Here is a 286,764-nt window from a genome sequence, read left to right on the forward strand (position 1 = left end):
TGTCCTTTGTTCATCCATTAATGTGTGGTTTGGCTCGTCCATAAAGCAGGACAGGTCCAAACTGCAATGAACAATTAGGTCCTCAGAGAAGATCATCAGGGCTGACCATCCAGGACTTGTACAGGTCTAGGGTAAGGAAAGGTTTGGCTAAAATCTCTGCACACCCCACACATCCTGGACACAAACTGTTTAGACTTTTACCTTGAAATTGGCGCTACTGAGCACTGTCTGCAAAAAACAGCCACCACAGAGACAATTTCTTTCTCCACGTCGTCTCTTTGATGAACACTTAACGTTCAGTGCCCAGATCAATACCATATATATATTTGCTCGAATTCAACTAAGTACTTCTCTTCTGTACATATGCTGTACATATTTACAAAAATTTTTTTTTTATTTCCCTTATATTTATTTGCCTTATATTTCTTCATTTTCCTATATATTTTCCCTTATATTTCCTTTATAATTAGATTTAAAAAGTCTTCTTTGAGAGCAAATGGAACAGAAGTCAAATTCTTTGCCTGACCATCGGATAGACCAGTAGATACCAACAGGTGTAACGGATGATAGTATCCAAGATGTTAAATGCCATAGAGAGCCATAACAGATGACAAAGAAATGAATTAGAAAAATCTGGATTATTTCAGCTAATATCTTCATCATTGCATAAAACACCTAGGGCCTGATCTTCAAAGATTCCAAATAGCGTGTACTATAAATAAATTGCATGTGCAATAAGTGGGTGTGTTGCGTGCGATCTTCAAAGATTGCGCATGCAATGGATATTATGTGCAAAACAGGTGCAGACCGCCCAATTCAAATGAAGAAATTGCTTGTGCTACTGGCTGGAACAAGGGGAAAAGCAAACAGATCCTCTGCTGTGTTGCTGGAAATACGCAGGGATTGATCCAGCTGCTGATTTTTTTTACTTCTATTCCGTTCGGCCCTTGCTTTTCTGGACTGTTACACATAGTTAACTTTTGTTGTCATGACGAGATTATTTCTCCTATCTTGCTCGACGTAACTCGTAACAAATTGCCAATCAATATTTACAATATAACTGACAAACATGTCTGTTAAGTTATTACAGGTTTGCCTCCCTTGATCTTTTAATTGTTTTTGGAGACGCGTTGAATTGTTTAAATAGAATTTTGGTGACACAAAATCATTTTTTTTACTGTATAAACAAAATCCTTCCCTGGCATGTGTTCACGTTTAAAGAACGTAATCAAACTGATCCAGCTCAGATTGCTCTGCAATGACACAATGTTACTGTCAATAATGCAAGTGTTTAGTTTAGTGACAAGGTTAAAGCGTACACTTTCATTTTCAGCACATGGAAATGCCGCCTTTGAATGATTTTTCACCTGCTAAGAAGTAATTTTAGCATCTAGTTAGCAAATGAAGGATTTAATCTGCCCTATATGTCTATATTTCTTTCCTATTAATTATATTATCAACATCAAAGCACAGATGGTGTTTTGCGTGATGTGTGATTACAGTTAACAGGCTGTGCATGCTTGATCATTAATGTTCGTATTTGCCATGATCTTTGTGCGGGTTCAGCAGATGATCTCACTGACAGCGATGTTAGGCTGGAATGATCAAGACACAAGAAAAAAGTGTTTCAAGGAGTTTCTATATCATGGCTTTTGTTTGGATACTCCTTCATATAATCCTCTATTCTCATCTATTTTTATTATTATTTCCAACCCAAATCTGTTGGCACATGTACAGAAGATTGTTTCTCCACATCGTCTGTCATTTTATCCATGCCTCCTTCTGGCCTAAGACAGCAGACATTTTTGTGTCCCAGTGAGCACCTAAATTTCAAACATGCTAAATTCACACACTAAAATTGCTGCCGCAATTCCTTTTAGGTTTGAAAAATCGCATTGCGGGTGTTAAAGGATTACATTTGCATATCCTCCTCCCATAAATTTGCACGTTTGGGTCATTATCTTGTGTTCTGCATATTCATTAAGGCAGACATGCCAAAAGGTTTGCGCCCGCAATTCTGCTGATTTTGCACAGGCAATTCAATTACTACGTCGTTTGTAGTTGAGCTTTGCGGATGCAAACAGGTTTGCGTGCGTTTTAGTACATGTACCTTTTGAAGAACAGGCCCCTACAGCACCATAGTTAGATCCCTTAATTTTTCCTACAGTGTAAATGTCTGCTGGATAAATGGCAAGTCAGCACTCTCCACCAATGTTGTGTTGATCATAGCATGTTTGTATAATCAATGATAATCCCGTTTTTGTTTTTGGTCTTGTATAATAAAAATGATTTTCTGATAAACTGAATTTAGGGTTTTTGTCTTGTTTTGGTTAACTGCACTGGGAGAAGCAATGAAGATAATGAGGTAAGAGTTTAAACTTTTTATTATAGTTGTAAGAATGGCAGTAATCATAGTTACCTCTGTAAGATAGAGAATGGAATAAGTGTAGCTCATGTTTAATTTGATGGTAAGTGTGAGTATAATCTAATCTTACATGTTGGTTGCAAAGTTTTAAAAAATTCCTAATTTGATTCAGGTCTGGACTTTGACTTTGCAATTGCTACACATAAATATGTTTGACTTTAACAATTTAAACACATTTAGTGTCACTGACCTTATCTCCAGGCTCAAGTCTTTTGCAGCATCCAACCGGTGTTTTTCCACAACAATCCTATATTTTGCTTCAGCAATTTTCCCATCAACTCTGAGCAAACATTGCATTTAGGCCAAAAATTTACATTTTTGTTTTATCTGACGAGAGAATCTATGCTTTATGCATTTCTCAGATGGCATACAGGAAATAGATTTTTTTTTTTCAACAATGGATGCAAAACAAAATTGCTTCACATCAGACGTGGACAGACATCAGCCCAAGGTGGTATGTTTCTCTGGTGTAGTTTAGTCATTGGTGGGATGATGGGTTAGTTGTTTCCCATTACACTGCAAACTGAACGTTATGACACAAAGAAAAATACAGCAGTGCTTCACCTACAAAAAGCAATGATGCATCCCTGAGGATCCCTAATCTGACACTCACTTCATAGTTAACATGGTTATTCTCTGGTTAATGCTTTCATGAACTGGTGAAATTAGAGTAATTTACTATTGGCCAAACATCAATATAACGTAAACATAACTAAAGATAAATGTATACTTCGGTAACGTATGGTGATGTTTGCACTAATAACTAGATTTAGCTGTGTTCAAAGAACAGTGGGTTTTTTAATGCTTTTTAATTTTCCAAAAGCTGTTACATTGTCAGCTGGTAAAATATAAAACATTTCTTGTTTTGACACACATCTACAGTGACAATATTATTAGATGCTTTTAGGTTTGAAAATCAGTATTAAAAGTGTAAACCACAAACTGCTAATGAAACCAATGACTGCCATATTTAACTGCTTAAAACACAAAACAACTTTAACTGCCCAAAGTTCTTTATTCATACACCTATAGGTATACACATAATTACTTGATAAAAAATAGAAAATGAGGCAATTACATTAAATGCCTATAGTCTATAATGTTCTTCACAGCTATTTTCAAATCTTAGCTAAATAAATTTAATAAGTTATAAAACACAACATTTTGTTGTGGCAATGTTGCATTTGGCAATTTACTTGGTTGTTTCAGAGTTTGAAACTGCCTTTAAAAGTAAACTTATGTATAAAACAATTGGAATAGTTTGAAAAGTCAGAAAGCTATAACTTTATATTTGAGCAGACTTGACATTGAAGTTCAATGACAAACAAATATGCATGTATTTTTGTAATCATGCCAAATTGAACTTCTTTCAAACATTAAATAAGACATTATATCAGTACAGTTATGGTAAACTCTGAATCTCTCATTGAGGTTACATTTGGATCTACAACATATGGTTGTGTACATACAGTGCCTTGCGAAAGTACTCGGCTCCCTTGAACTTTTCAACCTCTTGCCACATTTCAGGCTTCAAACATAAAGATGTAAAATTCAAATTTTTTGTGAAGAATCAACAAGTGGGACACCATCGTGAAGAGGAATGAAATTTATTGGATGTGTTAAACTTTTTTAACAAATAAAAAACTGAAAAGTGGGGCGGGCAATATTATTCGGCCCCTTTACTTTCAGTGCAGCAAACTCACTCCAGAAGTTCAGTGAGGATCTCTGAATGATCCAATGTTGTCCCAAATGACTGATGATGATAAAAAGAATCCACCTGTGTGTAATCAAGTCTCCGTATAAATGCACCTGCTCTGTGATAGTCTCAAGGTTCTGTTCAAAGCGCAGAGAGCATCATGAAGACCAAGGAACACACCAGGCAGGTCCGAGATACTGTTGTAGAGAAGTTTAAAGCCGGATACAAAAAGATTTCCCAAGCTTTAAACATCCCAAGAAGCACTGTACAAGCAATCATATTGAAATGGAAGGAGTATCAGACCGCTGCAAATCTACCAAGACCCGGCCGTCCCTCTAAACAACAATCAGTCATACACTGCACAAATCTGACCTTTATGGAAGAGTGGCAAGAAGAAAGCCATTTCTCAACAATATCCATAAAAAGTCTCGTTTAAAGTTTACCACAAGCCACCTGGGAGACACCAAACATGTGGAAGAAGGTGCTCTGGTCAGATGAAACCAAAATCGAACTGTTTGGCCACAATGCAAAACGATATGTTTGGCATAAAAGCAACACAGCTCAGCACCCTAAACACACCATCCCCACTGTCAAACATGGTGGTGGCAGCATCATGGTTTGGGCCTGCTTTTTGTCAGCAGGGACAGGGAAGATGGTCAAAATTGATGGGAAGATGGATGGGGCCAAATACAGGACCATTCTGGAAGAAAACCTGTTGGAGTCTGCAAGAGACCTGAGACTGGGACGGAGATTTATCTCTCTTCCAACAAGACAATGATCCAAAACATAAAGCCAAATCTACAATAAAATGGTTCACAAATAAACGTATCCAGGTGTTGGAATGGCCAAGTCAAAGTCCAGACCTGAATCCAATCAAGAATCTGTGGAAAGAGCTGAAGACTGCTGTTCACGAACGCTCTCCATCCAACCTCACTGAGCTCGAGCTGTTTTGCAAGGAAGAATGGGCAAGAATTTCAGTCTCTCGATGTGCAAAACTGATAGAGACAAACCCCAAGCGACTTGCAGCTGTAACTGCAGTAAAGGGTGGCGCAACAAAGTATTAATGCAAGGGGGCCGAATAATATTGCACGCCCCACTTTAAGTTTTTTATTTGTTATAAAAGTTTGACACATCCAATAAATTTCATTCCACTTCACGATTGTGTCCCACTTGTTGTTGATTCTTCACAAAAAATCAGAATTTTATATCTTTATGCTTGAAGCCTGAAATGTGGCAAGAAGTTGACCAGTTCAAGGGGCTGAGTACTTTCGCAAGGCACTGTAAATAATGTATCATTGCATATTCAAATTAATCCATTAACTTGTGAATACACAATTTCAGTTTTCAGCTGTCTTTTTGTCTCTCGTCTTGAAGATTTGGCTTCAGAGAAATGTAAAGCAGAGTAGTTCTGATCCCGTCCATCTTCGGTCTGGCAAAAAAGACAAATTAGTGTTAATATTACATTCACCTGTATTTTTAACAAATGTCAAACAGAAAATAAGGAATTTGGTATAATTCACTTACAATGTTATCCAGTTGACTCGCATTGTGTTTTTCTGTGGGAAAAAGCGAGCAGAAAAGTATCTTTAAAAGGTGCTCATCAGTTTATAGTATTTGTTTTATTTCACAGCACAACATTTAGGTGTTTTTAGTATTTATGCATGTTTGTTTCAAAACTAGTAATTCAGCAAACAAAACTTACTTTTAAAGTTTCTACACAGTGATCTTTCAGTTCGGTGACAGATAAAAACTATATTTATAGTCATAGAAATGGTCAAGCATATTATTATGATCATCAGCACATTAACTTTAGAATTTGGTGATCTATCTGAAACACAAGGGAAAAACAAAGATGTCATTGTCTTCAAAGAAGTTCAAGTATTTGCATAGCTTTAACTCTCATCCTTCAAGAATAAAAATTATACCTGCATTTGTTTTAGTTCCTTTTCCAAATAATATCTCTCCACATGTTGCCACAGCGCAGTACAATGTATCAGTACCAGAAGGGCTGAGGTTTTTAGATAAGCTGTAAGTACATTTCTTCTGAGTGTTTAATGATGATGTATTTTCACAATAATGTGGTTCTTTTTCATTAGTGTGGATGATTTCTGGATAAGATTGTCCTGATCCGGCTCTAAACCAGAACACACTGAGATCTCCTGAACACAACTTGCCCTCAGACTCAGAGAGGACTGAACACTGCAGAGTCTCTGAGTTTGCTGGATGCGCTCGAATCGATCGGTTCTGAAGAATGATGTAGCTCGAGTTTTCTATGAAGAAATGAACGAACATTGATTAAACTGTAAAACAAGAGGTCCACCATTTTAATTTACACCCAAGATTTTTTTAATTGATGCTCGATGTCCAAGAATATTCCATCAGGGCAAATTGTCGTTGATAATTATGTTAATTTTGCTGAACAATACTGTAGCTCAATGTCTTGTCAGAGTTTTCTATGAAGAGCTTAAATAACATACATAACACTGTAAACAAGAGGTCTTCCATCTCAAATAAAGCTGAAAAATATTTAATTGAATGTTTTTTTACTGATATTTGTCACTTTTGCTAAACAACTGTGTGGCTTCATATGATCTTAATGTTTTTTTGCAAGAAGATGTCCAGATGTGTGTGTCACAACCTTTAAAGTTCACATATTTATTGTTTCATTTTTGATGTAATTTAGTAAAATTAATTCATACAAAATCATTTACTTTTGTAGGTATCTGTACAGTTTCAAAAGCAACAATCTGTCCAGTAAAATATATTTGTTAATGTTAAGTTTAAAGCTTTGAGTACAATAAATCAAATTCTGTTTATAACATACATATATCAGGTTATCCCTTAGATAAGGCCATTTTTGTTTGATTTAAAAACATGTAGAAAAATGTGTAAAGCTTTATGAAAATTTGACTCTTTATGTGGAAAGGTTAAAGTTTGTTAAAATATTTTCTTCTAATACACAAATGAGATTTAAATAGCATAATCGAAACACCCTGTAATGAACTGGCGACCCACTGCTCGGCCATCAACTGCGGGAGATAGGCACCAGCACCCCCACTACTTCGTAAGGATCAGTAGGTATAGATAAAGGATGTCTAAATTGATACCTATAATATCAAACGTTTTCTACTTCATACTTTTTAAGGGAATGAGATGCCATGAAAGAAAATAATCTTAAATCCTAACAACAAGCTGCACATTAGCAACCAATGCCAATACTTTCTTCCCTTATGATCTAAAACGTTTACCATTTTGTTCACAAATGAGCATTTAACTCTGCAACAGTTGGGACTTAACATTAGCAGGAATGTGCATACTATAGAATAAGAGTCATTAATCATTTCTGACTGAAGCTCACAAATTGTACTATTAAGAGGGGTGGATCAATGCTGAAGATACTGCTTTGCACTGACTTCTATCTCTGGCGTGTACACCCATTGCAGCTGTGCATTTTAATAGACAATAAGACATCACCAAACAATGGAAATATTAAACTATGTCAGTACCTTTTACTGACAAATAGGTTCCGGTCCAAGTAGATTCAGTCCAGTCCATATGAGCACAGTGATACATTCCCTCATCTTGTAGAACTGTCCTCAGAATGGTTAGATTGCTGAATTTATCATCATTTGTTGATTTTATTCTTGAGGCAGAGACTTCTGGTTCATACTTTGCATTAATGCTTTTCTGCTGCATCACAATTAATTTCAGAGTATCTCCTGAACTCTGTTTGTACCAGTGAAGCCATGTGGTGCTCTGATATTTCTCCGAAAAAGCACAAGTCAAAGTCACAGGTTCACCAAGTTGAACCGTGACCACTGGGACCAAAGTATCTGCATCATTTAATAAAAACAATATTTGAACAACATAAAAATATTTTACTGACATAAACAATTACTCATCATTTAGTTGCGTAACCTTTAAAATATGTTACTTACGGCCTTGATGAAGAAGAAACAGTGTAACCCATAACAGAAACATTTTGACACTGCCTTCATTGAGACACTTGATTTTTAAGTAAGAGGGGGTGGTGTCGAGTCAAATGCATTTCATTGGCTATGACAGTATATGCAATCAAAGTGCACTTCCTGCCACAGTAAAGGTTGTTCTTTGACAAACCCACTACCATTACACTTACTGTTTATACAAGTTTCCAAAAGTGTCCACTTGGACAGTTCAAATAAAGGACCGTCAATTACCCCAAACATCGTTGGTAGGAACATCTGTAAAAATTAAGAACAATCATCTCTCGGCTCCTGTGTCAGGTCTCTGGTGGATTATTTTAAGACACTGTTTATCCTATGTAGTTTTTCTTTTTTCATCCGTGACATTTCATTATCCTGTCCACCTATTTATTTTAAGGCTCACATTAAAACATTTCAGACAATACGGCTGGAAATAAAATAATTAAAAGGACTTCCACATTTCAAATTAAAACTTCAAAAAACTCTCTGAAGTCTGGAAAAATATTGCTCAAGAACATTTAAAAAGATTACAAAAAAAGTTGTTGAAAGCCTTTTCACAATATGATTAAATTATCATGTCACAAAAAATTATATTCTTTTGTAGGATTTATTAATGTGTAAATTATTTCATGATGAGGTACCACAAAGATGCTAAGGTGTTCTGAAACCAGGACTCAGGGACACATTATCAGTTATACTAAGCTGGTTTTCTATGTCCTGCAGCCTTTAGTAAGGTTAAGCCATAAAGTGCCTACTGAACGTCTACCAAAACTTAGGAATGCAGCAGAATTATACATTATACCTACTGTATCTGTCACAGAGATCAACAAGCTCCCAGTGAGCAACAGACCTTATTTAGACATCAAAGCTATAAGTAGACATCATTTAGGCATGATGATTAGGGTAGGGTTAGGGTACCCGCTTTTTGTATCCTTGGTTTAGACCTAAGTATTTCGTCAAAGTTCTGACTAAGCAAAAGTCCCTGGTCTTTGGTCTAAGCTTAGACTTCAAATCAGAAATTCGTCAGTTCAACAAAAAAGTCTGTAAGCAATGCAAAATTGTCAGAAAACATCAACCAAAAAACCAAGAGAGCTTTATTCAGAAGATACTACGCAATTTTAATTTGTGGATGAAAGATTAAAAGAATTAAGATAATATGACATAGTTTATACAAAGTTACACTATACTGATGGATGGAAACATTTATTTTAATCTAAAGGGTTAAATAATTTAGGTCTACAGGATGTGTTCTGACAGCAAGATGCTTTCTTTTATCATCAGAGACCAAGTTCAGTTTGTTCCATTAGTAAAATGTACTACAAAAGTTTCATTGGGATTTCATTGTTCTTTCTGACCAGATGCAATCCTTTGGGTTTCCTTAGATAGAATGCTTTTTAATCAATTTGAATAAAAAACTGAATTTGACTGCACTGTTTGATAACTAGGGTCAATTGGAAAGTATGTACTTGACTAGGAATCGGCATGACTGGATTGAAATTACTTTGTAAAATGCCTTTAGTCAACAGTCAGCGCTATATATAAACTGAATTGAATTGAATTTAACTGAATTGAATTGAATTGGAACACAAAAAAGATGCAATGCTTAAAATGTTAGTATTGCAGATTAGAAATTTATTTTAGAACTTTAATGTGTTTGTTTTTGTTTTTGTTTTTTAAACACATATTAATGTAACAAACAAACCTGAACAATATATGTTGAAAGGTCCTATTGTCTTTGGTGTTTTGTGCAACTGAGTTCCCCTTGCTTACTTTTTATGTGTCAGTAGTCAGTTAGGGTTTCACAGTATAATGCAAGAATGTTATCGCAGCGACAGTATGTGTAATATTACCACAGCAAAGGACCATTTGAAATTCATTATCTGTTGGGCAATACACTTCCACACAGTTTTTGGAGGAACTCTGCTGGTAGGTTGTTCCAAACATCTTGGAGAACTAACCACAGATCTTCTGTGGATGGAGGCTTTCTCACATGCTTCTGTCTTCATGTCATCCCATACACAGTCCATGATGAGATCAGGGCTCAGTGGGGGCCATACCTTCACTTCCAGTAAGTCTTGTTCTTCTTTACGCTGAAGATAGGTCTTAATGACTTTGGCTGTATGTTTGGGTTCGCTCACTAAGCATGATAAACAATCATCATTTATATTTCTGAAAGCATTCTTTGTTTACAGCATTTTTTCACTCCTGCCGAAAACCTTTGCACAGTACTGTATTTTGAGTGTTTGCTGGATAAATGTCAACTCAGCAGTAGGCCATAGCATTCCTGTATAAAAATATTTTTATTGGTCTTGTTCAATATTCACATTTTCTGAGGAACTGAATTTGGGATGTGTCATGTTTTGGTCAAAACTGTCACCTCCTGAGGTGTTTGGGGTTTGATTTTCCTTTGTGTGTGTATTTTTGATCATTTTCTTGCTGTTTGTGTTCTTTCGAATTTTGCCTTATTCATTTCCTTGTGCTCTTTATTTATTAGATGGGTGTTCCCATAATAGTTCATGCTGTTGTGATTCTGTTTCTTATTTTATACCTTTGTACTGTTCTTTATAAATTTTGTATTATTTCTGTTACATCTCTGTTTATCTTTTCATCCTGATTGATAACTCTTTGTGTGTCTGCATCTGGTTTGTCTATCATTTCTCCACCCTGCTACAGTATATAAGATCACTGGTTCCCATTGTGCTCTACTGGGTACTTCTATTACTATGTCCATTGTTCCTCTCACCATACTCTGATCGCCTTGTGCCTGTTTGTACGTTTTTGTATTTTAACACTATTAAACCATTCCAACTCACCATGCTGCTTCCACTGTCCTGTCTGCATTTTGGTCCAGCACCAACTTCACATAACCTGACAAAAACACTGCATGTGTCAGTGTTTTTTGTCACACATTGCATTTTACATGGCATGAAGGGCAAATAGCTATATTTTGGTATAATCTGACCAGAATGCCTCTGTTTCCTGTGTTTTCCACATGGCTTTTGGCAAACTAGATGTTATGGCTTTTCTTCAACAATGTTTGCATACCAAAAACATCCGACACATTGACTTACCAATATATTTAGCAGAAACACAAACTATTTTGCAGAGGCTAAGGGCAGCTACAAATACACAACCCTACATCCTGGATCCTCAGACTGTACTGTTAGTGGAAAAAAGTAGTCAAAGACTAGTGAGTATTAGGGGCATGGTTTTGACCATTCAGGGTTAAACTGCAAAGATCGTGGTGTAAATCTGAAACTTGGCACATGATAATGAAGTAAATGAATTCGTAGAAGAGGCAGAGACATGTTGGAACAAGAACAAGGCTTTATTTGAACCAGCAGTTGTCTGAAATCGAGAAGTCCCACCAATGGCTACAAAAGTTTGAATTAAAGGACAGTAGGGAAGCCCAGCTTAGAACAACATAGAATCAACAGCTCAAAAAAGAGAACTAAAAACTGAGATTTTACTGTGCAATTTGCGTACTGTTCAAAGATGAGACACGGAGCAGCTTATGTACTGGAAGACAAAACACACGGAACATCATATTCAAGTTGCTGGAGTACTTCATATCTGTTCAGAGTATGAGGTAATAGAAAAATGGAGTAAAAGTAATAGAGTGAAAGTATCAGGTACTCAAAAGGGGGATGGTGAATAAAAGGGCTAAAAGGCTGAGGGATTTCCAGATGCAGATTGTGTAACATGTGATGCTAACCACCATTGTGATAGTCCCCAATCTGGGAGAACAGCTCATTTCAGGAATAACTTCTGAAATCTCTTTCCAGGAAGTGCAGTCCTTGGAACAGCTAAGACACTGAAAACCCTCCATGAATGTATTTTAGATTAAGTACAGCTTATGTCAACAACATCTGCAAGATTCAAACCACAGACCTTTGTGCTAAGGAGACAGTGCCAAACACTTACACTTTCATGTAGGCAGCCATCAAAAGAGTGTTTTTAAATGGTACTTAATCCCAATAGTTTCATTGATGCATTTTATTATTTGTTTGCCTAACATTACCCATCTAATATTAAAGAACTGTCTATCACTGCTAATTTAACAGTGTTATTGACCAACAAATTTCTTAATCCTCAGATAGAAACCTCTCCAACTGCAAAAACACACACCGAATCCCTTAAAAATGCATTACTGACATGGTACAGCCTATTACCAATAATGTCTGGTTATGATTAACAAAATTATTACTTCTTGCTAAATTATTTATATTTTTTTATTACTGTCCTCAAATTCAGAAGTTTATATACACTAGAATGACTACAGTGGCTTGTAAAAGTATTCATACCCCTTGAACGTTTTTACATATTGTTGCATCGCAACTACAAACATAAATATATTTTATTGGAGTTTTATGTGAGTGGTATACAACTGTAAAGTGAAAAGAAAATTATACATGATTTATTTTCTTGTTTTACAAATAAAAAACTGAAAAGGGCACTGTGAAAAAGTATTTAGTCCCACTGAGTCGATACTTCGTGGAACCACCTCTTGCAGCAATTACAGCTGCAAGTCTTTTAGGGAATGTCTCAAGCAGCTTTGCACATCTAGTGACTGAAATTTTTGCCCATTCTTCTTTGCAAAACAGCTCAGCAGTTTTCAGATCTTAACACAGCTTCTCAATTGGGTTTAGGTCTGGACTTTGACTGTGACATTCTAACACATGAATATATTTTGTTTGAAACCATTCCATTGTAGCCCTGACTTTATGTTTAGGATTGTTGTCCTGCTGGAAGGTGAACCTCCACCACAGTCTCAAGTCTTTTGCAGACTCCAACAGGTTTTTTTCCAAGATTGCCCTGTATTTGGCTCCATCCATCTTCCCATCAACTCTGACCACCTTCCCTGACCCTGCTGATGAGATGCACCCCACAGCATGATGCTGCCACCACCATATTTGACAGTGGGGATGGTGTGTTCAGAGTGATGTGCAGTGTTAGTTCTCCGCCACACATAGTGCTTTCCATTTTGGCCAAAAAGTTCAATTTTGGTCTTGTCTGAACAAAGTACCTTCATCCACATTTGCTGTGTCCCCAATATGGCTTCTGGCCAACTGCAAATGGCACTTCTAATGGTTTTCTTTTAACAATGGCTTTCTCTTTGCCACTCTTCCATGAAGACCACATTTGTGCATTGCATGACTAATAGTTGTCGTGTGGACAGATTTCCCCTCCTGAGCTGTGGATCTCTGCAGTTCATCCAGAGCCACCATGCGCCTCTTGGCTGCATCTCTGATCAATGCTCTTCTTGTTTGACCTGTAAGTTTAGGTGGACGGCCTTGTCTTAGTAGGTTTACAGTTGTGCCATACTCTTTCCATTTCCAGATGATGGATTGAACAGTGCTCCGTGAGATGTTCAAAACTTGGGAAATCGTTTTATAGCCTAAACCTGCTTTAAACTTCTCCACAACTTTATCCCTGACCTGTCTGGTGTGTTCCTTGGATTTCATGATGCTGTTTGCTCCCTAATATTCTCTTAACCAACCTCTGAGGTGTCACGGAGCAGCTGTATTTGTACTGAGATTAGATTACAAACAGCTGGACACTATTTAGTCATTAGCAATCATCAGACAACGTCTGAAGGCAATTGCTTGCACTCAGAATTGGGGGATGAATACTTTTACACACCGCACTTCACAATTGTGTACCAGTTTGTGTTGGTCTTTCACATAAAAATCCAATAAAACATATTTATGTTTGTGATGTGACAATATGTGGAAAGGTTCAAGGTGTATGAATACTTTTATAAGCCACTGTATGTCTTAAAACAGTTTGGGAAAACCCAGATCATAAATGTTATAGTTTTGTGAGATTCTTCTCAGCTTCTGAGTAAACCCAAGTTTGGTTTTTCCTTGGCTTTAATCTGCAGATGCCTGGAAGTAACACCTTCATCTTTTTAAACAATTATGTAAGTAGGAACAGCATGTCCAGCCATCATACCATTCAGGGAGGAGATGGGTTCTGTGTTCAAGAGATAAACATGTTTTTAGTGCGAAATGTGTAAATCAAGCTTAGAACAAAAGCAAAATACTTGGTAAAGAGTGTCATAATGCACAGTGAAATCAGTCCTGTACCAACAAGGACTGAAAGGCCACCCAGAGAGGAAGAAACCTTTACCCCATAATCAATATGAACAGTTAGATTACAGTTTGCAAACGACTGAGGGCTAAATACCTCAATTCTTTAAGAAATAAAAGTATTTGGTGATAATGACCATTGGGAAAAAAGGGCCAAACTTGAAAACTTGAAAACACCATACTAACTGTGAGACACAGGGGTGGAAACATAAGGATGCTTTTGCAAGAGGGACTGGTGCACTTTACAAAATTGATGCCATCATGAGAAAAGAACATTGTGTCAAAACTGAATAACCCTACATTTGCTTCCATCTTAAGGATAATAAAGTCAATTCTTTGAAATTGCCATTTCAAAGCTCTGATGTCTTTCGCATAGAAGATTTGTGGGCAGAGATGAAAGTGTGCGTATAAGCTAGGCAACGTATAACCCTGACTCAGTTACACCTGGGCCAAAATTCCAGGAACCTGTTGTAAAAATCTTGTGAAAGGAAATCCAAAACATTTCACTCTAGTCATAGAGTTCATTATACCAAACACTGAGAAAGTGTACAGTACAGGCCAAAAGTTTGGACACACCTTCTCATTCAAAGAGTTGTCTTTATTTTCATGACTATGAATATTGTAGCTTCACAATGAAAGCATCAAAACTATGAATTAACACATGTGGAATTATATAATGAACAAAAACATTTGAAACAACTGAAAATATGTCTTATATTCTAGGTTCTTCAAAGTAGCCACCTTTTGCTTTGATTACTGCTCCACACACTCTTGGCATTCTGTTGATGAGCTTCAAGAGGTAGTCACCTGAAATTGTTTTCACTTCACAGGTGTGCCGTGAAAGGTTTAATAAGTGGGATTTCAAGCCTTATAAATGGGGTTGGGACCATCAGTTGTGTTGTGCAGGAGGTGGATACAGTACACAGCTGATAGCCCTACTGAATAGACTGTTAGAATTTGTATTATGGCAAGAAAAATGCAGCTAAGTAAAGAAAAACGAGTGGCCATCATTACTTTAAGAAATGAAGGCCAGTCAGTCCGAACAATTGGGAAAACTTTGAAAGTGTCCCCAAGTGCTGTTGCAAAAACCATCAAGCACTACAAAGAAACTGGCTCACATGAGGACCGCCCCAGGAAAGGAAGACCAAGAGTCACCTCTGCTGCGGACGATAAGTTCATCCGAGTCACCAGCCTCAGAAATCGCAGGTTAACAGCAGCTCAGATTAGAGAACAAGTCAATGCCACACAGAGTTCCAGCAGCAGACACATCTCTAGAACAACTGTTACGAGGAGACTGTGTAAATCAGGCCTTCATGGTAAAATAGCTGCTAGGAAACCACTGCTGAGGACAGACAACAAGCAGAAGAGACTTGTTTGGGCTAAAGAACACAAGGAATGGACATTAGACCAGTGGAAATCTGTGCTTTGGTGTGATGAGTCCAAGTTTGAGATCTTTGGTTCCAACCACCGTGTCTTTGTGCGGCGCAGAAGAGGTGAACGGATGGACTCTACATGCCTGGTTCCCACCGTGAAGCATGGAGGAGGAGGTGTGATGGTGTGGGGGTGCTTTGCTGATGACACTGTTGGGGATTTATTCAAAACTGAAGGCATACTGAACCAGCATGGCTACCACAGCATCTTGCAGCAGCATGCTATTCCATCCGGTTTGCGTTTAGTTGGACCATCATTTATTTTTCTACAGGACAATGAACCCAAACACACCTCCAGGCTGTGTAAGGGCTATTTGACCAAGAAGGAGAGTGATGGGGTGCTGCGCCAGATGACCTGGCCTCCACAGTCACCTGACCTGAACCCAATCGAGATGGTTTGGGGTAAAGTTAAAACCATTTTAGGTGAATACCTCTTGAAGCTCATCAACAGAATGCCAAGAGTGTGTGGAGCAGTAATCAAAGCAAAAGGTGGCTACTTTGAAGAACCTAGAACATAGGACATATTTTCAGTTGTTTCACACTTTTTTGTTCAGTATATAATTCCACATGTGTTAATTCATAGTTTTGATGCCTTCAGTGTGAAGCTACAATATTCATAGTCATGAAAATAAAGAAAACTCTTTGAATGAGAAGGTGTGTCCAAACATTTGGTCTGTACCGTATGTAAACTTCTGCAGTTGAACAAAGTAAAAAAAAATAAGGGAAAATATAATAATAATTTGGTTAATTCTACCTGAGCTAGATCAGGACATCTTTACCCTGATATTCAGACAGTTGGAAAAAAAACTGTTAGTACAATGTGATCAAATATTTAGTTTCAGCTGTAAAAAAGGTCATACTTCCTGATTTCTGTATGTCTGGTTTCCATTTCTATAGTTTTTTGATTATTTCTTTATTTTTATAAGTATTTGCCATAGTCAATACATTGCTTGTTGTTCATTGTTGTCATTGGGGTATTTCCATATTAGTTTATTCCTTTGTGTTTATTATCTTAGTTATTTCCTGTGTTCTGGTCTTTGTATTTTAGTTTATTCTCTTAGATATGTGTTAGCATTTTTCCCTCTTGGTTTGTAGTTTACTTTGTGTCTAATTCACCTTCCTCTTTCTTAATTAGTCACCCCTCAGTCTATCTATTTGCTCTCCTTCACAGCTGATCCACATTCCCCTGATTAAGCTCACCTGGATCCATTGTCCATTTTCTACTCTTGCCTCTGGTTTTCTTTGTTTATTGCTGGTTCCTCTGTTATGCTGCCTGTGCTCCATATCTTGCTCTCCCTGTGATCCCCTGTAAGTTCTCTCTGTCATTTAATTATTACAACTCATCATTCTCTGCTTCTGTGTTTGGGAGCTTTACAAACCACATCACACATTTGACAGAATAGTTTTAAATAAATAAAAAATGCTAAACGTTTTCATTAAACATCAACGCTTATTGTACAATTTTCAGCCTTTGGGAAAAATGTGCGTGTTAGCTTGCAACAGAGCTTTTTGTTGGTTTAAATGGTAAATTAGGCAAAAATTAGGGCAAACTTGACATCAATCTGGTAAAATAAGTACATTTAACAGAACGTTGTGTTTTGTATGTATGTTTTAATAACTTTCTTAAAATATAATTTATGTACATAAACATATATCACATTCAGTGAATTAGACTGTTATTAAAAAGTACATTTATTTTGTTAACTTATTTCCTGTTGATTTTTTTAAAACACTGACCAATATTTTCAAGCATTTATTTCTGGTAATTATATTGATTTTCTGCTTACAGCTAATGAAAACATGACATTTAACATTAGAATATTACATCAGAACAATAAGAAAACATTTTTATTACAGAAATGTCGGCTTAATAAATATTACGTTTAATACCTGCTTAAAGGCTGTCATTTTCAACGGGTACTTTAAATCTGACAAACGAGCCACATCTGAACACATTTTCTAATTTATTGAATATCACTGCATTGAAATTGATTCTCTGGCATTTGAATAGATGCTTTCGTCAGTCTTCAACTCTCTCTTGTTCGTCGTCCCTGTAGAGAAATGTAAGGCAGCATAGGTCAGATGCTCTCCATCTTCTGTCTGAGTGGAAGCATAAAAGTTGAACCAAGATTTTAATTTCAGTCATTTTGTTATATCCTGTTTTGTGTTTTTTATATTTTCAATTAACAAACTAAGTAGACAATTAGAGGTGATTACTCACAATACCATCTGGTTGGCTCGTGTACTGTACTTGTGAAGAGCAGCTTTCTAAACACATGATTCAAAAGCAGTTTGGATTCTGAAACCATCCTGATTTTTCCTTTTTTCTTTTCTCTTTAGTTGATCAATATTTACCTGTAAAGTTTATGCGTGATGTTCTTTGAGTTCCACAACAGATTAAAACAATATTCACTATCACAGAAATGGCCAAGCAGATCACTGTGGTCACCACCAACAACTTTGCAGACCTTGATGAATTAGCTAAAAAAAAATGTAGACATCATGACACTTCATTGTTTCTGATGACAAGCTGACATCATGTTTGAGAGCACTATACAAACAAAAATCATACCGATTTCCACTTTGGTTCCGTTTCCGAGTAATATCTGTCCACATGTGGCCACAGCACAGTAATAAGTCCCAACATCAGAGGAGGCCACATTCTTATAGAAGTTGTAACTACATTTCTTCTGAGCGTTTGATGTCTTCTCACAATTTTCAGGTATTTTTCCATCAGTGTAGATGAGTTCTGGAAAAGACTTGTCTGATGTGGTTCTAAACCAGAACACACTGGGATCTCCTGAACAATTCTTTCCCTCCGGCTCAGAGAAGAGTGAACACTGCAGAGTCTCTGAGTCTGCTGGATGGAATGGATCTAAAACAGCTGCCTGTTGAACAACACGGTAGCTTGATGTTGTCTCGGTGTTTCCTAAATAAATGTATACATTATTATTATTGTTAAACCAGAAAACGTAAAAAGCACAGTGTGTTATTGGTAATATTCAAAAACATTTGACAAATTTAGATTTTTTATTTATTTACGCTTTAGTGAAAGCTTATTGCAATCATTGCATGTAAGATAAAAACATGGCGAAGACTTACAAAATTAGTTTTAAATCCAAATTAGGTTTAAGCCTAAATTAAAAATCCAGCAATTTAACAAAACAAAGAAATCTTGCCAAAAATATACATTTTTATTGCATTGTCTAAATTTCTAAAACTGAACATACCAATATTGTTATCTTAAAAACTACTAGTCATTTTAATATATGTTGGGTTTTTTTGTTTTTGTTTGAATCATCTCAAAGACTAGTAGAAAGAAAAATAAAAACATGCAAATTAGAGGCACACAAATTGTATGTCTACATATTTAAAGAGATTAAGCTAGACCTTTATTAAGAATATCAAAAAATATATCTATATATATATCAATTGTCTGCCTCTAGACATGGCTTACTAAATGTGTAAATTAAATCAGGTTCAGTATATATATATATATATATATATAATGTATGTGCATATGTATATATGTTTGTGTATATAAATTTTTATGCTTTTCAGTCTTAAGAGATAAACGAGTTGTAACTGGGTTACATAATTACCTTTTAATAATAAATAAATCCCGCTCCATGTAGATTCAAGCCAGTTAATGTTAGCACAATGATACATTCCCTCATCTTCTGTAGTCGTCTTCAAGATTGACAGATTGCACATTTTGTTGTCATGTGTTGTGTGGAAACTTGGGAATGAAAATCCTGGTCCATAAATGGGGTTTGTATTCTGACGCAGCATTGAAATTAATTTTAAAGTATCTCCTGTTGTCTGCCTGTACCAGTGAAGCGAACCGATGCTCTGAATCGTCTCAGTAAATAAACATGTCAAAGTTACAGGTTGTCCCAGTTGAACTGTGACGACAGGAACAAAGGTATCTGCAATAATAATGAAAAGTTTAACATAAGAAAAAGCCATGGAACAAAATTATATAATAAAAGCTAGGCAGCCAAAATGAGATTTTACAGAAAATATGACATTTCACTTCATGTAGCACTTACATCCTTCATGAAAGAAAAACAGTGTGGCCCATAAAAAAGGCATATTCACACTGTCTTCATTGAAGCATTTGACATTTAAGTCAAAGTGAGATGTTTCGTAATCCACATTTTCAAAGGCATCTGATTGGCTTTCTTAGAAATAGAATCAAAGAGCAATTCCTGGCATAGTGAGGCTGATGTTCAATGCATGTAATTCGCAAAGAACAAATGTACTAGGCTTTAATTAATATATCTGATGCTATATTTATGTTTTTTCTGACATCTGATGTCTTTTTGACATTGTTATTAATCACCACTTTAATTCACACGCAAACAGGATCAAAGCTCCAATGCATAATGCTTGAGGTGTGAAACAACTCAGCTCCGAAATAAACTACCAGCCTACACATGATGCCTACACATGATCTAAAAATTATCCTTCCACCTCAATGACAGCTAATAAACGACTCTAAAAGAAGTTGTGGGTAATGTTTATTTTCAGAATTTGTTTTATAAAAATATTATAGGCTAAGGACTCTACAGTAAGCAGATAAAATATTGAATCCTATAAAATTTATCCATGGGTTTTTTTTTTTTTTTTGAGTATCCTGTTTTATTTAAAGAACCCAAATATATCATCACTGTGGGGGTGAAATTTGACTTTAGAAGAAGAGCTGCTGATGTTATCAAACCATCAAGAAAATACAATTTTTTTTTGTTTTCTGTGACAAAAAAACTTTCTGACAAAGTGTGCTGTAACTTCAGACTGCAGGAAATCTACATTCAGTACCAGCACCAATGCAACAATAAATAAAAAGCTGCAAGTAAAGTTTTTTATGCAAGATACAAAAGGTTAAATTGTGTTTTATAAATAGAGAAAACAATACTTACTTCCTTGACAAAGAAGAACAAGTAGAGTGACCCAAAATAAAAGCATCTTGACACAAGTCTTAACACTGTGATACTTAAAAGACAGAAGGAAGTGGGTTAATTTTACACAGATGCTGACGAATCAGTGTACTTCCTGCCTAACTCTTACAGAAAGTAATGTTGACTCAAATTTAAAACAATCAAAAAACCGATGATTCTGTGACCATAGTGCCAAAATAACAATGGCAACCATTTCTTAAAATCAGCATAAACCTCAAAAAAGTAGGAGGGATTAAAAAAAAAAAATTTTTGTCCGATCTTTTATTTTTACAGCACTAATAAACACACAAAAACACGCCTTGAACATACAGGTCCTTCTCATAATATTAGCATATTGTGATACAGTTCATTATTTTCCATAATGTCATGATGAAAATTTAACATTCATATATTTTAGATTCATTGCACACTAACTGAAATATTTCAGGTCTTTTATTGTATTAATACGGATGATTTTGGCATACAGCTCATGAAAACCCAAAATTCCTATCTCACAAAATTAGCCTATTTCATCCGACCAATAAAAGAAAAGTGTTTTTAATACAAAAAACGTCAACCTTCAAATAATCATGTACAGTTATGCACTCAATACTTGGTCGGGAATCCTTTTGCAGAAATGACTGCTTCGATGCGGCGTGGCATGGAGGCAATGTTTCTACTCCAGACTCAGTCCAATGCTTCTGCAGGTCCCCCAAGGTCTGGAATTGGCCCTTCTCCACAATCTTCCTCAGGGTCCGGTCACCTCTTCTCGTTGTGCAGCGTTTTCTGCCACACTTTTTCCTTCCCACAGACTTCCCACTGAGGTGCCTTGATACAGCACTCTGGGAACAGCCTATTCGTTCAGAAATTTCTTTCTGTGTCTTACCCTCTTGCTTGAGGGTGTCAATAGTGGCCTTCTGGACAGCAGTCAGGTCGGCAGTCTTACCCATGATTGGGGTTTTGAGTGATGAACCAGGCTGGGAGCTTTAAAGGCCTCAGGAATCTTTTGCAGGTGTTTAGAGTTAACTCGTTGATTCAGATGATTAGGTTCATAGCTCGTTTAGAGACCCTTTTAATGATATGCTAATTTTGTGAGATAGGAATTTTGGGTTTTCATGAGCTGTATGCCAAAATCATCCGTATTAAGACAATAAAAGACCTGAAATATTTCAGTTAGTGTGCAATGAATCTAAAATATATGAATGTTAAATTTTCATCATGACATTATGGAAAATAATGAACTTTATCACAATATGCTAATATTTTGAGAAGGACCTGTAGTTATGCATGCAAAGATCTAAATACTTAGCACCTAATTTGACTTAAACGGTGGAAAAAGTTTCCAGGTGACATTAGATTGAACCAATAATCTTCTATCCTACAGATTGTGTTCTCAAGATTTTCCAAAATGCAAGTATGAAGATATTATGATAAAATATTTGAAACATTTTTAATTTTGAAGAACTCATCTTCTTCTGTTAAGGTTAAAACTCTGAATCTTTTGTAAGTCATCGGTCATCGTCATTGATCTCGGGAACATTCTTCCTGTGAAAATGTTAACAAATTACTTTAAAAAAAATAGTAGAACCCTAACCCTAACCCAGAGATTTTAGCTGCCCTTTTCCTGACCTTTTCCTGACCCTAGACCCATGTAAGTCCTAGATGGAGGGAAGGTCAGCCCTGATGATCTTTTCCACAGACCTAATTGTTCATTGTAATTTTGACCTGTCCTGTTTTGTGGTTGAGCGCATCTCATGGGCCTTTTTCCTAACAGTATCTATGTGTGAGTACCATCTTAGGTCCCGAGAAAGACTGGATCGTAGGAACGGGAAGTGGTTCACAATACAGTGTTGTTGAGAATGGTGAGGGTAGGTAGGGAGTATGGGGGTTGTTCTACGGATGTCTGGTTAAGCTCCAGGTGGTTCTGACTGCACCAGTGTACCATCCCATCCACCTTCTGTCTGTATGCAAACTCATCATGTTCTGGATCAAACCCATAACAGTGGTGTCATCTGCAAACTTCAGGAGTTTTGCAGATGGGTCTGCTGAGGTGCAGTCATTTGTATAGAGGGAGAAGAGGAGTAGGGAGAGAACACACCACTGGGGAGCGCTGAAGCTAATGACTCTTATGTGCGACAAGATGCTCCCCAGCCTCACCTGCTGCTGGTCAGTCTGGAAGCTGGTGATCAACTGACAGGTGGAGGTCGGTACTGTGAGCTAGGTGAGCCTCTAGTGGAGGATGTCTGGGTTGATGGTGTTGAAGGCCAAGCTGAAGTCTACAAACAGCATGATGCTTAGTTTGAACTTCATCCTCAGAAATAGAATTACTATCTTATACATTTTTTCATTTATAAACAGGCTTGACACAAAAAAGTTACCGATACAGCTGTGGTAAATTTCATCATGCTACACTATCTCAATATGGTATGCCTTAAATGCTGTGACAGGACATGTGAAAAAAAATCCTTATGCAACACCAGTTAAGAGCTAAAGAATAGTTTAGGTCATGTTGGACCCACTAATGAGGACTTGAATCATCCAACATTCTTACCTTTAATTGTGCACTTCAAATAGTAAACCCTACTGTGAACAACCAGGAAAAACAGTAACGTGTGAAACTTCACCAACAAACATTTCTATTCTCAAAAGGTCAATTTTACTTTCTATTTAAAGTGAAAATGATTGTATTGATTACATTTAAAGACTCAGAAGATTTGTTTTCATGCCAAATAAAGTAAAAACTTTCATTATCTTGATCCAAGATGGCGCCGCAGATGGTCACCTCGGCGTGTTGGTGCGCATTGTTTTGTTTTTTGTTTTTTACTTTAAAACGGTCTTCTGTGATGGTACCCGGAGCTCTCTCACCAAAGAAGAACTCATGAACATCAGGGCTACTACACCAGAGGAGTTATTTCCCACTTTTCTGCCTACTGCTCTGGAATTTTTGGACATTCTTGTCAAAGGTGCGCTCACCTTTGTTCACGCGGTGAAACGCCGGAAGAGAAGGAAACGGGCTGGGGTGCTGGTACGTCTTCGCCAGCGTGGACTACGAACACCGTTACCTGGAATATTTATCTCTAACGTGCGCTCACTTCCCAACAAAATTGAGGAACTACAACTGCTGTTGGGGAAAAACAGGGACTTTTATTCATCGGCAGTTTTGTGCTTCACGCAGATGTGGCTGTGTGGATTAATACCGGACTCTGCACTGCAGCTGGCAGGATTTCAGCTCTACAGAGCAGACAGAGACACGGAACTCTCCGGCAAAGCGAAAGGTGGAGGAATCTGTTTTTACCTCAACAGTGGTTGGTGCAACGACGTGACAGTGATTCAGCAGCACTGTTCTCCAGACCTGGAAGCCTTCATCATAAACTGTAAGCCTTTCTATTCCCCCCGTGAGTTTGCTTCGTTCATCCTGGTCGGTGTTTACATCCCGCCGCAAGCTAACGTGCAGGTCGCACAGCGCATGCTCGCCGACCAGATACTGAGTGTGGAGCGGACCAACCCGGACTCCTTAGTTATCGTCGCTGGCGACTTTAACAAAGGTAATCTCACCCACGAACTCCCCAAATATAGACAGTTTATAAAATGTCCGACCAGAGAGGACAACATTCTGGATCACTGTTATACCACCATCAGAGACGCTTATCACGCCGTCCCACGTGCTGCACTGGGCCAATCCGACCACATCATGTTTCACCTGATTCCTGCATACAGGCAGAAACTAAAGCTGTGCAAACCTGTTGTGAGGACGACAAGGAAGTGGAGCAGTGAGGCTGTGCAGAATCTCCAGGCGTGTTTAGGCTGTACAGACTGGGATGTGTTCAGGACTACTACCAACAGTCTGGACGAGTACACAGAGGCTGTGACTTCCTACATCAGCTTCTGTGAGGACAGCTGTGTACCATCATGCACCAGGGTGAGTTACAACAACGACAAACCCTGGTTCACAGCTAAACTCAGAAGGTTAAGACTGGATAAGGAAGAGGCCTTCAGGAGTGGGGACAAAGACATATACAGAGAGGCAAAGTACAAGTTTGGCAAGGCAGTGAAAGAGGCCAAACGACTACTCTGAGAAGCTCCAAAACCAGTTCTCAGCCAACGACTCTGCGTCTGTCTGGAAAGGGCTCATGCAAATCACCAACTACAAGCCGAAAGCCCCCCACTCCATCAACGACCGACGCCTCGCCAACGACCTGAACAAGTTCTACTGCCGCTTTGAAAGACAAAGGGACAGTCCTGCAACCATCCCCCACGACACCCCCCAACAGCTGCAGCCACAATCCACCACCCCCACCTCCCCAACCTCAAGAGGGGCCTTGGCACCTCCAACCCCCACCCTGAAGTTCCCCCCCACCAGCCCCCTACCCACGCCAGGGACGGCTCTTTCCATCCAGGAGAGGGACGTCAACAAACTCTTCAGGAGACAGAACCCCCGGAAAGCTGCTGGTCCTGAAGCACTGCGCTGATCAGCTGTCTCCAGTCTTCACAGACATTTTTAACACCTCACTGGAGACATGTCATGTGCCAGCCTGCTTCAAGTCCTCCACCATCATCCCTGTTCCCAAGAAGCCAAGGACCACAGGGCTTAATGACTTCAGACCCGTCGCCCTGACCTCTGTGGTGATGAAGTCCTTTGAGCGCCTTGTGCTCTCACACCTAAAAGACATTACCGACCCCCTCCTGGACCCCCTGCAGTTTGCCTACAGAGCCAACAGGTCTGTAGACTATGCAGTCAACCTAGCCCTTCACTTCATCCTCCGGCACCTGGACTCCACAGGAACCTACGCCAAGATCCTGTTTGTGGATTGCAGCTCTGCCTTCTGCACCATCATCCCAGCTCTGCTACAGGAGAAGCTCTCCCAGCTGAGTGTGTCCGACTCCACCTGTAGGTGGATCACTGACTCCCTGACCATCAGCACCGGTTCCCCCCAAGGCTGTGTTCTCTCTCCTCTGCTCTTCTCCCTGTACACCAACAGCTGCACCTCCAGTCACCAGTCTGTCAAGCTTCTGAAGTTTGCGGACGACACCACCCTGATCGGACTCATCTCTGATGGTGACGAGTCCGCGTACAGATGGGAGGTGGACCATCTGTTGGACTGGTGCAGCCAGAACAACCTTGAGCTCAACGCTCTAAAGACAGTGGAGATGGTTGTGGACTTCAGGCAGAACCCAGCCCCACCTGCCCCCATCACCCTCTGTGACTCCACAATTGACACTGTGGAATCTTTCCGCTTCCTGGGAACCATCATCTCCCAGGATCTCAAGTGGGAGCCAAACATCAGCTCCCTCATCAAGAAAGCCCAGCAGAGGATGTTCTTCCTGCGGCAGCTGAAGAAATTCAACCTGCCAAAGACTATGATGGTGCACTTCTACACAGCCATCATTGAGTCCATCCTCACCTCCTCCATCACCATCTGGTACGCCGCTGCTACAGCCAAGGATAAGGGCAGGCTGCAGCGTGTCATTCGGTCTGCTGAGAAGGTGATTGGCTGCAGTCTACTGTCGCTCCAGGAACTGTACACCTCCAGGACCCTGAAGCGGGCAGGGAAGATTCTGGCTGATCCCTCCCACCCCGGTCACAGACTCTTTGAGACTCTCCCCTCTGGCAGGAGGCTGCGGTCCATCCGGACCAAAACCTCACGCCACAAGAACAGTTTTTTCCCATCTGCCACCAGCCTGGTTAACAAAGCCCAGAAACCACCTTGACATTCTCCCTTTCCCCCACACCCCCACTTTTTTGCTGAAAGGACACTTGTAACTTGTAACTCTATGTGTTACATTAACGCTCAGCTTGGACTCCTGCTTTACTTGCACTGCCATACTTGCACAATGATCACCTGCACTGTTGTATTGCTCTTGCATCTTATACTGCTCTATATTTACTCTCACTCACTTAAAACTGTGCACATATATTTATATTATATTGTAGATATGTTTATACTGTTTAATTTGTACTGTATTGCACCGACTACGCCAAAACAAATTCCTTGTATGTCCAAAAATGTACTTGGCAATAAAGCTTTTCTGATTCTGATTCTGATTCTGAACAGTTATGTTACAGTGCCTTGCGAAAGTACTCAGCCCCCTTGAACTGGTCAACCTCTTGCCACATTTCAGGCTTCAAACATAAAGATATAAAATTCAAAATTTTTGTGAAGAATCAACAACAAGTGGGACACAATCGTTAAGTGGAATGAAATTTATTGGATGTGTCAAACGTTTTTAACAAATAAAAAACTGAAAAGTGGGGCGTGCAATATTATTCGGCCCCCTTGCGTTAATACTTTGTAGCGCCACCCTTTGCTGCAATTACAGCTGCAAGTCGCTTGGGGTTTGTCTCTATCAGTTTTGCACATCGAGAGACTGAAATTCTTGCCCATTCTTCCTTGCAAAACAGCTCGAGCTCAGCGAGGTTGGATGGAGAGCGTTCGTGAACAGCAGTCTTCAGCTCTTTCCACAGATTCTCGATTGGATTCAGGTTTGGACTTTGACTTGGCCATTCCAACACCTGGATACGTTTATTTGTGAAACATTCCATTGCAGATTTGGCTTTATGTTTTGGATCATTGTCTTGTTGGAAGATAAATCTCAGTCCCAGTTCAATTCAATTCAATTCAATTCAGTTTTATTTATATAGCACCAATTCACAACACATGTTGTCTCAAGGCACTTCACAACAGTCAGGTACATACATTCCAATTAATCCTAACCATTGAACAGTGCAGTCGGAGTTAGCTTTTTATTCAAATTGGATAAAAAGTGTTTCTATCTAAGGAAACCCAGCAGATTGCATCCAGTCAGTGACTTGCAGCATTCCCTCCTCGAGGATGAGCATGTAGAGACAGTGGAAAGTCCCTGGCGTTGACTTTGCAGTAATCCCACATACTGAGCATGCATGTAGCGACAGTGGAGAGGAAAAACTCCCTTTTAACAGGAAGAAACCTCCAGCAGAACCAGGCTCAGTGTGAGCGGCCATCTGCCACGACCGACTGGGGGTTTGAGAGACCAGAGCAGAGACACAAAAAGAACAAAGAAGCACTGATCCAGGAGTACTTTCTATAGGAAGGAAAAGTAAATGTTTATGGATGTAGCTCCTTTAGACGTTTCACCTAGAAAGAAAGAAAAGATAAACTCTGAGCCAGTTTTCAAGGTTAGAGTCTGAAAGAGAGCACATAGAGTTTGTTACAGTTAAGCTCAGTCAATCGCCATGTCTAGGCGAGAGAAAGGGTTAAACACTAAAAGACAGGTTTATGTGGATCATTGGTACAGGGTGAGCATTAAGTTGTTCCAACAGAAGCTCGGACGATGCCCCCCTCCAGAAAGGTGTCACAAGTAGACACAGAGTCAGGCCAGGTGTAGCTTCTAGGAAGAGAATAGAGAGAACAAAGTTAAAAGCTGAAATAACAGCAAATAATGCAAAATTGGAGAGTAGTGTGAGAATGTAGCGAAGAGGGTGAAAGTGGTCGTTATGTCCTCCAACAGCCTAAGCCTATAGCAGTTTGTTTGACAGTGGGGATGGTATGTTCAGGGTGATGAGCTGTGTTGCTTTTACACCAAACATATCGTTTTGCATTGTGGCCAAACAGTTCGATTTTGGTTTCATCTGACCAGAGCACCTTCTTCCACATGTTTGGTGTGTCTCCCAGGTGGCTTGTGGCAAACTTTAAACGGGACGTTTTATGGATATCTTTGAGAAATGGTTTTCTTCTTGCCACTCTTCCATAAAGGCCAGATTTGTGCAGTGTACGACTGATTGTTTTCCTATGGACAGACTCTCCCACCTCAGCTGTAGATCTCTGCGGTTCATCCAGAGTGGGCCTCTTGGCTGCATCTCTAATCAGTCTTCTCCTTGTTCGAGATGAAAGTTTAGAGGGACGGCCGGGTCTTGGTAGATTTGCAGTGGTCTGATGCTCCTTCCATTTCAATATGACTGTGCAAGCAATCCTTGGGATGTTTAAAGCTTGGGAAATCTTTTTGTATCCAAATCCGGCTTTAAACTTCTCCATAAAAGTATCTCAGACCTGCCTGGTGTGTTCCTTGGTCTTCATGATGCTCTCTGCGCTTTGAACAGAACCCTGAGACTATCACAGAGCAGGTGCATTTATACGGAGATTTGATTACACACAGGTGGATTCTATTTATCATCATCAGTCATTTGGGACAACATTGGATCATTCAGAGATCCTCACTAAACTTCTGGAGTGAGTTTGCTGCACTGAAAGTAAAGGAGCCAAATAATATTGCACGCCCCACTTTTCAGTTTTTTATTTGTTAAAAAAGTTTAACACATCCAATAAATTTTATTCCACTTCACGATTGTGTCCCACTTGTTGTTGATTCTTCACAAAAAATTAGAATTTTATATCTTTATGTTTAAAGCCTGAAATGTGGCAAAAGGTTGACCAGTTCAAGGGGGCCGAGTACTTTCGCAAGGCACTGTACATGTTAGGTTTTGTGGCTGAAGCCGTAAGAGCTGAATTTAAATGATGTAGCAAATGGAAAATTATAAAATAACTTTTAATAAGTTTTATATTTTAGATTCCTTAAAGTAGCCGCCCTTTGCTGTAATGACTGAAATATTAACCTTTGGCCATCTCTCAATGAACCTCTGTTCGGAAAACCAGTTCAGGTGACCTCCTCATGAAGCTCATGGAGAGAATGCTAAGGGTGAAAAGCAGTGGTCAACGTTAAGGATGGCTTTTTTACAGGAATCTAAAATTAAAATGTTTAGAGTTATTTCATACTTTTTGTTTACCATATAAGTCCATGTGTGTTCATTCACAGTTTTGTTGTCTACAATGTAAATAGTCTTGAAAATTAAGAGACCCATTAAGTGAGAGAGTGTATCTAAAACTTTTGACTGGTAGTGTATGTTCAGCTGAGGTCTCTAAATGTGTATTTGAGTGATCATAAAGGCTAGGAAATTTAGGAAATAAAAGTTTTAGATTTCAAACAATTATGGTCACATGTTTTTATTATTATAATTTGTTTCCCCACAGCATTTTATTTGTGTGAATACATTTCTCACTACAGTGCACTACAGTCGACATCCATTTGTTTGACTCTTGAATACACAATTTCTGCCGTCAATTCCCTGTTCTTCTTTCCTCTTGGTGTTTTCCCTCCAGAGAAATGTAACGTGGAATAGTTCAGATCTTGTCCTTCAACAGGCTTTGCAGAAAAATACATGTCATGTAAATTTATATTAAAATCTAAGCTTTAAAAATATTCATTTTAACCATATGATTCCTTGAGTTAGTATCACTACTTACAATTTCTTCTCTTAGTTGGCTCAAGTTGTGTTCTGCTTCTGAGGGTCTTTCTGCACACATGGAAGACACACCAACATGTATTGAACCAATTATTTTATTTCCAATCATTTATAATTCCTCAGATGGCTTCCATTTAAATGTATAATATTAATTAACGGTGTTAATTTCTTGTATTTTTAAAATAAATAAGTAGAATAAATGCATTTAATTTACTAAACAACTCTCACCTTTAAATATTCTACGTGCAAATGCTTGAGTTTGGTAGCAGATGAAAATTATATTTACAATCACAGAAATGGCCAAGCAGATTTTTGTGATCAGTAGAGTTTTAATTTCATAGCTTGGTGTTTGATCTGCAAAAAAAATAAAAATACAAAAAGATGTGCATATGCTTTTTGAAAATACTTATTAATATCTGCTTACATATTTAGCGTATAATGTATACTACCTCCTTCCTTTCTGATTCCATTTCCTAATAAGATTTCTCCACATGTGGCCACAGCGCAGTAATAAGTCCCAGGATCAGAGGAGCTGATGTTCTTGGAGAAGTTATAACTACATTTCTTCTGGAAATTAGGACTTTCCTCACAATTATCACCTCTTTTTCCATCAGTGTAGATTACATTTGGAAAGAATCCGTTGGATCCAGCTTTGAACCAGAACACCCTGAGATCTCCTGAACATGAATTATTCTCAGACTTAGAGAGGACTGAACACTGCAGAGTCTCTGAGTCTCCTTGATGGGATAGATCTGAAATTGCTGACTTGACAACAATGTAGCTCGATGTCGTCTTTGAGCTTCCTAAAATAATAATAAGAATAATAGTAATAGTAATGTTATATTTGAAAACTATTACCTCTGAAATGTCATATATAATAGCACTTTAACAAGGCCATCATTATGCACATTTTAATGCACCACTGCTTAAAGAAATGTTTCTGAATGATTTACACATCTTCATACAAACATCTGGTCTGAACTGATCTGAACTAGCCTGCAAAGATCGTACAACATTGAAAGCAATTAATTAAACATTCTGAAACTTGATGGAGGCAACAAATTCAGCTTCCAAATAGTATGGAAACTAAGAAATGTATTCCAGTAGATGTGTTGAATATTTTTATAAAATGGTTTTAGGCTTCTATTGAAATTCTTGGGCAATATCAACAATGAATGAGACATTGTAAGTGAATGGTTTGAGATCTGAAACTGAAGCAAATAAAATATTTGTTCATTTTTGTCCCAAATACTAATTTACTATTTACATATATGCTGATTTGCATGAAATGTTTGTCTTTCTTGTGCATTTATCTCATGAGTAGTGAAAGCACATAAACAGGAATGAGCCAGTAAAAAAATAAATAAATAGTGCTGTCAGAAACACAAACTAGCAAAGTTTACAGTGATAAAAACATTTATTTTTGCAGCTTTGCACTGTGTTGTTCCTTTTTATTTTTGTTTCTTTAGCAATGAGATTTCAATACACTGCAATACTGAGATCTCACAATTACCTTTTATCATCAAATAGGTTCCGGTCCAAATAGATTTCGTCCAGTCTGTAAGAGCACAGTGATACATTCCCTCGTCTTGTTGAACTGTCCTCAGAATTGTTAGGTTGCCTATTTTTCCATCATTTGTTACTCTAAATCTTGAAGCAACAAATTCTGGTCCATAACTGGGATCTAGGTTTTTTCGCTGCATTGCAATTAATTTCACAGTATCTCCAGCACTTTGCTTGTACCAGTGAAGCCATGTGGTGCTCTGAAATTTCTCTATAACAGCACATGTAAAAGATACAGGTTCCCCAAGCTGAACAGTGACCACTGGAACAAAGCCATCTGGGTTAAAAAAAAATGTGATAGGGAAAAGAAATCACACGCATAATGCAAATACTAAATCAAAAAGAATTTCCCGTTTTAAATTAAAAGTACTTACATCCTTGATGAAGAAGGAAGACTGTGATCCATAACAGAGTCATGTTGACACTGTCTTCATAAAGACACTTGATGCTTTAGTAACAGGAGTAGGTGTGGCAAACTAGACCCTCAAGTGCATCTGATTGGTTTTCTCAGTGTACTTCCTACCATAATGAGCTTATGTTCTTTAAAAAATCTGTTCCTTCTCATTATTTTGCAATTATTTATAAACATGAGGCACATATTCAAGTTTCTGTGTGACCTGACCTCTTTGGTCAAGAAGGTTCATACCTATTGGGTGATTGAAACAATACTTGGCAGAAATGTCTTTGGTACTCAGAAAATGAATAATGACATTTTAGTTGAACCTGTAACTTTTCCGATAGCGCCACCAACAGGTCCTTGATTGATTTTGAAACCTCCAGAAGACAGATTTGAACTTTATTACAGATGTTCAGGTTCCCACACAATGAGCAGCTGCAAATGCTTGAAAAATGCCCGGATTCTCAAATTCTCAAAACACAGACTGCTTGTCATATCTTTGGTGACTCTCTCTCTCAATGTATGAGTGAAATTAAAATGTACAGATTCCCAGAGCTCATTTCATCAAGGTACCTCGTCACAACGCTCACCAGGCATAGATCTAGCTGGATTAAACTCTGGACAACAGAGTTAGAAGACTAAATATGAATGGGCTGTTAACAGATGATCCACTGTATTATTAACTATTCATTTATTTGCATATTTCACATAACATATTTGCCCTTTGAGTAGATTGGAAGAACATAGCCCACTTGTCTTTTGTGGGGTTCAATGTGTCAACATTTTCTTGTAGAAATAAAGGGATACATGTCCTAATTAATTCAATGGTTAAGAAAGACCTCTGCAGGAAGCAGAGGCGGTTATTCTCCTTTCTTGTACACAACCTTAGGATCCAATCCTAGTTATCCAATCCCTAGTTAATTAGTAAAGAGACAGGAGAGTGGTAGATGGCAGGATTTTGAATTGTTTTGTACACAGCGTGACTGGTGCAAAAACAGTCCTTTAAGGAGGAAGAAAATGCTTCACTTCCTCACACCAGACACAGTTCCTAAACTTAACAAAAGGTAATTTACTCAGGTCATCTCTTATCCAGGTCATCAAACATTCTCACAAAACCCCTCCAAACTTCTCACTCAGTATGAGGCCTGGATTGTTTTTTAAAGAATTTTAGAACGCAAAACATTTTATTCTCACATCGAAATCCCAGCTCCTCTATTTGTGTAAAATAAGGCAATATGTAAAGGTCAGCGGCTGTAGTGTATGAAATGCTTCTGTCCTCAAGAGATTAGGAAACACCAATGTCTTTATATCATGGGATGTTAAGGCAATTGATCATTAATCACTTACTGTATCTCAAATGACCAAGCAACCCTTGGCTCCAAGAAGTCCTGACTATTTGGATCTGCTGTTTTCCTGGGATCCAGTCTCCTCATCAGAAGCTGCTGTGGTAGTCGAGTTATTGCATGCAGGAAACATCAAGGAAGGCAGCTATAAAACAGGCGGAGTTTATTGGCCCTCTTTATGTCCCTCTCCATTAGGGATGGGTACCGAATTTGGTACTTTTATAGATACCGACTGAATTCTGTCAGTACTACAGAGTAGCTATTCACAACAAATCAAACGATACCATGTTTCGATACCTAAATGCATTATTGTAACACTGAAGGAGTGGAAGAGTGGGCAATTTTCCGTGCCGGACATAAACACAGTATTGCACACACAAGAGTGTAATGACGTCAGTAGCCACTGATACAGTCAACAAAGATTTTCGTCAGCCTCAGATCTACAGCTACAACTTCTGCATTCGGCACCGTTAGCACCCCTGCATCGGTTAGTGACTCATCATCTGCAGCCAGCAACATGTGAGAAGAAATGTTTGAAATAACTGAGATTTTACAATGCAAACCGCAAGATGTTGTTTTGATATATTCATTAAAATCTATATATTGAAAAATAAATGTTAAATTGAAAATGTTTGAGATTTTATTATTAAAGGTATTAACATTTATTATCACATAAACACACACAAAAGTACCAAAAATTGGTACAGTTGAGTACCGATACCCATTCGTAGGTACCGGGCATCGCCACTGGATCAGTTCAAATGTGAAAGGTACCCATCCCTACTCTCCATGACAGGAATGTTCCCTTTTGTGTCGCACCTAATATTATTTTTTTATTTTTTATTTATTTATTTCAGACAATGATTTCAGACAATGACAAACAACAGTAAATAAATAAATCAATTTCAGAAATGCTTATAACAAACAAACAAATATCCAAATACCATACAAAGAAGTATTTGGTAAACATTAAATTAAATTAAATTTCCAGTTCCAAATAAATTAAATTAACTTAAACACAAATAGAAACCAGTAAAATAAACATTTTCCAACAAGCAAACTTGTCAGTATATTTAACCTGAGATCTGACATTGATTATTAATTAATATAAATAATCTGAAAAGGGGTATGAAGAAGTAAAACTTATTTTTCATACCCCTTCTCCCTCTAATTGCACTTAAATTAACTTTGAGTAACCTTCCTAATTAACATCTATGTTTTTGATCCAGAATTCACAAACCAAAAACTAATAAATAAATATATATACACAATTATTTATATATATACATATATATACATATACACATATATATATCTACATATATATACATACATACACATACACATACACATACACATACATACATACATACACACATACATGCATATATATACATGCATACATACACACACACATATACACATACACACATACATATACATATACACATATACATATGTACACATACAGACAAACATGTACCTCCACATATGTACATGTAACTGCACACATGCATACCTACACACACAGAAACACACCACACATTAGGCCTAAATCCACATTCACATTCTTGTATATCGGCACTTAGAGACCCCCCCCCCAAATCATCAGAGCCACAATCCAACACCACAGCTCCCCCCACACCCCACAGCACAAAGAGGCGGACAAGATCCCCAGGACCCCCCTGAACTACCAAGCCGTCCACAAGAGTCCCCTGAACCCCGACCTGCCCCCCACCACCACGAGGCACAGAGCGAGGAGCAGCGAGAGAAGCCAGGCTGCAACAACTGCAGCATCAGGCTGCAGCCACAGAGGACCAGAATCAGAGAAGAGGGCCCAGCACCCCCATGCACCTCATGCAGACACACAGCAGAAACACAGACACGCACACACACACACACACACACACATACAATGCTCAGATGAGATACCATTCACCTCACCTCTTCATCCCAGTACATGTTGGAAAAACATCAGTTTTAGTCTTTTTTTAAACAGACTCATGCTTGGACATTGCTTCAGCTCTTTTTGGAGTTTATTCCAGACCTTCACACCACTGACTGAAATGCACATTCTCTTCATGGTGGTTCGAACCCTCAAGGTTCTGAAATATTTTGGTTTGAATGTATTTTATATGAGGTCTCCAGCAAATCTTATTGTCTATCATTACTCCCAAAAACTTAATTTCCTTAACTCTCTCTACTGCTATATTATCTATTAGGATCTGAACATCTGTTCTTCTTCCGCAGTTTCCAAACAACATAAACTTGGTTTTATCCAAATTTAATGATAATTTGTTAATATCAAACCATATCTTAAGTTGACATAACTCTAAGTTGATTTCAGCCATAAGCTGATCCAAATTATCACCTGTACAAAAGATATTAGTATCATCTGCAAACAAAACAAATTTAAGTATTTTAGAAACTTTATAGATGTCATTAATGTAAATAATAAACAATTTTGGCCCCAGTACTGATCCCTGGGGGACACCACAAACAATGTCCAAGCATGGTGACCGGCAGTCACCCATTTGCACAAATTGTTGCCTGTTGCTTAGATAACTTTCCATCCAGTACAGGACTACTCCCCGGATGCCATAGCGCTCCAATTTCTTAATTAATATTTCATGATTTATTGTGTCAAAAGCTTTTTTGAGATCAATAAATACACCAACTGCCGATTTCTTATTATCTATGGCGCCAGTGACTTCCTCTATCAATTCCATGACTGCCATTGCTGTAGATCTTTGTGATCTGAATCCATACTGACTTTCAGAAAGCAGATTATTTTTATTAATGAATGTATCTAGTCTACTCACAAATAATTTCTCCAAAATTTTGGAAAACTGTGGAAGTAGAGAAACAGGCCTATAATTTGTGAAATGGTGTCTGTCCCCATTTTTATAGAGTGGAATAACTTTGGCAATTTTCATCTTTTCTGGAAATTTACCCGATTGAAGTGACAGATTACGGATATAAGTCAGAGGTTGGATAATTTCCTCAATTACCTTCTTAATTATTGTCATATCAATACCATCACAATCAGTTGACCTTTTGCTTTTACATTTATTGACAATATCTATAATTTATTTTCCTCCCACCGCAGTGAGAAACATAGAAAAAGGATTTCTACTGATTAATGTTTCATTCAGAGCTCCAGTTGTTGTAGGATCAGGGATTTTTTCTGCCAGTTTGGGTCCCACAGTCACAAAAAATTTATTGAAATTATGAACAACGTCATTACTCTCTTCCAATTTGCCATCATTATCAATAAAAAACTGCGGAAAATTAATTTTTTCCGAGTTTTTCTTGATAATATTATTTAATACATTCCAAATCCCTTTGATGTTTATCTTATTTCTATCTAATATTTTACTGTAGTAATCCTGTTTAGCTATTCGTAGAATAGCAGTTAACTTATTCTTATATTTCTTATATTTATTCTCCACCTATAAGGATCTATACTTTATGAAATCTCTATAAAGTTTGTTCTTTTTTTTGCAGGCATTTTGTAAACCCTTTGTCATCCATGGAGCTTCTGAGTATTTGTTTTTGTGAGAGTACATTATTAATGGACAGTTTTTATTCTGCCCCAACAAAAAATCATAGATGTAATTCGGCTGCACTTTAATCTCTTGTTTCTTTTAGATTCCACCTCTCCATATTTCATCCCTTATTTTTAATGCTGCACACACGTGAGCATCTCCTTTCCTGAATGCCTTTTTCTTCTGGTTAAGGAGCTTCTTGATGTTACTTGTAACTTATGCTTATTATGAAAGCAGTACTAAGTAGTATAACTGCCCTGTAACACTAATCACTAATTCCTTGTGAAAGGGTAAGAATGTTGGAAAATATTAAAGTGGTGAAATGGATAAGTATACTGTCTAACAAAGTCCAGAGGAGTTTACACGAATGAAGTAAGCTGAACTACACTGAAATCATTAAATAATCTATTAGGTTACACCTAAAAACGGTAATGGTCAATTATTTTTTTAATGTCTTGGTAGGTTTATTCATTGGTTGGTGGCTAAAATAAGTTCAGGAACCTTCAGGAACTGGTGAGAAGGGCATCAGGTTTAATGTTTTTAGAATCAGGGTGATAAGATATGTTAAAGTGGAAGTGAGGAAAAAAAATTAGACCAACGGGACTAACAGTGGTTGAGGCTGTTTGCAGACTGCAGTTAAGTTTTCTGTGGTCAGTCCAAATCTCTATGGGCTGTTCTGCCCCCTCCAACCACTGTTTCCATTCTTCCAAGGCCAACTTTATAGTAAGGCGTTCTCAGTCGCCCACATCATAATTTCGTTCAGTAGATGTAAATCGAGTGGAGAAAAAGGCACAAGGGGAACTTTCCTATCAGCATTGTGAAAGAACAGCGTCAACCCTGGAATCTGAAGCACCAACTTCTAGAATAAATTGTTTTTGTGGGTCAGACTGAACTAAGAATGGAGACTCAGAAAACCGTGAGCTCCAAAAAGGCCTGTTCGGCTTCAGATGTCCAAGTAAATATTATTTTGGAGGAACTCAAAGCAGTTAGAAGGGAGGCAGTCTTACTGTAATTACATATAAACCTTCTGTAAAAATTGATGAAATCCAGGAACTTTTGTAACTGTTGTCTGTTCTCAGGAGTAGGGATGGGTACTATTTACATTTGAACCGGTACCAATGCCCGGTACCTGGGAATCAGTATCGGTACTTAACGGTACCAGTTTTCAGTACTTTTGTGTGTGTTTATGTGGTAATAAATGTCAGTCAGTCATTTTCTACCGCTTATTCCATAGTGGGTTGCGGGGGAGCTGGTGCCTATCTCCAGCAGTCTATGGGCAAGAGGCAGGGTACACCCTGGACAAGTCACCAGTCCATCGCAGGGCAACACACAAACAACCATGCACACACTCATTCACACACCTAAGGGCAATTTAGAGTGACCAATTAACCTAACAGGCATGTCTTTGGACTGTGGGAGGAAGCCGGAGTACCCAGTGAGAACCCACGCATGCACAGGGAGAACATGCAAACTCCATGCAGAAAGACCCCTGGTCAGGAATTGAACCCAGGACCTTCTTGCTGCAAGGCAACAGTGCTACCAACTGCGCCACCGTGCAGCCCGGTAATAAATGTTAATTCGTTTAATAACAAAATATCAAAATTTCTCAATATATAAACTTTAATGAATATATCAAAGCAACATCCAGCTGTTTGTATTGTAACATCTCAGTTGTTTAAAACGTTTCTTCTCCCATGTTGCTGGCCGCAGACAACGAGTCGCTAACAGATGCAGGCTGAATGCCGAAATTGTATCTATATATCTGAAGCTGACAAAAATTGGGCACTCTTCAGCTTGAGAGAAATCTTGTGCTTAACCAGGTGCTTCCTCAGATTAGGCATATTCCTGCCGCTGGCCTTGCACTTCACAACACAAATATTGCAGCGAGTGTAACCTGCACCACATTTTGAAAGGTGGAGCCATACTTTTGAGCACTTTCTATCCGCCATGCTTTGTTGACTGTACCAGCGGCTACTGACGTCATTACCTTCTTGTGTGTGCAATGCTGTGTTTATGTCTGGCATGGAAAATTGCCCACTCTTGCTCTCCCTCAGTGTTACAACCGAAATGGTACCGTTTGAATTTACGTGAAGAGGTACTCGGTAGTACGGACGGAATTCGGCTGGTACCTCTAAGCTAGCTTGGAAGTGCCTTTATTTTCTCTGGATCCGTTCAAACCTGTCCAGCCTCAAAAATACACCCTAGAAAGGTAAGCGATGGAAGGTAAAAATCACAGTTCTCATCTTTCACATAGAGCCGGTTTTCAAGAAAGCATAGGAGAACCAGGCCGACATGTTTTTGGTGGTTCTTGAGGTCCTAGGAAAAAAATTAGGATATCCTTAAGGTAATCACAGAGAATGTCATTTACTAAAACCTGGAAGACACTTGGAGAATTTAGTAAGACAGAATGGCAGCACTAATTCTGAAAGCGGTCTTCCATTCGTCTCCCTGACAAATACGGATAAGACGGTAAGGATTATGCAGATCAAATTCAGAAAAGATGGTGGCCCCATGGACAGGTTCAAAAACAGATTAAATGAGGGGATACTTCTTTTTCAAACTTCAGAGTTTCTTGAAAAGGCTTTCTATAAGGTTTTAAGACTATTTATGTGGATTTTTGACCATTCTTCCTGTGAGGTCAGTCAAGTTCTCTTGAACAAAACATGTTAATCCATGTCCTAATTGACCGTCCTTTTTGCACTGGTGTCTTGCTCATGTTGGAGGAGGAAGACCATGCCCAGTATGTTCCTAGAAAGTATGAAACTGTCTTGGTATTTTGAAATATGGAGAGTTCTTAGGGGAGCTCAGGCCAACTTCTAAAAGACATCCCCACAACTACACCCTAACAAATAAACAGATTAAAAAATGTTCCCATAATTGTACAGCTGTTGATTTTACCATTTACCTTTAGTGTTTGGTTAACTGTGATATGGTGGGTGATGAATATGATGAGGAAATGATAGGTATTGCATTTGCAGCACTTGAAAAATATCAGATGTTCTGTAGACTGCACATAATTCTTTTGTTGTACACCTATGAATATGGACAACAAGGCAAAGTGTATTTCTCTTACAAACACCACACCGCAATGAAATCACTGATTGCATTTACCCTTATAGGTACTGCATGTTTTGTCTCTGGTCTGGCAAGTGTTAGTGATGTGGAGATATTTAAGAAATGTGGCATTTTACAACACAGTGAACCAGGAGATATTTTGCTTGAGGACAAGGGAGTTTAAAGTACAGGATTTGCTTTTGTCAAGACAGGCTACAATACAAATTCCTGCATTTCTTGGTAAGCGAGCTAGCCTCTCTGCAGAAGAGCAGATGGATACAAGGAGGGTAGCCAAGGCCAGAATTCATGTTGAACACACTTCCAAGTGCATTCAGCATTAATTCTGGCCTTGCAAGAATACCAAGTCCAAGGTAGGAAATGTTTTGTAGGTATGTTTGTCTGCTTTTAAAGTTTCTACACAGTTCATCTGAAGGCAGGTGAGCAATGCATTGCTCTGAGGGGGAAATTTGTCTCTTATTATTTTGACTATGATGTGGTAAATTGAGATCCAAAGTGCTTTCAGACAAAAGGTGGGGGTCGGGTGATAATTTTTCTCATATGTTATTATGCCCTTATATCTTTACAGTCCATGGCTGAGAAGCTACTATGTACATAAAACAACAGTAACTCATTAAACATTGATCACAATCTGAAAACCTTTATTTATTTCAATGAATTATTCATTTATTTATTAATGATATTAATGACCTTTTTCTATTTTTCCTTTTTTTAAGAACAATTACATGTTTTTTTTGGTATCTTGCTCATCATTAAGTGCACCCTTAAGAAGACAGGCAGTCCATAACAGGGCCAAGACAGGAGGTTAAAAGAAACTATAAGGCTTTACTAAACCATACTAAAACAACAGGGGTTATACCACTATGAATGCAATACAAAATGTCTAATAAACACAAAATTTAACATGATTAAAGAAAAAAATAAGTCAAAAACCTGGCAACGTTTGGTAGAACAGCAACAGAAAAAGCAAGAAAACCAACATTTAAGGGCAAAGGACGTGATTAAAAATGCAGACCATGGCTGAGAAGAACAGTGCCAGATAGCCAAAGATATAAATTATTAAGACATACAAAAAAAATATGCCTTAGTGCAGCGGTGTAGATACAGATACTTGTTTTTTATTTTGTTGGTTTTTCTTTGCCTTAAATAATTTTAACAGTGTAAAATGATAACAGTGTAAAATGAAACAAAACTGTCCAAGAAACAGCCACAATAAGATCTGGTAATGTTTTCCAAAATGCTTCAGTTCTTTTTTTATAGCGCAGGAAACACTGGACCATGGACAATCTTTTAAAGGCACGCAGAACAAGAAACTGCAATAAAAATTTTATTTTCTGTTACCATGAAACTTGTGCACTGATCATTTATTTAAAAACCCAACACATGCTAACTAAAAGGTTAAAGCACTACCAAATGAACAGAACATGGTGTCTCTTCCTATACTTTCTATTAGTAATCAAATTTCTTGACTTTTTTACCATGTTGTTCTTCAACAAACATCAAATATATATGCCAAAAAACATATGATAACGTATATCTATTTAAAAACCTAGAAAAAACCTTCTACGCTAAGCTACCTCACAATGCTATTAACAGCAATGCGCCAAAAACAGTATTTGATCTGCCCTCAAAATGTACATTTCAATTATCATCAGCTATAGAGAAGTCAAATATTTGTACATATGTTGATTTTAGATGCCCTCTATTGATGAGCACTGCCTTTTATGGACAGTTTAATGTTTGAATATGTGCCGTCGTCCGATGTCTCCCTCTTATTCTTCCATCTTGTAGGTTTTCGTGAAGAGAAATTTAGCGCCACATAGTTCATCCCATCCTCTTCACCATCCTGCTAAATATGTTAGACATTAGTGTTTAGTTTGGAAAAATAAATAAATATTGTTTTAAATTAATAAAATCAGATATTGCATATTCTAACTTTCTATTTACCACTTTACTGAAACAGAAATGGTTTTGGTTTAATGTGACATTTTTGATACTGTAGCTATGCAAAATTTTCATCAGCAAGTGTTTCACCACAATATCACAGCTTTTTTTCTCTACAGAAATTGACATTTGTATAAAACGTATCTGCAATAACCACCATGTATTGTACAAAATACAAAATGCTGTAATTTCATTGCTGTTTTTTTAATTTTCTGGATTTTTATTCAAGCAAGCATCTGTTCCATACCCTCCTTCATTTATACATAGTTTGCAATTATTCCTGTCAATAGTGTTGTATTTTCTCCTTGTTTTTCTTTCCATAGAAAGTACTTCTGGCTCTGTGCTAGTTGTGTTTCTTTTATAAACACATCCATTTAATTTGGACTTTATTTGTATTAATTAAAACTGTATTTAGAATTAATTTGATTCCTTGTAACTGGACACAATTTGGACCAGTTTGTCTTCAAATGTGCCTTGAAATGACATTTGTTGTAAATTGGTGTTTGCAATATAATTTTATTTAATCTAGAATGCATATGTATCATTGCAACATAATGTTGAAACCATTTCCGCAAAACGTTAACTTTAAACTGAATTTGGCTATTGCTTAGTTGATTAAATAAAACTTCCAGGAATAAACCAAAGCAATAGTCATCCAGCTGTGGACTATTTCTAACCCTTTTATATTTATGTCATCTCTCCATAAAACAGCCACAGGAGCTACACAAAGGATAATCCAGTGTAGGGTTTTCTAAGTCTGACAAAGAAAGCAACATCTCTGAAGCCCCCATCAGACAGATGAGAAAATAAACTATGGCTGTGCTGAAAAGTGCCACGAGTCATTATTTTATCATTTAACTGAGTTATTAAGGACAAAAGAGTCTGTGATCGATTAAAATGATGACTCTTTGAAATAGAAATTAAATGAAATAGTTAAAGTTGAATATTTTGTTAACCGCTGTGTACTGGGCTTGTAATGATACGGAAATTTAATATCATGATTATTGTGTGCAAATTAAAACATGCAAAAAGTTGAATTGGGTAATGAACTAGGAGTAAAGCCAACAACAAAATGTATTATTATAACAATTATCATGTTATTAGACATAATAGTAGTAGTAGTGGTGGCAGTAGTAGTAGTAGTAGTAGTAGTAGTAGTAAAAGAAGTAATTGTAGTAGTAGTACAACAAACTAATCTGAAGGCTGATGTTACAGAGAAATTTAAAAGCAAAATATTTTTGAGCTACAAAATAATCGCAAAATCGCAAACAATGGAGGAAGTTTCCTTTTAGTTTATCTGCTATGTTGACAAACAAAACAGTCTTTAAAATGCTTTTGGCAAAATACTTCAAATTGTTTCTGCAGTCATGCTGAGCCTAACACTTGGCTGCAACACTGGTAGTCAATAAAGCAAATTAAACAGAAGAACAAAACCATTCGGAATATTAAAACCTCCAGCCAAATGTTCACTAACTTTCAATTGTTAACTTGGCAGCTAGTGGCAGCTGTGAGCAGGAGTCTACATATAGTGAGGAGAACAAGTATTTGAAACATTACTCTTCAACTGTGAGTGACGGAATATAAAAGACAAAATCCAGAAAATCACAGTGTGCGATGTTTAGGTAATTAATTAGCACTGCAAAACAAAGCTTAATATTTGGTTGAGAAACCTTTGTTTGCAATTACAGATATAAGACGTTTCCTGTAGATCTCGACGAGGTTTGCACACACTGCAGCAGAGATTTTGGACCACTCCTCCATACAGATCTTGTCCAGACACTTCAGGTTTCAGGGCTGTCGATGTTCAATACAGACTTTCAGCTCCCTCCAAAGATTTCCGACTGGGTTCAGGTCTGGAGACTGGCTAGGCCACTCCAGGACTTGAGATGCTTCTTACAGAGCCACTCCTTAGTTGCCCTACCTGTGTGCTTCGGGTCGTTGTCATGCTGGAAGACCCAGCCACGACACATGTTCAATACACTTACTGAGGGAAGGAGGTTGTTGGCTAAGATCTTACGATACATGGCCCCCATCCATCCTCCCCTCAATACGGTTTTATCTCATCAGAACACATGACCTTCTCCCATGCCACCTCTGGATCATCCAGATGGTACTTGGCAAACTTTAGACGGGCCTGGACATGCGCTGACTTGAGCAGGGGGACCTTGCGTGCGCAGCAGGATTTTAATTCGTGGCAGCGTAGTGTGTTGCTATTGGTCTTCTTTCTCTCTGCGGGTCATTGATTAGGTCCTGCCGTGTAGTTCTGGGCTGATCCCTCACCTTTCTCATGATTATTGATGCCCCACGAGGTGAGATCTTGCATGGAGCCACAGACCGAGGGAGATTGACCATGGTCTTGAATTGCTTCCATTTTCTTATAATTGGTCCAACAGTTGTTGCCTTCTCACCAAGCTGCTTGGCTATTTTCCTGTTGCCCATCCCAGCCTTGTGCAGGTCTATTATTTTATCCCTGATGTCCTTACACAGCTCTCTGGTCTTGTCCATTGTGGAGACGTTGGAGTTTGTTTGATTGAGTGTGTGGACAGGTGTCTTTTACACAGATAACAAGTTCAAACAGGTGCAGTTAATACAGGTAATGAGTGGAGAACAGGAGGGCTTCTTAAAGAAGAACTAACAGACCTGTGAGAGCCGGGATTCTTACTGGTGGTGTCATATAAGGAGTTTGGAGGTAGGACCAACGTGCAAGAAGGATTTACAGGAAGCAGGTAAAGTCAAGTTTTAATACTCTTAACTCAAAGCCAGGCAAGCTGGGAAAACAAATGGCTATCTATGGCTATCTAATGGTGTCTATGGAGCCAGAATCAGATCCAGACACGGTAAATAACAAGACATCATGGTGCATCACGGTAGGAACCAGCAAAGAACAATAGTTACTGAATGGCTTAAATACAAACTGAAATACAGGGTGAACCAATGAACAGAGAGACTAGATAATCAAGGAAAACAGGCAACAGGTGTGAGACAGACTGCAGGGAGACAGAGGGAGTGAAAACAATTAACATGTTGAACACAGAATGGAGGGTAAACTAAGAACCAGAGAAATAAACAAAAACACAACACAGGACAAGACACAGGTTAGGCAATGACAGGTTGTTAGGTGATCAAATACTTCATGCAATAAAATGCAAATTAACTACTTAAAAATCACACAATGTGATTTTCTGCATTTTTGATTTAGATTTTGTCACTCACAGTTGAAGAGTACCTATGATAAAAATTAAAGACTTCTACATCCTTTGTAAGTGGAAAAACTTGCAAAATCTGCAGTGTATCAAATACTTGTCATCCCCACTGTACGTTATTTCCTTCTGTTTCCAGTGAAGACAAAAACTTATTGAACAAGCCTTCCCTGCACAGTTGTAAAGTCCAAATTATTGCTACATTTAACACTTGGTGCTCTTCAGGGGTTGAAATATCCCTATTTAACAGTGTCTGTGTCCGCTTTGAATATTTTACCACATTGCATGATTGATCCTTGTCCAGTTCAGTGAGAGCCATGGCTGTTGCATTTCCTGTAAAGGAAAATAAATTAATTGCAATATGAAGCTGAGGAATTTCCGGCAAATACAAAATACAGAAAAAGTTTTTAAAAATACAGCCAATAACCTAAATCTGGCCCTGGTTCAAGACATGGACTATTAAATAATTAAAGCAGTGTAAATATTGTACACATAACAAACTTACCTTTGTGATTATCATCAAGCGTCTTTGGTTTTCTTCTTGTGAAAATCAATGTGATGTTCGCAAGTACAGAACAAGCCAAAAGTCCACAGAGCACAATAGCATACATGCTAAATTCTTGTCCTAAAATAAAAAGGAACATTACATGTAATGTTGGCCAGTGCTCACACTAAAATAACTCCTTTCATAACCTTCTAAACAATCTTGTTCCACTGAAAACCAGATGTGTTACATTCACTCATACTGCACTTTGGTTCACCGCCACTCAGACAGTTGAAAGCAAAAGGATGTCAACTTCAAAGACTTTATAGGAAAACTGGTCTCACTGTGCACAAAGACATGTATTCAAATCATATTCTTCACTACAAAGACTGCATTTCTACAGCTAAATCCATATAATATTCTGGTTAAATCAGTTCAAATAAGGGTAATTCTGAGGCCCCCTTTCTACCTATGTGGATTCCCTTCTTCCCCACCTGTATTCCTCTGATTCCTGCAACACTTTGGTATCATTTTCTGCTGTAAAAGAGAACATATCCACCAACAGTTTAGACCCACCTCTGCTTCAATCAAACCTGCTCCAAATTTCATTTGTCCCCAACCATTCAGTCGCTCTGTTCCCCAGCTCTGGAACTCACTCCCACCTGATCTCCGTAACACAGATGCACCAAACTCAAAACTCATCTGTAAAACTGGCTTACTCCCTCATCACAGATGCATTGTCTAATTTAAATTGTATTTTTGCACTTTATTTATTGTTTTTTAATATCGTGTCTGTTTTATTTTTTTATTTTATCATGTTAGGTGACCTTAAGTGTCAAGAAAGGCACCTATAAATAAAATGTATTATTATTAACATACAGTACCTATTACATTTTAGCAGGTTTCTTGAATCTAGTAAAGGGACTGTGGGCTTTTATGTAAGCTTTTTATGTAATAAATGTTTATTTTCACTCTGCAGTCAAAAGTTGCAAAATAATTTTAATGCTGAATTATTTCCAGTCCCATTTGGCATGGATTGTGTTAGGAACACAATACATAATCATCTGTCTCTCATAATCAAACACTGACAAAAAAGCAATCAATAGGTAATTCACCATAAATAAAATTTTTCTACTTCTTAACTCTTTAGGCAGATAAAAATTAATTGCAAAAGCAAGAAAAGGGATGTAATTAAAGACAGAGCTAAATACATACTTATCTCTACTTTGGTTCCTTCTCCAAACAGGATCTCTCCACATGTGACCACAGCACAGTAATAAGTCCCAGTATCCAAGGAGTTGTTTATAGTTTTGGACAGTCGGTATTCACATCCCCTTCCTGGTTTTTTGCCACAGCGTTTTTCATCAGCATAGACAAATCCTAGATTAGATTCCGATTTTGCTCTGAACCAGAACACCTTGTGTTCTTCTGCACACTGGTCCATGCTTTGTTTTTCCTTTTTCTTCGAGAGAAGTGAACACTGCAGAGTCACTTCGGCGCCAAGCGAAACAGATTTTATATCTGAAGTTTGTGTCACATAAGCAGACTTTTTATTTTGGATATCTGAGTTTCAAAACCAAATAGAAAATGATACAAACATTAATTAACAACTTGTTGTGATTAATTCAATTCAATTCAAAAGTACTTTATTAATCCCAAAGGGAAATTAAATGTTGTTGTAGCTCATTTTGTAGGTTTCTTCAAAGAGCCGTTGTAGATGCTGATGATTGGGCATGAATCCCAAAAAAGCAAAAAGACCAAAATGAAGATATCTTACCATTCACAGCCAAATTTGTTCCATAAACAAATTTCAGCTTGTATGCTGATCCTGCCTGACATAGGTATGTTGCTTCATCCTCTTTGCTGACATTTCTGATGATGAGAGAATGGATGTCGCCGACGTTTTCAACTTGGAAGCCTGACTTTTCAAAGTGTTCGTCAAAGATTAATTTGCCAAAACTGCCCCCAGCAACTGTTTGGACCAAATATCCATAATTCATCTTATACCAGTAAAACAACCCATTTTCATGCCCAGATGCATTACATGTCAGGGTGACAGTTTGACCGAGTCCAACTTCAGTCAGAGGGATGTTGTCAGCAACATTTAGGGTTTGAATCACAACTAAATAAAAAAAGAAAGAGCAGCAATAATAAAACCACAGAACAACAATAAAAGGTACTCAAAAATAGTCTAAAAACAAAACAAAAACACATTCTAATAATCATCTTCTTTAAACTCACTTATTGTTCGTAGAAGAAGGAAAGTAGCCAGTCTTCGGACCATTTTTGTCTCATCAATTTTCTATTGCACAACTGACGGCTTTCTACTCAGTTGGAAGATTTAGGTTATTGAGGTTGATGAGGTGGACATCACTGATTGGCTAAAACATAATGAATGCACATCCCACAAATCTGCACAACAATGATCCATTTTCATTGAATCTGAAATGTTATTTCAATGCCTTTCATGCATCATTGTAAGAAAGTACTGCGAATTTTGTATTAGTTTCAAAATTTGTGGTTTTGTGAAACAATCAGTCTGTCTTTATAAATTTGAACAGTTTTAAAGAAAAATATACCACAAAGCTTGGTTAACATTCCATTCATATGTCATGTATGTGTTTAACATTTCAGTAATCTCTCCTTTAATTTGGCATTATTAGGGAGAAAAAATATTTTCCCATTTGAAAACAGAATATAAAACCTTGTTTTAATGGAGTGATGCTATAATAATTGTTAGGAATTACAAGTCTATTAATTGCTTATAATATCCTAAGCCATGTGCCCCCTTTATTCACAGTTATGTTAAGTAAGTTTTCTTTTTTCAGACAAAAACTTTTACTGTATATTTTAAAGTTGAGTCATCACTCTATAGTTAAGAGTCCCAGAAAATAATAAAATAAAAGCATATTTAACTAAAACCTTCCTCGCTTTATGCTGTTTGACACAGTACTCAATTACAGCTTGCTAAATCCTGTACCTAACGCTGTCTAAATAAAGCAATTTGTTATTTTTAGACATTTCATTCAAGCTTTACTGATAAAACTAGCACAAAAAAAAAGAAAGAAAAAAAAATAGATTATTTTCTTTGTTTTTAACTAATGGATACTAAAACCTTTACTAACAACCTGAATTGTTCTCAACCAGAATAAAAATGTGTTAGTTGTGATTACGTTGCTACAATGAAACCTGTTTGGTTTTTAACAGACACGTCCCGTTCATTATAAGCGAGGTCGTCTACTCTGAAGACATCATCAGCAGGAGTACTTCTCAACTCAACTATTCTCATGTACTGAAACTTTAATCTAAGGGCATTATTACAGATACAATTAATGAAAATGCTGTGAAATATACATTCATAAGCTGAACAATGTCTAAGAGGTGAGGGGAAAAATAGTGCAACAAAACAGGTCACCAGAATAGTTCACAGGTTGCTGAGACAGACTCTTTGCAACCTGACTGTGCTCAGACGTGATAAAAATCAGGTCTACATTTGTGCTTCAGATTTTTTAAGCCATCACAATATAACGCAACTCACATGCTCCACTTTATGTAGGTCTTGCAAAAAAAAAAAAAAAAATCTTCTTTCCAGTATTTGACTAAAACAAACAACGTTCTACAAGTTTGGATAACGTTTTACAAAAGAAATAGAGATTAACATTCAAATCAAAATAATCTATGTTGATAACATGGGCATTTCTACAGATTCAATACATAACATTCTGCAGTGCTGCAATGTAATTTGAAAAGTACAGAGACAAATTGTAAATTGTTTTCAAACTTACATGTACAGTCAGGTGCTGTTTGTCATATATTTTAAAAATGCAGGTGCCTTTATTTAAACTGTAACCTAACATACAGAGGGGCTTTCTTTAATACATGGTTTGCTGATCTGGTTATTGCCAAATAAAGGGATTGCTAGCTTTTTTTATTAAATCCTTTACTTAATTTTATTATCAAGGGGAATTAAATATGACAAAGCCCTGCAAAGTACTGTCTTGAAAAATATATTCATAAAATTAAATGACCTGAGGAAATCTGTCACAAACTTAATACTGTAAAGTTGATTTTATCTCACAGTCGAACATCAGGCCACTTATTTATCTCAAATGTGGCCTTAATCATTATGGTGAACATATATCAATTCAAGATACGTGGAGTTAAAGAGGGTTCATTTACAACACATTTTTAACTGAACAACTCTGTCTAATACAGTAAATTACATGTAAATTAAATTCTCCTTTCCCTTTCTAATAATGGGTTACAGTATTTCTTTAGGTATTTTCACAATAATAAGATAATTTAAAATCAGAAAATCATGATCAGATTTGATGCTTTAACGCTCAAGACTAGGCATATGTTTTTGTTTCAATTTGTTGGGGGTTTGATTTACCAGCGCGTTTCTCAGTGAAACACTGTAAAATCTGCTATATTTTAACACAGATCTAATGCATGCACATAATAATAGCAATATTGTACTCACTGAGCCGCAGTTTAGTTTGTAAAAGTCTTCATAAATTGTGTCTTTATCTTGTGTGTTTTTGTTCTTACCTGGTCTAAGCGGGGAATGTGGTGGGTGTGCTAACTGGTACACATCTAGATAATTTAAACGATGTCTAGACTCTGCTTACTCAGCACTCCATTGGCATGTGCAATCGCACCAGAGGCATACTTGCTTTTACTTTGTTGCTGATATCAAAAATCTTGCTTTGACTCTATGCAAAACTTTGAAGGCTGAACAAAACCTCGATCGAATTAATTTGTAACATACTTTGTCTAAGGAGACAGTAGCTTTCAAATGTAGCCACCTTGCTTCAGCTAATACGTTTTCGCATTAAAAACTGTTCAAATTTGTGGTGATATTTTAACCTTTTCTGGGGATCCACGGTGACACAGTTTGTTGCTCTGTTGCCTTGTAGCAAGAAGGTATTCTGTTTCAATATCAGCCTGACGAAGCCTACCAAATGGTTCAAAGCAAAGCAAACATATACGTTTAACATTTCAATATTAGTTTAACATTGTAATATATCAGTAATAGCAGCATAATGAACCACCTGGATAGATTGAAGAATCTAGCACATTTCTTCACTAAAGGACAATTAGCAATACAAACTAAGGCCCCTTTTCAAATTCTAATCTAAACCTAAAGTGTTGAAAATACTGTTTTTGTACTTTCAAAAGTAGAAGAAAGGTTTCATAAATCGGGTGTCTTAAGAAAGTGTGTAGAGTCTACAAGTATACAGTTTAGGTTTGATCAGGTTTTCTTAAAGGGATATTTAAGATTTTTTGATGTGAGGTTCTATGAAGAATATATCAGAAATACTTCCTTACCTGCAGTAGAAAGATGTCAAATTACAGACAGTTTGTAAAAAAGAGAATAAATAAAAAAAACAGACAGATCCCTATTGGGACCTACAGCCATGGATTTCAACATTAAACTCTGGTACGGACTTTTCTGGAACTTTCAAAATAAAGTGCATTAACCTTCTTCTGGCACAGCCAGGAAACGGGATAAATGCGGACTTCCTGTGACGCCACTACCTGAATAAAAACACAGCTGTTGCTACATCCGCCCTCTTCCACACGGCCTTCCAGAGGGACCAGATAGGGGAGAAAAGCGCGCATGTCTCTTTGCTGGCAAACAGACTCTTCAACTGGATCCAAGGATGTCATACGATCATCGATCATATGCAAAGTTAAGTACAAATGAAATACTGTCTGTGTATCCGGTATTTTCATTCATGAACGGGGGTAATTAGGGTACAAGCATCGCTTGACTTTCTCTCCAGGCCCTGTAGGAGCAAACGGTGTTCAAGAGAAGCCCCTGCAAAGACGCAGTCTCCCAGTCTGGAAGAAGACAGCAGAGACCGCAGTGGACAGGACGGGCCGCCCAGCTACAGCTCCGGAGCTAACCCTTTTGTTCAGAGAGCGAACGCACCTTCAACCCCTGAGGTTAGCTGAAAGATAACCGCTTGTTGACTGTGGACATTTCTTCAAGCTTCGCCCCTTGGACAATGTTTCCTAACCATGGTTCATGAGGTTAGGTGTTTTGGGCAGAGACAGATTTAGAATGAAATGATCTAAACGATTTTCATTTTAGGAAGTTTTGTTTGTGTTGAACTCAGCTATCTTGGTGCTAGCAGGCTATCTGCAGCACACGTGTTCAGGTTGTGTTCTTTGTGTGTTTTTAAAGTTAAGACAAACTTTATTAAAGGGTTAGTTTAAAAAAAAGATTGATCATAACGCGCCGTCCGCGCTTATGCATTTTGACCCTTTTATTAACGGTAATTTTAAAGGTGTGTGTTTGAATCTGGTGCTAAGCTAGCAGCTTCTTTGTTAGCTTAACTGCTAACAGCTAAGGACATGTGCTTGCTGCTAAATATTTACCCAGAAAGGTTTAGTTTCAATCCAGTAAATAATGTGTCCCTAACATCATTTTACTAAATTTGATAACTAAGTAAACACCATTAAGCCCCATTTCTCCAGAAAGATTTGGCTCTTTCAAAAATATTCCCTTAATAATATTTCTTCAAATATTATTTCAATAAATAAAGGCAGCTAATTAGACACCGTTGAGAATTAGTCATCCAGTATGTTGGTTTTATTCAGCAGATCATTATTTAAAACATTATTTTATTAAAATAATATTTTATCTGATCTTGCATTGTGATTGGTTGTCTAAATGTTGCTGATTATTGCTTAAGTTGGTTCCAAGACTAACTTAACTTCACTTCCAGATTTTTCAAGATAATCCTTGGTTCTCAAACATAAATATTGCATGGTAATGTTGCATCACTCTTTTGGTCATGGTTTTCAATAATCTTTAATCAACTTGTTTATATTGTACATAGCCTATTAGTCTTCCCTATTCTTTAATTCTGCTTGGTAGTTTAGTTGGATTATTTTAGCATAGTAAAGAGTTTGTTGATTGAAATATGTTTGACTTTGTGTTGATTTGTTTTTGTTAATAAATTCTTGTATTTTAAGAAATTGTGTGAATTCATTCTATGTGTGTGCAGAGTTTTGCTGTTCAATAATGTCAGAGCTCATCTCACACCTTTCTATTTTGTCCTAATACTATCGCCTTACTGGGCTGGTATTCACAGGATAACCCTTAACAGAGCAAAATATTATTTGATAAAATATAAAAATATTAATATTAAATATTAAATAATATTCTCAGATTCATAATCACAACATCCCAGATAGTCAAAAGGAGTCTTTTCTCACGTGCCATGTTTAGGGTTTGGTTTTTTGATAATTTCCTTGTTATGTTCTTTAGGTCTTCCCTTGTTCATTTCATTTTTCTGTGTTCATCACTGTTCCTAATGCGTTTCCATGTTCGTTCATTCCTTTGTGTTTAAGTTCTTAGTTTATTTTTGTGTTCTGTTCTTTGTACATTTAAATTTTATTTCTCATTTATCACTGTATTGTATTTCCAGCATGGTTTGTAGTTTTTTGCATCTCTGTTCAGCTCAATTTATGTTTAATATTGCCTTTTTTTATTAGCACTTAATCAACACGTTGATTGTAATGTTTTTCCTCATATACAACGCTTTGAGTGCCTTGTTGCTGAAAAGCGCTTTATAAATAAACTTGACTTGACTTGACTCAACCAGGGAAGGCGTGATGGCAGGATTGAGGAGATCCTCGAAGTACTCCTTCAACCGCCCAATAATGTCCCCAGTTGAGGTCAGCAGCTCCCAACCCCCACTGTAAACAGTGTTTGTGAAGCACTGCTTCGCCCCTCTGAGGCGCCGGACAGTTTGCCAGAATTGCTTTGAGGTTAACCAGTAGTCCTTCATGGCCTCACCGAACTCCTCCCAGGGCATGCTTGGCCTCACGGTACCCGTCAGCCGCCTCAGAGTCCCACAAGCCAACCACAGCCAATAGGACTCCTTCTTCAGCTTGACAGTGTCCCTTACTGCCGGTGTCCACCACCGGGTTCGGGGATTGCCGCCGCGACAGGCACCGCAGACCTTACGGCCACAGCTACGGGCGGCAGCATCGACAATAGACGCAGAGAACATGGTCCACTCGGACTCTATCTCTCCAACCTCCCCTGGAATCTGGTCAAAGATCTCCCGGAGGTGGGAGATGAATACATTCCTAGCCGAGGGCTCCACCAGATATTCCCAGCAGACCCTCAATATACGCTTGGGCCTGCCAAGTCTGTCCAGCTTTCTCCTCTTCCAGTGGATCCAACTCACAACCAGGTGGTGATCAGTGGACAGCTCAGCCCCTATTGTCAGGTTTAAACAACCTAAAATACTTATAACATCACAAAAAGAAGAGAGAGAGACAAATAATTAATTATATACTCGAGTCGAGGAGAACGGTCAAGATGTGTTCAGTTACAAATCTCGCACCGCTCTGAACAGCATCTGCCTGTGCCTCTCTTTTTATTATCTTTGGGGGTCTCTATTTACAAAAACATTGTTCTCTAAAGGATGGGAAACAACAGCTGCATCGTAAACAGGTCATAAACTCCTTTATCTTTTAACAACACACTTCCACAATCTCTCCATCTTCCAGGATCAGTGCATCTTCTGTTCAGCACAATCAGCCTTCATCTTTATGACCTCCTCAACTGGACCGCTTCCTTCCCAGCTCCATTTATGACCTTTGCCTGCAGACAACTCACACATTCTTTACTCACACAAACATCATGAATGGTTATAAAATCAAATAGTCAAATGAAAGAAAAGGAAAAGAATATAAGATAAAAATATAAACTATATACAATTTTTCCAACACCTACCTTCACCCGTGTCCAAAACATGTACCCAAAGGTCCGAAGACACAACAACAAAGCCGATCATCGACCTCCTGTCTACGGTGTCCTGGTGCCAAGTGCACTGATGAATACTCTTATGCTTGAACACGGTGTTCATTATGGAGAATCCGTGACTAGCACAGAAGTCCAATAATGAATCACCACTTGGATTCAGATCAGGGAGGCTATTCCTCCCAATCACGCCTCTCTAGGTGTCACTGTCGTTTCCCACGTGGGCACTGAAGTCCCTCAGCAGAATAATGGAGTCCCTGGGAGGGGCACTATGCAGCACCCCCGACAGAGACACCAAGAAGGCTGGGTACTCCGCACTACCGCTCGACCTGTAGGCCACAATGACAGTCAGAGACCTGTCCCCGACCCGAAGGCGCAGGAATGCGACCCTTTCATCCACTGGAGTAAACTCCACCACGAGACGGCTGAGCTGGGGGGCAACAAGCAAACCCACCCCCAGCTCGCCACCTCTCCCAGCAGGCCACTCTAGAGTAGAAGAGAGTCCAGCCTCTCTCAAGGTGATGGGATCCAGAGCCCACGCTGTGCATAGAGGTGAGCTCGACTATTTCTAGTCGATATCTCTCGACCTCCCGCACAATTTCAGGCTCCCGCCACCCCAGGAGGTGACATTCCACGCTGACATTCGAAGGGGAAGTATCATAGTTCTTTGCTTTAAAAACGCTTAAAATTTTCACAGAACCCCACTGTCACAATTGATGAAAACCCAATAGGAGACATTCTAATATTTAGTGTTATTATGAATAGTGTGAGAAGTGCAGAGACACCTTTCAAAGTAAGTTGGGTTTTACCAGTGACATTTGAAAGGAACCTTAAAAAGCTACTGAAAAGAAGTGGAACTTATCCACATGAAATTTAGTGGCTTGAAAAGAAAAAAACTGCATGTTGCCACCACATGGAGGTGCATAAGCTATATTTCTTGTTTGCTTTCTAAAAAATTTATGTTCCATCTTCAAAGTTGCAGGTATGCTGTGGTGATCAAATGGTGTGCTGAAAGCAAATCAGGTCAACAAATCCGTGATTTGATGGAAGGTTGCTGTAAGTATGTAAGCTAGCTGGCCTTACCGCATCAGAGCACGGATGTCAGCCTCTTTTCTCTAAATCTGAGGTCTGTTGCATGAGTTAGGATGGCTTTAACAGCACTGGTTAGGCATGAGGACACAGTTGTAATTTTCCAAATAGGTGAGTTTTATTTACCCAAAGTAACAAAACTCAAACAATTAATACAGGGCCTTTAAAAGAGGTCAAATGAAGAAACTAAACTTAAGCCATAACATAATACAACCTCAAACTATTCAAACAAAATGAACTGACCTGACACATAACAAACAAAGGGGGCTTAAATACTGGCTGATCAGACAAGACTAATACACATGGTAGGAGGCAAGGGGAACGTCTACTTACTAATTTAACAAAAAGGGACTAAACACACAGTTAGTTTAAGAATCAACCTAAATAACTAAACATAAAAGTAACCAAATAAGCAGATCACAAAGCAAAGAACTTATGCAAGAATAAGTCACTCCATGGTCGTCTTCCATGGTGCAGCATGGTATCACCCAATCAACACTTCCTGCATCAGTGTCCAACCACAGTCCATCTTTTTTTGTTCTCCATAGTTTCAGCTCTCAGTGCCAAGAATCCTCCTCACAGCACCAGCAAAACAAGAACACACAACAAATAATAATCAGAATCAGAATCAGCTTTATTGCCAAGTTCGTACATACAAACAAGGAATTTGACTCCGGTACACTTTGCTCTTTGGTAAAAGGTGTTTGGCAGAATTAAATATGCAAAAGTTAACTCAATGTGTAAGCTAATTAGAACTAACATATTTCAATGTTGCCAAACAAATGAAAATACACAAACCCATATCTCTGTGCTACAGAGAGTGTAATGTATACATGAAACAAGGAAATTCAAAGTGAAAAGGTGTTGGTGTGCAGGGTTACCAACTGTATGGCTATAGGTGTGGCCATCACACATATATAGATTGTGGCTTGTCAGTAATTTGCAACAGAAGTATAAAATCAAAATAAACTACTTAACTCATTAATGAAATGTATACCAAATGGCATTTGGTTCATAAATGGGGGACAAATTATTTATGTAGTCATTCAGCCATAAATGACAAAGTCAGCACTATGGATACATTATGTTTACCACAAGCAGTAAAGAAAAGAAAATACAACTCATAGCCTGAGAATCTGAATCTTTTGCACCAACTAAATACAACTTACAGTCATAATATTATGACCTATGACATCCTTCCAAAGATATCTTTGAGTCATGTATTCAAATAGGATTGGTGAAACAGCAATTGCTTTCACCACAAAGTGGTATTCTTTTGTTTATATGGATCCTAGCTAAACACTAGCAACCTTCTCTGATAAGTAACACAACCCATCATAAGGGACCTTCCCTGAGAACTACAACCCACTCTTAGCAGGATAGCAGTCAAGCCGATAAAAACTATTTAGGATTAGTCTAAACTGCCACAGTAAATGGCCTGAGGTTCTTACACGGCCTTCAAACCCTGGTTGTCACTTTGAGGGAAAGTCCACCTGAAAACCCATACAGCCCAAATGATCTGTGAACATCTTACTAACAGATGCCCTGGGAGACCCACAGATGTTCTTTATTAGCCTTATTTGGCTGAATGAGGAAGACTATACTATTCTAATGTTGGGTGGGGCCTGTTGTTATGTGGTATAAAACCATGGTGCTTATGAATAAGCATGTGATTAACTTCCATTAATTTATTTTCAACAAATGTTTATTTCACAGGAATAATAATATCATGATAACATCCATTATATATGGCAGGGGCATTTTATCCCCATGGACCAGCTGGCTGAACCCCTAAAGTTGTTAAGCTAATGCAGCTGTAGACAGCAAAAGATCACTACGGTTCTATTACCCACTGGGGACTTTCTTGAACTGGAGGTTGGTTGATGGGACCATCATGCTAACCTTTCCATTTCAATAGACTCAAATAGCAACATAAAAAAAAGCATTTTACCACACTTTCTCTTCTGCCACGTACTCTTTCTAAACGTTGATGAAGAGGATGCAAAGCAGGTCAACTACTACTAGATTATGCAGGGAGTTGCACAATGATTCGTCTGCATGGTTGTGTCAAAGGTGAATACTGAAAGAGACAGTGCATACAACAATCGTGCACCATATGTCTTTGAAAGTATTTCTCAAATGGATGTTTGAAAAAAGTAAGGTTTTTTTTGTTTTGTTTTTTACTCTGTTGCTCTGACCCAAAAACAATACACATTTCAGATGGAAATTCCTTAACTTAAAGTTTTGCTAACTCAAACTCAAATGTGGAAAAAAATGTTTCTTTGCAAGAATCAAAGATTTGCACTACCTTTGAGACAAAAAGCAAAGCCACATGAGGTGGCTGAGCTGGAAGATGTAGGCTGTGGCTGGCCATTTCTGTGCGTCTGGCAGACCGCACAGCATGTTTACTCAGAATGTTCACAGTTCTGTGCGTCAACAGGATATGTATCTGAAGTGCACAAGATGTTTTGCCGAGCTAAATTTAGCTGAAACTATTCATCTGATGGTCTACCTTCCTACAAAATAACTTTTTATCTCTGGAAATCAATGACCTAAAATATCAATTCAACCACAAGAACTTCCATTAATTAATTTTCTACAGTTTATTTTTTGTTTTGTTTTTTTGTTTTATTTTAATTTTCTGGGTTAGTTTAAGAAACATTTTGGTGAGTTTTGTAATTGCTCAATTGAGGTCACATTTGAGGTCTGTGTGATCAGATTGGGTGCGATTGATAGATAAAGTGGGTACAAGATTTGGGAAATATCTTTATGCACAGTAATGGATACAAAACAATTAAATTTTAAAGATAATTAAATATAGAACTGGAAGATTACTTATACGGATATCAGAATAATGTTGACCTTCTCTTGTGAACTTTGGCAAGAAACCAAAAAGCGTCCTGTTTATGCAGCTTTAATGCATCAAGCACGGCTTTAATTTAAATTGCCTTTCTGAGAAGTTTGTATATTTTCTTTGTGCATGCTTGTCTTAAAACCGGCATGATTTTTTTCTTAGCTGACTGTGCATGCATGGCTATGTGAGATGTTTTCAGGAGCTCTTGCCCACCTGTTTAATTGCTTGCATAGGGTCTGGTGCACCCATGAACATGTCTAGGTGAGGTACAGAAAATGGTCTCAGCTCCTTGGTAGTCATATTCCACATCTGCTTTTGGTGTAAATGTCTGCAGACATCTTGAGGGTATTTTTAAGATTGAAACTCCTGACCGAAACTGATCAATAAACTGATTAGCAGTTCCATTCCTTGCACCGTTTAAAATGTGTGGGTCGGAATAGTGACTAAGCAGCATTTTTTATCTCCAAATACCAACTGAACAACAAACCCGCAGCCTCATTCACCGCAGTGGAAACATCTAGTGTTCAACTGTTGTAGCACAATGCATTATATGTGCTTATTTTAGTACACTCTGGTGCTAAAAAAACACCAATGTGTTAGCCCACTGTCCAGAAACATATACAGAAAAGCCTGATGTGAATTCACACCTCATTATGACCACACAACCACACTGGTGCTGCATTTTCCATCATCGTTGCTTGTTTGTCACTATGCTGTTGTCTGGTCTATTTGAAAACCACCTGAAGCATGATGAACTTATTCATTAAGTTAATTTAACTACGTAAAATTAATTCAACTCAAACTTAGATGTGGCATTTGAGTTGATTTGTTTGTTTTCTGGAATAAATGTAATTAAATAATGGGCATTAGGATGCAGAAGATGTATTTGTATTGATTATATTTATTTACATGTTTTTCTGTCAACATGTTAAGAAGCAAATAACACAACCGTCTGAGATCTTAAGGTATTTTAAGTCAGTGGTTTTAAAACTTTTTTTTTTATCTTTGAGTTTCAATAAAATAAAGCAGTCATGTTAATGGTAATTTTGGAGATTCTTTCTAGAAAATGCATTTCTGAATTAGAATTGAGTATTTGCTGTCACATTATATGTTGGAGGCTGCCTTGTAGCCCCAAAGTGCTGACTTTGTGTTCAAAAATCCTTTAGTGCCCCCTGTTGATAGATTTTTCTTCAGCCAGCTGAAATTGTTACATCCTCTTGAGTGGGTTACTGGTGCATTAAATTTTGGCAGACACTTGCAAGCGCAAGCTGCTCAATTGTTTTTCAAAAATCCTTTAGTGCCCCTTGTTGGTAGTTTTCTTCTCAGACAGCTGACATTTTCTCATCCATTTCAGGAAATTGTATTTGATATCTGCTGTATTGGTGTGAACATAGAAGTTTCTTTTTTTTTTTTTTTATTTTGTGGTGAAAGTTAAATTGATCCATTTGTAATAGGTTGCTCCGATTCAGTGGCGTGCACAGACATTTTGGGGGGCAGGTGCTCAAGTGGAAAAAAGGCCACCTTGTGCGGCACATGGAGCTGTCGGTTGCCTTCGTAGTGTGAGATTTATTACAGGCACAACATGAACATGACTTATATGTATTACTAAGCACCCACAAAACAAACTGTCCGGTGGGAAATGACCACCCAGGGAAAAAAACTCAAAACAAGAATGCATTTTACAAAATTCTTAAGATTTAATAAGGCAACAAAAGATTGATTACTGATTCACAACTAGCCTTTAACCTGAACTTCCTGAGTCAAATTTGAAACTTATGTTATCCTTCATTTTGTTTTGTTTTTTACACACTGAGCACAACGTGTTTGTCTTGACGATATCATTCTGTACTTTTATCACAAAATGTCTACTGCACCAAATAACCTTATGTTGTAGCAAAGCAGGTTACACTGCCAAATTTACCAGGTAGGTCACACTAAATGAGTTATCTTCAGTAACCAGTGACCATTCTACAGCGTAAATCAACTATACTCAGAAAATGAGTTATAAAATCTTTATAGTCAAAATGAAACCAACATCAGAGAATATGATCATAAGAAGAATCATCTATACTTCTGCATGTAGCCAGTGTGATTTATGACAGAAATAATTCTTAGAGAATAAAAATTAATGACATTACAAGTCCTGAGAACTGATAAGATGTCTGCTATTTAGAAATTAAAATACTCTGATCACATCATTTTTATACACACAGAAGTAGAAAATACAACTTAGCCTAGATGCCCCACATTTACTGAACTTTATTAAAGGTATTTTAGTTGTGTATGAATTGTAATGTTAACCAGCTCATTTGGCTATATTTGTAATAAAAAATAAAAAAATGAGACAAACAGAAGTCATCATGGACCATTATAGCAAATATAATACTGACATCTATAAGATAGATTTGAATTTATTTATTTCTTCTAATTTAATCTAAGAGTTAAATCGTTGACATCCTCCTGGCGCCTGGTGGCGGCCATAGAAGACATAGCGAGTAAAGGTGCCATTGATTGGCCTGTTCTGTTTAGATAAAATGGTGGCAGGTGAAGTTTTAACTTTTTCATCTGAAGTTTAGGAAGCAAGTATATTTGTTTTGTTTGTTTCCTGGATGGTTAGCCGGCCTGTCGGCAGGGCAGGGCTCTATCTGACGGCGGAGGGAAGGAGAGAAGAAGTAAGCTGGACCAGCGCAGGTCCAACTCTCCGCTCTGCACGCAGCCCGTCTCCGCTAAGAGACACACGAGGCGGGGCACGTATGTTTGTGGGCTGGTTTTAAATGTAATAAAATTTTAAACGTGGGTCACTGGTATTATAGGCCTTTAAATTCAGAAATTTTACCTTGGTCCCCACACTATACACTGTAAAAAAAAAAAAAAAAAAGATTTCCGGAGGGCAATTGTTTGTCCATGGATTAAAGGGTAGGTGCTCTAACACCACCTTGTGTCTATCTGTGCACGTCCCTGCTCTGATTGCACATTATACTTTAATCAGTCTGTAATTTATCATTTTTGAACAAAGGTTTGAACCTTTTCATCTTCATATTTTTGTTTAAAAGTCAGTCATTATGCATTTTTTCTCATCAAAATACACATTTTTTTCCATGAATTGGCAGATTTGTAGACTGTATGTGCAGCTAACTGTGGGAGACACAGCTAAAACTATGCTCCTATTTTAGTTTTCATTCAGACAATGAGAATTTACCTCTGTACAAAAAGTTTTACAAAGTAAATAGGAACACATGATAGTGAAGTAATATCAGAGAAATGCAAATACGTAGACATACACCCTCCATAACCTGTCTTGAGATCTTGCAGACACCACTGACCTAATATGCTCATCAGAAGTTGAATATATAGAGGGTAGTCAAAGTAAAACACTCTGTCCAATGAAAAGGTTCACCTAGCACTGTCATTTCACAACAGGTGAATAAGTAGTAACAATATTAGTGTTAATTAGCTCATGTCACTATAAAAAAAGAATACACCAAGATGTACAGGTCGTTCTCAAAATATTAGTATATTGTGATAAAGTTCATTATTTTCCATAATGTCATGATGAAAATTTAACATTCATATATTTTAGATTCATTGCACACTAACTGAAATATTTCAGGTCTTTTATTGTCTTAATACGGATGATTTTGGCATACAGCTCATGAAAACCCAAAATTCCTATCTCACAAAATTAGCATATCATTAAAAGGGTCTCTAAACGAGCTATGAACCTAATCATCTGAATCAACGAGTTAACTCTAAACACCTGCAAAAGATTCTTGAGGCCTTTAAAACTCCCAGCCTGGTTCATCACTCAAAACCCCAATCATGGGTAAGACTGCCGACCTGACTGCTGTTCAGAAGGCCACTATTCAGAATCAGAATCAGAATCAGAAAAGCTTTATTGCCAAGTACGTTTTTGGACATACAAGGAATTTGTTTTGGCGTAGTCAGTGCAATACAATACAAATTAAACAGTATAAACATATCTACAATATAATATAAATATATGTGCACAGTTTTAAGTGAGTGAGAGTAAATATAGAGCAGTATAAGATGCAAGAGCAATACAACAGTGCAGATGATCAGTGTGCAAGTAAAGCAGGAGTCCAAGCTGAGCGTTAATGTAACGCACAGAGTTACAAGTTACAAGTGTCCTGTCAGCAAAAAAAAAAAGGGGGGGGGGGGTGTCAGTGTGGTTTCCGGGCTTTGTTAACAAGGCTGGTGGCAGATGGGAAAAAACTGTTCTTGTGGCGTGAGGTTTTGGTCCGGATGGACCGCAGCCTCCTGCCAGAGGGGAGCGTTTCAAAGAGTCTGTGACCGGGGTGGGAGGGATCAGCCAGAATCTTCCCTGCCCGCTTCAGGGTCCTGGAGGTGTACAGTTCCTGGATCGACAGTAGACTGCAGCCAATCACCTTCTCAGCAGACCGAATGACACGCTGCAGCCTGCCCTTATCCTTGGCTGTAGCAGCGGCGTACCAGATGGTAATGGAGGAGGTGAGGATGGACTCAATGATGGCTGTGTAGAAGTGCACCATCATAGTCTTTGGCAGGTTGAATTTTTTCAGCTGCCGCAGGAAGAACATCCTCTGCTGGGCTTTCTTGATGAGGGAGCTGATGTTTGGCTCCCACTTGAGATCCTGGGAGATGATGGTTCCCAGGAAGCGGAAAGATTCCACAGTGTCAATTGTGGAGTCACAGAGGGTGATGGGGGCAGGTGGTGCTGGGTTCTGCCTGAAGTCCACAACCATCTCCACTGTCTTTAGAGCGTTGAGCTCAAGGTTGTTCTGGCTGCACCAGTCCAACAGATGGTCCACCTCCCATCTGTACGCGGACTCGTCAGGAATAGAGGGATTTGTCATTTTATTAGGACCGTTTCTGAGTTGTATAAAAAAAATAATATAATCAGTTACAAAATTTCTGAAAGCTTTTTGATGATTCAGTTGCATTATATTCATTTTTGTTTCACTTAATTAAATCATCAAAAAGCTTACAGAAATGTTCTATAAAGGAGATTGATGGACTGAAATGTAATTTCATTGTTTTGTTACATGCATGAGAAATTAATGTCTACAACTGTCAGCTGACACTAAAAAACTACCCTCTAGATATATTTGACATTTACTATAAAGAAGAATAAGAAAGAAATACAGGCAGTTACAGTGATAATGGATTTTTCATTTTACTATTTTAAGGTTCTTATTCAGTCCTTAATGCATGCCAACTCATAGATTAAGTATCTTTCTAGTAATACGCTATAGAAAAATAACAACAAACACAGCATTTAACACAAGATTTATTTTCCTGTATTTAATAACATTACAACCACCAACTGTCCACAGATGGCGTTTCTGTGGACTTTCTTCCGTTCGAGTGCCATCTGGTGGAGGAGAAAAGTATTACAGCTACAACTAGGATTTCAAAATTGCATGTCGGTTTTCACTTTCAGACAGTTATGTGTATTTTTTGTGTATATTTTTTCTCTGCTTTTGACTTTAAAGACATTAAAATTAATATTGAGATGATTACAGAAGCAAACACTGACACTGAGTGCTACAGAATATATGAAATCCATCAGAAAATAAAAACATTAGCTCTCTTTTCAGCACAGTTGATCTGTTATGAATTAGCCTAGTGGGGTCTGCAGTTCTACTTGTTCGATGACAGGAGTCTAAATTGATTGGATAAAAAGACTGTGGGCACGGACCTGCTTAATATCAGAACGTCGTTTTAGGCGGCAAAAAAAAAATTTCACAAAGCAGCGAAAACAACGGCATTTTTTCAGGACATTGAACAACCATCGGGCGTAAAAAGTGGCGTTCAGTGACCTGAAAAACACAGGGTTTTTTTTGCTGTTCAGTGGGTGCTCTTAAAAGGCCGCATTAAATGGCGCTTTAATGGGATTTTCACTGTATTTTACGCAGTTCTTTTGCGTGACATTTTAACCAGATGCGTGGTAAAAGTTCCGTTTTGTGGCACTGTTGGCCTACTATAGGGTGCCCTAAAGTCATGGTCTGCCAAAAACTGATCGGGTAAGACCGGGCACGACCCCATGCAGGAGCAAGCAGCGAGAGGAGGAGGATGAGGAGCTTGCCGCAAGAGTGCTCCCAGCCTGTCGAATGTTTGGTTTAGAGAGTTCTTTCTCTGTGGTTTAGTTCTTGAAGTCAAACAATATTAACAATTATAAAACAGTTATAGTTATATGGCCATGGTAACAGTAAAGGGTTATCATTTATTTATTTATTTATTTTGAAAAAAAAACAAACAAAGAACAGGTAGTACTCTGCACAATGAAAACAGATCTCACTGAAGCATTTAATTCCCAACTGGCCAAATATAAGATTTTAGCTAAAAGCAACGTAATTATTGAATAATCACTGAACGCTATGTATGCAGATATTTAGCCATGATCAACTGTCAAACGCAATCCAACCAACATCTGCTCTCCGAGTGTGTCTCGAGCTTAAGTTGCTTCACAATAAATATTGATACATATTAACTAAGGTTATCAGCTATGAAGCCAGTGACAATCTTGTCACTGTAAAGATAGGTCTCCAGCCACCACACCTTGTTTTTCTATTTGCTCTGTAAGGCAATTCACACCTGACCTAACCCTTTTCTAAGGGTTTACGATTCATGTGTACTCTCTGACAGCGCAGTTTGAGAATGAGTGAAATCAGACTACAGGATCATGGCTAAACATTGGTGTATGGTGTCCCTGTGGATTGTCTACAGTCTTCTGGTCTTAAATGTTGCAGCATTCAACCTGGACACCCAGAATGTTCTGCTAAAACAAGGAGATCCAGGCTCTTTGTTTGGATTTTCTGTTGCTTTCCACCAACAGCTGAGCCCTGCCAGAAGAAATCTGTGAGTCACACTGCTTGATTGATGTTGGGTTAAATCAAATATGTATGTTACTGCTTTGTTCTTCCTATCAGATTGCTTGTGGGAGCTCCACGTGCAAAACACCAGAATCAAGTGAATGTTACAGGAGTTGTTTACAGTTGTGATCTGAATTCAACATCTGACCGCTGTCAACCCATCGAGTTTAACAATAAAGGTTAGTTTATCTACGCTGCCTTAATAGGTCATGTCTGCTGAAATTTGTTTAGAATTTGATTTACATAAAACTAATTTAAACTTTTGACCATGTTTGATTTTGTGTTTTTTTTACAAAGAAAATTATCTTTTTGAAAATGCCAACATTGGTTTTCATTGAGCTCAATGTGACTAAAATTCACAAATTCCAAAATGTTGTAAAAGGCCAGAACAGAGTCCATTGTTAAGAGGAATAATGTGTGTTAATTAATTAGTGAGTTTTTTTATTTGTCGTGATAGTACTTTCTCCCCATAAATCTGAAACCAGATATTTGCATATATTGTTTAAAAAGACACACAACCTTTTTCACATTGTCTGACATTAAATTAGATTCAGATACCAGGTATAAAATTCCTATTTTAGACCTGTTAGGATAAGCACAATTATTCAGTGGAGTGATTATTTAGGAGGAGGCACAACCTCCAGGGGCTGAACAAGTGGATCAAACTATTAATCAAAATACTGTATATCTAAAATAAAAATTTGCCAAGTTTTAAAATTTTGTTTTTCTTGGGAATTTGAGGTATTTTTTCTGCATTTGGTCTTATTAATTTACTGACACCAACATTGCTGGATTAAATGTTTTTCTCAAACATTTAAAGAAAAGAGAATAAGATAAAAGTATATAAAAAAGTAGAAAAAAATCACAAATGTAGAAAACGTAGCCATTCAACATGTATAATATAAACAAAAACAATTTTACAAAAGTTTGAGAAGGGGCAGAAGGAAGCAAAAGCTTAACATTTTACTCAATGTGTCATTTTTCCAGAATTTCTCACTAGTAAAGGCATAAACAACCAGTGGATGGGAGTTAAAGTCACAAGTCAAGGTCCTGGTAAAAACGTATTGGTAAGAAAATCATTAAACAAACATAGTCTGTAGTTTTGGTTGTGTGTGTCCTTCTTGACTTCTGCTTTTCATGATTTGAGATTTTATCGGTGAGTGTTGGGTTATGTTAAGATCAGCTTTGTTTTCTTTCATTGGTTTTCTTCTGTGTACGTTTTTCTTTACGCTCTGGTGTCACTCTTGTTCCTACTTTGCTAACCATCAGGGCACACCATGCACACACCAAGTTTTCCTTTTGTCTAAAAAAACATGTCAAGTTTTACCTTTTTATTAGACCAGTATAACATAAGGTTTATTATCTATATCATCCATGCACCTTGGGTGAACTCCATCCATTTGGATCATAAATAAATGTAAAAAAAGATACAGGTAACATTTAAACTTGTACCATTTCCATCCAGGCTTGTGCTCACCGATATCAGGAGGGGAGTTCAAGCCGCTACGTCCCTCATGTACTTACTGGTCAGTGCTACTTATTAGGAGATAACCTGCAAGTTGGGGAGGAAGAAAGGAGGTGGAGGAGGGTAGTTTGTGACTTTGAACACCTGAGTAGACGGCAAAAGGACCATGAGTGGTTCGCATACTGCCAACAGGGTCATGGAGCATCTTTTGCAAAGGATAACACTTCATTGCTAATTGGAGCACCAGGAGCTTACCAGTGGAAAGGTGGGGGAAAAAAACCCTGCGTGCTAAAAGTAAACGTGTTGCATGTATACCACATAAAAATAAATAAGCTTGAATAGGATTTTATTGAATTTTACCAATTTATTTTAATACATTTCTGTATTTTCCCATATATAGTTTTAAAGAATCCTTCTGCTGATAATGAAGCTTGTTCCTATTGATGCACTCATCTTTAAAGTCATTAATACTTTATCATAATATGATATTGAAATGCAGAGTTGACGTTTTAAAGTATAGCTTTATTTTGTTTTACTTTTTATTTATTTATGGTCTTTTAATTCAAATTATTTAGCAGTCTCGAAGAAAAATAAGGATGCATTATAAGGGTTGTAATACTCTTAAAGTTCTACTCAAAATGTTCTCACCTATAATGTTTATTTTGTTTTATTTTAATATTCTCATATGGTGCTTGTCAAAGGAATTGTACGAATGGAGCGTTTGGATGACCTGGACTTCGACAGTGAAGAGCCTCGTGAAACTGGAGATATCGAACAGTTTAACCACAAACTCATTCCTCTCCAGAGAAACAGCTACCTGGGTCAGTTTCTTGCATGGTCAGTTTCTTCTGACTTTTCTGATGATTTCACAAACACTAAAATCTGCTTTTAAGTGTAACTTTTTAGTTAAACAGCCTCTTTTCATGCTCTGCAGGGTTTTCTGTAGACTCTGGGATGGCCCTCCTCAAACAGGGTGAGCTGACAATCGTATCAGGAGCTCCCCGAGGGGGTTACAGCGGCCAGGTGGCATTCCTGAAGACGGACCCTGTGGCCAGGAGAAATCTCTCTGTGGAGCTGGTTCTGTCAGGACCGGGTCTGGCCTCATCCTTTGGTTACGATGTGGCAGTGCTGGATCTTAATAATGATGGGTAGATTTCAGTCTTTTAAAACTCAACCTAAGAGATCTTTTTTAGGGTTTATTACGTTTTTTTGTACCACCTGGTTCTACAGTTTTTATCTTATTAATCCACAGATCACATTCTATAACTATGATGCTATAATTAGGGTCATATTTGAGAAGTATGAGAAGTATTCACCAGAGAAGATTGGTTTATTTCTTGTTGAGCTGGCACCATAAACAAATATTTGCATCAATAATCAGACATGCACGAAATGTGTTAGGCCTTTTGTAAATATCCCCATGAAATAAAACTAAATAATTATGTTAAAATAAATTTTTATCTTGTTTTGTTTAATTCATTTCAAGATTTATTTAATTTACTTAAAGATTTATTTATTTCATAATGCAGTTTTATTTTGTGACACTTTTATTTTGTAAAGCTACTTTACGTATTTCAATGACTTACTTTTTAGCCCCGTTTTTCATTTTAAGCTCTTTTTATTTCATGTTCTTATATTCAAATGAAGGGGTGGAGTTTTATCTGTGGGGCGGCGCTGGGACAGCAGGGCGGAGCTCAATGGCTGTGGCCTGCAGAAGACAGCATGCCGGAGGGAGTCCCCCTGGCTGGCTCCCCTGGTGCCAGACCAGTCGTAGAAGCCTGCCACGGCGGTTGCCGCTGTTTTTGTGGAAACCAATGCTGATTATCAGCAAACGGGATGTCATTATTGTTATAGCCTGTTACTTTTAAATGATGATGTTTTTATTTTTTATTATTTAATATACAGTGTTAGACCCATGACATAATGTGGCTGTATTTACTTGAGATGGGAAATAAATATCACTATGTGTGTGTATGACATGCTAAAAGGATGACGAAGACTTATTGCACTAACAGCTTCCACAAAAACAGCGGCAACCGCCGTGGCAGGCTTTTACAGTCGGTCTGGCACCTTCTGGTATCCTCGCAGAATCCCCTGGGTCCCTCCGGCATGCTGTCTTCTGCAGGCCACAGCCATTGAGCTCCGCCCTGCTGTCCCAGCGCCGCCCCACAGATAAAACTCCGCCCCCTCATTTGAATATAAGAACATGAAATAAAAAGAGCTTAAAATGAAAAACCGGGTTAAAAAGTAAAAGTCACTGAAATACGTAAAGTAGCTTTACAAAATAAAAGTGTCACAAAATAAAACTGCATTATGAAATAAATAAATAAATCTTTAAGTAAATTTAAAAAATCTTAAAATGGAATAAATAAAATAAGATGAACATTTCTTTTAACAATTATTTAGTTTTATTTCATGGGGATCTTTATCTATTTCATGGAATATTTATTAATAATTTATCAATAGCAGTATTTATTTATTTATTTATTAATTTAACTTTGAATGAAACAGCGCTCCATATTTTGTACATATTCATTTTATTGATATTTTTATAGAGACTTTGTGGCCAAAACAATGCCACCTTGCTACAGTTCTGCAATAGTGCACTTAGGAGATAAATATATTTATTTTGATCTTTTACATCCTCCTTCCTGTGAATGGTGTCAAGGTAAATATCTATCTTAATACACCTTTGTTTATCCATTTATTTTTATAGTATTCTTGTAGCTATTTCTTAAATTATGAAGATCCACTTAATTCTGGCCTGTTTTCTTGTTTTTCCTGTTTTGAAGAGTGGCTAAGAGGGTAATACCTCAGTTTAATGTCACATCGATACCCCATGGAAACAAGATTACTAAACTAAAAACTAAAAAGTTTATTGACACTCTAATTAATAAAAATCAGTAAAGTATGTTTAGGCTTCAACTTTGTTTATGTCTTAGGAATCGTTGGAAGTGACAAAAATGCTCTAGACTTAAAAGGTTTAGATTACGTTTTAAAAATGAACGGATTCATGAATTTTACTTGGATTTCCTAATTTGAAGTCTTACTATAAACATCCATTATACAGCTTCCCATCTAATGCCTAATTTGCTCCGATAGTCTAAGTTTGCATTCTCTTTCTAACAATATTTTTAGAACTACAGGAGCCTCAATTTCTTTTTCCACATTGTAATAACAATGGTTTTTGATTGGGGATTTAGAAAGCAAAGTGTTAATATGAAATTGAAAAATGAGACATGCAGTGGTCTTCTTTCTGTTGCATTGATTAGAAATTGTTGTGTATTATTGGTCTGAGCAGGTGGGAGGATCTTGCTGTAGGAGCTCCAGAGTTCTTTGTGAAAGACAGCATGATCGGAGGAGCGGTTTTCATCTTTATTAACACCAAAGGAAAACACTGGGAGAAAATTGTTCCCATCGAACTTCATGGGAACAAGGAGTCCATGTTTGGCCTTGCGGTGGAAAATATAGGAGACATCAACCGGGATGGTTATGGAGGTTGTGATGTTTTATGCTTTGATCCTAAATTTCAGCATACTGAGACATGGTAAAGTTGCTTTGAAGCAGGTTTTATCTGTAGCTCAACAGCAATAGATATCATACACCTGACAGACTCATCTCTCCTGACTGGAGAATAGCTTTTAAAGTTAAAATGAAGTGAAGATTTTATCTTTGCCAACAGATATTGCAGTGGGGGCACCGTATGATGACTCTGGGCGAGTTTATCTTTACTGTGGGTCACCCGAGGGTATCAACAGAAAACCAGCACAGGTGAATTCGCTTAAATTGTTATCAAAATATAAACTCAAAATATCTCAACATTAATCTTACTTTCCTTCATCAGATACTTTCACCAGGATTGAAGACGGTGAATCTATTTGGATATTCTCTGAGTGGTAACCTGGACATGGATAACAATCAGTACCCTGATGTGGCTGTAGGATCACTTTCAGACCACGTTTTTATTTTCAGGTATAATTGTGAATATTTTATGAATACTTAAAATTTTACTTTTGATTTTCTTAACTTAAAACAAACACAATTTTCAGGTAAGGTAAGGTAAGTTTATTTATATAGCGCTTTTCAGCAACAAGACACTCAAAGCGCTGTAGATACAATTACAATACAATCACAAAGCAAATAAACACAGATACAGACTCAGAAAAACAAATCAAATGATAAAATCAAACAACAGAGGTAATTTAAAAAAGTTAAATAAAATAAAGAGAATAGAATGATGGAAAAGAAATTGAAAGGAAAATTGGACTGAAAACGCAACTAATCTTGCCTAAATGGCACAGTCAAAGGCCACTCTAAACAAATAAGTTTTTAATCCTGATTTAAAGCAACTTAGAGTTTCGGCGCTTTTACAGTTTTCTGGCAGTTTATTCCAGATTAGTGGAGCATAAGAACTAAAAGCTGCTTCTCCATGTTTGGTTCTAGTTCTGGGTATGCAGAGTAGATTTGAGCGAGAAGACCTGAGAGGTCTGGGTGGTTGATACACTGACAACAAGTCTGTAATGTATTTTGGTGCTAAGCCATTCAGTGATTTATAGACTAACAGAAGTATTTTAAAGTTTATTCTCTGAGCTACAGGGAGCCAGTGGAGCGACTTTAGAACCGGGGTGATGTGTTCCACTTTCTTAGTTCTAGTGAGGACGCGGGCAGCAGCGTTCTGGATCAACTGCAGCTGTCTGATCGACTTTTTAGACAGACCTGTGAAGACACATTTACAGTAATCAATTCTACTAAAGATGAACGCATGAATTAGTTTTTCAAGGTCCTGCTGAGACATTAGTCCTTTAATCCTGGAGATGTTCTTTAGGTGATAGAAGGCCGACCTTGTTACTACCTGTATGTGCCTCTGAAGGTTCAGGTCTGAGTCCATCACAACATCCAGGTTTCGAGCCTGACTGGTGGTTTCTAGCTGTATTAACTGAAGCTGTGTGCTAACTTTTAAACGCTCTTCCTTTGGTCCAAAGATTATTACTTCAGTTTTGTTTTGATTCATCTGAAGAAAATTTAGGCCCATCCATGCATTGATTTCTTCTAATCATTTACCCGGCGCTTGAATGGGTTCATGGTCACCTGGTGACAGCATAACGTATAGCTGTGTGTCGTCTGCATAGTTATGATAACTTACGTTATTGTTTATTAAAATCTGAGTTAGGGGGAGCATGTAGATATTGAATAGGATGGGACCTAAGATGGAACCTTGGGGAACGCCACATGTGATTTTTGTGGTCTCTGATGTAAAGTTACCTACTGACATAAAGAAGTACCTGTCCTTCAAGTAGGATTTAAACCAGTTGAGTGCTGTACCAGAAAGGCCAACCCAGTTTTCCAGGCGCTCTAATAAAATGGAGTGATCAACAGTGTTGAATGCTGCACTAAGGTCCAATAATACCAGTACTGTGGTTCTTCCACAGTCTGCATTTATACGGATGTCATTGAACACCTTGACCAGAGCAGTCTCTGTACTGTGGTGAGCAGGAAGCCTGACTGGAAGACATCAAAGCGGTTGGTTGTTGTTAGGAAGTTGTTTAACTGTTTAAACACAGCTTTTTCAATAATCTTACTGATGAAGGGGAGGTTTGATGTAGGCCTGTAGTTCTGTAGTAGCAGCTTCTCCAAGTTGCTCTTTTTCAATAGAAGTTTGATAATTGCTGTTTTTAGGGCCTGGGGGAAAACACTTGACAAAAGGGACGTGTTTATTATTTGTGTTAAATCAGATGTTATTACAGGCAAAGCTTTCTTAAGGAAAGCTGTGGGTAAAACATCTAGACAGCAGGAAGAAGATCTTAGTTGCTGTATGATTTCTTCTAAGATTTTGCAGTTTATTTGGTGAATTTGGGAAATTTTGTCAAAATCAGTTCTAGTTGGAGACAACATTGGTACTGGAGTTGATGTAGATGTGCTGACTGCCCCTCTGATCTTTTGGGTTTTTTCAGTAAAGAATTTAGCAAATTCATTGCAGGCCCTGGTAGAGTGGAGTTCAGATGTTACAGTTACAGGAGGGTTTGTTAACCTGTCGACCGTGTTAAATAATGCACGAGCATTATTAATGTTTTTGCTGATGATCTCAGAAAAGAAGGATTCCCTTGCATTTTTCAGTTGTAGGTTATATTTGTATAGTCTCTCTTTATAGATAATATAGTAAACCTGGAGTCCAGTCTTTCGCCACCTGCGTTCAGCTTTTCGACACTAAGCTTTTTTTCACTTCTGACTGGTGGAGCACTTTTCCACGGAGACATTTTCTTCCCAGAAACGACTTTCACTTTAATTGGAGCAATTGAGTCAATGATGTCTGAGATTTTAGAATGAAAGTTATCTACCAGCTTATCTACAGTGTTACAGGGCAAAGTGGAGGTAGAAGAGTAAATCTGGTTAAAGGTTTCAGGAGCACCGTCCTTAAAGATACGTTTTCTTATCATGTCTCTTTGGCAAACTGAGTCATTGCAGATGATGCTTTCAAAAATAACAGAAAAGTGGTCAGATAGGGCAACATCAGTTACAGACACCTTGGAAATGTTTAGACCCTTAGTGATGATCAAGTCCAAAATATGTCCCTGTTTGTGCGTTTGCTGTTTAACATGTTGAGTCAAACCAAAATTTCTAAGAGTGTCACATAGATCTATTGAACTTCTGTCTTCAGGATTGTCCATGTGAATGTTGAAGTCTCCCACAATAATTAAACAGTCATAATCAACACATATCACAGATAAAAACTCATTAAAATCACTGAAAAAAGTTTGTTTTGGACTTAGGAGGCCTGTAAATATTGAAGAACAGGGTTCGGACCGGGCTCTTTACCTGGAGAGCCAAATATTCAAAAGAGTCAAATTTGCCGAGAAATACTTTTTTACACTCTAATAAATCTTTATACAAAGTGGCCACCCCTCCACCTTTTCTTTGCTGTCTGCTCTCACAAAGAAAATTGTAGTTCGGAGGTGTCACTTCTATCAGAACGGGAGCTTCATTAAATCAATGTAACCACGTTTCTGTTAAAAACATAACATCAAGATCATGTTTAGTAATGAAGTCATTGATTAAAAATGATTTTCCTGACAGAGATCTAATGTTCAGTAAACCCAGTTTATATGACTTAGTTTTTGATATTAACTCTGTGTCTGGTTGTACCTGACAGTTTATGGCTTTTTTTTGATTGGTTATTTCTGTCTCTTATCCCTTTGGCTTTGTACTTTCTGTCACGTATAACCACAGAGATTTTACAACTATCTCCTATTAGGGGCCCAAGTTTTTCCAGGAAATGCTCATTTCTGATAGAGTTACCACTGGGGCCCAGATTGTATCACAGAGAAGTGATTTGAAGGTCCTGATTAGGAGGAGATAGATTAGGAAGTGGTGGAGGTCTGTAACATTTGGAAGATGTTGGTTTAGTAGCAGGGCCTCGGCCACGGGGGGTTCTGAATGGAGAAGATGTCAGAGCCATTTGGGTCCCGATTTTAAGAGCTCCTTTCATGTTATCAGAATCCAGTAAAGCAAAGAGCGGGCTCAGTGGGGAGATGGGAGAGTTCTGTGCGGTCTGGGTCGGGGTCTGGGGTGAGGGGGGTTTACCGGGGGTGTCGGTCTGGGTCTGGGTTTGGGGGGATGGGGGTATAATGGGGGGGGTCCACTTCTGTGGATTTTGACGGGGAGACCTTTTGTGATGACCTCTCTTTCTCAGCCAACTGGCTGATTGTTTCTGCTGGAGCTGTTTGAGGCAGCATTATCATTGTTGTTGATATTCCATGTTCTCTGCTGAACGTTGAAGCTGCTGGTGGATTATTTACTGAATAGAAGAGATTAGATGTGAGATATCTGGCTCCTGGCTTGTTCAAACAGAAACCATCTTGCTTGAAGAGTTGTCTTTTTTCCCAAAAAATATTGAAGTTGTTGATGAAGTTCACAGGTGTAGCAGCACATGTTTTTTTCAACCACTTATTAATCATTAGAAGTCTGGAAAAAATTTCATCTCCACAGAAAATCGGTGCAAAGGGTCCGCTGAGAAACACCTTGATATTGAGACCTCCAACAATATTCAGAAGACGAGTGAAATCCTCCTTCAATCCTTCTGATTTTTTTCTTAGCCACGTCATCCATGGCTCCACAGTGTATAATAAGGTTTTCTAGAGACGGGCTCTTTTCTGTGATTGCAAGAATATTCTTTGAGATATCGGACACCACGTTACTGGTACCAATCATAACTTCAGGGTTTTTCTTGTGGCAAAAGTTTTTAATCCCATCCACAGCTGTGTTGCCCACTATTAGGGTTCTTGGTCTGGTGGGGTACTTTTTCTCTGGCAATTTAGGAGGAGACTGTTTAGAAGGAAGGTTGTTCTCAAACCTTTTATTGTTCTCAGAAGATGGATCATTTTCCTGGTTTTCATTCTGTAGTGGAGCAAATCTGTTCTGGAGGAGAAGTCCATTATTTCTCACTCCTATCAGTTGTTGTGACAGCAGCTCGCTGTCGAAGTCTCCTTTTCCCAGGGGAAACGGGGGCATTTCTCTGTAATTTTGGCCATTCTAATTTATTTAATTGCTGAGATCTTCCAGTGAGTTGTCCACCTTGATTTTTTGGGCATGCCCCTAAAACATGCCTGAGGGGTCTGCCGGTAGGTTTATTCTCAGTGTTCTGATTGCCGGCTGAGTTGTTGAGCTGGCTGTCACTGTTTGGGATCACAAGCAGAGTTGAATCATCTTTGTACCCCATATTCACCTCCACATTCACTCCACATTTTCATCTCCAAAACAGCCAATTTCTGTAAAAGTTTGTCGAAGTCCTCTGTGGTGAAGGGAGGTATTTTGTGGTGATTAGCTGGCGTCAACTTGTCCTTCTTTCAGGTTCGTTTATAAAAACATCAAAATCCTTTAGAAAAAAATAAAAATAATAATAATCCTTGGGAGTCGCTGGTAAGAAGTAGTTTTAGCCCAATATTTCCGTAATTTTGGCTAAGAGATTAAAAGTTAGGAGTAAAAGAATGCAAGCAAGCAGGGAGCTTAGGAGAAAAGCGTCTGAGCAGGCAGAGACGTGGAAGCAAGTACCGAAGAATGGTAGTGGGTTATATATTAAACTAAACTAAACTACATGTTAAACTAAACTTAAGAGAAGGATTTAAAAGTTGTTTCTAGTTAAATACTAGCATATTCTTATTAACATTTCCAATATTGGTTTTTAATGATATACCTGTTTTTTTATATAAAGTAACATTTTTATTACCCAGGCCTTGGCCTTTTATATATCATTAAAGCTAGTTGCTTTATGTTCATTCGATATCGTCAGGATTATTAGGTTTTGAGTTTTGGTTCTTTGTTGGTTTCCCTGCACTTCCCTGTCTGTGTCCTTCAAGTTACTGTTTATATTGGATCAAGGCCATGATTTATTCTTGTGTTTATACTACTTTCTGGATTCCTGTGTTACTTTGAGTTTATATTTTCCTTATAGATCTGGTTCCCCCTTGTTAATTTTCTTTAGTTATTCTCATCGTTTACTTGCTCCAATTCATTTAGATGTTTTTCTGTTTCCTCCCTGCACTCTCTGCTCATTTGTGTTTATTAGTCACTCTTCCTCAGTATTCTTTGGGCTCCCTTCCACCAGCTGCTCCTGATTCTCTCCCTGATTAGCCTCCTCAGTTCATTGGTCCATACTCCACTCCACTCAGTATTTAAACTCTGGTTTTCATTGCTTGCCACTGGTTTCTCCTGATGTCTACTCTGTAGCCTATCCTGCATACCTCCCTGGTCAAGGTTTCTGTGTTTCTGCCTGTAACCCAGTTTATGTTAAGTGTGACAAAAAAACAAAAAAATCTGTAAGGGAGCAAATACTTTTTATGCTAGTTTTCAATTAAAATTATCTTTCCTCTTTCACAGAGCAAAGCCAGTGGTCAGTCTGAGCTCCTCTCTTCAGATAACACCAAATCAAATAGATATAAAGAAGAAAAGGTGCAGTGAACGGACGTGGTAAGCAAATGCCAACGAAAAAAACAAAATCCAGATTATAACTCCAGCTGCTTGCCGACTGGCTTTTAATCGAATATATCTTTACACAAACATCAAGTTATTTTGCAGGTCAGGCTTGCTTTACTTACATGTCACATCCAGCATCTTTTAACCCAAACCTGAGTGAGTGTCCCTACTGTTTGTTTGTTTGTTTTGTTTGCATGACTAAATTTAAGGTTGTTTTTTTTTATTTCTAAAGAGCGGTTTACTTTATGTACATAAAAAACATTATTTTTTAATTGCTGTGCTTCTATTTTTGACTTAATTAGCAGAGCAATACTAAGTCATCTAATAGTGTTTGTGTTTTACTTATCAGTGCTCAACTACACTTTCGAGGCTGACTTTGGTCAGAAAAGGTCCAGACCCAGAGTGATCCTCCAAGGCTCCTCCCAAGGAAAACTGGAACTCTCTGCACAACGAAAACAAATCTGTACTCGTATGAAGCTCCAACTTCTGGTTCTGTTTCAGTGAATCATAGTTTACAATAAAGTAGCTTTGCCTAAAACACTGAAGAGAGACAGTTTGAACTAAAATGAAGTTTTCCGTTTCAGAGAGAAATCGTCGACAAACTGCGAAGCATCCCTGTCTCTGTGACGGTGTCTTTGTGGAACTCCACGGAGACAACCTCAGTGAGTTCAGATCAGTCCAACATGTATCCTGTCCTGAACATTTATCAACAGAGCACTACTGTGACTGAGGTACAGCAGCAGTAAAGAGTGTATTCAAACTTGCATTAAAAAACTTGCATGCAGTAAAGAAACCACTTACTTTTATCTTTACTATTATCTTTTTTTCCAGATCACTCTAATGAATCAGGGTTGTGGCAGCGACAACATCTGCCAAAGCAATGTACAATTACACTACAAGTTCTGTTCAAAAATGACACAAAATGACCGAAACATTTTTAAATCACTTGTCAGGTAAGCAGAAATATCTTCATTAATAAATGAAATGTACATAAATACTCACTTTTTTGAAGCAAAGAGTAAACTTAACTAGGGCTTTACTACATTTTTAGAGATGAAGGTGTTGCTGTCATCACTCCTTCTGATGAAGAAATTGCTTTGGAGATTACTGTGACTAACAGAAATGGGGATGATGCCCATCAGTGTCACTCAGTCATCATTCTCCCAGATACAGTGCGCTACTCATCAGTTTTGTTTAGTGTAGCAGAGGTGAGTATAAACTTAGTCCATTGGAATAAAAAGCAGTTTGTGTCGGTTTTGTTTGAATTAACATCATCCATATATTTCTAATCCAGACTTCTTATCACACACAGTACTGGGCTTTCTAATAGTATTCATACCCCTCAAACCTTTTCACATTGTCACCTTACAACCACAAACATTACAATGTAAAAGCCTTATAAATCACATTAGACCAACAAAAACAAAAATCAGAAACATTGGCAGGAATTTGTCTTCATGCATCCCAAGTACCAGCTGCAAGCATATTGGGATGTGTCTTTACCAGCTTACACATCTATTCTGCAAATCTTATTTGAAAAGTAGCTCAAGCTCAGTCAAATTGAATGGAAAGTGTGAACACCAATTGTCTTGTCACATATTCTCAGTGGGATTTAGTTCTCCACTTTAACTGGACCATTCTAACATTTAAATATGCTTTGACCAAAACCATATCCTTGTAACTCAAGTTGTATGTTTAAAGTAGTTGTCCAACTAGAGGTTGAACCTCTGACTAAGACTCAAGTCTCCTGCATCCTCTAACAGCTTTTCTTCCAGGATTACCCTTTATTTAGCTCCATCCATCATCCCATCAACTCTGACCATCTTCCATGTGTCTGCTAAAGAACAGCATCACCCCTTTCTCCCACGTTTGCTGTGTCCCCTACATGGCTTGAGGCAAACTTCAAACTGGACTTCTTATGGCTTTTTTTCAACAAAAGCTTTTTTTTGTCACTCTTCTGTAAAGATCATATTTGTGGATTGGACAATAGCTGCCCAATACCCAGATTCTCCTACCTGAGCAGTGGATCTCTGCAGGTCCCCCAGAGATACCCTGGGCCTCTTGGCTGCTTCTCTGAATAATGCGATCCCTTCCAGCCCTGTTGCGGACGGCTATAAGTTCACATCCGTGACATACTCTTTCTATTTTCAGATGGTCGATTGAACAGTGCTGTGTGTGAGATGCTCATAGCCTGGAATGTTCTTTTACAGCCTAACTCTGTCTTACACTTCTCCACAATTGTTGCCTGTCCTGTCAGCTGTGTTTCTTGGTCTTCGTGATCCTGCTTGTTTACAAATGTTTTCTAACAAACTTCTAAGGCCTTTGCAGGACAGTTGGATTTATACTGATGACCTCTAAAGACAAATGATTCCGCTGGATTTTCATCCATCCATTGTTTATACTCACAATTTAGAGTCACCAACTAACCTAACAGTCATGTTCTTGGACTGTGGGAGGAAGCCGGAGTATGCATAACGAGAACCCACGCATGCATGGGGAGAACATACAAAATCCATGCAAAAAGACCCCAAGCTGGGATTCAAATCCTAGACCTTTTTGCTGCAAGGCAACAGTAACAATTGCACCAATCCACTGGACTTTATTTGGAGTTATCATGATAAAGGGGGCTTCATATGTAAAGACACATTACACTTTTGACATTTTTATCTGTAAAACAAAAAATATATATATTAAAAAGAAGGTTAGTGGTCAAAACGTGACAAAATGGGATAACTTTTGAATTATTTTGCAAGCCAGAGTATTTCTAAAACAGGAATACTAAAGAATAGTTCAGCTGTTTGGCATATTTATGTATTTTAAGTGTTTTTAATCTTCAGGAAGACATCGGCTGCACAGCTAATGGCAATGGAACGCTGATAGACTGTGATCTAGGAAATCCTCTCCGAAGAGACACTGAGGTGAGAGGCGTTGCCCGGTTCCCCTCATGACATTGTCATCAAATACAAAAAATGTTTTTTCTGCCTCCTGCTTTCCATCCAGGTTACATTTTACATCATGCTAACAACTTCTGGCATCTCACTGAATACAACGGTTGTCAATGTTACCCTGCAGCTTGAAACGTATGTAGGCTGATCAGGGTGGAAATTGACACTTATTACTGATCTCTGAACTGAAAATGATCATGAATTTATTTCTGTGCCGCAGAACAAGCGTACAGCCGATACAGCTGATTGAGGCTTCGGCCAAAGTGGTTTTTGAGCTGGAGCTGCAAGTAAATGGGTGAGTCTAGTCAGCAACTGCATCTTTAAATATGTTGGAATAACAAATAGAAAGAAAGCGATACTGAACATCAAGCTGTTTTTCTCTACATCAGGCTACTCAGGCCCTCACAAGTTTCCCTCGGTGATATTATGAAGGGGGAAAGTGCCATAAATTCAGCAAATGATATCGGCCCATCAGTTCAATATGAATTCAGGGTGTGCTAACATCTGTTTCTAAGATTCTGTAAAATGTGTTTTATTGCCAGGATGTGCCTGGCTACACATAGACTGACTATATGCTTTTTTTGTTGCAGATTACAAACTTGGGCAGGCCACTGAAGTCTTTTGCAAATGCATCACTCAACATCAACTGGCCAAAAGAGAACTCAGTAGGAAAATGGCTTCTGTACTTGGTTCACATACACAGTGAAGGAGTTCACACTGTCCCCTGTACACCTGTAGATGAGGTCAACCCACTCAAACTAGTGAAGGTAATGAACAACCCAATTTGTCATACTTTAATTTTAATCTATGCTTATGCTGAATGTCAAATCGGATTATGTTTGATAATAAGGGTTGGGATGCTCCACCCAGAAAAAGACGTGAAGCTAAACTTGAATCTTCCTCAACTGAAGGCCTTTCAATTATTCCATCAAGAAGAAAATACAAAACTTTGGTGAGAAAGTCTTACTGTTCTCAAGTTGCAAAGTATAATAATAAAACAGATTGTAGCTGTTTTTGTAACGGCATCCTGCTTATGTAGAGTCTCTGAATGTTTCTTTGTTTCAGACTTGCTCTGATGGAATGGGGTGCGTGCAGATTCGCTGCCCCCTGCTGGGTCTTGACAGTACTGCAAGGGTAGTTCTGCACTCTCGCCTTTGGAACACAACGCTGGCTGAGGTGTTTTTATTTAATTACTATAACCAGATCAGATAAAAGCGAAATCGCATGTAGTATTATACAGAACCTAATTTTCATGCGCAAATTTTGTGCAAAGACCAAATTGACTTCTTTTCAAATTCGCTGTTGAGCGTTGTCAATTTATTTTGATGCCTCACATAAATACTGCATGAAAATGACACTGAACACATTTTGTGGAGTGCGTTATGCAAAGTTGAGTTGTTGTTTTTTTTTTTTTACTAATCTTCCAGCAATATGTCTGAGCACTTGCCAGTGGTGTTTTTGTTTTGTTTTTTTGTGCATTTTGCCCAACAATCTGGCACCTCCTTATATGTCTGGGCTCCTACATACTGGTAGAGCTCTGCGATCAGAAGATCAAATGCTCTTGGTGGTTCCTAGGACTCAATTTGTGATTAGGGGAGACAGAGCCTTTTCAGCCCCAGCTGAAACAGTTTCTCTCTTTCTCTGATGTCTACCAGAACTCTTAATGAATTTAAATCTCATCTTTTTACACTGGCATTTAACTCCAGAGAACATGGTTAGTAGGCCAGTCCTTGCACAGTCTTTATCCTTTTATTGTTTATTTTATTATCATTTACTGCTTTTCTCATAATTATTTTATCTTGTTTTTCTTTTTTTTATTCTGCTGTACAGTACTTTGGTTACCTTATGTTTTGAAAAGTGCTCTATAAATTTTGATTAAATGACTTGCACAAGGAAATGTGCATGAGAGTGGTGCTCTCCACAGTCCTGACCTTCACTCTGCTTCAATATGATATTTTTTGGTGATAAAATGCAGTTAGAACCACAGTTGCTAACAAAATGTCATTAGTTTGTGCATTTTTTTATCAGGTCTGTGTTTATGCCAACATTTACTTGTGAATTAGATTTTACTCCATAGGTCACCTGTAAAATGTGGCAAAAGTATGTGGCAGTTTGACATTAAGGTTGTCTGAGCTATTCAAACAAATTTTTATGTTTCATATTTATTCTTGTTTTACATGATCAGTATAGTTCCAAAATCTTGTTTAGTTATGTTTTCTCTCTCTTTCTTTAGGATTACAGCTCCTTGAATTACCTCGACATTGTTGTGGAAGCTTCTCTGAGCCTAAGCAGCTCTTTTGAGAATATTGGACTTAAATCAATAAGACCGGTGACTCAGGCAAGCATGTCCTATCAGACGACACTTGATAATGAAAAATTAGTACCAAGCCTATACATTGTTTACATTTTAATTTTATCTTCAGGTAAAGCTGACGGTGTTCCTTGAAAGAAAGGTTAAATTCTTGACCAAAGTTGCGTGGTGGATCATCTTCCTGACAGTCCTGTCTCTGTTGCTGTGTTTGGGTTTTATTGTCTACTTATTATGGAAGGTAACAGTTAATAAAAATAAATCTTTTAAATCTAGCTTGTGTCTGCCAGTTTTAGAAAAATCTGTTTAAACATGTCATTTGTGTATTAGTATTTAATTTTTTATTTCACCAGTTCAATAACTGTTCAGTTATAATGTTTAGATTGGAAACTCAGTTCAACCTATAAAGGCTTTCATAAAATAGATATTTTTGCTGGGCTGCACGGTGGCACAGTTGGTAGCACTGTTGCCTTGCAGCAAGAAGGTCCCGGGTTCGATTCCCAGCCCGGGGTCTTTCTGCATGGAGTTTGTATGTTCTCCCTGTGCATGCGTGGGTTCTCACCGGGTACTCCGGCTTCCTCCCACAGTCCAAAGACATGCCTGTTAGGTTAATTGGTCACTCTAAATTGACCTTAGGTGTATGAATGAGTGTGTGCATGGTTGTTTGTGTGTTGCCCTGCGATGGACTGGCGATCTGTCCAGGGTGTACCCTGCCTCTCGCCCATAGACTGCTGGAGATAGGCACCAGCTCCCCCGCGACCCACTATGGAATAAGCGGTAGAAACTGACTGAGATATTTTTGCTGTATTTTGCTCTCAATGTAACTAATATGCAAAAGTGTCAATCATAACTATTTACTGACCTTTGGCCAGAGCACTACATTTTGCAAAAATGTAGTTAAAAAAATAAATATTTAAAGAATCCTAGGTTTTGATTATGGGTTTGTCAGTGTAGATATTAACAGGTTTTGAATGTAGATGTAATGTTTTAAATCAGGGGTGTTCAAAGCGCAGAATGTGGTCCATTCGCAGCCGTTTGACAAACTAAAATTGTCTAAGGTACGACACAAAGTTGTCTATTAAGCACATTTTTTTTCCTTTTACTTCGTAAATAGAACATCCACAAAAGCAGACTTGGGTACTTCTTTATCCCGGCGACTTGTGCGTTATGTCTTCACCCTACTTGTCAGCTTTAGTTTATTGTTGAATAGGCAAAAATACAATAATTACAAAATTATTTTGGCGTATTCAATTTAAAACATTTCTGTGGCACACAAGTACTCTGAACTTCACGATTGACAAAATGTTTGGACACCACTGTTAAAAATGTAACATTCTGATTTCTCTTTTTTTCTTTTCAGCGGGATTGCATCCGCGGCCTCGCCCATAAAAACAAACAGTCACATGATCAAAAAGCAGAGATGGCTCCTCTCAAAGGCTAAAAGCAGTGATGTCTCAAAGGTTTGACAAGATGATCTCAAACCGATAATGTTATTATCCTCTGCTGCATCTTTTAGAGTATAATAAAAGTAAGACATTAAACCTCAGTATAAATGTGCAATTGCTCTGATGTACTATCTAGAATATATAAATTATATTCAGAAATCCAGATTATTTTAGCTGTGCTTTCAAGTATTTTTGTGAAATAAAAGGCAAACGTTTTCCTTCAGATTTTTAATGAAGATATCACTGGTTTGATAACAAAAAACAGTTACAACATTAAAAAAGTTGTGCCGAACTTTCACCTCGACAGGAATGTTTGTAGAAGTTATCAAAGACTGAAGGACGTTTTTGAAGTTTAACATATAGACCGGATGCTGCCACTCAATTATCTGGCTGCTGATCATCAAAAGCACATCATTAAAATACTTTAATTTGTCATGTGATTTAATACTGTGTGTGTGGCGAAACAATGTACATGAGTACCACTGCTTCTGCTGAAAGGTTCTTGTTCCAAACGTCCAACTTGCTGGCATTAAGGAGACAAAAGGTTTGGCTCAGAATGAACATTTTTAAAACGGAACAAATAAAAAGGTCTTGCTTTTGTTGACGACAGTGGATGTGTTGTATGATGGAGCATTTATTTTTCTGTTAAAATCAGATTTACCAGTTCAGCAGCAGTGTCCATTGGCAGCATGTATACATTCTTTTAAATTCCCAGTGCTTCTGTTTTCTTCAAAGGTCCAACCAACAGACTCTCAGCGTCTTTGTTTAGGTTGACATATTGGGAAATATTCTTGAAGCATGAGTCTTTAGTTGAGCTAACAGCTAATTAGTGGTCTAACTCAAAATAAAATCTAAAAATGAATAACCACCTGGGATTTGTTTGCAGCAAATTAAAATCCCATTTTTCATTTAGTAAAACATTTGATGCACCATATTTTCAACTTAAGACCTGATTCCTGTTAAGAAATAGTTCAACACAATTACCATGCACATCCATTACACATAATGATTTAAAAGGCTTTTATGTAATTTCTGTAACCTTTCAATAGCCAAGAAATACAACACAATCAGAAAATGACGTTTCAATAACCTCCCATATCTGAAGTTTTTTGTCCACAGTGTCAAACCCAGAATTTCTGGATATAATTTGAGTTTCTTTTCCTTGAAAGTCAGAAAAACTCACAAAATGGGATCTCCGTCTCTGTTTAGGTCTGAATAAACCAGAGAAGACTTCAAATAATAGCAACTGTTTTAAAATATTATGGTAGCTATATTCTAAGATCATGGTGATGAATGCACTTCAATGTTTCTCTTTTTTACAGAGAATGTTACACAACTGTTTTTTACAAAAAAATAAATAAAAACACAACCACTGCCTTCAAACCCGTGTATATCAACAGAATATTTTACAAAAAAAAATTGTTTAATACTTTACATTCAAACTCTGCTCCTTGTTTGGTTTTTTTAGAGTCACATGTTTGTTTTTATTCCTAGGATCTAGTTGAACATGGAAATTAAAGCACTCTGTCAGATGAGACAAATAAGTAATTTTTAGGCTCAAAGTCAGCCTAGTAAAAGGAAGAAAAGCACCAAACAGATGTCCTTGGTTTGATTCAACCTAGTGGCACCACTAATCTCTACTTCACAGACGAGACGATCCACTGTCTCAAACACTCAAAAAAGGTGCTAATTCACTTGACGTTAAAATAAAAATAGTAAAAAAAAAAATCTCTTCAACTTTCAGCATAAAGTACACCATTCAGCATCAAACTCTAATAGGTCAAAATCTCACAAATGGCACTTAAAACATAGCCTCAAAGTTGGGGAATACTTGCTTTTGTTGATTGGGGAGAACAAATTTTATTTTGATTTCTTTAGTGCAGTAAAAAAGGGTTTTGATTATTGGTAATTTAGCCTGTTTTGTTTTTCATTTTTCCTTGCTGGTATACCCAACAGGAATGGCTTTTTAAAATTCTGTGCTTAAGACGGCAGCATGACAGAGAACTCCCTATGAAACCTCCAGATTGTAATAACCAGCTATCTCCACAAGGGGGCAACCGTGATCGCAAACTGCAAGGACAACAAGGGAACAAGGGAGAAGGTGTGCAGAATGGCAGAGGATCGGACCCGCCCGTGGTCATTGTTTCTGCTCCACTTGGAGCCGTTTCTTTCCCGGCCTCGGGGAGGCTTCACTGGGTTGGAGATGGGGTTACGTGGGGGTTTGCGGTACGGAGGAGACTGCGGGCCGTAACCTGGCCAATCATCACTATACCTTTCACCATGATCTCCACCCCCTGAGCCACTGCCCTCCTCACCTGAAACAAGGAGAACAATTATCAGGAGGCAATAAGGAAGTATTTGTCAGTTAATATGAATATTGGCAAGTACCAGGATGTCAGAAGGATTATTTTATGTATAGTCCCTAGCTGAAGCATTTTGTCAAGAAACTTTAATTTATTTTCTTGAGATTTTACGTTATTGATTAACAAACAAATTGCGCATAACTGTGAAGTAGAAAAAAAAAAAAAGATTACATGGTTCTACAACGTTTTTACAAATAAAAATTTGAAAAGTGTGGCATGCCCTTTTACTCTGATCGTTCATCTTTCTGATAGAAAAGAATATGTCGTCACTGCAAACCTACAAAGACACGTCCATCCACCTACTCTGACAGGCTGGATGAGGAGTTCATTTATAATAGTAGCAGACGATATTAGCAGGACAAGTATTAGTTATACACCCCACAAATTTGGCTTTTAAAGGACGAGTGGGAAGAAGAAAGCCATTGTTGGAAGAAAGCCATAGATTGTATTTGCAGTTTGCCCCGAGTCGTGTCAGGGACACAGCAAATGTGTGTAGAAAGAGCTCTGGTCAGATGAGTGGAAAAAATTCAACTTTCTGGGCAACAAGCAAAATGCTCTATATGGCAGAAAACTAACGCTGCCCATTATCCTGAACACATTACCATTCTAAAACATGGTGATGGCAGTATCATGCAATGGGAATGCTTTTTTTTTCCCAACAGAGATAGGGAAACTGACCCAACTGGGAAGATTAATAGGGCTAAATACAGACAACCTGGTAGAAGCTGCAAACACTTTAGACTGGGGCAGAGGTTTACCTTCCAGCATTATAACACTTTAATGGAGTGGTTCATATCTTCGGTTAAAGTCCAGACCTTAACCTAATTTTGATTCTGTAGCAAGACCTGAAAGTTCCTCATCTGAATGTTCTGCATCCATTCTGACTGAGCTTCGGTTATTTTAAAAATAAGAATGGGCAAAATATTCATATTTGAGATGTGCGAACCAAGATACACCAAAAGATTTCCAACTGTAATTGCAGCAAAGGAAGGTTCTATGAGCAATGCATTCAGGATACACATTACTTTTCCCCTTGTCATTTGTAACTTTACAATTACACAATACTTTGTGTTGATCTATTACACAAAATCCCAGTAGAATACGATGATGTTTTTAGTTGTAATGTGACACAAAGTTGAATACTTTTGTAAGGCAGTTTAAAGGTAAACTCACTGTCTATGAAGTTCATGTCCTGTCCACGTTCAGCATGCTTCAGTTTTTCGGTCACCGCCTTCAGACTGATAATCAGCTGTTTGGTCCTCACATCTGGACGGGCAATGTCCACCTCCACCTCTGGGTTGTTTATTTGGCTGGCGAGCCCGTTGCCTGTAACCTCTGGCAGGTACCTGAACACAAAGAGTCATTTGCATACAACTCATACAGAAACAATAATTGGCATCATAGTAATGATGCTGATCTTGAGTGGAAACAAATTATTTCCTGTCTTGAATCACAGCAGTGAGAGAAAAGTCATTTTATATCTCAGAATGCAGGCGGTTAGTTTCTGTTTCATGAGAAATTTGTAGGATTTTGTCAAAGCTCAAACTCTTTATTCACCTCATGATTTGCCTTGATATTCAGGATCCTTAAAGGATTGAGCCTGTTGAGTTTGACTACTCTGACAGCCAATCACCATCAGCTAATATGTGTTTTATAGGATTTATGGGAGTTTTTGCACAAATTCCAAACTCAGGTGTTTCCACCAAAGCAGTTCTGTTTCTAGACTAGGGTTTGAGAAAAAAGTGCTACTTATCTGGTTTAATTTGTTTTGTCTGCCATGTTATTAAGTTTCTTGTCATTAAGTAAATGTTTGGTCCTCCTTATGTTTGGAAAACCTTTTGGCTATTTACCCTCACCATTCTGTGCTTGGTTAGGAATGTCATTCAAAAATGTATTATTTTAAATGTATTGTTATTATTTGTAATCAGCCCATTCGAAAACCTGTATTCTTTACATCCTGATGTTTCCTGTGCACTAGGTTGGGCAGAATTCAACAGGATTTCAGTAATTTAGACAAGACCTAAACATTTCACCACCTCATTACACATTGACCAGCAACATAATCCTGTTTATTCGCTGAAGAGCCTCAAACTAAACAACAAAGCTGTTTTATGGCCTTGCAGCTGTCCGTGTTGTTGACTAAACAACACAGAGAGATTACAAAGGAGCTTATGAAATAATTCATTGCAACATCTGATCTTAGTTTGCATTGGATAGCTGCAAAACGAATACTAGCATACGACATACCTGAAAACATTTTTTTTTTTTTGTTGCTATTTTTAATTATGGCTCGTGGACAGCTGGTTTTGTTTATGAGACTGATTCATTTACGTGGGAAATACACTTTAATAAAGTTTAAACCAGTATATAATGTTATAGAAGGATTTCTATACTATGTAAATATAAGTAAATATTTCTTTTTTCTAGCTGTATTTTTTTTATTCTAGAATGTTTACAGAATTTCTTTAGATTGAGGCATGATGCCTTTTGACCTATTTTAGCCTACTTCATGTTGTCAAACAGGTTCCATCTAAGAGATTTCATGATTCTACAGGTCAGGCAGTAAACATGCCTGGGTGTATCTAGTAAAATTTAACCCAAAAAAATGTGGTTAATCACAGTTAATTCATGAATTAATAAGGGGTGCAATTATATTTTCACACAGGGCCAGCTTGGTTTGCATAGGTTTTTATTCCCTTAATAACAGAAAACATAATGTGAAATTATAATTATTGCAGAGTAAAACTTAATACCAGCAAATCTGGGTGTTGTCCCAGTTCTGATTAGAGCAGCTGGTTCTGGTGTATTTTTACTTTCGCTATTGCTTAATGCAGCTGCATTATGACATATGCATTCAAGGAAACTTTATTCTCTGCATCTCATAAATGTATACTGGACTCAACAGTGCCTTATAATGTCAAACCTGGAACCTTGGTTGGATCTGTGTGCATAAAGCCAAGCTGCCTGCAGAGAGCACGTGGGTGCCTGGTGGAGGCTATATAAAATAAATTCTCTTTCATCTGTTGCACCTTTCCACCCCTGCACCGTTATTCCCTCGCTCTCTCCTCCTCTGCCTATTCCTGAAAGCTTCCCCTAACCAGCCCACTGTCATCACCTCCAGCCACTTTCCTCTGATCTTGCTCACCTCCCCCGGCTCTGCCCGTTCCAGCAGCGGTCCTCATTAGTGACGTCGGCAGCCATCCTCTCATCGTTGCAGATGGTGTGTGGGAGGGACACCCAGAAGCCTCGCATGGGCCTCAGTCGCTCCTTCAGCTCAGTAACCTGTGTGGAGGTGGAAGGAAACTGGGAATGATTCAGACCTGGTTTTCAAGTATCCGTCTTTGTTCAGCTGGCTGGAAGAACCAAGTAAGGTACTGGTGGTGGGCAATGTCAAAAGCAGACATGACCCTGTTTCTGATTACACCACACATCCTTTCTTGGAGATATATTTAATATACCAACACCTCAATGCTTGTCCTCCTCTTGTACATCTAAGGGTTTGAGCCCTTCTGTCTTGGAAGACCAATAAGTTTTCAAAGAGTCAAACATTGTTCTTCTTTTGTCCTCTTTTTGATTTCTTGAATTTATTTGGATATATTCTTAATTTCAAATATGTTTTATAAATAACCATTGATTACTGCATATAGTTTTACTAATTGACCTTACACTAGTATTTATTGGCTGAACTTTCTCACCATATGTGGCTTTACAGCTACAAACTTTAATGTATTTTATTGGGATAACCAAACACAAAATTGTGCATAATTGTGAAGTGCCTGCTGTGTTCGTTTGTCTTCTGTTTGCTCACTAATGTTATCAAACAGACCTCAAAGGCCTTCACAGAACAACTGGATTTGTACTGAGATTATTGTATCAAACTATAAGGTGCGAAAAAATATGAACACAATCTTTACATGTAGAAAATATTAACTAGTGTACTAATGTATTTTTTCCTTCTGCTTCTCACGTATGTGCTACTTTATGTTGGTGTATGTCAAAAAATCCCAATAAAATACACTGAAGTTGGTGGTTGTAATGTGACAAAATGTGAAAGAGTTCAAGGTTTATAAATTGAAGGCACTATATGTCCGTTTCAATTATTTCATAAAACAGCAAGAACAACAACAACAACAGGCATTTGCTCCAATTAATAGGATTTTAGCATTTTCAGCATATTGATTGGGTTGTCTGGCCACAAAGTTCAGTATTAAAGGATTCTAATAATGAAAACGATGAATGTCCGATGTATTCTCAGGTGTCTGCAGCTGGGCTAAAGCAACAGTTAGTCTCTGCATTCATTTTTTCCACTCACCAGTCGGTCTAGGTTGGTGCCTGCGGCTGTGGTGGGTTTCTCCTCAGGGGTGTAGGTGCGGAAGGGCTTCCTGTTGCCCCCTGACTCACTGGGGGAACGTTTGCTCCGTGCTGGAGCTGGGCGGGGATTTCCACAACCTTGGAACACCTAGAAGGAAAAATTCAGCAGACAGGCTCGTGTAATCATAATTTTCAGATTTCCTACTGCTGCAAGGCCGTATAACAAAATCTCCATATGTATGCAGTTACCACGATGCTTTCTGGATCATAGCTTGATTGCAAAATCTAACCCTAACCTTTTAACAAAAGCTTCTTCAACTACATTTTATTATTTAAATTTATTTGCAATGCATTGCAGTTTTGATGGCTTTTGAACTCTTAACAAACCAAAGCTCTTTACTATTTGACATTTTAAATAAGAAAAACTGTGCAGCTCTTACATCCAATAAATGGTTCCCAAAGCCTCAATTTAATTAAGACGCAACATTAATCCTTGAATTACACCCACATAGAGCAAATAAGAGAACCTGGAAGATGCTCTATTTAAACACAGTTAAAACCAAAACTGAAAGAGAGTAGTGAAGTTTTGCAGTCAAATCACATCATCAAAACAAAAACACACAAAACACTGGATCACTAAATGCTAACATAATATTACCAATGTGACAACAGCTGTGTTTGTAAAGGCTACCTAAATGATTGAATGATAAACTACGCAAAGAAGATTAGAATTAAATATTTAAATAGAATTAAAGCTCTACCTGGAATACAGACAACATTGGATGATTACCTGAAATGGTTCTGGTAAATATTTTTTATCAATGGCTCTATTTTCAATTTTGAAGAAAATGAGAATCATTGTATCAGAGTTTATTAGGTCAGGGGTCACAGTTTCTCTGGTGGATGCATTAAACCCTGTTGTATTGCTCCAGTTTTTTTTTTCTTCTTTTATAATGACGCTTGTGCTGCAGACTGAAGCAGAAAAAACTGGATACTTCCCTTGGAACTTTATTATTGTACTTACACAACTCTTTAGATAAAAACAAAATTATTACATCTTACTAATAAAAAGCTAACTGTACAATTCAGTTTTTCATATCTATGCTGCTTCTCCTACTTAGGTTCTGAACCGCTTTTATACCGGATTGTGGTTCTAGTTTAATTAATCTAGTCATGCAATCATCTGTTGAGTCTCCTTTCCTTACCTTGCTGGAGATGCTGACACTGTTCTCCTGCATGTGCATAATGGCCTCAGACACTTTTACGGAAATTGAGTCAGCTGCGAGCTCAAAGTTAAACGGCCCCTCCAGCTTCTCAGAAACCAGATAGAGAGCATCTGATAGAAAAAAACGAGTGAGGGAGGATGAAAAAGTTTGCAATGAAACACATCAGCAAAGTTTTCTAACTATGATAAGGCATTTTAAAAATAGGTTTTCTGTAGTTTTCCTATTGTAAGGTCAAACAAATGTAGAGATGATGTGTCTGGATGGAATCTAAACACAGATGTAATTACCCAAAGGGTTTAGTTTACATCTTTTAGGAGGGTTTTTATTAAACTGTTATCATATAAAGAGGAGGATTAAAAAAGACAAAGCTGGTGGGTGAAAGCAATGATATGGAACACCTAGAATGAGTTTGAGTGCTTTTTAATACGAGCAAGGGATGAAAGCTAGTGTATAGGTTTGATGAAAGGGAAAGGGAAATGCAACAGGACAGATCAGGTGTGACAGAGCAGAGAGGCATGAATGATTAATGGAGGAATGTATTAGGGTGAAAAGAAATTGGAGATAAATGAGTGACAAGGGCACAATATAAAACTTCTAGCTTTTGGTCTGTCCACTACAATTATGTTAATGAATCGAAAAGCTGCTGAAAGTAATTTGGTTGCTGAAATTTTCCATTGTGAGCACATTAAGCGTTGAATGCTTTAGCTGAAATCTATAATCTCCCTCACGTAGAAACCTAAAGTACTGGGCACAGCTTGCATGGTGACATGAATTCATCATGCCAAAGCAAATCGGCAGGCTTTAAACGTGGTTTAGCGGTTGGCAACGTTGGAATATAAACATTACTGCTGCACAAAAATACCAAAACACTGATGATACTAGCCTTGAATCAGCTATCAATCTTAACAGACCCAAATGTTAAAATGAAAAGAAAAACCTTCTTAAGAACACACACATAAGAAATGATATAAAAATGAGATGTAGCCTCTACAAGCCACTTCTCTATGAATGACAACAGCAGTTGACGCAGTATGTTCTTATACAATCACTCTGGGGTACTGGTCCTGTTGTCCCTTTACCATTTCATATCTTTATTTTGACCTATTTAAGTATAGTTCTCATTTTAAAAAACTACAGAAAAAGACTGACACACATGAGCTCTCGCATTTTTTACTTTGACACACAAAATTGGGCTCAGGTGCATCTAATCTCCAATGATCTTCTTGGACAGACTACAACTTCAACTTGATTTGAGTCCAACTGTAGTAGGGTTAACTGATTGTACATGGCTAGAGCAAACTAGCCCAATTAAGGTCTCACAGTTGACCGTGCACATCACAGTGGAAACCAAGCAAAAGGTCAAAGAAACTGTCTGTAGACCCTTCAACAGCGGATTGTGTGAAGGCCCAAATTTGAGGAAGGATGCAAAAAAACGTGCCATCATTGAACATCCCAAAAAGCACTGTGGTCTCTATTGGGAAATCAACGAATCACCAGGATCTTCCTTACGTCTACCTAAACCAACTGAGTATTATGAGAAAAAGGGCCTCGATGAGAAAATGCAATAGTCCCTAAGGGGAAGCTCCGGTGGTCCCTTGTGAAAGAGCCATCTAGAAGGTCAGCTATTGGACTGAAGCCACTCCCTACTAAAAGGCACATGGTAGCCCAGGATAAACAAAGTTCTTTGCTCTGATTAAACTAAAATAGACCTTTCTGGTCTGAATTCCAAGTCTTGTGTCTTAAGAAAAACAAGAGATGTAAATCATATAGCTAAATTTATCACTACTGTGTAAGGATGAAAACTGATGAAACTTCCACTGCCTTGTTTGAATGCCTTGGTTTAAGACCTGATATAAGTATTCACATCCCTTGGTTTCTCCTCTGTTGCAGACTCTATCTTTGGCTAGAGTTAGGGCAGATGGTTCTGTTTAGTCTTAGAGAGATGGCTTCTCAGCCAGAATCATGCTGTGGGGATGTTTTTCTGAAGCAGAAACTCTAGTTCTAGTGACTAGTTCGCATGAAGGGTTTGATGACAGCAGACACATATTAAGATTATTCAAGAAAACTTGCTCCAACAGCAGTCTGTGAATGTCTGTGAGTGGGCATGACAGAGCCTGGACTTAAAACCAATTGAAGATCTCTGGAAAGACCTAAAAATGACCGTCTACCGAAGCTGACAGCAATTTACAAAAATGTTTAAATCCATGGTTTCTGTCTGTCGTTATGGGCCATCTTGTGCAGATTTCTTTTAAAAAGTAGACTTAAATCAGATTTAGAATAAGTGTTACGTAACAAAATGCGGAGAAAGTGAAGAAATGCAAGCAGTCCTGGTGGTACTGTATTCCTTAAAAGTTACCTGGTACAAATGGAAATCAGAATCACAATAAATGAAAATATAGTTTGATCCAAAGTTTTCAGAAAATAATATACAACTAAAGTAAATAATCTTTGAACATTTTTTGACTATTTATCTGCGTAATCCATAAAAATACTATACTACAAAGAATATTAAATGGTTTGAGTTCATGGGTAAGAAATGGATTGAGTATGATTATGACATGGATATATTAGAAAAATACCAGGACATCAAGCGAAATTCAGAATTTTTCCCCACACCAACCTATGAAATTGTTCCACTCTGTGTCCAGTTCAGCCTGATTGGCCAAGCAGCCCTTCATCACGTTAAGGCACAGCGAGTGGCAGGGCCGCAGAAAGGGCAAGCCTCGACAAAGGGGGCAGTACCACTGACGCATGAGGCCACGCACACACTCTGAATCGGCTGTCAACTGGAAAACAGAGCAGCGCAAAAGAACACAAAAACACACTGTATCAACAGATACAATTAAAAACAATGATATTTTGCAAAGGCAGTCTTGTGTTAGAAAACAAACTTTAACTGAAGTCAACCTTCTGTCATTCAGCAATCAGTTGGTTTTTTATAGGTTAATTTATTCTTTAATATGATTATATTATTAGATTTAGATATTAAGTTTTTAATTTTCTATACATTATAAAATGTATATGACCAATCATGTTTGTCTAGTTCATAGTGGGTGCAACAAAGAACTAAAGATTTACTAAAAGTGTTTTACTAAAAGTTTAATGCCCCTATAACTGCAGTGCTTCTTTGCACTTTTTTTTGTAAATAAACAGCATTTAAATAGGCTTTTTCAGAAAGTGGCTATTATTATTAATCTAATCCATTTTTGCTTGATGCTGAGAGTAAGAAGATATGTTTTCGTTACAGCCTGCCACTGTACTTGCCAAGGACAGAGAAAACTAATCTGGGATTAAAGATGAAGTCACTCACCTTTGTGGCCGTGTTCACAATATCCCGACCAAAAGCCAGGCCCTGAGATAGAGCTCTGGCAGCAATGAACGCTCTGGACACCTGAAAACAAAATCAAATATTATAACCAAATCAATTAGCACCCAACATTTATTCTATTACAAGATGTTTCTGATCTTTTGGGGTTCACCAGTACTTCATACACACACACACCTGCACTCGAAGTTTGCGAGGCATATCTCCAAAAGGCTGCAGCTGTTCAGCGTGTTTGCTGACACACTCCAGGTAGTCGTCACTGAACTGATACTGGGGGTTGACCAGTGAGAAGACTCGCTCCACAACTCCAGACCAGAAGTCTGAGAAGACCTCTGTCAGACTAACACTGCCCCCTGAGGACAAAAAGGGTAACAGAAAATTAAGGAAAAAACATTATTGTATTAAAAGTCACCAACTAGGGAACATTCAAATGAATGTTTGGATTTTTTTAATTCTTACATTTGCATGTAACATCTTCTGTATATCAATTAAAAGGTTATCATTCAATTGTAGTTACCTATTTTCTGCTGGGCTGCACAAAATACAACATTGAAAATAAGAAATATCAAATGAGACTAATTTAGATTAAATCTAGGAGGCGCACTAATCCACTGTCAGGAACTTGTGATTGAAATCACTCCAATTTAGGGTTAAATTAGCTCTGCAGCAGTTTAAAAAGACTGGAATAGTGTAGTTTTAATGCTGATGCAAAATGAAATCAAACATAATTTAGACAGAGCTTAATAAATGATAGATAAATGTTAAATCACTATAAACATTTGCTGCTTTTTCATTATTTGTATACAGACTATAATATGGCATGGCATAGTGTCTGCTTGGGATACTTGTCGCACAGAATGAGTCTGCGACTGTACAATCTGTAGTTGGGGATACAGCCTCAAATTAACCAAACATGCTGCTTGGCAGACAAAGACAGGTTGACTAAGCAGGCGACGGCCCGCAGATGGACTCGCCAGAGAACGGCTGTCGTGCCAAAACAGAGCGAAGCGGCACAGAATTAGAAACAGTCTGGCATCTGTGGGAATCCAATTTTCCTCCCTTTCTTTTCCTCCCAATTCCACTTGGCACGCCAGCACTCCTCAAAAGAGACAAGGCTGGTTCTTTACTGCAGCCCACAGAGACTGAGGATTTAATAAAACAGCGGTTCGGTCGTAAATTATTTCAGATACGTTAACATCTCTCTGTGTTAACGCTCTGAATGCTCTGAATATATGAGACTGGGGTCAGGTGGATAGAGAAGCAAATAAACCAACCGGAGTAATATCTCCGAAGCTCTACGAACAACTCATGAAAGAGGTGTGTGTTCTGCGTGAAGAGCTGGCCGTAGGTCTTGGTAAACATCTGGTTCATAGACTTCTCGGAAAGGTCTATAAGCTCTCTGAAGAACTCTGCAAAAACACAGAAGGATTAAATATAATGAAACCCTCATTCACATTTTATTAAAATACATTTTAGTTATATTTCTGTGTAGGCCATCCATCACCCCCTCTCAATGTCGCAAGATTTATCAGCTTAGAGAGACATCAGATCCTGCACTGCAGTAAACAGTGCATATTCTATTAGAAATCTGCCTTCAAGACTCATATCAAGTCTCCCACTCCTTAAGCATCTTTATATGACTCATCAGACATTATATAAAAGTATGAAGGTTAAAAAAAGAGGTGATAACAGTCCACGGCAGGTAGGAGGAGAAGTGTAAATTCAGCTGGTGAGCAGGCTGAAACAGAAACCTGCTGCATTAAAATCTGAATTCAACACAATGAGGGCTAAATCCTCATCAATGCAGAACCTCATTAAAACTGTTTCCAGATGCATAAAGTGGGCAATTAACTAATTTTACTCATGAAGGTCAGTTTACGGGCTGTGGTTGGATGTACGGAAACTGGCTGGATAACACATGTCATGGTGAAGTCATTGTGGTTGATTCAAAATAGTTTAAGGTTACAACAGGAAACCCGCATTGAAAATTGTTTTGATTAGAGGTAAGAAAGGGTCTGAGCCAAAACGGTACTGTGTAGTTTGAATGAATTATGCCAGATCTATGTAAAACCTGAACAAATGTAGCAACTAAACCGGAATTTGTTTCAATTCATTTTGAAGTTCAGATAGTTTTACATGTGAGTGGATGGACATTTGCACTAGGAAGTCCCAACTGGGGTTTCAAGTGGCCCTTTATTTCCTTTAAAGCAGTCAAAATGGAGAAAAACTACAAATGTCATCTTAAGGCACTTTACAAGACAACTTAGTTGTCTTGTAAACAAATAAATAGTCAAATACATCTAATTTCTACAAATACATTACAATTATTTAGACAAACTCAGAATCAATACAATATTCTGTCAAATGCTAAAAGGTTATCCATCTAAAGATTTGATTGGCAAGACTCCCTCATCCTGAGCAAGCATGTGGCGACAGTGGGGAGGACTCCCCCTTTAAGCAGGTAGAAATCTCCAATAGAACCAGGCTCAGTATGAATGGCCATGTGTCACAGGTTATCAGTTCTCCCTAGCCCTACCCGTAAAATATTACACTGAATGGTCGAACTTTCTTTTAAGAAGCTGACACATAGTCCGTTCTAGCTGACCTGCTGCAAATGTCAGCATACACAATTTTTATGCTATAGTAGGAGCACAAATATTAGAGATGCACTTATCAGATACTGACACCTGGTTCACCTTTATGTCTCACCTCCTATTTCTTCTAATAACTAAAAGAAATAAGATTAAAATGTGCTGGGTGTGGTGGGCTCTCTTCGATTTAATGCATTTGATAAATTTAATAAATACGATGATATGAAATATGATCTCTGATCAGAGCCGATCGAGGGAAAATTGGCTTTGTGCGATCTCTGACCAGACCTGACGTGTGCATCTCTAAAAAATTTTAAAGTCTTTAGATTTTCTGATAATATATTGCCAATATGTTAAGGAAAAATGTACTATATCATATAATAGTTTTGAAATTCCAGACCTTAAGTATCGGCACTTTAAATAAGTATAAGTATACAAATGATTAGTGTGACTACAAACATCGGAAAGTATTTAAAAATATTTTTATAAGGTGATACTGTCACAGTCTGATGTATTCTAACGTGGTTTTTGTTTTATGATAATGTATCTTAAACAGAGAAATATTATGGCCTTTTTTGGAGCATTTTTTTGCTTTTGAAAATTATATTAAAGAAAAAACATTGGTATTGGTAATGTAATGGTATGTTAAACATTTTATATGGAAATAATATGTTAATTTACTATTTTATGCTTATTGTTAAACAATAATTAACAGTTCTACAGAACTGAATATATTAGACCACTTCAAAGTAGACATTATTGTGGCATTACAAATATATATTAAATGAGAAAATATTTACATTTCTGAGTGTAGCTCCTAACCCTTTGTTTCCAAAGAAGCCCCTAAAAAATCTTTGTTTTAAAATATACTTCACAGAAACAGTTGGGATGCCCTTAGAAACCAAGCTTTTTTCTTATTATATTATATTATATTATATTATCACCATCAAACCGGCGGTGTCTCTGGGTGAAGGTGGTCAGGAGGAACTGGCTGTTGTCTTCGATGGCTTTCAAGAAGTCCTTCTCGCTCTGTAGGGACAGAGTCTCCTCCATCTGACTGGAGCAGCAGGTGTAATCCTGAGGACAGAGTCGCAGGTGCTCACCTACACCAAAAACACCAGAATGGACGACGAGGTTATAGGACTGATGCACTTTTGACAGTGTGGAGGGGGAAACAAAATTGGTCAAATTGGTCAAATAGAAAATTATATGTTCCTGCTTTCCACCTATGATTACAACTAGATTATAATGACCTTGCTGGTTTCAATGGGCCACTTTTTGGGAAAAACTCAATTCTACTTGCAATTCATGAGTTCTTTTATTAGGGAAATCTAATTAAAGATAACACCGTAGAAGGAAATTGCAATTTATCTGCATGAATTATTCAAATTAAATGTTCCTTTCTTTGTCAGCTGAGGCCCAGGTCATCTTTCTTTAAGTAATAACGTGAAAACAAGAGCCAACCAAGAGGAGGTGGGGAAAACACATCATGCTCAAGGACTGGAGCAGGTTTAAATCTTTGTTTCTGCAGTATAAATACACCTGGCATGAATATTCGGTTGTTAATACATTGGAAAGTGTCTTTCCCAACTCCTCCCTGCCTGACGTTCCTCTCTGTCTCTTTTGTTCTCTGTGTGTCTCACCATCAGCCCATTCTCATCCCAGTATTTCCATTTCTAAACTGCCTCCCTTCATCCCTCTCCCTCTCTCTCTCTCTCTCTCCTGGCCATCTGCTCCCCTGGCCCACGGGACGGCCAGCAAAGACTCAGGCGGTGATAGCCAAACACACAAAAATCAATCAATTCGGCAGTTGCCTCACACAGAGTTGATTTGCCATGAAATAAACGCCCTGGAAGCAAACATTTTTACCCACAATTATTTATAAAAGCCCATCAAAGTCTGTGTGGGAGTATAGCCAAGCAGTGATTTACAAGCATAAATGTATACCTTCAAAAAACAGACCCATGCATCTATGCATAAAGCATTTTTTTCAGCACTTTTTTATTTTAAAAATACTTCCTAATATCCCTTTGCCAAAAGTTGAAATCATCTCCAGATGTAAATGCTTGTAATCCACATCAAACCTGCATCATCATTTCATGCTGATTATCACCAGTGAACGCAGCCTATATGGGCAGCCTGCATGCTCGGATTTAGCAGTGGGCCAGTGCAAAGACTAATTGGGGGTGAGGTTCTTTGTTGCACTGGTGTTGGCAATTTGCTCATCCCCTTAATCATCCTATTTAAACCGCGCAGAGGGGAGGAGGGGGCGGGTGTAATTTGTTTTAAACAGCATTGCTTTATATCTCTCAGGAAAACTAATCGTGGTGTTCTGATGCTTTTTTTTTCCCCCTGTGAGTTTTGAGCTAAAACATCCTTCCTCCCATTGATTTTAACTATATTGGGTCAATTATGTGGCTTAGTAATGTCATATCTTATTTCCATGTGTACAATTTCATATGCATTTATTCTAAGGCAAATTACAGAGTAAGCTGCAGCCTTATTCGATGAGATGGACTGTTGTCTTACCGGAGATCTGAGTCACAGGAGCGGTGCTGGTGCTGTACCCCTTCTCTGAGTACACCTGCCGGGTGTCAGCGCAGCTTCTCCCCGCAGCACCGGCGGGGCTCCGGTTCCCCGACAGGGCAGCGACGGTGCACAGCCAAACCAGCAGCCGGGTGTCCATCCTCATCGCGGGACTCCGAATAAAAAGAAGCAAACCCCCGTGGATGGGTGGGTGGGTTTATATAAGCCCAGAGTGGAGCAGGGAATAAATGACCGACCCGGATAGGTGTACACAAAAAGTACAAAAGAGTAACAAGATCCAAAATCATTAGTCTTTTGAAGCAGTCATGGTGCTCCTTATCAACATCCGGTCTCGATCACTTGTGTTTCCATGGTGTCCCCCTTTATTTTTTCCTTCCTGGGATACCCGCTGCTGCGCGTCAACACATAAGGAATGAATGAGGAACTCCTTGCCCTGTTTAACCATCGTCTGACGCACCAATGCTGTCAAACCGAGAAGATTTAACCATGGTGATGCCGGAACAGGGATTCCCTTCAAAATAAACCCAGAGATGGCTTTAATTCTTAAAGAGCCTGCTGTCTTGAGATGGAAAAAAGGATTAAAACCTCCTTGAACTCACGTTTTGTCACAAACATCAGTGGCTTTGATTGATATTTTATGTGATAGATCAACACAATATATGGTGGTGCATAGTTTTCATTTTTGTCCCAGATAGAGAGATGAAAGCTCAGGTCTTTCAGGTCTTGCCACAGATTCTCACTTGGATTTGTCCTTGGACATTGGAGGGCTAATTTAAAACATGATTGTGGTCTGATCTAAACCATTACACTGTAGCTCTGGCTGTATGTTTACAGGTAGTCGTCCTGCTTGAAGATGAACCGCCTCCTCGTGGTCAAATGAGTGTTTGACTCTTAGTGGTTTTCTTTCAGGATTGCTCTGTGTTTGGCTTCATTCATTTTCCCTGTTCCTGCTGCAGAAAAGGTACATCTAAAAGGTACATCTAAAACAAATTAGAATATCATGAAAAATTTCGGTATTTTTTGTGATTCATTTCAGTAAGCAAAACTCACTTGTTATATAGATTCATTACATAGAGTGAAATATTTCAAATTCTTATTTCTTGAACAGAATTTTGATGATTATGGCTTACAGATAATGAAAACCCAAAATTCAGCCTCTCAAAAATTATGAGTATTACACTAATTAAAAACACATTTAATGTATAAATGTTTTGTAATGGATTATCAAACAAAATCTATAAAATTATTTAGGAGAGCTTCACTAGGGGTGGACAGCCTATCAAGAGCCACTACACACAGATCAATCCGAGGGCTACAGGTGTGTTGTCTGGACTGTGGAGAAAAAGAGCTGGGCTGTTGCTCAGTGGTCCAACGTCCTCCTTTCAGATGAAAGTAAAGTTTGCATTTAATTTGGAAATCAGGGTCCCAGACTCTGAAGGAAGAATAGAAAAGCACATAATCCACATTGCTTGCAATCCAGTGGGAAGTTTCGGTCAGTGATGATTTTGGGTGCCATGTCATCTGCTGTATTTTCTGAAGTCCGCAACCAACCAGACAGCCACAACAGCCATCTACCAGGAAACGTTAGACCACTTGATGCCTTCTTCTGCTGACAAGCTTTATGGAGATGTTGATTTCCTTTTTCCTCAGGACCTGGCCCCCCTCCACACTGTCAAAAGATTCAAGGTGGCATCACTGACCATTATGTTGTTCTTAATTCACCAACAAACTGTCCTGACCTGACCTATTTTAAGGGGAAAATGAGAGACACCAGACCTAACACTGCAGATGACCTGAAAGCCATTATCAAAGCAACCAGGGCTTCCGTTACACATCAGCAGTGCACAGGCTGATCGCCTCCATGCCACGACGAACTGATGCAGTAATTTATGCAAAAGATGGACCAACCAAGTATTGAGTGCATAGAAATTAACGTACTTTTCAGAAGGAGGACATTCCTGTGTAAAATATTATTTTCTTATTAATCTTATGCAACATTCAACATTTCTGAGACAATGAATTTTGGGTTTTCATTAGATATAAGCCGTGATCATCATAATGACAACAAATAAAGGCTCTGATGGATCTATTAAATATAATATAGTTTCACTTTCTGAAATTAGTGACAAAAAATAGTGAACCCATTGTATAGCTTTTATGCACCAAGGCCAAATGGTTAAATTTTAGTCTCATCTGATCAGTTTCTTCTTCAACATGTCATTGCAAACACAAGCTCTATGGGCTTTTTCCTAGTCATACCTCCATACAGGTAGGACTTATGGAGAATATAATTACAACATTTTCATGTTGACAGACTCTTCCACCTGAGACATGGATCTCTGCAGCTCCTCCAGAGATACCATGAACCTTATGGCTGCTTCTAGGTTTAATGTGCTTCTTGCCCAACATGTGGGTTTAGGTGGACGGCAATGACTTGGTAAACTTGCAGGATGATAGCAATGCTAACCAGATTTTTCAGATTTTGATTTTGAAAGGCATGTGTCGTTCTCCTTCCACTTCACTGTGATGTGGTGCTTGTAGAAGAGTGTAACATAAAATACCAATAAAATACACACAATATTGAGAGTGACAATGTGAAAGTTCATAGCATAAAGTGTGCATACTGTTGCAAGGCACTGTAGATAATTTGTGCAAGCACAGTGTAAAGATAAAGCAACTTGTAGACTATTGTTTGACAGGATACAGTATTTATTTCTGCAGATTTAGATAGGCAGTATTGCCAATCAACAACAGACGCCATATTTAGAACTAATTTCATGTTGGCGCGTTAATTTCATTAACAGTTAACCAGAAATACGGGCGATTTATTTTGAAATGTAAACCGGAAGGTGCTCTTTAGCCTGCTTCAGCCTGCTTCATTTGAGCCCATATAACAATCATTTGAGCCCATATAACAATGGAAGATGAGAGAGAGAAGAGCCTAAATATGAGAGAAGGAGTTACTTGAACACTAGACCTCCCGGAGGGTGTTAAAAAACTAGGCAGAAAAACACAACCTGAATTATTAAACAGAAAACCCTTTATAATGAATGCAAGGATACAATCTGCTAAGTTGCAAATGATTTTCACATATGGAGTTAAATAACCAATCAGGCTCCAGAATGAGAAAACGTTGGCCAATCCGCAGTGAGGATTTGTTCGCGGGTAGTTTACTACCTTTACTGTAGCAAGAAGAAAAAAGTTAGCCAAGACTAAGGTACAGTTTAGCTAAATTATTTTCTTTCTAGATTATAAAGCTTTTTACGTCGTGTGTACTTGTGATTTTTTAGTAGTTGTATGTGTTGCAGATAGTAGTTTGGTGTTTTATATATTTTCAAAGGGTCATTGATCTACGCTTATGTCGGCTAACGACACATTTGCCCCGTAATTCAGCTGGATTTTCTGTGGTTGTGACATATATTTATTTTTGTATGTATAAAGACGTAAGTGGTAAGTGAGTTAACTTGAAAGTTTCTACAGTCCTTGTAAATCGTTTACTTTTTATGCAAAAGTTGTACTAGTTTTGTTCTTGTCGACTCATCAGTTTCCATTTTTGTAAATATGAATAAATAAGCTATTTAGTCATTTATAATCGTAACACAATTATCCGTGGTGTTCTCTTTCAGCTAAAATGGAAACTGGAAGCTCAGTTAGTGACAGGTAAAATCAACCAAGCCCATGTTTCAAATCTGCACTTATCCGGTTAACTTTGAATAGTCACCATAAAGTTCATTACCTATAAATACTTTTATAGACCTTGTTTATTTTTTTGCTTACATAATTCTTTAGTAATAATAGTATTTTTTTCATTCTTGTTGAGATTTGTCTTTATTCTGTCTTTTTTGTCACCAGTCTTGAGGACCTGGATCTTTCCTCAGAATCTGTTAGTATCTGTGATGCTCAGACAAAAGGCACAAAGCGAAGTAAACAGCTAGTAACTGGGCCCCAGGTAAATTTGATTTTCTTTAAAGTCATTAGTTTTGCGATTGCAAGGGTTTGTAAGGTCATATTATTAGATTATTTTCCAGAACTGGATAAGTCTGTAAAAGTAAAATATGGGAAAATATTTGTAATTAATTTTTCTGCCCATCCATCCATCCATCCATCCATCCATCCATCCATCCATCCATCCACTGTCAGTCTATTTATCCAACTCTTTACTTTCTTATACTCTAGGGTTTTTGCAGGTTCTGTATTTAAGCCCTGTCTATAAAAAATACATCTGCCCTAAATTCAATGAAGTTTTTTTTTTTTTTTTTTACTTTTTATACCTTTAGGAATGGCAAAAAATGTCAAAGAGCTATGAAACTTTAAAACGAGGAAAAGTATGGAATTTTTACATTGAATAATTGTGTACGATTTGTAGGTTGTGTTCCAGTTTAGTTTTTTTTCAATTTATCCAATGGAGTTATCATTTTTCATTGTTGTATAAGAGGTTTCTGTTATAAATGCCTAGAATAGGACCTAGTCTTCATTCACAGTTACTACGAGTCCACAACATACTCTTAAATAATTCTCTTTCATGTTAAGCCACCAAAGAGACCCAGGCGTAATGCTGCATTGAGGGTGACATCCAGCCCTAGTAGCAGCCCCATCCCAAGCCCTCCTGACCCCTCCCAGCAGCAGCAATCTCCCTCCCAGGGGGTATCCAGAAAGATCTCCTTTAGACGTATGAAGAGCGTGACCGAGGAGAGCCAGGGGATCAGTGCGAAGGATATCTATGATGCTGTGTGCTCTGGAAAAAGTGCCATGGTGGTGAGCACAGTGTTATAAGCAGGCAAAAAGCACACTCAGGAGTTAACGATACAGATAAAAACATGAAGGGAGAGAGGTGCTGATGGAGGCATATGCCGTTAAAAGTGAAACAAGCTGACAAAAAGAGAGATGATTGTGTGGCTGACACGTGGTCTTAAAGTATTGCCTTTGATACGCAAAGAGGGACGATGAATCTCATTGGGCCACAGAGTCAATGATTGACAACACTGTCCATCCCAAGTATTGTTGTCCTATTTTCAGTCTGTGTTGAGTAAAGAAAAGGAGGAATAATCACATAACAAAAGGAAAGGAGTGAATCTGAAATCCATGCTGTCCATTTTATTTCTATCTGATCTTTGATCTGTGTGCGGTTTCCTCATTGACTGCTGTCTCCCTGTCGATCGTAGACGGTGGTGGAGGAGTGGTTGTGCAGCTACAAACAGAGCCGAGAAGCAGGCTTGCTGGTGCTCATCAACTTCATTGTTCAATGCTGCGGATGTAAAGGTCAGAGGTTAAACGGAAGGCCGCTCAGGCTGTCATCTGTAGTATTGATCTCTGTGCTGTTGACAGCATTACATTTAAGCAAAGGAAAAATGAAAACGTGAAGATACCATATGTTCTAAATTATGTTTTTAGTCCTGTACTTTATTGAGATTTTAATGTGGATCTTTTTGCTCAGGTGTGGTGAGCAGAGATATGTTTGAAAGCATGGAGAACGCTGACATTATCAGCAAACTAACAAAGGAGTTCAATGAGGTAAGGGAAACAAAAGCTTACTTATAATCTAGTTTTGGAAAAATGTCAACAGTAAACGTATTTTTTTACATCTCTGCAAATCAATCCTTTTCTTCTGTCTCAGTTTGATTAACCCTGGAATTAGTTTCCAAAGTCTAGTAATCTCTTATGTTCCATGAGATCGTGATCTGAAAGATGGCGCACAGCTTGACTAAAAAGGCTAATTACAATCTAATGGTTATAAATTAACACATTAATTAGTTAATCATCACTGCGTTTGTCATTAGCAGACTAAACCACAGGCTCCATATTACTATACAAAACATATTACAGAATATTAAAGACATTTTTGTTGTTTGTATTTTATTTATTTTTTGGTCAGGATTCTGTGAACTACCCTCTGAGCACCCCCGGTCCTCAGGTGAAGCGTTTCAAAGCCGGTCTGTGTGAGTTTATTCGGGTCCTGGTGCGCTCATGTCGCAATAGTTTTGTTTACGACGAATTTCTCTTCCACACCCTGCTGGCTCTGCTCACCGGCCTGTCGGACTCCCAGGTCAGAGCCTTCAGACACACCAGTACCTTTCTGGGTAAGCATGTCAGAACATCATAGCTGCCGCACAAAGTGGTACATTTCCTAATTCTTACATATTTGCCTTGAAAAAGTATTCATATCTTTCTCACAATTTGCCATGTTGCAACCACAAAATTTAATCTTTTATGTGATAAATTAAAAATAAAGAAGCACGTTATAGTACCAAGTAAGGGAAATGGTATTTGATTTGGCCCATATGTATAAAGTCCCTTTTAGTTTGATGCCCCTTAATAAAATCCAGTGCAACTAAAGCAGCCTTCAGAAATCTAACAATTATTAAATGGAGTCTACCTATGACCAGTTTATTCTCAGTATATATGCACCTGTTCGGTGAAGGCCTCAGAGAACATTAATGACCAAACAGCATCATAAAGACAAAAGGAACACAGCAGACAGCTTAGGGATGAAGTTGTGGAACAGGTGAAAGCAGGTCTAGGTTATATAACAGTAATCCCAGCTTTGTAACATCTCATTGATCACTGGTCAAGCCGTCATTTGAAAATGGAAAGAATATGGCACAACTGCAAAGGCATGGTCATCTATCTAAACCTCTAGGCTGAGCAACGTTGAGCACTAGAGAAGCAGCCAGGAGGCCCATGGGGGAACTGGAGAGGTTTTTAACTTAAGTGGGAGAATCGGCTGACAGGCCAACTATCAGTCACTCTACAGATCTGGTCTTTATAGAAGAGTCACAAGAATATAGCCATTGTTGGAGGAAAAAGAAGTTCTGTTGAAAGTTTGCCACAAGCTCTGGTCAGATCAGCCAAAAGAAAACGTTTTGATCTATGTGCGAAACACAAGAAATGCAAAATGAACACTGCATATCATCTTTGACACACTATCCCCACCATTAAACATGGTGGCGGCAGCATGATGCTGTGGGATGATGAATTAATTTTTGTTTTGAGCAGGACAGGAATAACAGATTAGATTTGATGGAACAATGGATGGAGCGAAACACAGGGCGAAAGCTGTGAAGGACTAGTCTGGAGCAGAGATTCACCTTCCAGCAGATAACAGTAGCCAAAGCTCCCATACAATAGTTTCAGCTCTCAATCCAGTCTGACTGAGCTTGAGCTGTTTTATTAACCACAATATGCAAAAAATTGAAGATGAACAAACCTGGTAAGACTCTAGTTTATTTGTCATTGCACACTTTTGCCAGCATTACAACAAAACTGTATTGGTTCCCAGAGCGAGAAATCAAATGAACAAAATAATGACAACATAAAAAAATAAGTCATAAATGAAACAACAATAAAATGAGAATAACATTAAGCAGGGTAAGAACCATAGACATAAAGGCATATCACTAAAGACGTCCTAAAAGCTCTGAGTCAGAGGGGCTGAATATTAAATCACATCTTTCAGATTTTTAGATGTTAAAGAAAATCATGCTGTGTTTTCTTTTCACTTCACAGTTATGGACTCCTGTGTGTTGGTGCATCACCTAAAAAAAAATCCAATAAAGTAAACGTTATGGTTGTCAAGATGTGAAAAAGTTCAAGGTGTACGAATACTGTTCAAAGATGTAATTGTGTCCGACTTTTATCGTGTTTTAGCCATGAAGCTGATGACAGGGTTGGTGGACCTGGCGGTGGCAGTATCAGGTCAGCTGCAGACCACCCAGCGGCAATGCGACACAGAGAACAGCAAGGGACCACATGAGCAAGCCTCTGACAGGCTGCAGGAGCTGAAGGCCTCCATCAGAGAGGTAAAGCATGCAGGCACACAAACACTGACCCAGTCGCAGATTAGGGCTGGGCGATATGACGACGCTAGATTTCAAAAGGTTTTAAATTAATAATGATCAGCCAAAGCAAAGAGGTTGTGATATCATTGTTCTTTGTCTTTGCAAAGACGTATCAGTTTATTCCTCCTTTTCCTTTAGCTTCATAAACCCAGCTTCTACCTAGAAAGATGCACTTTACTGGAGTACCCGGGGTTTCTGTTGTGCTTCACAGAAGCTCGAAAAATTCCACAAGCCCATTCAAATCTGTTCAGAAAATTCTTTAACCTAAATGCTTCCCTACAGTCATGTCAACAAATTACAACCCAGCCTGGCTGTTTTTCTAAAGCGCCAAGTAAATGAGAGGTTTGGCCCATACGAGCTTCCATACAAGGGCACAAACCACCACGGGATTTCTCTTCTCCGCTCCGCTCTCTCAATATAAACAAAATCCCACCACGGTATATCGTATTATGTAAACACATACAGACGTTTAATCGTTTACATGATTGGATTTTCTTGAGGGGACGGGCGGTCCTGTTGGGCCCCCTTGGATAATGTTAGCGGGATCCATAATGTTCGGTCCTTAGACTTGAACAGTGTTTTTACAGCTAAAAGTGCCATGAGCAGCATGAAATGTTTACAGATGGATAAACCTGGGAGTTTTGCAGTACTCTATAACTCGTGTCTCTATCTGTGTTTATATCAATGGCGTTGATGTAGCTGCAGGAGAACAGAGAGGAGCTCTCCTTCATGATCAACGCCACCTTCCGTGGCGTCTTTGTGCACCGCTACCGCGACCGGCTGCCAGACATTCGTGTGACCTGTATTGAGGAGTTGGGGGTTTGGTTGAAAACGGACCCTGAAAACTTCCTCAATGATGGATGCTTGAAATATTTGGGATGGACCTTACATGACAAGGTAAACACAGATGGGGGAGGCTGTCAGCCTTTTCTGGAACAAGGTTTTCTCTTTGCTCCAGAAGCATTTTTGATAACGGCTATTGAGAATGTCTGTCTGGAGCTCTCTGCAGAGCAAAAAGTAAAATAAAATAAAAAAAATGAAGTACAACTTTTGACTGACTCACATAAAGAATGCTGCTGCAGAATATCTGCAGAAAAGTAATCCCTATTCACACTACACATTGAAACTTCTTTGGGGTTTTCTTTGGCAATGTTTCATCTATTCATCAGGTTTTCTTTTTTTAGTCCATTTTATAGGAATGTTGTACACTGGGGGAAACATCCACTCAGAACACACTCAGGCTTCAGGGAGTGTATGTACACGCTGCATAAAAACACGTTACTGTACTCCGTTTTCCCGCAGCAAAGTCCAGTGCGTCTGCAGTCTGTGCGTGCCCTGCAGGGTCTGTACCAGGAGAAGGAGTTCATTGGCCGCCTGGAGCTTTTCACCAGCAGATTTAAAGTGAGGCATCTCTCTGGGTTGGACTCACGCCTCATTAAATGCCTGTTTTCTCCCTCTGTTTTTTCCCCGTCTGCCTCAGTGTTTTCTATCTGGCTTCTTTTCTCAACATCTGTCTACCATCTATTGTTTGCTCTTTTTGTTTTGTTTCTACTTTGTTGCCTGACTGTGTTTCTCCACCCACTTTTTTGTGCCTCCACGTTGTATTTTAATGCCTATTCATTTTTTTTTTTTTTTTTTGTCTTTGCACCACTTCTGTTTGTTGGTATGGTCCGATTCTTTGTCTGGGCGTGTGCCTGGTTCTGTTAATTGCCGCCAATTACTGATAGTTAATAAGCCCTTCTCAAACACATGAAAGCCCTCTTAAGCCACATGTGCTGCTGCAGATAAATGGTCTTTTTTTGTGCTGTGGCTTACATCCTAATCAGCGAGTAAAAGTGTGTGTGTGTTTGTGTGTGTGTGTGAGGCAGTGCATTTATGCATATTATTCATCAGCTTGTTTGGCTGCTGGCGCAGTTGTACCTTTCTGTGAGTGTATAGCAGTGCATAACTGAATTTCTGTTTGTGTGTGTTCAGGAGAGGATTCTCAGCATGGTGCTGGACAAAGACCCAGACGTGGCAGTGGAAGTGGTCAATCTGTTGCTCATGATCCAACTGTGAGGGCTTTCTCTGTCGTTGATGGTTTCTTTGTTGAAGCAGTGCAGGAATATTTTTAGTACATTAAAGAAAATGCAGAATATCTAATCTTCCTTAATTGTTTAGAGCTTTAATTCTGATCTTGAAGGATCAGTCGGGAAATTTGTCACAAGTAAAACATGTGACAGCAATCGACTTGCTACAAAGGAATGTTGTGCTTTAAATATTGATTTCGTTTTTGCATCTGATGATATCTGCTGGAAGCAATCCAAAGCCCCAGGGGACCAGCCCCCCCCCCACCACCACCACACACACACACACACACACACTCCCACTCCATCATACACAACAACTAAAGAATCTATTATCAGAACCGGATGTCTTTGTCCAGGATCTGCACAATCAGAGCTGTTGCAGCAGCAAACAAGGCACTGTTTATGAGGATGATGGATATATAATGTCCTCCCAAAAACAAATAAGGGCAGCCTCTTAGCAATCAAAGAAAGACTTCTGATCATTTCTGAAAATGTGTGATAGATCATTTCACTAATAAGAAAAGATAAAGACCTTTTAAGCAGGTAAATTGTAGCCATTGCCTGTTTTATATACAGCACCTTGCGAAAGTAGTCATACTCCTGTCGTGTTGTAATCACATATTTAATATTTTTATTCGGAATATGGGTGATAGGCCACCAAAACTAATTTTGGTAATTTTTTTGGATGAAATTTTAAAAGACACTTATATATGATGGTTCAGACAAAGAGTGGTTCAAGAATCCCTCATGAGGACCAAAATATCGAGGCACGTGACGTCGTCCGGTACGGCGGAGCCGGGGTCCCACCCTGGAGCCAGGCCTGGGGTCGGGACTCGTCGAAGAGCCCCTGGTGGTCGGGTTGCTCCTTGCGGGACCTGGCCGGGCCAAGCCCGAACGAGAGACGCGAGGCCATCCCCCAGTGGGCCCACCACCTGCAGGGGAACCTTGAGGGACCGGTGCAAAGAGGATTGGGTGGCGGACGAAGGTGGAGACCTCAGCGGCCCGATCCCCGGATGCTTAGGCTGGCTCTAGGGACATGGAATGTCACCTCGCTGGGGGGGAAGGAGCCTGAGCTGGTGCGGGAGGTCGAGAGATATCGACTAGAAATAGTCGGGCTCGCCTCCACGCACAGCGTGGGCTCTGGAACCCATCTTGAAAGGGGTTGGACTCTCTTCTACTCTGGAGTGGCCCACGGGGAGAGGCGGCGGGCTGGGGTGGGTTTTCTTGTTGCCCCCCAGCTCAGCCGTCTCGTGTTGGGGTTTACCCCAGTGGATGAGAGGGTCGTATCCCTGCGCCTTCGGGTTGGGGAGTGGTCTCTGACTATCATTTCAGCCAACGGGCCGAGTGGTAGTGCAGAGTACCCGGCCTTCTTGGCGTCCCTGTCGGGGGTGCTGGATAGTGCCCCTCCCGGGGACTCCATTATTCTGCTGGGGGACTTCAACGCCCACGTGGGAAACGACAGTGACACCTGGAGAGGTGTGATCGGGAGGAATGGCCTCCCCGATCTGAATCCGAGTGGTGTTTTGTTATTGGACTTCTGTGCTAGTCACGGATTGTCCATAACGAACACCATGTTCAAACATAAGGGTGTCCATCAGTGCACTTGGCACCAGGACACCCTAGGCAGGAGGTCGATGATCGACTTTGTTGTCGTATCATCAGACCATCATGTAGACCATGTTTTGGACACTCGGGTGAAGAGAGGGGCTGAGCTGTCCACTGATCACCACCTGGTGGTGAGTTGGATCCGCTGGAGGAGGAGAAAGCCGGACAGACTTGGCAGGCCCAAGCGCATAGTGAGGGTCTGCTGGGAACACCTGGCGGAACCCTCGGCCAGGGATGTATTCAACTCCCACCTCCGGGAGAGCTTTGACCAGATCCCGGGGGATGTTGGAGACATAGAGTCCGAGTGGACCATGTTCTCCGCATCTATTGTCGATGCTGCTGCCCGTAGCTGCGGCCGTGGGGTCTGCGGTCCCTGTTGCGGCGGCAATCCCAGAACCCGGTGGTGGACACCGGCAGTGAGGGAAGCTGTCAAGCTGAAGAAGGAGTCTAATCGGCTGTGGTTGGCTTGTGGGACTCCTGAGGCGGCTGACGGGTACCGTGAGGCCAAGCGTGCTGCGGCCCGGGCTGTGGCAGAGGCAAAAACTTGGGCCTGGGAGGAGTTCGGTGAGGCCATGGAGAAGGACTACCGGTTGGCCTCGAAGCGATTCTGTGAAACCGTCCGGCGCCTCAGGAGGGGGAAGCAGTGCTTCGCCAACACTGTTTACAGTGGGGGTGGGAGACTGCTGACCTCGACTGAGGACATTATCGGGCGGTGGAAGGAGTTCTTCGAGGATCTCCTCAATCCTGCCATCACGAATTCCCTGGTGGAAACAGAGGCTGGGGACTCGGGGTTGGACTCTTTCATCACCCAGGCTGAAGTCACCGAGGTGGTTAAAAAGCTCCGCGGTGGCAAGGCTTCGGGGGTGGATGAGATCCGCCCTGAGTACCTCAAGTCTCTGGATGTTGTAGGGCTGTCATGGTTGACACGCCTCTTCCACATTGCGTGGCGGTCGGGGACAGTGCCTCTGGACTGGCAGACTGGGGTGGTGGTCCCCCTTCATAAGAAGGGGGACCGAAGGGTGTGTTCCAGCTACAGGGGGATCACACTCCTCAGCCTCCCTGGTAAGGCCTACGCCATGGTATTGGAGAGGAGAGTCCGACCGATAGTCGACCCTCGGCTTCAGGAGGAGCAGTGTGGTTTTCGTCCCGGCCGTGGAACACTGGACCAGCTCCATACCCTCTACAGGGTGCTCGAGGGTTCATGGGAGTTTGCCCAACCGGTTCACATGTGTTTTGTGGACCTGGAGAAGGCATTCGACTGTGTCCCTCGTGATGCCCTGTGGGGGGTGCTCCAGGAGTATGGAATTGGGGGCCCTTTACTAGGGGTCATTCGGTCCCTGTACGAGCGGAGCAGGAGTTTGGTCCGCATTGCCAGCACTAAGTTTCTGGTGCATGTTGGACTCCGGCAGGGCTGCCCTTTGTCACCGGTCCTGTTCATAACTTTTATGGACAGGATTTCTAGGCGCAGCCAAGGGCCGGACGGGGTCTGGTTTGGGGACCAGTGGATTTCGTCTCTTCTTTTTGTGGATGACGTGGTCCTGCTGGCCCCCTCTAGCCAAGACCTACAGCATGCGCTGTGGCGGTTCGCAGCCGAGTGTGAAGCAGCTGGGATGAAGATCATCTCCTCCAAGTCCGAGGCCATGGTTCTCGACCGGAAAAGGGTGGCTTGTCCTCTTCAGGTTGGAGGGGAGTTCCTGCCTCAAGTGGAGGAGTTTAAGTATCTCAGGGTCTTGTTCACGAGTGAGGGAAGAATGGAGCGGGAGATCGACAGACGGATCGGTGCGGCTGCCACAGTAATGGGGGCATTGTGCCGGTCCGTTGTGGTGAAGAGAGAGCTGAGCCGAAAAGCAAAGCTCTCGATTTACCGGTCGGTCTACGTTCCTACCCTCACCTATGGCCATGAACTTTGGGTCATCACCGAAAGAACGAGATCCCGGATACAAGCGGTTGAAATGAGCTTCCTCCGTAGGGTGGCTGGGCACTCCCTTAGAGATAGGGTGAGGAGCTCGGCCATCCGGGAGGGGCTCGGAGTAGAGCCGCTGCTCCTCTACATCGAGAGGAGCCAGTTGAGGTGGCTCGGGCATCTATACCAGATGCCTCCTGGACGCCTTCCTCGGGAGGTGTTCCAGGCACGTCCCACCGGGAGGAGGCCCAGGGTACGGCCCAGGACACGCTGGAGGGACTATGTCTCTCGGCTGGCCTGGGAACGCCTTGGCCTCCACCCGGAGGAGCTGGAGGAGGTGTCTGGGGAGAGGGACGTCTGGGCGTCTCTGCTGAGTCTGCTGCCCCCGCAACCCGGTCCCGGATAAGCGGAAGACGACGAGTACGAGTACTTATATATCTTCTTAAATGGAAAACGTTGGGAATAACACAAAGTATTTTTTTCTATTAGCCATGTTATTTTCATTTTTAATGTCATTTTAAGTCAGGCCACAAGCTTTCAGTGACTTTTTACTCAAAAACCAACTTGGACAAACCCATTCATCAAACTTGGCTAAATACAGCAAGGTTTTTGAAAGAAAGTTCTTGTTTTTGTTATTGAAAACAGACTAAAAACATTTTGTAGACCAGGGGTCTGCGACTTTTACATTCCTTTACAAAAGAGCCAATTCGGCCCTCGCTCCAACCAAATAAAGCTCATTTAAAGCTGTAAATGTGACCTTTTGAAAAAGGATAAAATTTTTGGTTAAAAATCTACCATTACTACCATGTTTGACCCATTCTCATGTTCTTCGGCCTCTAGCAGGTTTTCTTCCAGGATTGCTTTAAATTTAGCTCCATCCATCCTCCTATCGACTCCGCCATTATGCTGGGGAAGCTGAGTTCAGGGTTATGTTAGTTGTCCACCACAGTGCTTTGCATGCAGGCTGACCAGAGAACCTTCTTCTACACGTTTACTGTGCCCCTACTTGGCTTGTGACAAAGGGCAAAGAAGACTTCTTGTGGTTTATTTTCAACAATGGCTGTTTTCTTTCAATGTTTCTCTGAAGATGGCTCTCTGACGTTTTATTTAGGGGCATTTGAGTAAAGGGGGCTCAAATTAACGCACTCCACATAGAAAACCTGTAAGTTTTCTATGCAAAAACCTAAATGTATTGACATTCTTTTAGGTTTGAGGTTCGACGGCGTAAATACTTTTGCAAGGCAATGTCGTTTTAAAAAATTGTTTTCTAAATACATTGTTGACATTTTTTCGACCTGGTTTATTTGTTAGAAATTGACTGTTCTGACTGAGTGTGTTGACACCTGCAGCAGCACAGAGGAAGGCTTGAAAGAGGAGGAGTGCGGCCACATGTATCCCGTGGTTTACACATCACACCGAGGCCTGGCATCTGCAGCCGGTGCCTTCCTCTACAACAAGTATGTTCCATGTTGGAAGAAGCATTAATCCCTGAGGAGGATTTGTAGGAGCTGCCACAGTATTAGCACTGAGAACAGTACCTCTTTTCCACCTGTTCATTGTTTTATAGAAGGACCTGTTTTCCATTATATTCTCTTATGTGAAATGTCCATGTTTATTTATGTGTGACAGGCTGAAATGTGTGATTACTGCTAACAACCAGGAGGATGATAACAGCAGCAACGCAGCCTTTTTGCAGATACTCATATCCTTCTACATCCAGAGTGAGGTAGCCATTTTCTCTTTCTGTCTCGCTCCTTCTGAGCTGCTGTTCTTAGATTAATTTCCCTCATAGATCCCAAATTTTCTTATTTGTTGTTGTCATCAAAGTCCGTATTTAGAACAAGTTGAGTTCCCTATAAAATCTATGCTCATCTAAGCGAAGTGCAGCAGATGGAACAGCAACAAACCTGCTTTCTAACTGAGACCTTGCATTCTTTGAACATAAGTGTAGTTTAAAACATTGCTGAGTCTGAACTGTTTCATGCAACAGTTTCATGAGCATGGTGCATACCTGGTGGACAGTCTGTGGACTGTGGCGGGGTCTGAGCTGAGAGACTGGGACGTCATGACAGCTTTACTGCTGCAGGATTCTGGTGAGGAGTGAGAGAAAAATGTTAACAGCCATCATTGGTACCTTGATTTTACATCCTTTTGCACAGTGCTAATGAAGATACCTGTTCTGCGATGTCCTGTCTGCTAAGGCTTTCTGCTTTTGTGTTGCCAGGTCTTATGTATGAGGAGGAGGGGGCGCTCTTAGAGATTATGGTGTGCTCCATCCGACAAGCAGCAGAGGCAACTCCACCAGTTGGGAGAATTCAGAGCAAGAAGGTGCGAGAACACTCAGCTGTAACCGTTTTATGGGACAGTTGAGGTTAGAGAGGAAAATCTAGCTTTAAAGCTAAGTAAAATTGAAGATGCTGTTACTCATTTTTTCGAGCATATTCAGGTTAAATATTGTGTCCTTTTGAACTGCTTGACACATATTAGATCCTGAGTATGAAGCACAAGAAAATTCAGGAGCAAGACAGGACTCGCATTACCACACATTTCATCCCTATACTACCACAGCTGCTTTCCAAGGTACAAAGCTCAACTCATTTACTGTGCTTTATTTTTATGGACACTTTAGAACCGTTGTTTTTTTTTAAGCTTGTTTTTATATTCACCTACAGTACTCAGCTGATGCAGAGAAGGTGGTCCTTCTCCTCAGACTTCCTCTTTACTATGATCTGGACATGTACAGCAGCACTCAGTGGCTTGAAAAGGTAAGAGGTAATAGAGATCAATTATCAGTTTCCAAGTCTTGCCACAGACTCTGTTGGATTTAGGTCTGGACTTTGACTGGACCATTTTAACGAATGAACCTGCTTTAATCTGAACCCTTCCATTGTGCTTCCTGTTGCTGTATGTTTATAGTTGTTGTACTTCTCCAGCCTTTTTCACCCTCATATAGGTTTTATTCATGGATTGGTCTGTAGTTCATTCATGGTCTCATGTGACCAGACCACTTTCTTCCACATGTCTGCTGTTTTCAAGCCCAGCTTGTGGCTTCCTTCCGGTGACTTTTTTTCTACTCTTTCACAAGCTGTCCTAGCAGCAGATTCGTCCACCTGAGCTGTACATTTCTGCAGCTCCCCTAGAGTTCTAATTGGCCTGCTTTTAGGTGGATGGCCATGTCTTAGTTTGTCTGCAGTTGTGCCATCCTCTTTTTGTTTTCAGATGATAGGTTGAACTGCGTTTGTTTTATAACCTGTTTTAAACTTCTCCACAACTTTATCCCTGACCTCCCTGGGGTTCTCCTTGGTTTTAAAGATGCTTCAATCCCCAAAACATTTAAGAAGGATTCAATTCCACACCACTCCAATCTGTTTACTAATTACAGTAACTTCTGAACATAGTTTTTTTTTTTTTTTTTTGTACTTTTTTATTAAGAAGTATTACAGTAAAGGGGGTTGAATACAAATCCACCCCACAAAGTTTTTAGCATGCATCGTTTTCTTGATCCTTCCCTTTTGTCTCCCCTGTTTCTCTCAGCATTTCGACCTGCTGCTGTCCCAGATTTGTAGCATCGTGAAAAAGCACACGGATGCGGCCGTGCTGCAGGCCTGCGCCCGACTGGCCAGCACTCTCTGCTCAGACTGCTACACCTTCTCCTCCCGTGCACACCTGGCATTCGGTCAGCTGTTGGATGACCTGACTGAATGCTTCAACACCTACCTAAGTGACTTACTGGAGGTTCGACAGTTACTCAGTGAAAGCCCGCATACCAGGAGTTAGAGCTTTCACTAAAAATCATTAACATCCACAGCCTACACACACTTATGTGCTTGGAAATAAGTAGATCGTTAAGAGCAGCATTTAGTACAGCAGACTGGCTCCTATATCCTCTTTGAGTGTTTTAGTTGCTGCGTTTTATTGCTTAGGGTACAGCAGATGAGGATGGAGTATACAATGCAGCTACAGCCTTGAAAAGGATTGCTGCCTTGAGCAGGTGAGGTCCTATAATAGATAGGCTTTGTACTGACTCTGCCTTTCATCACAGAGAAGCATTTGACTCTAATCTTTGTGTGTTTTTCAGTGCCAAGGACCCGACTGGATGGCAGCTGTTTGATTCCTGTCTTGAGTTGCTGAAAAGCAGGATAGAATCCTTGGATTTTGACACGGAGGTTTATAGCAACATTTTATTTGATGGTGCAAGGTTGTAAATGTAGTTTGATTGGGATTTTATCTCATGGAAATGATGAGAGAGTAGGGCAGTGTGATCAAATGTTGTGCATAAAATATATATTTCATAGTTATAGTGCCCTAACATCTAATTTAGCTAGAAATAGAGCCGATTCTATGTTTTTTGCCTTTGTGCTCCATGTGAGACCACTTTTTTTCAAGAAAAGGTTTCATTTTTACTTGGTGGCGGTGCATCCGAGGAAGTTCCAGGAACTCTTTGTATTTAAACTCAAATCTCGACAGAAGCTACTTTTAACTCATCTCTGTGTAATTTCAGCTCATGGTGGCGGCTCTGAAGTGTGCAGCTTTTCACCTCATGTGGGCAAAAGTGAATGCAGTCAACATCAAAGCAGCTGAGGTGCTTGTTTCTCTTTTTAAAATCATGAATCAAACGGTCTCTGACTAAAGTTGAGCATTTTTACCCTTCGAACACAGCCTGGATTCTGGTGGCGTCGCCTTGTCTGGATTAGTTTGAGCCAATTAACAAGGTGCCATCGTGTCACAGCCGCTCCATCATCTGTTAGTGAAGGTCTTGGCTGTTTTTAGAGCCATTATGTATCAAACAATTCACCAGATATTTTACCTGCAGGCCAATTATGCAAAAACCTATTAAGGTCAGAACTTTATTAAAGAATCACACATCTTATGGGTATTAAAAATAGATAAATCTCTAATTGATGATGTTGAACTGATGATAAAGGTAGAGGATTCCATGACAAAGGGTTTATATAGGCTTTAGCAGCGTTTTTACTGTTATTTTATTATGTTTTCATAAATTTATAACTCCACTTCTCTCCCAGGCTGATTTAAAGCGTCTGAAGAAGGAGGTCCGCTTGTTCTGCAGAATCTGTCAGACTTGTTTGTGTCTGGACCAGACCAAGATAAGGGATCAGGTAAAAGATTTGTTAAAATGATCATCATCCTCTGTGCAGACCATGTAGGAATTAAAAATATATAAAAAAGGTTTAACATTATAGTTGACACGCAAATATAAGCTGGAGCAAAAGCTCCCAGTTCTGCCACAAAAATAGAAATACAAATTAGGCTTTAAAATATATGTATGTATTAAAATTATGTTTTGGGAATGTTATGAAACTAAAATGCCTCAATTTAAAATCTTGGGGTTTACAAAAGAGTACTTAAATCGAGTTATTACAAGACTGGTGTTTTGTAATAAAACCCAGGAATGTACCAGGATGTGGTGAACGATCTGAATCTGTGGTGAATTATACTTTTGATCCAAGTGAACATAAATCAGACCATCTAAATCTAAATTAACCATTAATTCTGATCTACTGATATTAGAGTATTAGAGTCTGATTTTCCATCCATTAACAGGCATTTGAGGTGCTATGTGACCTGCTGCTGCTGTACAGCGCGGCTTCAGTCCGCGGCGAGCCTGTCCTCCAAACGCTGGTCCACCTGCCGTCCGATTCTCTGCGCGCTGAGTTGGCATCTTTTCTCCTGGACTTCGTCTTCACCGACTCAGAAAACATCGAACTTGATGGTATTCTAATATAAACTCAGATTACAGTGCCAACTCTGACTTCAGGTTTATATGACCTGGGACGCTTCCTGCAGCGGCTTTAAGCGGCTTGACTGGTTGCTTCTGGTTTTCCCCTGGCTGTTCATGAAATGAATCTCCCAGAAGACTATTCTCTCAGATCTGCCTGTTCTCGTACGGTTTTAAGACTATTTCATCATATGTCTCTTAATACCAGCAGACGCTGGTGTTGAATGTTTTTGTTCACATGTTCGCCTCTGACTTATAAACATCTGGATCCTCTGCTTCTATATGTAATTGTAAAAGAAGTCTTTCGTGACACCGTTTTATACGTCTTGCTTTTTGATGTTATCAAACCTTTGCTCTCTTATCTTTAGATGAAGGTTTGGAAAATAAGGTGGCTCTTCTTCAGAAGAAACGCAACCAGCTGGGTGGCTACTGTAAGCTGGTCATCTACGGTGTCCTGGACCTCAGTGCTGCAACCAATGTCTTCAAGCACTATAGCAAGGTGGAGTGATGATTTAGCCTAATCTTTAATATGTGTGCCCAATCATGCTTGGATAAATTAGCCCGATATGGAAAGGCTATTTAAAATGATTAATATTGGAGAGGATGTGTGGAAAGCGTAGGAAGGTGATAAAATTTGTTTTAGAACAAGCGAGGTGCAGAAGATGAGTAATGGAGTTAAAACAAGCACACATGGCATGAACGGAGTGGAGTGGATTTTTTTTTTTGACGTTGTTAGACACTTACGATTAAATGGTGCACTGACATTTCGTCATGTCTGGTTTCTTACAGTACTTTAAAGACTTTGGAGACATCATAAAGGAGACTGTGAGCAAGAGCAAGCTCATCAACCCCATACAGAGTGCCAAGATTGTCTGCTTGAGCCTGCAGCAGGTGGGCTCTCCATTTCACTGTTATAACTCCCTCCTAATAGTTTGCATTGCAGAAGTATGGCATGGGGTGGGTGTACGTGGCAGTAGCTCTATAGAAGAAAGATGTGCATTCAGTACTAGTTTAAACACAGTGGAAACTGAACATGTAGTACAGCTGTTACAGAAAGTTTCTCTTTTCTTCACCGACTAATATCTATTACCTTAAATGTATAAAAATGTTCAAGGTACAAATGTGAGTTGAGATGCACCAATCAGAGGGTTTGTGGCAGATCTCCAGTCACATATTTCATAAAGCTCTGACCTACCAGTACTGATTTTTAGAGTATTCTGATTCATCCTAAAGAGCTATAAAATAACAACTTCATATTTTTGGTACTTTCTGGAGAAACAGAAAATTAACCTGTCTTTTAAAATAAAGTATTTATTGCTAAATTAAATAAGGATGTCACAAAACCTGTCCAAAGTTGCATAGTTGTATCTCTGCAACTAATACAGTGAAATCCTCCAGGTTTTGAGACAAATTCGCTAGAACTTGAATCACTTAGAGGACAATTGGCATTCACCCAGACTGAAAACCAGAGCAGAAACATTAAAGCTTTCTCTATGCAATGCATGCCCCATGTTTATGTAAAGTCATGCCTCTGTGTGCTCAGCTGTTCTCCGAGATGCTTACAGAGGGCCACAACCAGCAGGATTTCACCGAGATGAGAGAGTTGGCCAGGAGGCTTGCCATGAGCTTTGGCGTCGATCTCCATCGAGCCCGCAAACAACTGGTGGTCCTACACCTGTTAGTAACATATTTCTCTAAATACACTCTAATTTATTGAATATTTTCCCTTAGTTTATACCAGAATGCTCTAAATTTGATATTTAACATATTAACTCAGGTTTTATAACAACATTGAAATGAAGTTTGGCACATTATTGTGAACCGTAGCTTTCATACTGTTGCCTTTTGGTTAGTGCAATAATCTCTAATATGTTTTTGCTCGTATTTTATTTGCTGTCAGGGACGGTATCCGTTTTGCATTTCACGTGGGGCAGGAAGGAGAGGAGGAGCATCCAAACTTGGCCTTCTTAGAAATCCTCAGCGAGTTCAGTTTCAAGTTGCTTCCTCAGGACCGCGCCCAACTGTGAGAACCACAAAGAAAAACTCATCTGTTTTCATACAAGCCCAATCAATCTCACAGTTAAAAAAAAAAAGGCCATCTGTGTGTCTCTCTATGCTGTTACCAATCAGAAATTTAGTGGCCAGTTTAAATTTTTTTACTTTTGTAAAGCGTTGACCTGGGAGCGGTTTTCATTTATATTAGGAACAACCAGAGGCCAATTCATAGGTGTGTGAGACAGCATGTGTTGTAAAGCAAGGTTTTGAATATTTAAAAGAAAGGCTAATGTGTTGTGGGGTTCACATTTTAAACCCTAATATTTCCAGATAAAGCATTTCCATGACTGACAGAGGTTGAAAGCTCAAAAGAATAAAACAGATCAACCTTTCTGTAATATATTAAGACGTTCTGAGATATGCTTTAAAAACACTTTGTGTCACCAATTTGAAGAAACATTCCCAGGGCGGGTTCCCACCAGAAAAAGTCTCATACTAAACAATCAAAACGGCAAATTTACAAAAATGTGCTCTGTTGTAACAGCCTGAATAAATGGTTTCGATATTTAATGTTTCTTAGACTTTCTGTCCCTCCTCTGACCTCAGGGCGGGTCAAGCTGAAAATCGTCTGTTTCTGAGCCGATAACAAAAAACCCATTTTATGTTTCTCACTTTAATGCCAGTGTTCCAGTGTCGGGTTCAGGTTTATTTACTCGGCAAGAACTGCTCCTCTTGTTTTTCCTTAATCTATCACTTGCCAAAATCAGACATTGAGTTTTAAAGAAGAGTAAATGATGCCAGCCCAGCTAATCTCCAGAAACCTTAGCAGGTCTATCAAATGCAACGTAAAAACGTCATCAGAGCTTCCCAGGGTCTCTGTCCTTCAATCCTGTCACTCTTTCTTCCCTCCCAGAGCTGACTTTGTGAAATCTAAGTGTCCCCGTGCTGCCCTCTCCTGGCCATCTGTTAAACTGTATCAGCGTTCTTTGGAGTCTCGCTCATCCAAATACAAAGAGCCAGAGCAGGGAGGCGAAGCCGTCTCCTTCCTTGACACTCCTGTAGCCAAACGCAAGAAGACCACAGCTCCAGGTGACACTAAATTCTTATATTTTTTATCAGTAGTATTTAAAATGTGCTACATGAATCAGAAAGAACAAATAATGTTGGAAACGTGCGACTTGGCGTCTGTCTTGTCCAGATTCAGCGTCTAGCACTACCAGAGCGTCGTTGTTGGGGACCAGCAGTATCCAGAGCCACCTTCACACTCCAGCCCTCACCTCGACTGCCCTGAGACAGACAACCAAACAGCCAGCTGCCAAGAAGCCCACAGCCACAGTGTCAGAGAGTGGGAGTGGCCTGACTGAGCTGGAGTCAGAAGATGAGTTCTCCTCAGAGTGAGTTAGATTTTATCATCAGAATATCTGCAGCATTCAGGCTGTTACAGTTGGACATCCGCCAAAAGCCTCAATTTGTGTTTAATAAATGACTTGCAGGCTTTTTCCCGCCAACAGCAGGCCGGTCTGCTTTCCGTTCTAATTTAATAAGAATGTTACCAGGCAAAACGAAAGTCAGTATTGAAATAAACCAGACTCCAAGGAATATAGAAATGAGGTTGCAAATTGCAAATGTTTTGTGCTGTTTTCGCAGTTCACACATGCGGAAGGTAAAGCCAACCAAACAAGGAAAAGCTTCTTCTCTGCAGACTGCTACACAGCAAGATCTGGACTCTCACCTGACTTTGTAAGGCTGGTGTTTATTTTTTAGTAAAATTCTACTTTCAGACAGGAGTATGGGGAAAATAATGACTCTGTTATCGCTACCTAGGCTTTCCCTGATTGAGGATGACATTTCAGAAAGAGCTGAAGGCGACAGTTCAGAAGGCAGGGAGCCGGAGATCGAAGATTACGAAAGTGACAAAGACAATGACTACACACTGGTAAAAACAACAAATGTTCATCAATGTTATTGTAAACAAGTAAGAGGTATTGACTTTGAGGAGCTGCCTTCAGACCTATTACTACACAAGTGTCATGCTGATTCTGTTTCTAATGCTTGAAATCGGGATATAAAATATTTCTGTGAAGTTTGAACTCTTCCAGCAGCAAATTAAGGCGACTTTGGTTTGCTACTGGAGGAGAACATAAAGATGGAGGGAAGGGCATGGACCTTGAAATTTCCCCCAGCTTTTCAAACTGCAGTGTGCCAAAGAAAACCCTGGCGCCTATGTTAACTGTTACCGAGGAGGAATAGAAGAAGCCATTAGCAATATTATTGTAAATGCACAGGAGTTTACATGCTTTCAGTGTGGCAGCCTGTGGTACTGCTCTAAAAAAGATTAAAAATAACTTCAGTTATTAGAGTTGGCACTGTAATCTGAGTTTATATAAGAATAGCATCCAGTTCAAAGTCCAGGAGAAAAGATGCCAACTCAGCGCACAGAGAATCGGACGGCAGGTGGACCAGCGTTTGGAGGACAGGCTTGTCGCGGACAGAAGCCGCACTGTACAGCAGCAGCAGGTCACATAGCACCTCAAATGCCTGTTAATGGATGGAAAATCAGACTCTAATACTCTAATATCAGTAACTTCAGTTGACACAGGATAGCCCTGTTCTGCACATATACAACAATGGGTTTGAATTATGTGCCTGTGGCTTCCTGTCTATAAAGAGAATGTGGAATATTGTTTACTTGAAAATTAGAACTGATTGTTTGTATGTTTTTCCCTTGTAGCCATCAACACGTCACACCTCAGCCAGCATCCTTGATGAGCTCTTTGACTGAGATCAGTTTGAGATCATCTCAGCGTTTCTGCATTTTCAGTCTGCAGCAAACCTTTCTGTGTAAACAAATATTTAAACCATATATTCTTCTAAATTTGTTCATCTGTTGTGTTGAATTTTGTAACTTTGATTATTATATTATTTAAAATGTGGCAAAGGTTCAGACTACATTTTGTTCAGTTTATGGGAAACCATTTTGTGGTTGCTGTCACCTTTTTGTGTTTGGCCCTTATGGTAAATAAAATATGCCTAATGTTTCAAACTTGTGCTAAAAGTTTTTTTCTTTAATTGCTAAATGATCTTGACTAGTGATGCAAAATTATCTATAAACCTTTAACGGTCACATTTTAGTGCTTTTTTTTGTTAAACTTTAAACATCCTATTGTTTTCTGTTCAGCTAAATAGAATTCATTTTTTGTTTTACAATGAAAGAAAATCACTGAAATTCACTTCTAGCTCCAAGTGCTACAATTTATTTATTTTTATTTTTTTTGCTTGACCTTATGAATGAAAATATTACAAAAAAGAATTGTTTTTAAAAAATACTATAAACTATAGACAATTTAAAAAAAATACATGAACCAGAATCATGGAAAAAAATCACAAATGCGTAGTTTTAATCTCTTGAATTAATGTTTAAAGACAAAACCAAGTTTTAAACTAGTTGCGCAATGTTCACCCATTCATAGCGCCTGGTGGTGGATGAAATCTTATTACCACATTTCGCGCCTGTTCCTGTGGTCATGTGACACTGTGCCTCCTGCAACTTTCGCGCCACTGTTAAAGCCCGCCCCCCACTGCCAAAAGACGCGAGGCGATTGGTCGCCGTGGATGTCTTAGTGGCGCCAGTTCTTGCTCAGCGACCGGGAGAAGTGCTGCCTGCATGTGAATGAATTCAGGGCTGCGGTGATAGAAAAGCAGTCTAAACCTAACATATAACTGCATTTTTAGTCGGTTTCAACTCAACGTTATTATAAGAGTCTCATTTCGCCCGACGCTCAACGCTACAGACATGGCTCGTAAGGATTACGCGGCAGAGAAAGGTAAATACTGAAATCTAATGAGCAATATGACAGCAACAGGTTGGTCATAATAACAAACTCCGTAAAAGATGTTTTGAAGAATCAAAAGAAAATACTCGAATGACTGCGTGAAATAGAAAGTTGGATCAGATTCTGTTTTAATCATTTTGAACCCTATGATCATCCTATAATAGCCTTTACATCTAAGTTATAAAAGTCAGCTGGATACTATATATGTGTATATGAACATAACTCAATAAAAAGGACCGGCTGCTGTTTTCAGTTTTATAAACTTTTCTGAGCGTTATTCAGACCTGTAAGCAAGCAGTTCAGCATTGTCTGAGCTTGTGACTGCTCGGTGACCCGGATGGATCCTTAAACAAAGGAGCAGCCACATGTTCGACCATAACTTCCATTTTCAGCGGAATTAAATGATACTAGAGTCCGTGTTCGCAAAGATGATGCCATCTTATCTGAGGGGTTACTTCATAATTTTAATCGTAAAACACAAATTACTTGTAAGAAAACTTGCATAAAAACACGCTTTGACTTGATAACTTTATATAACGGCTTCAAACGCTGCGGATCACCTGTAAGTGTTTATAAATGAGAGCGCAGACGGTTCTGTGTATTTCGGGTGGTTTTTAGGGCCCTACAACGAGATGTTTCCCCGAACAAACACGCATAACTGGTTGTTTTCTCTGCTGCTCTGCCTGGCTAACCAGAGAGCTAGCTCCTGATAGTCGATGAGCCATTTTGTATTTAGCGCGACGTTTGCTAACGGCTTCCTTAAAATCAGCTGCTGGTTTCACCGACTTTCTGTCCAATACTTTATGTATTAATGCCGGTTTTTGTTGAGCTTCGGGGGAAATGGTGTGTTTTAGCTCTTTTATACGTTATTTTAACTTCACTTGCGGCCAAAACAAACACACAGAACCCTTTTTTTTTTTTTTTTTTTGCTAAACCTCAAAAACGACAACAACAGTGAAGTTGGCGTCCGATTCGAAGCTTCCGGCTCGGCACAACTTTAAAGGGCAATTTCAGTTTTTAAGTAGTATGGACTTCCTTTAAAGTGCCTGTGGCAAACATTTTCATATTGAAGGGGTTGGGTAGCAATTGACATGATATCAGGATTAAAGACGTGATGACACAAAATAAGCACATTTCTATGTTAAATTTTGCGAGCCCAAAGTCGCTCGGAAATGACGTCTAAGGGGAAGTCAACAGTCATTCATTGTGTGAACACTTTCCTGAAGCAGGGGATCAGCGTTGGAAAACCGAGGAGGAACAGATGTGCTGGTTCCACCAAGCACAGCCCGTTGTGATCGGAGGGTTTCTCTGCAAACTGCTTCGAACATCCCCCTTGTGTGTCATTACTGCTCCATGCTGCTCATTTCACCACCCCTTGTTTCACTCAGTGCCATATATATAGTTGCTGGTGCAAAGCTCCTAGAACCGTCCACAGATCTTGCTGTAAAAGCCGGTTATAAATGCAGTAGCAAGTCCAGAACAACTGAATCTGCAGGAATTAAACCAATTAAAACTGCTTCGTTTTTCATTTTATGCATCCAGATATTTTCATGTGTTTAGTTCTACAGTGGGTGAGTACACTAAATGCAGTGAAGCTATATTTGTTGCTTACTTTTAAACATTTAATGATCCTGACTGCTGCGCCTCTCTCTGAAAGTTACTGAAATATATATATATAAAAAGTGTTGCTGGCCATTGTAGCAGCAGTCAGTTTACGTGCCGGGGTTCCCCTTTAACGTAAAAAAAAAAAAAAAAAAAAAAACGCACAACAAAATTGCAAAGAAGTAGTCTGGAAATGCATACTTAGTAAAATTTATGAGCATATATCAGAACAACTGTTCATTTCAGTGGCATGAATTTACTTTTTTAATATTTTATCAATGTTTCCTTTCTATAAATGTATTTATCAGGAAAACTTGATGTCATGGGCAAGATTAAAATCTGAAATGGTAGTAATGATCCAACCTGGTCTTGATTTCTAGATCCCCCCCCCCACACACACACACACACAACCTACAGGTATGTGAGACATTATTCCACTCTACTATCATCTACATTGGTAGTGATCTCCATTCAGCTTGTGGGCCCTTATAAAATATGAAGGGCTGATGTCTGATCACACCAAAATAACTCGAGTGTTTTGATGTTGGATATGATTTGAGTCATATAACTACATTCCCTTACATTGGACCATGTGAAGATTATAGAAAAGTACTTAAAAGTCACTACAATTTACAGGCATCCCTGATTTATTTATGGCTTTGGCCACAGAGACACTTGAATGGGGCCACCTTTTATTTTAAGCTGCTCAATGATACTTTAAAGCTGATTTTTCTTTGTAAAACTTTTAGTTTATATGTTGCAAAAGCAAGAGTGATTTTGAACTTTATTTTTCACATTTAGACTAGAATAGAATGGTCTTTATTGACATTGTACTGGGGGGTAGCTTATTAATTAAACTGGATTTTGTTTGGAAACTGCACTTCTGAGAGAAATCCGACCCAGACTAAATGCCTCTGTGACGAGGGTATAAAAAAAAAATGAAGCTTAAATTTTATTTAATTTTATGTTTAGATCAGCCTTTTAAATAGAACCCTGCTTCAAGATAGCCATTCTCAACAAGATAAATATAGATAAAATATTATACACCATTTACAGAATTTCTTTAAACAGTTTCTTAATTTGTAAAACCTGTACTCAACCTGCACTTGACAATAATAATAAAATAAAAAAAACCAACCTAATTGTTTTGTTTTTTGGAGCCAGTAAAGACTTTCACCCTACATCCCATCTAAGGTGTTACAAGTGCCAAATTTTATTGGCTCACTGAAATAGTCATTCTTTTCACATTTGGAGCTAGTAGCTCTAAAGCATAGGAGAGATTAAAGTTTCTTTGTATTTTAACAAAATTAATGTGGGTTTCATAAGTTACAGAATCTGTAACCAGTGCACAATGGTTTTGTTTACATTTATTAAGGTTATGGGTTTAAGATTATGAGCTACAACTGATCACTCTAACCCCAAAATAAAGGAATATCCCTTCACTAAAGTGCCGATTCGGACGCTGACTTCAGCCTTCTTAAAACCACACAACGTAAACTACCTTGTTAATAATTCAGCTTAAGCGTATATTTAAACCAGTAGCTCAATGAATCCTTTATTTTGGACATGGTGCCCAGACCCTGAGATTATCTAAATCGACATCAGGGTCTGAATTAAACTGTAGTAACGCAGGTTAAACTCTAAAGCCCGCTTGCGGTGAAAAGTCTCCGGCGTTAAACATTAAACCAGCGCCTCCTCGCTGCCCGGTGCGGGGCTTCGCAGCGCGGTCTGTCTCCGGGTACTACCAGCAGCTTTCCTCGGCCAACCTTTAGAAGATGGCTGGCCGAGGTCTGAAAACAACAAGCGGGACTGTTTTTGTGTGCGGAGGAATCGCGGAGGGATACCCCAGTGACGGGGCACAAAAGCCATGTGCTGCTTTGTTTACAATAACATCCTTGAAAATGGAAATGAACCAGCAGCGCTGCGAATTTTCTCCCGCGGCGTCAAAGTAAGTGGAGTATATTTAAGTGATATTTCCTTCCTCCCAACGCGGAAATCAATACTGTTTTTAGTTATGGCTCTTTCGAGAAGTAAGGGGATATTTCCTAAAGAGAAAGGGACACTGAACTGATCGCGTCTGTTGTTGTATTTACCTTCCCCACCTGGAGCGATCTGCTGTTTATTTCACTCTAAAACTGTGATGGGAGGCCCATCCAGGTGAAGTATGCTTGTTGTTGGGCACCAGCTGCAGTTTGTGCTCTACTGTAGCAATAGTGACTCATCGGGATTGCAGGATGCCATGTTATTCGACAAAAGAGGAGGGGGAGGAGGTGCAGGACAACAACTTAGCTCCAAGCATGGAGGCCCTCTGCTGTTGTTTGTGTTTTTTCCTGCTTTACACTCTAAACACCTTGTTTTTCTGTGACTTTAAATAAGTAAAATGTTTTTTTTCTGCAGAATGTGGTGCATTTTTTTTTTTTTCCAAGTAAAATAACCATTGTTGGTGTTTTGTTTTGCAGAGAAGTGCAAAAGGTTCCTGCAGGAGTTTTATACAGAGGATGACAATGGGAAGAAGGTGTTTAAATACGGAGCACAGCTGGTGAGTATAGTGAATTATACAAAATGTAGACTTAATTTTTGTCCATTTTGCCGACTGTTCATTTTGTCTTAAGATATCATTTTAATTTCCAAATAAATAATATTTTATTATTTTTCCAAAGCTGAAATCTTAGTATTTAACCCATAATACAAGTTAAAAAAAGGTGTAACACAAACTAAATGATCACATTTCTGAAAAAAGAAAATAAATTCTGCCATCTGGTGTTGAGCGTGTGGCGTTTTATATTTGATAAATATATTTGCTTCACTAAATGCGCCTGCCTGTTATAACACATTAGCCAATGTTGTGCAATTTACTGCTGTTTTTTTGGTTTAATAAAGATCAAATAAATATATTTTGACAAATGTGTCACGTTTGAAGTCCGATGTGGCTTAAATGATTTTTATTCTTCTATCAGAAACTCGCACGATGTTTCATGAATGCCATAGAAGTAAAAATATGTTTCCGTTTGGTTTATAGGTTGTACATTTTTTTTTTTTTACATTGAAATTATGTTTTTATTTTCCCTGTAAGTTTGCCTGGGTTAATTTTTTATGCAGATGTTTTAATTAGTAAACACAGAATATTTAACACAACTTTGTGCAGGATAGAAGTAGTCTTTGTCTGAGGAAGTCTGGCTCTGATAAGGGTTTAGAAAGTGGGTGAAATTGTGTTTGTGGACTCGTCTAATTGCTCTTCCGCTCAGGTGGCCTTGGCCCACCGGGACCAGGTGTCTCTCTTTATTGAGCTGGACGATGTGGCCGAGGAAGACCCTGAGCTGGTGGAGAGCGTCTGCGAGAACGCCAACCGCTACACGGGTCTGTTCTCTGACGCCGTCCACGAACTGCTGCCGGAATACAAAGAGCGAGATGTACGCAGGTCTTTTTAAAAAATATTTTATTAAATAATAGCCATGTCTAGCAAATCATTTCTATAAAGTTAATCTTGTTAATGGGTGTTTATCCTGCATGTAGGTGGTGGCCAAAGACTCTCTGGATGTTTATATAGAGCACAGGTTGATGATGGAACAAAGGGGTCGGGACCCTGCTGACACCAGAGACCCCCGTAACCAGTACCCACCTGAGCTCATGAGGAGATTGTAAGTAGAACCATGTTAGATTTATTTATTTATTTTCTTTTATATGTAGGGATATTTCCCATGATCCATGCTTTCTTCTTTTTTCTTTTGCAGTGAGCTCTACTTCAAAGCTCCCAGCACCTCTAAGCCCAAGGTGGTACGTGACATACGGGCTGACAACATCGGTCACCTAGTCGCAGTTCGAGGCATCGTGACCCGGGCCACGGAGGTGAAACCAATGATGGCTGTGGCAACGTACACGTGTGACCAGTGTGGTGCCGAGACTTACCAACCAGTAAGATTGGATCTGTTGCTCCTTACGCCCAAATATAGCAGCATTGTTGTCACAAGATTGTTGCTATGACTACTTCTTTGTGTTCATCAGATTCAGTCTCCATCCTTCATGCCACTAATCATGTGTCCAAGCCAAGAGTGTGTCACCAACAAGTCTGGAGGTCGGCTTTACCTGCAGACCAGGGGCTCCAAATTTGTCAAATTCCAGGAACTGCGAATCCAAGAGCATGTAAGGAATTTCAGAAAGTTAGATCAGCTTCTGTAATATAAATACATACATCTTTCAGTCTGTATTCATATATTTTTTTTTTGAGAATTTGCAAACAAGCAGAGTTTAAGTTCAATAGCAAACAGATATATTAAAGTGGGTAGATGCTGAGCTTATTGCATCTACCTTCTTTGTTTATTAGTATAATGTGGCAGCATATATTACAAAAACACCAATATAGATTTTTTTTTATTTTTTTAAATATACATAAAATTGTGTTTCAACTCTTGCTTTTATACATATTGTTTTTAATGTCTTGATTTTTGTATAATTTATTTGTTTAAAATTTTGCTTTTCAAATCTAGCGTTTTTATTTCCAAGCAACCTCTAAATATATTAGAGGTTTTATACTTCATGCAGTACCAGTGCAGAACTAACCTCTACTAAATCAGTCAGTTGGGTCATAATGATCTGATCCACTTGTAACTCTTAAAGCTTCCCTGTTTAGGGTTGGTTGTGTGCTACCCCATGGCTCTGATATAGCCTAAAGTAACCTTTAGGACACTTTTTTTCTGGCCAATACAGCATGTGTGTTTTCTCTCTCAATCTAGTTCCATGCACCTAAATAATATTAGGTATTACTAGTTGTGTTTGGTAAGAGAACTGACAGGTAAAAAAAAAATGGTTTTACATTACGAACCACAGTTCTAAATGTCTTTGTAGTAGTATGTAGTAAATGTAGTGTAAAAAGTTTAGAGCTTGGAACAGAACCTTGTGGTACTTCACAAAACACTATCAACATTTTTGTATAATATATTCTACATATGTGTATAGGTAAGATAAAACATTTTGGGCCGAGCACTGAACCTTGTGGTACGCCACAGACAACCTTCAGTAAATCAGTTTTAACAGTTTTTCTGTTACAGTAATCTGTTGGTATTTTAACTCTTTATCCAAGAATGTGCGTTCCCTTCATTATTATATCAACCCTTTCAGCAGCAACCCTTATAGGGTCAAAGGCCTTTTCAGTCCCACAGCCATCCCAAATTATTTGCTTTTTCTTCTAGTAGCATTACTGCTGTAATGGTGGACCTGTTTACATGTACTGGAGATCATTCAGTATTTTCCGTAAAATCCTTTAAATAAAGCACCTTTTGTAAAATATTGGAGACCTGAGAAAGAGCCACTCACACCGGTTATTAATTTTACTATTATGTGTTGTCTGATATTCTAGAGTGACCAGGTTCCTGTTGGTAATATTCCTAGAAGCATGACGGTGTACGCACGTGGTGAAAACACGCGTCTTGCTCAGCCTGGAGACCATGTAGCCATCACAGGGATCTTTCTCCCTCTCCTGCGTACAGGCTTCCGTCAGGCTGCGCAGGTAACCTCGTGGTTTAACCTGACATTACTTCTGTTTGTCTTCCATCAAATTTAAATGTAAATTAAGCCCAATATGGCATCTTTAGGGGCTTCTGTCAGAAACCTACCTTGAAGCTCACAGCATCACGCTCATGAACAAAACCGAAGATGACGAGCTCGGTAACGACGAGCTGACCGAGGAGGAGCTACGCAGCATCACAGGTCAGGATCTGCGGTGGGTTTTTCTTCAGTGGGACTTTCTCTGTAACTAAAGCACCCGTGTTCGGTTTTAGAGGAAGGATTTTACGAGAAGCTCGCTGGCTCGATTGCACCAGAGATCTATGGACACGAGGACGTGAAGAAGGCTCTGCTGCTCCTGCTAGTTGGAGGGGTGGAACAAGCTCCAAAAGGCATGAAAATCAGAGGTGAGCGTAAATTGGCCCATTGAACATTTTATACTTTCTAAAAATCAAACAAAGAAGAAATAAAATTCCCCCAGTGATTTAGGCCTGCTTGATAAAAGATCACATATATCAAAAACAATATTACTTAAATTAGGAAGCACTATTGGCACAAAACTGAAAATCTGTCTTGTCTCCCGAAGGCAACATAAATATCTGCTTGATGGGAGATCCAGGAGTTGCCAAGTCCCAGCTGTTGTCCTACATCGACCGGCTGGCTCCTAGAAGTAAGTCCCGTCTCCTGTTTTTAATACTTTTTTTTTTTTTTTTTTCATTAATGCTTTCATTGTGAAATATTAACTTTCCATGTGGTCCAGTGCCTGTTCATGCTATGACCACTAATGACCAGTATGAGTTTCTATTGGTAGAAGCCTGAGTAAAAGTTGACAGTACTTACACAAGTTTAAAAAAAATCATCTTATTTCTAATAAATAAAATGACGTTATTATAGCTAGCTGTTATTTTATTTATTTTGTTCTACATAATATCTTTATAAATCTTCTGCTCTTTACAGCGTGATTGGTTATTTTCAAATTGTCGGTCTTGTCGTAGCGTTCTTTCAGCCAGCTGACACAGTGCAGCAATATGTAGGGAAGGGGCAGTCCTGTATTATTGATGGAAACAGTGACTCCAGCACTTTACTGGCATCTCATTGAAGAACTTTAACGATATGATGGAAATTTTTCACGCCATTATCAGCAACAGCCCCATGCGAGGTTTAAATGATAACTTCATTCAGTAATTTGGTTTCGAGTTAATTTAACCCAAATCTAGTCTCAGCTCTGCCTGTTATTTCAGTCTATGTTCCTCCTTTGGTTTTAGGTCAGTATACAACAGGTCGGGGGTCATCGGGTGTCGGTTTAACCGCTGCTGTGATGAAGGACCCTCTGACTGGGGAAATGACTCTGGAGGGAGGCGCCTTGGTGCTGGCTGACCAGGGCGTCTGCTGCATTGACGAGTTTGACAAGATGGCAGACGCTGACCGTACAGCGATCCATGAGGTTATGGAACAGCAGACCATCTCCATTGCTAAGGTATTGGTGACTCCCTAGACGGCGTCAGGGGGACAACCCGAAACTTGGACACGTTTGTAACTGCTGTTCTGGTCTCCAGGCCGGCATCATGACTTCCCTCAACGCCCGCTGTTCCATCCTGGCCGCTGCAAACCCTGCCTACGGCCGCTACAACCCCCGGAAGAGCATCGAGCAGAACATTCAGTTGCCGGCCGCTCTGCTGTCGCGTTTCGATTTGCTCTGGCTCATGCAGGACAAACCCGATGCGGACGCTGACCTGCGTCTGGCGCAACACATCACATACGTCCACCAGCATTCCCGCCAGCCACCTACTCACTTCACACCCATCGACATGAAACTCATGAGGTGAGGAGCAAAACAACACCTTCAACTATACATCAGTAAAGTGTAACAAGTTCGGTTTATAATTTATTATTCCCTCCAGACGTTACATAGCTCTGTGTAAGAAGCGTCAGCCAGTCGTGCCGGAGTCTCTGGCGGATTACATCACTGCTGCTTACGTAGAAATGAGAAAAGAGGCTCGGGTTGGCAAAGACACCACCTTCACCTCGGCCCGTACCCTCCTCTCCATCCTCCGCCTCTCCACTGCGCTGGTGAGGATTACGATTGCAGTCATTAGGAATCTCCTCATCTAGTTGCTTCTAAGGCTTGTTGATGTTGAAGTGTTGTGGGGTCTGCATGGATTTGTGCTCATTGACAGCCCAGTGTGTGATAAAGTGCTTACAGTGCAGGTAGTGATGATAACCTGGCCTACTGCAGTGTGAGCACTTCTTTCCCACACTGGACGCACTCTTCTGTGGGCTTTTTTTTTTTTAAGCACGATGTGGTTCCAGGGTTTCTGAACTCTCCTAAAATCTGGGAAAAACAAATTCATTTTAAAATTTTCAGACTTGAAAGATTTCAAGATCTGTATTGTATTGGGAGAAAAGGTTTTCTCACAAATAGATATATTTTTTAACATGTATTTTATTTAAACATTTATCTTTAATTTAACTGATTAAAAACTTTGGTATTCTTTAGCATCACTTTTTTATTTTTTTTTATTTTTTTTTGTGACTGCCGGTTTAACACATTGCTAACTTCAGGATTATTTAGTAATTTGTAGAAGAAGAAGCCCATGCACATCTAATTTTTTGCAATCAAATGTCCAGAAAAGTTCCTAGAAAAAATCCAGAAATTTGTGTTGGATGAGTGTAGAATTTCAGTTTATTTAACTGTGTAATGGTTTTAAGTGTAGCTTCTCACCCGATCTCACATCGATCTGCCTCTGGTTGTCAAAAGTGCTGTTTGTGCAGGTAGCATTCATCCATCTACTGCAAAACCAGCACTTCAGGTAAACAGGTGGGTGATGTACTGCATGCAGACGGCCACAAGGTGGCACACTGCTGCCACAAGCACAGCTGTGCCCCTGCACATCAGCTTGATTTAGTTAGTTTAGTGACTCGTACTGATATTTTATCTCTTCAGAACCAACTCTTGAGCTTGTTTTTGTACGCTGGTTCTGGCCAGCTTTGCAGGGTTGGCAGTCAGCCTGTCTTCAATCGTAGCAGCTGTGCAAACCCATGCAAAACTGACCATGGCCAGTGCGGTCATCGGCACCCTCCACATGGAGACGTCAGACCCTTGGCATCGTTTGTGTCGCTTGTGTGTTTGGGTTTTGTTCACCACCTGTGGAGAGAGTAGCTGGTTTTGAGAGGCGGAGACTTGGGCAATTGCCGGCCATCCCAGAGGGCATTGCACTTGTCTCGGTCTGACAGTGCCGGCACAGCGCAGCCCACACGGACGTGGATCAAAATTAAAAGTACAATTATTTACATATTTCTGTCCCTAAATCACTTGTACTGCCCCCCCTCCCCTCAGGCCCGACTTCGGATGATGGACACTGTGGAGAAAGAGGATGTCAACGAGGCAATGAGGCTGATGGAGATGTCAAAGGATTCTCTACAAGCTGACAAGTCCAGCACCACCAGGTTGGTGTTAGAAACTAAATGCTGGAGATTAGTATGGTCTAGGTGGTGGGATGTATGCCGACCCAGAATCCTCTTTTTATGAGCTTCTTGCAATTTAATCACAGTAGCTGTTGGTGCTGGCGGAAGCTGTAAAACCTTTCTGGGTTTTTATGGAGCTCTGTTTAAGGAAACGGGTTTTTCAAGCTACGTGTTCACACGTTGTCATGTTTGCACTGCAGTCAGGGTTTAAATTCTCTAAAAACAGAAAACATGTTTTTTAAACTTGGAACAAAGTAGGAAACCTTGTGTGAAGCCCAGGGTTCCCGCATAGACTGGGAACGATATGAAATATGACCTTTTTATAATGTTCTGGGAATGGAACCTGGCTTTAAATGCACGTTTCTCCTGTTCTCTACACTACTAATCAATTTAACTGGACCTGGTGCACGGTCAAAACGAGCAGGGTAATAAAGATGTCGAAGTTCTTTAAAAAAAAAAAGTACTGATTTTAAATAAGCATGATTTATTTTAAAATGGAACTGAAAAAGGCTCCTAGAAAAGCGGTCAACTAGCCCTTCACCACACGGGTAAACCAGAAGACGGTTTCATGATTCCTGAAAACGTAATAAAACATGGCCTCTGCAGCTGCATTTTGAAGGTGAATGTTTTTACTCAAAGTCTAGAACGGTTTTCAAAAGCTGTTGAGGAAAAATCTAGAAATGTTTCTAGGAAATTGATCATTTGAAGTGGGAAGCTGCAAACCAAACAGTTTGGGGCTGTAACGACTTTAAGAACCTTCTTACTCCTGTTGAGTTCATATTTTAAGCTGGGATACAACTTCTAACATCCCAACCCCCCCCCCTTCTTTGTAGGACCCAGCGTCCATCAGACGTCATCTTCTCCATGTTGCGTGAGCTCGCCACAGAGGGCGCTGCGGGCCACGGTGGAGCCGGCGGCGTGGTCCGCATGGCCGAAGCAGAGCAGCGCTGCGTCTCTCGCGGCTACACTCCCGCTCAGTTCCAGGAGGCGCTGGAGGAGTACGAGGAGCTGAACGTGTGGCAGATCAACCAGGCCCGCACCAGGATCACCTTCGTCTGAACCATCCCGGACACGCCTCCTACAGACTCGGATCAGCTCTTTGCGTTTCCTCCATCTGCATTTTGTAACCCAAGTCAGGCAGAACGTGGACTTCCTCTTACGCCTGACTGTTTGGAGAGAATTTTTGCTCTTGTTGACCCATTGCTTTTTATGTTCAAGAAACCTGTTGTTAAACTGCATGTAAATATGTATGTCAGACCATAGTATAGTGTATCCACAGTTTATAGTTGAAAGCACAATGAGAATTTCTGTACATTTTATACTTTAATGCAAGTGAAATTAATGTTGCAGCTTGTATTTGAGGAGTTATAATAAATGTTTCAGGACTATACATGTTTGACTTTATGCACATGGAAAATAAAATGCCAATCATTGGTGTAGCAATCAGCCTAGTCTGCTTTTTGGTTTTAAAAACTCAGTTCCAGTTTTACCGAACCCCAATATGTAAAGTTTATCGCATAAGAGTTCATGCTACATACTGTTGAAGAAATGGTATCTTGCAAAAAAGTATTCATACCCTTTGAACCTGTTCACACGATGAGCAGAAACTAAGTTTTATGTGATAGACCAACACAAAGCGATGCATAAATTTGGAGATGGGTGGAAAAGGATGGATGGTTTTTATTTTAGTTCTACAAACTTTGCTCATCTAGAGACTGAAATTTTGGCTCAATTTTTATTTTTTTTCTTAAGCTCAGTCAGAATAGATGGGATCTGTAAACATAAAGTCTCAGCACAAATTCTTGAATGTATTTAGATGTTGATTCAAACCATTTCATTGTAGCTCTGCCTGTATTTAGTGTCATTCTGCTGAAAACTTCCAGTATTTACCTCCATCCATGTTCCCATCTGCTCTGACTAGCTTCTCCATCTCTGCTGAGGAAACATCCCTCAGCATGATGCTGCTACCATCATGTTTCACCATGGGGAGGGTGTGTTTTCCGCCACATTCAGCTTTTTACATTCACAAGTATCCACTGCTTTGTGGTTATGAATACTCTCAAGATACTGTTCCTGTGTACTTAGCAGTATTTGAGTATATATTTACCAGATTTCTGCATGGGTATGTGTCTTTTGTGTTAAAAAAACGCAAACTTCAGCAGACAAACAAGGCATTACAGCTTTGTGCAAGAATGCTGTATGTTAAGCACATTAAGTAGTGAACATGCTGAGACTAGTGGGAAGTTTTGATAGATATCCTGTTGCAGAGCTGCTAGAAAAGCAGCTGTCCTTTAAACTCAAATAACCACTTTTAAGAACTACCCGTGTTTTAAAAACCTGAAAAACATCTTTCTAAATATATGTTTATGGCTGTGATCTGTGGTTCCTTTTACAGCTTTTTTTTTTTCTGCTGAGGCACTCTTTCAGTAGGCAACATTTTCTCCATGGTTGTAGTTGGTCCCAGCAGGTGATGGTTTCCTTCCAGACCTAATGGGGAGTTTCCATTTGAAGTCTTGTTCTTAATGGCCTCAGTCCAGAGGCTTTTTATTCCTAATTGGTGCCCAAGGGCTTCACTTTAAACAATATTTTTTTTTAAAAGAGAAGGAGGAGACAAGATTTTGGTTTGGAAGTTGGGGGAAATCCAATTGGACAGAGGATTAAGTTACTGGAGGACAGAGAGGTTTGATATTTAGCCCACTCAGTCCTGTTGGTCCAGTGAAGACAGCCTCCTTGGCCTGGTAAGTGAAACATCTCCAGATGTTTTATTTTTATTTAATCACAGAGCTGCATCATCAAAAATGTTTGCAGCCACATTCTTTAGCCAAAATTGTGCAACTAAGCTGTATTTTAAAGCTTTAGAGTACATGTAATGGGATGTTTCTGGAAATGTTATATACAAATAGTAATCTTTTAAAATTTCTTAGCATTTCTGAAATGTTTTTCAAGACAGTCTAATGCGAAGAGGACCAACAAGTTGATTTCTGTAAATATAAAATTCTACATTTTTGTCAAAAATGCTTTTTTTCCCTTCATATAATAGTTTTCTGGGCTGCAGTTTCAATATGGTGTCTTCATCGTGTTTGCTGGGGCCGCTATGCTGTCTCTTTTTCCTCTCAGGTCAGTGTTGAATTCTTTCACAGTTCTGTTTGGAAACAACTGTTCACTGACCAATAAATAAATCTCCTCTCGCAGGCCTGTTGGATGCCAAATCTTTGCTCAGTGCCATCAAACAGGAAGGTACGTGCAGATCCTAAATCTCTAAAAGCAGGTAAGAGATGGTGTTTAATAATTCTTCTCTAACAGAGATGGTGCCTTTGAGCGATGTGAGCATCCACTCGGAGAAAGCCAACGACTTCCTGTCTCACTCGAGGCCGAAGCGTAATGCGGACCCCAGGTGGTACAGAAGAAACCCGGACTTTCAGGCGTACTACAGATACTACAGCAGCATCGGACACACTGAGGGGGTGGGACTCTTTTATATTCATGTGAACCTTTTAAAACCGCCATGTCATCGTTTTCTCTTTGATTAGATTCACATTTTAGGAAAAATTTGGGTTGATCAGAGTTCTCTAATTTTTCTGGTGTCAAAACGTACATATTTCTTCATGACTTTTAAGTGCTTTCCAGGTTTTGAAGTTAAATGTAGATCTGCGCAGGCTGGACTAAAGTACTGATCTTTCCTTTCCTCTCTCAGCTCTATGAGATCGACAAGCTCCGGATGCTCTACCAGCAGATGAGGTACCTCGAGCATGCCTATGGCCCAAACGCCTCTTATTTCCAGAGCAAACTGGGTGTGCCGATGATCATGTGCGACCCAGTCACAGACAAGAGGTGCAAATACGCTCCTCCTCCACCGCCTCCGATGAAAGGAGTCCCAAAGCCCACAGATATTCCGTTGACCCCACCTCCTCTTCCTCCTGCTCCAGCCATTTCCCAGGCGGATGTGCTTTTCCTGTGCAACAGCAAGGACCCCCTCTGCAAGCCGCACATTGTCTACTTGCCCACTGGTGCCGTTCCAGTACTCTGCGACCCTCGTTACCACCCCCACTGTACTCCCCAGAAAGCCCCTCCACCCCCTATGGTGGTTCCTAAGCAACCTCATCCAAAGAAGTTGCCCCTGTCTCCACCGGTTTTGGTCAAAAAGTCTCCTCCTCCGGCCCCCATCCGCATCTTCAAGGGTATGGAGTATGACTGTGACCCCTACTGGGACCCCGACTGCCTGATTGACAATCCTCCAAGACCTATCAAGGGGAAAGTTGTGGGGCCCCCACCACCACCTCCTCCACCTGAGGAGGAAGAAGCAGAGGAGGAACCTGTAGAGGAGCCAGCACCTCCTCCTCACAAAGAGAAGAAACTGAACTTCTACCCTTATCCTTACTACCATCCCCACTCTTATGACCCCAGGGATGACCTATATGACCAGGCCCGGTTCCGGTACCCTCAGCCAGCTGATGCTGCCGACGAGCCTGCTGAGGAGGGCAAGTGAGGGGTTCTCAAAGAGCCTGAGAAATGATGTCTGTTTCCATGGACTTTGACTGAAACGTTCATCTACCGTCAAAGAAATGTGCAAAAAACCAAATGATGTGTTGCTGTGATTAAAAAGACGTCTAATTGTATTTATAATCACTTTCACAATGTAAAAAAGCTGTTTTCAGCCAATGTCTTAGTAATGAGGCAATAAAACGAGATATTTGGTTATCAGATAATGAGTTCAATTTTGACTTTTAGAAAGGTGCAAGATGTTGCAGACAAAAGGTTTGTTCCTCCCAGAGCCACATGGCAGCTAAACACAATCTGCCAACACACAAGCAGGGGGTAATTATGTCGGTTTCTGCTGTGCATTTAATAACCAAACAAATGCTGACTCAGGTTATCCACCTTAGACTCTATGGTTATAAGTGGCTTCCTGTCCTGCCACATACTCCTGTCTCCTTCAGACCGCTGCAGGCAGTCATAGCAGGAACACAACTTCAAATAAGAAGCTAGAGTTGACTTTATGCTCCTGGTAAGAAACCTGCAGCTCCTTGTTGCACAACTTTCATGAGCTCATTTAAAACTGCAGCCATGTAGATTTCTATGGTCTTTATAGGTACGGTACTATAATTAGTGCGCTGCTAGAAAGGATTTAACTTCAGGGAGAAGACACAAAGCTCCATGAAAAAAAAAAAAACATTTATTACATACAGAAACGGGAATAAAACGAACTGGGTAAAATAACGTCCATGTTCAGTGATCTCACTGCTGTGCATACCCAGGAGACTGTGGGGAGGTTTTAAACCGATTGGTGTCACTGAGTGCTCTTAGATAGACTTGTGGTTGAAGATGAACTGGTGTGAAATCTTTCTTTTAACTGATCAGAACACAAACAAAAAGAGAGAACAGAAGCAAAAAGTGAGTTTGCCTCCCTGTCAGCTCAAAAGAAAAGTCCTCTCATCCTCCGGCCGATGCCCTGCCTGTCGTACAGGACGTTGAACTTGTTGATGAACTGGTTCATACTGTTGCAGGTCTTGGTGATGGTGCCTAAGTAGGCCATGAGGCCGACGTCGTTACATTGCTGCAGGAAAATAGGAAGTAGACATGATGAGATTCAACCGAAAGAAACTGCTTTACAAAAAAGTAAAAAATGGCAAAAGAAAGCGCTCGTCTCTGAACCTGATGCACCTATTTCTCTGCCCCACACTAACGTGGCAATAATGTGTGTCCCCGTTTTCCAAAGCCCTGAAATGTTATTCTTTTAAGCCAAAGATTATTAGTAATATATGCTGGGATAAATAATATTATCTGTGTGGTTAATTTGTCTCCAGCCACTATGATTCTTCACAAAAAACACAGAATGAAAGCAGTGGGAGGGTCAAACCATAAATAAACGAGATGTTTATGTATACATAACATGCTTCCGACTGGAAAATACAGAGTCCTCAGTATCATCCATGCATCTTTGCTCAGAATGTTGTCTGTGTGACTTCAGGTCATAGAGAAAATGGTTGTTTTTAAACAATAATAGTGTTTTAGGGGATTACTTACATCGTAGAAGTCAGTTTTGAATTTTGTGGTGCTAAGAACTGGCAGTCTGTGGCAAAGGGCGTTCGCTTCTCGCAGGATCTCATGGTTGAACGGCACCTCTCCTGTCACACAAACACACGAGAAAAACGAATACATTGGGATAATGCCTGAAAGATGCACTCGAAGTGGGCCTTGTAATTATGGAGGTGTGTTTGAAAGGGCAAAAAAAGAAGAAATATCTGGGGACAGCTGCTTTGTCTATTTATTTTCACATTCTTTCCTTTGTGTGCCTCATAAATAAGACTACATACCTGCTTCGACAGCTTTGACATACTGTAGAATGATCTTTACTCGGCTGTGGAGCATCTTTATCGCGCTGTGCTGGGCGATAAGGTGTTCAGCCACTAGCAAAGAAAAAAAGAGGAACAAGACAGTGTCGTAACAAACAGCTACTACATTTATTTAAATGACCATAGCCGATCAGGTGAAAAACACAGAATTACCAGTCGAGTTTTCCCCAGTTCCAGTAGCTGTCATTCGAGCCACGTGGTCCACACCAATCCTCTCGGCTTCCTCTGTGGCTAAAGTGTAAGTCAGCTCAGCAAACAACATGGTGGCCTAACAAAAAAACAAAATATATGACTCAGACAACAGGAAATCCAGATAATGTGGTTGGAAAAAAGCATCTAGACTGAGCTGGGTAGAAAATCTTACCTCACCACTGATGATGTCTATCACTGATTCATAAACGCTAACAGGAAGCTGAAGGAAAGAAGGAAACAGCAGCGGCTGGATTAAAATAAAAACCATCAATGTTAGGCTGCTTCAGTCTTGAAGTGTAAATACAGGTAAAACATACATCGGTGTGCTTGGTCATCGGGTTGAGTTTGAGGAAGAGGGGACTTTCGATGATCTCACACACCTGATGCGAAAAAAAAAAACCACATATTTAATATCAAGACATTTATCAATGACAAAAAGCAGCATGAAGGACCTTTTCAATCTCTTCGATCACTGATTTTAGCCTTGAACTGCTACCATTTGCGGGTTGGGCTTCAGCATTTACAAACCTGTTTATGGATGTGTATATCTGACTGGTCTGGAGGACCGCCTGTGGTGTACCAACCCAAGAACTCCATCTCTTTGAAGACTTGTTTAACTAGAACACATGCAGGATGATTAACTAGTTGTCACCAATATTAAAACACATCACTAACACATCTTGCTCTCCCTGATATCAACCCTCAGTCAACCAATTAATCTAAATGTGACGGCTCTAAGGCTGAAAACAATTAAAAACTAATTAAAATACAGAAACATTTTCTTACTCTCTGATATTAGGTCAGCCTAAACCTCATGTTTTAGGACAATATTGTCACAATTGGTGAATGCCGGATTAAATAGATTATTTGTTCTTCTTCAGAGGTTTACATAGTTGTTCTTAGTATGAATAACTTGGGTCAAATATTCTGGGTATTCTTCCACAAACAGTTTGTTGGGAGTTTTTGTCCATTCCTCCTGACAGAACTGCAGTCAGGTTATCTCAGGTGTGTATGCTGCATTTTCCCGTTCTTACAAAATCTCTATAAGACAGAGATCGCGGCTTTGTGATGGGCACACCAAAACATTGACCTTGGTGTTCTTAAGCCACTTTATAACTTATTTGGCAGTATTCTCTGTTCCCTAAAGACAAGATATCTCAGAAACTATTGTAGCCAGTTTTCAGGGATTTTGTTAATTTTTTCAGCTATTGACTCCTTGAAATGATCTTGTTTAGCACATAAATACTATGCTACACCCTGTCAAACTGTTCGCGTTGGCCTTGATAAGGAAATCAATTCTTACATTGTTCCTCCTTAGTGTAGTAGTACTCCTTGTCGATGTGCACTTTCTCATCTATGGTGTGAGACATTAGCTCGAAAGAGTTCATCACCTCAATGTTCCTTCCTTCCTGTTTCCCGATCAGAGCTCCAATCACTGAGAAGACAGAGCACACAATTAACAACAGATACAGATCTAAAATGATGCTGCTTTAAAGTAACTTTCTGTTATCCTTTAAATATAAATGCTGGTCAACATGTGCTCAAAAAACTAGCAAAGCACTACTGGTATAAATGCATAACAATATGCTGGAGAGCAAACAAATTCAGTTTAATCACACATACCTTGCATTGGTCGGCCCTCCTGGGAGCGGATGCGTATCCAGTGGTCTGATATGTTAAGGATAACCAAAGGGTGTAAGGCCACAGAAACGCTCCCAGTGACCCCCGAGGCCATAACACCGGGGGTGGCTGCAGTAACACCAAGAAACACACAAGGTGGGCTTTAACAGGAGATACAACGATTTCGACTGGTCGAGCAAAAATCTAAACAATAGAGGCTACAAACCAGAACAAAACAAAACAAGACATCAGCAGAAGAGGAGGTGGCAGTGATGTGTGAAGAATTCAAGTTATCCAATTAAATGAAAGCCTTTTAATTTTTTTAAGCTGTGATCAGAGCTGAAGCGTTTACTTCTTTCTCTCTCTGTGAGCCTCTACAGTTCTGCTGTTGAAGACATGTTTACAGATCTGCTCTGCCTCTCACACAGCTTCCAAAGGAGAGATTCCCCTGTGGAGATGATCATGTCAAGGCTGCTTGCTCTACGGCTCTCTGCCCGTAGCTGTTTCACTGACAGGGGGCTGTAGTGCCACATGTTTGACACTAATCAAATCAGTTCAGTTTATTTGTGTGCCTCCAATTCACCACAAATGCTATATCAAGGCACTTTACAGGGCAAACCGATCAAATTCACACGAAGAATTACATATAATGAGACCAATCCAACCCAATACAGATATATAGAAAGATTCAAATGTAACCACATACATTCCAATCTGGTATTAGCTTTATATCAATGACGTCGAATTCAGTTTAAAATCGTTTAATCCACAAATCAGCAGAATCATAGCTAGGTCATCTGGATTTATTTTCATTTTATGGTTGCATGGTTTTTATGTTCGCAGAAATGTCAGAACGGAAAAAAAAACAATAACCCTTTTTCCGAAACCTCAACTTTCAGTGTGTGGCAGTTATTCAGTGTTTTTTTTCACCGAGTAATAACAGTTAAAAGGCCAGAACAAAACCAAAAAACCAAAAACCACTGAAAAACACGTAGGATTCCATCTGTACTGACTGGATGGTAACCAGAGAGTTAAGATTTATTTCTTTTTATTCAACTTGACCTGAAGCTAATTCTAGCTATAGTTTTATCGTACCTTTAGACTATAAAATAATGTTATTTACGATATTCAATTAGATTTAATGTCATAATTAATATTAATTTATACCAGTTTGTTTGAAACAGTTGCACATTTTAACTAGCTTATATTTAATCAATTTAATTATTTTGTGATCTGTTTTTAACATTTATTAGAATTTTGGAGTGTATGCTTTTTACAATTTGTATGTCTACCTCTAGTGTCTTTTCAACAAAACTGCATCTTAATTCCTCAATCCATCACCACAATGCACTGTATGTTGTCCTTGTGTGCCTTAAAAGTGTTCTATGAATAAACACTGACTGAACGATCGACTGATTACATATAATGCTAAATGCTAAACGTTATCTATATAAGGAAGCCCAGGCAATCGCATCAACACAGTGACTTTGAAGCAATCCCTCCTCCTGAGCAACAATGTAGCGACAGTAGAAAAACATAACACTGTGATGCTCACTAATGAGCTTACTTCTTCTTGGTTATGGGCCATACTAAAGTTAGGGCATGGTGATGCAGTGACCTTATTCTAGCTATTTTTGAGGACAGGATGTAACCTTATTTATCACCAGGGGTTAACATATCACAGTTATACTAAAGGCTGAAATACACAGACTGAATTCTATTATTTAAGACACCCACAAAGATCAGCTAAACTGGATAACGCCAAACCAGGAAAATATCCATTTTCAAAATGTGTCCAGTACAGAAAGTTTGGTTGAAATGACACAGAGATGAAATACTCTCGATGCATGGTGCTCTACAAGTGACATTTATGTTTGTTATGTATTTGCTGACTGAAATGGACAGATAAAAAAAAGCTTCAGAAAAATTTGTCGTCGGGGCTAAATCAGGGTTCACGCTTTGAATGTAAACTCATGAACAGAGCAGAGAAAAGACTGCAACATTCAAAGTGACAAATGAGACAAGACAGAGATGGGAGCGTTAACCCGGTTATGTCACCGTCCTTAAAACACGACAAAATCTCAAATTACGACCACGCATAATCAAACTATACAACACATGATGCAGCCCTTATCTTCATTCATGTTCGTGCGAGGCTTATGTGGTAAGAGAAATTATAATTACTTGCCTGTTCCATCCACTTCCATTCCTCCACCATTGCTGGTCGCCATCTTGTCCGGTGTTGTGTCGAGAAAAGCAACACCGTCATACGAAGCTCATTTCAGGTCGCTCGTTTTCCTGTTTGTTTTTGTTACCTTGTTCTCGTTTGTAAAAATACAAAGAGGCTCGTGTTTTTCAGCAGTATTACGTGCCCAATACTGACATCAATTCTCTACCTGTACTATCAAACACTTTATGAGTAGAAAAACGAAATTTACTTTGAGCAACTACAGAATTTCCGGGAGGAGGATATCCTAGCAACGGAGCCTGCGTCTATTGCCACCATAAATACGTAACAAAATAAAAGGCGTATAAATAATTAATTTTTTATTGTTATTGATAAAGCTCAAGCCGGTTTCTGATTTATTTTTTTTTGTTTAACTGAATTTTTTTTTAGGAATACAAGTGCCTTAAAAATGCGCTTCCGGTGACTGAAGTACATGCTTACAGTAGGAGTACATTTTTCAGCTCAACACTGGTGAACTGCGCAGGCGCAATGGACTGTTCGCTTGATGAACGTTAGGTGGCAACACTTCCTCTGCCAGTGTCTTTAACTAAGGAGCACGGCTCTGCTGTTATAAAATTTCCAGTGTCATCGAGAGAAAGATGGCATCGAGCGAGCCGCGATAGTATCAGCGAAAAAGTATCAATTGTTGTGCTTTTATTGCCGGTTTAGGTCATTCAGTGAACGGGCAGCTGTTTCCTGGGGATCGCTGATTTAGGCGCAACCCGTGTGCGTCAGGATATATGTCCGTGTTTGGAGTTTTGTTTACAAAATGGATGAATTTAAAGGCTGTAATCTTGACTACTTCCCAGAGAACATTTTAATAGACGTACTCTCATACTTGAGCGTCAGAGAGCTCGTCAGAGCTGGGAGGTAAGCATTTTTACCTGTGACACAAATATCTGATTTTTCTTTGTTGCCACTCATTCAAATGAGGGTTTTTGTTGTTGCTTCTGTTGTTTTTCCTACTGTTTCTAGAGTGTGTAAGAGATGGAAACGCCTGGTTAAAGACCAAAGATTATGGAGAACAGTAGATCTGACTGCATGGAAAGGGGTAAGACTGTTTGGCAATGTGATTTTTATTGCAGAAGTGTTCACACCCCTTAAACTTTTCCACATTTTGTCACGCTACAGAGTCAAGCTTAAATATAATTTAATAGGGATTTTATGTAATTAAGCAGCACAAAGTTGTGCGTTATTGGGAGGGGAAAGGAAATGGATACATGGATTTCAAAACGTTTCACCAAAAAAAGTGTGGTGTGAAATTTAAACTCAGCCCCCTGTACTCTGATATACCTAAATCCAGATTGATGAGGATGAATCCTAAAATAAATCATGTTTGAATTTATAGCAGTGAAGAAATGTGAGGCATTAACATAGCAGATTTAAGAAGCTTCGATGTGGCTTTTCCAAAAGCTTCTACGACCAAACAAGGGCTCATATCAATGTTTAGTTTAGAATTTATATGTATTTTGCTTATCAGTCCTTTTATTAGAATATACCATATTTAAAGTATACTTCTATTTTATACATTATTCTCTTACAGGTTTCAGTTATCCCGACTGGCACTACACATTTTTATTATGAACAATTTATGTTGAAATATTATCTTAGTTTATTATTTTTTTAAATGCTGTGTGTAAAGCAGTTTTAAATATTTATGTATGATGCTCTGCTCTACAAATAAAATGTTATTCTCCTATGTCCCCATATGTGTTGTGCAGTTAATGACAGAAACTAATTGTTTTTTGCCTTCCACCTCTCACACATCCATCCATGGACTTTCCACCGTGTGTTAGGTGACATCCCGGATCCTTTGGGTCCTTCTACGTCAGTACCTGGGTTGCGGACTGAGGTGCCTTCGCTTACGTGGTTTGCTGCTGTCTGCCCGAGGCGGCACCTTTCTCTCAGAGTCTTGGCTCAAAGCTTTGTCCACCAAATGTCCCCGCCTGAATAAACTTGCTCTTCTGCATGCCGACCTCAGAAGCTTACCAAACTGCCAGATCCTGCCCCGATCTTTGCGGGTGCTGGAGCTGCGTGGCTGTGAGCTGCCTCGTAGTTTTTTCAGCCAGAACCTTCCTACTTCACCTGCTCGACCCCATGAAGCCACGTCTAGTGTTGTTGCTCAACAGCAAAGAGGTTGTCAGAAAGGAAAAGGGCTTGTTTCACCTACAGGAATTGGTGTGGAGAGGTTGGTCCTCAATAATGTCCCATCTTTTACAGACCAGCATCTACTGAATCTAGCATCGTGGGAGAAGCTCAGTCGACTGGAGTTACGTGATACCTTTCGTGTTACAGCAAACGGACTTAGGAACTGTGCAGCCAAAGAAGGGCTCTCAGGCCTGGAGGGGATTTCAAGACTCAAATATCTTGAAATAGGCATTACAGGACGGCAGGGCTACCAGTTACAAATGGCCTCCCTTGGACTGGGGGCTGGGTGGCTTGGACTGGAAGAGCTGAGTCTTGGTGGGAAGGAGGTGGGCCCGGGCTTGCTCTGTGCCAGTCGTCTGAAGGACCTGAAATGTCTGCACCTCTGGGCCTGCACGCTCAGCGAGCTGCAGATTGTGCGGAGCTGCAGGATGCTCCGCGGGCTCCGCCAGTTAGAGTTTTTAGATGTCATCTTCCAGCCTAGGCAGAGTCCACCTGCAGGAGAAGGACAGGGCCAGGAAGGTGGTGAGGAGCAGCAGAATGAGGAGGAAGGTACTGGTGGAGAAAGTAATGATGAGAACAGGACACTGGATGGGACTGATCCCTTCCCGAGTCTGCGCCGCTCACTGGCTGTCCTGTTGCCGTCATGCTCGCTGGTTTTTACTAACTGCTCTGTTCAGATAAATGTAGACTGAATCTATTCAAGTGGCCAGCAAACATTTATTCCCTTTATAGGACTTAAAACAGTTTGTCATTGGAAAGTTTTGGAGTATCTTTAGACAAGACAGAGAACCAAGTGGTCATTGTAAATGAGAGTTAGTTCTCAACTGACCTACCTGATCCATGACAATATACTGTGGCGTAACAATTTGTGAATGTGTTTTTTCCAAATTTTTCAAAGTAATAGAAAAAATTTTAGTAGAGCATTTTGATTGGTTTCTATTATAAAGGTATTTTAGTTTTATTGGAACTAGAAAAGAACCTTATCAATATAGATCATTTAGCATTTCAGTCATACTTCCTTATGTTTCTTTAGTCTGATGAATATAATTACCGAAAAAGGGGTTAATTGTGTCATGCAAACAACCTTCCTCAGATGCCACAAACTCAAACATATTTCGGACAATTACATTAAATACAAAAATAGAAACAAAGGATATTATTATTAAGAAAATGTAAATTGTATTTTTCAGATTTCATAGTTAGATTTTTAGAAGATCACACTTTTTTTTTTAAAGCTTTTTGACTAGCCTGATCACTTTGATAAAACAGCCTCTGGGTTGCGTGTTAGTTCCTCAAGTATCAAACTGTTCAAAGTATTATTTTTCTGCATCACCAACCAGTCAGTTTTAATAAGTAACTGAGGTTATTACACAAGGAGAAATATGTTTTCACATGAGAAAAAAAATCATTTTCAGACTTATTTATGCAAGACAAAGCAGAACATTCACTTGCTAGCTGTCAGCAGATATGCAGGTGTTTGAGTCCAATTACTGAAGAAGCTGTAAGAAACAATCCACCTGTTTCCTGTTGCCTAACTGCTTTCTTACATTGTATACAGTCCAAAAAACGTATATTTCCTTATGTTTAAGTTGTGTTAAAAATGCGAGGCATAACATTTTAATGATTCTCTGTTCTTTCACTGAGTCTTAAGTGTTAAGGGCCATGAAAAGAAAAATTGCATCACTGTCTTTATTACCAAAAACAAATCATGGAAGATCTGTATTATAAATCTAAATCATGTTGCATTTGAATTGAAATGTTGTAACGGTAAAATTGTTTCGAATATTTTTTTTAACAATTAAATTCTGAATCATAAATTATGTCTGTCCTTCTGTCTGTTTATGATTAAAATGTTTGGTGGTTTGAAGTTTTGCTTTAGTTAAGCTCTTTAAAACTTCACGTACATAGTCAAGAAAAAGTATTTGCCTTCAAACAGATTTCTTCTATTTTGCCTTTTTGTGATGCTGAAAGGTTTATGTTCATAAAACAAATATTAATATCAGACAAACGTAATCAGAGCAAATACAAGATACCTTTTATAACTGACGATTTTATCTAAGAATGGAAAAAAGCCATCCAAAACATCCTGACATTATATAAAAAAGTAATGACCCTCTAAGCAACTAACTGTATGTTTTTACAACATTGTAAAGGAATTTTTGACTCACTCTTCCTTACTGAATGGGTTTAGTTCAGCCACACTGAAGGATTTTTGGGCCTTTACAGCAAGTGTAAGGTCACGCCACAGATTTTAATTGGATTTAAGTCAAGTTTTTGTACTTTGTAGTTATTTTAATTCTTTTTTTTTGTTTGTTTTTTTTTTTACTTCATGGATGATTTGGAGTAATTTTGGTTTGCGTATTAATCCCGAGAAGGTTAACCACTGCTCAGTGTTTTTTCATTATGGTTAATGGGAGTCACAAAGCCTTAGAAATTACTTTAAAACCTTTCCAGACTGGAAAAATATCAGTGACCTTGTTTCTCATCTGTTCTTGATTTTCTTGCTTTGCTTCTCTATTTTAGCCTACTTGATATTTTTTAGGCAAGTTCTGCTTAAGTGATCTCTTAAATCAACAGGTCAATCCTATGCATGGCCAATGAAACTAAAAAATGGTTAATCACAGTTAATTCATGACTTAGCAAAGAGGGAATTTATATTTTCACATAAGGCCAGGTTATTTTGGATACCATCCCACCTTAATAAATGAAATCCTCATTTGAAAACTGCTGCTTGTATTTACTCACGTTATATTTGGTTGATAATAACATAAGTTTGACTATCTGAAACTTTATAATGTGAAAAAAATAAAGCATAAATCCACACATACTAATTAAATATTAAAACTTTACAACACGTGTTTAAATTAGTAGCCCATTAGGTAAAGAACTGAGGGGGAATTAAAACACGGATCCTTTTGATAAACTGAGTCAGAACTATCCAATCTCGGTTAGGCTTTTGAGAAAACACCCAAACACAAACAGAGAGAAGCATGAAGTAGGACGACTCAAATAATATAGCGGGCCAATCGCACACTTCCGCCCGCTGCTGTTCCAGCCAATGGGATGGCTTTGTCTCTACCAGACCGCCCAATCCCATTCGTGGAAACCGTCATTTTGAAAACGTTGGCGGCCTGAAAGTTTTAAAGAAAAAGACTGGCCTCTCCACGCTGTGAAGCTGAACGCTGCATTTCTATCTAAAATGCAGGTAATCGTTATTTTTTTATTTCGGCAATTAAATATGAATAGATGACTTTTAAGGTTTTAACCGCGTCTCAGAATATGTTGCTAACGTTGACGCAGTCTTTAGCTAACGTTAGCAAGACGTAAAAGGATACACGTGATATGATCTATTTTCGGCTAAAATACATATAAATGGGCCAGCATAAAGTAAAGTAGTGATTAAAGTCAACCTTAAGGTCTGAAGTAATAACTTTAACGTCAACGTTCTTTTAAGTCTCCAACTTGAACGCTGCTGACTGTCTAAAAGGCTATTTTTCATTTGACTGATTTCAAGCGTAGTCTAGTGCTAACATGTCAGCTATATATTATTTTTATCAATAGTCAAATATGCATTTAAGTGAAATTTCGTCTGAATCTTAGGTCAGTAGAATCTGATCTTTTGTTTTCGTTTACAGAATAAGGAAAATTATGAGCCTAGGTGTCCCCAAAGACAGGTGAGTGGTAAACCTCCATAAAAAAAAACCAAAAAACGAAGCTCAGCTTTTACTGTGGTAAAGCTCTGAAAATGCTCTCCATGTACTTTGATCATCTGATTCAGTATTGACGGAAGTAGACCCAACCATTGTTTGAAGATATGATTATACCCAAAATTATGTTCATTGTGTGATTTGAGTGATGCAGACAGTTGATAATTACTGTGAATATGGCCTGTGTTTTATCTGTCTGCTCTGAATATCAGTTTGCAACCCCGAGTATGGTGACCGGACCACAGCGTGTTCTCGTGAAGCCTGCAATGAAACATTCAATGACAGGTAAAATCAGATTTTTTTATAAACTAATGTCTGCCCATGATTTTCCTATTATGATTCTTTTTTGTATTGTGTTTAGGTCCTGGGAGAGAATGTGTAAGCTCATCTTTTACTTCTCCGCCAAAGTAAGTGCATTTGATGCCGCTTATCCATTTATCCCTTGTTTGTTTGCTTTATGATGTTAAACATATTTTGCTGTTTTATATCAGGAAAATAACCATTGATGACTTCGACATTGGCCGGCCACTTGGAAAGGGCAAGTTTGGCAATGTCTACCTTGCAAAGGTGAAGAAGCAGCAAGCCATTGTGGCGCTGAAGGTGTTGTTTAAGTCCCAGATGGAGAAGGAAGGTGTGGAGCATCAACTAAGGAGGGAAATTGAAATTCAAGCACATCTCAAGTTAGTAGTTCAGGTTTTTGTCATTATTTCCATTAGAGTATTTTGTGTAATATTTGAACTGTGTGATTATGTGCTCCTAATAATCAATGGAGAGAAATTTACCGATGAAAGAATTTAGACTGGATTTAGAAATGTATAAATATGATACGACTTGAGCAAAATTTAAATTGTCACACAGCATCAAGATGTTTGAACGTAGCTTATTTACATGCTCGTCATTATTTTGATTTGCTTATTATTATGTTTACTCACCATGCTGGTCGTTTTCATACTGCATCTATTTCATATTAATATTAAAATTCAGCATTTTCTTTGAATTCAAGAAATTCAAAGATTTTTATTAGAATGACGTCTGTGAAGCACGATGTTGACAGGATCATGCTGTGGGGATGCTTTTTTTGATGAATGAATGTACATCAGGTCTACCCTGTAAGAGAACCTCTACTGCAAAAGACTTGAAACTGGGGCTGAGGTTCACCTTCAAACAGGACATAATGACCCTGAACATACAGCCAGGCTAAAATTAATTGTTTTAATGGCCCAGTCTAGACCTAAATCTACTCAATAATTTGTGATATGACTTGAAAACTGATATTGCGATGCTCTCTATCTAATTGCAAATAAGAATACGTGTCTCTATAGGTGTAAAGCTGGTGGAGATGTACCTAAAAGGAATACCAGCTGCAATTGCAGTGAAAGGTTTTACAGGGTAAAGTAGACTCAGGGTGGCTTGCCACACTTTTCAGGGTATTTGTACAAGACTTTGAAAGCCATGTGTCATTTTTCCTTTACTTCTCAATTATGCACTACTTTGTGTTGGTCAGTCACATAAAATCTTACAAACAAACATTAAAGTGTGCAGTTGTAACTTAAAATGTGGAAGAAGTACAAGGGGGATGAGTAAGTTTACAAAGTACTGTGGAACTGTCAAACTTAAGTTGGTGAAATGGTGATGAGATATTCTTAAGTTTTATTGGATTCTTTTACTCTAAAGGGTTTGTTTTTATTTGACCCCTTTGACAGTTTTTCTGTCTGCATATTTAAATACATTTTATTTATTTTTTACCCCCCTCTTAGACACCCAAACATCCTGCGTTTCTACAATTATTTCCATGATCGCAAGAGGGTTTTCTTGGTGCTAGAATATGCCCCACGTGGAGAAATGTACAAAGAGCTACAGAAGTATGGACGGTTTGATGACCAGCGGACTGCAACAGTAAGAGCAGATTTAAATTCCTTATTTTTAAAAACAATTGCTTTTGTATTTTTTTTCAGTGTTGTAATCAAATTCTCATTTGTTTTTGAACTTCTAGTACATGGAGGAGATATCTGATGCTCTGATGTATTGCCATCAGAAGAAAGTGATTCACCGTGACATCAAGCCAGAGAATCTACTTCTTGGCTTTCGTGGAGAGCTTAAAATAGCTGACTTTGGGTGGTCTGTCCATGCACCATCTCTAAGGTAAGAAACCAAGGTTTCTGAGGACCACTGTGTACGGCTATGCTGCCCCTTAAAGTAACTCATTTCTAGTTTCTGCTGCTCACCTCTTGTAAAATTTCCGTTCTCCCTCCAGACGTCGCACTATGTGTGGGACATTGGACTACCTTCCTCCTGAGATGATTGAGGGACACACGCACAGCGAGAAGGTGGACTTATGGTGCATCGGAGTCCTGTGCTACGAATGCTTAGTTGGCAACCCGCCTTTTGAAACAGCCAGTCATACAGAAACCTATAAGAGGATTATGAAGGTTCGTGTTTGTCTTTGCATGTCATATAGTGTTTTAGCTGAATTCAATAGTTCAAGCAGGTGAACATAACAGCACACAGTAGGCATGGCTTGATTCAAGATTTTTACAGTATGATAACCCTGAGTATTTAATTATCATAGTGTTTTGGTACTTAACGATTTAAAACAAACATTTAACATGATGTTGTTTCTTTAATTTACAACAGAACAATTATTCGAGCTGTCGCTGAAATAATATGGTATATTTAAATATTGGTTCTAAATACCTGCTTTATTTTTCACTGAATGACTTTTTTTTTTTTGTGAGACTGGAAGTATTTCCAGATAGCTGAACATGTTTCTTGTAAGCAAGGAAACTGTATAGTTGGTATCCTTTCAGCCATTTTACTGGCAGTGTGCAGCAACAGTTGGTAGAGGGGCAGCACTTTGTTACTCTACAGCCAGGGAAAGCATTGGGCATCTAAAAGGGCTTTAAACCGAATTAACAGTGTGATGTAAAGTGTACCTTTTTAAAAACCTGGTATACCTTGAAAAATAATGCTGAGGTTTTGAAAAGGTTGCAGTCCAGTGTAATATAAATTCATTTGGTGACTTGGTGGCTCTGGTTTTAAACCAAACTTGATGTCCTAACTTGGTTTTTTTGTAACTAGTTTGTGTTTTTCAGATTACTACTGTTTTTTTTTTTTTTTTTTTGTTTCCTTCTTAAATTGCTCTTTGTTTTTATTCTAGGACATCTTGAACTTTAGGTGTTTGCAACTGGTTTGAGTGCATCTGGTCACCTGTGTTGTCTTTCTTGTTGGGATTTTTATGTGCCTTGCATTTTGATATTTTCACTTATTTGTCAAACATACAAAAAAAAACCCAGTTTTTTTATGTAAGGAGTTGCAACTGTTTGGGCAGAGTTGCACAGTAGTCCCTGGTTAGACTCTTAAGACATGAAACAAACAAAACTTCAAAACCGTTTCCATCTGGAATCATATTGTAAAGAGTAAAACTTTGTTTGAATGTCAATGTCCACCTAGGTATTAATCACCAAACTGATACATTTTGTTTTGGTTTTATTTTTGTTCAGGTGGATCTGAGCTTCCCTAAAACGGTCTCTGACGGTGCTCGGGACCTGATCTCGAAGCTGCTCCGCCACAACCCCATCGATCGCCTGTCTCTTCAGAATGTTATTGACCACCCGTGGGTGCGGGCCAACTCTCACAGACTCCTTCCTCCCACCTGTCCCACCAAGCAGCCCTGAGCCCACCAGCCTGCGGACTGTCCTCTGAAGGACGTTTTAGCTGCGCTTCACAAAAGGCTCTGCGCTAGCGGGATCACTGCCATTATTCTGGCACGTTTTATAATGGTGATACATTACACAGAGAAGCAGCATCCTCTTTACCTGAAACCTTCAAATGTTTAAATGTAAAGAGTTATTTACTTTAAGGTTTATTTCTTTTGCTTCTAAATGAGAACACGGGATTATCAAAATAGATTAGATTGCACAAATTCTTGTATGCATTCATGATCACTTTTACTTTATACAGTGTGATATCTGTTTGTATGTCCATTTTCCCTGGCAGTTTGTTTTTATGTGTTTAGTGGAACGTTTTTTAAGATGTGATAGTGTTTTTGATTTGATTTACAACAGTGTTTTCACCAAAGTACTACTGTTGGACTTCCTCATGAAAGTATTTTCTCCAGCTGCTTAAGATAAGGTTTTTGTAGCTTGGGCTGAAAGGAATATTTTTGATTATTTCCCTTGCAAGCTTTTCTTGAAATTTCTAATAAATTCTATAAACAGATGTGCATCATGTAAAAACCTTTTTTTTGTTTTTTTTTTGTTACAAATCTAGACAAAGGCTAAAGAGTATTTGTCGGGGGTTTTGTTAGCTGTTATTAAACGAAAAATAGCTTCCAATAAGTGAAATACGTGAGAAGTCTGCACGTGATTTTTTTTCTCTGGGCCGGTTATGACGTATGTGGTAGCGTGGCCGAGCGGTCTAAGGCGCTGGATTAAGGCTCCAGTCTCTTCGGGGGCGTGGGTTTGAATCCCACCGCTGCCAAATACTTTTATTTTATGTACTTAACGAAGCGGTTACAAATGTGGTCCATACTTTTTTATTCAAATATTCATTTTCGTAAAACCAGATGTTGAGTGATTTGCTATTCGATGCAATGTTAAGTCAACTGTAAAACGTATTTGGGAGGCAAACATTACATTTTATTAAAACCGGGACCTGTCCTTACTGTTGCTTAAATAGTACCAGTTTACCATCTAAAGAGGCTGCTGGGTACTCTGAATACATTTCTAACAACGAATCGATTTATTGAAACATAATTGCATACAAACCGTGGCCAGGTGGTGTCGCCTCTTTGGGACGCTCGGGAAATAAAACACACACACAGACAAGGCAGGGCAAATTTATTTGTACAGCACCAATCATAAATAAAGGTAATTTAGAGTGCGTCACATAAACATTGATGAACCATAAGGAAATCCTAAAATGCTAATTTTAAATGTAATAAGAGATGATAAAACTGAACTGATAAACATTTTCAGTCGCCATTTGGCTGAAAATGAGAGGACGCTTTTTCTTTACATCTCAGGTTTTCAGAATCAGACCTAATCGGGATGCTTTAATGCATGTAATTACAGATACGTAAAAATGTTTTTGGCTAGGACATTAAAGGCAGTTTATCAACAAATGCACTGTATATTTTTACGTAAAAACATTGTTTTAATGCTTTCCAGTCCAGTTTTCAGTTACAACACAGCACTGAGGCTGCTTTGATATATGTCTTAACCCGTGTTTTTAGTGATGTATCTAAAACTTGCTGCTAATGGATCTCATGGTTGCTTCCAACACATTTGTACCAGACAATGCTACCACTGACAACATGTACTAAATATCAAAAATACAAGTCTTATCTTTTATCATTCTGAGAGAAGTTTGTTGTTAATCTGACTAGTGGCCTCTTATTTTGGCGGGTCAAACCACTGCGTCTAAGTTCTTCCGGCTCATCCTCGAAGCGCTTTTCATTTGGTGGACGTCACATCCCAAAACAGATAGCTTGTGCTTCTTAAAGCAGGACATCACCTCATGTTTAGCCAGTTTCCTTCCTCTTTTAACTGCTAAATTAAAGCCAAGTTCCCCTGAAACATGGCGGGTTTACCTCCGGGGGACCCGCAGCTGGTCTCTATGATCGTCAGTCATTTGAAAACACAGGGGCTCTTCGACCAGTTCAGGAGGGACTGTCTGGCAGACGTTGATACAAAGGTAACGGTCGAAATCATAGCTTCTGCGACTAAATCATTGTTATTTGTGCTCATGTAAAGTCAATATTTTAAATAGCGCTTCTGTTGTGTTTTATTTGTGTTTTTGAGCCCTGGTTTGTTTAGTAACGTTGCTTTGCTGGTTTGTCAATGTCAGCTCTTTCTTTTTTTTTTTTTTTTTTTAGCAGATTGGATTCAAAAGGCCACTAATAATCATATTATTAATAATGTATAGTTTAATTTGACTCAGTTTGTTGTAAATGAAAAATACAGCAAATAAAATCTTTACAGAACCCACAATTTTCTTTACTTGTGAAAATAATCACCAAGCAACCATTTTACGCCATCAATATGCCAGTTTCTACATAGCAATCAAAGTTGGATATGATATTTTGTGTAAAGGCTGTGTAGATGAATGTAATAGTGTTGTAAAGTACACATGATGAATGTTTTGCAGCCAGCTTACCTGAACCTGAAGCAAAGAGTGGACAACTTTGTCTCCAATCACCTCTCTAATCACACATGGAGCCCTCATCTGAACAAAAACCAGCTGAGAAACAACATCCGACAGCTTGTCCTGCAGTAAGAGGAAAAACTGTGTTTTTATCACAATAACCAGTGTGTACCAGCAAAGCTGGATATTTACATACACCATGTTATTTTCCTCACTGTTTGACATTAAATCAGACTGAACTCTTCCTCTTTTAAGTAATTTAGGATTACTAAAACTTACTTTTTGCTCAGTGTCAGAATGAGAGAGGATTTTTCAAGAAGCTTTTGTTACTTCTTCAAAGTCAGAAATGTACATGCACTAAGATGACTCTTTATGTGATTTGGGAAAAGTAAACATGATGCCATGGCTTTGTAAGCTTCTGTCACACACTGCTTCCTGTGACACTGTGGGAATGTCTAATTAAATCAGCCAAGAGATCAGGAAAGGAACTGTAGACCTCCACAAGTCTGGTTCTCCCTCAGGTACAATTTCCAGATACCTCAAAGTGCCACGTTTATTTGACAGTATAAACAGCATGAGAACCTTTTATTTAAATTTAAAAGGGAAATTAAATGTTGCTGGATGCTGATGGCTGTGGGAAGGAAGGACCTCCTGTAGCGGTCCGTCTTACAGCAGATCTGATGAAGCCTCTGATTGAAGACACTGTTGTAGTGTGACAGTCTGAGGAAGAGGATGCTCAGGGTTGTTCCTAATGTTCTTCATTTTATGAAGAATCCTTCTTTGCCCAATCATCTGCAGAGGTTCTAGAGGAGTCTCCAGAACAGAGCCAACCTTCTTTATCAGCTTGTTGAGCTTTTTTAAGTCCCTGGTTCTGATGCTGCTTCCCCAGCAGATGATGGCAGAATAGATCACACTCTCCACAGATGGGTACAGTGTCCCAGGAATAAATGTGTTTTAGTGCAAAACGTGCTTATCAACCCCAGAACAAAAGCAAAAGACCTTGTGAAGATCCTGAAGATCCAGTCTGAAGCTGGTAAGAGTGTCAGTATCCACCGTAAAGAAAGTCAAAGTAGATAGCAGAACGAAGAAAGAACATTATGTGAAAGTATCGAAGCATCTCAAGAGAAATTGGTTGCAAATGGGTCTTCCAAACGTAGAGTGACCCTCAGTATGCCGATAAATTAGTCACAAAGCGGCTTAAGGACGAGAAAGTCAGTTTTTTTTGTGGCCGTCACAAAACTCCGATCTCAGTTCCTCTCTCAACCATCTCTCACTCATAGTTCTAGCAATTAGGACATTTTTAATAATTTAGGTAATCCTAACTGATCTAAAATAGGAACGTTTTGTCAGATTTAATCTCAGAAAGTAACAAATAATTGTTTTTTTTATACATTCTTTGTAAATATCTGGTTTTATCTGCCTGTGTTTGTAGTTTTCTCACACTTTGTTTTCCCTTTCAGATCTGGCATGCTGGAGCAGGGGGTGGACAGGATTGTGGCCCAGGTAGTGGACCCCAAAGTCAACCACATCTTCAGGCCGCAGGTGGAGAGGGTGGTCCGTGAATTTCTGTCACCGGGCAGCTGCTCTGAGGAGCCGACAGCTCCTCTGATACCAGCAGAGATCAAGACAGACGGCAGCGTTCCTGAACAAGGTGCACAACCTTTCACATATTTTCTTATCTGCATTTATGCTTATCTTATCTTTCTGTGACTGCAGAACAATGATAATTATTTCCCGCCTTTATAAGGTGGTCAAGATTTAGCTGTAGAAGGTAATACAGTAGCTTTACGTCACAATTCACAAATCATATTGATATGTTCGCAGCTTCGTCATCAGCTCCAACTCCGAATACAGGCAGAAGTGTCATGTCCATCCTGGATACCATAACGTGTCTTAATCAGGAGGCAAGTGTCAGGACCAGCTTAGCAACCGAAAAGGGCGGTAAAACCCAAGTTCTGGAAGAGCCTATGGAGCTGGTGGATGAGAACGAGCAAGACATGGAGGTTGTTGAGGAAAGTGACAGTAACCATGAAGGGAAGCCACTGGAAGAGGCAGTGGAGGCAAAAGTGGCAGCAGAAGTCCAAGCAGCAGAAGTGAAAACAGAAAACCTGGAGGAGCAGATGGAAGTGGAGAAAGAACAGTTAAAAGAGGAGGTTAAAATTGAGGAGGAGGAATCAGGAGCTCCAGGACAAACGGAGGAAAAGAAAGAACAACCTACAAGCAAACTGAGTGGAAAGGTCTCAGAAGAGAAATCGGATGATGAGGCAGTGAAATCTACAAGCCAGGCCAAACAGAAGGCCAGAGAGAGGATAAAAGAGGGTGAGCTGTTCTTTGCTTTTATAGTTTTAACCGTGCCAACTTTAAAGCACCTTATTATCAAGTTCTTACGATACCTGAATTTCAAGCTCAATACCGATACTATCAAGTTTGTGTTCTTCCTTTCAGCCTGTGGTGTGTGTAATACCTTAAAAGAATGAGAGAAAATTGCTTCTGACTTTTCAAAATTCTAAGAAACTCATTTTTTCCACCTGTTAGTTGAAATACAGCAAAAAGAAACTGTTGCACATATTAGGACTTTCAACGACATTATTCCAACTCGGCTTATTTGTCTTTTTTTCTTGTACATTACGGGACAATTTGTATGACAGTAGAATCTGAAATATCAAAGTCATGAAAATAAATGACATAACATTGTGGACAAACTGTTGTATAATTCACTGCATACAGTACATTTATGGTAATAGAGAAGTTTATTAAGTCTGTATGACTAAATATTCTTCATGTTTCTAACTCAAAGCTCTATTGTAAAGCATTTCTTTATGAATCTGACTTTTGTTTTATTGTGTCATGAATTTATATGCTTCTAATATTTGAAATTTGGTTATTTATTGGTTAGTTTTTAAAGGAAAAGATGTAGGAACCTGCTGGGTAATTTATCATCTGATTATCCAGTTATCTGCCTACCTTTTTGTTTCTTGTTCTAAATAATTAAATAGTACAGTCTCAGATAGACATAGTTGGATCTCCTTCGCAGTAATGTGCACGTGTTCGGTCCATTGTGGTAAAGAAAGACTTGAGCCAGAAACCGAAGCTCTTGATTTAGCCGGTCCATCTTCGTTCCCAGGCCTACCTTTGGTCATGAGACATGGATCCTGACGTAAAGAATCGGATCTCGGGTTCAAGCGGCTGAAATAAGGTTCCTTTGTAGGGTGAATGGGCTCATCCGTAGAGGTGGAGTGAGGTAGAGGTGAGAACTCAGTGGAGGGGCTATTTATCCGTTTCTGGCCTGGGAAAGCTTTGGGATCACCCAGAATGAGCATGTATCCCCTCCTGGACGAACGGACAGATGGCAGGACACATGAAAAAAAAGATTTGGTGCACATCTAGTCCATAAACCAATGTGTTTTTTAAAGTGGTAGATTTCAAGTTGTGCAACGATTTGAAATGCTTGTGTTTTTGGTTTGCAGAATACTCTTTGGAGGACTCTGACCTTGAAGGCCTGAGTGACATCACAGTGAGCTCTGTCCACACGAGCGACCTCTCCTCTTTCGAGGAGGAAAGTGACGAGGAGGAAGAGCCCTTTTATTCTTCTGAAGAGGGCGAGCTTCCAACAGATGGTCTCTGCCTCCAGTTTTTGATTGTTGCCGTGTGTTTTTGCTGCTTAAAACTGCTTGGAATTAAAATAAATTGCTTTTTTTTTTTTTCTTGTGTGCACATTGATCTATCTGAAGATCAAGGTGTGAATGCCGAGAGGAAACATACTGGCGAGGAGACAGAAGGTGAAGACAAAGAGCGCAAACCGCGTCGCAAGGCATATGTCCACAAACCCTTCCTCTACTCCCGTTACTATAGCGACTCGGATGATGAGGTCACTGTGGAGGAGCGCCGCAGATCTGCCGTGAGTTCCTGCTTGATGTTCACAATCTTGATGTTCAAAACATTTTATTTTTTTCATGTTGACGGTAAAAAAAATTTAAAACTGCACAGAAGCACAAAAATGACTTTATTGCTGGATATACTAAATATATCCCCAACCCTGCTTTAACAGGCAAAAGACAAAGAAGAAAGGCTGCTAAAGAGACAGCAGAACAGAGAGCGGATGGAGGAGAAGCGTAAACAGAAAGCCGTGCAGGCTGAAGAGCAAGGTGTGTTTATTTGTGTCTTTGTCTTGAAATGCTGCGTTACGTGATTTATATAATTTCAACCAAAAATACAAAACCTGAATCTGTTATTTCCAATGATTGAGTTTTAAACCAGGTTTTCATCAGATTTTATGTTAACATCTTCCCCAGCTTCTTTTACCATACTTTGTATTCCTTCCTTGCATCTTCTAGTTACAGTGGCTTGTGAAAGTATTCATACCCCTCGAACCTTTCCACATATTGTTGCATTACAAGAACAAACATAAATATACTTTATAGGAATTTTATGTGAAAGACCAACACAAAGTGGTATAAAATTGTGAAGTGGAATGAAAATTATACATGATTTAATCTTGGAAGCCATGTGTCATGTTTCCCTGCAGTGTGAATCTGCTGCATCATTTAGCTTGTCTATTTTCTTAAACAGACTGCAAAAAAGACACTGCTGGGCTGGAGGGCCCCAAAGCCAAAGAAGCCCGCAAAGAAAGGAAAGTTCTGGAGAAGAAAATGGCGCTGAACAGGAAGCGGAAGCTAGACTCAAGGTGTGTAGTCAGACGCTCCATTCAGATTTAACTTCTTCAACTTCAGTAGCTTTAGATATTTTTTGATTTGTAATCTTTGTAATTTTTTTTCAGAAAAGAGGGAGATGTTTTGAGTAAGAAGAAAGGAGATGGAGGAGAGATATCCAGGAAAGTGGTATGAAAAAGCCAACAGCAAGAAAATCAAACACATTTTTCATTGGGTTGGTGAGCTTTCACAAACCTTTACTTTGTTCTGTTGTTTTTAAATCAGGAAGTGAAACCCTCAACCTCAAAGACCCCACAAGCTAAACTGGTGAGAAATCCGTCCGAATCTGCATCCTCTGATGACCGGCTTGGGCGGACCAGTGGCAACGTGTCTGAAGATTCCTCTGACACAAAGAAGCTGGCTGACAAAAGCCGGACGCACTCCTTCATTCTGGATCTGGAGCAAGGCTCCCAGGAGGCTCTTAAACAACGCTCGTTTGGGAAATTTGATCGTCTGCCCCGCAAAGAACGCAAGGAGAAGGAACGCAGCCAGTCTGATGAACGTTCCAAGCTCAAACTAAAGTACGAGAAGAAATCTGAGCATCCAGTGGAAGAACCTCTGCAGAAAGATGCCAATACTAAAGTTTCTTCTGAAGAAAAACTAGAGAAGAAGATTAAGATCAAAAGTGAGAAGAAAATGTCTGGGAGCGCTCGAGAAGCAAAGGTGGCGGAAGACAACACTGACGACGGAGGGTCTAAAGATGCCAAGAAGATAAAAGGGGGGTCTGTGGAGAAGGACAAAATAAAGGAAAAAGATAAGAGCAAAGAAAAGGAAAAAGCTAAATTGGACAAATCTTCAATTAAATGTGACATGAAGCAGCCACTCCGCCCAGATTCTGCAGGATCCTCTGAGGATCGGTCTGACAAGGAGCCTGGCTCTGACAGCATCAAGAAGAGGGAGAAACACTCCAAGGAAGTGTTGAAAAGGTCAAAGAGTCACTCTGAGGACAGACCAGGAGATAAACCCAAATCTAAAACAGATAGTGAGAAAGAACGGAGCAAAGCAGACAGCCAGAAGACACACAAATCAAATGCTGAAACTGACAAAAATTCCAAAACAATTTGGCTTGCGGAAAAAGAAAAGAGTGCAGAAAAATCAAAGACAAAATCCAAAGAGGAGGGAAAGGCTTCATTCTCGGTGAAGACAGAAAAGAAACCTCAAAGTCCTGATGTTAGAAGTGCAGGAGGAGCTGGTATCTGTAAGCCTGAAGCAGTGAAAGGGAAGAAAAAAGATGGCACCAAAGAACAGAAGAAAGTGTCTGAAGATGCTTCACATGAGACATCAGAGCTTAAAAGTTCAAAGAAAAAGCTAGAGAAGAAGGATAAAGTTCCAGAAAAGAAGGGTGAGAGTCAAGAAGATAAAGACGACAGACCGGAAACCTCGGATAAACCCTCCAAGTCTTCAGTATCTGCATTAACTGCTGAGACAGAAGAGTCTCCAAAGAAACAACCTCCTCTCCAAGAAGCGAGCACAGAGTCTGATCCCATCACCACCACCGTCACCACGTCCTTCTCAGATGACACTTGCGACGCTTTAAGCGACATCACCCCCGAGCCATCCGAGGGCGAGACGGAGTCACGGATCTGCGAAATAGCAGGAGTACCTGCCGAGGCCGACGCTCTGCTGACGCTCATGGATGTCTGTACGTCGGCAGAGGCCAGACTTCCATCTGGGAACGTCAAAGATAAGGTGACCCCCGAGATGGACCTTCAGGACGCTGACATGAAGATGAAGGAGGCAGCTCTGACCCTGCTCTCCATGGATCCCGATAGTACCGTTTCCTCCAGCTTAAGCGTCCAAGACATGAGGGAGGAATCACTGCACTGTTCACCTGATCCACAATGGATTGAAACTACTGCACCTGAGGAGAAACGCCTCTCTCCAACAGAGATGGCACCTCAAACAGAGCTTATCGTCACTCAAGCCTCACTGGCTTCCCCTCAGCTAGCAGCTGCCACTGAAGAGGATGCATGCTTCTCTCCAGGGGAGGCGTCCCTTCAGATTGAACCAAGTGTCCCTGAAACTGCAGTGGCTACATCTCAACAAACTGCAGCAGGTGAGGCGGAGAAGGAGCTCTCTCCACTGGAGGTAGCACCTCAGATTGACCTTCCTGCGACTGAAACCTCACTGACTTCATCTGAGCAAACAGCCAAAGCCCAGCAGGAGAAGCAGTTCCATCTAGTGAATGCATCACCTGTAAATGAGCTCACTGCCACTGAATCCATACCAGCTGCATTTCAACAAGCTGCTGCAGCTGAAGAGGAGAAGCAGCTCTCTCCGGGTCAAACAGCACCAGAAACTGAGCTCACTGCAACTGAAGCCTCACCTGCTGCGTCTTTACAAACTGCTGCAGCTGAAGAGGAGAAGAAGCTCTCTCCGGGTCAAACAGCACCAGAAACTGAGCTCACTGCAACTGAAGCCTCACCTGCTGCGTCTTTACAAACTGCTGCAGCTGAAGAGGAGAAGCAGCTCTCTCCGGGTCAAACAGCACCAGAAACTGAGCTCACTGCAACTGAAGCCTCACCTGCTGCGTCTTTACAAACTGCTGCAGCTGAAGAGGAGAAGAAGCTCTCTCCGGGTCAAACAGCACCAGAAACTGAGCTCACTGCAACTGAAGCCTCACCTGCTGCGTCTTTACAAACTGCTGCAGCAGACGAGGAGAAGAAGCTCTCTCCGGGTCAAACAGCACCAGAAACTGAGCTCACTGCATCTGAAGCCTCACCTGCTGCGTCTTTACAAGCTGCTGCAGCTGAAGAGGAGAAGAAGCTCTCTCCGGGTCAAACAGCACCAGAAACTGAGCTCACTGCATCTGAAGCCTCACCTGCTGCGTCTTTACAAGCTGCTGCAGCTGAAGAGGAGAAGAAGCTCTCTCCAGTGGACCCTGCGGCTCTAACAGAACTTACTGCAACTGAAAGTTTACCAGCTGCATCTCAACGAGCCACCACTGCAGCTGAGGACAAAAAGCAGCTCTCTCCAGTCCAAACGGCACCAGACGCTCAGCATCCTCCAACTGAGACAACATTGGCTGCCTCTCAACAAGCTGCTTCATCTAATGAAAAGAAGTGGCGCAATGAAGTTCAAGCAGCATCTCAGGCAGAAACCTCATCATCTGCATCTGAACTTACTGCTGCAGGTTTGTGGAAAGTAACCAGTTATTGGATCTCTAAGCACCTTTTTATTGCATAAGGTGGCCAATTTACAGTACATGGGGACAAGAAATAAAATTATTTACAATACTGCTGCAAAGTCTGTTATTCTCATGATCATCATAACAAAATATAATATTTTTATAATAATATATATAATGTCATTCTAAATAAATAAAAAAACAGAATTAGTATATATTGGAAAATGATAACAGTCTTAGTGGCCACAGTAATCATAGTAGTGGTGTAAATATGGATTATATATTATTATTGCTTCTAAACATATTTATTGTGATGCACTTTTAAAGTCCATCTGTGTCTGGATCACCCAGAACACTGCGAATCCAAGATGGACACAAGCGGGATGGACATGTCAGAGATGGCTCCTCCGCAGGTAATTAAAGAAGGTTAAAACATGTACATCACCCAAGAATCATTAGTAATGCTGATGTCCAGTTATTGACAGGAAGTTGTCAGAAACCAAGCATTTGTTTTTCTGCAGGAAGATGAGGCCAGTTCAGACCAATGTCCAGCTCCTTTGAAGGAGGAAGAAACTTCATCAGAGACGCAACCAGAAACAATAATGGCAGCACCAGCAGAGAAAGACAGCGGTATATTCTTAAACATGTTTTCTCTTGCATTTCTTTTTTTGCAACCTGTTGTTTAGGTGGACTGTAACATGCTGTCCATTTAATTATTCTCCGTCAGAGTTGTTAGCTGCCGTTGTGCCAGAAACAGAGAAGCTCACCGGCAGCACAGGAGAGGGTACAGCTGGAGATGTTTCTGACACCACTGGACACATTTCAGAATTTCCCAGGAACTCTGGTGAGCGCTGATAGACTGACGCCGGCATGCGTGTACCAGGCTTTCCTTCTGGTATTTTAACCTTGTGTTTTGTCCTGAAGAACAAGCAGAGCAAACCGCTGCAGTCACAGAGACCGGCCCGGAGGTGAGTGAAGAATAACCTCACAGCAAAATTAATAAGAGCTGCTTTTTTTACTTCAGTCTGTTTCAAGTACCAACTCTGACCCTGGTCTTCTTTTAAATATTAGGCAGTGAAGGGTGAAGGGGAAGAAAACCAGACAAAGGTTGATGAATGTAAGGTTTTTATTAAATATTCAGGGTTTTTTTTATTAAAAAAATTGTGTTTACCCACTATTTTTTTTAATCTTATCCTTCCAATGTATTATCAAATATGTTCTTAATTTGTACTTAAAACTTAACAAGGAATTGTTTCGTTTCATGTAGGTGAAACTGAGTGTAAGACAGCAGAGGAAAAAACTGTTACACCAGAGGAAAGTGATCTGGACAAAGTAAGTTATAGTTTTGGCTTTTGGTTAACTTAAAAGTTCTCTTAAACCCATCTTTTTCACCGGGCCTCATAATCCTCCTCTGTTGACTTTTGCTTTGAATTTGGTTTAGATGGAAGTCAACAAAACTGAGGCGGGGGAAACCGACTCAGAGATTAGATTATTCAAACAAATCAGTGAGTCTATTGTGTTTTTTTTTTTCTGTTCCTAGTCTATGATTGTATGCTGTTCCTTTGTGCTTAAGACTCAAGTTTTTCGTTTAAGTGTTTTAAGTTGATTTTCTTACCCACCCCACCATATATCCACCCTTTTGCCCCTAATCTGTCATTGTTGTCTGAATCTTTCAGGTACCGTCTCAAGCACAGAGAGTCAGGAAGATGAGAAGAGCTCCGACGTATCAGAAAAGGTGGGCTGTTTAAAATTCAGGTTTTTATTTTTATTTTTGGTAAACATATTACAGTTTGGTGATGCAGCCTCCATCTCTGACAATGTTGTTTACAGGAAGAGAAGACGGATAGAACAAGAGGACGTAAAAGAAAGCTTTCAATTAAAAATGGTACATTTAGTTTTATGTCTTGTTTATATTTTAGTCAAATTTAAGATTCTCTTGCTTTTTGATTTGGCAAATTTTGGAAACACCTTTAATTCTAATAAATTAGTAAATATGACTCGTGTAGATAAAAATATTAGCTAATGTTTTTTTAATGATCTAAAACATTTAGGCGTGACAAAATCCACGAACAGAAATAATATGTAAGGAGATACAAACATTTTGTCATCAATTTATGCATCAGAACAGAAAATCAAAATAAAATGATCAACAATCTGGGCGGAATTGTGCCTTAGTGAAGTTTTGCTGTTATTTTTCACACATCAGATACAAAGGATGAAAAGACTGAGCAGCTGTCTGTGGAGGTAAGTATAACATCAAATCTTAGCTTTGTAGCTGAAAAATGATGGGATTAAAGTATTTACATGCAGTCTAAAATCCTTAGGAAAGTGAGCGGGAGAAGGCCGTCGCGTTAAAAGCGCCTCGCAGAGGGCGATCCTCCAAAAACACGGAGCAGGTGGAAAGAGATCAGCAAAAACAACCAGAGGGATCGGAGAAGACTGCGGGCCGTAGAGGAAGACGTTCAGCAGTCGTAGCTGAAGAGGCAACAGACGGTGGGTCGTCCATGTTTGATGTTTAACATGACAAAAAAACATCATTTCAGTTAATAAGGAGATATTTGGGATTCTTCTGGCCTGAAACAAAAATATTATTTTTTTGTATAATTTTACACATTATTGCTTACATCATTCTGTAAGCATGGACATTTGCCTCATTAAGAAAGTGCAATATGCACAAGATAATGTGCTTATTGGATTTAGCTCATTGTGACATACTAGACCACATAGCTACATGTTTAAACAATCCAAATTTTCTTCTCTCTATTAGTGTTTTTAACTTTATGCTACAACTAGAAAACAGACATTGTTAGCAGGTTGACGTATGCCGCAGAGGACAGGGTCATGCTTGATTTTCTGTGTGGGTTCCTCTGATGTCTCTCTTAAATTTGACTTTAGATAATCAGAAGAAAAATGAGGCAAATGTTGAGGACAGCCCTGGTCAAATAGCAACACTGAAAGAAGCAGAAAAAGAAGAGGTTGGTCAAGATTATTATGTATTTATGTGCAGCACCAGCTTTATAACAAGTGTATTTCCTCAGCATGTGTGGCTGCATTTTTATTATAATGTATAAGAAATATGCAAGATTTTCAAGTGCAGCATTTCAAATACACTTAAATTTCTTTAAAGAAAACCTTTTGCTTTTTACCTTTTCAGAGCCCTGAACTTAAAGACGAAGCACAGAAAAGTAATCAAAGCAGAAGTGAAGTCAATCTGCCTCCTCCGTCTCCAGAGGAACATGAAGTTATTGGAAGGTCGGAGACCTGGGACACACGTGAGTTTGTTTAACAATCATAGCACAGCTAGTCTCAGTTTATTGTCAAACGTTTTTCACAAATACTCGGTTATAAAATATGGTTTTATTGTTTTGACCCCAATGAAAAGCATACGTAGGAACTGTTGTATGCAAGAAGCCAATCTATTAAGGAGATTAACTTAATTAGACTTTATAACTCTGAGACATTACAGGTAGCATCTCAGAACTGGAAGAATCAACAACTGATTTCTGCAGTTTTTAAGAAATATTTTGTACTTAAAGTTTATTTTGTTGTCAGCTATGAAACCTGTGTGTAAGAGAGGATTTTTGTCAATGAAAGTTTGGGTAAGAAATTGCTCTTTGTGATTGAATATCTTATAATAGGTTATGTTTAAATTCCAGGTCAGCCAGAAGTAAAGAGGAAGAGATCGGAGGAAACAGAGGAGTCTGGAGAGGTGAAAGGTGTTTGTTTTGTCTTTTTGGACCAAACTGCTACTGTAATGTGTCTAATTTTGCCCATTTTCAATTCTGCAGGAAGGTGAGGCTCAGCAGGGGGTGACAGAGAGTGAACAAGAACAAAGTGAGGAACAAGATGACAAAAATGGGGGTGAGAAGCACATCATTAAATAGAAATTAAATTATGTAACATCAAGATTATCACAGAGGTTTCTGCATTTTAATAAAATAATGCCTGCTGGATTACTTTGTCATGTTCTTATGAATCCTTATAAAACAACATGAAATGGCTTTTATTTTTGCCAGGATTTACCACGTCTCAGAGCCAATCAGAAGATGTGAAAGAGCAAAGCTGCAGTGAGAAGAAGCCAGACGTATGTTAGCAACAAGCTTCCTGTTTTATTTATCTGAAGATTTCAATATGTTAAAAAGGGGTTTCTCTGCCGGAACCCCTTTTAATGTTTTGACACCTCGCATTCGTTGTTTTACCTGGTTTTAGGCTGAGGAGCATCAAGACCAAGAGGCAGCTCCAAAGAGACCTGCTCGGAGGGGACGGCCACCAAAGGCGGCTGCTGCTGCAGGCGATTCAGGTAAAGCAAATGTAATCCACTTACTCTGAATGAAACCAAGAATAAAAACGGTGCAAATCTGGTCAATTAACACCAGAAAAAGACCAAAATTGTGTTTATTAGTTCTTTGTTTCATAAATATGAAATCATTTTCAGTTGGTAAGCCTGAATAACTGGGTTAAAGTTGAGCTTTTCAGGTTGTTAAATAATGTGTAAGACATTTTTTAATAACTTGTATGAAAGTGTTTTGCGGCTTACAATTTTATGTGAGGAGCTTTGTGAAGTATAGCCTGAAATTTAGAGCTTAGTTTCAGTGTGTTTGTGATTAAACAAATACTTTACAAAGCTCTGGGAGGTGCCTTGCAAAAGTGCTTCTTTACGTCATTATACTTCACTTTATTATTGTTATTTCTACAGTTAAGGAGAGTAAACCAGATGAGGGGGAAGGTGAGAAAAACGATGAAGAGGAGGAAAGCGACAATGAAGAAGAGGAGGAAAAGGAAAGTGCAACCAGAGCAACGACTCGGTCTGCGTCTCGTCTTGAGGCTGAAAGGTAGTTTCACGATTTCTTTAATATTTAACGACTAAAGACCGTCCTCAGCTATTGATCCATCAGATACATTTTTTTTTTAAGCTGCTGAAAAGACTTAAAGTAAAAAGGAAACCGTTGATCTGCGGTGATGCACAAAAATCTGATCAGTGAAGGTCTAAATATCTTCAGACTGAAGAACCCATTGACGCCGTTTCATCACATTTAATGAGAGCAGGGAAGATTTAGCACTAAAGCAATAATTTTGCTTTACTGCTCTTCAGAAACAAGCCAAGTAAACCCTCCACCCGGGCGAGTCGACAGAGCGGTAAAGAGGAGACCACAGCTGGCACGCGGTGAGTCCGTCTCATTGAGCTTCAGCAGCATGAACGAGCTTTCAGGAGAAGGCGACCAAAAGTGACTGCAACCAGAGGCTGTTTCTCTGTAAAAGAGAACATTTTATTCGAAAGCTTTCCGGGAATCTCACGTTATTAGTTCCCAGAATGAAAAGAATAAATCTGCCCCATTAATTGTAGGAAAACAGGTTAAATCGCTTTAGTACGACCCTAATTTTTGATTGCTTTCTAATTTTTTTTACCGAGTTTTTCATGTAAAAGACATATATTGGTGCCTATTTTCATAACCAAGTCAAAAATAGTTTCCTTTGAGTTTTTCCAGAGTTTTGTCTCTGGGAATTACAGTTAATCTTAACAATTATTTGATACATTCATCTTTAGATTATGAACGACTCCAGCTCAGCTTAGAAACATCGTTTGAATAATTCAATCATTCTAGTTTCTTTGCTAATATTTCTCTTGGTTTTTTTTTTATTTTTTTTTATTTATTTTATAGTTGTTTACATTAAAGCCACACATTCCACTAGAATTCAGTGGAACTAAAAGTAGTTATTTTCTCAGATCACGGTGCTCAACAAATGCGTGAAAGTTTTATTTTTCATACAGGATAAATCTGGTTGTGATTGGAAAATGTGCTTTTTTATGGTAAAAAACCTTTCAACCATGCAATTGTATGCCTCTTTTAAGATGTACATTTCTTATTATTTGATTTTTAGAGCAGATTTTTATCAGAAATGTTTTTTCACTCTTTTTTATTTTATTTATGTTTTTTATTCCAGAAACAACATAGACGTCCCATAATCTGAAGCAGCTGTTTTGGAAATTAGTCTCTAGGAAAACTAATTGTTGTTGTTTTAGTCCATGTGTTTGGTGGATAGTCTATAGTTTGTGTACATGTAGTAGTTACTGAGAGACTTCTTTACAAATAACTCTTGAATTAACAAATGGCCCTACACTCGGCCCTTGTTTCCCTCCTGCAGCGGGACGAGGGCCCAGGCTTCAGCCAAGGGGGGCCGTAAACGGGAGGCCAGCCCCCCTGCTGTGCGAACACGCGGAGGACAGAAATCAGAGGAGCCCCCTTCGAAGAGAGCCAAACGCTGAGACCTCTGACAGCGGTGGAACGCCGCTCCCCCTCAGTGTTATTTTTACTCCGCTTGTTCTGAGATTTTGCAGTCAGTTGGCATTTTGAAACAGTTTGTGTTTCATTGACGGTCTGTATCGAAAATGCTCTGGATATTATTATACACTCTGCTCTGATGGCTGAGTGTAAACCCGAGGATCTGTAAGGAATCCCTCAGAATACCTTCTGCTGCTCCGCGCCCATATGGTTCGGATCACACTCATCATTCCATGGTTTATTCAGTAATTCCCAGTGAACCGGAGCATTTCAGACCAATCAAAGGCCTAATGTGCAGCCGAGCTGAGCTTTGAGATAAAGAGGCAGAATCAGAATTAACTGTCAGTCAGCAGAGAGGCCACATCTCAGTCAGTCACAGACGTCTCTGTTACTCCTGCACGGTTGTTAAAGACATCTAATCTCTGGTGTGCATTTTATTCCCTAATATTCATTCTGTGAATGAAAGTAAACCGCTTTCCTTCACTTTTCTGTCTTTATATCCACTGAAATGCAGTGTTGGCTTTAAAGAGGAGAGCTACTGGAGTTTTGCTGTAAACACAGGGATTTTTATCACCAGCTGCTGCAACGAAAGTGCAGTTCTTCCTGGAAGTGGTCCAGAACGTTTTCATGCTAGAAGTCCCTACAAACACGTTTGTTTCATGAATGTAAAGTAGTCAATTATGGATCCGTTTCAGTTGTTATATTTCTGTTTCTTTTAAATTCATTTCTTGAATGCAAAGGAGTTGTTTTTTGTATCAGCATTCAGTCATGTATTTCCTTATACACCTGTGACACATGCATTGGTTGCCTGATTAGCATAAACACACCTCATAAATTTAAACAGGACTCACTGTATAGTTTACAAGGCCAAAAGTATTCTTATCCCCGTGAACTTTTTTATGTTTTGTCACAATTGCAAACTTCAATGTATTTTACTGGAATTTGATGTGAAAGACCAACATAAAGTAGTGCATAATTGTAATGTGGAAAGAAAAAAATAAACGTTTTTTTTTAAATCTTTTCTAAAAGATATCTGAGAGGTGTGGTGTACATTTATATAAAGCCCCACGGAGGTAACACTTTCTGGCTATATCTCTACCAGCTTTGAAGAAAGGCCAACTATTACTTAATATTTTCAGTGGCATTCCAATTTGAGCTTTAACTAGGCCATTCTAAAATAAATATGTTTCCCATTTAGCTCTGGCTGTGTTTAGTGTTGTTGTCCGCCCCGGTTTCCAGTCTTTTGCAGGATGTTTTCTTCCAGGATCGCCATGTATTTAGCTCCTATTCATCTTCCCATCAGTTCTGACCTGCTTCTCTGTCACCTCTGAAGAAGCAGTATGATACTTCCACCGCCATTTTTCGTTATGGCTACGATGTCCAGTGTTAGTTGTCCTCCATAAACAGCATTTTGCATGCAGGCCACAATTTTCAGATGGGTCTCATCTGATCAGAGAACCTTCTCTCACGTGTTTGCTGTGTCTCCTGTATGATTTGTGGCTGTTTTCCTTTTTCCACTCTTCCATTGGATTTTTAGAGTGCAAGACTAGTGCGGTTTTCCAGCTATGCACTGGTTTTTATTTAAGGCTACCAGATTAAAAGGGGCTCGAATATATTTACAGACGGTGCAGATTATTTATTTTGATTAATTTACCCTCATTAGGTCTGAAATGTTATGTTCTGAGGTTCCCTAAATGGATGTGCTGTGTGCCGCGTGTAAATAAGCCAAGGCTTTAACCAATCACCTCAGAGCAGAGGAGAAGAGAGGACATTCCTGCCTGCTAATGGACGATAAAACTGACAAAGTCTGAGTGATATATTCCACCATCATTAACACATTAGAAGCCTTTAATCACTGCACTTGAACATTCAGGATCCAGGGAGGAGGAAACGTCAAGCCAGACGTCGCAGGTTAAGGTTTTTTCCAACCATTCCTGTGGGTTGCTAAGTTTTTAGTTGTTAAAGGTGTACCTCTCAGGCATTTCCTGATTCTGCAATCCAAGCTCTAAAATATCAGACCAACAAATTGTATTAAAAGGTTTGGATTAGCTTTTACTCAGCCAAAAGGTCTGGCACACAGACAGTGCACCTTTCACTCACTCATGTCATTAGCGCAAGTTATTTACATCGTAGTCCAAAATTTATTATTTTTTCTTTGTCGTTGTTGCCAAAGAAGGCTTTCTACATGTATATTTAGGGCACACCGACAGATTTAATAGGCCACTATTTTTATAAATGGATTATAAGTGGACCTCACAGCTAGAAAATGATTTAAAGGAGAGCATAAAAAGCAGCAAACTGAGACCGAAATATAAATCAATAAATAGAAAATGTCTTTAGACTGGAGCTACTTTTCATGAACCTTTTCACATTTTGTCACATTCCATCAACAACCTTGAATTTATTTGACTGGGATTTTATGGAATAGATCAGAACAAAGTGCTAAACAGAGAAGTGAAAAAGAAGGATACATGTTTCTCAACATTATTTAAATAAAAGCTGAAAAGTGTGGTGTGTAAACATATTTTCCACCCCCACTCTTCTTGGCAAAATTGCATTGCCCTTCATTTATCTCCATTTCCCCATCAACTCTGACGAGCTTCCCTGTCCTCACTGAATAAAAGCAGCCCCACAGCATGATACAGCCACCTCAGGGGTTCACTACGGAGATGATGTGCTCCAAGGTGAGGTACAGTATTAGTTTTCTGCCTCATATAGCATTTTGCATTTCGGCCAAAAAGTGACATTTTGGTCTCATGTGACCAGAGCACCTTCTTCCACCTGCTTGCTGTGTCCTCAACATGGATGGTAGCAAACCTTAAATGTGACTTGTGGCTTTATTTTAATAAAGGCTTTCATATATGCCAGATCTTTGGAATGCAATACAAATAGTTGTCCTCTGCAGCTCCTCCAGACTTAACATGGACCTCTTGGCTGCTTCTTGGATCAATGTTCTTTTGCCCTTTCATTTTATGAGGTAGGTTTGGTCTTTCCATTTTGCATGAACCACAATAAAAGAAACAAAATACAAAATGCAATATTAAAGAGGTATAGAAAAAAACTGCCTCACAGCTCCCACCTCCCTTCTTCAGGTCTGCAGGTGGTAACTGTATAGTTTATGCAACAGAGCTGTGGAAAGATGGCAGTTTTGCATGGCTGTCAACTGGAATAGAGCTAACTTTTGGTTTGGTCCCCAAAGGCGACTGCAGGGGGAATGGGGGGGCTTTCTCCTGCTGTTGCCTCTCTGCCCTGGGAGTGGTCTTTCCTCTACTGGGGATTTGGCTGCGCTGGCTGGCACTAAATGTATTACTCTAACATGCAGCCACTCCTCTTACATGACATAAAAGTTAACAGGTGTTTAATGTCAAAAGAGTTTCATACACACGTCTTAGTAATGGTTAGCGACAGGCAGCAGGGAGGAATGGTGATGTTGAGTTTTATACCTTTTTGGGTACTTTTCTGCATCTGAAGCTGCAACAAATACACAGCAGAACACATTAAAATATGATACATTTTGGTTTGCTCGCTGCAATGGGATGTTCTTTGCAAAGTATCTGCAAAGCTGTGAAGACATGTGTTTTTTCTTTGCTTTATAGTTTATACAAAACATATATTGGCATTTCTTTTACTGCTGCTGGTACTTTCAAATGCATTTTCAAGCTATATTTCTATTTATAGCTGGAAAAGTCAGATCTTTTCTTTCAAGAGTCAACAACTCTGAAATAATTCAAAGAGCTAAAACATTTCTAGATACTCAACATGTCTTGTTTTTTTTTCACTCTAACCTACTGCCTGAACTTCAGAGTGCAAAAAAAAAAAAGTTCTTGGAGTAGATTGAAGGCACCGTATAATGGAAAATAAACACTGCATATCACCCTCCAATCCAATCTATCTGACTTTGAGTTATTTTGAAGAAGGTCCAAATGTGCAAAACTGGTAGAGAAATACGTCAAAAATGTTTACTTGTGAAAACAATTTTGAAATCTGTATATAATTTTCCTCCTACTTTACAATTACGTCTTCCTGTTGGTCCTGGTAAAATACGTGGTATGTGGTTGTAATGTGACAAAAGGTTAAAGAGTTCAAATGATACGAATCCTTCTGCAAGGCCCTGTTTGACACTCACAGATTGGATAAATTCTGCAGAGCTGTTGTCAGACATGAATACATGTTTCATGTGTTTTCTTAACTCTTCAGTACCAGAAAACATAAAAAACATAAAGAGCTGAATTACCTGCCGCATTAAATAAAAAAATGGTCACAACAAAACAGAAAACAAATCTAGTCTTGTTTCTGTTTTGGACAGTTGGTCAGTCAAAACAAGTTTAAACGTCCTTTCTTGCATTCCACCAAATAAAGTGATTAATCAGTTTCACACACACAGTCCCTGAATTAGCAGTTCAAGGCTGCTGTTCTTTGAACACCTCTGAGAGAGATAAATGCAGTGTTTGCATTCATGAAACAAATACTGCAGCTGCAGTCTCTGACTCCCACTTCACCGTGTGAAAAGATGAGAACCATAATATCTCAAGAATTTTTAAATGGCCCTTGAAGTATCCATAACCATATCCACTCCTGAGCCCAAAGGGATATCTTTTGCATGTGACATGAACCCAGTGAAAGGATTTGAAGGACGTCTTTATTTAGGCATGAGCAGAGGAGAAAAGAGCCCTGAGTAGACAGCCAAAGGGCCTTCAGAGCCCTAGAGCCTTTCATGATGTGCTTGAGCTGCATGCATTATCTGTTGCATGCCAGTGGCTGATGGGAGCTCGTTTGTCAGCACAGCAGAGCTGAAAATAAACTATAAATCACGTCTGTCCTATCTACACACATTAATTGGACTGTAAAAGTGAAGAACTTCTGCCCCTGTGTCTGCAGCTCTGTAGCCATTGTTGGGCTACTTTGTTTCCAGGAGACAGAGGATCCTTGTCTCTGCTTGACTTTTGGTTCCATTTGCTGTTAAGAGTTCTGTCTCAAGTGCTTTGCCATTTTAAAGCTTCACTGCATGCAAGGATAATTTTTTCTTAGAAAAAGAGGCTTTGGTTGTAGCTTCAGTGACTAAAACTGCACTTAAAGCTGGCAGCAAGCCCCCACTTTCCAGTGCTGAAGTTGATCAAGTGTGCGATCAGACATCTGATGAGAAATCTAGAGGGTGTTTGGGAGCTTTTACTGCAAATGACTCCTGGCACTGCCCTCTTTAATATTGCTCCATCTGATCACAATTTGGCATCAAAAAGAAGAGGGAGGCTTGGGTATAATTTGGGGCATGTCTCCTTTTTTATACCAGTACACAGAGGGGAAAAAAGAAAATCCAAACCTGTCATAATCAGAGCCTGCAGGAGGGAGGAAACAGACATTACCAGAGTAAATGATGTGGTGCTGCATCGGGTGAGATTTTCTGTTCAAATCAGGGTATTAAAGTTAACGGAAGTGACAAGAAAACAGGAGACAGGACAGCAGAGGCACAACTAATGTCCTCATTTGCCATTAAAGTTTACTTCTTTACTGGAAACGTGGTGGGAATCTCACCTCAGACATAAACTGGAAATGATCAGCCAAAGAATCTAGAAATGTAAAAAAAAAAAATCACGTTTCCACAGCAGACGCTTCTTATTGCTACCAGCAGAGGGAGCCAGCAGACACAAAAGACCCAGTGAGTTCAAGGTTCATTTGATATATCAGAACTCTGAGGAAGGGACCTGAAGCGTTTCTCAAAAGGTTCGGGTGGTTTATACTTTTGCATTTACTTTACTTTCGAATATACTGTTGACATCTTGGAAAGATTTGTAATTTACAGCCTTACAAAAAGTACATCTCTATCACAGTAAATTGTATTGAAGATGCAAAATTGGAAAAATTTAAACAAAATGAATTAAAACAAGAAAATAGGTAAATTACATGAAAAAATAGAAATATTTTCATGGGTTAGCAGTTCTTAAAATCCTATTCCAACTACACTATGTTACGGAGACTATATTTATAATCCCAGGTCCGTTTTTGAAGAGATTTGTCATTTTTAGCCTATTGCACAAATTACATTTCCATCACTGTAAATTGTTGATATTGCTTAAATTTCATAGCTGGAAAAATAAATTAAAATACCTAATAAATATATGTAAATGAAACACACAAATAACAGAAAAAAACATATGCCATTACACTTTCTTCTGCACTACAGAAACTGTTTCAAAACCTATATTAGTATTTATGTAAAAATAATAAAATGTTGATCACAAACCTAAAATTTGTATTTAAATGAATTATTATACAGCTCTATTTAATTTACAATACACATACACTGTATATTTCTTAAAATACTTAAAACTTCTTATTGTTTTGTCGACTACAATATTTAACATAGGGAGATATATGTTTATAAAAGCCAATGTTATGGAAGATCACACTGATTAATGGTGCAAAAAGTGTTAATAAACGACTGACAGGGACCATTTAATATTGAAATTAATTAATATCCATTGAGAAGAAAACACTGCACAATGAGTCCATCAAAAAGAGAACTGACACATCTGACCCAAAATAAAATTTTATTATCATTTTAATTATAGTTAATTGAATACTTGGGCCTAGAACGACTGGGAGAAATAATTGATGAGGCTTAGAGGAACTGTAAACTGCATAAGGTTTTTAATTCAAGTGATGGTCTAAACATATGTGCAGACCCTCTTAAAAGAGGTAAAAAAAAAAAAAGAAGAAACCAAGCTACTGTTTACATATCCTGCCACTGCTGCTCTTCCTAAAACTCAACCAGCAGCTCTGCTCCACATCATCACCGGGATGGCCTCACGTCTTTGGACACTTTTACTTATCTTCCACCTTTCCCGGTTTGTAAAGCGGCACCCCGCGGGTGCAGGGAGTCTGGTTTTAGGAAAAAAAAAACAAGTGTGGGATTTGAAAATAAAATGCAAGAAGGACAACGAAACGACAAAAAAAAAAACCACATCTACAGTAGTTGTCAGTAGAAAATGGGTGTGGTGTTGGCCTTGGACGGGATGAGGTGTTTCTAGTAGAACAAGGGCATGGTGTGAAAATATCCAGATGTGTTTCCCACCGATTTCATTCGTGTTTTTATGTCTTACTGTGACAGATTTTTATTCCCAAGGAGCCCAAGGAGCCTGCAGTTCTGAGACCATGTTTCACCATTTCACAGCAGTTTTAATCCGTTTATTCCACACAGCAACCCAAAGAAATATCATTGTTATTTTATACAACAAATCCGCAGCTAATCAGCCTGAAATGGCATCCCTCTGGAATAAAAATGTACCAAATCTATCTCATTTTGTCTGGTCAAAAGAGAAATGACGAACAGAGACTAAAGCGCAAGATGTCAAAAAAGTCAGAGAGGTATATTCAGTGACCACTAGATGGTATGATCTGTCGTCTATGGTCGAGTTGATCATTTTCTTTCTAATTCCGCAGGAATTAAAACAGCAGCTGGCCTTTATGTATTTAATCTGCCTCATTTCTGCCTATAACATCAGAGTGGTGCTGACTTCATTTAGCCAGAGCTGGGCACAGCTGGATGCTTTTCTCCGCGATTCACGTTTCAAAAAACATTTTCAAACATTATCTAGAAGATGATCAGCAGGCAAATTATTTATACTATTATTTTTTACAATATTTACAATATATTTGAAGAACACGGGCCCGTCTCTTTAAATTATTTGTTTGGTGCGCAACGCATCAAAAATATTAAATATATAAATTTGAATAAAAATATTCTTTTGAATAATCACCATAATAATAATAATAATAATAATAATAATCATCATCATAACAATATCGACCTTTATTTAAGAATAAAAGAATGTTCTATATTTGCCCTCAGAATAATAATAATTTTCTTTTTAATCAACCAGGTGCAGATTCGGTTTTTAAATGTTAATTAAGGCTTAATAAACACAGGTTAAACGTGACAAAATACCTTTACAGATTAAAAGTAATCATTGGACTCAAAAAATGATTCCCCTATGTAAAAAACCTTTCCAGAATGGAATGAATAAGGCAAAGTATTTGAATCCTAATTATGCGGTCATTTTATTGTGTCCTGCGCACTTAAACAGGGAGAACCTGTGGTTTAACGCACGTAGCTTTTAATCACACGCTGTATCGGTGTAATTTGGTGGAGGTTCAGGTTGTAAGAGACGGGTGGTGAAAGGTCCTGATGCTGATCTTCTGGACAGATGTTGAAATTAGTTGGTTGAGACAGTTTGTACATATCATGTATTCATGTAGCATAGATTCATATAAAAAAAAAGCATGTTTTCTTTCTCTCAAACATTATTTTAGGGTGTACTTTTGCACATCGATGCGCCATGACTTGTGAGATGATGTTTTTTTTTTAATGATATTTCTGCCATCTTAAATGAAATACCTCCCAGTCCATAGCTCCATTTGGGCTCATGTGATCAACTATGTGAAAATGCCTCTTCTTTGCTTGTTTTTGCGGCAGTACTTCGATTGCATTGCAGGTTAAGCAAAACATAACAGACCTGAGTGATCCGGAAAGCATCTCCCACTTTGTTGCGTGAATACTAGGCATGCTTTCCAGTTTAAAGAAACACTCATATTAGGCTACCGAATGGGATTTCTAACAGAGTTGTATGAATGATGAAGGGATAACTTAAAAAAAGTTGATTTTAATGATTATGCATGTAAACAATGTTGAGAAAACACATATATATATATATATATATATATATATATATATATATATATATATATATATCCTATCGCATATGTTTACCCGATTTTTGTGAATTTAGGTTGATATTCTTCTTTGTATCCCATAAAAAGCTCGATTGTGAGTATTACTGTTGGTTTTTACATAGTTTCTAATTAATCAAACACAACCGACAAAACAAATCCAGCCATGCAAAGACACTGGTTGATCACTGATTTTGATAGGTTAAGAGAAATAGATGTAGATCTCCATGCCTCCGAGTCCAATGTTTTAAAGAAAAAGCCTCCTTTAAACTTTTCTTAACTTTTTTCCCCCATTTGATTGAAGGCAGCATGACGTCGTTTATGCAGTGACCAAACACTGAAAAGGCTTTCCTCCCTTATAGCCAATAGGCGACGGAGGGGAGTGCATCTGATTCACAGGTGAGGCTGTTTGGCTAAAAAATGAGTAAAAAGGGCCGGAGTCTGGAAAGAGTTGGAGCTGATGGGAGATCTGCGCTGTGGAGCAGCATCGCCCCAGCGGATGTAGCAAAAACTCCTCTTCTTCTGCGGGAATGAAAGCGGAAAGCAGCGCTGGAGGGTAGAAAGTGCAGCTTGAGAAGAACTCTTGCGAGGGAGCAACCTAAAATGCGGATGAACTGACATTTTCTCCTCCACTAGGGCTAATTACTGAACTTAAACACCGAGCAAAGCGTCGCTCCCTTAGGAAAAAAATGGCCGTCCGTGGCAACTCGGTGATACCTTTTTCCATCCAGGCCATCCTGAACAAAAAGGACAACAGTAGACACCTACCAGAGCTGGACGTGTGCTTCTCCAAGGCGGCGTGCTGGAAAATATTCGGGGAGATGAACGAGGGGTCCGGGAGGACCGACGAGGCGTCCTGTGAGCGGACCGAGCAGAAGGGCTACGACTCGGACTCCGGACTCAGCGACGACAACGACGGGAAGACTCCGGCCGTACGCAAGCCAGAGAGGGACGGAGAGCCAGGGTCGGATGTACCGGAGGAGAGCCCGCAGGAGGAGACGGACCATGAGTCTGCGGCTGCGGAAAACGCAAAGAGTGATAGTGAGCATAACCATACCACGGGTGGGTAGGCCTTTAAAAGGAGAGCATTCGTGCGTAAAAACATCAAAATGTGCCACAACGAATGTTTATGAGTTGAAACTAAAAAAAAAAAAAAAAAAAAAAAAATTAAAATGAGTCAAGCTCTTGATAATAGGTGTTTTATTTAGTGGATAAAGATGTGTCGAATCGTAACTCGCGTTGCTATCGTGTTATTTTAGGACATCGGACCTAGTTTGCAAAAACCTTTCCGCATCCTGCTCGCTTTTACGCACGAATTGCTCCCTATTTACGCACAATCAGAAAACGATAGCCAGGCTCATTTTTAAGTCCATCGCTAATATATTTGTTTCCTAAATTCCTTTTTTTTTTTTTTTTTTTTTTATAATGTAAGAACAATCGCGGAGTTCATGTGTTCATTATTTTTTGTAATATTCTACAAATCTGGATAAATTGGAGATTTTCCCTCATATCTTAAAGGGGATGCTAAGAAGATTATTGAAATGCAATTTATTTCCCTTAAGTACACATAAATAACGTAAATATTTTTAAAAATATGAAGGACGTAAATGACCGCTCAATATCTGACATTACATGCAAGTCCTATTTGTGTGCCTTCTCTGCAGACTCCAGCAACCCAGACGAGAAGAGCCTGGAGCAGCCCAAGCAGCGGAAGAAGCGCTCCAGAGCCGCCTTCTCCCATGCACAGGTCTTCGAGCTGGAGCGCCGTTTCAACCACCAGCGGTACCTGTCCGGACCGGAGCGGGCGGACCTGGCGGCCTCCCTGAAGCTAACAGAGACTCAGGTCAAGATCTGGTTCCAGAACCGTCGCTACAAGACGAAACGCCGGCAGATGGCTGCAGATTTGATGGCATCCACCCCGGCGGCCAAGAAGGTGGCGGTGAAGGTTCTAGTACGGGACGACCAGAGACAGTACGGCCCCGGGGAGATCCTGCGACCCCCGCTGCTCTCCCTGCAGCCATCCTACTATTACCCCTACGCATACTGCCTCCCTGCGTGGACACTGTCTGCGTGTGCGGGGAATCAGTGAGAAACCCGAGACTTTTATTTATTATGCATTTGATTGCTTCTCTTCCCGGGAACCAAAAACTTTATGTTTTTTCTGACAAGAAGAAGGGGCCTGAGGGGACTGTTAATCAGCTTTGCGTCCCTGATTTTCATCGAGGGGGTTCCTAAACTTTTTTTTTTTATACTTTCAAATACCTAAAATATTATTTTCTGTCTAATTCTGTGTCTGATCCGCAGACGTCCTTTTACAATATCTGGAATGAAATGAAAAACAGATTTGGCCCATTTTATCTCAAAGCTGGGACCCCCTCAAGGAGCCTATAGACTTAAAATGACACCTTATAAGATTTTACATGCGCCTTCCTACCTCTGCAGTGATTGGAAATAGGTATATTCCGTTTACTCTTTTTTTTTTTAAACAAGCAACTCTCTGTAACAGATTGTTTTTACATTTTTTTTGCTGTGTTTGTAAAGGTAAGATATTTAAGCACTTTTGAGCATATATGTCAATGTTCTGCGTGTAAAATACATGCAGTGCGCATTTTCGGAGTCAGACTGAAAAAGAGGCGGCTTGTTAAAAGTGGCACGAAGCGACTTCTGACTGATATGTGCATTTATTTTGTGTTGAGTGACTGTTTAGATCGAATACCATTAAAACATATTAGGCATTACCTATTGCATCTGGATGCGGTTTTTGTTTTGCGTTTTTCTATTGGTAGCAACATTCGGTGCGTTTTTCACTTTTTACGCACACATTAATTTGCAACGCGGTCAGGTCGATAATACTATTTACCTGCTCTTTAGATTGCATTGTCAAGTTTAACAGATACACACCCGCGGTGACCTCAACATTGGCCTAATTTGGTTAATTCATTTCCATGTTTTGAACTGATTTTTTTCTGTTTTCATCACTGGCAAAACAAAACAAAGACATACAAATAAAACCATATTGACATAAATAAAAAAAAAAGCAGTGATTTACTTAGCAAATAGAGTGTAATTTATTTCACTCTCTCGTCTCTTTCTAATATAATCCCTGAGAGATTTTATTTCACCTGAGCCATGGCGGCTTTCCTTCTGTCAAACGATGATGAATAGCTCTCTGATTCCCGTACAGGCCGACCTGACAGCTACCTTTACGGCTGTAAGTCAACACACGCAGAGGAGTATTCTGGGGTTAAGGAGGCCCATATTACTGCACCTACATTTAAGAAGACAGAATAGGCTTCTCGTTTTGCCCTCTAAGCGGGCTGTTTTTCTTAATTAAAAAGATACTTGAACCCCACTCTCTTCAAGATTTGAGATCTTTATATTGGAACTGATATATTGCAGGAGTCGTATAAGCTGTTGCTCTGTATATATTTACAGCCTGAGTGTTAAATTGGGGTCAGAAGGGGGCTGCCGTGCAACACTCCCTCATCTCTGGCCTTGTAAAAGGCTTGTTCAATCCCCTACAGACACTACAGGAGAGTGTTGGGACTGCAGATCAGCTAAAACGTACTGAAATCCACTTAATAATGTCTGTTTCAGGTGTGTCCAACAGTCTTACGCACACATATGTCCTAAATCTGACCTGTTTGATGCAGGAATGCGGGCATCTATGGCTGCTCCGGATCTGGAAATGGCACGAATCGATAGTGAGGAGTGGTCAGTCCCACATTTACCTTTTCTTGCATACCTGCATGAATTATCTGACACAGAGGGGCATATAGCAGCTTGTCTTCCTTTCAGCGTTGTATTTAAAACGCAAACACCCCTATGAGCGTCCATTAACATCCTGTCTCTCCGTTATTTCTTCATTGTGTTAACTCTTCATCTTGTGGGCCAATAATAGGCCCATTTGGACCATAACTCCGTGAGCACGCTTTCTAAGTAAACGGAGTTGCTTTCTACATGCACCAAAATAGTGTGCAAGGAGATGTATTGACGAACTTCAATTCCTGCTGAAAATATTTAAATTTGTGGATTATTTTTCCCGTTTGCTAAAGAAACGTAATATTAAAAAAATGATACGCAACAGTAAATGACGGTGACTGATTTGGTTTATGTGATTATGTATGAAATTATGGCCCTAATTGGTGTTAAACAACAACTAATTAAAATTTCATTGAAATCCTCCAGGTGTTCAGTTTAAAGTGCATATGGCGCATCATGGGTTCACATAACCAATATTTTTGCTCAATTTAATGTATTGGAATTATGAACGAGGGATATCAGTTAGTTCATATAAAACACTTTTACTGACTATTATTATTTGCTCTTTTTATTGCATTTTCAACGCATGGATCACAAACGCGCAGCGTGAACCGGATTGTTAATGTCTCCTTCATGTTTAAAGAAAAAACACCCCTGTTCATTTAGCTGAATTCTTCAGTGGTGTTTGATGGGTGAAAAATATTCATACTTAAAAACATTTTACGGTCAGCTTGATCAAAAGCCCTGAAGCTTGTTTTTGAGTTGGGAATGTATTGAGAAGCACAAGGAAGAGAGAAGTCTAAAGAAAGAAAGAAAAAAAAAAAGTTTTATTGACTATCTATTGACTTTTGTAAGAGATTTTGATCAGTTTAGAGCATTTAGGTATTCATAGAATCGGATGTTTGTGACTTGATCGGTTTAGACATAATGATTACAAGCTTAAAGAAGTCGGACATGAAAAATCACAATTTATTTTTATGACTCTTGGTAAAACCACATGCACTACTGCCACAGAGATAGGCTAATCAAATTAAAAGGCCTTTATTCTGTCCGTATAATCTTATGTTGTAGCCTATCCGCTGCAGATTCAAAACACTGCATTTTTCAGATGATTGTTTTTTTTTTTTCCTGCAAATTGTAGTTTTCTTGCAGATTCACTCCCCATCATCACGTTTAAATTTGAGCTTCTAAAAAGCACATTATTACGCACTTATGTTTCCTTTCCTTTCCTTTCCTTACCTAACCGAACAGAACAGAACCGAACCGAAAAATCCACTCGCCGCCACCTGCTTCATGGTCCAGGTGCCTATTCCTCTTTATCCTCCGTGATTCAACCTCTGGACCACACAGGTCAACATTTCAATCACCACTGCCTGGAAAACAGCTGGAGGCACAAAAAAGCGCTACACCCAAATATCTCCACATATAATAGGCTGTAAACGTTTAAAGGTGTATTTAATGCCGTAAATTGGAGATTAAAAATTGTGGTGGACTTCAAACATGAAGTGTGATCTGTCCACATTTTATAGATTTAGAACTTTGTTGTCGTAACAGTCATCATTTTAAAGTTTTTTCCCCCTTCTTTTACTAAGAAATATTGATTTGATTTCATTTGAATTCCTATTCTATATAACTCGATTTGATTTGCACCTGTTTGTCTTGTAAAGTGCCTTGAGAAGATATTTATTGTAGTTTGGAGGTATAAAAAACAAACAAAAAAGGACCAAATTTAAATTTGGATCCTGAATTTGAAAGTGTTACTTATTTAGGACAGTATTTGTAACATTAATACGTGTCAATCGTGTAAAATTATTGAATTACAACACTATATAAATACCAAATCTCTCCAGATTAAGATGCTTTCGCAATGTCAAAGAATTTTTAAAAACCTCTGTATATTTACACTCTGTTGGGCTAAAATCCTTCATAATGGCCTATGAGTTTGTTAATTCTCATTACTTAATGCTGATGTGTGCCTGTGTGATTTCATTGACATGAAGCAAATCCTTTTCATAAACAGCACCCCAAAGAATTTCTTCTACAGCTTGGCGCCTGGTTTCACAATCATCATGATGACTTCAAGACACTTTGTTGACTTTTTATACACTTTCATTTCAAGACTCACTTTACAAACTTTGTTTTCTCACCAACACCTGATTTAACAGTAAAGCAAAAAAAAAACAAAAAAAAAACCACCAAAAATAATGATGTATTTCTCCAGTGTTTTGAAAGTAATATTTGAATATTCAGTGCTGATTCCTGAAGAATAGGCACAAAATTAAATTCATCAGATAAGATAGATTTTATTGATGATATCTTCTGAAATTAATAGTTTACGTTTTTGAACTAAAAGCTTAATTTTTTTCAGTACATATAACATCGTTACACCTTTGCAAGGGTACAAAACAAATGCAAACAAACGTCAAAAGATATTACTGCCATGCATGTGTTTGAAAGGTTTTCAAAAGTGGCGGCCAGATGGGGATCACTGATAGTTCATGGATAGCACACCAAAACAAAATTACAGGAGTTTTATCAAGATGTTGTCATTAATGGGTGAGAGGGGGCTGAGGTTTGGAGTGAACGTCAATTATTCAAAATTGGAGTGCTGAGGGACAAAATAATATAAATAAATAAAACTACAAATAAAGTTGTAAATAGCTGCAGAATGCACAATGTCTGAAATTCATGCTTAAAGAGAACTGCACATAATAATGTCTTCAGGCAGTTGGTGAGAGGTGGAATCGGGTGAGGTATAGGGGGGTAAGTAGAGCAGTGGGGGCTGGAAATTTCCTGCAGCCAACAGCCGAAGCCCCCCTTTGCAACCACAGCCGTATTTCACTACAGTAATTCACTGATTTTCCAGTTGTTTGATTAAATGTAAGCCATTTAACTCCTTTGAATCTGGTCTTATTTTTAACAAGAAGGGGCAGAATGGGGTAATGTAATGAACTATTTTAATCCACCCGTCCACCCATCTCTGACCCATTTACACACCTTGCTGTCCTCAGAATGGGGACACAGAAGCATCTGGACACTTACCTTCATGTAAATTCCACTTATTCACTACAGCCACTTTGGTGAGCAACATTACTTTATTTACAATATTCCAAGTCTGCTTTCTGGGTATATTTATTATTTATATATTTTTCAAATGTTTTATATGAATTCACTGATTTTATAACAGTTGATTTATTTAAGTACTATGCTGTACTGTACAGTATTGAGAGAGACAGAGGAGTCCAAGAATTTTATTTCAGTGTTAAGATCCCATTGTTGTACATGCCAATAACGTTTACTGAGCTGAACTGAATGAATTAAACTAAAAGCCTTAAACATTTCTGGAGTTGGATAAAAACGACACAAGAATAAACAGAAAAATAAATTATTGTTTTTCACTTACCTGTCTTCTCTCTTCAATTCATATAAACATGTCATCTATATCAGAATGGTGAAGCGTGGCATTAAATTTACAGGGGTAGCCATCCCCCCAGGTTCCCCCCTTGGTAGTGCCAGTGTTTGTTGAGGAATTTAAACCTAGCCTAAGATTTATTAAGTTGCTATGATTTTTTTTTTTTAAATTAGCAACTTTATTTTATCACTTTCACCAATAGTGTGTCAAACTAAAATTACAAGCGGACAAAAAAATGTAGGGTGCACCTTTACCACTGATCCATAAGGATAAGTTAAGGTGGTCTGTTAAAACGCTTTCACCATAATTTCATAAAATGCAATGCATCATAAATTAAAAAATATTATATCTAACACAGTTCATTATCTAAAATGTGAATTTTAAACCAAATTAAAACCGCACGTCACCTTGTTTCACCTTCTTTTTTACCTCCTTTGCTTTTTAGGTTCTTGCTCCTTTTTGCCTTCTCTGGGGTTATCATGGCAACGACCGCACGTCACACACCGCGCTGACTGGACCGCACACACGCCGGGGATTCTGTTTCCGGTTCGAACTGCTTCCTGTGAACACAAAGGGCTTCATGGAGATTCTGACCATGTTTACAGACTGACATGCCAAGCCTTCGAGGGTGTTTTTCTCGTAGTCTCTTTCAGGAGGGGAACGGTCGGTGCAGCGGTACGTTAGTGGATCATACCGAGGGGAGAGTAGCTGCAGCCTGTGTTTATGGAGTCAAAATGGCGTCTGGCGCTCCGGTCAACTCGGCTTTAATCCATCTCTGATTATTCCGACAGCCGGGCAGCAACCTGTAACCGGTTACCGGGCGTTTCGGACACACGCGGTTGGAGAACAGGCAGTACCATGTCGGACTCGGAGGAGGACAGCCAGGACAAGCAGCTTAAAATCGTGGTGGTTGGAGACGGAGCATGTGGGAAGGTGAGACCCGTCGAATGCACGCCGTACCTGACTCACATTCAGTGTTAGGAAAGAGGGCTGACCAGTGTTTTTATTTTCACTCCGACAAATCGTCTTCTACCGACCACTTAACGTTTTAATTAGGATCCAGTTCGTGCTCCTGCTGACGCTGCACAGTCCTCGTCTGGTCACCATGGCGACCGACGCTAACCTAGCTTAACTGGCTAAAACGGCAAAGCTAACGGCATCCAAGTTCAGATAAAAATGTACAAATATCAGGTAATTTTTGAGAGCTTTTTTTCCCTGCGCTTTGGTAAGAGCATAGGCAAAGTGTTGTTAATTGCATAGTGTTTAATAAATTTTAAAGACAAACATATATATACAAAGAAGATTTATGCAGGTATACAATGATTATTGGTGTTTAGATGTCATTTGGGATTCTTTAAAATTGCAACTAAACTATTTAAGTCTTGGACTGACTACACCATTGGTCCAAACGTCGTGGTGTCCTCTTTCATTGCCACTTCCAGTCCTGTTTGATAAAACGTTTTAATAAGGCTGGGCATATTTAAAATGAGTAACATTCAAAACATCCATGTTTTTTTTTTTTATTCATGTTAAAATAAATGCAACATGTTTTGTTATAGCTAACTTAATAAGTAATTCTCAATCTACTCATGCATTTCTTTAAATCGGTCGGAAAATTCAAGATTCAAAGTAACGTCTATTATTCTATTCTGTTCTATTCTATTACCTCTCAAATTTACTGTTGTGTGTAATATCAATATTGCAACTAACGGTTTGGGCTGCAACAGACACTAGACAGTAATCAAAATCTTCTCGTTTTCTCTTGATTGATTCTGACCAGTGTTTCGCCAATCATACCTCAAAGAAAACCCCAAATCAGTCTTGGACAGTAAAAGCTAAATCAGTGCTTCTTTAACAGAAAGTTATTGTTTATATGCCATGTATTCATGTTCTGTATACAACTAATGTTCGAAGATCATTTGCTTGTCATTGAAACTACTTCCATGCAACTATGTTGTTTTAACTGGGAGAAAAACAGCCTTAAAATTTAGTTCGGATTGAAACTGAATATTTTTTTCCACTTATCAACATAATCTACTCAATCTGTCATTTGTTTGCAGTGTATCCAAAGCACACAGACATTTACACCTTTTATTAGTTTACGTATTGCAAGGCGTATTGTCATCATGACATTCAACAGCATTAATGTTGTGTATAAAAATATCTTAAGTAATTTACAGGACAGCATCATAAACAAGCTGAAAACAAAAAAGGTGAAAGAAGGTTCCCTTTGATAAGTTAACGGGCAATTATCATGTCGGTCCCATGAGATCAATAATAAAAGCTTTATTTAACCTTAAAAATATGAATAAATACTGTTCACTGTGTAACAGCGAAGTTGCACAACTGACTTAAACTGTTATTGTTAAGATTATATATATATATTTTTAGCAGTAGTCTTGTGTGCCTCTGACTGCATGCAGAAAAGATTTATAGCCATATTGACTAGGAAATCTTTGAATTACTTTTTATTGCCTGCAATAAATATCACAAAATATTGTGATAAAATATTAGGTCAGCATACTTTGAAACTTTACCTGCAGAGTTTAGGATAATGATGCCTTACAGTTTTTTGTTGTACAGTTTATTGTTTACCCTTTCTGCGACCGTTGCAGATGAAAATTAGCTTGTGTGGCTTAATCTGGCACAGAAACTCTCCTGCTGATTAATGTGTCATTTTTGTTTTATAAATAAAGAATTAGAACAAAACTGTGGAGCTTTGTCATTGCAGCTCTTGATGGCAGCTGACTTGGTACACAATTTCAGCAGTTGAACTACTTCCACTCTAGAGAAGCTTTGGTAAATAGAGAGCTTTAGTTTCTATTGAACTGGTAAAAATATCATATGCATTTTATGAAAAGCTCGAACTCTCATTAAAGGTGTTTTTATATAATTTCTGTTTCTGAACAGGTTGATCAGTATTGTGATGCACTTAAAAAATATTTTTGGATGAAAAATCTTAGAAACAGGTTAACAGCTCAGATGATGTCAGTATAGTTAGCAGTGTTAGATAACATAGAAAGGTAGAAATGTAATAGGTCGGCAATAAATCTTGTTTGTATTTTATCTATCTATCTATCTATCTATCTATCTATCTATCTATCTATCTATCTATCTATCTATCTATCTATCTATCTATCTATCTATCTATCTATCTATCTATCTATCTATCTATCTATCTATCTATCTCTATCTCTATCTCTATCTCTATCTCTATCTCTCTCTATATATATATATATATATGTGTGTGTGTATATATATATATATATATAGCAAATATAAAGCAATTTATTTTCTTGAAATGGCTGACAGAAATGTTATATTTAAGAAAAGAGTAATTATAAATAACATTTTATCATTGCCCATACTTCTTCTACAAATAGTTACATTTTAGTTTCTAAATATTTTGACGTCAACCCAAACATATCTTATAGAGGACCAATAAAACATTTCAAAATGCAGGAAAATTAAACTGAATGGACAAAGTGTGGCAACAGCTATGCAAAATGTGCATTTTATGCAATTAAACCTGATGCAGATCTGTTGCTCTAAACCTCTTAAGTTTGTCCAGCCCTTAAGCCATATTGTATGTACACTAGAGGATAATAAATGAGCTCCTGTTGTGCAGCCGTAAAGAAACTCTTACTTGCCTGTATTAACTGTTAGAAAATGCCTTTTTTGGGCTTGATTACAAAAACAAAACTATGTTTGACTTGTCATTCATAGATGTATGTCAAAAGTGATATGTTTTAGCAAACGTTTTTGAGTAAATATATTACATTGTACGGTACTACAAGCTGTAGGACAGTTGATAAAGGCCTCAGTTTGCTTAGCCTAGCTCTAGCAACTGGTGGTTGTTTTTTTTGTCAGCGGATCTCCTGGCAAATGCATTTGCAAACCCCATATGCATATGGCTCTAGGGAGAGGCCTCATTTAAGAACATTTTTGTTGCTTCAATACTTGTGAGGAAATAACTTTGTTTTCCATAATTCTGAATAAGAATTGTTAGAGACTTATACATTTCCATCTTGGGTGTCCGAGCTGTTAACATTTATGGCTTTTTCTTTTTTTTTAAGACAGCTTTAATTGCCTTTTTTTTTTTTTTTTTTTACGATTATTTTTGCGGCACTAGTGGCCTTAACTGTTGTTATTTTGCAGGCAAGTAGGCAGACAGGACATGGGTTGGAGAGAGGGGGAAGACATGCAGCACAGGTTTCCAGGGTCAGGGCTCGAACCTGGGGGAGCTGGGTCGAGCCTGCATGGCGCACGCTACTGTTACGCCACACACCTAGATAGCTTTTCTTTTCTAAACCTATACAACCTGTAATACCGTCGTTATGTCCTGTTTAGTTTTACAACAGCTACACTGAGTTATTTTTAAGTGTTGGGGAAAAATGGGCAAGCCTACATTAACAGGGAATTTTTTTTACTAGTTACATTAAACAATCGTTTGCAGTAAAGCGAGGGGGTTGCCATGACAATTCAGACACATTTCTTCTTCACTGCTTATTGAATCCCAGACTGAATGTGATTTTAAGTCAGGCTTGTCAGGTGCTTTTTTAGACACGCAGCCCCTTTTGTAACTAATCTCTTCTTCCTTTGGGAGATAGAAAATGAATACAGCCGTAATGGTGTGACATGAAGAGAAAAATGAGTGTTCTCATTCCAGAAAGTCGACATTTTCTTTTGGGAGGCGCTACGTTCAGTGGGACACACACACACACACACACACACACATACATCTCCTTGTAGATACGCTACATTAATAACCCTGCTCACACTGCTCCCAGGTGTCAACTCGTCTCTGTCTCAGTGACTTACCTGCTTGTCTGTTTTGGACAGAAAACAGCAGCCCTGTCCCCCATTTTGACTAGGGACCCCTGACTGACATCTTGAATGCCGTTTCCCCCCTTATTAATGTCAATTTGCTGAGCAAATTGCAATTGGATCGGTTTTTCTTGGACAGCGTTTTCAGTGGTATTTTAGCTTGCGGTTTGTTGTCCATTCAGAATACAGGGAGATGTGGGGAGACTTGTGCACCTTAGTGAGATGTTTTTAAAATATGGAGTCTCACATTTAGCCAGACTCTTAAGACGCTGGGCTGAACTTACACACTGGTCTATTTTTCAACCTAAGTTACAAGCCTCTCAGTTTTTCCTCAGTATTTGCTGCTCTGTGACCCATAGGACAAAAAGGAGCTTTCGGTACAGAGTCTATACATTAATGGATAGGTAAGCTCTTAGACAACAGTTCTCTCTGTTGTGGTTTTTTAAGATAAAAATAAGACAGTTTTGTTGAATTCCGTAATTGTTTTTAAAGTTCCATAACTTTTTTCCCCCTCTCCCAAGTTTCTGTCCCCAGTTTCCCGGCATCATTGATGATCCTGTGCTGTTCTCTATCGGAGTGTCAGAATTACGCAGCTATTGCATTCGCTGGTTAGTTCCAATTGTACTGTAGAGAAAAGGAACTGTGTTGAAGGAGGAGAGGCGAGCTACTGCAATGCCAAGAGAAATGGCCAACAGGCCCAACATGAGCATGTGGAAAAGATTTCTGCAGTCCGGGCTTGTTAGTCTTACTTTGTCAGTGATTGTTTGAGCTACTTAAGCGGCTGATTTTCTCCTTGTTACGTTAGTCACCCCTGGTAATTTCTTCTTTAGACTTGAGACTGCGACATGCTCATAGCAAATGTTTTAAGAAATCTGTAAATGACTATTTTACTATCGTTTTAAAGGGAATGTTGCATGTAAAAAGTCAGTGTGGACTAAACCTTTAAACTTCAACTGATCTGGCCTTTACTGGCTGATACCAAATTTCAGTTTTCTTGTTGTCTTGACCTGCTGATTCCCTCTTATTTTATGACTGTTACATATACAATAGATTTTTATTTTTTACGGTACTAGAGGCCTGCATTTTTCATTTTTTTGATAGTAGGTAGACAGGAAAGAGGGGCAACGAGAGGGGGAGGCGTTTGGCCAAGGCGGCTGTCCCGGGACTCGAACCCAGGACAACCGCACCGAGGACTATAGCCTCTCCACATGGTTGTGTGCTTAACCCCTACACCACCAGTATTTTATGCATTTCATAAAAGGAATTTCTTATTTAAGGCCATTAAGGTAAGTTTTGGTCTCTGGTCGATTGATTGATGCTTCTCTAATTTCAACTGAAGAGACAAATGTGCAGGTTTGGAAAACCAAGCACATTTGTATTTATCTAAAGGACTTCAGTAAGCCATTCTAAGAGCTTATCCTATTTACATTATGTTACACTGTCTTTTACTTGATTAATTTGAAAGACATCCTGCCATATTTGCAAGACCATTAGACTAACCCTAAACCCTTTGAGCAGAAAAGGACACGGGCTTAGCCAAAAGCTTAGTGAACTAAAAGAAAGAATCTAGTTTTAAATCCTTTAACCAGCAGTGATTGTCAGACATCACATTCAGATTCAGTTACTGACACTCATGAACACTGAGGGAATCCCACTGCTTCACTTCTCTGTTGTGTTTACGTAAGCATGCTGCTCTAAAGATAGCTAATAGACATTTACCTCAGTTTTTTTCTTAAGCTCATCCATCAAAATGAATTACAGTTGGCATGTACCGACTGCACTATGGATTCCCACGGATTTCAGGAGAGCCTCTAATATGCTGTTTTTTCCCCCTGCTCAAATACGACAATGACAGTGATGGAAGTTTAATAATTTGGAGCAATTATTAGGTCTTCATTCTAGAGACGTAACACATTTGCTGACACCTGTTTTTATAATTTACTGTGATTTGCACTGTCACTCCCATAGTTGAGGAGGCAGACAATTACGTCAGCGACCCTTTTAGTCAATCAGATTTTTTTGACGGATTCGAATGATGAAACTTATGTCTTACAGCACAATCGTCAAGGTTACATTTCTAATTAATTATGGCTGCATGGTTTCCTAGAAAAGAAGTATAGTGTTCTTGTATTCTGGGGATATTTTAAAATGCAATAATTTAGAAAACCCATCCTGGTGTTTTGTCAGTGGGACAAAATATCACCTTCTCAGGAAGTTCTTTAATATTATGTTTATTTTGAGTGGAAAGGGTTTCACCACATGGCCCATTTCCCGCTGTGCCACACTTTGATGTATAGACATTAAATAAAATAAATAACTTTCATGAATAAAGGCTTCTCCTCTATCCTTAAATCATTTGGAATGGCATATTTTTAGTTCTTTTGATAACTCGAGCGATGTCTGGCACTAATTCTCAAAGTCTGTCCTTTTGTCTTTCTGTTTCAGACATCACTCGCCACCAGATTTGCACAGGAGGCCTTCGGGAAGCAGTACAAACAAACCATCGGCCTGGATTTCTTCCTGAAGAGAATAAGCCTTCCAGGTGAGACACCTTTATAATCTTGAGGGAGCGCTTCTCATTTTGAGACACTGGACAGACATGTGTTGCACAACTGCAGACCTTTGAGTTCAGCTGAACACAGAGAATATGTATTTTCAGAATTAGACCAGCCGACCTAACTGGTAGAAGACCGTAGATTTTATATTTACTTTACACAACCTGAAATTTAATAGAAATGTCTTTGACACAAAGATGCCTGTTGTTCCCCATCGGTCTCTGTCACTTATTTCTTCTCGTTCTTTCATTTCCAGACCGAGTTTTTCATAGACGTTAATGTGGGAGCTGAATGTGACTTTTCTGCTAGCTCCTCATTGTCGAGGGTCTGCCACTTCTCAGGGTTATTCACTCTGAAAGCTTTCCCCTTAAGCAAACGGCACAATTTGTTTGAGCTCCAAAAGCCCAGAGGTCAGATTTAAGCCCAAAGTAACAGGCCATGCTCATAATTATGGGCACACAGTGAAGAGTAAATTCAGTAACATATATTAAAAATCTATACCTCGAAAAACTATTTGCTATTTGTTTCTGTATTACCCACTAAAATAGAGGCACTATATTATCCTCAGATCTAAAAACTAAATCTTTATGGCCTTCTACTACATTGGAATGATAGCACCCTATTTTAACTCCCCTCTTTCTAAAATGAGGATTTTTAATTGGCTTTTTTCATCCTTGGCCAAAGCCTAAGATCCAGAAATCTGGGAAGTGGCTCCGTTCTTTCATTACTAATAAAAAAAACATTAAGCAAAGGCAAATTAAGTGCTAAAAGTAAAATTCATGCTGATTCGTGAGTTGGCTGAGGGATTCTGTTTTGATTTTGTGTCCGTTTCAGCTCACGGGGCTTAGGAGAACCAAACCCCCAAAAATGCTGCGGTGGAGTCTGGTTGAACATAGCCAACTATAAGTGCAGGCTGGGATAAGCTCCTTAACATGAATCTGAACAAACGCTGTTAATTGTACGACCTCTACTCTCTTTTCACAGTTTTTTCCTCTGTTCAAAAACCCAGTGATCTTTGCAGCATTAAACTGTTGGCTCTGTTTAAATATAGATTTCACATGTCTGTAACACTGGGGCGGCAACAAAGCTGGATTCAACATCCTAGTTGTTAAATGGCCCATTTTTTGGGGAATTGGGTGTTGATGAGCTGATGAAGAGGAGGGTAGCTCCTCAAGTTGGGTGGTCCCAAACTTCGTTAGGACCCCCGCATGCCCTTAGATGGGAGAGGTTGTGCGGGTCTCTGTGGGGCTGTAAGGGCCTTTTGCAGCAGGGGGAAGAGTAGCATATAGTCAGCTCTGGCCCCTCTCCCCATGAAGGCCCAGCTTGTCAAACTTAATATACATTTTCCAACGCAGGCAGAGGTGAGGCGAGGCCGACTGGCACACAACCTCCTCTGTGTGTGCTTTTTATAACAATACCTCTTCCAGATGTCCCTGCCAAAACAGTGAGATAAAAGCAGTGGAGGGGAATGACGGGAGCCAACATCTACTTGATAAACTCCGTCAGACCTATTGAGTCTGTTTCTCTGCATCAACATCAAATCCTGCTAAGAATAGTGATATTAGCAACATGCTGTCTATTTGATGGTAATATCAGTTTTAAATAGAGATGCACCAATCATTTAGCTAGAGGTCAGAATTTTGTATTTTTCCCTTGATCGGCTCCAGAAGAGTCATCTGTAGGTCAAATAGGTTAACATCTGGTTTTTCTTACCTTTTTAAATGCTCTAAAACTAAGAAATCCCACCATTCTTGGTCTATAAATGCATCAACTAGCAGTATGTCCTTGTTGTACATTTTCCTGCAGAAATATACCAGCTCTGTTGAGTCAGCATTAACCTTTTTTAAAACACAAATAAAGGTAGTGTCTGAGCATGCTGGGTGGGTGGGGATGGCTCTTTATAACACCAAGAAGCCATAATTCAATTTGTTCCCCGGTGGAACTTGACATTGACAGTGTATAGTCTAGATGTAGTGAATGTGAACTTCAACGCTTCCTGTTTTTTTTTTTTTTTAATAAGAAGATTGTTGAAGGGGTCGAGTCGTCCAGCCGTGTCCACAGCGCACGCTCTGATCCCCATCGGAGCTGCAGGCCAGCCGATGCCTTCATCGCTCAAACATAAACTCTTCACTGTCCAGCCCGCCCTCATCCTTTTTAACCCCTTTTCATTTTCCAAAGAAAGAAAATATTTATTTGGTTTTTGGTCTTTCTCTCACTTCCCATCATTCAACTCTTCTTTTCTCTTTCCACAAGCATAAGCAGAACACTCTTCCATTTTTTTAAAGGGCATTTAATTATTGCTATTTTCCTTAACTGCACATAATTCTCCTCGCTTTACCTACTTGGCAGGAGATGGCAAAATGCAAACAACGTTTCCCAGGCAAATAGAAAGTCATTTTCTGACAGCTGGTGTATTGAGACTTTTAAAACTAGGGTGTAAGCGGACATATCTATCCCCCCTCATCTCTCATCGGTTTAAGAGCCCTTAGCTTGAAAGATTAATTACCACTTTATCATTTTGTGTATAAACATTTTTAATATACTAAGAATAAAAAAATCTGTGAGGCAAAATACAGGCTGTGGCTAGAGTTGATCCATTATTTCCACAGGAATATGATGTTTATTGAAAGAAAATCCTGGAAAGAAATCCTAAAATGACTGGGATATCACGTTTTGTCCTTTTTGTTTTTTTATTTAATTTTTTAGCTGACAGAGCATTAATAAAAACCAGGAACTCTGAATCGTATGTCTTTTTATATCAAATATTGATACAACTTCGGTCCTGCAGACCCCTTTGAGCAGAAACAACACAACTTTGTATTCTTAGGATAATAACATAAGAGAAACAGTGTGCTGCAGGTTGATAGAGGTAGAACTTTTGAATCAAACAGAAAATGAAGGAATTACAAGATTGCATGCATCAAAACATATGTCCCTAACATTTATCTTACTTTTAAAAAACTCAAAAAAGTGCATCAAGGTGTACATACTGGTGGGACATGTCATGAGCAGAAAAAACAATTTCAGATTTCTCTTTATTTGATCTGCTGATTCTGATTCTTTGGACAATTTAATGGTGCATCTGTAATACATATTTATTGTCATGTAAATGTAATTCATTTTAATATTCTACGTATTGTTGTCTCATATCTCCACTCCAGGCAACTTGAATGTGACCCTGCAGGTGTGGGACATTGGAGGCCAAACATTAGGGGGGAAAATGCTGGATAAATATGTATACGGAGCTCATGTAAGGATGCACACAAGTTCACTCTCATCTTCTGTTGCAAATTTTTATCCTGCTTCCAGGCCGAGTATGGTATGCGTCTTTGCTTTTAGTAGTTTGTTTAACCATAGGAAGCCAAAAGAAATCTATCTTTGAATGCACAAATCAAAGAAATCATAAGGTCCTAGTTCCCAGTGCTCTAAGCCTCTGCAGCAGAAAGTTAGTCACATCTCGGCTGTATTGCTAAATAATATTTAACAATTTAAATTTACTATGGTCATAGACGCTCAAAGGCAATTACAATCCATTACATTTCTACTTAAGTAATATTTATGTCAAACCGAATAAAAGGTTATTTGACCTGAAACATTTTGGAATATTTTTGGAATTCTATATTGTTGTTGTCCCGCTGCTCCTGTGTAAAATATCTGAGTTATTTCAGCTTTTATATGAAGTGCAATGCAAAAGGATTTATAGCTCTTGAATATATTTAGTGTCATTCCAAGTGCCATTGCAAGCTTTGCACATCTACAGACTTCTTTGCATGGAGAGCTGGATTTAGATCTTGGCTGAGCCGCTCTACATTGTAGCTCTGGCTGTATGTTCAGGGTTGTTGTCCTGCTGGTAGGTGACACTCTCAGGCTTTCTTCCAAGATGGTCCCAGATTTAGGTCCATCTCTTTACCTATCAACTCTGAGCTGATTTTCTGTCACTGCTAAATTAAAAAAAGCATCCCCACAGCATGATACTGCTACCACTATGGGTCACCATGTGTATGGTGCGTTCAGGGTAAAGCACGGTGTTAGTTGTTTGCCACACAGAGCATTTTGCATGTAAGCCAGAACATTTCATTTTGATCTTATCTGACCAAAGCACCTTCTGGCACACTTGTGCCTTCTCCCCTACATGGCTTTATTTGAGAGTTCTTATAGATAGCTTTCTTCAATAAAGCCACGTTTGTCAAGTGCATTTGGCTGTGGATCTCTGCAGATCCTCCAAAGATACCATTGGCCTCTTGTCAGCTTCTCTGATTAATGCTCACCCAGCCTGTCAGTTTAGGTGGACAGCAATGTTTTGGTAGGTTTGCAATTGTGTGTAGTCTTTTCATTTTCAGATAGATTTAACAGTGCTTTGTGGGATTGTCAAAACCTGGAAAATTATTTTAAAGCCTACCCTGCTTCAGATTTTTCCATAGCTTTATGCTGTTTGCTAATGTTCTCTAACAAATCTGTGAGGAAGTTACAGATGAGCTGGATTTCTACTGAGCTCAAATTACCCACGGATAGGTAGACTATTTTCTTATTGAGTTCTGGTTGACAGTTCCAGGGGTATGAATACTTTTGCAAGGTGCTATATCCATTGAAAACACATCCATAATTACGTTTATTAAAGTGACAGCAATCTGTAGCATTAGGTGGTAGGATGAGGTTGCACGGGTAGCTGTGCTGTTAAAAATAAGGGCCTATTGTTCGAGGGGCCCTAAAACTCTAAATGTGCAGATTTTGTTCTGGTGTACCATCTATAGTAATGTGGGACTTTTTCATCTCAATAGAGGACAGCAAAAAAATGGTTCTTCCTGCCTTAAAGTGGCAGCATACTAAAAGCATACTAAAAATGTGATCATAAGTCATGTATTCTCTCTCTTTGCTAAGTTTTATCCTACATCTTTCCCAATTTACCTCACTTTGCTTACCTTAAGTTTTCTCATCAGTGTTGCATAAAAACTTAACACCTATTGTTTGGCACTGAATGTCCTGTAATCAATCATGGGTGCTCAGAAAGGCTCTGAATAATTGTTGAAGGTCTAAGCTGTCGTCACCAACACTGCGTGTTTTGACAGTGAGTGCCGGTTGAACAAAAAGCAACAAAAAGCTTTTCAGTCATGTTGCATCATGCTGTAAAAGGAGAGTTGTTTTCTTCTGCTCTTGCCCCTTTCCAGTCCTCTAAGAAAAGCAAAAGTTCTAGTACTGATACCGACGTCTGAGCTACATCAGTGTTATTAGTCTTGATTGAAATCTGCAGGTTTTCTGTCTGTTTACTTTTTGATTTATTTTATTATTTATGTAAACAGCTCCTCCAGACCTGACTGTTCGCTCAAACAAGAGTCTGGCATTGTTGCCTGACTCTATCACACTCTTCTGGATTACTGAGGGTGGAGAAAACTGTCTCTAAGCAGAGAGCCTACATTCATTAGCCCAGAGTAGATAACCTGAGTTGACCTGAGTGAATCTGAATTATGGATGACAGATTTTAAAGTTATATTTTCCTTTTGAAAGAGATCCACATGAATGCCTGCAATCCTATCCAAACTCTGTGAGTGTTTCCCCATCAATGCGTATTTGTCCTTTATTGTAAAAAGAGAAGCAGTGCCACCTACTGTTTCCATTTTTATTTGATACTCATCATTAATCTGAGTGAGATGAAGTTAAACAAAACATGTCTATTTTTTTTCACTTCTTCTTTCTCCAATGTTCATGTAAGGTTTTCAAATCAAAAGCTGATCTTATCATTTCCTTTTCCAATGCAGGGGGTTCTTCTAGTATACGACATTACCAACCACCAGAGCTTTGAGAACCTGGTGGATTGGTTCAACATGGTAAAGAAAGCCAATGAGGAATCTGATATCCAGCCCGTTGTCTTCTTGGTGGGCAACAAAAGTAAGTATAGAATTCACCAACACGAACAGTGCCTTGCAAAAGTATTTATACCCCTGGAAGTTTTCCACACTTTGTCCTCCTGCAACCACAAACTTCAATGTATTTTAATTGTATTTTATGTTATTGATCAAGTGCATCGTTGTGAAGTGTAAGGAAAACACATAGTTTATTTTGTTAAATTCATTCCCCTTTACTTTTAAACCCCTAAATAAAATCCAGGGCACCCAAAAGCCTTCTGAAGTCAGCTAATCCGGATATTCTGTGAAGGCCTCAGGGGTTTCCTTGAGAACATCAGCTAACAAACAGCATCACGAAGACCACATAACTTAGGAATAACGTTGTGGAGAAGATTGAAGTAGGGTTAGGTTCCAAAACAATATTCCATGCTTTGGAAATCTCATCCAAAAATTGAAAGAGTATGGCACAACTTCAAACCTGCCAAGACATGACTGTCCACCTAAACTGACAGGCTGGGCAAGAAGAACATTGATGAGAGAAGTCTCCAAGAGGCCTATTGTATCTCTGGAGGACACACCATCCCCCCAGTGAAACGGAGTGATAGCATCATTCTAGGAGGACGCTATTTTTCAGCGGGCCCACGGAAACTGGTCAGAGCTGATGGGAAGATGGATGGAATTACATGCAGGGCAATCCAGGAGAACCCCCCGATAGAAACTGCAAAAGAGGAGAGTGCCAGAAGTTACCATTCCAGCAGAGCAATGTCTCTGAGCATAAAGCCGAAGCTACTATGGAATGGGTCATCCAAAAATATTTGAATGTTACACTTGTCCAACTCATAATTTGTAGAAAGACATGAACATTGATCTTCATAGATGCTCTCCATCTGATCTGACTGAGGTTGAGCCTGTGCAGCTGGTAGAGACATGCCTCAAAAGACATGCAGCTCCAATTGTAGCAAATGGGGTTTTATAAATTATTGGCTTAAAGGGGCTGCATACATATATTCCTCCCACACTTTTCAGATTTTTATTTGTAAAAATATTTCAAAACTGTGTATAACTTTCCTTCAACTTTACAATTATTGACTAATTTGTCCTGGTTTATCGCATAATATTCCCTCAGAAAATGTACTGAAGTTAAGGGGGAATACATTGAATTGTTTGTAGAAATCTTTATTTTATGTGGTTGGGGCTAAAATTAGGTCAGATTTGTTAGACTGAGCCTTTCTGCATGAATTTCTTTCTGGTGCATTTTTTGGTGTGTGCGTGTGTTTGCATGTGAAGGAGTAAGTGTTTTGATGGTAGGAGACGTGTTTGTTGGAGCACCCAGATAACTGATTGGTGTGATAAGAGAGTTTTAGAGCAATGGGAATGCTGATGTTTGTGAACTCATGGGAGTGACTGACTATGATTTAATATCCCTCGGCCAGCAGACCCAGGTTACTGCTTATCAGCAGCGCTTTCCCTCCTAGTTGGTACCCGTCTGCTCGACCCTAACAACCCCCCCACCCCCTTCCCCTCTGCTATCCCGTCCCATTTAGTCGCTTAAGGCGAGGAACTCGATGTTAACCAGATGATTCTTCTCCTATCGGTCTGCACCGCTTCTCCTCCATCTCCAAAATAAAGACCAATAATGAGGACTCTTTTTTTAAACATCCTCCTGACAAATGTGGAGTCATGGCTGCTGCTGTGTTATTGTAAAGTAGAGCGTTTGTGTGTATATGTGTAATGGCGACTGTCCACCTTCCCGAGCAATGATGAACAGCCAACAGAATGGTGTCTGCACACTGAAAGCTCCCAATAGTTACTCAACAGGGACCATAGGTCATGCTTTAATTCAGCTGTCTGGAGCAGATTCTCTTGTCTTCACATCCGTTGCAATTTCTGACACCCTGCCTTAAGCTCTGGGCGCCTCTGTATTTAGGCTAGATTTTAGATGTGTGGGTACTGTAATATTTAGGTAGTCCCATCACGCTGTCAGGCTTTTTCTCTGTAGCCTCCCACTTACATTTGCACATACACTCTCATCCTAATGGCTTCAGTGCTGTTCACAGTCAATGCTTGTTTTCCTTCTGTTCCTAAAGGCTGAAAAAAGAAAAACAAAACCCCACACAGATTGCTCCTTAAGGAATAATCAGTTATTTTGCATGACTATATAAATCTTCGAACAATTTTCTAAATATTTTGCAAAGAAAAAAACAAACATTTTTGGCATGCATTTACCATCTTCCTTAATATCTTCCAAAACGTATGTAGGAACACCGCAAACATGAAGGAGGATGCTATGCTCAGATGAGACCAAAACCCAACCACATAACACAACACATCGCCCTGAACACACCATCATCACATTGAAACATGATGGTGGGATTTTAATCGGCAGGGAACCAGAGTTGGCGGAAGATACTCGGAGGTAAATGAAGAGCAATCTCAGAAGGAAACAGAGACCTAAGAGTAGGGGGGTGTTCACCTTCCAGCATGGATTGTTTTAGATCAAAGCATATTTCTGTTCTAGAATGGCTCAGTCAAAGTCCAGACCTAAACGCATTTCAGAATTTAGTGACAAAACGTGGAAAGTTGATATTCACAGCAGGTCTGCACAATATTAGAAAATCTTGCAATATTATTGAATATTGCGATGATGTTATCAGGTGCTTTAAATGCTTTTTATATGTTTTCCTCTCTTTCTCATCTGTGCATCCTATTCTCTGTGACCTTTAGCATTTTGGCCAATATCATTTGTGTGCAATGTGAGACTATGTCCAACTGCCTAAATATTACATTACCATGTAAAATAAAAGTTTATGACACTTGGAATATAGTAGCCAACAGTTATTGCACTCTGAACAGTCCTTTGTGATATTAATATTGCACACACTGACATTGTGATGACGATATGGTCACGAAATATTGTGCTGCCCTATAGTTCCCAGTTGCCCTCTAGTCTGACTGAGCTTGAGCTGTTTATTCAAAATAAAGGCACAAATGTTGGCCTCTAGATGTACAAAGTACCCTAAAAGACTTGCAAACTACGAAAGCTGAATTCTGGATCCAAAAATTAAAATCAGTAATGGACGGGGAATGGAGTTATTGCATGTTGACTTCTTCTGCCTCCGACTTCTGTCCTTGGCAGACATTAACAGTAAGCTGGGCAAATGAATACACCGCATTCTTTTTCATGCAGAGTTTAGATTTCAGATGGTTCCCATGATGTTGCACAGAGAGAGGCAACATGTTTGTGACTGCCAAAATAGAAGTACAGTCATAACAAGGAGCTTAGCAAAACACTACAGATTTATGTCTCTGTGAGGGCTCCTATCAGGGGAGATTGTGGTGTTTAACCACTCAGGCTGTTTTTAATGTCTTCCCAATGAGTTAAACTTTAGGTAAATGCTTGATTGTAGATTATATGCCCAGAGAAGCATATTACAACATGGTGTTTTTATCGCTTGCAACACCTCTTCTAGCTGATAAACAAATACATTTCTAGAATAACTTTGTGACTGCCTTCTGGTTATTGTATGTTATTTAGGGTAACTGAGCCATCAGTCCTAATGAGTCCATTGATGATTATGTCCCCTCTGTTCTTTACCTTGGTCAGTCTGACCTCCTAAGCCATGTCACCATTGAGGAACAACCTTTCTTGTCTTTGGCTTATTATTATGGCCAGCTGGGTTTAAGTGTCGTTCTTATGCACTAGTTGATTTGCACCTTCGCCCTCTATAAGCTTGCCTGAGACTTTTGTTAAATAATGGCACCACTTGTAACAGTTCAAACTGAAACAGTTTACTGATGGAACGTGTGTGCACACTATTATTTATGCACATGCATGGAAACATACACATACCCTTTGGTAAGAAGACAGAGTTGTGCAGTTTTTGGGAACACATTAGTATTGGAAGAATGCTCATCTCTCAGTCTGTCCAAACACACTACAACTGTGCTTACAGTGCTGCCTCATGTAATTCTGTATGATACACAAAAACTTTAAAGTAAAGTAGGCACAGACCATTCTCAAGTTATGATAACCCTGCGTAAAAATACCGCAGTATTTACCCAAAAGGTTTAACCAAATTTTATATTATGATTTCAGTTTTGAATTAAAATATACAAGCAATTATTCCGGTTATTTATATACAGTAGATTGATCATGTTCTCTATAAAATATAGATATTGTCATTTTAATTTTGATACATAAAGTTAAGCAGAAATATAGAATAAGCACCTGGTAAATATATTAGTAGTTTTTAAGCGGCCATTGTGCATGTTATACCTTTTTGTTGTTCTGGTCGTATTAGAGAAGCAGGAGTATACTAAGCTCACTAACAGCTCCAGTAATCCATGCAGTCAGCTGCTTAACAGATATGGTGCTGCTAGCTTGCTCACTGTAGTCTTAGAACCTCAATCGGAGTGATGATCGCACTCATGTATATTCGCGACTGGAAATGTTTCTAAACAGCTGAGTTTGTCTAATAGCCTTATTTCAGCTGACTGACTGGCAGTGCACAGCAACAGGTGGGGGAACAACAGCACTGTGTTAACTCCATGCCACATACAGCCAGAGAAAAAAACTCCCATTTCTCTGGAAGCTGATTAAATGAGTTTAAAATGATCAAAATTATGTTGGGGAAATTTTAGCAGGTTTAAAACCATAACTTCTCAAAATCCTGGTATACTTTGATACCAGTAATCTGCTTCCAAGATGGCGGCTCGCAAAGTCGCAGCGGCTCGAGGCTCCCAGCCCCCTCAATTTTGTTGTACCCCTCGGAAAATGACAATAAAGACTATTCTATTCTATTCTATTCTATTCTATTATGTATGCGGTGAAGTGTGGTGTATTTCTGTTTTACTAAAGGTCCGAAATAATGAATTATGTCATTCTTTAGGATAAATGCATTTAGCATGTTTTGACTGCCTCTTCAATTAAAGGTTGTTGATATAAAAACTGATGGAAAATGTACTTATCAATTTATATTTGGCATATCTAATTTTTTTTTTTTTACTTCTGTAGCATATTTATTTAAAATGTTGATTATTATTCTGAAGTGGTTTCGTGACTGTTCAAACTTAGTTTACATATTTCTTTTTGGACATTAGGCCTGTGTCGTTTGTCAACCCAATTTGTTTTCATTAAGTGGCGATCGCAGGACCCATTGCTCACTCCCCACCCATCATCATTCCCACTGCCATGCTCTCTTTCCCTCAGGAACTCTGGAGCATCCATCACAGGCTTGCACAGCCCTTATTTGGGTGACTTAAATGGGTTCAGTTCTCTTAACCCCTCCTCATCACTCATGTTTTTTTTGCTCCGTGGTTCTACCACTGTTCACTGGCGATCCATTCGGGGCTGCCATGGGAAATGTCATCTCCTGCGGGGAGATGAGGCCGCAGCATTGAGAGAATCTGCACACTCGATGGCTTACCTTGCTTTTTCTTTTGCTCGTGTACTTTCTTTCTTCTCCAAGCGTCTATCTGTCACCATCTCTAAAAACATACTTTTGCATTAATTTTTATTCTTGTGCAAACACAGACTTTCAATCCTGCACTTAGACCAACTCTTTATGCTTATCTCTCACATGTGTAGACTAACACCTCAGCTGTTGCCCCCTCTGCTTACAGTAATGTCTTTTTATTTGCTGTGTCTCTGTTGTGTTAAACAACATGCATATGTGTGCTTTCTGCATGCTAAGGCAGATCTTGTTGCATACCTCCACCCGTTGCTCTTCTCTCGTGAAAGTTTTCACTCACGAACATTTAGATGTCAGATGCGAAGTCTTGCAAACCCTTTTGAGATCAAACGCGAGTTCAGACTAATTCCCTTCCGTGTTTCTGTCACCTCGCTTTCTGATTGGCTATACGTCACATTCAGCAGGCTGTGTGCTCTTTTGTCGTCGGGGAACACCCCACATGGTAGGATATCGGGCCTAAACAATGCAACATGTTTAATATCCCCGATTTGAGGTCGGAGCGGTCACAACGTCTTTCTGAGCAGACTTGATCACTCTTAACACACCACACACAACAAGGATATCTCATAAGATTATCTTAAGAGCCATCAGGATAATCGTGGCATGTCGGAAGGGAAAGATGGGGTGAAAAATCTGCATAAAAAGTCTGCTGTGTGAACCAAGTATTACTCTACATTTCTCACCAAGCATGTATTTGCCGTACAACATTGTCAGTCTTGAGTTTTTTGCCCTCTTGGCTTAGCCTTTGGTGGATTTGAAGCACGCCCCCCTCCCCAGCTCTCCCTACCCTGTCACCTCTTTGCCCCTGTAAAGCTGCCACAGTTCCTGTCTGTTCAGTGTAGGCCTGCACATTTCTTAATAGAGAGATGCTCAGAAGCCCAGGAGTGCAGAGGAGCTCAATGCACTTCTGTTTTTGGTTTAGCTCAAAAATGTTTTTCCTGGCTCAACCCACTCGTACTTAGGTCCTCTTACAACAAACTAAAAGGTCCTAATTGCCCCCAGGGGAAAGGTTTAGCCACAATAGACATGTGGTGGGACAAAAGCCCAGTACTCATACACGGCACCCTCACCCCTCCCCAGATAGGAGGGATGAACACGTCAGCAGTGTCTGTTTTGCTCTGTGGGCAGCAAGACCACAGGTTCGACGCTGTAAAACATTATATATACAGCATATAGACCCAGTAAGGCGTAGTGTATGGTTGGGTAGGGACCTGGAATGTTTACAGTTTACAGAAAATCCAATCTTTCCTGTTTCTCTTCACATTTTATTTAAGGTAAAGGGTCAGACTCAATGTGTGTATCAAATTTTCTCTAACCACACTGACTGTAGGCTGCTGTCTGTCTGCAAATCTGGAAAAGATGGGAAATGTGGATTCAGGTTACAAAATGGAGAGAGATGAATAAAGAATTACAACTGCATTATGCTGTGGTCCATAAATCAGTGTATAATCACTACTGCAGGGACTTGTACTCACCATTAATTAAGACATTTGTTCTATTTTTGGAGCTATGAGGGATTTACAGTATATTGGTAGCCTTCCTCATGCAGAGCTCTACTCTGTCCTTGCTTAATGATATAACTGCTCAGATTTAATTGGGATATTTTTTGACCCTGCATTTGTCCCTCTTGATTCTTACGCCCGTTGAAACATGGAAAGTTCTCATTCATTCTAGCCATCCATAAAGCAAATATTGTTGCACATGCAGTAGATGATCAGTCTTCAAATAGCTTCTTGTGTGGTAAGTCATGGGCCATTTGAGTTGCACAGCACAGCTCAGCCACCTGACCGAAGTACAACCTGGAACCCTCATCACACTCAGCCTATACTTTATTTCTTCACTGCTTCACAACATTGATATGGAGGAATTCCTGGTAGGGCCTGTGCTGACACAGAACTGGGCAAATAACTGATTGATGTGAATCCACAGGCATATATTATGCATGTATGTGAAAAATCAACAGAGTTCTTCCAGAGATTTTTGCTGTGTTTGCTAGCTTTAAATGATGTGAAATATTACGTCATGTCTTTGAAAGTGGATTCTGCTTCAGGTTTGAACTTTGAAGCTGTTTATTCAGGCAGATGTGATCAGAACTCTTTCCATATTAGGCCTTCTGCTGAGACATTAATGGCCAGTCTGATGCATCAACGTGCATGTGGAGGCTTCACAATCATGGATGAATGTATGGAGATGATATGCATATAATTTTGTAAACCTTCCCCTGCTTTGTATAATTATTATAGTTATGGTGCTGGCTCACAGAGGCAACCATCACTGCTTTGCCATAAAAGTCCACTTAGTTTAACAGCAACAGGAGAGAGCAATGGACATGGCCAGTGAAAGCCCGGACTGCTTCTTGTGCGGTCGGCTCAGAACTGGGCTTTTTGTTCACTTTTCATGAGTCCTTGGAGCCTGTAAACCCAGCCTGCGAGGCCCTTGGCCCCATGTTTTACTATACCAGTGACAACCCGGCACTCCAACTCGCTCTCTGCCTGCAGAGCTACCGCTGGACACTCTGTTTTACATTCCCTCACCGGGGAAGATGACCACATTGTTTTACTTGCTGCAGTGGAGTATCTGATTATGTTCTAAAGTGTGAATGCATGTGTATATGTGACTGCGTGTGTTTACACCCGTGTTTGTGTCCGCACATTATTTCGCGAGCAGCGATCGAATGTCGAGATGATCTCTGATCAATGAGCTGTCGACAGGACACTTCTGACCTAGAGTAAAGCAAGTCCCCCGACGGTGCTGGCCCGTTGAAGCCCACCGGGGCTGGGGCGCCGCTGCACAAAGAGCGCTCTGTCTCTATAAGGAACCCCCCGAGGACTCCTGCACGGGCCCCGCTCTCCTTGACAACACCCAGCTAACTAACAGCACTTCATCTGTCTGTACTTATTCAGAAAAGTCAAGATAATATTATCCACTTACCTTGTCATTTAAACATACTGCTTATTATTTCTAATTATTCTTCTGTGAGTTTAGGTTAAGTTGGGCAATGTCTAAAGGCAGTAAAACATTGTTACTCATTTGGCAGCAAAATTTCTGCTCTAATTTTACTTTCCTTTTCTGTAACTGGTTGTTAGGGCTTTACTACATTTCAAAAACTCTTTCAGTAAATTAAGGGTTTTAAAACAAATAAAGCAAAACTATCTAGACAATATGTACACTGTTACATTCTAATAAAATGGACTATTATCTGTTTTCTAATTGGCTACTTTGTCTGAAAAATAAAAGCAAATTGTTGAAACTTTTCTTTATTTAACTTCATTTCTCGAATGGGAAAATAAGCACCAGTGTGTAATTTTCAGAAAGGGAGAAAAGTAGCCCTTTTTTGTATTATGTTGCGTGCATTATATGTTAAGGATAATTCTACTCTGGGTATAAAAACCACAGTTTTAAGAGCTCTCTTTGAGTCATGTTGGACTCAAGTCATTTAAATGGTTCACATAAAAATCAGCAGTTATTTTGTTTCATTAGCCGCATGTGCTATGAAAGTGAAATCGGTGTCTAATTCAATCACACATCACACAAGGATGATTTATTATACTTTTACGGACATTTTAAACTGTTGAGCATTTCCCTGTATCTTCTAGCAGGACGTTTATTGACTGAATAAAATGCCACTCACAATTAATCTTACTTGAGGAAAAATGACTCTGTTACTTTTTTTTTAGACCCCTGCAGTTATATATGAGTGTGGATTACTTAAGATGCTAAGTGACCGTGCACATACTGTTATGTCTTGTGGCGTTTTTAGGTTTATTAAAGTTTGTGGTGAAATTTAAGAAACTTATGTGGCTGAATGCATGATTGTATAGTTACCTTAATGATTATTGCTTTATTGTTTTGATGTAAATTGTGTTATTGATATGCCAAAATAAATATATATAGGCAGTGAGCCTCTTTAGTCTGTTCTGTACGCAAAGCACCTTGATTTTACTTGGGAATGTGTTTTGCATCATGTCCTACCTCCAGTTTGTTCCAATTAGACATGGGCACGTTTGAGATTCCCATGGTGTGATAAAAAAAATTTGAATATTATCCAATTTTAATGTTGCAAAGGGGCGGAGAAGTGAGTTAAACATTAATATTATGCATCAAATCTATTTGCCCCATGATATCAAAATGTACTCCACTCTGTGTAGTTCACGGGCTCAAATGTGTGGCAACAACAGTCTTATACTCTGGGCTCAGAAATGTGATCTCAGTAGTCCAGGGGTGTAGAAATCATCTATGTATGTGTTGGAGGAATGCACTGTACATGTAGGGGGTGTGGCCTCAATCTCTGCACGTGATGGAGGAATTGAATAGGTTTACTGAATTGTACTTGTATAAAAACAGGTTTTTGTAGTTAAGGTTGTGCTAAAGTTTTGTTTCCCCATCTTTATATAAAATGCATGTTAAGACGCAACCTTCAATATTTTAAATTCTAGGATTATTCCTGTTTAATTTCATAAATTCCCACAGCAGGTTTCCAATATTGAAAATCCCAAGAATTTTACAATCTTATCTAGTTGCCTTTATTCAAATTAGAAAAGCAATGCCTATTCCCACTGCTGTAAAAATAATCAAACATATTGATCATAGCAGCTATAATAATGTTTTCAAAATTGTTTTAATTTTAGTAAAAAGACTTAAATACTAAATTTTATGTAAAAAGATGTTACTAGGAGCAGGTTTATAGTCATCATATAGTCATTGTAAATTTGTATATTCTGTAATGCAAAAACAGAACAAAAGAGCAAAGTGTATTCCTTGTTTGTATGCACGAACTTGGCAATAAAGCTGATTCTGATTCTGATTAGGACTGAACTTCCAATTCTAACAACAAATCTTTGGATTAATTAATAAGTTTAGGTTATCTATCATGGATAACCTTGACCACCCTCTCAGCACTGGACGAGCAGCAGAGCACCTTGTCAAACACACTGCTATATTCTGCTGCCGCAGCTACGTTACTGGAAATGTTTCCCCCCTCAGGCCATTACACTGTACAAAAATTACCTCTGACTGCAGTTGATTTCTTCTTTGCAAAGTTTTGTATTTTCAACTCTATAAATATAATTTTAATAATTTATCTCTGGGGCATAATGTTCATACAACTGCATACTTTACAACTGTAAAGTATGCAGTTGTGGCATGTTTGCAAAGCAGGCAGCTGCTTTGCAAACATGCCACTTGTAGCCTGCCAGCTGGGGGTTTAAAACAGCCTTATCTTAATTAAAGCTTCTATAGATTTAACAGCACAATTCTGTTTTTTATGACTGCAAATATTTCTAAACAGATGGATTTGCATCATTTTTTAAGCAAGGGAAAAGTGTAGCAGTGTTCTTTAAGCCAGCTGATAGACAGTTCACAGCAACAGGCGGGGGAGGATGGCACTGCGTTACTGTATGGCTCAAACAGCTGAAGGAAACTCCAATCACTCTGGGACATTTGCTGGCGTTTTACTGAAGGAGCTTGGAACTGTAGCAATGTTATGATGGAAAGTTTTAGCATTTTTAAAACCATAAATTCTGAAACCTTGGTTTACCTTGATAGCGGTGAGCATTCCATACAGAGTTCCAAGCATCACTAAACAGTATATTCTGTGTTAAAAATGTGTCCTTTGAAAGAAATCTTATGTTGTGAAGTGATGATATTAATACATTAAATGTAGGTCATGAAAAAAGTCAAAGCAATATTCTCCACACATTTGGACCATCTATGGATGCCATGAAAGAGCAGTAGAGCTCTTTTATTCATGGTATCTTTAAATGCCAGAGCTGGAGATTTGTTTGTCATTGGTGTATTAAGATCTAAGTAAAGAATTGGACTAAGTCATGCCATTAAGAGCTGAATTAAAGTTGATTGCCCTTGCCTTTTTTTATGCAGTCTAATAGATTCCTGGTTAATACTTTAGGGAATCTGAGGCAACAGGGTTTTAAAGGCATAGTGTGAGGTAATGTTAGAAGTGATAGGTTCTCCCCTGGGGTTGATTAAGCTCAACCTTGTAACGTTCACTTAATAGGATATGACCCTGTAGAGCCTTGAGTCTGACTGTACACTCACAACCAGCCGTTACTAACATACACAAACACATAGGAGAGGACACACTTCATACATTCCACCTTAAGTCCTCATAACTCCCTAACGCACCAACACCTGTGTGGTTTGAAACTGGGCTGCCGCCAATTAACGGTGTTATTTCAAGCTTATTCTCTGGCTGTTGCTCCCTGAATAAACTGTTCCAATTGCTCCCAAGCAGCCAGCTGAGCAGAACAGTAAGTAGGTGTTTCTGTTATCACAGGGTGCTTTTAAATAACACACCAAGCATTACAAAATCTGGTCTTATTCAGTGTATGATTTCAGCTTGGTTAGCCAATGTTAACCTATTATCTTATAGTTTTACCATTGTTGGATCTTTGAAAATTTTATATGTAAATATATATATATAATATATATAAAATATAGTATGAAAGGTCACACTGTTAACTTTCACCTGATGCAAAATGTGTGCCCTGATTGATCCAATCAGCAGTGGATAGCTCTAAGGCAGATGTATTTATTTTTCCCACAGAGCCAAAAGAGTAACTGAATAATTTTGATTGCTGTTGAGATCTGGGTCATAACAATTAGTTGAAAATTATTTTTAATTTTAAAGTCTAGATGTGATTTTTATTGGCTGTTGGTAACAGTAATTATTGTCCCCAAATAATTTTTTGTTTTTAATGGTTAAACATTCCCCTGTATTCTGATAATGATAATTAAATGTTAATGTGTGCTCTACAAACAGAGCCACCTAATTTTTGCATTCAGTAAGTAAATACTTATGAATGAGGCTGCACAATGTTAGACCTTTGGATTATAAAAGTACTTTGGGGTCGAGGCTGGGGAGTGCAAGACCCCACTGCTTGCTGACAGCAGAGTCTACCCCCAACAAGCTATAACTCCAATTTTAATTTGCTTTAAACATACAGATCTACATTTATTGAAACATTTCACATTACCACAGACACACATGCAAACATTGTGAGGTGGAAGGACTGGGCTCGGGGCGGCATGGCGTGGTCCTGTTTTGCTCCTGTCCCAGTCATACAAGCACAGGTTACTCTTACATCAATGTGGCCTGCCTAGTTTTATGCTGAATTCATTCTTGATTTAATAAAGTTAATCAGGTAATTAATAAAGTGAATAGGTAAATTACGCTCCACCTTCCTATTGCAATTAACACCGTCACATTTATACTTTGATTTTTTTTCATATCGAAATCTTCGGTAGCATAAACCCTGTAGCTCTCACACTACATGTATACCATGCCTGTGTGCCACTACTACGTCTAGTCCTTAGATATTAATTTCATGCAATACAATACAATCACTCAGTTCACACTAACAAAGACTGACTCAACTCAGGATGACGGATGCTTGACATTGAATATAAAACTGACATGACCCACCTTACGAACACTGGATGTCTATGAACATCTTTTTCTGGCTATTTAAGAATGCTAATGTAACTAAGCACACAAGAATGCTAATGTAGCTAAGCACACAAGAATGCTAATGTAGCTAAGCTAGCAAAACAGAAACCACAGCAGTCATCAAGTAAAATAAAAAAATAATAAATAAATGAAAGCACTGTATGTGGATTAGCATGTGTCTTTAACTTTATTAATACATGTTTAATTTTGAATGTCCTATTAACCACTACATGCCAGTAAAGGGCATCTGACAGGCCGGATCTGGCTCGTGGGCCATAAAATGCCTTGGACATCTTAAAGCTCTGGAGTAACATATACAGGGGTTGGACAATGAAACTGAAACACCTGGTTTTAGACCACAATAATTTATTAGTATGGTGTAGGGCGTCCTTTTGCGGCCAATACAGCATTAATTCGTCTTGGGGATGACATATACAAGTCCTGCACAGTGGTCAGAGGAATTTTAAGCCATTCTTCTTACAGAATAGTGGCCAGGTCACTACGTGATACTGGTGAAGGAAAACGTTTCCTGACTCGCTCCTCCAAAACACCCCAAAGTGGCTCAATAATATTTAGATCTGGTGACTGTGCAGGCCGTGGGAGATGTTCAACTTCACCTTCATGTTCATCAAACCAATCTTTCACCAGTTTTGCTGTGTGTATTGGGTGCATTGTCATCCTGATACACGGCACAGCCTTCAGGATACAATGTTTGAACCATTGGATGCACATGGTCCTCAAGAATGGTTCGGTAGTCCTTGGCAGTGACGCGCCCATCTAGCACAAGTATTGGGCCAAGGGAATGCCATGATATGGCAGCACAAACCATCACTGATCCACCCCCATGCTTCACTCTGGGCATGCAACAGTCTGGGTGGTACGCTTCTTTGGGACTTCTCCACACCGTAACTCTCCCGGATGTGGGGAAAACAGTAAAGGTGGACTCATCAGAGAACAATACATGTTTCACATTGTCCACAGCCCAAGATTTGCGCTCCTTGCACCATTGAAACCAACGTTTGGCATTGGCATGAGTGACCAAAGGTTTGGCTATAGCAGCCGGGACGTGTATATTGACCCTGTGGAGCTCCTGACGGACAGTTCTGGTGGAAACAGGAGAGTTGAGGTGCACATTTAATTCTGCCGTGATTTGGGCAGCTGTGGTTTTATGTTTTTTGGATACAATCTGGGTTAGCACCTGAACATCCCTTTCAGACAGCTTCCTCTTGCATCCACAGTTAATCCTGTTGGATGTGGTTCGTCCTTCTTGGTGGTATGCTGACATTACCCTGGATACCGTGGCTCTTGATACATCACAAAGACTTGCTGTCTTGGTCACAGATGCGCCAGCAAGACGTGCACCAACAATTTGTCCTCTTTTGAACTCTGGTATGTCACCCACAATGTTGTGTGCATTTCAATATTTTGAGCAAAACTGTGCTCTTACCCTGCTAATTGAACCTTCACACTCTGCTCTTACTGGTGCAATGTGCAATCAATGAAGACTGGCTACCAGGCTGGTCCAATTTAGCCATGAAACCTCCCACACTAAAATGACAGGTGTTTCAGTGTCCAACCCCTGTACATTCCTAAGGATGTCTCTTTTTAATTTTTATCTAGCATGTACCATAGGTGACTATGGCTTTGTGTTTTTCCTTTTTTACATTCTGCTACACATTTATAAATGGTAAATGGACTGAACTTATATAGCACCTTTCCAGTCATACAGACCGCTCAAAGCGCTTTACACTAGAGCCACATTCACCCAATCGCACTCAGTAACGTTCACACATTCATACACCGATACGCAGATTGGTAGGCAACTTAAGGTTAAGTGCCTTGCCCAGGGCACATTGACATACAGCAGGAGGAAGCTGGAATTGAACCCACAACCTTCCGATTGCAAGACGACTACTCTTCCTACTGAGCCACAATCGCCTCTGTAATTGGATGCTTCTTTACTTTAACCTGCGATGGTCAAAGTTGCAAGTGTCTGTTGCAGTCATTTTGTTGGTTGGAAGCAAAAATGTTTGTGAACCACTGGTTTAGTATTTTACATATAAATCAAATAATAAAAAAGTGTGTACTTGGCCATTTATCTTTCTTAGTTTGTGTGTCTGATTGCAAGAAAAGGCCAAATTGTATATTTTGTGGAGGGAAAAATCCATGAAGTTGTGGATTAGCATCACCTTTGTTACTGTCATGGATGTATGATTCTGTGCAATACAACCACTAGCATTGGCCTTGATGAAGGATCTACCTGTAGAATGTTTTCTGCATTTTAGAGTTTAATGGAAACCAAGCCAGCGCAGAGAAAATCAGGCTGACTCACATTGCTGCCAAACTACTTTTTCACTATTTTAAAATTGAACATATTATGTACTATTACCACCTATTTTATTACTACAAGTATCAAATGTTCTGTGATTGTCAAATTTTAGAACATGCAAGACGTTATTTGCTGCATATGCATCCACTTACAGTTGAGCCCAAAAGGAGTCATAACCTTGGCAAATTTAGGTTTAAAGTAATCGTTTAATTTTACCAAAATGTTTCTTCTGATTGGAAGTAATATTAACATGTTGGAGTGGCCCAGCCAAAGTCCTGACCTGAGTTAGAAAGATAATTTGTGGATGAAGCTGAAGATTAGGGTGATGGCAAGGAGGCCTTCCAACCTCAAAGACTTTGAGCTTGTCATCATGGATAAATGATCAAAATACTAGTAGAAACATGGAAAAGGCTGCTCATCAAATGTAAGAAGAATTTAATTTAATTTAATACTTTTTGGTTTGTCCATTAATTTTTGAAAATGTTATACATAATTTCAATATTTTTTTCATAAAATGCAAATACAATTAAAGATTTGTTTTTTCAGAAGTTATGCAACCTAAACCTTGTGTTAGTATCTGAGAGATGCCTGTCTCATTTCCTATAAGAAAAAAAACTTCTTAGTTAATTGAAAATAAGTTTCTATCTAAATCCTCCGAGGGTAGGAATAGTTTTTGGCTTAAATGTAAATAGCTTGTTTTTACTATTTATCTATCTAGGTGCTTTATCTATTCATATGTCCTAAAAATTGTGCTAATATGTAAATGTGTGTGTCGTAACTTTTTTAAATTGTGTTTTTATAATTGTTTTTTGTAGCACCAAAGAAATAATAAAAATATGGTTACAGATATTACATTTTTATATAACTACACTATAGGAGTACTCATAAAAGCAGTAACCAGGTCATGAATCCACTAATTTAAGTCTTCAAGGTACACAAAAGCCCATCTCTAGTCTGCCTGGTTTCACCGTGATTGCCTCTGCCAGTGAGTGGATTCTTTCCATGAAGGAACTCGGCTGAGATCAACACTACCCTGTGACTTGTGAGGGAGATCTTTTCTTCTCATTTGGTTTTGCCCTCATTTAATAGGTCACTGCTATAACAAACCAATTATTTACAGTAAAAGCCTAATTCATCCAGCAGATATTCATCTCTAACCGTTGTCTGGTAATTCAGCCCAACCACAGGCAGACCTTTTAAATAAACACTGATGGTGACCAGAGAGAGGGAGGGCCATCGCTCATGACGAGTGATGATCCCCTCTACTATCTCTATTCGCTCAGAGGCCTAAACAGTTTATTTCGTGTTTGCAGTCACTTCCTAGAGGTTGTTAAGCTGATGTATAGTTTGACAGAAACAGAGGGAAACCAGATCACTGGAGGAAGATTGTTTTGACCTGATAAGTAGAAAGGGGTACATTAGGGAGAAAAATGGAGTAAAACACTAAAACTCTAGGATTAGTCTTGCATTCAGTTTACACAGACCGCAGGCTAAAAAACATTTTAGCTAAGAAAGTCAGTATTATTCTGTGACTAATTGGAACTACATATGTGCTAATAGGCCATGATCCTAACCATTTATAAAACACAGGATAGTGTTAACTTCTCCATCAGGATAAACAGTATTTTGATGAAGCTAACCGTCTATGTGTAAGATTAAAAAATGAGACTTTTCACAAAACGTTGGAGAAATTTAAATTCTACAATAACTTGTTACCGAACAGCAACTGATTAAATCTGCTTCTTACACACCACCTTGCAGGTGAAGTTGATTTTATTTGTGAGGGTTTTTTTTAGCTGTTTAACTGTAAATTTATTTCATTGTTATAGTTGAACAAACATTTTAACGGCTTTTAAAAGGTCAAAATTCAGCAGTCTGTGTGCCTAAACGTGGATATTTACAATTTCTTTAGGACTAACTTTATTTAATGCTTAATACTCAACATTTTGCAGTGTATTTTTAGCATAAAGCAAGACAATACATTTAATACATTTCTGTACAAAAAATGCTTTATACTTCTACTCTAATATATTTCACAGTTACATATTTAACTTTCTACTATTCTACATTTTTACGATCTTTTGAGCTCTTTTAGTTTGTTGTAAATTTTCATGTAATAGAATACGCTATCTTGAAATAATTTAATAATGATAAAAGAACTGCATTTTCTAGACCATTTGCCTGTGACAATTTGCACAAGACAATGTTGAGTCAATATTTTAAATGTTCTTACATGGTAGTGTTTTATTAAATGCCGAATAATTCAGTGTCTTACAGTCAAACAGATTGTAAATCATTTCATTTTCCTGTTGCATCATTGCCTTATGTTGCAGTTTTTTCTTTTTGCATTGGAGCAATAAGTTTCAGATTTAGCGTTCCTTCATGCTGTTTTTTATTTTTATTTTTTTACATCTGATTGGATACATTTTCTGTTCTCTAGCGTAGAACCTTTACATTTGTTGCATACCACAAGATGTATTGTAAACAAAGATTTGCACATTAAATAACTGCATAAAATCTCACTCTTAACATGACAAGAATTAATAAAGTGAATCTCTTTTTATGCATTTACAAATAAAGGCTTGAGCATTCAAAATGCCAAATGTGTTGAGATTGAACTGGACATAAACAAAACAGGCCTCAGTCAAGTCAGGAATAAAAAAAAAAGAAGAATTCAACTGTTTATTTTAAATTGAATAATTGGATACTGTAATAGTTTCATGTAACTTACAAATGATGTTTTTTGTCTGTTTTAAATGTAACTCATTTAGATATTAACATAATCTACACAAAAAAAGGGATTAAAACTAATTTGGTCAGCAGCGCAATGTCTGCACGCACTGGCACACAGTTAATGAAACAGGTGTTGAAATGTTTCTATTAACAGTTATTTAAAGGACCAAATAGCAGACAGACAACATGGCTACCTTCATCGAGCCCATTCAGCAATTTAACAACAAACCCACGGCGGCTTTGTCTTTGCTGATGGCTCTGTGTCGTCTCCTCGGATGCTTACTGTGCTTGACTTCTGTGTTTCTGCAGTTGGCAACCAAACTTCCATCTATCGTCACCTAATGTCAGGTACTCCTATACTTAAAACCACTTTGAGCATTGAAAACTTTGAAATTGTTGTAAACTCAGCTCCTCTTGACAGTGAATCAGATGCTTGTTTCAAAACTGCAGCTCAGACTGAGCCTACGGATGAATGAAGCTTAGACAGAGACTGCAGCCAGGGGCTTCTTTTCACACCGGGCGATGTGAAGGAAAATAGTTGTGACTTTTGTTAAAAAAAAGTTTTAAGAAGGGGGCGACAGTGGCGCAGGGCTTAACGTGTGACTCATGTGCGGAGGTCCTCGACGTAGTTATCATGGGTTCAAGTCCTGTTGACCTTTGCTGCATGTCTTCCCCTCTCTCTCTCCACCCCATATCCTGTTGTTCAATTTACAAAAAAAAGGCCTCTAGTGCTACAAAAGAAAGTTTTAGAAAATCTTTTTTTTTTTTTTTTTCTAGTTAGGAAAATAACACAAACATAGATGCTGACGGATTAGTTTAGTCAATTTCATGAATAACCAAGGCTAGCCTTACTGTTTTCATGCATCTTAATTCTTCTTTCACAGTCATTTCTACAGTTTTTTTATGCTGTATAAAAGCAGATCATGTACCCGTTTCAGGATTTCTCTGCAGCTTAGACCTTCCCATTGTTGCACACATGCGTGGGTTGAATTTACAAACTCAAACTCCATTTACCCAACAGTAATGTGCCTTCCCTGGCTCTCAGACATTAGTGTTAATGCCGGTTAATCTGACTGCGACACATGATGAATAACTTTTCCCAAGTGCGCAGTGTCCAAAGGATTAACACCTTTTGCTTCATGTGGCGTGCTGGGTACCTCCTCTGTTAATGACTGGAATTAATAACCTGCTGACCTCTTAGAGCCAACATTGTTAATGCACAGCTACAGACATGATATTTTTTACTTCACATTGAGTCGTTATCAAAAGGCCTTATGTCTAAATTCTCCCTAAAATATTTGACTAACTGAGACATTAATTTTGAAATTTACAGGGTTTACACTTCTTGCCATGCATCTAACCTTCTCTGCTTTTGCCTTTATTCCTGCCACTTTCTCATACACATGTTCACAAACACACTCTTTGTGGGGCATGAGAACGGGCTAAATCCTTGACAACTTCAATGAAACCTCACACAAAGACTAACACGCCAAGCCGGGGCAAGAGAAATGCTACACCTTACAGTAGCCTGACCTCCTCCAGGTAACATAGATATGTATGCACCAGATCCCGGGTGTGGCCACCTCCTTGCACAAAGCCAGAAATAAAGAACTAAGCTATTGCTTTCAGCTTCAGGACCCCCGGGTGACCTTCCTTATCGACCCCTGCATGACCCCCTTAGTGAGGGGGAAAAAAGAGCAGGAAAGCTCTTGGTGTCATTGCACAGGAGTCAAACAAACAGGTACATTTTTACAATAACTAGAAAGGATGCTGTCATCGTGCGTTCTCACTGGATCAGTGTGTAGGTAATGGTCCCAGCTCTTGGATCCTTGCGCCCTCCTTAAAGGCCCAGCATGGTCATAAGTCAAACTCTTTTCTCCAGCTACCCTCTCAATGTGAGTGCAGCCTCAAGACTTTGGTCATTCATGTATTGTTCTAAATGCTTTTTCTCCACAGATGGGCTGCTTTTTCTTTTTCAGCTTAAAAAGAGGTTTATTGCTTCAGGGTAGACCTGTGCTAAACTTACACCAAGGAATGTGTCACATCCAGCTTTAACACCAGCTGGGAATGGGATCTCTTGGCTACAAAGTTGATAATTCCTTCTCTGAAACTCCTGTCATAAATTAATTTCAAAGCCCTCTAAAGAAGATGGCTTGAAAAGAACATAACAATTGAAATGTGTTTTGTTTTGCAGTGGCTTTATGTTCACCATGTCTGTACACTAGGCAGACATCTTCCATCTTAACTCATGTGTAAACAGTTATTCTTTCTGTTTATGTTCTGAAATGTAACGGTTAACCCTGCGAGAGTTCTCTACAGCCACCATATAAATCTGTCCATCCATCGCCTGTAAGACCTCTCTCATCTGACCGTCTTTTCTCTGCAGTCGACCTGGAGCACATGAGGACCATAAAGGCAGACAAACACCAGCGCTTCTGCCAGGAGAACGGCCTCATCAGTCAGTTCATATCGGCCAAGACGGGGGATTCGGTTTGTATGACCCTCCATTGATGAGTCATGTTCTGTGTTTTTTTTCTGGTAAAATATGGAAAGTTTATTTTATTTTATACATTTTTTTTTATCTTTCTCCAGGTTTATCTTTGTTTCCAGCGAGTAGCTGCTGAAATTCTTGGTATCAAGCTAAATAAAGCAGAAATAGAGCAGTCCCAGGTGAGGCAGTAGCACAATTTCTTTAAACAACTTTTTTGCTCCTAACCAGTGCACCAAATCTGTTCACTCTCTTTTCAGGTCTTTCTTGTACTCGAATACAGTGCTTGACACCCCTTTGGGCTTTTGCCTATATAGTGACAGAACAACCACAATTTTTATTAAGATTTTGTGCAATCGGGGTTCCTAGCAGACCTGACAAGTATGGAAATGGATATTGTTTTCTAAGTATATATAAGTATGGAAAGAATGAAAACTAAGGATAAAACAAAAATAGGAAACAAATACAGTCAACAGTAATACACCCGAGGTTCTTGACCTGGGTTTGTGTTAGATGCCAAACAAAGCATGGAAATTCTTACTTTTTGGAATGTTATTAATAAGAGTATCACGAAACAGAAATTGTGATTTAAACAGTTTGTATTTAATATTATGTAATCCAGTCCAGATTCTTCTAAGTTTGTCTGGATGTCATAAAATAGTGAAATAATCCTTTACTTCACTGGGAAATCACAAGCCAGCTTCAGTATTACGTTGTTTCATGATTTCCAGGGAAGAGATGATAAATCCAAGTAGCTGAATGAAAACGATACCTGATTTTAAAACTGGGTGTGGTGTGCTGAGCAATTTGTATTCAGCCCCCTTTACTCTGATACCCCTAAATAAAAACTAAAGGATTGCAGCACATTTGAATAACATCTGACTGGTAAATTACATAAAGACATACAAATAACACAAAAGTGCATTATTTACTAATTAGTTGTTGTTTTTAAAGGCAGTTGGTTGGACAGGATTTCATTTTGCGATTTCAGAGTAAAAGGGCCTCAATACATTTCAGATTTCAGTTGTGAAATAATTTTGAAAACTGTGCATTATTTCCCTTTAACTTATCAACTATGCACCATTTTGTCTTGGTCTTTAAAATCCCCTGAAATACATAGAAATGTGTTGTTGTAACATGAAGAAATGTAGAAAGGTTTAATGGGTATTGATGCTTTTTCAAAGGGTTGTGAATGGGTTATGCTTGAACTTAAGTGAGGTCACAGAGAGTGTGTTAGGTCATCAAAGGTTACCACACCCTGATTTTTCGTACTTTTTGTTGTGTAAACATAAGTTTGTTACGTCTGGTGCTCTGTGATGGTCTTCCTACCACTGATGCGGTCCTTCTGTAAATAGAACCACGCTGACCGCATTAATGCATGAAGTCTGGGGTCAAAGGTAGGCAGTTGTAAGGGTGAGGAGGTTAGGATGGGTTGTCTGATTTATTTAGTTTATCTCCCACTGTTTTTGGGATGAAACGGGGTCTCCGCTTGCCAGTCAGACCAAGGTGCCCAATGGTGGCAGCTGTAGGATTTACAAGGTCACCTCCCCCAGAGGCATTAATCCTGGGTCTGATATGAATGGCTGGAGCCACACTGGCTGGGCAGTGGTTGATGAGCATGGGGGCTACAGAGAGGTCAGGACCCCCATAGAAGGGAGAGCATATAGAAGAAGGAGTGACCAAATTCCCAAGATCCACTCCCATCACCAGCAGGGCTGCTGACTAACAGGAAATGTCTATACACTAATAGAGCTGTCCATCTACTTTACTCTCCCCGCCCTCCCTTGATAGATCTGTCAGTTAAGAAAAGTGTTTTAATCCAGACTAGTCAGGCTAGATGATTGGCAGCATGCACTTTACATCTTGAGGAAAAGGGTTGAGATGACCTGACATAAAAAAAAAAACAATCAAAGTCAAAATGACTTTTATAGTAAAATGTATCTTGAATGTGCAACAATTTGGTGCGAGTATTCCAAATCTGTGGCTTTGGTCTTCTTTTCTTCTTGTACAGTATTTTATTTATATATTGCACAATTCATCAATGTCATCTCAGGGCACTTTACAAGGCAACCAGGTGATATCCAATAATATGTGTATTCAGTTGAGATCAACCCAGTTTATTCCAAAACAATGCAATCATATAGTCACATTCAGATTCAAGTACATACAGTTCACTAAGTTAATGGTAATATAGTACAATCAGTCAGTTGATCATATATTAGCAATTATTAAAAGGCTGTCTATCTCTGGAAGGCCAGCTGATTGGATTGAGTCGTTGACTTGGCAGCAATCACTCTTCCTGAGCCACATGTAGTGAATTCAGTCAATCACTATCAGCAAAAAAACACATTGCTGTAAAAACAAAAATCACAATTATACTCTAGAACTTAAGTAACATATTGAGATCTTTGTTTTGTTTGGGAAACACTGAGGTGAAATAAAAGCAACGAGCAAACATGTTATAGAGTAATACATAAGGAATGTTTATCATTTGTCTTCCAAGAAAAAAAAGGTTTACACATTTTTAAAGGAAGACAGAGTTTAAAGCTTGTCATGCATCCAGAGATGAGGCTTCAAGCAGGTCACGGCTCTGGGTGTAGCTGTGGGCCCAGCAAAGCCTCATTATCAGCTGTCATGTTTAGAGAGCTGAACACAGAGGTCACAACCCCCAACAGTATTATATCTGCCTGGCAGCCCACTCCGTCTTGGTTCTCTGTCGCCGGATCAGATAGTGAGGCTACACATGACTCGGTAACCCCGACACTAGGCTTCGGCGGCTCATTAATCAGATGAGCAACTGGGGAAATTCAGCATTCAGACTGATCTCCAGTGGTGATGCAGAAGAAAGGGTTGACTTCATTCTAAACCACCGTCAAATATAGACTTATTTATATCTAAATTAGAAATAAGGACCCTGACTTCAGCCTAAAACTCATCAGTCTACCGGTACTCATTGGTCAAGAAAATAAGATGGATCGAGAACCACATAAGTCATATTTTGTATTTTTCAGCATCATTAGGTGAACTAATAATTAAGTTTAAACCGTCTGATAAATGAATGATAGGCCACACATACTGGTCCTTCTCAAAATATTAGCATATTGTGATAAAGTTCATTATTTTCTATAATGTAATGATGAAAATTTAACATTCATATTTTTTATATTCATTGCACACTAACTGAAATATTTCAGGTCTTTTATTGTCTTAATACGGATGATTTTGGCATACAGCTCATGAAAACCCAAAATTCCTATCTCACAAAATTAGCATATTTCATCCGACCAATAAAAGAAAAGTGTTTTTAATACAAAAAACGTCAACCTTCAAATAATCATGTACAGTTATGCACTCAATACTTGGTCGGGAATCCTTTTGCAGAAATGACTGCTTCAATGCGGCGTGGCATGGAGGCAATCAGCCTGTGGCACTGCTGAGGTCTTATGGAGGCCCAGGAGGCTTCGATAGCAGCCTTTAGCTCATCCAGAGTGTTGAGTCTTGAGTCTCTCAACGTTCTCTTCACAATATCCCACAGATTCTCTATGGGGTTCAGGTCAGGAGAGTTGGCAGGCCAATTGAGCACAGTGATACCATGGTCAGTAAACCATTTACCAGTGGTTTTGGCACTGTGAGCAGGTGCCAGGTCGTGCTGAAAAATGAAATCTTCATCTCCATAAAGCTTTTCAGCAGATGGAAGCATGAAGTGCTCCAAAATCTCCTGATAGCTAGCTGCATTGACCCTGCCCTTGATAAAACACAGTGGACCAACACCAGCAGCTGACACGGCACCCCAGACCATCACTGACTGTGGGTACTTGACACTGGACTTCTGGCATTTTGGCATTTCCTTCTCCCCAGTCTTCCTCCAGACTCTGGCACCTTGATTTCCGAATGACATGCAGAATTTGCTTTCATCCGAAAAAAGTACTATGGACCACTGAGCAACAGTCCAGTGCTGCTTCTCTGTAGCCCAGGTCAGGCGCCTCTGCCGCTGTTTCTGGTTCAAAAGTGACTTGACCTGGGGAATGCGGCACCTGTAGCCCATTTCCTGCACACGCCTGTGCACGGTGGCTCTGGATGTTTCTACTCCAGACTCAGTCCACTGCTTCCGCAGGTCCCCCAAGGTCTGGAATCGGCCCTTCTCCACAATCTTCCTCAGGGTCCGGTCACCTCTTCTCGTTGTGCAGCATTTTCTGCCACACTTTTTCCTTCCCACAGACTTCCCACTGAGGTGCCTTGATACAGCACTCTGGGAACAGCCTATTCGTTCAGAAATGTCTTTCTGTGTCTTACCCTCTTGCTTGAGGGTGTCAATAGTGGCCTTCTGGACAGCAGTCAGGTCGGCAGTCTTACCCATGATTGGGGTTTTGAGTGATGAACCAGGCTGGGAGTTTTAAAGGCCTCAGGAATCTTTTGCAGGTGTTTAGAGTTAACTCGTTGATTCAGATGATTAGGTTCATAGCTCGTTTAGAGACCCTTTTAATGATATGCTAATTTTGTGAGATAGGAATTTTGGGTTTTCATGAGCTGTATGCCAAAATCATCCGTATTAAGATAATAAAAGACCTGAAATATTTCAGTTAGTGTGCAATGAATCTAAAATATATGAATGTTAAATTTTCATCATTACATTATGGAAAATAATGAACTTTATCACAATATGCTAATATTTTGAGAAGGACCTGTGTATTATAGATCCTGTTTTTAATCTGAGTTTTAATTTTGTTTCCTGTTCAAAGTTAATTAGTATTATGATCTCCCAACTTCTTTAAAACAAAAGTATATTAGTGCTGGCCTTTAAATATTTTGCTGCTTGCATATACATTTGTTTACTCTTTTGGTGGCATTGCTTACTTGTTGATTTTGTAAGTTTGGCTCTGTGCTCTCTGGAGCTGTTTTTCATGTTTTGGTTGTCAACTTGAGACCATTAAACATCCTTTCCCATCTGTTGTCTTAAGTCAGACTCTGTTCATTCTTCTCTTGCTTATCACACTCTCTCGCCATTGTTCTGTTCCTTTTTTCCCATCTTTCCCTCCGCATTCATCCACTGCTCAGAGGATTGTGAAAGCTGAGCTGGTGGACTACCCACAAGATGAAGGCCCGATTAGACAGGAGAACGCTCAGCAAAGCAAAATCTGTTTGCTTCAGTAATTGAAAGTATGTCCCTACAGTTACTGAGTAGATATAAAATGTAGTAGTTGTAGTTTAGTCTCTGTAGTCCACATACGACCTCTAGAAACATATAATAGAACCTGATGTCGTCTGCCATCATGTTACAAGTGATTCAGCAGTATTTTACTAACCTGTCTTCATGGTAACTTAGACCTTCAGATACCTCCAGACCTTTATTTCAACCAGAGTTTAAAATCCCGGCATGCATGTTGAGCCTTGTGTTAAAGAAACAGCTCAGCAGTTTGAGATAATGCTTATTCAGGGTCAGGCCAACACCACAGTCATGTCTGCACACTGCAAATGTTCTCTCAGTCAGCAACTGTAGTAAATCACTCTGTGCACATTTAACAAAAAAAACATTAAATGTTACATTTTACAATCCCTGACCAAAAATATGGAATTACCTTGTGTGGAAGGTGTTCATTCTGATGTTTTACTTTGTAGCAAAAAACAAAAATACAATTATGTTATTAACCAGCTGAACATTCAGAAATAAGCATTTCTACACCGAATACATGCACAGGTCTTACCATGCAAATGATGCCACAGTTTAAGGAGAGCCCTTTCAGACTTTAATGACCTGTTGGGTCTGCTATTCCAAAGAAACATGGAAGGATCATCTCAAATAGGGTTCCTTATGAGGTAAAGGAGCAGGTCAGGTGGCAGTCATAACCTCTGCAGTAAATGTCGGGATGGACAATGGCATTTTAGATGCTTGTTTTATTTTTCAAGATGATGATGTGTCTTTCCAACCCAAATGTTAGAACCAAGTCATACACTTTAAAAGGCAGTTCTACCAAATACCAAGAAAATGTACAATATATATTCTATGTTTGAAGAAAAAAATAAATCTCTCAATATTCTTGCATTAAGGACAATAGAAATATTTCTGGTAATCCTGACTGACCTAAAACAGGAAAGGTTTAGTCTTATTTAACGTCAGACAGGGAGAAAAAATGCTCCCTTTTTATGAAGTGTGCATAAATATCTGGTTTCAACTTTAAAATCTCAGTTTTTAGATTCCTTTGGTATCTGAGGCTGCAGCTTGCTACTACAGCTTCCTTTGAAACATCGCAACTGTTGCAGCAGCTTTTGAACCCACTGCATGTGTGTGTGTGTGTGTGTGTGTGTGTGTGTGTGTGTGTGTGTTTCCTCTTTTACAGCGGGTGGTGAAGGCAGACATCGTGAACTACAGTCAGGACACCGTAGCCAGGACAGTCAACACCCCTCGCAGCTCCATGTGTGTGGTTCAGTGATTCTCTCCAGCACAAACACACATACGCATTAAGATGTAAAATTGTCTTCAGGCAGTGTTGGTCTGTTAAGAGCTTCGAGTGAATTGGAGGAGAACGTGTTCGGAGTGAGGCCTCTGTGTTCCTGTGCGCCAGTCGAATGGCTGGGATGAAGAGCAGACTGCGTGGCTTCGAGGCCTTGCCGTGTAGTTTGGATATTTAGCAGGAATAAGCTCTTGGGTAGTTTACCGAAAAGAAATGGCATCAGTTTTTTTATGTTTATGTGCAGCTATCAATTTCTTTTACACTTTTAAAGCTATTACCTGATTTATACTTTAAGGCAAAGCTGGTTATTTAAGGGAGCAATTTAGCAACTGAAAACATTCTTATAAACCTTTTTTCTGCCTTAGCTCTTAGTTTGATGGAGTCAGTATATTTCAGCACTAATACCTGTTTAGTACTTGTTTTTTATGTAACATTGCAAATAAAGGATGTTTTGCAACAGACAGAGGTGAACATCTTTTGTACTTTTCTTGAGATCCTGTTCACCAGTAAATCAAGTACATGGAAGTGAAAATGCTGCTGTTTATAAATCTCCAATTTCTGTTTGCCAGTTAGTTGCTTGCTCAATGTGAACAGTGTGCTGTTATTTCACCTCACACCTAAAAAGTTTATTTTTAAATAAAAATTCGGTTTTTATTTGGTGTTTTCTGCAGGTCCAACATCAGGCTACGTCCTGCCAAGTAGTATTGTCCAGGTTCTTTTAGTTGAATTTAAAATGGATTTAAATGATTTAGCTTTTTATTTAATTTTACATTCCCACCTTCATTTTTCCAGATGCTGTGTTGGTGAAGTATTAATGAGCCTAAACTAAATGTTGTATGTCAGGAGTTTTTAAGCTTTACTCTTACTTTCAGTTAGTAAATAGAGGTTCCTGTTGGAGACGATGCATAAGGTCTTAATTTTGCTGTCTGTCTTAAATGTCTGTTCTTTAACTTGTCCGTCTTTAAATGTGTTGAGTTGCAAGCCACTATTTTCCCAGTTTCTACATGATGCTTATATGTGGGCATGATGTTAAAACTTAAAATGAAGTCGTTGCTTTAGGTGTAAAGTATGCATTGGTATAGTAACTCATCTGAATGATCAGAGAACATCCTGTAAATGCTGAATATGTAAACAAAATGTACTTTTTGGGAATGTATAGTTGTATATGACGTTACAAAGCGACCAAGATTTGTTTCCAAATAAAAAAATGCAACATGGAAAACGAAATGTGCTTGTGTTGTCCCTTTGTAAGTACAAAACCGATTCCATTTTGGGAGTTTTGAGGTCTTCAAAGTGCTGTTTAATTATAAGACGCTGCGTATGCATACACGTTCATTTGACATGGGATTTTGATTTGTTTCCCCCCCCCACCCCGTTTGTTTTGTTTCTCCTGGAGTTGAATTGCAATTTAGTAATGGAGTTTAAACGAAAAATCAACATGGAAGACTCACCATTACCTCCAGCTTCGTCTAATTACTCCTCCATGTGGCTCTGCTCCACCTTTCAGCTTCAAGTCTGCATTTCCCCCTGGCCAATCATCCTTCAAGGCTCAGCTTTTAAAGATCTTTATCCATGGATCCCTCCATTCTGCAGCTGAACTTTGACCCTCCTCCACCCCATCTCCACCATTTGGCTTCCAAAGTCTTTCCAAATCTCCTCAGGCCTCCACTCCACCACCAGGATTGGATCCCAGGGGGAAGACATCTCTAAATCTAACCCTAAGATGTTCATTCAAGCGCATGTCATTCTCAGCATTCATGTCTTCCACTGGGGTCCGAGCGCCAAAGAAATGGACATTCACAAATAAACTTTTCTAATTGCATCCCTGTCTTCTCTTTGTGAGTCTTTCCAGGTTGAATTACACCTGACATGGAGTCCTTAAGTGCCGCATTTCCTGTTTTTCCCATTTTCTTATGGACAACAGACATGTCTTGCTGGCCTCCAACTGCTGTAATGATGCAACTCAATCATTCATTGTATTTAAGGTATCTTACAAATACCATTGCAGTATGGATTCTTGTAAAACCAATATTAACATTAACTCTTAACTTTGGTTTATAAAATTTCCTGTTTTGGGGGTGCCTCGTTTCTTTGATGACCACTACTGATTGTGTTTTCCCATCAGGCCTCGATCCTGACATCTTTTAATTCTATTTACACAAGATCGTGAACATAAATTGGCTTGGGATTGTCTTGTAGCCTTTAGCTTTGACATGGATATTAAATCATTTTCTGACCTGTCAGCTCTCACCTTTGCCTTCTATGCTCCACTTTTACAGCACAGGTAAGGCTATCTACTTTTCATCTCTGCTAGACACACTTCCCTCTTGCTGACTGCAGGATTATCAACTGGAAGCCACCCCTTACAAATGTTTCGCTCCTTTTGATCCTGGAACATGTCAAGGTGGCAATCAGCAGCGGGGACATTTCCCCACCACCCCCTGTAGCTTTCCATATGATCCCTGTTTCCCCCACTGGTTGTAAGGTGGCTAACCTTGTTTATTATTTAATATATATTGTAATGATGTGGTCATTCAGCAGACAAAGCACTGGATGCGGTGAGCAAAGTAAAATATTTAGGTCATATCTGAAGAAGTGATCTTTGTGATGATGAAGCGACAGCTAATAGGTTAGCATGCAGATATTACATGTGCAAAGATAATGTGTGTGAGAAAGTGTCCCCTTTCGAAGGCTATTGCACCTCTTTTTATACGGCTCACTTGAGAGATAATTACAGTGCAGCCATGATGAAAAAACTGCAGGAGGCTTTTCAGGATACATTTAGAAGCTTCCTTAGGCTTCGAAGATGGACATCTGGAAGTCAAATGTTTGTCATGAGTAATGTGCCAATGTTTTATGTATAAATTTGTGTGCCCTTTAAAAGAGTCTAAAGATTTTAATAGTAAGAGCTTTGACTGTTATAACACATGGTGACCCAAGGGATCCGTCAGGCTTCTATAAATACTGGAACAAGTGTCTGTATATTTTGTGATAGTTTTATTGTTGAGTGAACCACAAAACTTGGGAATCCAGGAGCTCCAGTCTTTTGGCAACTGTTGTTAGCCAAAAGGTAGCATAACATGCATTTGGCCACCAGCCAGAAAAAGACTTTCCATTTCAAGTTTAGTAGGGCAATGCTTCTGAACTGGCTGATGTTATGGGAGTCTTTCTACTTTGGGGTAAAGATAGTGATGACCTAGACTGCCCAGGCAGCATCAGGGAAAGGTGTCAAACATCACAGTTTGCTCTTTGAGAAAGGGCTGTGATGATGCCAAAGAAATCTCCTTTAGGCCATCATTTGTCAACTTTTTACATACTTGCTCAGTGTGGTGCATACACAAAAGTGCCCAGAAGCATGTTTCTCCCTTCTGAATAGGCTGAATGACTGATTAAAAGCTTGAAAGCACCTGTGATACGAATTGAGGTTTAACACTTCGTTTGAAATATCACTTTATTGCAAGGATTAATAGTCTCTTTGGAGGTGCTAGCAAATCCTGCCATACAATTATAGTATATCTTTGTAAAATAAGAAATTATAAATTTTTTTCTGAGTCACTAAAAGCATGTAGGTATACATTAGTCAACTGATTTTAACAAAATTACTTTTCAGGATGAATGAATCGCTGTCAACATTATTGCAGTACTATATTTATAGTAATAGATTTAAAATTGAATGGGTACATCTTTCCATTCCTCATTTATATGACTCATATTACTGCGAAATGACTCTTAAATTGTATTTGTTTTGGCCTTAAAAACGAATTTGTTAAACTTTGCAGAAACCTTGAAACAGCAATTGATGCTCATTTGAGAGGTATAGTTTTACAATCCTCAATGCAAGCTCTGGTGAATGTGTGCAGAAGTTGTCATTACTCAACCTTTGTTAGCTTGTAACAGATTCAGGGCTGGGTGTCACTGCAATATTTCACTTCGTGCTGAGAACAAAATCCAAAAGGAAGAGGCCCCTGGAGGAGGTCATGTGAGCAGCAGATGACGGGATCTAGACCATTGCCAATGAGTGCATCACAGATTAAAGATCCATGCGATGAAATTTAAGCGTGAGGGACAGAAACCTGACCACCTCAGTGATCCTCATCTACACAGACCTGGCTAATCTCTGGTAGCTAATGAGGCACCTGGTCTTTGTTCAGTAAATCTTCACTGAAAAAGCACCTAAATCCACTCTGGACAGATGATACAGACCGCTTTATAAATGGTTGTAAGCTGTATTAATTAATCACCTTCACAGTCCGGCCTTTTGTTGCTCTCACACAACTGTAAGAATGGTAGAGTTTAGTGTTTTTTGTAGCGTAGTCAGTACCACTAAAATCGTGACATTTTCAGAGGGATTAAGTGTATTTGGAACTCCTGAGACAAACAAAACAAACAGTATCTTTTAGTGGACATTTTCCACATATATCTTCCCCCAGGTGCCTTCAAATGGGGCTTTCTTTGACCACAAACAGCTGTGAGACTCTTATAGAGTCCACAGCCCAGGTGGGGTCATTCCTGCACACGTCTGTTGTTTCGCCTGAGTGGACGTCTTAGGATATGTCTCTGCTGAATTTTTGTCAAGAGCTGTCACTAGCGCTGACAGGCGAGACTTGCTCTTGGCTTTGCTGCTGTTTAGACAGGTGTTTTTGGCAAGGAAAACAACAGCAGCAACATAATATCAGAACGAGTCTCTTACTAATCTTTTGCCCATCGTAAGAAATGATTCACGCTTAAAAAAAAAGGCAAAGGAGAGTCGGGATATTTGTCAACATTATATATCTATTAAAATAACTACATGTAAAAAAGGGTTAAATTCACTCTGAATAGCACAAAGATCCTTTTCTTAATAATTGATTTAAGTAAAGAAAGCATAGTCAAAACAAGGCATTAAGTCTAGCACAATTCTACTGTCTTCTCCTACAAGGGAAAAAGGTAAAATAATCTCTAAGATGTTCGTTCCCTCGCTTTGGGGTCACAAATAATTAAGTGTCAGGTCTTGTAATCCTCTTCAGAGACCGTTACCATTATGATGCAGGCATGATATTAATCATGAATTGGGCTCGTGATTCTCTTCTGTTGTTATTTCGTGCATCACAACATTAAAGAGTTTGGGAACCACTAATCTAAGCTGATTGAAGTTTTGACTTTTATCAGAAGTTGTGCTGGTCTCTCTGGAATTAGGGTTTCAAGTTAAAATGTGGAGTTCTAAACCCAGGTGGTAATCTGGTGGGGAAAGGTTTGGGAGAAGAAGAAGAGATTTAACGATTCAAATAACCCAGGCATGTCAGTTTTCTTAGCAGAACAGACAGAAGGTGGTCCGGATCTTGTTGTGTCACCTCCAGCTTTTTCAGATTGGGTCTCTGGACTTGAGGTTCTAACCATCATGTTTCTCAGGTCATCTCACAGGAAAGAAATCACCATAAACAGCCTGAATCTCATTCTATGGCATGGAGGTAACTGCTGGTTTATCTGTCCAAGGTTGTTGAATGGTTGGAATATTTTCCCATTTTGAAATCACTCCCATGCCGAATTTGATATGAAGAAAAAAAAGCTCAAACATTGCAGGAACTTCACTGAAACGTTTGAAACATTTGTAAGTATTAAAGCAGACAATATACCCAAAAACATTCAGTGCAATCGACTTGATGAGGCTTGGTTTGAACTCGGTTTTGCTTCTCCCTTTCATTTCTGTGTTCAGTCTCTATCTCAGCTCCCTGCACTGGGAGCCAGCAGCTTCTGAGGAAGAAGCCTACATTTTAAAAACAACTATATCTTGAAGCTTCTGGGATCCAAAGTCAGCGCAAAAGCATCTTAATGACTTTAAACAGAGCCATGTAAAAGATCCAATCTGTGTGTTTGTGGTCACTACACTCATTTTCCATGTAGGTTCTAGGAAAGATGCAGAAATAAACAGACAATGGTGTTTTTATGTACTTTGATAAATCTGCTCAGCACACATGATCTCAGATTGCCTTTTGGTCATCCACGAAAACCAGAACACTTCTTCCTTCTGGAGACCTGCTTGTTTGAAGTCTGAATGCACAACTCAGACCTTTTTTAATTTCTCTTTAAATGCTCTTACCCATCTGTGTTTCTCTTTGCTAAAACTCTGTGATGACAGTCTCAAAAACCACATGACAAGCTAGTAAGAGGGTCCATAGCTGGGCTCTTTTTTTGTGTGTGTGGGCAGACTGGGGCCAACACCCTCATGATTACCCACTCACCCTCTTCCGTTTTCCACCTGTACAGAGTGCCAGACCCACAGTGCTGTTGGAGAAGGCAGAACTGAGTCAGGGCCTCTGATGAGCTCCAGTGTCCCTGGTCCCCACGGTGGTTCCCATCCGCTGTTTCATTGGGCCAGTCAGCAGTGACAGGATTGACAAGCAAGCCTGAAATAGGCCAAAGCTGGCATTCATTTGTTCAGTGCTCTTATGTGAGTCAATGCGGCTTAGTTCCTGGGATCCTTCAGGAGATTGTTCTCTTTTTAACTGCACTGTCTCTAGGAAGGGTGTTTGTATTAAATTGAATTTAAAATTCTGCTTGTCTCATTTGCTGCTTGTGCTGAGCAGCGCCACTGTCCCAGAAGGTGCCCTGTATCTGTTCCAGCAAAGAGGCACTCGATTTATTTTAGGGGTAAGGATGTGGCCATTCAGAGGGGTCGTATTTATAGCCTGCTGGTGTGGTGAGAAGATGGGCCAGAAAAAGCAGCGATTCTGAAAAAGAGGCCCAGGGGACACAAAACTGAAAGTCTGATGCACTCCAGAGAATGTGCATTGGTGCCTTCTCAGTATGATCTGCATTTAAAAATAGATAGATTTAAAAACGTAAAAGGAACAAGGAAAATCGTGCTGCCAATTCCTGATGTTTGGGCTACTTGAATGGATATCCCATTTTGCTGTAGTAAATAGCAGCTACTAGGCTTCATCAATGGAAATTAAAGGTCAAGGGGTAGGGCTAATGCTTTGAAATTAAAATATACTCAAATTGAGCAAATATAGCTTAGAAATGTTCTGAATTTTGATTATAAGTATCTACCAGCAAGTGTTTTACTTATTTTTGTTTTAACTGGTGAAACGCTCACAACTTTCCTTCTTGAGGAAAGCCAGGTCAGGCTAAACTAAAACCGATAAATCTTCTAGATCACTTTTGAAGTTGGTCTGAGAGAATCCATCTACAGGATGTATTTTGTCCGTTCACACCTCTATTTAATGTGGTTCAGGTGTACATTTGTCCTTGATTACCAAGGCCAAATGTTGCTTTCGACTATCATAATCAGCGAATTTAAAGGTCGAGCTTATAGGATATGAAGACATCTAGTGGCAAAATTGCATATTACAATCAACCTACTGCTGAAGATCCAGTAACTGGTATGTACGTTCTCAGGTTCTGTACATATAAATGCAAAAATACGTTTTAAGGTAATAAAAATGCTGATCTTTCACACTATTTTACACATAAGGAAACAATGATAAAAATCTCTTAACTTTTCACTTTCACTGCTCCACAGTCGAAATGTTATGTTCAGTCCATCAGTATTGTAAATTTACATGTGAGTTCAGTTTGGCAAATTGACAGCCACTGTTTGAATGTTTTGTTTTACATTTCATAAATAGGTCTAGAGTTAAGTAGTTTTTTTTATTACAGTAAAAGACTCTCAACTGTTATGTAGCTACAGATTTTCTTATACAGGCCATGTATTGAATTGTCCATCTGTAGTGGCATTTTTATATAGTATTTATTTTGCTTCTTGCTTCATAGCACTTACTTTTTTTAAAATCGATGTTTGGTGACAAACTGATGCAGTGCATAGTGTTTTACATATACACACAGAGAAATATGCTGGCACCCTTGGTAAAGATCCATAAAAACAGTTACAGCACCTTAATATCCCACTGATTTGTTTTTACTCGTACTCGTACTCGTCGTCTTCCGCTTTATCCGGGACCGGGTCGCGGGGGCAGCAGTCTCAGCAGAGACACCCAGACTTCCCTCTCCCCAGACACCTCCTCCAGCTTCTCTGGGGGGAGCCCAAGGCGTTCCCAAGCCAGCCGAGAGACATAGTCCCTCCAGCGTGTCTCCTGAGCTGTCCCCTGGGCCTCCTCTCGGTGGGATGATTTGTTTTTAATTCAACCTTTAATTTATGTACATTTATTTAGAGGAGTTAAAGAGATAATTATTAACTTAACAATATTTTATTTCTATATTTAACTTTTTTAAGTTGATCTATTTTTAAACTGACTTCCAAATAGTGACCTATGCCTGTTTCCTGCAGTATAAATATTACATGACACAGGTTCTTTTCTTATAGCCACTTGCTACTAGGCTGGACGACAACCCATATTTACTGGCCATCACACATAGTGAGCAGGATCGTTGCCAAAACTTACTTCATCAAGTCTCTATAATAGCCATTAGATGCTTTCTACATATCAATCATTTATTTGGTAGTGATGCCAGGAAAACAGGCCACACGGACTTAAGCTGTAACTATAATTAGCTTGAGCTTTTAGCCAGCAACGCTCCAGACGGATTTGGCATGAAACAAAGGATGAATGTGTAGAAAAACATCTCATGTCCAGTATGGTAGGGGGAGAAGTCACCACTCCGTCACAGGGCAACACAGAGACACACAGTTTAAAAAAAACTTGCATGCACACACCTAAGAGCAATTAAGAAAAACCCCAGGCTGGGGTTCGAACCCAGGACCTTTTTGCTGCAAGGCAACAGTGCTACCAAGTGCTGTCCTATTGCCAAAAAGGGGATTATACAAATGAGTGCAAGCAATGTTGCCAACTGTGTTTTTGTTAAAACAATAGTTTTCTGAACAAACGATTTTATTTCTAGGCTAAATAAATGTACTTTAATTTCACGCTGGATATTTCTAAAGTGAATTTATTTTAAATGTTTTCTTTTCACATCCTAGGTAAGGTAACAGCATGTTACAATCAGTAAATGTTGATAAAAAAGCTATTCTACATTACCTATATCAACCTTAGAACTTGCTCAACTCATGGTAAGCACTGTTATACTTTGTTTTTTAATAAAAAACTTTTTACTGAATAATTATATTAAGACATGCTTTTTATCGGAATGTATTTGTGGTTTCAGAGTAAATCACTAGTATTTCCTATGTCTGTGTAAAAAAAATAATATATCCCTCTAGTATATCTAATCAAAGATTAGACCTTGGCCTTGGTAGGATACTGGAAGAGAGTTCGATCTGATATAACAAAATGTCAGATTTCCAGGTGAGCAGATGATAAATGAACCTGGTTGATATCTGAAATGTCCTCTGATGTGCCTGTGTAGATGAAACAGTTTGATAAAGGATCTGCTCTGTTAGAGAAAAACACAGTGATTATACACCTAAAAACTTGCCTGTTTCTTAGCCCCTCAGTTCAGCCTGTGCTTATCCGCAAACAAACGCACCATTGCTGGTTGAAAACAGAGTTGGGTGTCGCTTCTTACTGTATCTTTTGTTAGAGACATGAGGAGAAAGGAGATGATGGGGGAGAATGAAAATATAAAGAGGGAGGCAGATTACAGGATCATTACTCAACTTTGCTTCTCCCTGTCTACTTCCTTTATGATTCCTCCTTCATTGTTCCCCCAAAACATGCTGCATGCAAACCTTATACAGTTGCTATTCAGTTTTAAGTGCTATTCATTACAAACCACTGAAAATAGCATTTATTTAATGATGACACTTCTGAGAGGGCTTTACAAAAGCAACTCAATAGTTTCTGTAGAGCCTTGAGGCTCTAGAAAGTGTGAGTTTACAGGTAAAGGTTTCACATGCAGTGCTACAAAAAGTTTTCCTCCTTCCACAGATTTCTCCTGTTTTTGCTTATGTGTTTCTGAAAGTTAAACTAATTTCAGTTATTAGACAAAGACAATCTGAGTAAAATAAAAATACAGTTTTAATATAAAGACTTATTTTATTAAGGAATAAAGCTATCCAAATCAACTTGGCACTATGTATAAAAATTACTACAAGACTGTTAGAATCGAGATCTCAATTAAATAGAGCCAGTCTGGCAACATGAAGTAGGCTAAAAGATCTCAAAATCAACATGTCATGCCATGACCTACAGAGATTCAAGAACAGATGCAAAACAAATCATGAAGATCTGTCAGTCTTGAAAGGGGTACGATGCCATTTCAAAGAGCACATTTGCAACTCATCCAAGAGGTAAACGTATACTAACAACAACTTCTAAAGCACTGTAGGTCTGACTTTCCTCAGTGAAGGTCAGTGTTCATGATTTAACAATAAGAAAGAGACTAGTCAGAGGTGAAAACCACTGTTAACCAAAAAGATCACAATGGCCATCACACATGATTTCCAAAAAAAACATGCTCATGAAGACTTGGGAAAGTATTTTGTTGATAAAAGAGGAAGTATTGCAATTTAGAAAAAGGAACATCATCCCTAAGGTCAAACATGGTGGTGAGCCTGATGGTGTGAGGCTGCTTTGCTGTTTCAGGACCTGGACGACTTGCCATAATTAATAAAACCAGGAATTCTGCTCTTTGCCAGAAAATCCTGAAAGAGAAAGTCAGTTTAAGACCTTTGGCTCCAGTGTACTTGACTTATGCACCAGGGCAATGATCCAAAGCACCCAAGCAAGTCCACGTCTGAACACCTAAAAACCAAAATTATATAAAGGTTTTGGAGTGGCCTAGTCAAAATCTGGACCTGTTCATGAATGAAAACCCTCCATTATAACTGAATTTAAACTCTTCTGCAAAGAAGAGGGGCCACAAATTACTAGGTGTTAGACAAAGGCTTTTTTCCCATAATAAATAAAATCTTAATTTGAAAACTGCACTTTGTGTTTACTCAAATTAATTTTGTCTGACAATAAGGTTTGTTTGATGATCTAAACTCATAAGTTGGAAGAAAATGCAAAAACAAAAGAAATCAGTAAGAATTCTGAGTTTTATTTTCAAATATTTTTTCTGAATACTGTAGTTGGGAAAGTAGGTCTGAGATTTAGAGTAGCTATGTTGATTGCCAAAATGAAATGAACATTATTGGTAATTACAGATGGCTCATGCCTTCTGGTTGAGTAATATAATAATAACATGTTGATCTGAGCCACACATTTCATCCCTTCTAACATGTGACAGGATGGAACTTTACTCTGAATCTGACTGGAAAATTCATTCAGTACAGAGCCTCAAAGATTAGTCTCCTGTTCAGGTGGAGAAACAATAGTCTATGAAGATGACGTGTTTCACAGCCTTGTCTCAGTTTGTTGACGTCCATGAGTGATCGCTTCGGGGGTTCGTTTCCCAACAGGGACGACTGCTGCGGCAGTACAAATCTGTTCAGCTTTGTGAAAAAATGCAGTCTGTCTAACCTGCCTCCTCCCAAAGAGCAAAAATGTACAAATATAACATTTTTCAACCAGGTGTTTTTGGCAATGGTGTCCTGATGTGTACAGAGGGCACATATCATAAGTGAACCTCCACAATGTCAACTTGTCAGCTATCAAAACTTATTTTTTTGTGTGATGGAAATGATTGTATTATTCTTATCCACAAGGATTTCAGAGATGTTTCTTCTAACCCCTAAAGAAGAACAATAAACAGTGCTCCATTTGATCATTTCACAACTTTTGTTAGGGTTTTATGTGATAGGTCAAAACAAATTAATCCATATTTATGAAATGGAAAAAATAATTATACATTGTTTTTATTCTTAATTGTTTTACAAATAGAGAATGAAGGGTGTGTTATGCAGCTGTGTTCAGTCCTCTTTACCGTATTAACCCTAAATAAAATCTGGTGCAGCCAGCTGCTTCTTCCATCCAGAGGGTGACATTGTAAATAAAAAGGTGTTTGATTTGCCCCTAATATAAAATGGGATTATAAAATACACACAGCTGTCAGCTGCTTTCAGAGATGTGTTTGATCCTGTGATAAACTGCTCTTCCCTCAGACATGCAGTAAATGAACATGTCTAAAACATGCTCAGCTTATTGTGGATATCATGAGCTCTTCAGATGTCCACAGTCACTCTAAATTCAAAAAGAAGGCACCCCTTGCTCATTTCCTTCTTCCAGACAGTTGGACTGAAGTTGTGTAGTTTGATCTTAGCGGGATGCTCAGACTAAAAACAACACTTTAAAAAGGTTTAGGATCTTTTTCCACATGATGGTGAGAGAGTGTAAACAAATCCAGGAAATTCCGTTTAAGAAAGAGACTTCTGAGTTTTATGGCTTAATACGAGCTCAAAGCACTTTCAACAATCTGAAACGTTTGATGCTTTGTCATGATGTACAGGTCCTTCTCAAAAAATTAGCATATTGTGATAAAGTTCATTATTTTCCATAATGTAATGATGAAAATTTAACATTCATATATTTTAGATTCATTGCACACTAACTGAAATATTTCAGGTCTTTTATTGTCTTAATACGGATGATTTTGGCATACAGCTCATGAAAACCCAAAATTCCTATCTCACAAAATTAGCATATTTCATCCGACCAATATAAGAAAAGTGTTTTTAATACAAAAAACGTCAACCTTCAAATAATCATGTACAGTTATGCACTCAATACTTGGTCGGGAATCCTTTTGCAGAAATGACTGCTTCAATGCGGCGTGGCATGGAGGTAATCAGCTTGTGGCACTGCTGAGGTCTTATGGAGGCCCAGGATGCTTCGATAGCGGCCTTTAGCTCATCCAGAGTGTTGGGTCTTGAGTCTCTCAACGTTCTCTTCACAATATCCCACAGATTTTCTATGGGGTTCAGGTCAGGAGAGTTGGCAGGCCAATTGAGCACAGTTATACCATGGTCAGTAAACCATTTACCAGTGGTTTTGGCACTGTGAGCAGGTGCCAGGTCGTGCTGAAAAATGAAATCTTCATCTCCATAAAGCTTTTCAGCAGATGGAAGCATGAAGTGCTCCAAAATCTCCTGATAGCTAGCTGCATTGACCCTGCCCTTGATAAAACACAGTGGACCAACACCAGCAGCTGACACGGCACCCCAGACCATCACTGACTGTGGGTACTTGACACTGGACTTCTGGCATTTTGGCATTTCCTTCTCCCCAGTCTTCCTCCAGACTCTGGCACCTTGATTTCCGAATGACATGCAGAATTTGCTTTCATCTGAAAAAAGTACTTTGGACCACTGAGCAACAGTCCAGTGCTGCTTCTCTGTAGCCCAGGTCTGGGGAATGCGGCACCTGTAGCCCATTTCCTGCACACGCCTGTGCACGGTGGCTCTGGATGTTTCTGCTCCAGACTCAGTCCACTGCTTCCGCAGGTCCCCCAAGGTCTGGAATCGGCCCTTCTCCACAATCTTCCTCAGGGTCCGGTCACCTCTTCTCGTTGTGCAGCGTTTTCTGCCACACTTTTTCCTTCCCACAGACTTCCCACTGAGGTGCCTTGATACAGCACTCTGGGAACAGCCTATTCGTTCAGAAATTTCTTTCTATGTCTTACCCTCTTGCTTGAGGGTGTCAATACTGGCCTTCTGGACAGCAGTCAGGTCGGCAGTCTTACCCATGATTGGGGTTTTGAGTGATGAACCAGGCTGGGAGTTTTAAAGGCCTCAGGAATCTTTTGCAGGTGTTTAGAGTTAACTCGTTGATTCAGATGATTAGGTTCATAGCTCGTTTAGAGACCCTTTTAATGATATGCTAATTTTGTGAGATAGGAATTTTGGGTTTTCATGAGCTGTATGCCAAAATCATCCGTATTAAGACAATAAAAGACCTGAAATATTTCAGTTAGTGTGCAATGAATCTAAAATATATGAATGTTAAATTTTCATCATGACATTATGGAAAATAATTAACTTTATCACAATATGCTAATTTTTTGAGAAGGACCTGTAAACTGTAGGAAAGCTTACCAGAGGATGAGTTTTAGTAGGCTAACGTTCTACTAAAGCAGGTCCCAATGGTAATTTTTTCTTGTAGTTTTTCAGATGGGTTGGCAGGCTGTATTTTATTCTCACACGGCCTCGTCAACCTGAACGCAGGTGAAGTCTGGTTCCGACCTGCATCCCTGCAGCTGGAAGAAATTCCATATCTTGCTGAAGGGCACCTCAGCAGGGTGGACTTTGGCTGTCAAGAGGAATTGATCCCCAGCTGTCTGGCTGAAGCACATGTCACCAATCACTACACCACCCCACTGGTTCAGCCAACAACAATATATAGCTAAATGAGCGACTGGCACGCCACAGAGCAGTGTAGAAATGTTTAAATTGAGGGATTTTTCTTGCTGCTTTTGAAAGAAATCTGCTGTGACAGAGCGTGGGTCATTTCTTGGAGGTAACGGACAGCGTTCTCCCACTGTTTTGCCTGTAACTAAACTTGCATGTTGGAAAAAAGTAGCAGGATTACGTCGTGAAGCACGACAAGGCTGATATAATGTAAGGTGACGTTAGAATTCCTCGCTGTCTCCAACACAATGTGGCCAGTGTGGAAAGCCTGGATGGTGTGACTTTTTTCAGAGTATCCATCACAGCATCACGGACGCTGCAGGCCTCACTTATTGTACGCAGCAATGTTAATCAAAACCAGCCTGCGCCAGGGGCTCAATGGTCATCAGCCGAGAAGAGGAAATTATTGATGGAAATAAAGGTCCTGCACTGCCCTGAAGGCTCACCCTTAATGTGGAGTCCTGGACAGGCTGCACGATGAACAAGGAGGAGTTGTTCACATCTGATTTAAGGGCTGCTTTTGTCATTCACCGCGCCAAAGAAGGAGTCATGCTTATATTGGCCGCTTCTGTTTCCATTTCTTGACCTGCATTGAGCGTCCACTAAAAGTTAATACGTTTTAATATTTTCTTACTTTGAAAATTGCCTTTGGACAGAGCGGAGCCTGTGATTTGCTGACGTCGGCTGCTTGAGCTAAACATCAAGAAGCTTTTTCCCACCCTCGTTTAATAACATATGAAATCACTTAGAAGTAGCTACTAATTCACACTGATCTGTCCAACTGGTTTTATTCAGACATGCAGCCATTACAGAACGTGATGACGTGGATGGCGTGGATGGCTGCCATAATTTGGAAAGAGAAGTGCCACAGAGAAAAGTGTCACAAAAGAAGAAAAGGAGCCGTCAGGGTCAGGTTTCCGAATGCAGGCTGTTGTGTGAAGTGTCTGATGATTGCCAAGCTGTTCTGAAGACGCTGCTGGACAGAGAGGTGAGAGGCAGGTTAATTACTATTCTGAGAGGGAAGGGTGAGATGCTTTACAGAGCCCTTTGTGGCCCGTGGTCTTGGGTTTCCAGCTCAGAGATGTGTGAGCCAAAGGTGCTGGAAGATGGCAGAGTGTGATGCTGCCTGCCCCAAGTCCATCCCAAAGTCACCTCATCAATCATTGGTGACAGGATCAGTGAGAGCTATGTGAAAAACGTATCATCACCCTTTCAGTCATGCTCAGACCGAAGGAATTAATAATATTGTTCTCTGATAATAAGCCCAAGTTTACATTTGTTTTTAGACCTGATGTTTAGCTTTTTTGTTTTACCCACATTACTTTTTTAATAAATTTCAGTCATTGCAGCTGAACTAAGGAATTTCCTGTTTCTCCATAGAAATTTCAAACAGCTTTTAAAACATCCTAAAATGTGCTGTTTTTACAGATCTTCTTGGTGAGTCATTTATTGATCCAAATATTGCCTGAAGCACACAGTGATTACAATTCTTGCTACATCAATATTCAATTCAATTCAATTCAGTTTATTTATATAGCGCCAATTACACATGTTGTTTCAAGGCACTTCACAACAGTCAGGTACATACATTCCTATTAATCCTAACCATTGAACAGTGCAGTCGGAGTTAGCTTTTTATTCAAATTGGATAAAAAGTTTTTCCATCTAAGGAAACCCAGCAGATTGCATCCAGTCAGTGACTTGTAGCATTCACTCCTCCCAGATGAGCATGTAGAGACAGTGGACAGTCATTGGCGTTGACTTTGCAGCAATCCCTCATACTGAGCATGCATGTAGCGACAGCGGAGAGGAAAAACTCTTAGTCACAGTAAAAGCTCAGTGAATTGCCATGTCTAGAAGAGAGAAAGGGTTAAACACTGAAAGACAGGGTCATGTGGATCATCGGTAGAGGGTGAGCATTAAGTTGTTGCCAGCAGAAGCTTGGACGATGCCCCTCTCCAGAAAGGTGTCACAGGTAGACACACAGTCAGGCCAGGTATACCTTCTAGGAAGAGAAAAGAGGGAGAACATAAAGTTAAAAACTGAAATAATTGCAAATAATGTAGAATTAGAGAGTAGTGTGAGAATGTAGCGAAGAGGGTGAAAGTGGTCATTATGTCCTCCAGCAGCCTAAGCCTATAGCAGCATATCTACAGAGAAAGCTCAGGATCACCTAAGCCATTCTAACTATAAGCTTAATCAAAAAGGAAAGTTTTAAGCCTAGCCTTAAAAGTAGACAGTTTGTCCATCTAGAGCCCACTGATGGTCATTGTTATACTAAACACCACAACGATTGGGATACCTTTCTCTGTTAGATTGACCATAACCATTGGAAAAGAGAGGGGGTCATACAGGTAGCAGAAATGGAGGGTGTGTTTGCACCTCAACCATAACTGAGTCAGTTTAGGCTAAACCTGACTCCCCCTTACTCCATCCAACAGGGAGGGAAGAAGACGGAGGTACAAATAAGGAAAATATCTCAGGATAAACTAAGCCACCCCAACTATAAGCTTTGTCAAAAAGGAAAGTTTTAGGCCTAGCCTTAAAAGTAGACAGGGTGTCTGCCTCACGGACTAAAACTGGGAGCTGGTTCCACAGGAGAGGAGCCTGATAACTAAAGGATCTGCCTCCCATTCTACTTCTAGAGACTCTAGGAACCACCAGTAAACCTGCAGTCTGAGAACGAAGTGCCCTGTTAGGAACGTATGGAACAATCAGATCTCTGATGTATGATGGAGCTAGATCATTAAGGGCTTTATATGTGAGGAGGATAATTTTAAATTCTATTCTGGATTTAACAGGGAGCCAATGATGGGAAGCTAAAATAGGAGAAATATGATCTCTCTTTTTAATTTTCATCAGAACTCTTGCTGCAGCATTTTGAATCAGCTGAAGGCTTTTAACTGCAATTTGTGGACATCCTGATAGTAACGAATTACAATAGTCCAGCCTTGAAGTAACAAATGCATGGACTAGTTTTTCAGCGTCACTCCTGGACAGGATATTTCTAATTTTGGCAATGTTCTGGAGATGAAAGAAGGAAATCCTAGAAACCTGTTTAATATGGGATTTAAATGACATGTCCTGGTCAAAAATAACACCAACGTTTTTTACTTTATTATCGGAGGTCAATTTAATGCCATCCAGGTTAAGTGATTGACTAAGCAGTTTCTTTTTTAAAGACTCCGGTCCAAAGACAACAACTTCTGTCTTGTCTGAATTTAGAAGCAGAAAATTTAAACTCGTCCAAGTTTTTATGTCTTCAAGACATGCTTGTAGTCTATCTAACTGGTTGGGCTCATCAGGATTCATGGATAAGTAAAGCTGATTATCATCAGCGTAACAGTAAAAATGTATTCTATGCTGCCTGATAATTTCACCTATTGGAAGCATATATATAGTAAAGAGAATTGGCCCAAGTACTGAACCCTGTGGTACTCCACAATTATCCCTGGAGTTTAAAGATGATTTATCATTTACATGGAATCTGTCAGACAAATAAGATTTAAACCAGCCTAGCTCTGTTCCCCTGATCCCAACAGCATATTCCAGCCTTTCTAAGAGAATATTGTGATCGATGTATCAAATGCAGCACTCAGATCTAACAGAACCAGTACAGACACAAGTCCATTATCTGAATCCATAAGAATATCATTAGTGACTTTCAGCAGGTCTGTTTCAATGCTATGATGAGCTCTGAAGCCTGACTGAAACTCTTCAAACAGGTCATTGCTGTGTAAATGCTCACACATTTGATTAGCAACTATTTTCTCAAGAATTTTAGATAAGAATGGAAGATTGGATATAGGTCTGTAATTTTTCAAGTCATCTCAATCAAGCGAAGGTTTCTTCAGTAAAGGTTTAATTACAGCTAACTTAAAATCCTGTGGTACATATCCATTTATTAAGGATAAATTAATCATATCTAAAATGGGGCTGGTAATCAGAGGAAACACTTCCTTAAATAATTTGGTTGGGATTGGGTCTAATATACAAGTTGAAGGTTTAGATGAAGCTAATATTTCTGATAACTCAGGAAGCTTCACAGGATCAAAGCAGTCCAAACACAGATCAAGTTCTACACTTACTTCCAATGTTGTCTCACTTGCTGAGGATGAAGTAATCATATTTGGGAGTATGTCAAAGATTTTCTTTTTAATAGAATCAATTTTATTTAGGAAGAATCCCATAAAGTCATGACTGCTGAGAGCTAAGGGAATGGATGGCTCAACAGAGCTATGACTCTGTGTAAGTTTAGCAACTGTACTAAAGAGAAACCTAGGATTATTCTTGCTCTCTTCTATTAATGATGATAAATAAACTGTTCTAGCTTGGTGAAGTGTCTTTTTATACAACAGTAGGCTATTTTTCCAGATTAAGTAGGAATCCTCTAGGTGTGTAGAGCGCCATTTTCTCTACAATTTTCTAACATTGTGCTTTAAAGTTCGCAGCTCTGAATTAAACCGCGGAGCTAGCCTCCTATTAATGATTACCTTCTTTTTCAAGGGGCCCGCATTGTCTAATGCACCATGCAATGATGAAGTAACGCTATGAACAAGAGAAGCAATTTGTGAAGGGGAAGAAACAAAATTATTGTCCTCCACTGAGTTTTTTTGTGATAATGAGGAAATTAAAAGTGGAACAGATTATTTAAAGGTTGTTACAGCATTGTCTGATAATGATCTTCTATGATTAAATTTTCTTTCAGGTGTGGAGTACTCGGTTAAATCAAACTCAAAGGTTATTAAAAAATGGTCAGACAGGACAGGGTTATGAGAAAATATTGTTATGTCTTTACACTCAATGCCATATGTCAACAAAAGGTCCAGAGAATGAAGACAAAGGTGGGCAGGTTTGTTAAAGTTTTGAGCAAAACGATACAAAACAACAAACAGAAGAATTTTCAGTTTTTAGTGCTTTGCAATTTGGATGAGGAAAACTAAGGATTAAATATTCAAAAAAGTTGTAGCTATTGATTGGTCTGGGACTAGTCAACAAATCGGACTGAAAGATGGTTGCTACTCCTCCTAGCCCCGTATTTTGAGGAATGTGAAAATTTTAATAATTAGTAGGAGTTGACTCATTTATAGTAACATAATCCTCTTGCTGCAGTCAGGTTTCTGTGAGGCAAAATAAATCAATCTGATTGTCACAAATCAGGTCACTTTCTAGCAAAGTCTTTGAAGAGAGAGATCTTATGTTCAGTAAACCAAATTTAATTATTTTATTTTTCTTTTTAGTCTGAGTTGTGTTTATTTTTATTAGATTTTCCTGACTTCCTCGTTTTAGATAATGTTTTAATGTATTCAGTTTTGGCCGTGGGCGAGACACTGTCTTAATAGGGTAATGGGTGGGTAGCGATACAGAAGCTACAGAAGCTGTTCATGGGGTATGTTCCTACCAGCTTTGCACAGATGGAGACTGAAATTTTTGAACATTCTTCTTTGCAAAATAGCTCTGGCTTAGACAAATTGGATGGAGAATATCTGTGAATAGCAGTTTTCAAGTCTTGTCACAATTGGACCATTCTTACACATGAAGATGTTTGACCTAAAAATTCTTACTTTTTAGCTCTGGTTGTACCTTTAGGGCCATAGTCCTCCTGGAGGCCCTAATCTTTAGTCTTTCTCAGCCTCTAAAAAGTTTTCTTCCAAGAATGCCTTGAAATTATCTCCGTTCAGCTTCCCATCAACTCTGACAAGCTTCCACGTCCCTAGTGAAAATAGTATCCCCACAGTATGATTCTGCCGTCATCATATTTGCCTGTGGGGATGGTGTGTTCAGGCTGAAATATTATTAATCTATTATTTAAAAATCAAAATTACAGAAAACTATGCTGATTTTAATTTGTTCAAAAACCATCAACATGAATAACAACTGTATAAACTACCCATTAGCTACTATCAGACAAGTGATTTTTTTTTTTTTTTATATTGGAACAGCCCAGTTCAGTGAGACAGGCTACAACGTTGTAGTAAAATAACACACTTTTTCCCCTCACTATTATGATCACTAAAAAATTAAATAAATGAATGAAATCCATCACTTTTTTAATGAATTTATCAGTAGGGAACTCACTGTGTTTCCAGTTGCCAACCTGAAAATAGTTGCAGGTGTCATCCTTTTCATCTAAAAAAAAAGCCCCCAATATCAGAAATCTAATATTTTATTATAATCATCTGCTGCAGTTTTGAAATCCATTGAAGCTCTCTCATCAGCTCCAGCTCCATCTCCTACTAAAACTTTCACCAGGTAGGGCAGAATACACCGAGGCAGTGAAGATGGTGGCAAATCTGAATTTGCAGACTGATCAAATTATCAATCTGAATTTACACTAATCACTGGCTTTGATAGACCAAGGATGCAGAATACCTCAAACACAGTTAAACTCTGCCTAGAGACCACACAGTCATTTCTAATTGGCTATTTTCTTTCCAAACACAAAACTGCAGAGCTCAGATAGGAAACTTCATCAAGCTTGTTTTACTTTAATGTATTGTTAGTATTATAGCATAATTGCCTAAGTCATATATGATTTAGTCAAATATGCTATGAGGCTTATGATATTATGAAGAAGCACTCAGCATTTTATTATGTTCCTTCTTTTAGAAAAATAAATAAGAATTAATGTTTCCCTTTTTTTAACTGCTGCATCCACTCACCATCTTTTCTGAAAACCTTGAAGGTCCTGATAGTTTACTACAGCTGTACACCAACCTTACAGCATTAACTGTATCTTTCCTGCTATATGGAGAGTCTAGGTGTGCGAGTACCAGAAACAAACTTGTTTGAACATATTATGTAAAAGTATTAACATTAATGTGTTTTAAATCACCTCCCACACAACAGGGACCCTCAGCAGTCTTACTTCCCTTTCACTTTTGGCACCAAGGGCACCAGTTTTGTCTCTCCCTCAATTCTGTGTATCTTTTGGCCATTTCTCTTAGTCCTTGATATTTCTGCCTCAGGCCTCACATGTGCCCTCATTATTTTTCCAGTGGAAGGCCAAAGTGTGGAAACGCTTGATTTACAGTCCCAGAAAGCAGCCCGAGCCAGTCTCTGCTGGTGGTTTAACAAAAGCATAAGTGCTGATGTTTACTTTTTATACTATTGCGGTCTTATTACAGACAAATATGTCTTGAGACCGCTGTACAATGTCTAAGTTTATTTTCCTGCATTTTACCTTAGTGTGATGTTTTTTGCAGCTCATTAACTAAATGGGCAGGTGCTTCCTCTCTTAAGTCTTCACACTCAACTAATGAGCTAGCTTAGTTGTTTTTAAAGTTATTCTGCAGTTCGAGACAGGAAATGTAGAGAACTCTGAACATGATGTGTGGGTTCACACTACTCACTCATTCAAGAGGAAGTTTTCTCTTGTGAAAAATCAGCAACTCTTTGGTATGTATTTTTAAAGTTGGATATAACAAAAAGTATTATAATACTATAATGAATAGATTGAAAATATATTTCCCATTAGGTATAATCAAATTACCAAAATCACCATTGTAGGGAAATCCAATTAGGTTTAACTTTGGATGGGTGAAAAGGCGGGAAGAGTTGGAAAACTGGTCAAAGAGAGTTAATCTAACATTGTTTCAGACTTCAACATGTACGTTTAATTCCATTTCATCTTGCGTAATTATTCCACATTGGTGTAAATATATGATTTTCCCTTCTCAGAGTTTAGTCAAGTCAAATCTAATAAGATGTTGTTGGCTAAATCTGGACCACTCCATTGTTGCATTGATTGTGTTAGGATTGTTGTCCTGCTAAAGGAGAACCTTCACCCCAGCATTTAGCAGGGTTTTGTTTGGCCTCATCTAACCTGAGTAACGTCTTCCACATGCTACATCATCGTAGGTTGCAGAAGAAAAGCAGCTAAACAACATGGTAGATGCAGCATGCTGGATCACGCACCTGGGAGGGTTGTGCGCCCATCGCTAGTCTTTTGTAACACACTTTCTATTTGATGTAAAATATCAAATCTTTTCAAGTCAAAGGGTTCAAGTTGAAGTGAAGTCACTAGACATCGGTATGAAAGTCTGAGTCATGTCCAAATTCTTTTAAGATTTCATCAAGTCAAGTCTAAAGTCAAAATTGTGAGTTGAATCGGACTTTATTCTAAATCACATAACCGGAGTCCAGACCTCTGGTGGATGGCCATGTCTTGGTAGGTTTACAAATGTGCTGTACTCTTTAAACATTGGTATGTGAGGTGTTCAAACCGTGGGTCATGGTTTATAACCAAGTTTAAACTTCTCCACAACATTAGAATATAATAGAATAGAATAGAATAGAATAGTGCATCTGCAGCAAAGTGAAAAATGGAAGGATGCAGATACAAACAAAGATTAAAAGAGAATGTGCAGTTATTAAAAATAGCATACGCAGATTAAAAGAAATGTGCAACTGAGTAGGGTAATTTTGAAAAAAATAAAAATATGTGCATGTACATTTGTGCATATAACAGCAACAACAGACTATTTACAAGAAGTGGACCTAATTGTGCAAACAACAGCAGGGACGTAAACACTTATTGTGTTTGTTGGGTTCAGTAATAGTTATAAAGTCTAACAGTTCCAGGTAGGACAGATCTAGGAAAATGCCCCTTTGTGCACCTGGGATACAGCAGTCTGTCAGTAAAGAAGCTCTCCAGTTCTGCAACAGCTTCATCCAGGGGGTGGGGGACATTGTCCAACAGTGATGTTATTTTTCTAGAGTCCTTCTATCTACCACCACCTGCACTAGGTCGAAGGGGCATCCTAGGATAGAGCTGTCCTTCCTGATGAGGTTATTTAACCGCTTCCTCTCAGCTGTAGATAAACTGCTGCTCCAACAAACTACACCATAAAAGATGGCTGATGCCACCACAGATTAAAAAATGGTCTTAAGGAGCGCCCTCTGCACTCAAGAAGATCTCAGTGTCCTCAGCAGTACAATGAAAAACAACCACTTAACATTTTACACTACTCTGTTGTGTTTGTCTATCAGATGAGCCTCAATAAAATTAATTAAAATTTGTCGTTTTATCATGACATGTGGGAAAATGTTCAAGGGGGATTGTATGGCAAAATCCTACCTGATGATGGCTACTGTACTCAAAATAAATTTGACTGAAAATAAAAAAAACGTAAATTCTTTTTTAGACTTATTTTAAACTGTGGTTTTGAGAATGACTCCAACAAGACATTTGAAATATGAATGCTGGCTGCTTCTTCATCAGTTTCTGTGTCTCAATAATTCATCACAGTCACAGTTGGTGAATGAAACAGAGAAACTGTGCAGCGGTCTAGAAGGAAGAACTTGATCTCTCTCCCAACAAGGGGAAGTATGGCCTACCTATGTGATACCCAAGCCAACAAATAACCATCTGTCATCATATAAGTGGCGCCTGATGTGCTGCACTTAAGAGGCACCTTAAATCTTTTATGCCACAATTAAACTGAACCGATTATTATCTGAATTATTGAGCTGTATTTAGAAACTGTTTAGAAAAAGAGCAGCAGCAGCAGCAGCAGCAGCAGCATACACAGCGATGTCTCTGAGAAAACTCTACTATCAGGTGTGTTATTGATTCATTTATTGTGATGTGAAATAAAGTGGTCATTGTATCTATCAATGTCTTCCCCCATCTGTGATGCCAACTCTTGGGTTATTAATATTCCTGATGTAGAACAATAGAAACCTCTTCAAACACCATAACAGATAATCCCTTCAATGAAAAAAGTCACCTGTCTCAGGTGCATCGAGGGAGAGTGTCAGCTGAAACATAATCGCCGTGATGGAGCTTGTGAAAAATATTTTCCACCTTTTTGTTCGTTTGACAGGACTTAACACCACTTACAGGCTCTTTGACAGGACTGGGAGGTTTATTTTCCACCATTATGTTTTTGAGGTGTGGAAATTAAATCTTGCAACAAGGGATTTGATGGCACATAATATTCATTGAAGCAGGAGTCATTAACATCTGCAGTATCCTGTGACTTATCCTAAAACTGATACAAAGAAACAGGGTGGAGAGAAGCTGCGAGGAGCATTATTTTGTTTCATTATCTGCTTTCTTTCTTCTTGACCAGATTAAACTCATTGGACAGCCCTCTGAAAGAAATTATTCCATCGAGACTAATCCAGAAAAACAAGTTTCCCTTTGTCTGCAGCAAATTTAGCTAGTTATGGTGCTAAGTCCACCACTGAATAGCTCTGTATGTCATTTCATCTGGGTTTGTGGTTGTGGAGGGCCAAGGTGTAAGCAAGAGGCAGGTAGAATCATGGTTCAGATAATATTTATTGAAATGCATTAAGAATTTTTCAGCAATAACAAAACGGAAACAAAAAAAGACAAAAAACAGGAGGAGATAGCTAGAGCAAAGCCTCAGTGGTAGCTGACAAGGAATGAGTAAAAACAGCTGCACATATGCTGGGGTGGTGATTACTGGATACCAAGTGAGTCTAATTGACAACAAACTGCAGTGGATGAAACAGCACTGATGTGAAATGAGAGGAAATTAGCAATACTGGAATGATTGATAAACACAAAAAAAAAAAAACCCACAGGGGAATAATAACTAACAGAGCATGATCAAACACAAGAGTGGCTTGAAGTATAAGACCAAAACAGACAAAACAAATGCAAAACGGAAAGCAGAGAGTAAATTGATCACAATTTCCAAGAATAAACTAACTTGTCTCTTGTGCTGGTTGGTTCTTCTAAAAGGCTACCCTTTTCATCAGAAATCCTATTTGTGATGTTGGAGAGGACCTTAATGTGTAGGGGAGGGTTGTCTATTTTTTGGGATCATTGGGGTTTTATCTTTAATTTTGCAGATGATGATGTTCTGCTGGTGTCTTCAAACAATGATCTTGAGGGTGCACTGGAGAAGTTCCAACTTCTCTGGCCATGGTTCTCAACTGAAGAAAGGCAGTTTGGGTATATTGGGGTCTTTTGCACAAGTGATGGTAGGGTGAAGGGTAGGGATAGGGTGTGGGTCAACCATTTGTGGCCTCATCTGCAGTAATGTGGGTGCTCTTACAGTGTGCTGTTGTCAAGAAGGACCTGAGCCAAAGGCAGCCTTTTCTATCTACTTCTCATTCAAAATTTTATTCAGTAACTGTGGTTGTGAGATATGGATTTTGACCAAAATAATTACATTCTGATAATGCTTGTATGCAATGAGGGTTCTCAGTTGGTTGGCTGAGGGTTGTCTGATGGATAAGGAAAACTCAGGGAACTATGACTTCTCCTCCACAATGAAAATAGTCAGTTGAGGTAGTTTAGGGATATGATTAGTGTTCCTACTGAACACCTTCATTTAAAAAAAAATACAGTCATGTCCAACCAGAGGGAGACCCAAAACCTTGAAGGAATACATATATCTTCTAAATACTGTATCTTATGGTCTGGGAACATACTGGGATGAACCAAAAGGAGTTGGAGTGTGTTGATGGGGAAAGGCATTTCTCAGCTGGACCTGCTGACTCTTGGACCTTACCTTGAATAGGTGGAACAAGATGGATGGATGGATGGATGGACAACAGTGGTCCATCTTGTTAAGTTTAAGTGTTTAATTGCAGAATGATTTTCAGGTCACAGTTATGTGGTCCAATAAAAAACAAATTTCAGAAATGGTCTATTTGACCCTTACCGGTGACTGGCTGGTTGGAAACTCACAAATTGTACTTTTTTGCAGTCAGTGATTGTGAAAGGAAAACAAACAATATTTCCAACAGCATAAGGTTCACCACCAAGAATGCTCCTCTCTGAGTGGACTTTCAGGCTATGTCAGTACAGGGATCATTCCAGTGTGGATAATGACAGTCTGTTATCAGCTTCAGCAAGTTATTTTCCTTTCTGAGGTTTATTTGCAAACTTAGCACTAAAGGTGTGCTCCCATTAAACTCAGTACTGTGAATTAAACTGACACTTAAAAATTCATGACATCATCATCTGGACTTTTAATTGTTTAAAGGTGTAATCTTAGTGCATGTAAATCTCTGGATTTTAAGTAAGCAATAAAAAAACTTCCATAAGAAATTCTCTCTCTTACTTCTCCGTAATTCTAGAAATACTTTTGGTGATCTTAATTGACCTAAAATAGGAAAACTAAGTCTAATTTAATGTGAGACAATGAGAAAAAAAGTTACTAAAATTAATGAAAGATAAGAGATTTTCTATTTTACCTTTAAAAAAATTACATTGCCAGACTTTTAAATGACAGATGTAACATGAAATGTAGAGTCCCCTGTTCCGACTGGCAGTCACTCTGCAGAGCCGCTACAGAGGATATCCCATGATGAGGATGTGTAGGGTACTGTAATCCTGCTTCATTGTGTCTCTCCTATGTGAAACTTTCAGACGAGGACTGAAGAACTCTATCCGCTGCTCTATGAATAGCAGGGCAGCGCAAGGGCAATAACAATAGCAGGAGGTTTGGGTGTTCCCTGCATCGCTTACTCTGAGAGTGTAGCCTTTGGTTCATACCCGGTCCCTCATTAAACATTAAAGTCACTGTCAGTCAGTAGCAGAAGCTTATAGAGGGAACACTTTTCACAGCTGGTGGGTTGCTGTGGTTGGATAGGCTGATGGTAGAGGCTGTAAACACTGGCATGGTCGGTGGTGTCACAAGATGTAGCTGCAACTGGGTGAACACCATCTGAGGAACTGTTTGTTGCATTTAATACGGTTTTCCAGATACAGTGCTCCAAATGGGATTCACCAATTATGGGTTTATATTGCAAAGACAAGTGAACTACAATGCCACAGTAAAAGTGACGATGATATCTTAACACCACACCACACCACCTTCTTCCTCATAGGTGTTCATCTGTTAGATGATGAAGCTGGTGACTACGTGCGAGTAAAACGTTACCTGTGTTTGCCTTAGAAAAGTAATGGATGTTACTAACATGCAGGCCTGGACTAGGAAAGAACTGGGCCCTGGCATTTTTGGTCCATGCGGCCCACCATGATTGGTCAGACAATTTTACAAAAGAATTTAATAAATGTAAGAATAACTATTCATGAAATAAAAATGGTGTTTGTTAAAAAATATATAAATAGTAGATTTTTCGTATGTACAGTACAGACCAAAGGTTTGGACACACCTTCTCATTCAAAGAGTATGTCTTTATTTTCATGATTATGAATATTGTAGCTTCACACTGAAGGCATCAAAACTATGAATTAAAACATGTGGAATTATATACTGAACAGAAAAGTGTGAAACAACTGAAAATATGTCTTATATTCTAGGTTCTTCAAAGTAGCCACCTTTGCTTTGATTACTGCTCCACACACTCTTGGTATTCTGTTGATGAGCTTCAAGAGGTAGTCACCTGACATGGTTTTCACTTCACAGGTGTGCCCTGTCAGGTTTAATAAGTGGGATTTCAAGCCTTATAAATGGGGTTGGGACCATCAGTTGTGTTGTGCAGGAGGTGGATACAGTACACAGCTGATAGTCCTACTGAATAGACTGTTAGAATTTGGAAAACTTGGGAAAACTTTGAAAGTGTCCCCAAGTGCAGTTGCAAAAACCATCAAGCGCTACAAAGAAACTGGCTCACATGAGGACCGCCACAGGAATGGAAGACCAAGAGTCACCTCTGCTGCGGACGATAAGTTCATCCGAGTCACCAGCCTCAGAAATCGCAGGTTAACAGCAGCTCAGATTAGAGAACAGGTCAATGCCACACAGAGTTCTAGCAGCAGACACTGTTAAGAGGACACTGTGTGAATCAGGCCTTCATGGTAAAATAGCTGCTAGGAAACCACTGCTGAGGACAGACAACAAGCAGAAGAGACTTGTTTGGGCTAAAGAACACAAGGAATGGACATTAGACCAGTGGAAATCGGTGCTTTGGTCTGATGAGTCCAAGTTTGAGATCTTTGGTTCCAAACACTGCGTCTTTGTGCGGCGCAGAAGAGGTGAACGGATGGACTCTATATGCCTGATTCCCACCGTGAAGCATGGAGGAGGAGGTGTGATGGTGTGGAGGTGCTTTGCTGGTGACACTGTTGGGGATTTATTCGAAATTGAAGGCATACTGAACCAGCATGGCTACCACAGCATCTTGCAGCGGCATGCTATTCCATCGGGTTTGCGTTTAGTTGGACCATCATTTATTTTTCAACAGGACAATGACCCCAAACACACCTCCAGGCTGTGTAAGGGCTATTTGACCAAGAAGGAGAGTGATGGGGTGCTGCGCCAGATGACCTGGCCTCCACAGTCACCGGACCTGAACCCAATCGAGATGGTTTGGGGTGAGCTGGACCTTAGAGTGAAGGCGAAAGGGCCAACAAGTGCTAAGCATCTCTGGGAACTCCTTCAAGACTGTTGGAAAACCATTTCAGGTGACGACCTCTTGAAGCTCATCAACAGAATGCCAAGAGTGTGCGGAGCAGTAATCAAAGCAAAAGGTGGCTGCTTTGAGGAACCTAGAATATAAGACATATTTTCAGTTGTTTCACACTTTTTTGTTCAGTATATAATTTCACATGTGTTAATTCATAGTTTTGATGCCTTCAGTGTGAAGTTACAATATTCATAGTCATGAAAATAAAGAAAACTCTTTGAATTAGGTGTGTCGAAACTTTTGGCCTGTACTGTACCTACAGGGAAAGTCCCTGCCAAATATGGGAAAGATTTACTATTTGTTATAGTTTTAACACATGATATTTAATGTTTATTATATCTCTTGGTGCTACTAACTATACAAGTTAAAAGCGGGCTGTGTTGCAGATAAATATTGATGCTAAACACTACACAGGGATTTGACTGTGTGTTAATATTAAGGTGCTGTTGTACATGATGTTTTTAAAGCAAAGCAAACGACCCACTTGTTTTCTCTTTGCTATGTGTTGTGAGTTATTTTGAACTGTTTTATTTTTTGTTATATTTATTAATTTGTAAAAACAAATGTCTGTTCTTATAGCCTGTGCAGCACTTTGATTGAAGCGCTTTATGAATAAAATTATTATTAACATGACTTACTTAATTTGGGCCACAATTTAGGTCTTAATTACATGATATTGTATGATGAATAAGCATAGGCCTTCTTTGACCGTATTTTTAAACAACAATCATGACTGATACTAAAAACAGCTAGCTTTGAGTCTTCTTCACTCAGTAATAGTGTTTACACCAGAGGCTCTTATTGTCAGTGGAGCCTGTTGGTGCCTAGTATGGGGTACTTTTTAACCAGTTTGGAAAAAAAAGCACTTGACCGCATTGTTTGATTGACTATGACTAGTTTAAAATGTATGTGATTGACTTGGAATCGGTCTCTGTAACTGGTTTGAATTGACCTCTTTTTTTTATTAAGTGCGTTGAGATGACATGTGTTGTGAATTTGTGCTATATAAATAAATTTAATTGAATTGAGGAAACCCTCATACCAAAAGCAATATAAAGATCCAGATTACAGTTTGTGAATCTTGGGGAAAAAACTTTAACTTTTGGTCACATGTCATGTGGTTGTGTTGACCAGGTATTTGGTCATAATGACCATTGTCTATCAGGCAAGTCTGAGAACACCATCCCTTATCTCAGTCCCACAGAAAATTTGTTGACATAGCTCACAATATGTATGTGAGCAAGGCGGCCTACAAACAAGATTCAGTTACACTAGTTCTGGCGGGAAGAATTGGCAGAAATTACATCTAATTATTTTGAAAAGCTTGTATAATGATACCCAAAATGTCTAACCCAAGCCATACAGCCTACCACCCTTAAAAAAAAAAAGCAAACAATAAAAAAAAAAAACCTTGAACACTATTTTCAGAGAAAATTAGTCCAACTTTGCATCAGTGAACGTATCTGAACATACACCCAAAATACAGAAACTAATATCATGCAATGGGCTTTACCAGGAATTGCTGTAATATTTGGCCTTTAAAATATATTGTTATAGAGACTTGGATGAGATGCCACACTCGTTTATTACAGTAACTGTTTTAAACCTTTTAGTTACTGTTTAATCTTATAGAGATTTAGATTCAGGGCCTGTTTGACATGTCATAATTAAAGTGCACCTTAGGAAAACAGGAAGACATCCTCTCTGTTTATTAAAAAAAACAGAAAAAGGCTCACCTCATTTCTACATTTGCAGCACACTGCAAATTTGTTATCCTGACTGTTATCCTGACTGCTTTTGATCTAAATCACCTGTTAACTGCAAGCCAATCTGACATGTTGACACGAACAGTCTCATCACCACTCCTTTCCCCTGCCTGTATAACTCACAGCTCAATGCTACAAGTTCACACTTTGCTTTAATGACTGACATTTAACAATTTAAGAGAAAAGGAGGAAATTATTAGTGAAAAGGATGGAATTTTACTTCAAAATGGGTCAACAGAACTAATGACTTAACATTTTTCTGACAGTCAATGAAAAAATAAAAACATAAAAACATCACATCAAAATACACTAGATCAGGCTCTCATTATGCTGCCTTTCATAACCAGATAGTGTCCAATCTGATGCTCAGTTAAAAGTAAAAGAGGATACTAATATACATTTAAAGTTTCCTTTCGAGCCTTTTGAAACTACATTGGTTAAAAACTAACCCCTAATTAGCTAAGCAAAACACAACAATATGCAGACTGTTCTGCAGCATGTTGTCCCAAGTGCCAGTCTCCACAGGACCGACAGTGCGAAGCAGATTGATGATAAAGCTGCTCTCCGGGTTGAAGCTGAGCTAATGTGCAGTGTTGGTTTTGTACCTGAGCTCAAAGGCTGACATGAAATATACAGTATCCTATATACTGCAGGTGTCTTCTCTGTGGCTCAGCATGAATCTGCAGGATTTACTCCAGGACTTGCAGGGGCACTCTCCTCTCTGGCAACGTGCCTGAACGAATTAACTTCTCTGGCATTTTTTCTTCAACAGCTTTCGAGACATCCATGAGGGAGTAGTGGCAGCTTGGAAAGAAACACTGAAACCGATCTTCCTCCTCTGGCCCTCTGCTCAGTTCTCAATCCATAAACCATTCCTGAACAGGCTCATCTGGCATCTGCTAACCTCCTAATTGACTCCCCACTCTGCTGCCGACAGACAGCAGCAGCTCTTGTCCTCTCTGCGCCTGGGATTTCACTTTTCACATCTATCTTTCTGGCTTTCATTTCCACTGCTTTCTTTTACGTCTCTGCTTAAATAAAACGTTTCTCTGCAACAGCAACAGTTAAGCTAGTTTCACACTTTGCCACTGCCCCATTTTGTTGGACATGCATGAGAAAAACCTAAAAAATCTTTGAGCATTACAGATTACAAAGTGATTGTCGCTTTACCTTTGAGATCATTCAAATCATTTGTAACATTCATCAGGTTGGGATTCGAAGTTAAAGGTTCAACAATCTAAAAAATAAAATGTCAGAGCTTATGATTCAGCTCCAATTTCATGGTCAATTTGGATGTTTTTAAGGAGTCTCAATTTGACCATCTCAGGTTTTAGATTCTCATATTTACTGCAGTCTTCATAGAGCCCAACTGAATTAGTTTGTACTATACAGAGATTATTTAAGAAATAATTCAAGATTTATGAAACTGTTATTTGACTGAAAACACAACACATTACATTTTCAAAGTTTTCTTCAGTGCATCAGGACCAAATTAGATTGAGATAAGCTTAATATTCACAATATATATAGACTGGTCAGACCTGGACTGGATTATTTTATAATAGAGTTTATGATTTGTGAAACCTCTTTACAAAATGTAAAAAAAGGAGACATAGTTTATTTCAAATTTATTATTGAAATCTCAATCCATCTTATCTATTTATACCTCTATGTCTCTGTCTGTCTAGCTAGATCGGTTACTGTCTTATCAGTATTTTTTAGTCCTTATTGCTTCTGTTATATATTAAGTATAAGTTTTCTTTTTTGTACAGAATACGCTTCATTGGCCTGAGAGCATGTGTGCAGTGGCAAAAAGAGGCTCAGGTTGCCAGTCATGCAAAAACTGCTCCTGTTAACAGAATCAGTTTTTTTTATTTACTATGCATGCTGCAACTCCAAAGGTGTCTTCAGGTGCAGCTTGTTTCCTTCATTAGGTTTTTTCCTCTCCTTGTTTTCTTCTGGCAAGGACAATAGAGTCCTTTTGCTTTCTCATCAGCGACCTCACAAAGCCACAACACAAACAGCGCCAGCCATACCGGGACCCCAGCTGCCGACATGCCTGCTCAGCGGCATATTTATTTAAACCTGCCGCTGGCCCTGGTGGTGCTGAGCGGGGCCTTGCTGAGGGCCTCCTCAGCTTGTTTGAGAATCCATTCACACCTGCGCATTAAATTACTGACACTAATGTTACCAGTAATGCTTGGACGGGCTCCAGTTTTTAACCCATATGGCTGCAGAAGCTGAGAAATACTGGACACGTTTAAGGTAAATGTGACAAGTTTAGATTCTGGGGGTGTTTTGTTAGATAAGCACAAGTCCCTTGCATTTTTTCAGATGTTTGTGTGACCGATGGTATTGAATATTATTAAATAATGTAATGTATACTTGAGAGCAATGGCAGTTGGGTTTTTAAGTATATTTTTATTCCAGTGTGTGGAAGAGGATGGCTGACAGTGTTGCCTCAAGGTGGGGGTGGGTGACACATTGTTGAATATAACTTGGCTGCGGAGAACTCAATGGCTTTTGAACTTGAGAGGTGTGGAGGCATGAACACCTGCAACCCCCTAAACCCTCCCCCTAACCCTTTGCTCTCAGGATACCTTTCACCTTGTCTCACTCTGCAGCACTCAACAAGCGGCTGAGAAGAAAAGGGAAACGAGCAGAGAAAAGAAAGTTTCCAAAGATGCCTCCCAGGTTGTCAGTTTGGGGTCAGAGGTCTGAGGTCAGCATGGAGGGGGTATGTCAGGTGTTAAGTGGAGCAGACAAGCCAATGGAGAGCTTTTTCGATGCTTACCGGACAGCGAGCTTACCTGGGGCCAGGTGGGAGCACAAAGCACTCAGCTTTAGATGGAGGTCACCCAAACAGAATGGAGATCAGAAGAAAGTGTTGTCATCATGAAGGCAAGAAGTAGTAAGTTGATATAAAAAAAAAATAATAATAATAATAAAAAAATAAAATTCAGTTGTCTGACAAGTAAGTTTGGCTTAAAATATAAATGAGAAAACAAACAAAAGCTGAAATAGAAACCAAATAATTTCCTATTTTTTATTATTCCAAACTAAATGGTAGACCACCCTCCACAAATATACCCCAAGATATCTACAACAGTGAGCTTTGAAGTTTTCCGCACTTCTAGTTGTTTTCAACTTTTTAATTATTGCTCTGATTGTAGGTATATCTCAGTATGAACGTTTAAATGAGTAGGGATTATCATATGGCCATTCCATGATTTATGAAGATCGACATGTGTCTGAATGTCTTGTTCTTCGTGCAGCTAACAGAGATGGGCCTCTGTCACCGTATATTTGTCCCCTGGGGCAGCAACAAATCATGGATTTCTACATAAAGTATAAATAACAAAAATGTTTTTTTCTACAGGAAATGTTAGGGCTGCCAATATTTTTTCCTCACTTAATAAATGTACTCAAATAAAAATTTTGATATTTTTAAACTTTTGCAATGTGAGATAATGTTACTAATATAATGTATTGAGTCTTTCTATGCATCTTTACCAGGATGCCAGTAGGTTAGGAGTGTACAGTACATTTATTGCTCATAGAGTAAATAAATGAATAAAGAGTGAATAAAAAACTTTTTAGGTTTTTGAAGAAAGAAAAATAGAAACATACAATATTATATAACATTATAAATCTGGCAGCTATGATCTCATGTAATTCAAACATAAATAGATAAACAACAATAATAATAATAATAATAGTAATAATTTAAGCAAACAAAAAACAAGAATATGCCAGATTTCTTCTTTTATATTTAAAGCAAGATAAATAATAGTCATTAACACCAATATCTGATGCAGCAAAAAAAACAAAAAAACATTTGTGATTTGTTTTTATCTGTCTAATTTAATTGATTCTTTTTCTTTGTCTTTTTTTAATAATGTTTAATTTTTTCTTTCTCTCTGATTGTTCCTCTTGCAGAAAACATTTTATTCTTCAGTGACAGACTGCAGATCTTGTGCTATTTAAGTCCAGTCTTAGCCATAGCTGGCCTGAGGTGTGAATTCTGTAACTGCACATGGATTTTCACAGGACAGATTTACAGTTGTATCCATACCAACAAAAGCTTGCCCATCATCTCTTAGGAGTGCTCTTAATTTCACCCCTTTGCGATTCCGTACCTTTGCAGTCTTGGTTGTTTTGTGCCTGACTTTTACAGGTGTGAAATGGAGCCATCTGCCACAAGACGTTTCGTACCGACTATGTGTCTATCTGTACCCTCCAGGGGAATGTTTTGAACTTGGTTTGGCAGCTGATTGTTTAAAGTATTTTTCTGTATTATACTCATAGCTTATTGTAAGGAAAAATGGTTTTATTGCTCCTATAAATCATATTTACCAGCAGGAAGTTACTTGTAGTTATTTTGGTTTGATCAAGGGTTGGTCAATGGGCCCAAAAAGGAATCAGAGCCAATAGGATGTTACAGCAAGTTTTCAAGATATTACATAAAATTAAATAAAATCATATAAGTCTTCTTATTATTATCAAATTATCTTGACAATTTTTGAGGTCTAAGTACAGAGGTACAAAAGTATGATATATAAGGCAACACAGATACAGAATGAGGGAACAGATTGACAAATGAGCCATTCCTGACCCTCCCAAGTGTGCTTCAGATGGGCTTAGCCGGAATTAGGCCTCCAAATTAATTTCCTCATTGGGCCTCATAGAACAATGGACCGGCTCTGACCTTAGCACTTCTCCTCATGTTTATTTTATGTATTTTAATAGAAACTGAATAGTGACACACTAGCCTTTAAAATGTGAGACTTTGATTGGCACTATAGCCCTAAGAGACAAAAAGAAAGTAAGAAAGAAAGACAAAACATATCAATAATGAAAACAACTCATAGTCGACTCATTTTTCAGACCATTCAGATTGTGAGATGAGCATGAGGGACGGAAGTGTGAAACTTGAGTTAAATTGTTAAAAAACCTCAGCTTAAAGCATATGAAAAATTCATTTTTAGAAATAAATGTAATTGATTCAATTGAGACTTTAATTATTTTTAGGGATCTCAGTTAATTAGTGGTGATTGAGGATGTTAATAGTACTTTTGTTTTCAATTTTGATGTCCAAACATAAACAATAAACAAAGCAGATTTCAACATTACATGAAAAAGTATATTTTTTGTGAAACACTCGCTGTCTGCTATCATGTCACTACTGTGTTTCCATACACATCATGTTGCCTGAGTAGTGAGAGCTTAAATCACAAAGGCCTTACACGTAAAGGTTAAACAAGGCATTGCAGCGCTAATCTGCAGCATCAGTTTCATGCGATCATTTGAGCAAACCGTCCGAGACCGCTTTAATTAGAATCCAAATTACCGTAGCATGATACTGGTTTGCAGCATTCTGTACTGGGATGAGGACAACTGAGAATCTGGCTCCGGCCGATGAAAAGGATTATTTGCTTTAGAGGTGTGTCTGTGTGTGTCTAAACCGAGAAAAATGGTGATAGGACATAAATAATGATCTCTAACAGACGGCTATGGTGTGTGCTCTTCAGTGAGGTGAGCGCTGTGCAGAGTTGGTCTATTATCTTCCTGGTGTCTATTCATGAAGCCTATTGTGTTGTGGCCTCAGCATGGAAACACAATGTGGGGATGTGAGAACATTACACTTACGCTCGGTGAAGCCCTGCTGCAAGACAGTAAAAAATATACTTTTTTCTAATATCTCTTCCGTCTGTCCGTTTAAAAGAAAGTGAAATAAATGTAAGTAAATAGACCTTTACACGGCTTTTGGTATGTTTGCATTATGCAGCAAATCAACTCAACAAACCAGGTGGGTTAGTCTCCACTTATGAAGGCCCTTAGACAACCACTCATAGGTCAAACAATGCTTTTAAACAGCTTCTGGGGTGTTTCTTGGTTAAAATAATTATGTTACAGACAAACTGAAATTCATCATGGAATATTGCACCTGCAAATAACCACATAATATTCCATAATTCCCAATTTATGTTTGTGAATAGGCCCCTCATAATGAAATATCTGCATTGATGACTACAATACTGATTTCCACTACCTGGCCGATACTGGGCAAGTTGACACACTTGTGAATGATGTGACTTCTATTGGTTTTCAACCATTTACCCCCCCCCCCCCCCCCCCCCCCCCCTAGAACACTAGGCCCTTTAGATGTATCCTTTCCCTAACATGCCAGCTTCGAGCAGTTAAATTAGCTCCTTTGCATGTCATCAGGTTCTTAAAAAGCCTGTTAATGAGCTATTTATTTCAACATGGTTGTGGTAAAGCAAGGGAATATGCAATTTCGCTCCATAGGCCCTACTGTCTTTCAGATTTTTGTGGTTTCTTTCTTTCAATTTTGCAGCCTGATGTGTTTAATTCAAAGAAATGCATTGTAGTAGGAAAACATCTAATACATGCAGGACATTGGCTCTCTAAGACCAGATCTGGGTAAGAGCGATTAAACGGAGAGGGTGACCTTTTATAAAGCGTTACAAACTATTATCTCTTATAAACTCAATTCCTCTGAAGTCTTTGTCCCAAGAATAATGAGAAGATTTGGTGATCAGTCTTCTCCTCATTGAATTGAACATAGTAAATCTTTCATATTCAGGAATCTAAAGGTTCCTCTGAGGCAAAGGTGTCAAACTCCAGACCTCAAGGGCTGGTGTCCTGAAACCTTTAGTTGTGTCTCTGCATCAATACAGCTGAATCAAATAATTAGCAGGACTCTGGAGAACTTGACTGCATACTTAGGAGGTTTTTAAGCCATTTGAGTCAGGTGTGTTGGACCAGGGACACATCTAAAAGATGCAGGACACCAGGCCCCCGGGGACTGGAGTTTAATACCCCTGAGAGGTCATGTGGTTCCCAGTTTTTTCTCCAACCACCTCATTCATTAATTTAGCTGAGAAGCAATTGTTTGTGTGATTGCGGTCCTGGTATTTAAGTTCTTCAAACCAGGAAATGTTTAAACTTAGGTAATTAGCCTGCTGTGCATGGATCTGGAGGCTCCTGACTGCAGCTGACCTGACAGGAGTTGGGCCCTCTGTGGTCCTGCATTCAATTATGGGCCCGTTAAGTATAGGCTGTTTTAGAAGCATCAGAAAAGTTCATGTCTAGATTTGCCTTTCTTGCGTACCCTAATATAATGTATAATAGACAAAGACAATCTTGGAGGTAAAACTACAGGTCTGAACCCTGAACATTCATCCACTCTGACTGGAACAGCGCATTCTGCCATCATCCGCACAATACAAAACATGACAACCTTGCACACCATAAAAAAAACCCCTGTTGTTTTACTATGTAAAACAATGTTGCAATCTTTTATATCTTATGCGAACCCTAACTACAAAAAGCATACATCTGAAATTTTGATGCTAAACATCCACACCTGGTAGAGGCAGCAATAAATCTGCATGAAATTCACTTTCTCTATCCTTCCAAATATTTACACAAACCATATCTTTTACTTGGCACAGCGTTTAGCGCTCGTTCTAAATCCTATACTGAATCTATTGGATTTGTAAAGAGTGCTTCTCATTAAAAACAAACTGAACTTGACTGCATTGTTTGATAACTACGATCAATTTGGAATGTGTGTAATTGATTTAGAATCTGTCTGTATGGTTGAATTGAATATATACATTTTTGTAAAGTGCCTTTAGACACCATGTGTTGGTAATTGCCACTATGTAAATAAACTGAATTAAATATGTTTGTTGTTTTGTGAAATTAAGAAATCAGTAAATATAATTTTTTATAAGGATCAAGAAAAACATAAGCAGTAGAGAGTTCTGAGAAAACTGTGCCGAAAGGCCGAACGGTCTGTTCAAGCCGAAAGGTTTGAACAAGCAGACCTTACAGGTTCACTTCCTGCTTGCTCTCTGCTGAGCTATAGGCCTCCCTCCAAAGTGGAGCCTGCCGTGGTTTATGCTGATCCACAATCCAAGCTGCGTTCATGTAAACAGTTGTTCTGATTGTCTCATTCCAATTGGGGAAACCTGACCTGACTGCGCATGTTTTCCCTATGTCAACGTGCCGTATTTCCGCCTCCAGTGGCAAACTTGGAGGGATGTTAATTTCCTCTTGCTCTCTCTTTTTTTAATGCAGGAACAGAAACAACATGTTTTGCTAAGCCTGTAGCTTAATTATGGAAAGTGATAACGCCTCAACCACTCTTTGAACCCTGCGTGGGTCCAGAATGCTCAGAACCAAAACACTTACAAGTTTGTTGTTGTATTTTTTTTTTCAGCACAGGCGGATGTACAACTTCTTCTTCTGCAGTTATTTGAGGGAAATTTGAGTAGTCCACGCATGTCAAAGTGCTGCTATTATGAAATAAATGTGGTGCGTGTAAATGCAAGTCATAATCGGATTATTTGATTTGCGGCCATATAAAAGCTGATTCTATTTTTTTTTTCAATCCAAGCATATTTGAATCTGATCAAAAAATCTTGTGCATGTAAACATAGCTAATGTCAGCTGTTTAGGTGTTTAAGGAGACAACCACAAAAACAGGAATGGTTTTGCAGGTGGAGGCCACAGATATTTTTCCCTCCTCATTTGTTTGACTGCTATTCAGTAGTTTTGCATTTGACCAGGGTCAGTGTCACTACTGGTAGCATGACCGGATACCTGGACCCTACAGAGGTTACACAGGCAGTCCAACTCCACCAGGATGGCACATCAATACATGCCATTGCCTGAAGGTTTGCTGTATCTCTCAGCACAATTTCAAGAGCATGGAGGAGATTCCAGGAGACAGACAGTTACTCTAGGGGAGCTAGACAGGGCAGTCGGAGGACCTTAACACAACAGCAGGACCGGTATCTGCTGCTTTGTTTAAGTAGTAACAGTATGAGTACTGCCAGAGCTCTACAGAGTGACCTCCAGCGGCCCGCTGTTGTGAATATCTCTGATCAAACCATTTGAAACATCATGTTGGTGTGTCCTGTGCTGACTGCCTGGCCCCGTGGAGCTCAAATGGCAATAGCTAGAGAACACTGGAATTGGCAGGTTCAGCACTGGCACCCTGTTCTTTTCACGGATGAAAACAGGTTCACTCTATGCTCATGTGACAGAAGTGAAAGGGTCTGGAGAAGCTGCAGTGAACACTATACTGCCTGCAACATTGTTCAGTATGATTGGTTTGGTGATGGCTCAGTGTTGGTCTGGGAAGGCATATCCATGGCACCTTGGCTGTTAGGTCTCGAAATGAAATCTTTAGACCCATTGTCACACCTTTGCTGGTGCCGTTGTTCCTGGGTTCCTCCTGGTGCATGATAATGCCTTGCCTCATGTGGCAAGAGTATGCAGCAGTTTCTGGAGGATGAAGGAACTGATACCATTGACTGGTGTCCATGCTCCCCTGACCTCCACTGACCTAAATCCAATAGAACATGTCTGGAACATGTTCTGGGTGATGGACAAAGTTTTTCAGTTAAAATCTCTCTGTGACTTTAGATTTAGCCCTCTGTGGATTTATAATTTTTTATTTTTTCATCCTTTTGTATCTAACACATTACACATTCCATATCAGTATGAATATATGGATTGAAGTGTTCCTTTAATTTCTTTGAGCAATGTATATTTAACACTTTTAGTGATATTTTGTTGCACAAATTCTACATAAAACAGAGAGATGGTTGCCTTTATATCTACAAGTATTGTTAATTTCTGTCAAATATTTGGTCTGAGTTATAATAGGAGCTGTGGCGGAGCTAAAGAACCATATGTGGCTCAACAGCTGCAGGTAAACCTCTGAACTAATGGTAACTTTGTGCTTCTTAAACTTAATTAATATGGCCTCTTATAACCGACTATTTAATGGAAAACTGTTAAATATTCATTAACATTAATAACAAAGTCAACAAACAAATATCAAACAAATAAATATTACTGGGCAAATGTTAGAGGTATAAATAAATTATTGTTTTTATCTTTATAAATTTTTACTTAATTTTTTTTCCCTCAGTTTTTAACAAATTCTATTTACCCCACAGCTATAAGCTTGAAAGTTTTATTTGGAAGATATGTGAGGAAGACATGTCCACCACACTTTATTGTCTAAATATATTTAGGACAAGATTAGAAGAACAATAGCTGGACCATACAGAGGTGCAGCGAGAATCCCCAGTGCTGTTTCCTTCTCTCCTCTGTAAACACAGCTCCCCCTGGCTGCTTTGTCATCTTAGTGTACACACAAAAGGCTGAATATACTGTTAAACAACCCAAAACTGAAATTATACAAATTAAAAAAAGAATAGATTTACATCTATTATCATTAAAATAAATTATTTGTAGCTAAATATATACATTTGTAGCATGTTGTTGATGTGGACACACTTATGTGTTAAATAAATTTTTTTCTTTTAAAGAGGAAATATAAAAATGCACCAAATTATAAATTGTCTAGACACTATTATAATCTAGACCAGAGAAAAAGACGTACTTATTATTATTTCTATGAGAAATTTGTTCTTCATTAAGTAGATTTCTGGCCTTTCAGCAGTACTCAGATTTCCCCTCCAAGCATGGGACTTTTCTTTCAATCTTTCTGACCTTATTCAGCCTCGAAAAACATGTTGATAATGAGGCCTTTTAGTCTATGTAATTTGTATAAATTAAACCGGAAGAACAACAGCTTTGAAAGTCAGCATTATTTAGTCTATTTGCTTTTTAGGTACATTTGGACATTAATGGATGTGCTTACCCGGGTGTCTTTTCCACTGTCACTCATTTTCACTCACATTTACAGACGAGAAGGTCATGTAATTTATGCCTTTTCAACAAATATTTGTCTATAATTGCTCCTGTAAGTTTTCGGTGATAACTTTTGATAATACTACCTCTTTAACAGAGGCATGAACAACTAAAAATCATTTTAATACACACTGAAAGGCGTGATTCAATAAACCTATTTTTTTTAATATGCAAATATGGTTTCATTACGAATTTGTATTGGGGACAACATCCGCTTGGGTACTAAGGCATTTGTAAAAAAACTGAATTTAAATTAATTCACAAGTCACTCACAGTCACAAAGCACGGCACAAGATAAAATATAAATATCCTAAAAAACACTTGACATGAATAGCAAAAAAATGTGCTCAGAAGCGAATTAGACATTAAAGATGTAAAATGAAAATAACGCACAGGCTGGAGGCCACAACAGGACAGACTTGATCTCCTAACGTTGTCGGTTGTTGTGCCTGACCAGTCACTGTCTTTGTTTTGTTGTGTTTTCGCTTTTGTTGTAATGAGTTATTCCTCTCAATGTGTGATCAAGCTTTTTTTTTTATCTCTTTAATTAAATTTTTTTTAAATGTGAGGACTAATATTTTAAAAGTATATCAGAACCCAACAGGAAGCTGATGTTATGAATATAAAACAGGAGATATATGAACTCCTTGTTAATAACTTTACTCCAACATTCAGTTTGACTTATAGGTGCTAAAGAGAAACTTTGTCTTGTCCAGTAAACAAGACATTACAGTAGTATAAACGTGGAAGAAACTCACAAACATCTTTCAAGTTCAACTGGTGGCACTGGTAAGGAAGCCCACATTATCAGTTTTAGGTATTTTTATATAATATATTTTATCTAATATATATAATATATCTTTAAGATATTTTTAAGTGGGCTTTAAAATGCATATACTTTGGATAAAGATTTTATTTGTAAAGGTCTTGACACCAACTCAGAGTAATTTAAAATTTGAGATGATGTAAACACAACAGCATCCTTTGTGTGAAAAATTACGTTTCGCTAGATGTTTCCAAATTTAAATTGTTCTTTGGCAAAAGTGTGTCTCAAATTATCTAAAATGTAATATAAACAAAACTCAGACATGACTCACCTTTTCTTTTTCTTTTGCTAATTATCATTAATAGGAGCCGAATTTCGAAGGAGGATGTCAAACTAAAACACTTGCCGCTGCTCCTCGATGACGAAATTAAGTTGTCATTGGAGCGTCTGCCTCAGTCCTGCGTGCTTATGGAAAAAATACGAGACCAGTCTGAGTTCAGAGAGCCATGTAACATTCAATTACAATTTAACAGACTGGTCTCTATTAGTTGGTGTTCATTTCAGGGTTGGAGGCTCAAGGTCACGACCTCCTCCTCAGGCAGGTGCTTGTCTTAGACCTGTATTTTTCTTAAAGAACAACAAAGCAGAAAGACTAAATCCCTTAAAAAACACACCTGTGGGATGCTTTACCGGAGTTTATCCATCACCCAGAAACACATATGCTCACACACTGGAGTGGAAATTTAAGCTGACAGTCAACATCTCAAATAAATATATTGCTCCATCTTTTTGTTTTAAGATATTAAAGTAATTTCCATAATTGTTTGAAACAAGTCCACTTTTCCTAATTCCCATCTGTGTCCTTGACAAGGGGGTCAGAGCTGAACGCCAGATGGTGAAGAGAGCAAAGAGAAAGAAATGAGGGGAGGGGAAGAGAAAAGAGACGAGAGAGAACTTCTGTCAATGTCAGACAGAAAGAATTAGAGTTATTTCTCTGTCTTTGAGTTGGCTTTAGTGCCCACAGCCTCATGATGACAATCCTTGGGCAGTAAAAGTTGCCAGTGAAAGGACTGGAAAAATCCCTACCTGTAAGAGAACTGTTTGGAATCCTAATTGTTCGGAGCCTTTGGCAAACCCCTTTAACATGGTGTTAAAGGGGAGGCCTAGTCCAAAAAGAAACAAAATAACAATACTCACCATATTTGGAAGAACAGGAATCAGTTTAAACAGTCATAAAGAGACTTATAGTAGACAGACACAGGGGCCTGTTTGTTGTCTTTAAACATGCTTGGGTTTGTCTGAGTACAACAGCAGGTTTACAGAATATCTATGCTTAAAAATGACTTTAAATATGTAAAAAGAAAAAGGGCAAAAATCTCATCACTTTTTAATAACAGATTACTGCCGCTGTGTCTACAGCACCCTCCACGATTATTGGCACCCCTGAGATGTGTGAAAGGGCTAAATATAAAACAATTTTTTATTCCAGGCACATAATCTCACACAGAAAGATTTACTGCAGTGATCTAATAGCAAGCTTGTAGAGATTTCTTTTACCTCCTTTCCCGTCCTGTTTGCTGATCCTCCTCTGACTGTTTTTGTCGTAGTTTACGTTGTTTTCTGTTATTGCTCTGACTGCAGATTTGGGTAGTTCATGCTAGTAGCTGTTTTTTTGCTGCTATTTTCTGACCTATGACAATCCAATACAGTATCAGCCCTACTTGAATGGTGTGTTTTTCCTTATACCACCGCAAAACAGGAAATCCTGGATTACCAATTAAAAGTTCCTAGACACAGCAATTTAAAAAAATGAAGCATAAAGTATAAAATCACCTCACTGGGTGATAGATATGTAAGTTTGTATTTCAATAGTGGGAATTTCTCTGTTTTTGACTGTTTGATTTAATATATAAATCATATAAACACACACATACACACACACAAACTAAAATAGAGTCTCACTGAAAAAATATCTGGAACTAAGTGAAAATATAAACAAGGCTTTGTAGTTTTAATCAAGCGTCAAAAAGACTTGCTACACTGAATCATGATTCTGTGAAATATTTGGAGGTAGGAAGTATTAATGCCAGCAATTAAAAGCTCAAAAGTAGTTTCAAGAAATTTATATATATATATATATATATATATATATATATATATATATATATATATATATGTGTGTGTGTGTGTGATAAACCATTTCACATTTATGATGTGTATTCATACAATGTAAGCCCTAAAATATTTTCTAAATGTATAAGCTTTGCCACATGTTTGGCACCCCTGGTAAAGATGTGTAAAATATATATATTAATTTTTTACTGCATAATCTCAGACTAACGATTTTTTAAAAGTCCATACTTTATGGCGAGTGCATAGATTTGTCAGGGGTGTTTTCCAAAATGGGAAATAATTGTTTTCATCACAAATCAGCAGTGGTACAAATATAAGTAGCCCTCTGTTCATAGTTTTGTTCAACACCCTGTTGCTGATTGGACAAGACTGAGTTTTATCATATTTCACAAGGTTGGACATAGAGAGAGAGAGAGAGAGACAGAGAGGTATTTGACTATTCCTTTTTGTACAACCTCTCTAGATCATCCAGAGTCTTATGTCCTCTCTTATGTTTTTCCCTCCTTCCTTAGCTCAACTCAGGCTTCTTTCTACTAGATTTAGATCTGGGGTGTGTGGAAAAAGGTTGACTTTGTGTCAAGAGAACCATTTCTCTGTGGATTTTTGCCATATATTTTGGATCATTACCCTGCAGATGCAGATGCAGATGCACCCAGTTTTAGTTTATCAACAGAGTCTGCCAGATTTTAACTTAAAATCTCCTGGTATTTTAAATAGTTCACGATGCCATGTACTCTAAGAAGGTTCCCGGGAATATCAGAGAGCATCACAGATCCTCCACCTTACTTAACTTCGGAGATGAGGTGCCCTCCTGCATATCGTCCCTTGTTTTACACCCTCTGGAGTGTTTGTTGCTGAAAAGCTCAATCTAATTCTGACCAAAGTGCAGCAGTAAATTCAAACATGTCAATATTTGTGATGGTAGAACAAAAAATACTTTTTATGCAGTATTGCTCCCAAAAATAACAAACAATGCCATGAAGATAGGGTCTGGCAGTTTTGGGAAATTGTTGACCCCACAGTAGCCACCCAGCTCTCTAGCAGTATGCGTTTGTTTCTTCTATTTTCATCCAGCTCATTGAGACCAGAGGCAAGATAAATTTGGATTCTTGTTCAGCCTTTTGACTAAAAGAAATGGGCATTTGTGTCACATCATATTTACACCCCAGGAAAACAGAAAGTTACGAATTACTGATTAGAAGTTCCTAGATACTCAAATGAAAGAAAAAGTAAAATATATATTTGAAACCGCTTAAGTTACATTTCTTTTAAATGGATTATTAGGGGTATAAATTACTAAACCACTAGTCATTGTGTTAAAAAAAAACCATTAATATCTTAATATGGGATTGTTTTCCCCTGTGACTTGATAAACATTGTGTGTGTGCTACAGATTGTCCTTCTTAAGGTTCCCTGGCTTTATGAACTGTTGTCAGTGTTTACGATCCAATAAGTATAACTGCACGTGTGCGTTGCCACAACTTTAACTGCAGCCGGTTAAATACACAATGTGTTTGTTGAAAACCCCCATAAAAAACAAAAAAATAAATAAATAGCAATAGTTTTATTGTTAGTGAAGTGAAATAAAACATGATAGTAAATGCAGCCAGCTAAAAGATTAACAAACTTGATGTTTAAGGTTAGCCAGACCTGTGAAAAAATCTAAAAATACATGTTGCATCAGATAAAAAGCACTAATTGGGGCACAATTTGTTTTAAGAGGTTGACTGGAACCTTAAGAAGCAGTACTTACAGGCTTCCTAAAAAAAAGCAAGACAATAAAGGTGTAAGTAGGTGTCAGAAAATGTTCCATGAATAAACAGTGTGAGACTAACTGGAAACACTCTCTACTCTCTCCTGCTTGTAAAAATGGACCCTTCAGATCCTGACGCCCTCAGGAGAAGCAAACCAGAAAAGCCAGCCCTCTCTGCTGTGACAAAGCACTTGAAATGTAACATAATCAGGTCAAGTCTGCAGAGATAGAGCAGACTATACAGTTGTGCCCCCTATAAGAAGTTATTCAGCAGCTCACTCCTCCAGCGTCACCTCACCCAGATGCTGCCTCAGAGCTGCAACAGTTAAATCTGGTTCTTATCTAACACGGCGACAAATGTAACCAAACAAGTGCAGGGGGAAGAAAGGAGTGGGCACCGCTCTGCACGTGTTCGGTCCCAATAGAAGCTTGAAAAATAACCAAGCAGTGGGCTGACGACATCTGCATCTCCACGGGGGATTCCTGGAAAGCTCCAGCCACTCCTGTTGGGCTTTAACAAATCCTTTTTTCAGAGAAAGTGAGAAAGTGCAAGCACCATCAGTGCTTTGTGCTCTTTTTTCTTACTGTATATGTGTTTTTATCTAATTTACATGCTCTTAAAAATTGGGGAAAGTTAATGAAAAATACTAAAATTTGATGTGTTATTTGCCTTCAAAATGAAATAATTAAATTTTTTCTTTAATGGCAATAAAACAGGTAATCACCAGTAATTTTCTGAACTGATTCCTTTGAACATGAGTTAGTTTTGTAATCAATGTCTTGTTGAAAAACAGTTCACTTTAGTTGCTTGTTGTCAGTTTTAAGGCTCTACTTTATTTTTCTCTCTGTGAGGTTTACTGCCAGCACAAACAGCTCTTTCTTATTGTTTGGTTAGTATGAAGCAACAACACCTTGGTTTTAAATTCACTTTCTCATCTCTGCTGCACTTAAAACAGATTGCTACCAGTCAATTAACCTAGAACCTAGAACCTAACCTAGAACTGTACAAAATCAAAACTGTCAAATATATAAGAGGTATAAATCCTTTTTCAAGGCACAGTAGACCTTAAAACTAAGTCTAACCTCCACATTTCTGATCCTTTTTTAAGATAGAAGTTGGAAACTTGAGGGCAAAAGAAGTATACATACACTCAAAATACAGTATTGTGCTCACAGATTTGACTTGTAGATGTATACAGTGGTTCTGATAAGTATACATACCTCAGTTAAAATACCAGTTTTTTGTAATGTAAAATATGAGACAATTATTGTGATATAAATCCAGTTTAATTCAACCGAAAACAAACAAATCTATTACATGTATAATATTTAAAAATAACATAAAGGCAGTAAGAGATTGCATGGTTGTACACACTCTTAAAGCAATACTTGTTTACGGCATGCCACACCTACCTTTATTTGTCCACTGTTCCATCTCCCTCAAAAGTTCTCCAGGCTGGTCAGACTGTGAGGAGATCTTACTACCTCATTAAAAGCATCTCACAGTTCTTCTGTTGTATTTTATTTGCGTTTTTGTTCTAGGCTCTGGATGCTTTCATTTTCTTTGGTTGATTTGGATGCATGCAAACAAAATCCCTCTTCGTCTTAAATGTTTTGGTAGACACCCAAAGTTTTAGGCCTGTAGTTTTAAAGGAAACTATTTCTTTGAGAGCTGCAATAATGTTAAAGTCCAAGAAGCAGTTCGAGATGCTAAGCCACCTACAAATAACAGAAAAACACAACTTAAAAGAGGAAGCAGCTCAATTTATTGAAGCAGCAAAAATCCCAAGTAGAAATCGAAATTTTATTTCAAATTATGCTACACATCTAAAATGACTAAATACATTTATTTAGAGAAGTTGCTCTCCTAATGTTCTACACACAGAGTAAAGAGTCATCTCTGACATCTCCAGCACAGCAGCTGGCAAAAGCTCTTCTGCTTGTAGACCTTTCCCTATTATTAGTGTTAATGCAAGGCCAGAGGACATGGAGGGGAAACAGGCCTGGCAGCGCTTAAAAAAATCAAATGTCAGCCCATGACATGCTGCCAGCTGCCGGAGGCTTTGATATGCAGAGGCTGGATGATGCTTATTTGATGGTTTCATTAGAAAATTTGGTCTAGGTGTCAAAGAGGTTCCCTGTGTCTGTGCTGCAGCTATTAGGCTCAATTACAGCTGCCAGAAAAAGAGAGAACTGAGCCGGCTCTGTGCGCTGCATTCAGAGTGGCCTTATAGAGCCACTGAGAGGGTCACAGAAATTGCTATTCATAACACTTATTAGCTTATGAATTAAGTTTTCTCTCTAATTATTCACAATCAGAAGGAACAAAAAAGGTGATTGCATGTTTGGCTTTGGAGACCTCAGGAAACATAGTAGTTTATCAGCTTTCCAGCAGGTCAACCATTTTTATTAAATAGATATTTAGAGATTTATACGCTTTAGCAAATGTGTTTGGTGCCATACACTTTGGTTTCATCCATTTTTGTCGTATAAGCAAAGAAAAACCTTGTGTTTATTTTGACAAATTGTAAACACCTTTTTAAATAGATAATTTTGCTGCTATGTTATTATTATCCATGGAAGATATTGTCTAGAGTAAGTCATTGTTTTGGTGAGACTGGTGCGCAAACACACCACAGTGTTAACCCTGACTAGAACCAACAATCCTTATACAAGCAGATGATCCATGGGCCAAACCTTCCTGCTGTGAAAATCATCCAGAGTGACAACACCCCAGCAGAGATGTGATCATTCTGTCACATTAAATTACAGCAGAAATTCCCTTTGGAAATGATTTTATGAAAGGACCGTAATCTCCGAAGGGGGAAAAAAAGCCCCTCTCCGGTTGAGCTGACAAACATGTGTAACGAATAATGGCAGCTTTAATTCGAGGAGTCACAGGTTAAAAGGCCTGGAATCAAGCCTGATCATAAGTCTGCAGTAAATTGATAACAAATGTTAAAACCACTAGACCCGTTTTTCCTTTTTCTGTGCAAAACTGCCAAAAGCATTTGTCTGTAATGCTAGGATCAAGGTCTTCCCTCTATGTAATTACTGGTCAGAAAGAAAGCAATGAAACATATTTATAACAAAAAAATAAATAAATAAATATATATATATATATTATTGTTTTCACACAGCTTTGGGAGATTAAATTAACACTAGAAAAAAATATGTGTAATAATGAATGGTGAAAAAATGAGTTATTTTTTAAAAACTTCAAACAGTGAAAATGAACTTTAGTTTGTACCAAGATGTTTGTTGAACCAATTAGTTCGTCGTTAATAGTGTATGAGGGACATAATAAAATACCCCTGGAAGATTGTTACATGACATTTTTCCACACTGTCATCATTTATTTAAAATAAACTGGGACAAACACTGTGTGAAAAACAAAGCGCTCTAATTTGTTCAGTCGGGTAACTGGATGCCACCTGCTAGTAATCAAAAAACAATTAATTCAGTGACCACTTACAAGTTTTACTACCTTGTTTAAAACAGATGCTTTGGTAGTTTGCTGATCGGGACCATCCAGTGCCAAGAAGCAAAAGACTTCAGTAATGATCTTGGAAAAACAAATGTTGATGTTCTCCGTTCCTAGATGGGCTACAATACAGAAATATTTACACATTCTATTCCAAATCCAAGTTAGGTCTCTAATGACTAAAAGGAATATTCTTACACTGGATACATGCAGTTTAGTCTGCCTGTAAAACTGCAATGCTGTTGGTTATGAACTCAAACATTAAAATTTTTTAATGTTGTGTGGCGTTAGTGGCCTTTATTTTGAAAGATGACCAACAGGAAATGGGGTGGAGAGAGAGAGAGGAAGACTTGCAGCAAAGGTCAATGGCTGGGTCTCGAACCCATGATGGCTGCGTTGAGGACTATAGCCTCTGTTTAATGGGTCACACGCTTTAACCAGTACTGCGCCCAGTACTGTTTCATTCTTAGGCCCAATTTAACAGTTGAACATCTTTATCCTTTTTAAAGCATTTAATACAACATGTAAAACACTGTGACAAAGTACTGTGAAATATTTAGAAAACTGATAAAGTATTTATTTATACTACCCTAAAAATGTAAATACACATTTATGTATATAAAAAAAAAACATGTTGCTAAACTACCTAAATGAATTAAACTTTCTGAATAAACCAACCAGGAAGTGCTTTTATTTTGAAGAATGGTTAGGGTTTTTTGAGAGTTGGATAGACTTGACAAAGCATAAGTATAAAGTATTTGGTGAAAAGAGTACTCAGGTACTGAGAATTAGATTATAATGTCTGACTTTCTTTTCCAAAATTATCTAATCAGATAGACACAAATTAAAAATTAAGTTAAAATTCTGGTAGCCTATTATTAGAATAGTAAACAAGATACAAATCTCACTTAATACAATACTTTTAAAACTAATACCTACAGTGAATCATATATGCATGTTGAACAGCCACAGGAAGCTTGTTTACATACAAGAAGTAGTACATTGAAACTACTCAAGTTAATGAAGTTACTAATTTAAATTTAACCAAGTAAATATAATTTACTACCCACTTCTGGTGTTTTTGTATTGATGTATTAATCCCCAGTTTGGCCAATTCCATGCAATAGAGAGCATTATATAAGGTTTAGTCTTTTCTTCTCCTTACTTTGTGTCTGGAGATTTGTATGATAACTAGGAAATCATGGATTATGCATTGAAAGCCTTTATTGTGTATTTTGAACGACAAAATAAACAACCAGGTGCAGTGAGTGAATGAGAAAGACAATTGAATTACTGAGTAAATGTTTCAGCAAGTGTCTTTATTTTAAAGTAACTGAAGTGCCCTGATAATGATGCTACCTTAACAGTGAAAATATACTGCCTCTCAGTTTGAAAGACATCCTTGTGATCATTATCATGATGCAGAAAACATAAATAGAAACCATTAATAGCCCAGAGTCTGTAAATGTTCCTGGGTTTTAAATAAAACATCCTTTAATGTGGGAATATTGTGCATCTCTGTCAGAACTGTGGTCTGTAAATGCTGCTTGATTGTAGCATCAAATAAAAACAAACACAATCTAACTTTGAAACTCCTGTTAGGTCATTTCACTGTCACATAATGTTGAGAAACATTAAAGACAACCCATTCATACTGTGTGTAATGTTGCCATGACAAAAAGCCATTTGTAAACACCACTATAACTCAAATGAACTATGCTTACAGGCTCACTTTCACCACTATTCAGTTTAATCATTGGAACAAAAAGAGTATTCAAGAGAAAAATACTTTCAAGACAGAAAAATACATTCAAGAAAATTAAGTGAAGGCCAAGAAAGATCCATCATATTGTGCTAAGACTAACAGAAATAATACTTATTAGCATGTCAAAAAAGAGCTTGGACGTCAGGAGAAAGCTTCTTTTCTTTACAAAAACCTGGCTGCTATATCTAAAGGATTCGTTGCTGCACCTGATCATGCAACACAACCTTTGGACAGAAGAACGAAAACACTGGGCAGTTATGCACAGTGGCCCATATCAGCTCACACCAACTGCCAAGCCAGGTGGTGGAGTTGTGATACATTTGGGCATGTTCTGGGGTCTGAACACCTTGCAGTCATCAAATCAACCATTAACTTCTCTGTGCACCAAAATGTTGTCTACTTATACAGGTCCTTCTCAAAAAATTAGCATATTGTGATAAAGTTCATTATTTTCCATAATGTCATGATGAAAATTTAACATTCATATATTTTAGATTCATTGCACACTAACTGAAATATTTCAGGTCTTTCATTGTCTTAATATGGATGATTATGGCATACAGCTCATGAAAACCCAAAATTCCTATCTCACAAAATTAGCATATTTTATCCAACCAATAAAAGAAAAGTGTTTTTAATACAAAAAACGTCAACCTTCAAATAATCATGTACAGTTATGCACTCAATACTTGGTCGGGAATCCTTTGGCAGAAATGACTGCTTCAATGCGGCGTGGCATGGAGGCAATCAGCCTGTGGCACTGCTGAGGTCTTATGGAGGCCCAGGATGCTTCGATAGCGGCCTTTAGCTCATCCAGAGTGTTGGGTCTTGAGTCTCTCAACGTTCTCTTCACAATATCCCACAGATTCTCTATGGGGTTCAGGTCAGGAGAGTTGGCAGGCCAATTGAGCACAGTGATACCATGATCAGTAAACCATTTACCAATGGTTTTGGCACTGTGAGCAGGTGCCAGGTCGTGCTGAAAAGTGAAATCTTCATCTCCATAAAGCTTTTCAGCAGATGGAAGCATGAAGTGCTCCAAAATCTCCTGATAGCTAGCTGCATTGACCCTGCCCTTGATAAAACACAGTGGACCAACACCAGCAGCTGACACGGCACCCCAGACCATCACTGACTGTGGGTACTTGACACTGGACTTCTGGCATTTTGGCATTTCCTTCTCCCCAGTCTTCCTCCAGACTCTGGCACCTTGATTTCCAAATGACATGCAGAATTTGCTTTCATCCGAAAAAAGTACTTTGGACCACTGAGCAACAGTCCAGTGCTGCTTCTCTGTAGCCCAGGTCTGGGGAATGCGGCACCTGTAGCCCATTTCCTGCACACGCCTGTGCACGGTGGCTCTGGATGTTTCTACTCCAGACTCAGTCCACTGCTTCCGCAGGTCCCCCAAGGTCTGGAATCGGCCCTTCTCCACTATCTTCCTCAGGGTCCGGTCACCTCTTCTCGTTGTGCAGCGTTTTCTGCCACACTTTTTCCTTCCTACAGACTTCCCACTGAGGTGCCTTGATACAGCACTCTGGGAACAGCCTATTCGTTCAGAAATTTATTTCTGTGTCTTACCCTCTTGCTTGAGGGTGTCAATAGTGGCCTTCTGGACAGCAGTCAGGTCGGCAGTCTTACCCATGATTGGGGCTTTGAGTGATGAACCAGGCTGGGAGTTTTAAAGGCCTCAGGAATCTTTTGCAGGTGTTTAGAGTTAACTCGTTGATTCAGATGATTAGATTCATAGCTCGTTTAGAGACTCTTTTAATGATATGCTAATTTTGTGAGATAGGAATTTTGGGTTTTCATGAGCTGTATGCCAAAATCATCCGTATTAAGACAATAAAAGACCTGAAATATTTCAGTTAGTGTGCAATGAATCTAAAATATATGAATGTTAAATTTTCATCATGACATTATGGAAAATAATGAACTTTATCACAATATGCTAATTTTTTGAGAAGGACCTGTAAAGTTATGGTGAAACAAAGAATCAAAGCAAAAGTATTGAGCACAACAGCAAAGCTAAAAAAGAAAATAAATATCTTGGTGTGACCTTATGAAAAATAAGGTCACATAATAATAATAACCCCATTGGGGTTTATGGTTTCATTTATAAGTCTGGTAAAAAATGAATGTTTTTTAATGCCTTGTCATCTGAAACCACAGAAGAGTGACAACATTTTGCCATGGATGTAAATAACAGAATTGTGAAACAATGATATATTCCTATATATCTGGTACCAAGAAAGCCCGGTCTCTCTCTATTTTTATTCTGTGTAGTCATGACAACTGACAGTCAGGGGCATATTACCCTTTTAAATACTCATTTTAAAAATTGCATGTATGACATATGCGCACATACATGCGGCAGTTTTTCTTTTTTTGGAGCCACTCACAGATTAGATTTAATAGACATGCCGGGAAATGTGCAGCCCAAGGAATGTCGACCACATGTTCAAAAATAAATAGACCTTCGAGAATTGAAACAAGCACTCATAATGTTAATCAAATGTAATTTCTTTATGGTTTCTCTGCTTTAGTCGTCCTGCACTTTTGCTGTCATATTATTATTATAGATTTCTGTCTGTGCAACAGTGATCCAGGCAAAACTTGGCTACGTGGACTGAATTAGTTACAAACATATGTAGGCCAGAGTGAGAGTATCCGTTTCTCACCTTCTGCATAACACGTTAGAAGAATGTTGCAATGCAGCAACATGTGGTATGGCAGGAATCACAAATCTGGATACTTTTTTGTGTTGCATTTCTGTGGCCAGTGTGTTGGTATAGAAGCCTGTCTTCATGAGGAGCAGCTCTAACCTCAAATGTGATTAAATGGCAAACATCATCATATTTTAGAGCCATGAAAATATAAAAAATATGAGAAATACATTTTAAAACGTCTTTCTATTTTTTTTTCAAAGCAGCGGAGTAATTTGTAAAACACGTGCTTACCTTCATAACAATGCCTCTTTCAAAACAAGAAAGTAATTACTATTTATGAATGACGGTAATGACGTGCCATCTGGATCTACATTGCTGATGCACATAAGACATGGAATAATTGTTTTGAATTAAAAAGACAATGCATGTGTGGTCCCTTATTGGTAACACAAAAAAAGGTTTATGAAACAAACAAAATCTTGGATAAAAGGAATGGGTGGAAGGAACAAACCACAAAACAATTGATCCTATGGCTTAGACAGAATGCCCAAGCAGGGAGTAAACAGCCAGACCACAGAATAACCACAGCTATTGTTTGTGAGCATAATGTTTATCAAGGGAAAAAATAGTTTCCACAGATTGAAGTAAACTGCTGTTTCCCCACTATCATCCCATGTGTTCAGCCTTGATAATTAGCCTCAACTGCAGCTAATTTCTTTCTCTTTATCTGCGCAAAATGAAGAGTGTTTGACTGCAGGTGAGGTCTAATGGTATATCCGTATTTTGTAAAGTGTTTATCCACCTTATGTTTAGCAGTTGTTTAAAAAGGCTTTTTTGAGCCAAACAACATGTTATGAGAAAGGTAAATGCAGACTAACGTATAGAGCTACAGCAACATTACTGTAGCTTAGTTAAACCCTCACAAAAAAACATTAATTGATAATTTGAAGAGGGGGGAGACTCTCTGCAAGGTTTACTTATATAAAGTAGGATATTCTGGTGAAAGATTTGTTAGGATGAATGTCCTGAGGCATACCCATGCACATAAGAGTTATAATGCTGGTCAAAACTGGAGCAGAAATTGAAATATTTATCTAAATGGCCCAATAATTTATATTGTTTGAATTATAGTTTTTATTGCAAAAGGCCATTTCCACTGCAATGAATTAGAGGCAGTTGCAAGAAAGCTCTTTTAAATCCCTCTAGAAGGTACTGATTTGTTGGGTCTTTAAGCTACTGCTCCTAGATGTAATTTCTCCCTATTTCCACCACTGATAATCATAAGTTGTTAGCAACGTTGGGCAACATTGCCTTATGCTTGCTTGCTTTCTTTCATGCTATTTTACATACTTCTAACTTTCTGTCATGGAAATACAAGCTATAAGTCTGAACTCAGCTGAAAAGAAAAACATTGGAAAATGATTACATGTGTTATATAAGAGTGACTGGCCAGAACAAAAGAAATTAAAGGTTAAGAGAGGAGCAAGAAGTCGGGTCTGCATCATTTCCTCTGAGCGATTCTTTTTTTCCCTGCTCACTGAGGGTGGCGTCTTACATTTTGGCACACATCCAAGCCGAAGGAGTGTTAAACCTCTCTGGCTGCAGGGGGAAAGAAATGACAGGACTCCTTCAAGCTCCCCTCTGTTCTTTTAATGGACTCCTCCGTCAACATGGCAGGGTTAGAAACATCATAAGTTCATATTCCCCACATGAGACTCTCCTCTTGCCTTTCCCCCATTTAGTGGTGTTGCCTTTCAGATTCCACAGCGGCTCCGTCCCTTTTGCCTAAAGAATCAGAGTCCTATCAGTGAAATCAAAGGCGATTACACAGCTCACCAGTCATTTAGGATCTCAGTGGCTGTGGTAAGTATGTAATGCAGGCCGCAGCCCCAAAGTCTCTGTTTATTCAGTGAAAGTGCTCTGTAATTTATTTAAAATAATCTATTTTAACAAATAAAGAGGTCATTGAGAGAGCGCATTGCTGCAGGCGCACATTTAAAAAACTCTTTAAGAGTCTGACCGGCTGACAGGCTGCTGAGCTGGCTGGACCCTAAGGATGCAGAGGCAGGACGTCTGCTCTGAACAAAGTGACTCACCAAAATCCAAAAGAACTGCATTGTGTTTTATGCAGGGAGCACTTTTCTTCTGTTGATGTGTAAGCAGCTATCTGCATGACAACACTTGCTTTTCCCACCTCTGATTGAGATGTTTGATTCTGATCCAGTGGGCTTGTGTGAAGAGGGTGGGCTCAGGCCCTCCTGTATGCTTTGAGAGGAGTAAATATGATGGATGGAATTACAAGGAAGCCCTCTCAGAGAATTTTGAAGAGCCTGAAATAGAGCTGGTTTTCCTGCATACCAGCACATCTGCCCACTTGCTCTCTGTGGTGGCTTCGACAGCTCAGGTGCACTGTATCTACATTATGGCTGCCTGTCTGATGGGATCTGACTGCACCACAGCGCTGAACGCATCAAAGAGGGTCAAAGAGGGGAGGCCAGTCCAACTGTAAGAGGTCCAGTTATATAAATGGAGCCAAAGTACTTTGCTTTATTTGGACTTGTTTGGCCTTATTTGTTTGTACACCACACAGCTTCATACTTGGCGAGATGCAGAGCAGAGCTTTTCCGCCCACTTTAAACAGTATGCAGCCTATTAGTTCATAAAACAGCTTATTTCCTTCAGAAATTTGTACACATTATGTTTCTCTGTTATTTTAACAAACCACAGATTTAAAAGAGACCGAATAACTCTAGTTTTTAAAAAGGTTTTTGCATTTTTGGTTTTTAAGAAGTTGGCTGATTTTGAATATCTAAATTCAGAAGAGGTGTGAGGTTCAAGTAAGTGACAAATAAAAAATAAAAAAAAGGTTGACATTTTACCCAATGCCTCTACAAAATCATCAGCGGACCATGACAGGCATATGGTGCCGTAAGTACTTGGTTCTGGCCTCTTCTGTTCTGGCTAAAGAAAATCCGAGTTTACTGTAGCTGTCGTTTCCTTGGCTGGCCTGAAAGCTGTTTTGCTATGTTTTGCAAGACATCACCATTAAAATGCAGGGATCACAGTGCCTCATGAAAAATATTCACACCCCTGACCTTTTTCACATTTTCTGACATTACGAAAACAAAACTTTGATGTACAGGTCCTTCTCAAAATATTAGCATATTGTGATAAAGTTCATTATTTTCCATAATGTCATGATGAAAATTTAACATTCATATATTTTAGATTTATTGCACACAAACTGAAATATTTCAGGTCTTTTATTGTCTTAATACGGATGATTTTGGCATACAGCTCATGAAAACCCAAAATTCCTATCTCACAAAATTAGCATATTTCATCCGACCAATAAAAGAAAAGTGTTTTTAATACAAAAAACGTCAACCTTCAAATAATCATATACAGTTATGCACTCAATACTTGGTCGGGAATCTTTTGGCAGAAATGACTGCTTCAATGCGGCGTGGCATGGAGGCAATCAGCCTGTGGCACTGCTGAGGTCTTATGGAGGCCCAGGATGCTTCGATAGCGGCCTTTAGCTCATCCAGAGTGTTGGGTCTTGAGTCTCTCAACGTTCTCTTCACAATATCCCACAGATTCTCTATGGGGTTCAGGTCAGGAGAGTTGGCAGGCCAATTGAGCACAGTGATACCATGGTCAGTAAACCATTCACCAGTGGTTTTGGCACTGTGAGCAGGTGCCAGGTCGTGCTGAAAAATGAAATCTTCATCTCCATAAAGCTTTTCAGCAGATGGAAGCATGAAGTGCTCCAAAATCTCCTGATAGCTAGCTGCATTGACCCTGCCCTTGATAAAACACAATGGACTAACACCAGCAGCTGACACGGCACCCCAGACCATCACTGACTGTGGGTACTTGACACTGGACTTCTGGCATTTCCTTCTCCCCAGTCTTCCTCCAGACTCTGGCACCTTGATTTCCGAATGACATGCAGAATTTGCTTTCATCCGAAAAACGTACTTTGGACCACAACAGTCCAGTGCTGCTTCTCTGTAGCCCGGGTCAGGCGCCTCTGCCGCTGTTTCTGGTTCAAAAGTGACTTGACCTGGGGAATGCGGCACCTGTAGCCCATTTCCTGCACACACCTGTGCACGGTGGCTCTGGATGTTTCTACTCCAGACTCAGTCCACTGCTTCCGCAGGTCCCCCAAGGTCTGGAATCGGCCCTTCTCCACAATCTTCCTCAGGGTCCGGTCACCTCTTCTCGTTGTGCAGCGTTTTCTGCCACACTTTTTCCTTCCCACAAACGTCCCATTGAGGTGCCTTGATACAGCACTCTGGGAACAGTCTATTCGTTCAGAAATTTCTTTCTGTGTCTTACCCTCTTGCTTGAGGGTGTCAATAGTGGCCTTCTGGACAGCAGTCAGGTCGGCAGTCTTACCCATGATTGGGGTTTGGAGTGATGAACCAGGCTGGGAGTTTTAAAGGCCTCAGGAATCTTATGCAGGTGTTTAGAGTTAACTCGTTGATTCAGATGATTAGGTTCATAGCTCGTTTAGAGACTCTTTTAATAATATGCTAATTTTGTGAGATAGGAATTTTGGGTTTTCATGAGCTGTATGCCAAAATCATCCATATTAAGACAATAAAAGACCTGAAATATTTCAGATAGTGTGCAATGAATCTAAAATATATGAATGTTAAATTTTCATCATGACATTATGGAAAATAATTAACTTTATCACAATATGCTAATATTTTGAGAAGGACCTGTATGTTATTGGGATGAAAGTTAGGAATCACTTAGGAATTGGTTATCAATATGCAGAATGCATTTAAAAATCAGGCTCAATTAAATTTGAATTTGTTGCTATTTTAGACAATTTGAGGGATCAGGAGTGAATGTTATTTGAATGATGACTGGTGATAATTTAGAAGTTCAAATGTTTTAAGTGGAGTGATTGTTTTTGCCAATAAAATCTAAAACAATGCTTGTAATGCCACATTATGTATTACTGTCATAAATTCTGGCTTCAAAATGTAATAAAACATCATTAAAACTGCATTTTATTATAATTGATACAAAATGTTATATAATCCATAATTTACATTTTTTGTAATACTTTCTGCTGCATTATGTAACAACATGATCACATTTTGCAGCGATTATTAAAAAACGTGGTATTAATGATGTTTTATCAGATTTGGAAGCCAGAATTTATTACATTACAACATAATGTGGCATTACAGTGTGTATTTTTGGAAATAAACTGTAATAAGAATCTAAATTAAAAAAACAACAACTTTGTTTTATATTTGTCATCCTTTTTCCTTATTTCTTTATTTTTGCCCAAGGGAAGAAGAGATTTGGGCAGTTTTCAATTCAATTCAATTCAATTCAATTCAATTCAATTCAATTCAATTTTAGGGGGTATAATGGCCCTGAGTGGTCAAGACACTTAGGAATGCCAACAAATCAATTGGAATGGGTTGTGACAACTATGAATGACCTGCAACTTTTTTAAAAATTTGCGAGATTTTTTGGATTCTGCAGTTCTGCACCAATATTGACAAATAATAAAATAACAATCAG

At 39.0% G+C, this 286,764-nt stretch overlaps 14 protein-coding genes, 1 long non-coding RNA gene and 1 other non-coding gene across 31 annotated transcripts; 11 read left to right on the top strand and 5 right to left on the bottom strand.

The window, feature by feature from the left end:
• Positions 1 to 17,286: 17,286 nt before the first annotated feature.
• Positions 17,287 to 20,616, bottom strand: LOC124860822. 2 transcript variants are annotated; one of them, XM_047354410.1, is made up of 6 exons: positions 20,531 to 20,616; positions 19,211 to 19,537; positions 18,181 to 18,537; positions 17,964 to 18,089; positions 17,830 to 17,876; positions 17,287 to 17,659 (listed from the first exon to the last, which is right to left on the bottom strand). In XM_047354410.1, the coding sequence occupies exons 1-6, from the start codon at positions 20,574 to 20,576 to the stop codon at positions 17,636 to 17,638; spliced, it is 927 nt and encodes a 308-aa protein (XP_047210366.1). In that variant the 5' UTR covers positions 20,577 to 20,616; the 3' UTR covers positions 17,287 to 17,635. The 2 variants fall into 2 exon arrangements, with proteins under 2 accessions (XP_047210366.1, XP_047210365.1); XM_047354409.1 differs by having other exon boundaries at positions 17,289 to 17,708.
• An 8,912-nt stretch (positions 20,617 to 29,528) lies between these two features.
• LOC124860092 lies at positions 29,529 to 31,802 on the bottom strand. The gene is made up of 6 exons (XM_047353067.1): positions 31,760 to 31,802; positions 31,555 to 31,662; positions 30,272 to 30,625; positions 30,051 to 30,176; positions 29,824 to 29,873; positions 29,529 to 29,722 (listed from the first exon to the last, which is right to left on the bottom strand). The coding sequence occupies exons 1-6, from the start codon at positions 31,800 to 31,802 to the stop codon at positions 29,579 to 29,581; spliced, it is 825 nt and encodes a 274-aa protein (XP_047209023.1). The 3' UTR covers positions 29,529 to 29,578.
• An 8,977-nt stretch (positions 31,803 to 40,779) lies between these two features.
• On the bottom strand, positions 40,780 to 47,707 carry LOC124860842. Its single transcript, XM_047354438.1, has 6 exons — positions 47,615 to 47,707; positions 47,151 to 47,495; positions 46,589 to 46,936; positions 45,395 to 45,514; positions 45,167 to 45,222; positions 40,780 to 41,594 (listed from the first exon to the last, which is right to left on the bottom strand). The coding sequence occupies exons 1-6, from the start codon at positions 47,655 to 47,657 to the stop codon at positions 41,448 to 41,450; spliced, it is 1,059 nt and encodes a 352-aa protein (XP_047210394.1). The 5' UTR covers positions 47,658 to 47,707; the 3' UTR covers positions 40,780 to 41,447.
• A 17,048-nt stretch (positions 47,708 to 64,755) lies between these two features.
• Positions 64,756 to 83,717, top strand: LOC124860784 (integrin alpha-6-like). 4 transcript variants are annotated; one of them, XM_047354353.1, is made up of 25 exons: positions 64,756 to 64,962; positions 65,034 to 65,155; positions 65,964 to 66,043; positions 66,442 to 66,706; positions 67,143 to 67,262; positions 67,376 to 67,589; positions 69,743 to 69,939; positions 70,124 to 70,212; positions 70,286 to 70,413; positions 76,312 to 76,401; positions 76,499 to 76,563; positions 76,757 to 76,896; positions 76,992 to 77,138; positions 77,239 to 77,360; positions 77,459 to 77,615; positions 79,245 to 79,325; positions 79,408 to 79,487; positions 79,573 to 79,647; positions 79,742 to 79,844; positions 79,943 to 80,119; positions 80,203 to 80,304; positions 80,418 to 80,528; positions 81,586 to 81,690; positions 81,776 to 81,901; positions 83,021 to 83,717. In XM_047354353.1, exons 1-25 carry the CDS (start codon positions 64,787 to 64,789, stop codon positions 83,099 to 83,101), a joined length of 3,153 nt encoding a protein of 1,050 aa, XP_047210309.1. In that variant the 5' UTR covers positions 64,756 to 64,786; the 3' UTR covers positions 83,102 to 83,717. The 4 variants fall into 4 exon arrangements, with proteins under 4 accessions (XP_047210309.1, XP_047210312.1, XP_047210313.1 ...); XM_047354356.1 differs by having other exon boundaries at positions 66,442 to 66,502; XM_047354357.1 differs by lacking the exons at positions 64,756 to 64,962; positions 65,034 to 65,155 and having other exon boundaries at positions 65,962 to 66,043; positions 66,442 to 66,502; positions 67,143 to 67,278.
• Positions 83,718 to 84,111: 394 nt separating this feature from the next.
• gpc2 (glypican 2) lies at positions 84,112 to 99,924 on the bottom strand. The gene is made up of 11 exons (XM_047354359.1): positions 99,451 to 99,924; positions 97,866 to 98,024; positions 95,605 to 95,739; positions 94,508 to 94,683; positions 94,316 to 94,396; positions 93,626 to 93,791; positions 90,985 to 91,115; positions 89,781 to 89,927; positions 88,614 to 88,750; positions 86,642 to 86,814; positions 84,112 to 85,420 (listed from the first exon to the last, which is right to left on the bottom strand). Exons 1-11 carry the CDS (start codon positions 99,611 to 99,613, stop codon positions 85,143 to 85,145), a joined length of 1,746 nt encoding a protein of 581 aa, XP_047210315.1. The 5' UTR covers positions 99,614 to 99,924; the 3' UTR covers positions 84,112 to 85,142.
• Positions 99,925 to 100,423: 499 nt separating this feature from the next.
• Positions 100,424 to 123,655, top strand: LOC124860561 (cohesin subunit SA-2). Of its 5 annotated transcripts, none has more exons than XM_047353976.1 (32): positions 100,424 to 100,442; positions 103,095 to 103,128; positions 103,321 to 103,417; positions 103,999 to 104,223; positions 104,631 to 104,727; positions 104,903 to 104,979; positions 105,341 to 105,545; positions 107,113 to 107,264; positions 108,003 to 108,200; positions 108,606 to 108,704; positions 109,278 to 109,357; positions 114,230 to 114,337; positions 114,510 to 114,606; positions 114,871 to 114,973; positions 115,105 to 115,208; positions 115,368 to 115,460; positions 115,553 to 115,645; positions 116,415 to 116,615; positions 116,804 to 116,871; positions 116,959 to 117,046; positions 117,382 to 117,462; positions 117,905 to 117,997; positions 118,443 to 118,611; positions 118,986 to 119,116; positions 119,407 to 119,508; positions 120,161 to 120,294; positions 120,518 to 120,640; positions 121,526 to 121,701; positions 121,811 to 122,006; positions 122,260 to 122,352; positions 122,437 to 122,548; positions 123,344 to 123,655. In XM_047353976.1, exons 2-32 carry the CDS (start codon positions 103,100 to 103,102, stop codon positions 123,392 to 123,394), a joined length of 3,675 nt encoding a protein of 1,224 aa, XP_047209932.1. In that variant the 5' UTR covers positions 100,424 to 100,442; positions 103,095 to 103,099; the 3' UTR covers positions 123,395 to 123,655. The 5 variants fall into 5 exon arrangements, with proteins under 5 accessions (XP_047209932.1, XP_047209931.1, XP_047209928.1 ...); XM_047353975.1 differs by lacking the exon at positions 100,424 to 100,442 and adding an exon at positions 102,620 to 102,685; XM_047353972.1 differs by lacking the exon at positions 100,424 to 100,442 and adding an exon at positions 102,709 to 102,918.
• Positions 123,656 to 124,220: 565 nt separating this feature from the next.
• On the top strand, positions 124,221 to 136,457 carry mcm7 (minichromosome maintenance complex component 7). Of its 2 annotated transcripts, none has more exons than XM_047354575.1 (15): positions 124,221 to 124,436; positions 128,507 to 128,586; positions 129,293 to 129,457; positions 129,561 to 129,685; positions 129,779 to 129,959; positions 130,050 to 130,187; positions 131,401 to 131,550; positions 131,636 to 131,750; positions 131,822 to 131,953; positions 132,133 to 132,216; positions 132,812 to 133,023; positions 133,103 to 133,368; positions 133,448 to 133,616; positions 134,884 to 134,993; positions 135,845 to 136,457. In XM_047354575.1, exons 1-15 carry the CDS (start codon positions 124,406 to 124,408, stop codon positions 136,068 to 136,070), a joined length of 2,184 nt encoding a protein of 727 aa, XP_047210531.1. In that variant the 5' UTR covers positions 124,221 to 124,405; the 3' UTR covers positions 136,071 to 136,457. The 2 variants fall into 2 exon arrangements, with proteins under 2 accessions (XP_047210531.1, XP_047210534.1); XM_047354578.1 differs by lacking the exon at positions 124,221 to 124,436 and adding an exon at positions 127,878 to 127,995.
• Positions 136,458 to 136,602: 145 nt separating this feature from the next.
• and3 (actinodin3) lies at positions 136,603 to 139,714 on the top strand. Of its 2 annotated transcripts, XM_047354581.1 has the most exons (5): positions 136,603 to 137,749; positions 138,052 to 138,128; positions 138,204 to 138,248; positions 138,315 to 138,475; positions 138,706 to 139,714. In XM_047354581.1, exons 2-5 carry the CDS (start codon positions 138,074 to 138,076, stop codon positions 139,495 to 139,497), a joined length of 1,053 nt encoding a protein of 350 aa, XP_047210537.1. In that variant the 5' UTR covers positions 136,603 to 137,749; positions 138,052 to 138,073; the 3' UTR covers positions 139,498 to 139,714. The 2 variants fall into 2 exon arrangements, with proteins under 2 accessions (XP_047210537.1, XP_047210536.1); XM_047354580.1 differs by lacking the exon at positions 136,603 to 137,749 and having other exon boundaries at positions 137,782 to 138,128.
• A 364-nt stretch (positions 139,715 to 140,078) lies between these two features.
• On the bottom strand, positions 140,079 to 145,677 carry cops6 (COP9 signalosome subunit 6). The gene is made up of 10 exons (XM_047354583.1): positions 145,365 to 145,677; positions 143,180 to 143,305; positions 142,860 to 142,991; positions 142,085 to 142,173; positions 141,874 to 141,936; positions 141,729 to 141,776; positions 141,518 to 141,632; positions 141,326 to 141,418; positions 141,036 to 141,136; positions 140,079 to 140,565 (listed from the first exon to the last, which is right to left on the bottom strand). The coding sequence occupies exons 1-10, from the start codon at positions 145,405 to 145,407 to the stop codon at positions 140,425 to 140,427; spliced, it is 951 nt and encodes a 316-aa protein (XP_047210539.1). The 5' UTR covers positions 145,408 to 145,677; the 3' UTR covers positions 140,079 to 140,424.
• On the top strand, positions 143,397 to 149,371 carry LOC124860965 (F-box/LRR-repeat protein 12-like). Its single transcript, XM_047354579.1, has 4 exons — positions 143,397 to 145,340; positions 146,213 to 146,273; positions 146,379 to 146,454; positions 147,200 to 149,371. The coding sequence occupies exons 1-4, from the start codon at positions 145,295 to 145,297 to the stop codon at positions 148,241 to 148,243; spliced, it is 1,227 nt and encodes a 408-aa protein (XP_047210535.1). The 5' UTR covers positions 143,397 to 145,294; the 3' UTR covers positions 148,244 to 149,371.
• A 1,241-nt stretch (positions 149,372 to 150,612) lies between these two features.
• On the top strand, positions 150,613 to 155,476 carry aurkb (aurora kinase B). Its single transcript, XM_047354582.1, has 9 exons — positions 150,613 to 150,756; positions 151,187 to 151,225; positions 151,471 to 151,543; positions 151,620 to 151,665; positions 151,750 to 151,938; positions 153,016 to 153,154; positions 153,252 to 153,400; positions 153,513 to 153,687; positions 154,759 to 155,476. The coding sequence occupies exons 1-9, from the start codon at positions 150,751 to 150,753 to the stop codon at positions 154,930 to 154,932; spliced, it is 990 nt and encodes a 329-aa protein (XP_047210538.1). The 5' UTR covers positions 150,613 to 150,750; the 3' UTR covers positions 154,933 to 155,476.
• A 179-nt stretch (positions 155,477 to 155,655) lies between these two features.
• trnal-aag lies at positions 155,656 to 155,737 on the top strand. The gene has a single exon. It is a non-coding gene; the product is annotated as a tRNA-Leu (tRNA).
• Positions 155,738 to 156,723: 986 nt separating this feature from the next.
• Positions 156,724 to 172,724, top strand: bod1l1 (biorientation of chromosomes in cell division 1-like 1). 2 transcript variants are annotated; one of them, XM_047353835.1, is made up of 30 exons: positions 156,724 to 156,952; positions 157,406 to 157,530; positions 158,863 to 159,053; positions 159,227 to 159,721; positions 160,870 to 161,019; positions 161,134 to 161,300; positions 161,451 to 161,547; positions 161,972 to 162,086; positions 162,180 to 162,240; positions 162,337 to 165,244; positions 165,566 to 165,651; positions 165,760 to 165,868; positions 165,966 to 166,082; positions 166,163 to 166,206; positions 166,310 to 166,355; positions 166,506 to 166,570; positions 166,680 to 166,743; positions 166,915 to 166,973; positions 167,069 to 167,123; positions 167,445 to 167,482; positions 167,563 to 167,731; positions 168,134 to 168,213; positions 168,393 to 168,510; positions 168,895 to 168,947; positions 169,027 to 169,099; positions 169,255 to 169,322; positions 169,448 to 169,538; positions 169,935 to 170,070; positions 170,331 to 170,402; positions 171,383 to 172,724. In XM_047353835.1, exons 1-30 carry the CDS (start codon positions 156,836 to 156,838, stop codon positions 171,501 to 171,503), a joined length of 6,090 nt encoding a protein of 2,029 aa, XP_047209791.1. In that variant the 5' UTR covers positions 156,724 to 156,835; the 3' UTR covers positions 171,504 to 172,724. The 2 variants fall into 2 exon arrangements, with proteins under 2 accessions (XP_047209791.1, XP_047209792.1); XM_047353836.1 differs by having other exon boundaries at positions 165,590 to 165,651.
• Positions 172,725 to 180,661: 7,937 nt separating this feature from the next.
• On the top strand, positions 180,662 to 183,291 carry nkx3-2 (NK3 homeobox 2). Of its 2 annotated transcripts, none has more exons than XM_047353958.1 (2): positions 180,662 to 181,284; positions 181,908 to 183,291. In XM_047353958.1, the coding sequence occupies exons 1-2, from the start codon at positions 180,933 to 180,935 to the stop codon at positions 182,330 to 182,332; spliced, it is 777 nt and encodes a 258-aa protein (XP_047209914.1). In that variant the 5' UTR covers positions 180,662 to 180,932; the 3' UTR covers positions 182,333 to 183,291. The 2 variants fall into 2 exon arrangements, with proteins under 2 accessions (XP_047209914.1, XP_047209913.1); XM_047353957.1 differs by having other exon boundaries at positions 180,664 to 181,305.
• Positions 183,292 to 187,902: 4,611 nt separating this feature from the next.
• Positions 187,903 to 228,801, top strand: rab28 (RAB28, member RAS oncogene family). Of its 4 annotated transcripts, XM_047353844.1 has the most exons (9): positions 187,904 to 188,092; positions 188,209 to 188,350; positions 194,690 to 194,786; positions 197,961 to 198,049; positions 200,553 to 200,682; positions 221,024 to 221,127; positions 221,230 to 221,307; positions 226,181 to 226,282; positions 227,461 to 228,801. In XM_047353844.1, the coding sequence occupies exons 2-8, from the start codon at positions 188,276 to 188,278 to the stop codon at positions 226,274 to 226,276; spliced, it is 669 nt and encodes a 222-aa protein (XP_047209800.1). In that variant the 5' UTR covers positions 187,904 to 188,092; positions 188,209 to 188,275; the 3' UTR covers positions 226,277 to 226,282; positions 227,461 to 228,801. The 4 variants fall into 4 exon arrangements, with proteins under 4 accessions (XP_047209799.1, XP_047209800.1, XP_047209801.1 ...); XM_047353843.1 differs by having other exon boundaries at positions 187,903 to 188,350; XM_047353846.1 differs by lacking the exons at positions 187,904 to 188,092; positions 188,209 to 188,350 and adding an exon at positions 188,467 to 188,608.
• A 31,118-nt stretch (positions 228,802 to 259,919) lies between these two features.
• Positions 259,920 to 263,009, top strand: LOC124860920. The gene is made up of 3 exons (XR_007036498.1): positions 259,920 to 260,142; positions 260,308 to 260,788; positions 261,817 to 263,009. It is a non-coding gene; the product is annotated as an uncharacterized LOC124860920 (long non-coding RNA).
• The last annotated feature ends 23,755 nt before the right edge of the window (positions 263,010 to 286,764 follow it).

This window comes from Girardinichthys multiradiatus, chromosome 23, assembly GCF_021462225.1.
Source record: "Girardinichthys multiradiatus isolate DD_20200921_A chromosome 23, DD_fGirMul_XY1, whole genome shotgun sequence".
Taxonomy (NCBI): domain Eukaryota; kingdom Metazoa; phylum Chordata; class Actinopteri; order Cyprinodontiformes; family Goodeidae; genus Girardinichthys; species Girardinichthys multiradiatus.

Bases quoted from the DNA above. Each gene is read 5' to 3' on its own strand.
- and3 (XM_047354580.1), top strand. From the start codon at position 138,026: ATGCTTTTTTTCCCTTCATATAATAGTTTTCTGGGCTGCAGTTTCAAT. The intron at 138,249-138,314 runs GTACGTGCAGAT...CTTCTCTAACAG, and splicing joins CAGTGCCATCAAACAGGAAG to AGATGGTGCCTTTGAGCGAT. The intron at 138,476-138,705 runs GTGGGACTCTTT...TTCCTCTCTCAG, and splicing joins GCATCGGACACACTGAGGGG to CTCTATGAGATCGACAAGCT.
- LOC124860092 (XM_047353067.1), bottom strand. From the start codon at position 31,802: ATGACTCTGTTATGGATCACAGTCTTCCTTCTTCATCAAGGAT. The intron at 30,177-30,271 runs GTAGTATACATT...TTTTTTTTGCAG, and splicing joins TGGAATCAGAAAGGAAGGAG to ATCAAACACCAAGCTATGAA. The intron at 29,874-30,050 runs GTGAGAGTTGTT...CCATGTGTGCAG, and splicing joins TGCACGTAGAATATTTAAAG to AAAGACCCTCAGAAGCAGAA.
- gpc2 (XM_047354359.1), bottom strand. From the start codon at position 99,613: ATGAGGATGGACACCCGGCTGCTGGTTTGGCTGTGCACCGTCGCTGCC. The intron at 98,025-99,450 runs GTAAGACAACAG...TTTTTGGTGTAG, and splicing joins TCCTGTGACTCAGATCTCCG to GTGAGCACCTGCGACTCTGT. The intron at 89,928-90,984 runs GTAAGGAAAGGA...TTTTCCTTCTAG, and splicing joins GTGTCAGCATCTCCAGCAAG to GTGTTCCAAGGTTGTGGAAA.
- LOC124860965 (XM_047354579.1), top strand. From the start codon at position 145,295: ATGATGCAGCCCTTATCTTCATTCATGTTCGTGCGAGGCTTATGTG. The intron at 146,274-146,378 runs GTAAGCATTTTT...TACTGTTTCTAG, and splicing joins GAGCTCGTCAGAGCTGGGAG to AGTGTGTAAGAGATGGAAAC. The intron at 146,455-147,199 runs GTAAGACTGTTT...ACCGTGTGTTAG, and splicing joins ATCTGACTGCATGGAAAGGG to GTGACATCCCGGATCCTTTG.
- rab28 (XM_047353843.1), top strand. From the start codon at position 188,276: ATGTCGGACTCGGAGGAGGACAGCCAGGACAAGCAGCTTAAAATCGTG. The intron at 194,787-197,960 runs GTGAGACACCTT...TCTCCACTCCAG, and splicing joins GAAGAGAATAAGCCTTCCAG to GCAACTTGAATGTGACCCTG. The intron at 221,308-226,180 runs GTGAGGCAGTAG...TCCACTGCTCAG, and splicing joins CAGAAATAGAGCAGTCCCAG to AGGATTGTGAAAGCTGAGCT.
- aurkb (XM_047354582.1), top strand. The intron at 151,544-151,619 runs GTAAAATCAGAT...TATTGTGTTTAG, and splicing joins AATGAAACATTCAATGACAG to GTCCTGGGAGAGAATGTGTA. The intron at 151,939-153,015 runs GTTAGTAGTTCA...CCCCCCTCTTAG, and splicing joins GAAATTCAAGCACATCTCAA to ACACCCAAACATCCTGCGTT.
- nkx3-2 (XM_047353957.1), top strand. From the start codon at position 180,933: ATGGCCGTCCGTGGCAACTCGGTGATACCTTTTTCCATCCAGGCCATC. The intron at 181,306-181,907 runs GTGGGTAGGCCT...CCTTCTCTGCAG, and splicing joins TGAGCATAACCATACCACGG to ACTCCAGCAACCCAGACGAG.
- LOC124860822 (XM_047354409.1), bottom strand. From the start codon at position 20,576: ATGCTTTTATTTTGGGTCACTCTACTTGTTCTTCTTTGTCAAGGAA. The intron at 18,090-18,180 runs GTATGATTTTTG...ATTTTTTTTTAG, and splicing joins CGGAACCAAAGTGGAAATCG to CTAATTCATCAAGGTCTGCA. The intron at 17,709-17,829 runs GTGAGTAATCAC...GCTTCCACTCAG, and splicing joins CGAGCCAACCAGATGGTATT to ACAGAAGATGGAGAGCATCT.
- mcm7 (XM_047354575.1), top strand. From the start codon at position 124,406: ATGGCTCGTAAGGATTACGCGGCAGAGAAAG. The intron at 129,458-129,560 runs GTACGCAGGTCT...TCCTGCATGTAG, and splicing joins CGGAATACAAAGAGCGAGAT to GTGGTGGCCAAAGACTCTCT. The intron at 129,960-130,049 runs GTAAGATTGGAT...TGTGTTCATCAG, and splicing joins GTGCCGAGACTTACCAACCA to ATTCAGTCTCCATCCTTCAT.
- LOC124860561 (XM_047353972.1), top strand. The intron at 105,546-107,112 runs GTAAGCATGTCA...ATCGTGTTTTAG, and splicing joins ACACACCAGTACCTTTCTGG to CCATGAAGCTGATGACAGGG. The intron at 118,612-118,985 runs GTATTCTAATAT...TCTTATCTTTAG, and splicing joins AGAAAACATCGAACTTGATG to ATGAAGGTTTGGAAAATAAG.
- cops6 (XM_047354583.1), bottom strand. From the start codon at position 145,407: ATGGCGACCAGCAATGGTGGAGGAATGGAAGTGGATGGAACAG. The intron at 141,777-141,873 runs GTATGTTTTACC...TCTTTCCTTCAG, and splicing joins CGATGACCAAGCACACCGAT to CTTCCTGTTAGCGTTTATGA. The intron at 140,566-141,035 runs GTAAGTAATCCC...ATTTTCCTGCAG, and splicing joins TCAAAACTGACTTCTACGAT to CAATGTAACGACGTCGGCCT.
- LOC124860842 (XM_047354438.1), bottom strand. From the start codon at position 47,657: ATGGTCCGAAGACTGGCTACTTTCCTTCTTCTACGAACAATAA. The intron at 47,496-47,614 runs GTGAGTTTAAAG...TTTTTTATTTAG, and splicing joins CCTTCTTCTACGAACAATAA to TTGTGATTCAAACCCTAAAT. The intron at 45,223-45,394 runs GTAAGTTTGTTA...TTTCCTTTACAG, and splicing joins GCTTGATGATAATCACAAAG to GAAATGCAACAGCCATGGCT.
- bod1l1 (XM_047353835.1), top strand. From the start codon at position 156,836: ATGGCGGGTTTACCTCCGGGGGACCCGCAGCTGGTCTCTATGATCGTC. The intron at 166,207-166,309 runs GTGAGTGAAGAA...TTTAAATATTAG, and splicing joins TCACAGAGACCGGCCCGGAG to GCAGTGAAGGGTGAAGGGGA. The intron at 166,356-166,505 runs GTAAGGTTTTTA...CGTTTCATGTAG, and splicing joins CCAGACAAAGGTTGATGAAT to GTGAAACTGAGTGTAAGACA.
- LOC124860784 (XM_047354353.1), top strand. From the start codon at position 64,787: ATGGCTAAACATTGGTGTATGGTGTCCCTGTGGATTGTCTACAGTCTT. The intron at 64,963-65,033 runs GTGAGTCACACT...TCTTCCTATCAG, and splicing joins AGCCCTGCCAGAAGAAATCT to ATTGCTTGTGGGAGCTCCAC. The intron at 79,326-79,407 runs GTGAGAGGCGTT...CTTTCCATCCAG, and splicing joins CTCTCCGAAGAGACACTGAG to GTTACATTTTACATCATGCT.